General features: G+C 51.7%; 8 protein-coding genes across 13 annotated transcripts; 6 read left to right on the top strand and 2 right to left on the bottom strand.

Annotated features, from left to right (window-relative positions):
• Positions 1–3,043: 3,043 nt before the first annotated feature.
• On the top strand, positions 3,044–8,599 carry SYT2 (synaptotagmin 2). Its single transcript, XM_061442772.1, has 8 exons — positions 3,044–3,271; positions 3,411–3,580; positions 4,876–4,992; positions 5,166–5,333; positions 5,476–5,643; positions 5,997–6,114; positions 7,051–7,184; positions 8,015–8,599. Exons 1-8 carry the CDS (start codon positions 3,106–3,108, stop codon positions 8,219–8,221), a joined length of 1,248 nt encoding a protein of 415 aa, XP_061298756.1. The 5' UTR covers positions 3,044–3,105; the 3' UTR covers positions 8,222–8,599.
• Positions 8,600–13,929: 5,330 nt separating this feature from the next.
• On the bottom strand, positions 13,930–113,831 carry PPP1R12B (protein phosphatase 1 regulatory subunit 12B). 6 transcript variants are annotated; one of them, XM_061442821.1, is made up of 26 exons: positions 113,441–113,831; positions 87,893–88,023; positions 86,328–86,446; positions 83,765–83,924; positions 81,548–81,692; positions 81,005–81,079; positions 78,497–78,576; positions 77,826–77,971; positions 73,655–73,764; positions 70,304–70,501; positions 69,431–69,513; positions 67,638–67,763; positions 62,762–62,947; positions 62,025–62,210; positions 49,349–49,439; positions 48,733–48,903; positions 47,360–47,543; positions 46,717–46,829; positions 45,199–45,243; positions 27,265–27,281; positions 26,481–26,625; positions 25,202–25,306; positions 24,906–24,959; positions 23,100–23,150; positions 18,107–18,287; positions 13,930–15,188 (listed from the first exon to the last, which is right to left on the bottom strand). In XM_061442821.1, the coding sequence occupies exons 1-25, from the start codon at positions 113,726–113,728 to the stop codon at positions 18,153–18,155; spliced, it is 3,144 nt and encodes a 1,047-aa protein (XP_061298805.1). In that variant the 5' UTR covers positions 113,729–113,831; the 3' UTR covers positions 13,930–15,188; positions 18,107–18,152. The 6 variants fall into 6 exon arrangements, with proteins under 6 accessions (XP_061298805.1, XP_061298807.1, XP_061298808.1 ...); XM_061442823.1 differs by lacking the exon at positions 18,107–18,287 and adding an exon at positions 22,724–22,764; XM_061442824.1 differs by lacking the exon at positions 62,762–62,947.
• A 2,080-nt stretch (positions 113,832–115,911) lies between these two features.
• Positions 115,912–128,779, top strand: CSRP1 (cysteine and glycine rich protein 1). Its single transcript, XM_061442811.1, has 6 exons — positions 115,912–116,068; positions 122,407–122,519; positions 126,219–126,387; positions 126,743–126,869; positions 128,003–128,096; positions 128,377–128,779. The coding sequence occupies exons 2-6, from the start codon at positions 122,408–122,410 to the stop codon at positions 128,451–128,453; spliced, it is 579 nt and encodes a 192-aa protein (XP_061298795.1). The 5' UTR covers positions 115,912–116,068; position 122,407; the 3' UTR covers positions 128,454–128,779.
• Positions 128,780–132,881: 4,102 nt separating this feature from the next.
• PHLDA3 (pleckstrin homology like domain family A member 3) lies at positions 132,882–134,312 on the top strand. The gene is made up of 2 exons (XM_061442838.1): positions 132,882–133,244; positions 133,620–134,312. Exons 1-2 carry the CDS (start codon positions 132,893–132,895, stop codon positions 133,739–133,741), a joined length of 474 nt encoding a protein of 157 aa, XP_061298822.1. The 5' UTR covers positions 132,882–132,892; the 3' UTR covers positions 133,742–134,312.
• A 6,596-nt stretch (positions 134,313–140,908) lies between these two features.
• On the top strand, positions 140,909–148,237 carry TNNI1 (troponin I1, slow skeletal type). Its single transcript, XM_061442785.1, has 8 exons — positions 140,909–141,035; positions 143,336–143,370; positions 144,501–144,542; positions 145,160–145,291; positions 145,379–145,468; positions 145,851–146,027; positions 147,006–147,116; positions 147,875–148,237. Exons 4-7 carry the CDS (start codon positions 145,166–145,168, stop codon positions 147,111–147,113), a joined length of 501 nt encoding a protein of 166 aa, XP_061298769.1. The 5' UTR covers positions 140,909–141,035; positions 143,336–143,370; positions 144,501–144,542; positions 145,160–145,165; the 3' UTR covers positions 147,114–147,116; positions 147,875–148,237.
• Positions 148,238–154,886: 6,649 nt separating this feature from the next.
• On the top strand, positions 154,887–164,875 carry LAD1 (ladinin 1). The gene is made up of 9 exons (XM_061442817.1): positions 154,887–154,997; positions 157,907–158,047; positions 159,096–159,594; positions 160,000–160,143; positions 160,855–160,904; positions 161,723–161,795; positions 162,166–162,297; positions 162,569–162,658; positions 163,423–164,875. Exons 1-9 carry the CDS (start codon positions 154,960–154,962, stop codon positions 163,666–163,668), a joined length of 1,413 nt encoding a protein of 470 aa, XP_061298801.1. The 5' UTR covers positions 154,887–154,959; the 3' UTR covers positions 163,669–164,875.
• A 388-nt stretch (positions 164,876–165,263) lies between these two features.
• Positions 165,264–176,622, top strand: TNNT2 (troponin T2, cardiac type). The gene is made up of 17 exons (XM_061442771.1): positions 165,264–165,396; positions 167,515–167,562; positions 168,307–168,317; positions 168,441–168,458; positions 169,217–169,246; positions 169,958–170,014; positions 170,529–170,561; positions 171,021–171,056; positions 171,319–171,340; positions 172,242–172,302; positions 172,400–172,516; positions 172,826–172,903; positions 173,017–173,127; positions 173,470–173,579; positions 173,924–174,014; positions 175,013–175,053; positions 176,337–176,622. The coding sequence occupies exons 2-17, from the start codon at positions 167,525–167,527 to the stop codon at positions 176,383–176,385; spliced, it is 903 nt and encodes a 300-aa protein (XP_061298755.1). The 5' UTR covers positions 165,264–165,396; positions 167,515–167,524; the 3' UTR covers positions 176,386–176,622.
• Positions 176,623–191,968: 15,346 nt separating this feature from the next.
• PKP1 (plakophilin 1) lies at positions 191,969–235,505 on the bottom strand. The gene is made up of 14 exons (XM_061442791.1): positions 235,156–235,505; positions 227,977–228,077; positions 217,935–218,359; positions 211,148–211,292; positions 209,257–209,464; positions 208,255–208,432; positions 206,252–206,366; positions 204,913–205,068; positions 204,635–204,811; positions 202,565–202,718; positions 201,876–202,062; positions 198,193–198,277; positions 196,098–196,198; positions 191,969–195,342 (listed from the first exon to the last, which is right to left on the bottom strand). Exons 1-13 carry the CDS (start codon positions 235,355–235,357, stop codon positions 196,127–196,129), a joined length of 2,205 nt encoding a protein of 734 aa, XP_061298775.1. The 5' UTR covers positions 235,358–235,505; the 3' UTR covers positions 191,969–195,342; positions 196,098–196,126.
• Positions 235,506–240,310: the final 4,805 nt, after the last annotated feature.

The following is a 240,310-nucleotide window of genomic DNA, read 5'->3' on the forward strand; positions in this document are numbered from 1 at the left end:
AGCACCCAGCACCCAGCACCGTGGGCTGGGAGAGCCGGGTCGGGCCCCCCTCTCCCTCCTGCCCGCAGCCCGGGTGCTTATTGCACCTCAGCCTCATTAATCTCTGTCTATTGATGCTTTCTGCCTTCATCTCCCCGCAGGAGAGAGGCTTTGGCTGCCAAAGCTGCCCCTGGGGGTGGTGGTGGTGGTGGGGGAACAGGGGGCTTCCAGCAGCATGACCCCCCCAAATCCCGACCCCGCGCCTGCTTGCTGTGGTGGCCACGGGCACCCCGAATTCCCCTCCTGGGGCTGGTCATGGAGCGTCTCGGCTGATGAGGAGCTCCATCCAGCTCCCATCGCGGGGTGCCGGGGTGCAGGAACCTCTCCCGGGGCCGTGGGGACCCGCCATGCTCTGCCAAAGGGAATCCCCAAATCCCCCTTCTTGTACCGTGTGGGATGCGCTGCTGCGGCTCGGGAAGGGGCCGTGTGGGATGGAGCCTTTTGGGGGGGGAAGGAGGAGGGATGAAGGGCTCAAGAACGGGAATTTCTGCTGTCGGAAGTGCTTTTCCCGGCATGGGAATGGATGGATCCTCGGCTCCAGGCTGGGATTTCCATCCCGCCCAGACCTTGGGGCCCTCCTGGAAAACGAAACCCTTTCAATTGTGTGTAAATGGGAGAGGGCGGCGCATCCCAGGGGATGGGACCCGGCGGCTCCCTCTACACCAGATGTTTGCAGCTGGGGGGGGACGGGGCTACCGGCTGTGGGGCAGCGCATCCTGGGGAAGGGGTGTCCGGGAGTGATGCGTTGTGCAGGAGGGAGCGCTGGGGGGCCTGGCGCGGTGTGCTGGGGAGACTGGGAAGCTGTGGGATGAGAAAATGTCCCGTGGGGTGTGGGGGGGCTGCAGCGGCGGGTGTGGGGCACTGCACTGCAGGGTGCAGGATGAGGTCCACGGGGGATCTATTAGGGGCTTTGGGGAGAAGGAATGCACCGTAGGGGTGATGGATTGAGGGGTTCATGGGGTGCCTGGGGGACGTGCCTGGGGGGGGAGTGTGCCAACGGGTGGCATGCACAGACTGCAGTAACTGCAGTGACTGCAGTGATTGCACTGACTGCATTGTTTGGACTGACTGTAGTGATTGCATTGATTGCATTGACTGCAGAGATTGCACTGACTGCATTGCTTGGACTGACTGTAATGATTGCAGTGACTGCAGAGATTGCACTGACTGCATTGCTTGCACTGACTGTAATGATTGCAGTGACTGCAGAGATTGCACTGACTGCATTGCTTGCACCGACTGCAGTGACTGCATTGATTGCAGTGACTGAACTGACTTCAGTGATTGCACTGGCTTGCAATAACTGCAGTGATTGTGCTGACTGCAGTGAGTGCACTGACTGATTGTACTGACTGCACTGGCTGCAGTGACTGCAGTGTCTGCAGTGTCTGCAGTGACTGCACTGCACTGACTCTACACGGGCTACAATGGCTGTGTATGGCGGGGGACTGGATGTGACCAAGGACACCCAGTGGGGCAGTGGCAGAGTGGGGATGGGGACTGGCAGGCAAGGGATTGTGCCCTAGCGCACACTGCCACACAACCTGCTGCTCCCAGGCTGCCCCTATGGCACTGCCCCACACTTGACCCATGTACCCCATCGGATCCCACACAATGAGGAGGGGGACAAAGCTTGGCCACTTGGTGGGCAGGATCAGCCCCTTTGGCAGGGGTTGCAGGCTACCTGCAGGCTGTACTGTACTCGGGATGGGGGGGGGAGGCAGCAACAGGGCTTCCTGTGCCCATCTCTCTTGTGCCTCAGTTTCCCCCATTTCTCACCTCTTCCAGTACCCAGCAAGCACCGTGAGGAGGGAGAGCCTGTGCACAAGCACTTGTACACACAGAGGGGTGCATGCCCTGTGCACAAGCACTTGCACACATACATGCTTGCACACTGCAGAAGCACTTGTATAAGCACATCCTCATGCATTCTTGCAACGTCCCATGCCCAAGGCCTAGCCCACATGCACAGACATGCTTGAACATGCATTGGCACATGGGCACAGATGTGCATTCACACAGGCACATGTGCAGATGTGAATGCACACCCCGTGCAATAGCCCTTGCACTCTGTTCCTGCACACTGCATCTGTGCATAGACACATGCACACTGCACCAGCACTTGCACGTCTCCCAAGCACTCACACACATGTGCACACGTATGAAGCACGTGCTGTGCTGAGCACAGCTGACCTATCCCTAAGGAATGCAGCTCTGCTGCGGTGTGTGCATCAGGATGTGAGCAGCATCCCAACTGCAGTATCCCAACTGCAGCATCCCAACTGCAGCATCCTAATCACAGCATCCCCCCAACTGCAGCATCCCAACTGCAGCATCCCAATCACAGCATCCCCCCAACTGCAGCATCCCAACTGCAGTATCCCAACTACAACATCCCAACTGCAGCATCCCAACTGCAGCATCCCAACTGCAGTATCCCAACTACAACATCCCAACTACAACATCCCAACTGCAGCATCCCAACTGCAGTATCCCAACTACAACATCCCAACTGCAGCATCTCAATCACAGCATCCCAACTGCAGCATCTAAATCACAGCATCCCAACTGCAGCATCCCAACTACAACATCCCAACTGCAGCATCCCAACTACAACATCCCAACTGCAGCATCCCAATCACAGCATCCCAATCACAGCATCCCAACTGCAGCACCCCAACTACAACATCCCACCTGCAGCATCCCAACTGCAGCATCCCAACTGTAGCATCTCAACCCAGCATCCCAACTGTAGCATCCCAATCACAGCATCCCAACTGCAGCATCCCAATCACAGCATCCCAATCATAGTATCCCAGTCTCAGCCAGTGCCTTGGCATGCTACAGAGCCTGTGGCATGGGAAGCCCCACCACCCAGGAGCACACCCATCACTGTGCTGCGTGCCCAGGGCTGTGGTGCTGGAGGGTGGTGGTCTTGCCTGTATGCCCACCCTGTACCCCACATTTGGGTGCAGAGAGGTTGCTGCTGGGGACACAGCCTGGGCATGGGCTGGACCTGTGTGACCACGGAGGGGACGTTGTGTTCCAGGGAGCCCCTGACCCACCATGACGTTCAAGCAAGCGTCCATGATGGCCCCGGAGGCCACGGCCACCACGATGCCCATGACCACCATGGAGAACTCCACAGAGGCAGCGGGGCCGGGCGAGAGCAAGGAGGACATGTTCACCAAGCTGAGGGACAAGTTCATGAATGAGCTCAACAAGATCCCCTGTGAGTTCCTGCCTCCTTTTCCTGGTGTTCCTTCCCCGTGACCACACCACCGCTCTGGTCCCAGTGCAAGGTGTGGGACAAGGTGGTGGGGCAGGGAGGGAGCTGTGGGGCTGACCACGGCACCGGCTCTTGCCCCCAGTGCCACCCTGGGCCCTCATTGCCATCGCGGTGGTAGCCGGACTCCTCATCCTCACCTGCTGCTTCTGCATCTGCAAGAAGTGCTGCTGCAAGAAGAAGAAGAACAAGAAGGAGAAGGGCAAAGGCATGAAGAACGCCATGAACATGAAGGACATGAAGTCAGGCAACCAGGTGACATCCTCCTGCACTGCTTCACCTTCTTGTTCTAGGACGATCCCCCTGCTTGGCTTACAAACCATGCTGGGGCACTCATAGCTCAGGCAGCGGAGAGGGATGGAGCCACCAGGATCCTGGGATGGGGCAGTGGGCCTGGACCTGAGCCTGCAGCTCTGTTCCCTTATCCAGTGCCCGGTGGCCTGGATGGGACCAGGCTCAAGCTGGCTTGGACCTGCCCATGCTTCACCTGACCCAGCGAATGTCAATCTAACCCCTTGTGTCTCCCCACCTTCCTCTGAGCTGTCACTTCATGGAGCTGTGCCTTTAGCTTGAGGAGGAGGCCAAAACACCCAACAGTTTGGGGTCCCCGAAAAGCCAGTGCTCAAGAGGTGCTGGTGCACGGAGCTGGGGCCATCTCCCATCCTAGGGGCCAGCAGAAAGGGGGCTTTGGAACCAGCAGGCTTAGGGTGATCCTGCCCATTCCAGTGGCCATGACCCAGGGCTCTTTGGAGGGGGTGGGAGGCTTCTGCTCTTCAGATCCATGTGGGCACCACGGGCATGCAGGGGGGGCTGAGTGGGGATGCTTCATGGTCCCTGCTCCAGGGTGGTGGGGGGCCAGGGCTGCCTCCTAGGGTGGATGGGGCCATACAAACCCCGATTCCCTCTCTTGGCCTGGGTCCCTTATCCCGTTGTTGCTGCTCTCTGTAACGTGGCTCTCTCCCCTCTCGGTGCTCTCCCTCCCTGCCGCTGTGGTCCCTCTGCATCCTGGGACACCCTCACGGTAGGTGCTGCCGTGAGCTTCCTTCTCCATCATCTTCCGGGGTGGGATGGGGCACGTGGGGACACATCAGAGAGGTGCTAAGGAGCCCAGGTTCCCATCCCATAGACCATAACTTGGAGAAGGGTGGCTTTGCCTTAGGAGAATTAGGTTATCTATCTCTTCATTGCGAAGCTACTGAAGCCCTTAGCACCAGCCGTGGTGCTGCAACAACCAGGGGTCGAGTGTCCCTGCACCCTTTACAGCACGCTCCTTACTGCAGCCCTTGCTGCAGCCCTTACTGTCCCAGCTCCTTACTGCAGCCATGTCCTGCCAGCACCAAACCTCCCTCCCCTGGAGCTGACCCTGTCCTGGGGAGCCCCAAGGCAGAGCTGGTGCCACCCCAGGGCTGCTCTGTCCATGTCCATGTCCATGTCCCCAGCACGGGGGGCTCCTTTCCCAGGTGGGGTTGGGGTCCTGGGGTGGTGCAGGGATGGGGATGCTGGGCTCTGACCCTGCTGCTGAGCCTGGGCTGCTGCTGCAGGAGCAACAGGACGATGACGATGCTGAGACGGGACTGACGGAAGGGGAAGGGGAGGAGGAGGAGAAGGAGCCGGAGAACCTGGGCAAGCTCCAGTTCTCGCTGGACTACGACTTCCAGGCGAACCAGGTGATGGGGCTCGAGTGGGGCTTGCCCAGGGAGGCCCCGTTGGGCCTGGGTGGCAAAGGAGGGAGCGGGGAGCTGGGTGCTGAGCCCTGGGGAGCCCTGTCCCACGTTGGGCTGGGGATGAGCCCTTGGCATCCGCAGCTGCCTGGATGGGGACATCCCTGTTCCACCTCCAGCTCACCGTGGGCATCCTCCAAGCGGCCGAGCTGCCGGCTCTGGACATGGGAGGCACCTCGGACCCCTACGTGAAGGTGTTCCTGCTCCCTGACAAGAAGAAGAAGTACGAGACCAAAGTGCAGAAGAAGACGCTGAACCCTGCCTTCAATGAGACCTTCACCTTCAAGGTGGGCACCTTCCAACCCGCAGCACGGCTCCTTGTCTCCCACTCTCATCTCTCCCCCTGGCTATGTACAGGCCCCATGTGATGACCCCCACTGTGCTCCTCTGAGCCCATTGCCAGCCCACTCAATGGCCCTCTTTGTGCAGGTCCCCTACCAGGAACTGGGGGGGAAGACGCTGGTGATGGCCATCTATGACTTCGACCGCTTCTCCAAGCACGACATCATTGGCGAGGTGAAGGTGCCCATGAACACGGTGGACCTGGGTCAGCCCATCGAGGAGTGGCGGGACCTGCAGAGCGGCGAGAAGGAGGAGGCAAGAGCCAGCTGAAACCCTTGGCCAGGGTGCCTTGAGATGTGGGGTGGCCATGGGGCGAGCTCTGCTTTCTGCTCCGTCCCGCAGTGCTCAGGATGCGCATCCTGGCCATGAGCGCTGGGCAAGATCTGCCCCTTTATTCCTCTGTGCAAAAGCCTTTCTAGAACAAAAAGGGAGTGTATGAACTTCTTGAGTGCTGGCCTGGCCCAGACCCAAGTGATCAAACCCTTGTGCTGGTGGAAGCCAGCTCAGGTTTGCACTGAAGGTTGGGCAGGATGTGGGGGGACCTGCATGTGGGACCACGTCCCAGCACTGGCACGGCTTTGATACGTGCTCCTTGCTCTGCTTGGCAGCCTGAGAAGCTGGGAGACATCTGCATCTCCCTCCGGTACGTGCCCACGGCAGGGAAGCTCACTGTCTGCATCCTGGAGGCCAAGAACCTGAAGAAGATGGATGTCGGGGGTCTCTCAGGTGGGTTCTCCTCCACCCTGCTCTGGGGCTCTCAGCATCCTTGGCTGGGGAAGGATAATGGGACCATCAGTGGGGCAAGGGCTTGGGGAAGCCACCACCAATGCCTGGGACCTCCTCTATTGGAGACAGCCCCGGGTCTGCCTGTGGGGCAAGGGGAGATGGGATGGGATGGACCCCCCAATCCTTAGGAAGAATTGAATTTGGTTCCCAACTGTGTCCAGGGTCCAGGATGCTGTAGGACCCGGGTGGTGAAAATGGTTCTCTGCTCCTGGTCCTGCTGCTCCATGACTTGGGGCCAGGGGCACAGTAGACAATGCTTTGTTAACCAGGGGAAGAGCAGCACCAGCATGGACGGAAGGGTTCAGCTTTATTGCTGGGGTGCCCTGCTCCAGAAATGGGGATGACAGCATTCACCAGTATCACTGTACTGCCTGCATCCCTCCGACAGGAGGACCCACAGGATGCAGACGAGCTCCATCCATCAGAGCACCTTTATTCTTCAAATACCCTTTACCCTGTGGTGCACCTCATCATAGAACCATAGAGTCATGGAATGGTTTGGGTTGGAAGGGACCTTAAAGCTCCTCCAGCTCCAACCCCTGCCACGGGCAGGGACACCTTCCATAGAGCAGCTTGCTCCAAGCCCCTGTGTCCAACCTGGCCTTGAACACTGCCAGGGATGGGGCAGCCACAGCTTCTCTGGGCACCCTGTGCCAGCGCCTCAGCACCCTCACAGGGAAGAGCTTCTGCCTTAGATCCAACCTGAACTTCCCCTGTTTCAGTCTGAACCCATCACCCCCTGTCCTATCACTGCATTCCCTGATGAAGAGCCCCTCTCCAGCATCCTTGTAGCCCCCTTCAGATTATCCTGGGGCCAGGCTGATGGTGTCCCCTGGGCATCTCAGCCCTGGCTGATGCACCCTCCTGCCCCCCCAGATCCCTACGTGAAGATCCACCTGCTGCAGAATGGCAAGAGGTTGAAGAAGAAGAAGACCACAGTCAAGAAGAAGACCCTGAACCCCTACTTCAATGAGTCCTTCAGCTTCGAGATCCCCTTTGAGCAGATACAGGTTGGTTTGATGACTTCCCTGGGAGGGAGGCCGGGGTGAGGGTGATGGGAAAAGTCCCACAGCTGCCCAAGCCCATGTCCCAGCCCCTGTCCCAGCCTAAACAGCTCCTGCCAAACTCCTGGTCCAGTCACCCATGAAATCACATCCAGTCCCAACCTGGGCCTGGGCTGACGCTGAGGACATCTGCTTCAGGGGCAGGGGTGGGTGGGTGCTGCCCAGGAGATACAGTCCCCATCCAGGTAATGGCTGGAGAGGGGCTTTCCTCTGCTCCTGCAGTTGGGATGCTGTGACTGGGGTGCTGTGACTGGGATGCTGCAATTGGGATGCTGTGATTGGGATGCTGTGATTGGGATGCTGTGATTGGAACACTGTGACTGGGATGCTGCAGTTGGGTTGCTCTGATTGGGATGCTCTGACTGGGATGCTGCATTTGGAACGCTGTGACTGGGATGCTGCAGTTGGGATGCTCTGATTGAGATGCTGCATTTGGGATGCTGCGGTTGGGATGCTGTGATATTGGGACTCTGCTCTTGCAGTTGGGATGCTGTGATTGGGATGCTGCAGTTGGGATGCTGTGATTGTTATGCTGCAGTTGGGATGCTGCAGTTGGGATGGTCTGATTGGGATGCTGTGATTGGGATGCTGCATTTGGGACACTGTTATTGGGATGCTGCAGTTGGGATACTACAATTGGGATGCTCTGATTGGGATGCTGCATTTGGGATGCTGTGACTGGGGTGTTGTAGTTGGGATGCTGTGGTTGGGATGCTGTGATTAGGACCCTGCTCCCTGCACTTTCCTGCCCCTTGAAAGAAGGTTTCCTCCCTCAGAAAGTGCAAGTGGTCATCACGGTGCTGGACTACGACAAGCTGGGGAAGAACGAAGCCATCGGCAAGATCTTCACGGGCTGCAATTCCACGGGCACGGAGCTGCGGCACTGGTCCGACATGCTGGCCAACCCCCGGCGGCCCATTGCCCAGTGGCACTCGCTGAAGCCAGAGGAGGAAGTAGACGCAGCTCTTGGGAAGAACAAATAGGAGGAGCTGCCGGCGGCGCGGCACCGCGGACACTCGGCGCGACCCAGAGCTACCGATACCTCAGTTCGGCAACCTTCGGTTTTGGTTCTTTTTGTTCTCTTTTAAGCTGAAATACCCTTCGATGGCTGCGGAAGGGTTTCCAGACAGTCCCAAGAGCTTCCAGGGGAAGAGGTTAAAGACATGGATGGTTCTTTCCGTTCTTCAGCATCGCTCCATTCTGACCCATCACCTCCCAGGCCCAAAGCCACCGTCACGCCTGGGACCTTCCCCGGTGGCCGTGGCACCAGCCCGCGGCACCGCTGCTGCCGTCCTGCCCCGTCCTTCCACGTGAGAAGCACCGCTCATGCACGGAGCTGGTGATGGAGGTGGTCATGCAGGATGAGCTGTGCTTGCCAGGGGCATGGCTGTGGTGTGGACAGAGGTGATGGAGAAGAGCCTCTGCAGCAGACCCTGGTGCCTCTGGCTCTGCCTCCCTCCATCCCCTTGGTTCCAGTGCCCCGGCCTGCTCCAGGCTTGGCTCTTCTGAGCAGAGGTTTGTAGGGACCACAGGGCCCTGATGTTGAGGGGGTGCTGAGCTCTTGTGGGGCCACACTGAGCCCAAGGAGCCCCTGGGGTCTGCTCGGAGGAGAGCCATGGAGGGATGTGCACACAACAGACACCACCACCTCTGCCACCATGGCCAGGCAAGGGCAGCGCTGGGGGTTTGCATGCGTCCCACCATGGCTGGGTGAAGACTGTAGATGAAGATGCTCCCACAAGGCAGGATGGTGCTGAGGGGTCTCGTGATGCGAGGGGTCACAGCGGTGCCAGGTGCCACCCCAAAGGGCTCAGCCCTGCCTCAGGGCAGCCCGGGGGCTATGGGGAGCTCCAGCTCCACTGCCACATCCCAGCACTGTGGTGCAGGTGGGGAGGACGAGTGTGAGCCCATGGCCAACCAGGGACCAGAACCCGGGAACCCCCTGAGCTGCTGATCCCCACCGAGCTGCTGGCTGCTGAGTCCACCCCATCCCGCTCCCCCTCGGGGGCACAAGCCATATCCGTGTCCACCACAGCGGGCAGGAGCTTCTCCAGGCCACCTCTCCATGGTGGGACGAGGCAGGACCAAGCCCTGGAGCTGGAAAGCCAAGGCTGCTCCCTGCAGCCCGGCTTGCACTGGGGCACTGACAGGAGCCGGTGTCCCCAATTCCTCTGAGCTTCATGATCCCTGCTCCCCTTTGCTTCCCTGAGCTTGGGTTTTGGGGGGGGGGGGTTGGCACAATTGAAAGCAAGGGGGGGGGCTGTCCTGGGCTCCAGCCCTGGGCTGGGACCTTGGTGCTGGCGACAAAGTGCCAAGGTGCCAAACCACCTCACCCTGGTGCCGGCGGATGCTCCGGCAGCTCCCTGCATCCTGCTTCCCAAAGGGCACCTCAGACCCACCGGGAGGTGGGGGGGCTCAGGGTGGACACAGGGACAGGCCCCTTCCCCCGGAGGGACCGGTCCCCAGGGAGGGACGGCTCCGCCGGGGGAGGTTTGGGGCTCGGTGGGACCCCAAAGTCACTTCCACCAGCACCACGGCCGCGCTTGGCCAGGGCCTGGCTGCTGAAGGTGGCACCGGGGCCGTGCAGGAGCAGGGGGGGTCCTGTGGGGTCACCTCCAGCTTCAATGAGCCCCCTTTGCTATCAGATGCGTCAGTGCCAGCGAGCTCCTGCCCCACGCGTGGCAAAGGGAGACGATGCCTCTGGGTGCTCTTAACCCATGGGGAGCTTGGGGAACTGCAGCCCCTTGCGGGGGCACGGGTGGGATTCAGGCTCTCGAGTCAGGATCATTCCAGAATCCATCCGAGCACTGGGAGGGGGAGGGAGGGGGATTTACCTCATGTGGAAATGGGTTAAAAACGAAGGAATCGGGCACTCGGTGAGCGTGGGCAGCCCCATAGCTCCCACGGGCAGCACGTGTGCACACAGGACACTGCATGTCCCTGCGTGCAACCCCTCCATGTGCAACCCCTCCATACGTACAACCCCCAGACCCACAGCATCACGTGGGATCTCACCAGGAGCAGAGTTCCCACTTTCCATTTGGACTCTTATAATCCCTGGGGAGGGGAGACTGTGACTTTACTGCATCATTCGATTTGTTTAATAAACCAAGGGGAAACCAACGGAACCACTAAAGCCATCTGCGCTGCCTCTGACCCCCGTAGCTGCGTGTAGTTGTGACCGTATGGAGCCATCGCTGTATATACCACGACCAGTGCATGAGCTGCAGCCCCGTAGCAGTAGCCGCATGGGCAACGCCGCGCGCTCCGACCGGCCGCGCTCGTGCCGCGAGGCAGAGCTGGCGCCGGACGAACCTCATTGCTCCGCCGCCCTCGAGGAGACAAAACCCAGCGAAGAGCGCCTCAAAGACGACGACAACGCCAAGAAGCAAAGCATGCCACGCAGCGGAGAGCGAGCCGCCAGCGATGCAGCCCCCACCTCCACGTGTGTCTTGGTCCCGTGTCGCGTCACATCCATCCCATGCCCGGGTAGCGGCAACATCGTGGCTTCCGTGTCCTGTGTCGCGTTGGCGCATTTCACCCTCAAGAGCAACTTTAGAAGCCATATGAGACCGCGGCGTGCCGGGACCCCATGGGGACGGGCCCACGGGTGAGCCATGACCCCCAACACCCCGTGTCCACTGTCCCCCCCTGTTACGTGGGGCTCAGCAGCGGAGCCGGATGAGCTGCACCAAGCCACCGCTGCGGTGGCCGTGGATGCTGTGGGCGAGGGGCCGGGGCAGTGCTGGGCACAGAGCCGGGGCGGGCAGGATGCAGCAAAGAGCTGGCGGTGAAAAGGCTTTTTGGGGCAATTGGAGTGATTCTGCTGTGTCCCGATGGTTGGGTTTGGGATGGGGACGGGAGCCGGATGATTCCCATCTCCCGGCTGCGCCGGTCCAGACCCGGCCGTGTCACCAAGATGCTGGTGTTGGTCTCTGAGGCTAAAAGGAAGCGACCCCATGAGGCTTGGCAACAGCTTGGGCTTGCTTTTCCTCTTCTCCCCCCAAAGCTGGGAGGGAGGAGCCAGCCCCTTTGGGGGTCCCCGTGCTGGCCCCGCTCTGCCTCGTCCCGGCCCCACAGCGCTCGGCTCGGGCGCGAAGCTGCTTTGAAAGCCCCTTCCTCTCGTGTGGACTCCGTCGTTCCCGTCTCTCGTCGTTCCATGGTTATTTTGTAATGATCCCTGTCTCCTTATTAAAGAAACGAGCTGAAAGGAGCCGCCGGTCCCTCCTGGTCTTGCTGCTGGGGCCCGGTGGGGGGCAGGTCCCAGGGCTGTGAACCCAGGGGCAATGGAGGGATGGAGGCATGCGGGGAACCCCCCCGCAACACGAGTGTGCTCATGGGATGTCCCCATGGCCCAAACACGGTGCAGACATCAACAGTCCCAGCACACACATTTGGGTCCAGACAAACCTGTCTTGGTCCTGCCCTGCTTTGCAGAGGTGCTGCACACCCCTAAGCCCAAGGGGAAGCGCTCAGGCTGCCCCTTGAAGCACCTCCATAGACTGCAGCGTGCACAAGTTTCCAGCAGCCTCACTTGGGACAAGGGCTCCAAGAGGCGGCACCGGTGCCTGTGTCGTTGCTACAGGTTTGTCCTGACCAAGCACATACAGGGCTTGGGAGCATTTGGGCTTTTCCAGCCCACTGAGGCTGCACAAATCTGGGCTGAGCAACTTGCAGCTCCAGACAGACGGAAGCAAAGTCCAAGCTCCTATGTTATCAACTCTTATTTTATTCATTTATAAATACTGTTGTGTTTACAAGCATCATAGATGTGAATATTACTCCCAAACTCTCAAACACAGAATACTTCGAATACTATATAACAACAACCAGTAAAACAAACCATTCATCTCAGGGTTTGAAAGGCCACTCAAAAGTTGCATAAAAATACATTCTCTCCCCATCTCGTGAGCCAGTCCTGCTTCTCCAAGGAGTTTATTTACAAAGAGCCATCGTCAAAGTCGCAGCCGCAATTGGAGCACCCCAAGCGACTGCTTAGAGAAAAAGCTTCTTCTCCAATGGAGAGCACGTCTGGGAAACGCTCTGGTTCTATAGGGATCCGTTTTAAAAGCTGCTTGCCTTGCACCGGGGTCCGAGTGCAAAGCGTCCCCCTCCTCCTCGTCACCTCCTCAGTGCACTGCTTCTGCCTTAGGAGAGACCCAAAGAATTCATTCACAAGGATTGGGTTTGCAATCGCATCGTCCTCAGGAAATGCTCGCGGCTCCGGCTGAGGCCCTCTGCCCCAGTCAGGAGGCCAGGGGATAATCCAGTGCTAAGCAGACTTCATCTAAAGTGGTTTGGCTTTGCAAGGTGCCACGCAGAGGATTTGAGCCTTCCTTACCCTTTGCACACTGTTCCTTAGTATGAAACACAATGGGCGTCCGGGTGGGAAGGGGCAAACCATCAGTGCAGGATGGGTCTGTGAGGTTGGGTTGAACCCTCCCCCTGAAGCAGACACGAGGCTCCTTCACACTGCCAGGACCTTCAGCGTGAAACCCCATCCTGGTGGGATGCGGGACGTGGGGCACACGGTTGGCACACCGGCAGGGCAGCAGCTCCTGCTCCACGTGGCACAGGAGGGACCAGGCTCCTCTTTGGAGCTGAGGGAGCCCAGGTCTGAAGCGAGGAGTGGGTCACCAAGAGAAGAAACACCAAGAAACGCAGAAGTACTCACACAGAGAGTGCCCCGAGTGGGGACGGCGTGCAGAGAAAGCATTGCCCGGACCTCGAGCCTTAAAGCTGTTAAATATAGCAGGGTTAAAAAGAAAGTCATATAAAAAGGATGCCTGGCTTAGGCAGTGCTCTGCAGAAACCCTGATGCCATCACCAGCTTTGGTCTCCTCCTCCCCAAAGCACAGCAGCAGAGGAAGGGCCTCAGTGTACCAGGAGGAACAGCACCTCGTGCTCAAAGAGCTCCGCTGGCTGAAGAGCGCCCAAAGAGGAAGCTCTGGCCAGAGCTGCCCTGGCAACACCGGCAGCTCCAACAGGAGCAAGAGAGGTGGAAACAGGCAGGATGGGGAGGGGGAAAAGTAGGGAATTAGGGGGGAAAAAACAAACATGAAGAAAAAAACCCAAGGGAGAGGAAAGAACACGCTTCCTGAAGCAGTAACCAGCCAAAGGTTCCAAAGAGCCCATTTAAAGTCCTCTTTATCTGACAGAGATAAATGTTACCCTGCAGAGCAAGCTCAAGAATGATGCACGTGTTCAAGTATCTCATCTATCTCTCTCACAGTGGAAAAGCCCCACTAGCCCAATGGGAGCAGTGAGCCAACAGCAGAGGTGCCTAGGATGTGGGTAAAACTTCATGGTAACCTCCAAGTTCAAAGACAGAGACTGCAACTCCCAGCCAGCCAGAGCAGGGATGCCAAAGGATGAAGGAAATGGAAGGACAAATACAGAAGGATGTAGATGGGAAAGTGGTTTGGGTACAGGGAGAAGGCTCTGAGAGGGAAGGTATCGTTTGAGAGGAGTCTGTGAAGGGGAAGCTCAACAGACCTGACGGCAGGTTACTGCTGCTACCATCAAAATCACACAGCACGTAGAGGAGCCACTGTCGAAATGCCCATAGAGAGAACAACTCCAAATTGTTCTGAGTACGTGTAACATGAAGGAGGGTGGGTTTCTTTGAGGTTTCCTTCAAGGTCAAGGCTTATTGAAAGCTTTTGACAGATTCAAAGACTGCCCAAGCATGCCCAAGGATAGCTCCTTGTCCCTCTGACACCAATGCACCCACAGCTTTCCACGTGGGAGGACAAGTGATCACTGCTCCACCTCCTCTGCCTTGGAAGCATCCACATCAAGCTTCTTCACCAAGAGATAATGGGACTCTGGCGTTCCCTCTCTCTACAAACCAGTGCTGCCTTTCACTGGGTCAGCCTCCCGCTGCAAATCAAAGCCAGGTACCCGAAATCCCAGACTGGACTCTTCTATAGGGCTCTGCCTTCATGAAGACAGCAGCACAATGTCCCAGACAGCTGTGAGGATGGGGAGCCTGGTGGCTGGTGTGGGCACAGCTCCCTGCAAGGTGATTGACGCTCATCTATGCATGTGAAAGCAGCAGAGGATCTCTGGGGACTCAAGCTTGTCCTTCGGAAAGCTCGACAAGTATCTGCAATGCATCCTATCCCGAGGAGCAAGAGTCTGGATGCAATCAGCAGATGCTACCGAGACTGGAGCCCTGGAAGGATAAAGGTGACACCAAAGGCAGGGTGAAGGACGAGGGCTCTGACGCCGAGAGCCAGCGCTGATGTTACTGAACAGGCTCCAAACCTTGTATTAAATAAAAGACTCCGTCTCCTGGGGTGAAAGGAGAAGGAAGTCTCTGTGCAAAGCAGCTGTGGTCAGCCTGTGTCAGAAATCAGCTCTGGTGGCTTTCACAGCATCACTTTTCAACCAGAGGCTCACGTCTCAGGTGGGGTGATGTGTACCCTCAGAGTGCCAGCCCACGGTCACATTTCCCACCTGTAAAGGGCTTGGATGTGCTGGACCAGTTCTTTAGGCATCACTTTTGTAAAGCAGGAGCTGCCTACTCCAGGCTGGAGTCCAACACCAAACACTGGGCTTTGGAAGAAGAAGTTTCAGCAGCTCAAACCCAATCCTCACGTTTCTCTTCTCCCTTGACTAAAATGTCCGAGACACCACAACATGCTTAAATTAAAAACAATCCAATGGCAGAGGGGTGCTGTGATGGGAATCGGGGCAAGAAAGGGATGTACAGCACAGGGCAGGGCATGGCAGGGGTGACTGGTTGATCCCAGGCTGAAATGCTGTACATGACAGGAGGAAAAGCGGGGGTTAGGGCTCGGTGGTGGCGTTGGCAGCTCGTGAGGGCTCCCCTCTTCGTCCTGCCTGTGCTCAGGATTCCTATTTGGAGAGCTTGCTGATGACACGAATGAGGGCTCCGTTCTCGTCCTTCAGCCTTTGGTTGTCTGACTTCAGCTCTGTCAAAATCTGCAGAGAGACAAAGCGGGATTAGAGCACAGCAGAGCTGGAGGGACCCCGGCGCTGAGCCGTGGGGATGTCACATCCCCTCCACCCAGCACCCTGCTGAGCTTGGTCGCTTCTCCATAGGGTCTCCAGGATTCCCACAAGCAAAGGATTTCGACTGGAGCACAGCAGAGAGCCAGGGAGCCCTGGAGCGCGGCGGGACACGCGCCAGCACTGAGGGCAGACCAGTCTGCGAGGATGGGAACCATGTCTGAGTTGTTCCATCCCAAACCTCTTCCCACATGCCGATTACAGCTTAGCACAAACTAGGGAGCTGGCTCTCCTCATCTGGTTTGTCCAACTTGCCAGGACTAGAGGAGAAAAAGAAGGCCTGAAATTCTCACACAGGACTGGACCTTGCAAAATGACTTTAGAATCCTAGAACAGTTTGGGTTGGGACCTTCAAAGCCCATCCCTGCAATGAGCAAGGACATCTTCAATTTGATCAGGCTGCTTAGAACCACGTCCAGCCTGGCCTTGAATATCTCTAGGGATGGGGCATCCGCCACCTCTCTGGGCAACCTGTGCCAGTGCTTTACCACCCGCATTGTAAAGAATGCCTTCCTCACGTCCAGCCTCAATCACCCCAACTTTTAGTCAAAAACCATCACCCCTTCTCCTAATAAACCCCACATTTCCTGGAATAAACCCCAATCTCTTTGGGATTCCCACAGATGTTCAATGCAAATGTGCATGCCACGGCCAGAGGACTGGTAGAACACACTGACACTGGAGATCCCCCCGTTGTGAACGCTGGAGCTCAACCAAGGGTCACAACAGAGACAAAACCAAAGTGCTCTGAGCTGGGAACACAAGAATGGCTTTGATGAACCCTTTGCAGCCCTTCTCATTGCAAACCCCCTCCTGCTTCCCACGCTGCAGGCGGGGGACCATGGGTGGTGGCACTGGAAGGAGACCCCGCGCTGCCTGTCTCGGTGTGCAACTCACACCAATGGGTGCCAACATTGCTGGAACAAGCCAGGGCAGAGCAGGGTCATGAACGGCACCGCTCTGAGCTCAGCGATGGCTCCTCTCACCCAAGGAGGAATTCCCCATTCAAAATCCCCACTAAACCTTCCCCTAAGCTGGAATTTCTGCTCTGACCACAACCTCCTGTCAGCTCCTCACATCCACAGCCCCTCCACGGTCACCACCACTGAGCACAGGCGCCAGCTCTCATCACTCCCACTGGAGCAAATTCCTCCTTTCACAATCCAAAGCCTCCCTCCAGGTTTCTTGTAGCCCCTTTAGGCAGCGGGAGCTGCTCTAAGGGCTCCTGCAGCCAGGCTGAACAAGCCCAGCTCTCTCAGAGATGAGGTTTACAGGTAGCACCACCACCCTGTGTCAGAAAGCCAGCAGACACATGGCTCTTCTCCAGCTCTGGCAGCACCAGTGAACTGCAAACCTAGGAACAGTTTCCAGGCTGGGAATGAAGAGTCCACCCATGCCTGAGGCAGATGGGTTTCACAGGGGGAAGAGATAACATGGCCATTTCCCACAGGGAGAAGAGAGACCCGTGGCTTACAGCTGGTGAGATGCTCCTTCTCCTGGGTCTGGAAAGAGCTTTGCTCAGTTCTTCCCTCTCGGCTCTCAGAGCACGTTGGGAAGGGGAATGACCTGAACTCACCGCTGGTGCGGGGTGAGTCAGTGGCAGGTTTGGGAACACTGTCACAGATTTCAAGCAGGAAGATGGGGAGATGATTTCATCTGACCATCTGCACTATTCAGGCCACGAACACCCCCATGACACAAACCTGGTCTTGAACTGGGACTCCTGGGAAGGGGAAGCCACAATTCCCCTGCTCGGTTTGTTTCTACCATTAATCATCCTTGATATAATTTGTGTGCTAAGAATAGATTTGTCTCTACCTTCGTGCCACTTCCAGCCCGTGAGAACACACTGCTGCTGTCTGAAGGGAGCTGACTATCCCCACTAACCTGCAAAAGGCAGGTACGGCCCTAAGAAAGAACCATTTACAGCTTTATTTTAGCACTGAACCAATGAAGTAGCACGGAAAGATGTAATTTAAGTGGGTGATGTGTGAGGGCAAAGCTTACGGAAGGCTTCTCCTTGGATTTCAAACACTAATTGCTCTGCACTTAATTTAAAACAGGCAAACGAAGAAGGAAGTGTACCTGGTGCAGCTCCCAGGGCTTCACTGCCTCGGAGCCACAATGCAGGAGGCAGTGAGGATGCTGCAGCCTGTGAACTCACTCTGTTTATAACGAGGGAAGGAGCTCGTCCTCTTTGTCAAGTGACAAAGGAAACCTGCTGAGGTCTAAACCAGCAGTAGGTCGAAAAATCACCTGAAAACGGGTGCTTCTCGTGGCATCCCTAGAAATTACTGCATTGCTCATCCTGACTTTGGATGATCTTCCTTGCTGTGAGCCAGCTTCTCGCAAATGAAAAAGAACTGCATCATAAGCAACCACGCAGCATAATTCACCCATTCCAAGGTCAGGCAATGGAAGGGGCTGCTGGCTTGCCCACTGCCACTGACCAGCCACCCCAAAGCCATTTTCCAGCGCTAAGCCCCAGGGCAGCAGCTGATCCATCACTCTCCAGTGGCCATTCCAGCGCCATCCACCCATCCCAACAGCCTTAGGTCAAGGCAGGGAGCACATCCTCCTATTTCTCTCCCAGGTGATGGGCTCCCTATGGCCAAGGCAAGCCCCCAATGCAGTCAGTTAGCGGAACGGTGCGGTCAGCATCATCTGCCAAGCAGAGCGAAAGTCAGACTGAGCAGAGCCTCCAGCGACCCCAGGCCTTTGGCTTTCGGACCCTTTGCCACATGCTGCTTTGGAGCCACAAGCTTCATCAGCCACCCTCGAGAGCAATGAGGCAGAGGGGGAACAGCCCGGCCAAAGGAGTGGAGACCTGCCTGGAAGAGTGGAAGAGGGAGGCGAGATGAGCCGGAGGGAAAGCAGCTACAGCTCCTCTGATTCGGAGGGCTTGGCAGGCAGAGAAAGCCTGGCTACGACCCGGGTCAGAGCCCTGTTTTCAGCCAGCAGTTGCTCATTCATCTGCCTCAGAGTGTGAATCTGTTTGAGCTGGTGGAGATTCTGCAGAGAGTGAGAGGAGTGGACAGAAAAACAGAGAGAGAGAACACACCAGGGAGACAAAAGGGCACAGAAAGGTGAATTTAGTCCACAAGCAGTCAAAGGAAAAAAACCAAAGAGAACAGAAGAAGAATTAGTAGCAGTGGGTGGTGGATGGGCTCAGGTGCCGATGGGAAAAGCCTTACAGCACATCGAGGACATTCTGGGAACCATCTGGGCCACCAAAGCCTTTGAAAGGTCAAATGAAGGGATTTCCCAGCACAAAGCAGGGAACATTCTAGTTTACCCAGTGGGCTCCAGCAGCACACGGCCCCTGGACTTCGGAACGACTGTGGGAACTCTCCTCAATGACTTATCACCTACACAGGTTCTGAAAACACCGCTGCAGCTGAGGATTCCCTGCAAACCCCTCTTCTTTACGTAGCTCTAAAAGCTAAAGCAGTCTTGGGTAGCACAGGGCCGTCAGAGCTTCACGGGAGGTTTTAAAGGCACAGATTGAAGTATCACTGTCCTGACCACATCCCTTGCCCCTGCGGCACCTGAATGAATGATGGCTCTTGGGTATGCTCAGAGGTCTGGTGCGTGTGGGGGGTTTCATCCCTGTCCAGATTCAGCTCTTCTCTGCCATAGGGCTCAATTTAACTCTGATCTCCAGAGGTGAAAAGTCAGAACCTCAAATCACTCATTTTAAGTTGAGGTGTTTGAATGACAGCATCTTACGTGTGAGAACACAGATTTCTCCATTACAGAAGGAACTAGTGGGCAAAGGACAGTGGAGACACCAGCCCCGAAGCTGGGGCTAGCACAGGAACAGCAGCAATGGGGAGACACAGAACATCAAAGCAGGCAAAGGGGGGAAATGGTAAAGCCATGCAGACATCACGACTGCTCCAAGGACATTCTTCCCAGTGATGCTGAAGAAAGAAAGCAAGCGTGTGCTGGGCATTCACACCAAACAGAGGTGCCAGGACACGTGGGGGGCTGCAGAGCTGCTTTCTGAGCAGCGTCCTGTGCCTCCCTCCTCCCCACAGCTCATCGGGTACCGCAGCCATGTGAACCAGGAGCCCTCCTCCGTGGTGTAGGGAGCAGGGGCACTGTGCAGGGAAAGGCAGGAAGGGAACATCTGTGGCAAGAGAAGGTTTAAGTTCAAGTGCAGAAATGCCAGCCCGGAACCAAAGCAGCTCTGCAACCCAGCATGCTCCTCCCATGTCCTCTGACACATGGCTTGCAACGGCAGGGAGGAGACAGAGGGAAGCAGGTTCCTTTCTGCCATTTGATTAGCAGAAAGTGCTCCGAGGGAGGTCACACTGTCTGTCCTTAACCAGAAGCAGCACAGGCAAATCGGTTGGGATGCAAAGAACTTGCATGAACATCCATCCAACCTGCAGGACATGGAGCTGGCTGCAGTTGGCAGAGAACCTGCTGCATCCAAGAATGCTTTGTCCAAGGGCCCATTTGTTTATAAAAGAGAAGCACTTCGTGTAGCCCCCTCCCATCAGGTCCATTCTTAGCTCCCCAAAAGCACTACCTCTGCTCCCCATAGAGGAGCAAAACCAACAGAAACAAGGCAGGTGAGTGCAGGGAAGCAGCAAAGATGGGCTTTGAGCCCCCCAGTGGTATCAACTTGATGGAGCGCCACTTGGCCTAGGCTAACACAATTCTGACAGGTCCTGATACAGAGCTATGGCCAATGAGCTGCAGGAGCTTCAGGGACACCTCGGCAGCGAGACCCCCACTCACCAAATCTCATCCATCCATCCATCCATCCATCCATCCATCCATCCATCCATCCATCCATCCATCCATCCCCGAACCCACCCGAGCCACGGTGGGGCTCGGTGAAGACCTCACACGTCTGTCCTGGGATAAATCACACCCAGGAGCTGCTGGAGGATGGTTCATACCGGAAGAGTCACACCATGGATCACAAACATCCCCTGCTTTATCCCAGGGAACACAACTGAACATGTCTGGCAGAAAACATCAAGCATATGTGAAACGGGTGCCATGCTACGGGGGTGGAAAGGATTGTGGTTGTTTTAGAGACCACCTTTGCTTTTCCACACTGATACAGCATGGAACCTCAGCATGGCATGATAGGATGCAGCTTTGCCTCAGCACGCTGCCAGAGATGATAAAAAGCATCACTTATGTAAAGATGTGTGTGTGCTGCAGGTAGGACAGCCTTCTATTTACTCAAGAAACCCAGCAAAGGCTGGGAAGCTGGGAATGAAGCCAAGGGCGAAGACCAGAATCTGGCCAATACCGCTGTGATTGCTTATCCCTCTGTTTGATACTTGGCTCACCAAAAGCAGGTTTCTCAGTTCAGCTGTACCTGCCTGCAATTAAAGGATTCTGTGCCTGCAACAGTAGGGGAAATAAAAATGCCCAAAGCATGCACAATGTACAGAGCCAGGAGGTGCGGTGCTGCCATGGAATAACGAAGCTCCTGTGACCTTCACGAAAAATTGCTGTGTTAAGTTGGGACCTCAGGCACTTGGCATTCAATTCAGTTCAGTGCAAATGCTCATTTTCTTTCTCCTTCCTTAGCCAAGTTGCTGTACCTCCAGTCACATTCTGCAGTCACTTCAGCAAAGGCTGCACTGCTTTGTCACCTTCGCAAGAGCTGGTCTGCAGGAGCAGCCCTGGCACCAAGGGCTTCTTGAGATTCCTGTGTTTGTCCTGCTCCTCTCCGTTTCTTGATTGCTTCATTAGCAGGGGTTAAACTCATGAAAGGAACAAAGCTCATTACCTCAAGTGTAGACTGAAATACAAAGTGTTTCTGTCACAGAAACCCAGGACCATCCTGCAACCGCTGCTGTGCCTCCTCTGCCCAAGACGTCAGCTGCAACAAGCGGAGAGCCCTGATGCACAGGACTGGATACAGGCACCCCAGCATCAAAGGGTTGCATGAGAGCCATGCTGGACTGGTTCAATTCAAAGACCAGTGGGAAGAATCCCAAACCCCACAGTACTACCTGAGACCTAATAACTTGGCCTGTCTGATTGTCTCCCCTTGCTGATCTCCGCGTTAAAGGACACTGGTGGATTTGCCAAAGCCAATTCCTTCTGCTTTGGCTGGACTGCTATTCAGCTACTGCAAGAAGCAGGGATGGAAGTCCAGCCAGAATGAACAGATTTGTTTTCCTGGCTCAATTTCCACATGAGAGATGAACACAGATGTTCTGTAGAGGTTATCTCACTGTAGGCAAACACAACTGGGCTGACTCTCCTGCTTTGATGAAAGTGGACTCAGAAGTCCCACCCTCAAGGACTGATTGCTCATGCTCCTTTAGCTCCTGTCTCCAGCACATCTCTAGGGGCAATAGAAGAACATGCCAAACTTCTACCAGTGCTCCTGTTTTGCACCACCAGCTTCCATCAGTCTGCAGCTCGGGACTACCCGCACCAGAGATGCTTCAGCTGCATCCAGCAGTTCCCACAGGCACCTTCTTTCCTTAATTGCCTTCTGAACCAAAATAAACGTTTCAGATCTGACAGGCCACTAGAGGACACCAATTTGTCTTTTTACTCCACAGACCAAGCTGGTTTGCAGTGATCTGCATGGCTGCAGAGACAACAGAAACTGCTGCTGTCAGCGTCTTCTCTTGAAGGCCACATTCCTGTAATTATACAAAGGTCTCTCTGGAGTTAAAGGTTGCTCCTGTTCAGTGAGTAAAGAAATTTAGACATTTTCAGTCTTTTCTCCTTCCCCTTCTAACACATAGACACTTGTTTTCTCCTCTGAGAGAGAACACGGGAGCCTTTACAGTGAGATCCACCAAATCACTCTACTACTTATGGCAGCAGAAGATGCAGCACAAGCCAATGGGTCCTTCCAAAGATGGATGCTTGCTAAATACATGAAGCTTCAAATAGAAACATAAAGTTGGAACCTCCTGCATCAGTGCAGAGAGTCGGGACACACAACTCTCAGGTGGGGTCCTTCCTTCTGAAAGCACTTTGGTCCCACCTGGGTCATGCTCAAAGGGAATGAAAGCAGAGAACAAACGGGGCCACTCTGTCGATACCAGCATTAAACCAGAGTGTAAATGATGCAACGCTGCCAAAGCAGCACAAAGTCCTGGGTGTACTTAGGTGGCAATATGCACCCACGCTGCTTCCCACCCTGCAGTGCTCCCCACCAGCCCCGTGCTCGCAGGGCAGCCAAGCCATGGCAGGAGGAACCATCCCCAGGGGCAAGGCCACCAGAGAGAGAACGCGAAGGAGCATCAGTGGCGGATGTCTCGTGACTTCAAGCCATGCTGCACATTTCATCAGGAAGCGAATTCCTCTTGGCTGAAATCAACTCCAGGCTCCCTTACTGACACAGCCTTCCAGTGGCATGCTATATAGGAAGGGAATACAGAAATACAACCACTCTTGTGTTTCGTCCTGGCTAGTGTGCGTGACCTCAGAAGCCAGCTTTGTCTTCTTACCCATCTGGCGAGAACCACAGCGGCTTAACGTGGGCTGCAGACTGTTCAGAGCACAGAGGATCAGCACATGGAAACCCATCGATGCCACAAAAGTTAGTTTTGGAAAGCGTTTAAGGAGAACAGCTCTCACCGTTCTCGGATCAAACAGCACAACAAACATATGGTGCAATCAGAGGAATGGTAATAGGAGAGTTTATTAGTATTTCATGTCTGGCCATTAAAGGAAGTTCTGACTGCACATAGGAACACGCTTGGAGGTGACACGAATCCCTCCCAGGGTACACCTTTAGTATCCCACTCCTGGGTGACAATCCCAGAAGACATTAATTCAAAGCATAAACCCCAGAATGAGCAGAGGGAATGGATTATTTCCTACCTTCATCTCCTCTTCCATTTCTGAGAGTTTCCGCTCCAGGGCTCGCTTCTCCTGTTTGCAAGGATTCATAACAAAGATGGTCACAAGGATGCAGAGGAAAAACTCAGAGTGCATTTGCTTCTAAAGGAGTCTTGTATTTCTGTAGGAGCCTGCACTGAAAAGTATCTCAAAGCAATGCACAGGTTACAACCAGGAGCTGGGTCCGTTTCGGCAGATCCTGAGCTCCCTTCACACCCCTTCAGTGAAATGATTCCCCCCCCGGCCAGTGATTCCAGTTTTCAGGACTTTCTGATGCAACCTGATTTTGAGCTCTGTGGGTGAAGCCATGTATTTAACTGCACCCACTGCAGGAGGCAATGAGAAAACTCACCCAGCCCATTGAGCAAGAAACAGGGAACGGTGCCTGGAAATCCTCCTCCCTGATTAATTTAGGGCTTCAAAGCTCACTGCTCTCAGTGTAGTTTGGAAACGGATGATTACACAGGGTGGCTCTGCCATGTGAGTGCTGGTGGTGCCCTCAGTGAGAGCAGAGCCCTTGAGAGAGGGAGAGCTGGACTCTATCAAGGACATTCTCAACATGAGAGGACTCAAACCACCCCAGGGAGGTGCACTGAGCAGGAGGAAATGGCAAACCTCCAAGTGCCCCCCAAGTGATGTTTAGCTGACAGTGGGGTTGCATGTTTGATAACGCCCCTTAGCCTGCTTGAAGCACACCCAGGAATCAGGCCCACAGGGATCACTGCTCTGAGTATCTCAGGGTTCAGAGTGGCGTGGAGGTGCTCAGCTGAGGTTACACAGCAGGGCCAGGGCCTGAGCATCAATTCAGCTTCAGCAGCCAAAGCCCGGCACCTGCCTCGCACCCTTGTACCAAGGGCTGGTGTGTGCTGCCTGCCCCTGTTCAAAATGGGGATCCTGAACATCACCTCCTCCAGACTGGTATCTGGCAAATCCCAGGAAGTGTTTGCACATAAATGATTAAAGGGCTTTAATCATCCAGCAAAGCTTCTAAAGCTTCAGGAGATGAAACAGTTCAAGAGAAACCTCCACTTCAGGCGACTCTCCAGCATGAAAGTGGATGTCGCTGAGAAACTGGAGCCAAGCTTCAGCTTTAATTAACCACGTGGTGGGAGAACAAGCATTAATGGCCATCAGCTGAAGCACAGGATAAGATACCAAGAGAAAACAAATCACTGTGAGGACAGTTAAGAACTGGAAGAAAGGGCTGCAGCTGCAGAGACTCAACACTTCACTAAATGAAGGGACAAAGCCCTGACTAACCTGCCTGACTCTGCTGGGATCTCTTCCAATCTGACTGGAGCTATGGTGACTCAAGGCAGAGATTTAGCCAGGCTCTACCCGTTCAGCTTAGCTCACTGCAACGAATCTGACTGTTCAGTGGAGAGGAAGGAGCATTCAATGATCCAGATGTCAAGAGTAATCACGAGACAGAAACCCAGCTCGTGTTTTGCCTTCTTCCCCTCACCATCCCCAACCAGTCTTCATTTATAAGGATCAAGAATAACGTAAAGCATACTGGCCCAACAGTCTCTTAGCATGACAGAGTACGATTTGTTGGTCTGCAGCTGCCTGTAACAGAAGAAAGAAATCAGAACTAAGCTGATTTCCAACGAAAGCAGGAAAGTCTCAGACCCTGCGAAGGTCAGAACGCAGTTACCGCTGTGCACTGCTCCACAAGGCAAAACTAGAACTTAGCTTTTAAGTCACACTTTCCTGCAAGAAATGACCATGCTCTGCAGAGCAACACGAGGCAAAGGCTGTGATGCAGAAGAAAGCAGAGACACGTACCCTTTTCTCCATCTCCAGCATGCTGGACCGGTCTGAAGTTTTCTCCTGTTTCTGCTAGGGAAATTAAAAACAGGAAGCTATTAAAGCATCGCAGGATGCTGCACAAAGGCCTAGGCAGAAGCCTAGAGAGGCAGCAGTCTTCAGGGAATCCCTTATACTTATCTCTGTGAAAAATAAGCCTCCTCTGAGGCACCTTCCCTCCCAAGAGCTAAATCCTGTCTCATGCTGGAGCAAGTGTTGGCTTGTTACGGGCTGGAGCTCAGCTCCTCCAGCCCACGAGCCCGTTTTGGCCTTACCTGGGTTGCTTTCTCCAACTTGGATTTGATGTCTGCCAACTCAAGCTGGGCTTCTTGCAGCTTTGACTTCAGCTTTTGATTCTCGGACAGGGCGCTCTCATATAACTGAGATATAGGATAGGAAAGAAGAGATTACAGTTAGCAGAGAGCCAGCAGCGGGGTTTGCTTTGCTCCCCATGCCAGGGGATTCGAAGGACAAACAGAACTGCTCTGGATTCTTCACTTGTGTTTTCACAATCCGTGCGAACTAAGAAAACAGCTGTTTCATCTTGCAGGGTGTTTAAAAGCAGCCGAGAGGCAAAGAAAAGGGATGGTTTTCATTTAGGGAAACAGCCAAGCGTAATAAAGCCCAGTGTTGTCTACGCTGGATGTATGTGCACCTATGGTTCTGTTGTGCTCCCCAGCACAACACAGCCTCACTGCCCTTGTTTGCTCATTGCTTGAAGAGGAGAAAGGAGCAGAGTTTTAGGCCACTCCAAAATGGATTTTTTTCCCCTTCGATTCCTTCAAACCAGCAGAATTTCCACCCCTCTGAGAGGCGTCCTGCCTGCCTCTCCTGACCAGGCATGCTCATGCAGAGGAGGGGGTGCTGCCTGTGGGGGAGGCTTTTCAGCATCAGTCATTTCAGAATTCAGGTCAGAGAAACACAGAATGAATCACAGCATCCCAGGCTGGTTTGGGTTGGAAGGGACCTTAAAGCTCATTCAGTCCCAACCCCTGCCATGGGCAGGGACACCTTACACTAGAGGAGCTTGCTCCAAGCCCCTGTGTCCAACCTGGCCTTGAACACTGCCAGGGATGGGGCAGCCACAGCTTCCCTGGGCAGCCTGGTCATCTTAATCCATTTACTTCTGACATGCTCCCTGCCCTGAGGCTGTGGGTGGCAGGGCACATCCCTTTCAAGGATTGTGTTGAAAGGTTCAGAGATCATAGAAAAAATAACTCTGGGATGTTACAGCAGCAAAATAATTGTGGGGATGTGCACGTGTAAACTACGCTGCTGTGCTCACCGGTATCTTTCCTTGCTCCTTTCAAATCCCTCCCAGCATTTCCCCCGCCTCAATCCCCTGCTCCTCAGACATCTGACTTCCAGGATGTCCTCTCATGCTGTGTCCGTTTTCAACCCCCTGAAGGGCAGATGCATTTGAAGAAGGCCGGTGTGACTTCCAAAAGCAACGGTAACAGACAGGGAAAATAAACTTTATCTTTCCAAAGCCTCCCAGCGCACGTTTCTGCAGCAACAGGCAGCAGTGACAAGAATACAGGCAAAAAACCCTACTCTTTTGTAGTCCCTGTTACTCTCCTCTTCCGCTCTGCTGCTGAGGGCAGCCAACCGGTTCTCCCTCCGGCTATAGGCGCTGGAGCGGCTGGAGGCACGGTCGCTGTAGGACTCGCTGCTGGCAGGGTTCGTAGCTGCTTCCAACCTGAAACGTGAGGAAGAGGTAGCACCGTGGAGCTGCTTTACTGTGGGACAGCCAGCGTGAGCCCCACTGGTTGGGACTTGAGGTCGTGGCAGACCCAGCGGAGCACCCCTCACCCTGCAGCACAGCCACCACTGCTTCAGGAGCTGGGGCAAATCCAGTGGGTATCAGCCCAAACCTCCAAAGGGCAGTGATTTCATAGAGACATGGGATGGGTTGGAAAGGACCTTAAAGCTCCTCCAGTGCAACCCCTGCCCCGGGCAGGGACCCCTTCCACTAGAGCAGCTTGCTCCAAGCCCCTGTGTCCAACCTGGCCTTGAACACTGCCAGGGATGGGGCAGCCACAGCTTCTGTGGGTGCATCCACAATTTCCCATGGACCTCTCATCTTCATGGTGGGAATGGGCTCCATTTCTGATAGGGCACAGAGCGTTTCTTCTCTGCAGAGTAGCTGTTAAACAATTTGGGGAGCAAAGGACAGAAGGAACCTGGCCCAACAGCTAAGCCAAGGTAAAGAGCAAACAGCCAGTACCAGCTTCAGCTTATGCTGCTGATCTGAAGGACAGGGAATCCCTCAAACCATCCCAAAATACGCTGCTCATGAATATTCAATACAAAATACTAAAAAGAAAGAAATTCTTACCTGGAAAGTCTTTCATGCTGAAGGAGAAAAAAAAAAAAAGAAAGAAAAAGGGAATTAGTGAGGAGAATGAAAGGCTCCATTCAACAACCTCCTTTCCTACCTCTGATACCAGCACCTCCCTCATCACAAGCTCACAGCATTAATTCCTGTGCTCAAGCTGAGAATCATGGATCTTGCCTGAATCCTTTCAACTGCTTCACTGAAGCATTTCAAGATTTCTTTTCTTTTGCAACCCTAAAAACCATGGATCATTGTTCCCCAAATTCTAGTGTTCAGAACTGAACCCATCCCTTTGAACCCAACCCAGGCTATTGTTTCCCTCTTTAAGTCAAATTATACCTCCTTGATCACTGCCCTGTGCATGATGGGGGTGAGAGAGGTTAATGGATCACGACACGTGGAGCTTGCTGCCTATTTGTGTGGAGCATCAGGAAGTCACAAACGGTACTTTTTCTCCACATGCAAGTACCTGCCCCAGGAATAAAAGCCTCACCGGGGCAGGGAGACACACAGCAGAAGCTGCACAAGGAAGGAAAAGACCCCTACACCACTCAAAAGGGTGGACATGTGATTGAGTCTTCTTTAAACATCGTAAAAACATGGACCAAAATGATAGATTTGTGTTGGAAGGGACCTTAAAGCTCCTCCAGCTCCAACCCCTGCCACGGGCAGGGACCCCTTCCATAGAGCAGCTTGCTCCAAGCCCCTGTGTCCAACCTGGCCTTGAACACTGCCAGGGATGGGGCAGCCACAGCTTCTCTGGGCACCCTGTGCCAGCGCCTCAGCACCCTCACAGGGAAGAGCTTCTGCCTAAGAGCTCATCTCAGTCTCCCCTCAGGCAGGTTCAAGCCATTCCCCTTGGCCTGTCCCTACATCCCTTGTCCCAAGCCCCTCTCCAGCTTTCCTGCAGCCCCTTCAGGCACTGGAGCTGCTCTCAGGTCTCCCCTTCAGGAGCCTTCTCTTCCCCAGGCTGCCCCAGCCCAGCTCTCTCAGCCTGGCTCCAGAGCAGAGCTGCTCCAGCCCTCGCAGCATCTCCACGGCCTCCTCTGGCCTCGCTCCAACAGCTCCACGTCCCTCTTGTGCTGCTGCCCCAGAGCTGGATCAGGGCTGCAGGGGGGGGGTCTCCCTAGAGCAGACTGATGCTCTCTGCACAAGCCGCTTCCTTCTGAACCCCCAGCTCTCACTGTGCTGATGTTGGTCCATCCAAGGAAGAGGCACAGCTTGGTACCAGCCATGGCTTTACTCGCCCAGAACGCCGGAATGCTGCAGAGTGCCAGGAACAGTGCTGGATTTGATTTCAGAAATGGGCTCGGATCGTGGAGGGCAGAATCCTTCCCTTAAACCCCCAGGAACGCTCCCAGCTGTCAGGAACGCAGTGAAGTGCAATTAAAACCAAATTCCCTGTGGAAGGCTGAGATAAACCACACTCAGTGCCAGAAGGAGTCTCGGCCACAGCTCTTGCCAAGGCAGGAATTGGCCCAATTGCTTCCAAGTGTGTTCCTCTGCGGTGAGACCTGACCCAGCAAAGGCTGAAAAAGTCTCTTTACAAAGAAAAAGAAGAAGAAAATTGCTTCTTTGGGCACATTTTCTCCTCCTTTATCTCCAGGTGGGCAAGCACAGGGAAACCTGCACTAGTTTAAGATAGCTGTCAAGGAATGTATTTTGGTTTGCTGTGTCCCAGTGACACCAACCAACACTTAGGATTAAATAACCACCACTTCTCAACATCCCCGAGCCGCTCCAGCCTGGCTCCTCCCTTCCCTTAATCAAGAGGGGAAAGTTTAGGAACCTGCCTTGTTTTATTCCTGCACTGGCAAATACCCTCCTGTGAGTCCTGTTTGGGTTAGAAATTAAAGGTAAAGCAAAGCCAGCTGCTTTTGGGGGCTGGTTTTGCCTTTTCTATGCAAAAGCCACCATGTTCTGTAGCGCTGCAGCTCCTGCACCTCCCAGATTCCTGTGTTTGGTAGGGCCGATATGCATGGCAGCTGTTCAAAGGACAACTTCCCTGTGTGTAGCACTGCTGCCAGCAGGAGTCTTCCCTTAGGAAAGCTGGAAGGGGAAAGAGCAATGAGGAGGGTCCACCCCAGAGCCGTCCCCATTGGGTACAACTCAGATCAGTGTTCCCCTCAAGCCACATTTGTTTTTCAAGTCAGGTATGGTTGGGGTCAAATCTGGTTTTCCAGTGGGTGCAGAGTAATGAGGAGGTTAAACTCTGCCTTTGACAGTTATTCCAAGGCCATTTCCTCCTGGGAATGCTGCTCTGCCGACCTGAGAGCCATGGTTTGCCACAGCATCCTGAAGGCTCCGGCTGCCGTGATGGATAGCGCTGCCCTCCAACTCGAGCTGCTCTTGTGCAGATGCAGGGGTTTCAAAATAGGAGATGATTAATAATCCAGTGCAGCCAAACCACCTCCACAGAGCCCCCAGCTCCCCAAAGCCTGAGGCAAAAGACGTTTTCACAAGCTATAAATCAATAAACTTTGCTTAATAACCGCTGCTGTTACTGAAGCATAGTATTAAAAGGTCCTCCAAGATGGAACAGTGGCTTTGGCAGCTGCCTGCTGCAGACCCCATGGCTTTCAGTACAGCTAGCACGTGCTTAATCAGAAACAAGCACCTAGGTACGCATCTCCTGCCACCCCACATTCGCAGCTGTCCCCTGGTTGTTGTCACTGCTGTCCCCCAGCTCCCCATACCTCCCATGGGGAGCATTGGCTTTGCAGGAGCCGCAGTTTGTCACTGCTGTCACTTGGGAACAAACCTCCCCTGTAAACATGGAGCTGCATGGGATTTTAAGTTAGTGAAGGCCACAATTCCCAAACCCGGCACTGTTGCTCTGATTTATTTTCATTTTCCTTCTTTTCTAAGGGCACAAATTTCACTGGTAAAAAACCTGATTTTGCAAAGTGCCCGGAGCTCAGACAGAACCCTCCAGACACGAGGAAACAAAAGCCCAGCGGCCAAGTGACACGAGAAGGGAAGACTTCTCCCCCTCAGTTCCTTCAGTATGGAATGCCCCAGGTGTGCAGGCAGCAGCACCTTCCTCTGGCACACAGTTTTCAGGTTTATCATGGGGTATTTAAATACTTGCTTGGCCACCAGCCAGCATTTAAACTGCCTGAAGCCAACCTGCTGTGTGTGAAGCACGTTCCAAAACCCGTCACCCCCTCCTGCAGCCACACAGCACCCCAGGACAGCCACCACGGCCATGGGCAGTGCTTGCAGGAGCAGTGATGAGGGCTGGTCTGGGTGTGCTGCCCTGTCTGTGGCACACTGAGCATCTTGTGCTGTTAGCATTAAGTCAGTTTTCATTGTCTCTCTCCCCACCCCTCATCTGTTTCAGTCCAAACCAGCTCCAGACCAGCTGCCTAGTCAATGATATGAACCTGGAGCTACTCTCACCTGCTTGAGGACCTCTGCTCCAAAGATCTTCTACTGAACTGCAGGAGTAACCTCAGCACTTTTGGGTCATTAATAGAACTTACAAGTCATCATAAGAAAAACCCAACCAACCAAACCCCTCCCCTCCAAAACCACCCCAAGCCCATCAACAACCTGACAGCTCCCCAAGGGCCATGATTTTCCCTGACCACCATGAGCCTCCATCTCCAGTGGTTGAATTCTGCAAGCACTCCAAGATCCGTGGGTCAGGAATAGCACAGGTACAGCTGCTGGTGCCTGGGGAATGGGTGCACCGAGCCCTCTGTCTCTCCCAGACCCTTTTTCTGCAGGTTTGTGCTCATTTTATGAAACACAAGACTATAAGAAGCTCCTGCAATGGAAGTGAACGTAGGCCTCTGGCACTCTGAAGCGCTTTGCTGCCTGCAGTTTCCATCTGCTCTCCCCATTGCTTCCTGTGGCCACTCATTCGCATCCCACAGCACCTCCCTGTCCCAGCTGTGCCAGCGTGCTTGGGGTTGTGGCTGGACCACGAGCTGACCCAAATTAAAGACATCCCCTTTCTCCCCTCTTACAGTCCAGGCTGATTCCCTGGTATGGTGAGACCTCAAGTTGTCCTCTGACCTTCTGCTCTCCCTGCCCTGCCAGGGGCAACGGTTTCAAAAGCTGAGCAATCACCAGTGATTCCCCAGAGACATCCCAGGCCAGGCTGGATGCGGTTCTGGGAACCTGATCTAGTTGAAGACGTCCCTGCTCATTGCAGGGGGTTGGACTAGATGGCCTTTGAAGGCCCTTTACAACCCAAACCATTCTGTGATGCTATGTGATTGCTCTCTGGCTGGTTAACCAGCTTCTCTAAGGGCACCCACGCCAGGCAGCAGAGGGTCAAAGTGGGTGTTTTAAAGAGGCTGCACTGTTACGTTGTGTGCTTCTTTCTGCATCGTCCACAAGCATTCAGAACCTTCAGTAGTTAACAGGCTCCCTGCCCTGGCTTTGGCTGGGATCAGTTTGCTCTGTTCCTGGGAAGGGAGGAGAGCTGGAGAAGAAAGCTTAGCCGCAGGGACACAGCCACTTACCCCCGGGGGCACAGCATGGCTCCTGACCCCTTTTATTTATACATCCAGATGCAGCCAGAGCCAGGAGCATCGTCCGGTTACTGAGTCACAGCAGGGAACAGCTCACGGGGGGTGCCTGGAGAATACGCTTCCAGATATGGACATTCACAGAGGAGAACTCAAATCCAGGGAGCAAACAGCACCCAGAAGGATTTCACACTGACTCCCATCTCAAGAACACGATGCTTGAGAAATGGCCAGTGCTAAACAGATGAGGGTGCTGGAGAGGTTGATTGCCTTAAAGTGCAAGTTTCACATCCCCTATTTTTTGCTGGCTTACGGGAGAGGAGGTGATCATTTCCACAAACCCTGTAGTCAGCAATCCAGAAATCAGAGAATGTCACGAGACAACTTAGTTGACCCTGTTTCATTTTAGGCAGCATCACCTTTATCACAACTAGAACAAGTCCAAGCCATGAAATGGAATCCCAGGAAGATAAAAGTGTCCTGGAGAAATGTTCTTGCACCGCTCCTTTATCCTCCAGTGCATTTGCAGTGGCAGCGTGGCAAACCAAAGGACTCCTACAGGTCTGCCCAACAGGAGAACAAACCTGCCACCAGGAGCATCTGAAACCTGTTGCAAACGCCCTCATGGAGTGAAAACTGACAATCAGGCTTGCTTCTATTCCAGACTCCATGAAGGCTGTGATCTATCAGGCATTTCTAGCAAGCTCCTAGCACACCAGGACATCTCTCACTGATTAAAAGAAGTCTGGTTTGGTCACATTACCTTTAAGATTTCATACTGTTATTCATATATTAATGCTAGACCCACAGCCTGGTTTGGGTTGAAGGGACCTTAAACCTCATCTAGCTCCAACCCCTGCCACGGGAAGGGACCCCTTCCACTGGAGCAGCTTGCTCCAAGCCCCTGTGTCCAACCTGGCCTTGAACACTGCCAGGGATGGGGCAGCCACAGCTTCTCTGGGCACCCTGTGCCAGCGCCTCAGCACCCTCACAGGGAAGAGCTTCTGCCTAAGAGCTCATCTCAGTCTCCCTTCTGTCAGCTTGAAGCCATCCCCCCTTGTAATACACAACCCATGCTGGTTTGCCAAGCACCTGCAGCTCAGGCAGCTCACATTTTTGTCCATTAACTTCTTTATTCCTTTAAGATTTGCTTTGGGCTCCAGATGTATGTGTCCACATGGGAACCCCCACCCAGATCAGCTCCCTCTGCCTGTGGTAATCACAGCCTGGGGCGGCTGTGAGCTCGAGGTGGAGGCCCATGAACAGAAAAGACAATTGGGAATTGCTGCTTTTTTACACCCAAGTATGACCATCAAGTGACTCGGTGCAAACACATGGTGCATGGAAGGTGATGCTCCTGCCTCCCCATTGCACCTCGAGGGGCTCCTTCAGAGGCTCCAACAAAAGGCAGAATGAAATCAAGCAGTGCAGACCGCAGAGCGCGCTCAGAACTGCATTGCTGAGCCCTTACTGACAAAAATTCAGCTGGAAAGCTCAATTAAAAGCACTGAAGGTGGATTAATGAGGGAGCGAGCTAAGAGCAGGGGGAAAAAGCCTTGTAGCGGAGCCATGGATATGGCCCTAAGGAATTACGGCCCTCTTGTGCTGGGGCCCCCCTGCCTGCTCCTTTGTTTTCGCACCCCTGCTCAGCTGGGAACGTTTAGAGCCCACAGGTCTGCTGGTATCAATCTTGACTGCATGGAAGGATAAAAGACTCCAAGATTTCACATTCCTACCTGTCCTATGAAGGCTGGTGGCACCCTGTGGTGAGGGCTCTGTTACTGTGAGCACTGGAGGGGGGGGATACAAAGATGGGATGAATCCTGTTATTCCTCTTGCTCATGGCAGAATTACATTGTCTTGGAGAAAGAGTTAACTCAGATACTTTCTTTTTAGCCTGAAGTAAATCCTTCCCTAATTAGCCTTTTAAGGCATGGGCTGTTTCCATAACCCAGATAACACCAGGACTGTTTCCTATACTGACTTGTGAGTTGAAGCTGCTGCACTCCTGGTCTGGCTTCTCCCACATGGATGCTCACAGCTGGCATCACCATTACCACTGCAAGAACCACCATGGCTATGGGTGGAGAAAACCAGCACATCCTGTGAGCCTGCACTGAAGCAGTCACGGCTTGTGTGAGGTGTTTGCTGCTTGTTTATGGGGGTATAATGAGGAGGGGGGGGGGAAATGAGTCAGTCTGTGCACAGGGAGCACGACTGATCTTGAAAACCTGGGGTTTTGAAAGAAAGAAAAGCATTTTCAGCTTAACTCTATGAGTAAGAGCACATCTGAGAGGTTCCCCACCTGCTATTAGGCTGGTTATCAATAGTGTGGTGGTGAGCACAGCTGTAAGGACTCATGAAGAGAGTCTATCTAAGCACACAGGGGATGGTTTTAGATTATCTAAAGCCTCCCCAGAGACAACCCCGCTGCAGATGGGAAGAAAGCAGAGACTGGGTTACACACTGAACAGCCCAGGAGCAGCCAGCAGAGCCCTGAGGTTAGGGACTGCTTCCATCACCACCACTGCAGTGGTTAGAACCCTTTTCACAGATGCCTTTTCCAGACCAAGCTCTGTCACCTCAAAAGGAGCAGACAATGCCTATCGCCTTTGAGCAAACACCAGTGCTCACATTAACTAAATGCTTACATCTAAAATTAGCCTGCCTGTTTAAAACTAATTCCCCCAGGCCTGGACTCTGGCATGATACCATTTCTTGATGGTGAAGGGACTTCCCCTATAGTGATGCAGACCTGGAGGTTTCGTGGTGGCCTCTCCATGACTCCAGAGCTGTCAGCAAGATGGTTACAGCAGGTTCCCCAAACCTTGGTGATGGGGACACCAGCTCTGCTCTGGGGGGACCAGTGAAGGACCTCGACCCATCTCCTGCGGCAGGTGATTCTCTTCCTTTCTGTCATTGCAATTATTAAACGCTGCCACAGGTCAGCCCAGCCCCAAGGGTGAAAGCTGGATCCCAGCCCTTGGCTCAGCAGCACTATCAGAGCCCAGTTTAACAAGCTGGTCAGGTTTTGCCTTGCTTTCATCAGTGAGGATTTTGTCCAGCAATGGAATCCCAGACTGGTTTGGGCTGGAAGGGACCTTAAAGCTCCTCCAGCTCCAACCCCTGCCACGGGCAGGGACCCCTTCCATAGAGCAGCTTGCTCCAAGCCCCTGTGTCCAACCTGGCCTTGAACACTGCCAGGGATGGGGCAGCCACAGCTTCTCTGGGCACCCTGTGCCAGCGCCTCAGCACCCTCACAGGGAAGAGCTTCTGCCCAAGAGCTCAGCTCAGTCTCCCCTCGGGCAGGTTAAAGCCATTCCCTCCTGCTCTCATTCTTCCCTACAGTCCCTCATGAAGAGCTTACCAGGAGAGAGAGGCCAGGGGGAAACTCCCATCCCAGCACCTCCCAACAGCCAGCCATGCAAATAATCCCAGCGCCAGGGCTCCGGCAGCTTCCTTAAAACCTGTTGCTGCAGAGGCACCTTCCCAAGTTTCATTTCAACCATCCTCTTTCCAAAGCAAACACAGACACAGGTCTCCAGGGGTAAGACAACAAACCACCGCCACCACCACCAGCCTCTGCCCAGAGCACGTGCCGAGCAGGTCCCCGTGTAACACAGAAAGGAAAAAGCTGCTTACTTTGAGTGTCTTTGCGATCGGGGAAGGAGAGGAGGGGGGAGAATCTGACTGAGCCTTCCTGCTGCGAGTATATTCCTTACTCCTGGTGTACAGGGACGACATGGCCTTGCGGGCTGGGTGCCTGAGAAGCAACACAAGTCTTGCTCTCTTGTCGCTCTATAGCACTGGGTCCTTCTTCCAAGGTCAGAACAAGCTAATTAAACTATTCACAGCTCTGGTAATTAAACCCTGCTGTTCAGGGGGTATAATTTTAGGCATTCATGTGCTGGAGGGAGAGCTGAGGCTCCACGAAGTTTCTTGTCCAAGAAGAAGAGGAGAAGGTGTGAAGGACTCACTGCGCGGGGCGCTGCTCCGTGCCAGCCTCACCAGCCGGGACCCATCCCAACTGAGTCGCAGGAGAACATTTCCTCTGCCATAGGACTGAGGGATCTTCCCCTAGAGCCGCAGGAGGAAACGCTCCTGGTTCAGGAGAGAAGCTGGAAAACTGCTGCGTTTACCCAGCCACGATGCTTTTGCCAGGAAGAAAAAGAAGAAGAAGAAGAAAACTAAGCCTGGTTTGAGGCGGGCGCTGCCGCGAGGGCTCTGCCGTCACCGCGCCGAGCCGCACGCCAAGTGAAACACCACGGCATAAATCAGGAACAAGCGCTGGTTGGGAAAGGGGCAGTTCCAGATGAAGTTGTGTTTTGTTCCGTCCTCCTCCTTCTCCTCCTCCTCCCGGGCGCCGTTACCCACGCGCAGGCTTCTCCCATCCCTCCCTGCCGCTGCCTTCTGACATTCCAGATCCTGACTCGCTCCGCCAGGAATGCTGGAGGGCGGCCAGCAGCAGCGATTCACTTTCAGCTTGGGATTGGGGCTGCCACTTGTAGGGGGAAAAAGAAAAGGAAAGGAAAAAGAAGGGGGGGGAAAGAACTGAAAGCTCCCGTGGCCTGGAGGGCAGGGGGGAACCGACTGAACCCCAGCCCCTGCCTTGTGGCTGCGACAAAGGAGACATTTGAAAGGCCATGGAGCAGTTGGGGCCACGCTCAGGCAGCACAACAGGATTGCTGGTGCTCGCTCAGGAGGCTGTTTTGAGCTGCAAGAAGGCGATGTGGACCTTGTGTCACTTACACGCATTGGAAGGGGTGCTTGGGATTGAGGAGAAGAGAGGAATAGGAGGAGAGGAACAAGGATGGGGAAGAGTCCGTTCTTCTCCCAGCAAACTTCCAGCTAGCTCTTGGCTGAGCTGTGCTGTGCAACCTAAAGCCAGAGCTCACTGGGCTCTGATGGTGAGGCTCTGCCCTGCCAAGGCAAGTGACGTCCCTCCTGTCCCACCTAAACAAGCACACAGGATGCTCTTTGACAAACACCCTCCAGCACACAGCAGTTTAACAGCCCTCACACACTAAAGACAGTCTTGCAACTGTCAGGCTGCAAACCTATAAAGGCACCAGCCCAGGTATCTGCACAGGACCTGTTCCAGTACAGCAATACTAACAAACCAGTACCGAAGGATGGGTTCACTGATACCACCCAAACCAGCCACAGACCATGGTACAGGGTGCCTGGAGCAAACCCATCTGCTCCACAGGCTGCTTCATCATCCAACGCTTCCCAGCAAGTGCAAGGGAGTATCTCCCTAAAACCATGGTAAGAGTATTACTCCAATATTGCCCCTTTTTTTTGCACGCTCCTTGGCAACCGTGTAATGTCACTGACACACAGTTGGAGAAGGGTGCTTGGAATGACAGCTACACTGCTTTCTCCTGCCACCCAGCACCGTCACCATCCAGGGCAATGCAGCATCACAGTGTGACCACGGGGCCTGTGGGATTGTCCTTCTCTAAGAAAGTCCCTTTGAGGTCAGGTTTCTGTTGGATGCCTCCTCCTTCACTGACTGCAGGAGGTGGGGAAAAGAGAAGTTTGGAGAGGTCTCATTCTGCCTGGCAATATTTCTGCATTCCCTTTTCAAGGTATGGAAATGAAGTCCAGACACACAAGAAGGTAGTGACAGGCACCCTGCTGCTCAGGGAGCCTGTGGCAGGACCTTGATCTTTCCAACCTCCAGCTGTTGCACTCATCACCCCCATCCTCCACCTCTCCTGCAGGCTGGAGCCTGTACAGTGACAAGGTAATTCAGACATCTAAATGCACATTGATAGAACCTGCACCCACGGGTGAGCCTCAGCTTCAGGGGTGTCAAAGCAGTCCGAGGAAGTGAAACTGGGTTAAGCCATGTGGCCACCAGCAGACTGGAGTGGTCCAATTGCAGTTCGGAGGCTGACAAAGCCCAGCTTAGTCACCAAGGTGGAGTTAAGCAGCTCTAAATTGCAGGGTTGTGCTCCAGTCCCCAATGAACGGTTGCTGCATCGCTCCACGGTCACGTTTCTGCTGAGGAGGGGTGGGGAGAGCTCCAAACCCAACGTTTCAGTCCAGAACTCGCAGTGCGAGCCGCAAAGCAAAGCAAAACCTGAGCTTTTGATTCCCTACTAATTCAAAGTTAATTAGTCACCCAGTGCAGATGCCTCCCAGATTGACAGAACGCATCTGGGCGGACACTAACTCATTTCAAAGAGAAGGGGTGGCATGAGAATTAGTACCCATATTAGCCAGGAGAGAGACAGCAGAACGGGAGCAATCTGGGTTTCATCATTTCAACAAAGGTGCCTCATTTATGGGTTTCCTCCTGCAGTTTTGCACCGTTTGCTTCCAATGTTTCCCCTGTCCAAGCACAAAACCCAGCTCTTCCTTTGCAGCGCTCCTGTCCTCACATCCCCATATTTGTAAGATTCAAGGTCATGGTTTAGATCTGCCTGTTTCTGCCTGTTAAGGATATTCCTCAGTGAGAACCAGCAGCCTGCTCTGTGCTGGAGCTGTGCTGCTGCTGACTTGGCTGAGGAATGTTTCTACAGCTCCCAGAGACAGGAATTAAAACTCACCTTCCACGAGCGTTTGCACAGCCCCTGCACACAAACCCCTGGGACTGCCCAGAGAAAACTCCCCATTTCTGGGCAAAATCACAGAACCCCAGCCTGGTTTGGGTTGGAAGGGACCTTAAAGCTCCTCCAGCTCCAACCCCTGCCACGGGCAGGGACCCCTTCCACTAGAGCAGCTTGCTCCAAGCCCCTGTGTCCAACCTGGCCTTGAGCACTGCCAGGGATGGGGCAGCCACAGCTTCTCTGGGCACCCTGTGCCAGCGCCTCAGCACCCTCCCAGGGAAGAGCTTCTGCCTAAGAGCTCAGCTCAGTCTCCCCTCTGGCAGGTTAAAGCCATTCCCCTTGGCCTGTCCCTACATCCCTTGTCCCAAGCCCCTCTCCAGCTTTCCTGCAGCCCCTTCAGGCACTGGAGCTGCTCTCAGGTCTCCCTTTCAGGAGCCTTCTCTTCTCCAGGCTGCCCCAGCCCAGCTCTCTCAGCCTGGCTCCAGAGCAGAGCTGCTCCAGCCCCCGCAGCATCCCCGTGGCCTCCTCTGGACTCGCTCCAACAGCTCCACGTCCCTTTGGTGTTGGAATACCATGTTTTAATACCGTGTTTGCTCAAAAGAAGCAGCATGAGAAATCCTGAGAGCTGTTTTTCACTGTGCACTCAGAATTCCAGTGTAGAGCAGTGCTCCCAGCAAAAATCAGGTGACTTCACCCAGTAACTACCACTAAGGATAAAGCAGCGTTAGAACAAAGCATTTTCCAGTGGAAGTTGCTCATCATTTGCACTCTGCAGGTGTTTATGGACCAGCTCCCCCTTCCCGACCCAGCTCCCTTACAGGGGATGCAGCAGCACAAACACACCGAGTAAGGAAGGAGGGATGCAGCAGAAACTTGCAGGGCTATTAACAGGCCATGTCAGGGTGAGGGAGCAAGCCAGCACTAAAACAAGAACCAGATGGAAACGCAGCTATTTCAAGCTGAGGGACTTTCCAAAATATGACATAGAGAAATAGAAATCTCGAGGCCCTCGCAACAGTCCTGACCCATTTTGTTCTTTATCTAAATTCATCGGATCATCCATCGCTCCCACCCGCCCCGGCCACACCATGGCTGTAAACCCCATCTGTTGCCTGGTCTGACACAAAGCAATATTCTAGTGCCACTGGCCAAACTAATGCATAACTTCAACACATTGCTATCCAGCTATGCTCCAGACCTATTTCTGGCCTTCCTTCAACGGCAGTGGTGCACAAGGCTGTGGTCACTCCCAATGAGGACATCCAGGAGCAATGAAAATAAGCCTACATATATGGACCCCCATGCCCCAGGCTCCCCCCAGCAGCACCCAGCATTAGCTACGTGCTGGGTACCTGTATAATGAGGAACAAGAAAGTGCTGAAGTGGGAATTAAACCGAAGCCGGTGAGAAATTCCTGCCGGGAAGGAGTTTTGTAGCTTAAGGATTCTACGCCTTGACATCCGAAATAATGAAGTAGCTTCTGCCAAACAGTTATTTCTCATTGGGGAACTCCATGTCCAAGAGCAAAAAAATAACAATGACTTTCCAAAGATGAGGCTTTTTCTGACGAGAAGCATGTGGGAGGATATCAACTGAGAACAAAAAGTGACCTTTTAAAGACAAGGGGGACAAAACTTGTGTCGCTGGAACACACGATTTTTCCTACAGTGCTAGTTTCTAAAGGATATTTCACTGTTAGGGAATTTGACTTCAGTATTCCAAACAAATTTAGATTACCCTTCAATCCCTTGTTAGCCATTTGGCAATACAGCCTCTGCTTTTCACACCTTCTGAGCCTAACTGGGAGAGAAATCATCTGCTACTTAAAACATGGGACTGCACCATTCTGCATGGCACATCCAGGCACCGGGGGCTACTGGTCTCAGGGGGGCTCTGCCACAAAGCAGCACCCACCAGCACCCTGATGAGATGGACTGGAAGGCAAGGACTGAGCAGGATCCATTCCAGTTGCGCCTGCTGAAGCCATCTTCCCTTGCACAATTCCTCCCTTCCCCAAGGCAGACAGCCATGTCCCCAAGGGCTGCCCAGACATCTACTGCTGTACACAGGGATCGTAATCCAGCACATCCAACATATGGAGGGCTTTTTTCTGGTGTCCTCAACATGCTGTTGAGGTGCAAGTGCAGAGGAGGCCACGAGGATGTTCAGGGGCTGGAGCACCTCCTGTATGGAGACAGGCTGAGAAAGCTGGGGCTGTTCAGCCTGGAGAAGAGAAGCTGTGTGGAGACCTCAGAGCAGCTTCCAGTGTCTGAAGAGGGCTACAAGGATGCTGGAGAGGGATTCTTCATCAGGGACTGGACTGATAGGACAAGGGGCTAAAGACAAGCTTAAAGAGCGAAGATTTAGGTTAGATCTAAGGCACAAGTTCTTCCCTGTGAGGGTGCTGAGGCACTGGCACAGGGTGCCCAGAGGAGCTGTGGCTGCCCCATCCCTGGCAGTGTTCAAGGCCAGGTTGGACACAGGGGCTTGGAGCAAGCTGCTCTAGTGGAAGGGGTCCCTGCCTGTGGCAGGGGGTGGAGCTGGAGGAGCTTTAAGGTCCCTTCCAATACAAACCAGGCTGGGATTCTATGATTCTATAGGATATCTTCAATCACATCAGGAGAAACATCCTCCCTGCGGCCTGCTGGAGGACTGACAACAAAGTACGATCACCAGCTCCTGGGGGGGGGGGGGCAGAGAACCTGCTACAAGCAGAGAGTTTTTTCCTTTCCATAATCTTGAGTGTGTCCTGATGAGATAGAGTTTGACAGTTTCAAACAGAAACTGACGTGATGCTCCATTACACGTGTGAGCACAAACACATGCTCTTAAGCTTTAAAAAGTCAAAAAATTATAAACACAATTAGACATAAAACAATAGTGAGGTTTAGTCTGTCTCTGGGCTACGTTCCAGGGAGCAAGGCTGCTCCTCAGCAGCGGGTCTAGAACAGTCACTCTGAACATTACCTGTGCTGCCTCGTGGGCCGTGCTGCATTCAACTGCACTGGAGCTGCAGATGTGCATACACACGGCACTGATCCCGCTGCCACCCTGCCCATCACGCTGCTCCCAGTTCCTTCTGGGAAGAAAGCAAAAGGATCCCGGGACACCTGTGGGACAGCTGCCACGTCGGCAAAGGGACAGGGCCCTGGGGTGAAATGGGATAATTTGAAGTGACTGCAGAGGCCTCCCAGCAATGCCAGCAAGAGCCAAGGGCTCTGGTGGGTATCGGGTGCGCTGCTAAGCCCAGCTCCAGCGCCTCGGCAGAACCCACTCGTTGACAACTTGGAATGATCAGCACACCGAAGTGGGGAGAGTAATTGACTAAACAAGAAGTTAAAGTTACCTTAAATAGTTATGAGTGTGTGACCTTGTAAACCATTCCTGGAGGACTCGCTGGTTTGCTTCGTCTTCCCGGGACTTGCAGATCGGATTTGAGCTGGTTTTGTGTTACCCATCCCCATCATGGGCACTGTTTCACATTACAGCCTCTTAATTCAGCAGCTCGGTGAATTAGAGGAATTAACCTGAACACATTTAGCTGCCACCCTGCAGTCCACTGCTGCCTTCAAGCACAGACAATGCACTGTCCCAGAGCTGTAAATAGGAACTGAGCTCCACGCTGGAGATTGAAATGCTCTGTTAAGAGGGACAGCAGACAGCAAGTCTGCCACCCTCACAAAACACTGAGGTTGAGAGAAACCAACGCAAGCAAATTGGGCTGGAGAAGTCACAAGGCAAATCCTCTGTGCAGATGTGAACATTTTCCATAGGGATATGTATAGAATGAATGCAGATTTCTGTAGTGTCATCCCCCTTCACCTCCCAAGAAACCCAGGGCAGCCCAGATGATAAAACTGCTCTTCCCCATGTTTAAAGCTCCACGGCAGCTCCTGCTCCTGCAGCACTTTTCTGCTATGTTACATTGCTCGTTGTTATACAGGTATTAAAGATCTCCTTTCCCCACAGCATACACAAGGTGTGCCCAGCAGAGCATCCTGTTTATCACCAGGACTAACCAGAGCCCATCTCTCACAGCCTGATGCTGCACCTAATTAAATGCTCCATAATTTAGCTGTAGCCAAGCCAGTGACGCACAGTCCCATCTACGTGACCTTGGCCGTGGGCCAGACAGCTTCCCCCCCCTCCTCACCCCTGTCTGGGCTGGAACTAAAGATCTAAGGGTAAAACCAGGGGAAAACACCTGTCCCCTTAAAGCCCAGGAAAGACCCTGGTCTGCAGCGAGCAGGCACAGGAGGAACAGCACCATTTAGCGCTGTCTGGATTCAAAGGTTTTATTTTCTTATCAGCTAGCAAAGACATTCACCTATTTTGCTCCCGTTTAGCAGTCAACTTGCCCTGTATCACAGCAAAACAGCGCAGGCCCTGAGGACATACCTTACCTTATTAGGCAACGGCAGCCCAGAAAGTGGAGAGCTTGGAGCCTTCTTGAGCTTAAAAAGACAGCCCAGGGGAACATCCTCAGCCCGCGGCCACAGGGAGCGAGGGCAACAACAGAAGTGTGGCCTTGAGGGGGTCCCAAACACACAGGCTGGCTGTGGCAGGCAAGCCACAAAACGCTAAAGCCCTGTCTGATCTTTCTAGCTGTTGGTCAAATCCATCTTGTCAAAAAGGTGAGCACTGCGATCACAATGGGAAGTGACTGGAAGATAAAACACCACTAAAAGCAGAACAGGTGTGAGAAACAGAACATCCCAAAATCACAGAACCATTGGAATTGGATGGGATCTTAAAGCTCATCCAGTTCCAGCCCCCTGAAATGGGCAGGGACATCTTCCACTAGAGCAGGTTGCTCCAAGCCCCATCCAACCTTGCTTTGAACCCTGCCAGGTATGGGGCAGCACAGATTCCAGGGGTGGGGCATTCATTCCCTGGCCCCATGAACTGCCTTCTCACTGGTATTTCAGTCGGTGCCTTGAGAACAAGGAGGTTTATCCTAATGCCAGGCATCCCACCCTGCTCAGTCTGGTTCCAGCTCAACTCTTCCGACTCCTGCAGGTTTTCCTTTCTGAGCAACAGAGACCAGACTGTGGCCAGACATTTTCCCCCACCTCTGGTTTGAGCTCAGGTCCCCCCAGACTGAACAAAGGCTCTTTCCTTCCCATACCCTCCCCACTGGAATCCCGCACAAAACTCTCCTAAAGCTGCTTCCCCAGAGGCTTTTTCCAGCTGAAGTCCTTGTGCCCTTGAACATTTATTCCACAATAAAACTTTGTCTGCTCTTCCAACTTTCCACGGCGCATCCAAGCAGGCTGCATCACAAGGAGAAAGGCGGGGTTGGTAGCAAACACATGAAGGTTGCCTGACACATCCCATTACCAGACTGCTTGCAGTTGCCTAAACCTCAGCCGGAGCCTCTGGGCTGCTTTCCCACGCTGGTGCTCCTAAGTTTCAGCCAAAATAGTACATCTACTTCTGAGAATTACATCAAGATGTCTTTGCTTCTTCTTCCAATGCTGCATTTACCTTTTCCTTTGCTAAACTCCAGCGCCACGGAGTTTGGAGGAGGGAATTCAGGCAGGGCCCTTTCTGGCTCCCATGGAAATCTTACAATCAGCCAAGATACAAATACTGGAGGAAGAAAATAACTGACTGCTCACAGAACCAGGAGAGGCTGTGGGGTTTTGCAACTAAAGCAAACGCTTCAGTACGTTCAAGCTCACAACTGGGATGGTGGCAATTGCCGTTCCAGAATGATCATTATTATTGATGAATTAGTGATTAATTAATCACACTTCCTGCTTGGTACCAGAACCAAAAGCAAGGAGCTGCTCCACAATTCTTGCCAAAGCGCTGGCCAGTCAGCAGGGCAGACATCTCTCTGATCTGGATGTAAAATGGGAAGACTGACCAAGTGACATGGTGCTGGAGGCATGCAGCAAAGACAATGAACTGGAAAGTGGATAAAAGCAAGAGGAGTGGAAGAATGGGAAAAGCAGCACCACCAGAGTGTGAGGAGAAGCTAAACCGGGCTCTAATGTACATGTGGTGTGTAAGGAAACAGAGGACTTGCTACAGAGCATGTGAGCACTGGGAGCTGCTCTAAGGTCTCCCCTTCAGGAGCCTTCTCTTCTCCAGGCTGACCCAGCCCAGCTCTCCCAGTCTGGCTCCGGAGCAGAGCTGCTCCAGCCCTCGCAGCATCTCCGTGGCCTCCTCTGGCCTCGCAGTATTGCAAACAGGAAACCAAAAATGCACTCTGAAGAGCATTACTGACAATTCTCAGCAAAGAACCAGTTAATTTCGACAAAACAAGGCTTCAATCACTCTACAGAAGTGAAAAGTATGTGGAAAGGCTCCCACAAGTTCCACGTTTTCTGGCACAGATTAAATGTCACTCAAGCACAGTGACCCCTGAGCAGCCTTCAATCTGCTTGTTTTCTCCAGGTCTTGCATATCATGCTGTAATACTCTGGACATGTAATCAGCTTTAGCATTGTCAGAGTAAGTCATCTTGTCAGCCTCAAATGTGGTTTTAGACTAAGACAGACAAAACCAAAAGAAATCAAAGCAGTTTGGAAGGACTCAGTAATTATTATAAAAGGGAAAAAAGGGGCCTTGACAGCTCTGAAGCAAGAACAGGGGAACAACGAACCATCTCTGATGTGCTGCTCACCAAGACCGTTTCCTGCAAGAAACCAAACCCAACGAGGAGACAAGATACAAATACACTGTCCAAAACCTCTGCACTGGGGTGACTGGGGTTCAGATGAGGAATCAGTAACCGATTTGCTACTCAGAACTACCTCTTGGTTCACACTCAGCTCCTGACCAGAGCCTGAACCTCTTGTATAAACAAGAGTCAAGCCATAGAAGACTTCTTGCCACCAGCATGCAAGAGTGAAACACCAGTTATTCAGATGTATGTTTTCACTTACCCGAGTTTCCTTCACTTCCTCATTTCCATCAACTTCATCACCATCCTAGGATGAAAAGCAAACCTTGTAATTAGGCAGCCTTGGAAACAACCAGTTTGTATGACAGGAAGATAACGTATTGCTCACGATTTGATGTCAAAGCTTCTGTCAAAAGAAAACCTGTCTAAATACTTCTGGCTGATAATCAGGTCAGGTTTGGCACCTAACGGCCATTTAGAAGACCTTGGTACTAAGGACATGGTTCTCTTGAGTAACTGCGATGTGAATGCTCCTCCAGAGTCAGCAGAGAAGGAGGAACACTCCTTAATGTACTTAGGGAACACACATGACACTTGGGAAGGTTGCGTGTCTGAAGTGTTGACGTAATATTGACTTTCCAAGAATATCCTCCCCTTCAGTTAGGCTCCAGGAGGGAAGCCTGCTCATCCCAGACAGCTTGCACTTACACAGCCGCTCTGTAACCCACTGCCTCTCTGAACAGCTCCAGGCTTTCATGGAGCAGTGGTAAACCACCACGGCATCACATCACCCATAGTGAACTCGGGGTACTTCAGAAGTTGTAGCTGCAGTTTTGTACAGACACAACAGGGAAATGAACTGTAACTCTGAGAAGCAATTTGCTTTCTGCTCTGAAGCTGGGAATGCTACTGCAGTGACCCAGCAGACAACTGGCCAAGATGGAAAACACTTAAAGTAATAAGAAAAAAATAATTATATTTGGCATGCAAGAAAAAAAGATGTAAAAATCATTTGAAAATAATCAAAAGTGGTTTTGCAGCAAGTCTTTCAATAGAAATCCCCAGGCTTCCAGCAGAGCCATTCAACTTGTCTCAACTCCAGCTATCTGCTGTTGCCACAGGGGGTTTTTCATTGTGTTGAGCAGGAAGCCTCTTCCCCTGAGGTGCATGAGGGGGGCTGCGTCCATAGATCTGTTGCAGACTTCTCAGCCATGATTTCATAAAATTCTCTCCTGAAAGAGGTGATTCGTTTTCCTCCCTGAGTCTCTAACCAGGGTTTGGAGGGCTGGATTTCTTCCCTCAGACTGAAGAAATCCTTTTGAAACCAGGACTAAGAGAATGGACCACAACACAGCTCTTCTGGTGCTGGGCAGGGGATCCAGACACAGGTTTTATTCCTCATTGTCTTCCTTCGAGGAGGCCTAAAGCACAGCCAAATCTGGGCTCAGATTCCCACTTCCAGCAGGTTGTGACCTCCAAAGAACCTGGAGTTCTGACATCTCTTCTCCCATGTGGGCTCTTTCACAATTCTGCAAGGGCCACACTGGTTGACAGCCCAAGAACAGGCTTCTAGAACCTACTGCTTGGGTTTTGCATGGGCCAGACAAGGATGCGATGCCTTTGGACATCGTGTTTGACATGCCAGTCAAACAGACCTGGACAGGGGAGGACTAATGGGAAATCAAGTGCCTTGGAAAAAAAGATGAAGCTCGGAACTGGAAGGAAATTTACCCGGAATGTTACAGGATGAGTTTCTCTTCTGTAAGGAACTCAAACTTACATCTTTTGTTGAGAAAATGATGCCGGTGCCTCTTCGCCTCTCTTTTGGCCGCCGCCTCTCCCGGATCGACTGTTTGTTCAGAGATCTGTCGTCCAAATCCTGATCTTCACACTCTGGCCAAGCAAAGAAAGACTGCTTTGGTTTCAGTGATTTACATCTGGGCTTTTGCTAAGGTACTGGGGTTCTTTTCAAGCTGATCGAGGTCATCTCGGCTTGTGTTATATTACAAAGGAGTTACTAAACCAAATGAAATGGAAGCTTGGTGCCCTACTACATCTGTTACCTGTACTCCTTCCTTTATCAGAGGTTACCCTGGCTGTCAGCTCTCCCCTAATCATCCTGACTTGCTCCTACGGGAGCAAGTACTAAGAGAATCATCCCCCCCAGCTCTAAGGTCCAAATGTTCCATGGATTACTATCTCATTTACTTATGGAAAACGGAAAACATCCCTTTATCCCTCTCTGTTACAAGTAATAGGCTGTATCCTATGCTAGGATTTCCATTTAAACAAATAGCATTTGGTTTGTGAGGTGACAGCTCCCCATCCTGCTGCCCTCAGAATAGCAAGTTAACATCCTCTCCCACATGGAAAGTTCTAAACCTCATGAAAATCCCTGAGCATTGCCTCTTCTGGGTACGTACCATTCTTCTCCATCTCTGTGGCTGCACCTCTGAAGTCTGCTGGGTTCGCAGGGTCAAGACCTAGATACTTATTTGTTCGAGTCAGGTATGAACTTGTAAAAAGGAGAGGTGCTGATGTTGAAGGAGACAGAGGTGTCGTAGGTTTGTCTGGTTGTACTGGGCACCGCAATCGCCGATAGACAGTCTGTAAAGAGAGAACCATGACAGCAAGTAAGTAGGATGAACAGGAACGAGCAGATCTGGTAGTTCAGGGAACTTGGTAATCTTTTGGAGTGTCATGTTTTCTTCACTGCTGCTGGGAGTGATGGCCTCCATCCACCAGATCAGGTTCACTCCATCAGATGGGGATGAATGCTAAAAGCATTGCACGGCTCAATGTGGGAGCAGCCTCCCAGAACGGGGAAGTCTGGGATCAACCTCTTTGTCCCTCCAGCCAATGGCAGGACAAATAAGTTATCTAATAGAAATAAAAGGTTTAGAGTGAAAAACCAGAAGTGATGGCAAGGGGAGAAAACTGCTCTGTCTTTCCATTAGACACAGAGCACATGGAAAAATGTGAGCACAGGGCCTCAGCCGAGTCTGCACAGCAAGGATGGATTCAGGCCATGTTTCTATCATTAGCCTTTTCACTCCACTTTTGGTGATCTACATGGTTTTATTTTCTGGCAAGAGACAGAAAAGTAAAATTCCCAGTGGAGAGCAAAGGAGCTCCAACACCTATATACCCACATCCCTCCTGCAGCCTGCTGCGGTGAGCTACCGATCCTCAGTGTTATCATAGAATCATGGAATGGTTTGGGTTGGAAGGGACCTTAAAGCTCCTCCAGCTCCAACCCCTGCCACAGGCATGGACACCTTCCACTAGAGCAGCTTGCTCCAAGCCCCTGTGTCCAACCTGGCCTTGAACACTGCCAGGGATGGGGCAGCCACAGCTTCTCTGGGCACCCTGTGCCAGCGCCTCAGCACCCTCACAGGGAAGAGCTTCTGCCTAAGAGCTCAGCTCAGTCTCCCCTCTGGCAGGTTCAAGCCATTCCCCTTGGCCTGTCCCTACATCCCTTGTCCCAAGCCCCTCTCCAGGTTTCCTGCAGCCCCTTCAGGCACTGGAGCTGCTCTCAGGTCTCCCCTTCAGGAGCCTTCTCTTCTCCAGGCTGCCCCAGCCCAGCTCTCTCAGCCTGGCTCCAGAGCAGAGCTGCTCCAGCCCTCGCAGCATCTCCACGGCCTCCTCTGGACTCGCTCAGCAGTATTCCCGCTTTCCAGCACATCTGCCTCCCTTAAAAGAAACAGACATCCCCAGAAGAACTCCTCCTGATCTCCGTTGTCCTAAATGGCTTCACGAGCTCTGAAACACTGAGAACTGAGGTCAGGAAGATCACCTCCTCATCCGTATTCCTGCTCCACCGCGAGCGGCTCTCCTGCCTCTCGCTGCTGTCCTCAGCAGGCTCGGTGCTCTCGGCTGTCCCGCTCTGCTGCTCCTGCGCTTGCCGCTCTGCCCGGGACCGGCTGAAGGTTCTTTCAGCCTCCTGAAGGTCCGTCAGGGTCACACCCTGCAGAGAAAGCCCAAGAGAGAGGTGGTAAATGTGCACGTTTCCATTCCAGATCATCCAGGTCAGTTTGAAACGCCCAGCAGGCCTCTGCCTGGCCAGGCCAATGCTTTATCTCTCTGCAAACAGAAGGGATTCTGCTGCCTTTAACACATTTTGCAGGGTACTGACATCAGCACTGACTCGAAGCAACCCAAGCACACACGATCAAGCTACACACTAAAAGGTGGATGTACTGCAGAAATGAGAACTCCAAAACCCAACCCGTGTGTGCTTGGGGAGTGTTCTGGAATAATTCCCTGCAGGAACTTTGGCCAGAACCTCTCCAACACCATGCGAGGACAAACCAAGCCCCTTGTCCTAAGTAACAATGTACAAGAAAATCCTGCCTCTCTATTCATGAGCTCTCTTTGTCCTGCACGTGAACATGAGCGTTTCCATTCCCTACCTGTGTGGACCTGCGGGTCTGCCGGGCCTGCCTGGATCGTGCCTTCCTCAAGGATTCCGCTTCCTCATCCCTCACTGGAGTTAGATATGACCTGGAAAAAGGAAAAGGGCAAGAAGAGGTTAAACTGAAAGCAGATGCTCTGTGCTCCTGCCTCTGCCAGCTCCTGAGCTATTGCTCTCTGCTATATGGACAAAAAGAATTTCACCTCCATCTACCACGACTGCTCTTTCTGCTTTGGGACAACTTTCCTGGGAGTCTATGATACGCAAATGACATTCTCCCTAGAGGCTCTAAATAAACTCTTTAGTGCTGGACATGTCCTGTTCAAAAAGGTGCAACTATTCACGATGTGATTTGCTCCATTCCGTGCCACTGCAGCATTAGGGAAAAGAATAAACCAACCCACAGAAACCACCCCTCATTCAGATAAAGATCTCAGGACACAGAAATCCTGCACTGGCACATTCCTCAGACCTTCCTTCCTGTCTTTATATTCATGATCATATTCCTGCAATCTGCTGCCTTCATCAATATGAAATCCATCGTGCTAGAAAAACCTGCTGCATGGCAGGCACCTTGTAGAGACAAAACACCTTGCAAAAAGCCACGAAATGAAAGAAATGACCTTCACACCTCTGGAACAAAGCATGAAAACCCCTTGGTTAAGATGCAGACCTGGTCACCACCAGGTTGCATTAAACCTGCGAGATTCCAACAGAATTATGCACAGGAAAATGCATAAACGGAGCCCTCTGCCCTGGCATTGCCTGTGGAGGAACAGGAGAGGAACTCAGCCCTCCTCTGATCAGCCTGATTTCCATACTGGTGGAGCAGCTTCCCTCTTAGGAAAGACTAATTAGACTGGACTCTTCAGCCTGGTGAATAGGGAATGATTATTAAGCGTTTCACTGTGCAAGGATGAGGGTGCCTGAAATGTTCCTTTGTAGGTCTACCACTGCCACAGGTTAACAGAGTATCAAGGATTTACATATGGTCAAAGAACAATTAGTCAAGCAAGGGATGAACTTCTATTAAGGAATGAAGATCTATTAAGGAATAAGATTACTTTGTCCTTGGACTCTTTTCCTGCTTCTCCGCTACTGACCACTTGCATGGAAGAGTTAGCAGGCTGAACAGGTTTTGCATTTGATCCAGTATGTTAAAACATTTATGGGAAGGATTATCAATGCTGACATCACTTGGATTATGTTAAAACCATCTACCATGACGACTTTTATCCACCTTCTCCATCTAGTGCTCAGCATTGATTTAGCTCTGCACTCCACAGTTAGCAGGGGTTCCTCGGGCTGTCTATCCATGGCAGCTGGCCACCTCACATCTCCTGGTGTTGTGGGACACACGTGAGTCTTCTCACCCCAAACTGGTGTAAGTATTCCACCTGATAAATCACGCCCCAAACTCCCCTGATCTGCAGAGAGCCCAGGAGAGCACGCAGCATCGATGCCCCTCACTGCAGGCTTCTGGAGGAGAGAACCCTGCGTCGAGGAGCCGGCTGTGATGGAGACACAGAACTGCACTTCCACGGTGCCATTTATCACCTTCAGAGAGAGCCTCCAGCACAGATCATGTGAGTGCATTGCAGAGGAACTCATTTCTTCCCATTGATTACCCCGACAGCCACACTAGCTGTGATGGATACACCAGCAAGGGAAGTGCCTGAAATTCAGGGGGCCGATTGCCTCCCAGGAACGGGCTGTTTCCTGAGCAGAAAAGCTGCTGTTTGATGAGTGAAAGCTGTGCAGCTCCTGAGTTTGCAGGCAAGTTTTATGCAGCACACGTGGGCTACCCAGGTAATGGCACATTAAGGAAACAATGAGCTTTTGCTGCAGCTTTTGACACAAGTGGAATAGCTGCTATTTGTACAGCATCCAGAAGTAATAAGCTGCCTGCAGGAAGAAGGCATTGGGAAAATACACTGCAAATGAAGTTCAGAGGAGTAGTAAGAAAACATAAATAGTTTCTGGAACATATAAACCAAGTAAATTTGTAGCTAACTGAGGTGGGCAACAGCTTTGAATCAGTGCATTTACATCACATACAAGGACGGAGGTGTGGAGGAGTTACATACATAGCATGCGAATAAGAGGAGGAGAGATGACCTGCCCTTGCCCGAGGAGGAACTGGGCTCATACAGGTGCTCAGGAACACTCCTGGTATGCCAGAGCAACACAAGGTCATGTTGACAGCACCTGAAGGATCTTCTGACACAGAGAAAATCACAGTGAACTCCCCTGCACCGGAGAACAAATGAGATGTCCATGGTGGTTTCAACCGAGGTGTGGCAAATCCATGGGGAACAGCCCAGCCGGGTCAGGTCTGCTGGAGCACACCACAGCTGAAGGATTCCCCTCGTCTCAGGGTTTAGCCACAGCTTGGCAATGAGGAGTGTATGGGGACAGCAGGACATGAACCATTTGTGCCTCTCCCTCCATCGTCCTCGCCTCTCCCTGGGTTTGTATAAAACTACAAACACAGTCAAACAGCAGCAGCAGTTCTGGGTGTCCAACAGGGACTTAACCTCCAGCCGAGCCCGTTCTGCAGGTCCGAGTCTGGGCTGCAGCCTTTATCGATTGCTGACTTCTGGTTTCCTTCCATTTACCCAATCCTCGGTTCTTGGAGCTCACCCAAAGCCATTTTCCAGGCATGAGATAACTGAATTTTCTGAAACAAGTCTTTGCCCAGGGACACGGCTGGCTTCTCCTCGTAAGCAGCTACAGCCTTTTCCTGGTGGTGAAAGGAGGTGGCTGGCCTGTAAAGCGATTTCAAATGCAAACCCCAGACTCCACACCAGCAATTCAATCACATTTCTGCTCTGCTTGATGGGGTTTTTCTTTGGTGTGTTTGCAATTTTTTCTTCCTTTGTGGAGGAGGGAGGGAAAAGCCAGGTTTTACAGTTGTAGCTGATGCTTCACTTTGCTTACAAGCTGAATGTTAAGAGAGCAGAGCATGCTAAATGGGATGGAAGAAACAGAGAACAAATTCACTGCAAGGAGCTGACAAGTGTGCTGCAGCCACAAAGCACGGCTGGATGACAGGGGGGGAGAGCAATACCCTGCTCTCCAAAGCAGAAAAACTGCAGATCGCAGCAAGCTGCAGGGACAGGCAGCAAATGGGGCACGAACAACCCCCTGTGGGGTTAATGATGTATACAAGAAACCCATCGCTTGCTCCAGTGCAGTGTCTGTGGCATCCTACACATTGAAGCCAGGATCACACGACCCAAGTGGATCTGCAAAGAAATGGTCCTGTGTGTTGTGTTTTCCCACCATAAGCTTCCTCTGAGGAATACCTGACACCAGAGCAGCCGTGGTGCTGAGTTCAAGGCATGTGGAAAGCAAGAACAGATTCTCCCCAGAGTTTTGGTTGCAAATACAAGCAGCAGAATATAAATTGTGAGAGATGTGTTCGTGAGAGCCTGCAGAAGCACTGCTGTAGCTTAGAGCTCCAGAGGCAGAGACCTTGTCCTGCTGCCACACGAGAGCTATAGACTTCTGATTTGTGCATTAGCTGGAAAAAAGCTGGGAAGTGCATGATGAGTCTGGTTGCCATTTTCTTCCTGTTTTCAAGAAAACACCTATTGTCTCTGTTGGCTCTTTGAGCAACTTGCTCTAGTGGAGGGTGTCCCTCTGCGTGGCAGGGGGTTGGAACTGGATGAGCTTTAAGGTCCCTTCAACCCAAACCTGTCTGGGATTCTATGAATCAGGTCAGCGTGACACAAGATGGATCCCAGCTGCTCATCACCATCTCAAGGCAAAAGGAGCTGCAATAAAATACTAATAGAAGGAGAGATTCAAAGCAGGGCAGTGGTAAGCCTGGATATACAAGCTGGTAAACTACAAGAGCATATCTGCGTGCTGGAGATCCTTTGCCAGAGGGAAAAAAAGTACCCCCTCCAGAGTAAAGGGCGAACAATGCAGGAGGAGAAATGACAATCCTCTGTTAACTGGTGCACAGATAACAAGAACAGATGACGAATTTCTCCAAGGAGTACAGAGCTCCTGACAATCCCCACCAGGTCCTTCTCCAACAAACCCACGTTGCCACAGCCAGCGCAGTCAGAACACGAGCTGTGAATGTGATGCTGTTGGTCATGAGCTGGAGCTATGCTTGATGGCTGGGGGGTTGGAACTGGATGATCTTAAGGTCCTTTCCAACCCTAACTATTCTATGATTCTATGCGTCTCTTCTAAGAGGAAAGTCTGCCGTGGGCAGGAGATGCTCCATGGGCCATCTCACCTGAATACTGTGATTCAGGAGTGACTCCGAACCACACTCACCGGACTGGAAACCACAGTGACAGCTTTCTTGGAAGCCAGGACAGACAATACGGGTAAGGGCAGCCAGGCCCAGGTTTGGTTTCCTGCACATGGAAAGCCACAGATATTCAGACTCTAAAATGCTTGAAATGGCTGTTCTTAAAGTACAAAATCACTATCCCAAACATGTCAGGATTTTATATCTTCATCATATATCTCTCTACTGCTCTTACTTACATCCATATACATTTATATGGATGTTATATATGTGTGTGTATATATATATATACACACACACCAAAAAAAGGAGGATAGGAAAAAAAAACCAGCAAATCATCAAGTACTGATACTGTTCCCCTGGAAACAACTGGAAAAGTACAGCATCCCAGCAATGCATTCCTACCAACTGGAAATTTGCCATTGGCTAAGGAACTATCTCTAAGCTGAGGGAGGGAAGAGAAGCGAGCGCGAGTTCTGCAGGCAACAATGCTGACAGCAGCTCCCAAAATACAATTCCTTAAGTTGGATAATAAAGTGTGTGCCAGGCAACAAGTCAATCCTTGACAACCACATGGAGACAGGAAAAGAAACTCTCCTGCTCTCGCATCCCAGCAAGCCACAGGTTTCAGTGTTTCACTCTGTGTAGCCCTGTGCTAACGTGCTCTGTGCATCAGGCCACAGCATTGACAGGACTCATCAGAGACACTGCCATGAAAAGTTGGCTGACTATCATTTGGGAAGACCATTGACAGCAGGAGAGAAGGACAACACATCACACACTACAAGTGTTGGAGCTAGGAATGAGGAGACAGAGCCAGCCGATGCCGAGTTACTTGATAAGCTGAGGACAGAGGGATAACAGGATCTTGCTCTTGTGAGCTGCCGTGTTTCAGTCTGGACTGTGAGTTCTCAACTCTGGGAAGTTTAAAGCTCTGCATTTCAATCATCTGTTTACAGCATGATTAGCAGGTTAACAACAGAAGATTAAATTCTGTATTTGCAACAGCTTTGCTTCACTCAACATGTTCAGGTGCTGATCCAAGAGATTAAGAGACCTGTGATCTTTGTCATTTGTTAATCACAAGAAGTACCCTCTGTCCCTCCTCAGAACTCATGCTTTGATGTGATGTTTACAATGGGTCGAGGTTACACATACAGCAGCTGCTGCTCTAAGAGTACTTCCAGCATCCAGCTCTTGCTGATTTGGTGTGTGATTCCCCATCTGCCCAGGCTCATGTCTTTGCAAGCCCTTCGCAAGGCAGAGCTGCTCCTTTGGTGGGACCGTGGCCCTGCTTGCTCTCAGCCTGGGGGGCTTGGTACTGTCTCTGCCAGAACAATAACGTACAGCACTGGAACCTACCAAGAACGCAGAGTTTGGAGCTGTGGGAGACAGCACATGGACTGGAAGCTTTTAAATGACTGAGGTTATTGAAGATGCTCCGAGGGCTGGAGTTTCAGAGCTAATGAAGCCATTTAGGACAACCAAGATCAGGACCAGTTCTTTTGGGGATCACTGTTTATTTTAAGGGAGGCAGATGTGCTGGCAAGCAGGAATATTGCTGAGTGAGTCCAGAGGAGGCCATGGAGATGCTGCTGGAGAGCTCTGCTCTGGAGCCAGGCTGAGAGAGCTGGGCTGGGGCAGCCTGGAGAAGAGAAGGCTCCTGAAGGGGAGACCTGAGAGCAGCTCCAGTGCCTGAAGGGGCTGCAGGAAACCTGGAGAGGGGCTTGGGACAAGGGCGTGTAGGGACAGAACAAGGGGAATGGCTTTAACCTGCCAGAGGGGAGACTGAGCTGAGCTCTTAGGCAGAAGCTCTTCCCTGTGAGGGTGCTGAGGCGCTGGCACAGGGTGCCCAGAGAAGCTGTGGCTGCCCCATCCCTGGCAGTGCTCAAGGCCAGGTTGGATGGGGCTCTCCTGCCAGCTGATGAACAAAATGAAGGCAAAGATGTGAGTGTTCTGCCCCTATCAGTGTTTTGCTTTCCCATTTTCAACTGAGCCCACACCCTTTGACATTTTCAGCAACTTCAAGCAGACCTCGTAAAGCTTCCCCCAGATCCAGTTCAGTTTGAAACAGAGCAAGAAATCCCTGAAAACCAAAACTAATTCACTTGGCAAAAATCTGAATATCTGGGAAATGGCTTTTTGCAACTAAAGAATAAAATACAATCAAAACTTGGTGGTGACAAAGAAGGTTCAGCTTCTGAGCTAGGGAAGCCTGAGGAGAAACGCTCCCTTGGCAAGTACAGCAGCACAGCAGAGCAGCCTCCGGCCGCCACCTCGTGGAAGCAGCCACCGAAGAGATGCTGAGAGCAGCTTCCCGAAGAGAAGCAGGGATCAGCCCAACTGAGTTACTGAAAACAGCCCCAGTATTAACAGTGTAAAAGGTCTTCCATTCCTGTCGAGCTAAGATTGACATTTCTTAGCATGTGGCAGTGGCTTCGGGTCAACCTCGAGTGCCCACTATTCTCTGCGACAGAAGATGAATGAAGTTTGCTCAAAAACTTTTCCTATAGAAATCCCAGGGTGGCAAATTGCCTTTTGCCCCTGGAACATCCACGGGTCGGTGCTGTGGAGCAAAGAATTTAAGGGAATAGCTGGTTTTATGCTAAATTAGCTCTCAATTGTCCCATCCACAGTATCTCACTAATATTCTGGGTACATTCCTTAGTTTAATGGCTACGTTTGGACACAGAGAAGTATTTGCACATGTTGAAGTTGAGAGATGCCCCAACCTTGAACATCCAGTGCCCAGCTGGAACCGACCCTGGCTGCAGAGCTGCATTACACAAATGTGCTGGTAGACACAAGGATTAAATGGGTGAAACACGTCCAGGGTTATGGTTAGTAAGGAGGGAGGAACTGCACACAGATTTGGCATGTAGGGATGGGAAAGGCAGATTTACCTTCTGCTTGCTCCATGCTGTCAAGCTGCAGTTCTTTTACACTGGTTAGCTCAAGTGGTCCCTGCTGCCTTTCCTTGACCATTCCTGGAGGGTCCTGCATATATCCCTGCTTTGAGACAGGCTCCCCCCACGAAGCAAATGCCAAAACCTCCCCCTTGCCCCTGGATGGATGCAGTCAGCGGGCAGCTGAGCTCGCAGCACCACGTCTGCTCATCTTCCTCACAGGAAACCAGGCTCAGCCCCAGTGACTCCCATCCCACACCTCGACCTTTTCCCAAATGAAACTGCAGCTTGATTTCCGATCGAGCAGGAGCAATCTCGCCTCTTCCCAACATGGACAATCCAAGGGGCAGCAGAATTCCTGCCCTCCCACGTCACCTCCACCCGCAGCCTTTCGAAAGAAGGGCAACTTTATCTAAAGGAGATTAGCTGCAGAAGGGTGGCACAGAAATGCTTTCAACAGCAGGTGCCAGATGATTGTTCAGGCCTTGGCAAGAGGGAGAACTCTTAACTTTCTATTGCCCACTGTGTAGTGTGGATGGGATCCATCCCTTGGCAGGGAACAGGGACCTTGCACAGCATCCCCAGGACCCTTCCCAGGAGAACTCAAACCACTCAGCTCTATGTCAGTCAGTGACAAGGATTATAGAGTCAGATACTACTGACAAAGTCCAAGGTGATGGTGTGACAACGCTCACAGCTTCTTCTAGCAGCTCCTCTCCAGTGACATATAACCACCCCTTGAATGCAAATCCCAGAGTTTAACATTGACAGACATCAGGGTTCCTTACGGCTTGGCCTGATAATAAGGGTTAAGAGACATGCTGGGCACCCACACCCACCCTCGAGGAGTCATGCTCTGAATTTGGACAGGACAAGAATCACGAGGTGAAAGGACCTGCCAAAAATTCATCTAACTACTGGTGGAGGAGGATTCGGTTATTAATATATTATTAATATATGCTGCTATAATTAGCAACTGGATCCTCAGAATGAAGGAATGAGGAATGAAAATCCAGTTCCTCTTGGGAATGAAGCAGAAGAGAGCAGTGTAGTGGATGTTCCGCAGCTAAAAAAGACTTCTAGGGGAAACTTTGGAGGGCAAGAGCTGGGTGGAGCAGAGCATCAGCCTCGAGGCTGCTGAGGACACAAACCCACCTCAGTCCCACTATGGATTTAACCAAGGAACTGGTCAGAATACATTCAAAACCCAGGAAGAGAGGGATGTGTTTCCTGTCTCACACCCTGTCTGCTGCCAAGTGCTACCACCTTGCTGGAATCTTTGTGAGGAACAGGAAGAACACTCACCATTGGGGATAAGGTCGAATTAAAATCCCAGTTCTTTCAAAGCCAGGCCAGATTGACATTCAGGAGTGTCCTTTCAAACTGGTCACACAACTGAGGGCACAGACGTGCCTTCCAGAAGTTCTGGGCAGAGCCTGTTGTGCCCCACATGGCAGCCAGCCACAGGCTTAGCTGCGTGGTGGCCTCTCAATCTCAGTTGAGAACCTAAACCTTCATAGAACATGAAAGGTTTCAGTGAGACCCAGACCTTCCAAGAGCTTCCTTTCAGCACCAGCTACCTCGTGGCACGAGGCACGTTCCAGCTTGGCAGGACCTCCATGCAGCAGGGACACAGCTCCAGGCAGCCTCCAGGAACCTCTAGAGAGGGGCTGCAGTGTAGGAACCCCAGGAGGAGAAGCAACCGCAGCGCCCTGAACTGAAACCACACAAAGTCGTGCGTGAACTTTATGGATGGGCTGTGGGTGGCACTAGAGGCCGCTGTGATCCCGGATTGAAGGTGGATAATCCACTGTGCTGCAACCAGCACGACCCCATCATTCCCCATCACCTGCTTGCACCAAGTGGAAACCAAACCGGTTGTGCACCAGGAAGAACAAGGTCCATGTGACTGGAGCAACTTGGTCTAGCAAGAGGTGTCCCTGCCCATGGCAAGGGGGTTGGAACTAAATGATCTCAAGGTCCTCTCCAACCCAAACCATTCAATGATTCTATGATCTACAGTAGGCACAGCATGCACACTCATAATTCACCCTTAGCAGAGGCAGCGCTGCTTTGAGTTCAGCTGGACACCCTGCATTTGCGGTGTGAGGCACTTTGACACTGGCAGGAGATCATCAGAACAGGCAAAGAGCAGCGTTGATCAGTGCCTGCAGAGCACCCACGAGAAACAAAAGGAAACTGTCTGGCAAATAAACTGATATTGACTTGGAGGGTGGCACGAGGCCAGCTCTGGGCACCGGCACAGCACTGCAGCACTACAGAGGGAGGCAGCTGGGCATGTAAATAACCACAGCAGCAGCTTGCTGAACCTCCAGACATCTGGTGCTAACACCAGGCAGTGATTTGCAGGTAGATGAACTGCATCATGTTGCTCCAAAGTGATCTCTCCTGCGCTGCCCCCTTTTCTGCTTCTTCTCTCCTCCGCTTTCTAAGAGCCTGAGGCCAGAGCCACACCATTTTCCAGCTACTGGAGCGTTTGCTGACCAATTTAGCCGGCAAACAAGCAGCAGGTAAAGCACCATGGATGAAACTGCAGAGTACAGCATCCAGCTCTGGAGGCAATAAATGCCAGAGGGATGTGGAGCTGTTGGAGCGAGGCCAGAGGAGGCCATGGAGATGCTGCGAGGGCTGGAGCAGCTCTGCTCTGGAGCCAGGCTGAGAGAGCTGGGCTAGGGCAGCCTGGAGAAGGGAAGGCTCCTGAAGGGGAGACCTGAGAGCAGCTCCAGCGCCTGAAGGGGCTGCAGGAAAGCTGGAGAGGGGCTCGGGACAAGGGATGTAGGGACAGGCCAAGGGGAATGGCTTTAACCTGCCAGAGGGGAGACTGAGCTGAGCTCTTAGGCAGAAGCTCTTCCCTGTGAGGGTGCTGAGGCGCTGGCACAGGGTGCCCAGAGAAGCTGTGGCTGCCCCATCCCTGGCAGTGTTCAAGGCCAGGTTGGACACAGGGGCTTGGAGCAAGCTGCTCTATGGAAGGTGTCCCTGCCTGTGGCAGGGGTTGGAACTGGATGAGTTTTAAGGTCCCTGCCAACACAAGCCAGGCTGTGGGTCTATGAAACACTAGGACGGGTCAGTGTAAGGGTTAGCGGCCACCAAAGGATACAAAGCAGCACCCCAGAGCACTTCCCAGCCCTAGCAATCCCTTCTGCTTTAACCTTTTGCCTTCATGCAGATAATTTAAAGCCACAAGTTAGCAGACATCCCTGTGATCTAATATTAGATGATAAGCTTGTTTATGTTTTTGTTGCTAAGAGAAAGCTGGAGCTTTGGAAACACTGAAGAAGACCAAACACTGCTGCAGCAGCTGCCGGTAGGAACCGAAATCCATGCAGTGCTTCCTGACAACTGCTTGCCATTTTCCGTTTTGGTTTTATTCCACTGGACTTGGTCTCCTTCCAAAATAAGCCTTTCCCATTCAGATGACCCATCCTGTTCCTCTAGGTCCATGTTTCCTAGTCCAAAAGGTGCAGGCAGCTTCCCAGTCAGTTAAGTACATCCTGCTGTTGGAGCTCACATTCATAAGTAAGGTTCCCTCCACCCACAAGCACAATGCATCATCACTGCTCTTTTTCCTCAGCATCAGCTGAAGGTGGGAGGATTGTTCTGGTGTTTCTCTTTGCATTACCATAATTCCCAGGAGATGGTTCTCTAATAAAAATGCAGGGGACAAACAGATCTTCTATAGTATTTATAGAAACTGATTTGGCAAGGAATGCCAATGCAGTAATATTAATAGATGCTCTTTGGGGCATCTACAAGTACTGTCACAGTCAAGTTCTCTGTCTGCAGACTGTGCCAAAGGTCTAGTGGGCTTTGTGGAGCTAAAGCTTCTGCAGCTTGCTTCTGGGCTTGCCAAAATGGGGACACTGCTGTGAAACAGGAAGCGTGAGCCAGGAGCACAACCCTCACTCTGCTCCTCCTCTGCACAGTCTCACTTTGCACCGGAGTATCTTTTGGCAGCTCACCTCCAGTCAACTGCATGTGACACTAAAGCCAACTGACCTCTAGCAAAACAAGGAGCTTACCCATAATACTAAACATAAATGTTCTCACAAAGGTACCCCAGCAGCTATTTCCAAGTATGTCCCTGCACATAGGATGGACGAAGGCTGCTCACCTGAAGGCTTGTGATAGCAAAGCATTCCCTGTGCTAGCTCTGGAAAACAGGACCCAAGCCCCAGCAGCACTGGAGGTGTGTTTTCCAGACAGCACAGGCCACCTTCCCTCCTGGCCATGCTGCAGCTGAAGCCAAGAAAAGCCAGCAGCAATCCTGGCCTCCCTCTTCGGGAGCTCCACCACCTTCAGCTTTGCAAGCTGATCATTTCCATTATTGCTTCCACATCTTTTGGCTTCGGGCCACTGAAACACGTCAGAGCACTCCCTCCACTCAGGAAGGTAAAAAGTTATTGAGTTTGGAAGGATCTGATTACTGAAAACACCCCATGAACTGGTTGCTGGTCAGAAACAACACAGTTCATCTGGGTTTCATTTATCATCATTTCCTTTCACTGATGCCAGCTGAAGAGAGAGGTTTTGAGGAAGTTTATTCTTGTTTGTAGGAATAAATACAGAACATTTGCTATTCTATACTAAATGCACATTTCCTTCTGTACTTCAATGCAAATCTCCTTTGAGAAGAGCACTGGCTACCCATGGTTTATATTTCCTCAGTCTTAAAATACCATCATACGATAAGAAAGAGATACCACAAGCAGATCTAGAGTAATTAAAAATGCTGCTACTGCTGCAATAGCCTAGGGTGCAGATGGCAGATTTCTGCCTCTGTGCTAAGTCTCCCTTTAAAGTCAATGCAAGCGGAGAGAGTGTGGATCACCCCCTGTATCGCACATCTATTCGCTCCAGGAATGGTTGTTTTCCCCCACTAACTGCAAAGGGAATCCACGGGACTTGTGCAGCAAGGACATCTCCATTGGGGCACACAACTTTGCTGAGCAGAATCAGAGGGACAGATTTTATCCAACCAAGTCTCAGTCCAATGCTCTTTTTTAGATGGGATTCATGTTACAGAACCTGTGGCAAGCGGCTACTGGGCCGTCTGCCCCAGGATGATGAGACACCGGCATAGACTGCCCAGAGAAGCTGTGGCTGCCCCATCCATGGCAGTGTTCAAGGCCAGGTTGGATGGGGTTGGAGCAAGCAGCTCTAGTGGAAGGTGTCCCTGCCCATCACAGGGATGGACTTTAAGGCCCCTTCCAACCTAAACCATTCCATGACTCTATACATAGAGGCATTAGGCATTGAGACTAGTAGCTGACTACTAATACTTCAGGCTGAGACCCTGAAAAGACAAACAGAAAACCACCAAACTCCATTCCACCTACAAGCCAGCGACGAGCCAGTTTAACACCTCACGCAGCAGCCTGGAACTCCGTGTTACAGTCCTTACACCCCCACCATCACCACCACGTGAGAGCTGATCACCAGGAGGACCGACACACACCGGCACTCTGCCCACTGACCTTCGGCGCTCCCTGGCTTCCTCAGCTGAGAAGTCCTTCCCTGCGGGTGAGGCAGCGCCGGCATTCGCAATGCTGTTAGCAGAGCCGAGTACAGCGCGGTTTGTGATTACACCTAGGGGGGTGCTAGCAGAGATGCCCTCTGTATTTTTCTCTGCAGCAGAATCAGTTTGTTGCCTGAAAGGGGCTCTGAAATAGAGAAGACAATAATGGAAAGCAAAGCAAGTGAACTCAAGTGCTGATCCAGAGCAGCCGCCTCAAGGGGAGGGAGCACTGACAGCTCGTCCTCTTCACTCTAGACTCGTGATTTCATGGAGAATAGCACACAGTTAAATGAGGAGAGGAAAAAGCAGGAGGAATTTGCAGCCTTCACATCCATGTTTGTAGCAAAAATGATTAGGAAATGTACCTGGTGAATAAGCAGAAGGAATGAACTCCAAGAGCTTGTACACTGAATGCCCAAAAGCAGCCTGAGCACAACATGGTCCCTATCAGGGTACCAAGAGGCCACAACTGACCACTCCAGTGAGGGAAGAAGCTATGTAAAGTCCCAGATGGCTGTTAACTGCCTGCTGCTGCACACACACACTACTGAAACTGTCCAACACAACCATCCTGGGATTGCTTATCAACGCTTCCCGCATGGAAGCCCACTTCCAATCCACAATCTACTCCATAACCTAGAACTTCCAACCCAAATGCTGATTTTCTGCAGGGTTATCTCAGCTGTGAGCCGTTACCTGGTATACTGGCGGGCTGATGCAGTAGTGTTCACACCGAGAGATGTGGGGCAGGAAGAGACAGGTTGCCACGGGGTGCCCAGTGAGGTAGATGAACCAGTGGTAGTGGGTGAGGTAGCTAGAGATGTATTGCGACTGGCTGAAATGTAGGGACTGTTGAGGTCACTACTTCTACCAAATGAAGCACTGTAAAACATCACAAAATCACGTCCTTCAGAGCACAGTCAGTATTCAACAGAACATCACCCCAGCTGGGCTCTCAGCTGGAAAGGGAGCAAGGATTACATCTCAGCAAACCGTATGGAAGGAGGTTAGAGTACCCCAGAGCAGCAGCACCCTCTGAGCTGAGCCCAGCTGAGTTCTGGGGAGGGAATAACGGTGTGGAGGGGAATCGGTGAAGATCAGGGAAGAGCAAACCCTCCAGCAGTGGAAGCGGCGCACACAGAGCACCCCTGTGCACTGGGGAAAGGTAGAGACAACGAGCAAGGATGAGGTTGCTTAAAGCAGGGAAGGAGAGAGTGACACAAGCAGGTCTGGCTGCATCATCTCCAAAGGATGTGCAGGACTTCCAGTTTTAAGAACTTGTTTTCAGTGGCTTTAAGCCCTGGCAAAGATGACCACATGGGGCATTAACTGTCATTGTTAAGGCACGTTTGGCACAAGCTCAGCGTTTCTGGAAAACAGCTGGAAAACCTGTTCAGAAAGTACTAAGGATGAGCAAGGGGAATCCGTATCTTGGCAGTTTAAAACAAACCCCTTCAAACCATTCTGACTGAAAAGCTGTCAGTGATCGGTGCTCATGCTTCAGAGAAGAGACAGGAGAAAAGGAGCAGGGCTCTCATCTCAGGATGTGCCTTGGGGCTTTTCTGGAGGAAACCCCCCCTCAGTGAGAAGCTACAGCCCCACGCATGGGCTGCTTGTCTGCACAGTGCAAAGGAGCACCCATGCATGGTGCAGGGTCCTGTCATGCCTTTCTCAGCAACTGGTACTGCTGGTCAGCCTGGGCTGTTTGCAGGATCATAGGCTGGAAGGCTGCTTCTCACCTCCCGCATCCTAACGACTCCCATGCCAGTGCACGTGGAGGAAAGCAGTTGCATCAGGAATAAAAGCTGACCTAAAGGAAAAGCAGCCCAGGACAGAGCTGCAGGTTTATGGGGAAGTCAACACCAGAAGCAAGAGTCAGAGACAGCAGCCTAAGGCTGAAATAAAACTTGAGAGGGGCAGGACAACAGCCAAGGCTGGAGGTCGGAAGAAGGATCCAGCCCAGGTCACTTAGGCACCCAATTTACACACCAGTTTTACATGCTAAGGCCCCAGCCAGCCCAGAACAAGCAGCTGGTCCCTAGACAGCCAAAGGAGAAAAAGGGGCATCCTGGAAGGTCTCCATAGGGAGGAACCTCACGTTTGGGCTCTTTAGTTGATGGCTGATTGCCATCTCCAGGCCACAGAGGAACAAGCAAGTTACTGTCACCCAGTAGCAACCTCCACCAGACCCTAAACAACGCTTCCTCTGGAAAGCCGGCCCCTGCCCGAGGGCAGGAAGTGCTCTGGAAGCAAGTGCCTCCCTTCTTGGCTCCCTGCACCAGAGGAAAAGGCCAAGCCCTGGATACGGGCTGGGAGGAAGGCAGGAGCAGGGAGCAAAGCCTGGCTGGGGTGGGCGTGCGGAGCAAGCAGCCGTGAAGAGATAGGTGTACGGAGGAGATGATGGGAATGAAGAGTGTGCCAGGGGAAGGAACAGGAGGAGCTGCAGGGGAAAAGGTGGTGGCAACCCTGGGGGCATCAGGGCTGATGTGGCACCATCTGAGGAGAACCCAAGGTTGGGGTACGAGGGGTGGCTGCAAAGCAAGAAAGGAACTTGGTCAGGAAGGGAGGACACGGGAGGGTTATTAAGTAAGACCTGACAATGACTTTCAGAAGGGAAACAAGAGAACAGAAGCAGCAACAGGTGCCTGGGAGAGGGCAGGTTTGGGGGAGCTGAGAGGGGAAGGAGGAGAAATGAAGGCAAAGAGCATGGTGATGGTGTTGTGCCAGCTCCAACACACACATCCTGGGTTGGAGAAACGCAGTGCTGGGGCATCACAAGCACACTCTTGCTCCAAGGCAGCCAAGACATTGCCATCTCCACAGGAATTCACCTCCCCACCCCGTCACCCTGCATGGGGGACACTGCACAGCTTGAGGGAGACTCCAAGGCAATTTATTCAACTGTTCACAGTTGATCTGAACAGGATTGCAACAAAGAAGTTAGCTGGGGAATCCTGGTACTTATCAGCTGGGTTCATACGGAGCTGTAAAAGAGGGGAGTGTGAATTTGTGCTAAAGAATTCAACAGTATAAATGAAAAACAGGTACTGACACATTGCTTGCTGCTCATTCTCTAACATCAACACCATAACTGAATGGGCAATGAAATGGAAAGCAGCATTTCAAATCGATCAAAAGCAATACTGCTGAAAACAGCTAAGGCAACTGACTTCCAAATCTGAAATCCCCTCAGAGAGCTGCCACACACACTCACTAAAAAGATCTGCACAAAACACAGAACTGGTTGGTTTGTAACACACTGCTGTAGGGCTCTGCAAAGGTCAAAACGGGATTTGCTCAGGGAAGTGGGCCACAGTGGTGGCTTTAGGAACAAGGGTCACAGATAGCCCCTGGCTCCTGAACTGGTGATTGCTGGAAGCAAGGTCAGTGTGGGAGATGGAGGACCTGGCTGGGATGGGCTTAATGTGGGCTTAAAAGCAGTAAGAAAGGAGTATATGCCAACATGTAAAGAGAAACTGTGTGAAAAAATGGTTTCATTCTGGTGCATGTGATCCCTTCCCATGTGGCATCACATAGGCTGATGGCACGGGCAGGATGCTGAATTCATTCCATCTGCTATGCCAGATTTCCTCCAAATCCTTTAATACACAGAACAAGTGAACTGGCTGTTGGAAGGCCAGTATGCACCAAACTGGAGAACAGGCTGTCAAAAGGGTACTGCGGTGGGGGTTAGTGGTACACCCCTGGAGAAAGCAGAATGAATGAGTCTCTACTCTTACACAAAGAGCTTTGACATTGGCTTCAACCTCAGCTGAAGAACATCTGCAGCATTGCTGAAAGTCAGTGTTCCCTTTTAGAATAACATCTTCAGAGGATCTGTTGCTATTATCTTTGGTTGGGAGTCATATAAAACACTTATAGAACATAACCAGGACATGAGGTAAAGGGGAAATGCAGACTACAGAGGTCACCCTCTCAGTAACATCCAGGTATGTCACATTCACTTTAATTCTTCCTCTCTCAGAACAAGCTTTCATATTTTGGAACTGTGTGCAGAGTTCTGTTAATACTTTAAAAGAGCTTATCCTTAACTGGCCACCAGGTTCCCTCCCTCAACTTAGAAGCTGATGCACAAGGATGGAGAAATCAGTTCAATAGGATTATACTTAGTTTCTCTGTGCATTTCCTATAGGAAACCAGATGGGATAGATTTCAAATTGATCATGGTTTTTCTGTTTGTACATAAAATGCAAAACCACTGACCTCTTTAAGAAAGGTGCCCTTTATTCCTACCTGGCAAAGCTATTCTCTACAATTGCTTGTAAACCAACACTCCTGTGAAAGGCCGGAATTCAGCTTTTGCAAGAAGAAATCAGTGTTAGTGAAGTACTATTGCCAGCCAAAGCCTTTGCTAGTCTCTGCACAGTTTAACCAAGGGAATACAGTACAACTGTGTGAATGTAGTACTAAATCTGGCTCTGGCCAGATAACAGGCAATGTTTGCAGAGTTTCAAGGGGCAGCATGTGAGCGGCTGGCCTGTCTCGGACTAGGGAACAGCAAGGCAGTTTCCAGTGTAATCAGCTGCAGCTTGTCAGACTGCCTTTAGAGAGACACACTACGGAGGCTGTCGGCCCATCATCATGTCCCAGCATAGATGTGAAATCACTGGAATGGATCAGCAGATCAGAAGTCTACTGCCTGAAGTAACTGTGTCACCTTTTGTGGGAATGGGTCTGTGTGTGCTCAGCAACCGGACAGACACATCCTCGAGCACGACTTACCTCTACCAGCACAAGTACTGGAACACAGAAACACCTGCCTCTTCCCAAAGATGTCAAGCAACTGTCGCTTCTTCAGGAAAGTTATTTAGTTCAGGGTCTAGGACTTGCTGAAACACACTCTAAAACCTGGAAATATTTCTGTTTTTTCCTTAAGCCCAGATCAAGTGGCTTTGCAGCACGATGTGTTTATACATGTGGTTTTAATGGGTACAGGTACTGCAAGTTAGAGAAGTTCTGCCCAGGATGCTCTCCAGATGCTGCTGGGCTACCAACACTCAGCCTCCATGATTTCAAATACACTGTACAGAAACTGCCTCCTTACTGCCACAAGAAAACAGTTGGAGACATCAGCCTCGCTCCTTACAGCAAGTGCTGTGAGTCATGCACAGAGCCACCGCCACTTTTCTGATAATGATGCCATAAACATGGACTAATATGAATGAAAATTAGAGATAAGCTGCAACTTACCTGTCAATAGCCACCTGAACAGTGCTTTCAGACTGAAATGACTTTATTCTGCTTTTATGATCAATTTTTGTTATCTAACCATAATACTAGCCTGAAACTTTCCATTTGAATTGTGTGAACAAGAGTGTTTAAATTCAGTTCAGCAATTTTCAAAACAACAAAAGTGATGGCCTTCAAAAATACCCTTTAGCATGGCAAATGTCAGCAAAGCTTAATCTTTATTTCCTGCTCTCAGCAGAAGAGGGTCCCCCAGCCAGATACACTGATGCAGTGAGCAGCAAGCAGGAGGCTGAAGCTTGGAGGGCTTGTTGAGAGCAGAGCTGCCTGCCTGGGAACACAGGTAAGCCAGGACTGGACATACCTTTTCAAGTAGGTAGACACGTAGGTAGTAGGTGCACCAGAATGAGGAGCTTCATTTCCCTTTGACTCATCCCTCCATGGCTGCCGGGTGTAGGAGCCGCTCCGCACCAGGTTAACAGCTGATTCCCTGATGCAGGACAGAGCACAGGGGTTGTTCAGAACTCCTGGAGTCTGTTTCTGTCTCCTTTCCAGTTCCATAGCACAAATCCTTCCCTTACACCTCTGTTGTTCATGGGGACACAAGTCCCTGAAACGGCCCTTCTGGCCTCACCAGCTTCAGCTGGATTGCTTAAGAATCACATTTGCATCAAGAGGGACAAGATCCTTTTTAGTCAGAAAACTTGCAATTGAGATTTTGATTGTCCATAAAGTAATTTAATATATTAAATAATGTCATTTTATATTCTCTCTGCCATCTTACATCAAGCAGCATTATAGAAATACACAGATACTGCAACTGCAGGGGAAGCTTTTACCTCCAAGGTGTCCAGGCAGTGACAGTAAAGCAATTCAGCCTGGTAAACCCTTTCCTGTACTTAGCAGCAGAAAACAACAAACAAAATGTTTGGCAACATCTAAAAGTACTAGAGAAGTTACCAATAAATTACCAGTAGTCACCAATAAATTGCCAGCAGTCCTATTTATCACAGTTATCTGAAATCAGGGCTCTTTTTCCTAAGACACACATGGGCAGTATGTCCTTTTTCCTTTTCTAGTCTTGGACAGGACCTTGAGCTTGCAATGCAACACAAATCCATTCAGTCAGCCTGCAATCAGTTTTCATTTTTCAGCTGCTGATGCCCTTTCAGACACCTGTGGGACCTGTGAATTGAAACTCAGCTGCTCTGAAAGGAAAGAGGATTGGGAGAAGTCTGTATTACACAGCAGGGCTGGGCACCATCTGCTCACGCAGGCGATTCCCCTCATTCCTGCTTTACCAAGCAAAGGACACTCATCAGCAGGCAGCTGGATGTGCTGCTCAGTGGAGCCACTGCCAAAACTGCTCAGGCTTATCAGCAGACACAAACTGTCTGCTAAACTCCACATCACAGTGACTGGCTGAGATTAAAAGCAAGAACCCCGCAGGGAGGTTCTAGCAAAAGACCAGCAAAGAGCCTCAAACTGTGCTATCTTCTCTCCACGTGGTCATGGGCTGTGACTTGCTCCCAGTCACAGTGACTGCTCTAGAGGTGCCTTTCCACCATGATTGTGGAAGTGGCTGCAAATGAGGCTAAGCTCAAATTTTACTCCTAATAGAAACTGTGAAGAACCTGTTTGAAGAGATTAGCTCCTCAAATGTACCTTGAGATACTCGGTATTTATCCCATTTATACCGTGGTTCTGTCCATGGCCAATTTCACACACTCACCAAGTGTTCCCAAGCCCTGCAATGGGAACAGCTCCATATGTAAGAGAGTTCTCAAACTCGGGTGAATCAAAATATGACAGATATGTGAACAAAGGGACAGAAGGTGACTGTGGAGCAAGGGACAGAAGTGTAGGTGCCAGCTACCAAATGAGGCACTTGCATATAAAAGCTAAAAACACCTATAAATCTGGTTTCCTGGATGGTGACTGCAGATGTACGAACACAGGGTGGAGAAACCAGCCTCTGGCCCTGCTCACCTCAATGAAAAGCAACGTGCCAGAACCTGTCTAGATCAGAGCTAGCTCTCAACACTGTGACTTCCTGTGCACTTGGGACTGCTGAGAAAACAGATGACGCATGACTACAGAAAAAAGGCATTGTGGAGGAACTGTCAACAGGACAGAAGCTGAGCATTAAGTTCTTACCTGTTTTCTTTTTCTTCTATATCGCTCGTACTGCTTAGTCTTCTGGGGGCTATTGTGGCAAAATAGCTCTTGTTGTCTTTATCCTGGTGAAGCAAGAGAAGTACTTCAGCTGCACATCTGTTACACTTTCAGCATGTTCAGTGTCAACTAAATTCAAGCTCGGTTTCTTTCTTAAGCATTCTGCTGTCCAAGGATAACTGGCTTAAGGTGTTTTCTTGGGCAACACAAACCACAGCACAGTAGTATCAGTTCTGAAAATGATTTCCTGAAGAGCACATTAATGAATAAGAGCAGCTTCCAACCAGAACTGCTTATAAATCATAGAATCATAGAACAGTTTGTGTTGGAAGGGACCTTTAAAGCTCATCTAACCCAACCCTCCTGCAATGAGCAGGGACATCTTTAGATCAGGTTGCTCAGAACTACATCCTGCCCGGTCTTGAATGTCTTCAGGGATGGGGCATCTGCTCATAGGCAGCAAAGTTGCAGCTAGTGAACATGTGTGATGGGATTCACAAATACAGGAGGAATCTGTAAAGATGGCAAAGGGGGAAGATTTCCACTGCAGGTATGTGCTGCTGTCTGGATTAGATATTTTCTGGTAAAGGGTGTGCCACAGCAGCCCTTGTCCACTGGCTGCCCACTCCAAACTGAGCAGGAATTAGGTTAAAGAGGCACTGAACTGCAGCTCTGTACAAACAACTGATAGGATAGGAACAATATTCAAAAGAAAAAGAAAGGATGAACAGCCTCCATTTTGTTCTGGACACGAATCCCAGCAAGAACTCACAACGAAAGGGAAAGGGTCTTAAACCTGTGAGGTAAAGTCTGTCCAACTGGGATGTACTAAAACCTCTTTGTTGAAAGCCAAACCTTTTCTTTGTTGTCCAACAGTGCAGAGATGCGAGGGCTCGAGGAAGAGCGATAGATAGAAGCAGTTTTATCTCTCTGTGCCTCCCGAGTAGCAGCGACTTCGCTCAGCATGTTGTGACTGCCCGTCTTCCGCAGCCCCAGCCGCCACGACGAAGGCGACTCGTCCTTCTGCTCCTCGGCCTTGCTGAGCCAACTGAACTGCAGAGGAGAGGGAGGGACATGTGGAAGAGGTGAGAGCACTGCAAGGCACCACCTAAGTTCTGACAGTGTTTCAACAAGCCCCAGTTTTTGCTGGGCCACACTTGTAAAGCTTGTAAATGACTTCAGTTTTCTGCTTAGCTCTAATCAGAGGACATGGCTCAAGGTGAACTCGCAGGGATGCAAACTGTCCTCACCCCCGAGGAGAGATGATAAAAGAGACCTCGTGTCATTGTGCAGCTCCCTTTGCCTACAGGCCCTCCTCCAGCTTTGCAGAAAGAATATAAGGAACAATGAAGCTTTTCTTAACACTCATTTAGGAAGGGGGAATTATTCAGTAAAGGCAGAAACCAAAAAAAATAATCAACTCTTTTGGGACTAGCTGCAAATAAAACCCTTTCACAAACCAAACTGGAGAGGGTCCAGGAGAAAGCCATTACAATCATCAGGGAGCTGGAGCCTACAACACATAATGGGAGAGACTGAGGAAATCAGACTTGTGTAGCATTGAAAAGAGAAGGCAAGGAAAGGGTTTCACTGCTTTGCTGCCTGGGGGTGGGGGTTCACATGGGATATGGAACCAGTTTGCAGTGAAAGAACAACAGCCAAGTTCTAACGTGGGACATCCCAACTGATGGGAAGGGAGGGATCCCTCCTGGTAGGAGTGATGTTGCACTAGGAGCAAGAGAGTGGGGCCTCCCCACCCTCAGAGACTTTTTAATACTCAGCTGAGCTCAGGTAGTTCAAAACAACAGGACAAAGTCTTGAACCTGGCCCTGCTTCCAGCAAGAGGTTGGTCTACAGGCTTGCAGAGGCCTGCTCCAGCTTAAACCTTTCTATGGTCACGTAACTGCATGTTCTATACATAGTACAGAATGGACCTTCATGCTTGCTGTTACATGAGGCACTTCTGATGAGCATATATTATTCCTCAAATATGCAACTGCTCAAATGTACAACTTGAGTCATAGTTATCAAGTCTTACAAAAAGATGCCATTTGAGAATGGAGCCTGAGCACTGTAAGAGACACTTCTGCAAAGACAGGGGCTCACCACCGAGTTGTATAGGAAGTAAAGCAAGCAAAACATTAGGAATTACCGGAAAAGAACAGAATACAAGACAGAACGATTTTGCCTCTGTATTACTGCAGGGTACATCCCATCTTTGGTATCATATACAGCTTGGCTCCACACCTCAAAAGCAGTAGAGAGGAAGGGGACGAGGTTCAGAGAAAGGCAACAAGAATGAGTACAGCAAGAAAGCTTTTGTATGAGGAGATATTCAGTATATCAGGAGACTCCAGGCTAGGACATGGCCAAGGTACACAAGCCCTGCAATGGCACATAGAAGGGTGAATAAGGATCAGTTACTCCTTGTTTCTTCCCATAAAGGAACTAGGGGCAGCAAACAAAACCAGCGTGGCAGGAACAGGCACAGGAAGCTCTGGGTAATATGTAATTAAGCTGCAGAACCCTTTGCCACTGGACATTATATGATCCCAAACATGGGTACTCAAAAAGTGACTGCATGAATTCATAGAGGAAAAGTCCAAGAGGGGCTACTGAATGCAAAAAACACCCCAGGTTCAGCAAGTCCCTGAAATGTGGGAGAGAAGTCCTGCTAGATTCTGTCTTCTCTCATACCTTTTGATGGTCACTGTCAGGGGCAGGATACTGGGGTAGACAAGGCTTTTGGCAAAAGCTGTATAAGCATTACTCGACATATACCTTATTGTACATGACACAAAACATCTGACACTATCCAGAATGAATGAAGCTACTGGGGAGCTCTGCCCTCAAACTCACTGACTCAAGACTGCAATGGTAAAACTATCACTGCAGTACTTCAGTGATGTTTCTTAGCTGATAGTACTTTAATGCAGGTGCAAAGCCTTAATCTATGCTCCCCTAATTCGAGCACTTCCAGTCTATGAGTTCCACAGCTCTAACACTTTAATGCAGTTCTGACACTTGCCTCAGAGAAAGCTCAAATCTGCAGGAAAAGAAAAGCTGCCTTCTGAGATTGCTGAGCAGCACAGGAACAGCACATGTGAATAACTCCTCAAATGGAGGGCAACGCAAGCACTCCCATTTTCCAAAGTAAAACCCAGCCTGACAGAGAGTTACAGAAGAATCAAACAGGTCAGAGAAGGGAAAGTAGCTGATCTCAAGTGACTGAGGTCAAATTAACAACTGCTTTGCACACAGACCCACTTCTATATCCCAACAGCCTTATTCTGGGTCAAACAGCTCAGATGAAGGAGAACAAAACTCTGCAGCTAGGAACAGGTTAACTGACTTGCTCACACTTCCCAGTGCTCTTCCACCTTTCATACTTCCCGGGCTAAATTAGCCTGAGTTGAACAACACCCAGAGGAGCTCTATTTCATTTGATCTGGACAAGAAGCTAAGACTTAGTAGCATGTCAAAGACAAAAAAATCATGATTAAGCAAGAAACATTTTCCCTCTAACAAGTACCCAGTGCTCCAGCCTTTGGCAAGGTGCCTGCATTGTACAGCTCCTCTCCGTATTCTGGTGCAGAAAGAAACCAGAAGTGGAAGATACCAATCCTCAGCAGAACACTGAGTCTCCTGGTGCCATCTAGCTGAGTGACACAAGAGCTGGAGAACTCAGATAAGATTTCAGTAACTGCTTCACCTTTAAAATGCTCTCATAGCCTAGCTATCTAGTCAGATGCAAACTTTATCCTCTCTGCTTACTGGGCTGTAACATCATGTCACTGAAACAAGGGAGTTTGGCAAGTCAGAGGCACTTTAGATGATGATGCCAAATTCACTGCTGATACATCAGCAGGAACTAGCTTTGGTGAAAGATCTGCTGGCCAAAGATTGGCATCAGGTATCTGAGAACTGACAGTGACACAAAGCACTTCTGGTAAGCTGGGTTTCTCGTTTGAATAGTGCAATCTGCTTTGCAGAGTAAGAGATTCAAGAGGAAGAAACCTTATAGTGGAGACATCCCCCTTTGTGCCAGTCCTATACTGTTAACACAGTTTTAGCAACATTGCATACTATCATGCTTTCCTACATTCAAGTCTTACAACACCTCTGAAAAACAGAGCATCCATTTCCCAGTAGAACCTACTGCTCGCCAGCACTGCTGGAGTCCCCATTGATTCCAAATTCACTTACTCTTCTGGCAGATGCAGTGAAGGAGTTGGGCTCAGGTGGTGGTATTTGCTCAGTGATGCTAGGCCTGGTTTCATGGCTGGAGTGGTTGGCAAAGGGCTCTTCCTTCCTTTCTACAATTTTAAACAAGAAGAGAAACCAAATGTTTCAGTATTGTGTCTTCCAAAGCCCCTCTTTACAAGCGTGGTGTGCATTACACTCAAGTTCAGTGTTGCTGTGACCTCAGTACACCTCTGACCATAGACGATGTCAGTGCCAGGGTGAACCAGAGCTTTCTGCAAGGAGGCTTCTACTTCCAAACAAATAGGATGGATACATTTGCCAGGCAAAGATTTGAATTCATCCCCACAGACAAGCAGAACCTTTGCAGAAAGCACCTGCAGGAGGACAAACGGATTCTTGTTGATTCACATTTTGTCTCCTCTCAGGGATTGTTCTCCCCTTGTAAAACTTGGGAAGAGCAGAACGTGCCATTCCCGGTGCAGCACACGAGTGCACTCACAGCACGCAGGGGATGCGTTTCATCACTCAGTTCTGCTGCAGCTCTTTATGCCGGGGGCAGAATTTCTGGTCTTCTACAGCAAAATCCATTATTCTACATGAAGCCAGGACTGATGCCCAGCACAAAAACCTTTAACAGGGCTCAAAGCAAGCTAAACCAACCCTACCAAAGCTCCCAGCTGGCTCCCTGCTTGGTGGACAAGTGCAATCGTCCAGGATTACATTTAACTTTAATATCTATGCACCATGCTTGACATAAGAACATCCAGCAGACATTACCGGGGCAGAGGAAGTGAAAACTGTGTCTCAGGCAATAAGTTCGGTCATCAGGAGCACACAGGGCTCTAAGGCAGGATATTTACCAAACACAGCCACATGCAACATGCCTGAGAAATGATGTACCCGCAGCAAGAGAACACTGTTTGCCTCTTCCAGCTCTGAGTGCCTCATGCAGTCATGGGTTTGAAAAAATAAAGCCATTTGAAGTGTAAGCACCCAACCAGTACTAGGAAATGAGGTGTGTGCAGTGAGTAAAGATCTGCCATTACACATAAAAGCAGTTTGGTATGGAGCATCTGTGAGAATGGCACCTTGCAGTGCAAAGATCAATCTTCGTGAAACAAGTGTTCTCACTCCTAGAAAACAGCATTCACAGGACATGGGAAACAGAAAAGAGCAAGCCAAAGATAAAAATAACAGGCAGTTAGCAGGACTGACAGATCCAGAATGAGAGAGACAAAGACACATCCCCCCCCAGAAAGGGCTGCATGATAGTGAAGTCTCAGCTGCCTTTCCTTCTCTAGGCATCATCTCAGAACAAAGTCACCTAAACAAGAGTATTTCATTCCTTGAGCCTAAGGCTCAGATGCACTGCACTTTTCAAACAGCCCCTTTAGGACAGGGCAGTAGACTACCCCATTTCTCCTTGCAGGCCTGACTTGGCATACAGCAGTCCATGGAAATACATACAGACAAACCATCCCACGCTTGCCATGTGCTGAGTTCTTTAGACTGAAGCCTGTAAAACCCAGGAGAAGCCTCGACATTGCAGGGAGGGGAGAACAGAAGTGACCTGAGGGTCAGCAGGATCTACAGGCTGGGCTGGGTGGTGGCTCGAGCCTGCTCTGGAAGTTTATAGTACAGAGGTCAGCATTTAAGGTCCAGCCTAATTACAAGGGCACAAGCTGAAGTGGTAATGACAGGCTGGAGAGAACTCTTAACTGTGAGCAAGGTGGCCGAAAGAAGCCAGGTGCAGGAGAAGGACAGGGAAAAGCACCTTGCCCTGGCAGCACTAGTGACTGCATGACCAGAGGGCATTGCTGTCTCCAGGGCAGGATCACACACTGCCTTTTACTGAAGTTCAGCAATAAACATCACGGACTCACAGAACCATAGAATGAATGAGGTTGGAAAAGACCTTTAGGATCAGCAAGTCCAACATTCACCCCAGGACTGCCAAGTCCATCACTAAACCATGTCAAAATTCCAACCAGGGAAACTGGTGTGGATTTAATTCAATGTCCCCAAAACAAATTTTGTGAGACCAAACACTTAGTTCTCTAATTTGGAATAAATATCGTATTTCTTAAGGGTTTTCTTGGGGGGTTTCTTTTAAAAACCAAACCAAAAGCAAACTAAAACCCTAAACCAACACTGAAAGCTTCCCTGACCTGCTTGAATTCACAATAATTACAGATTGGAATGGTTACCAGCACAGACAATGACCATAGAATTTTAGACTGATCTTTCAGTTGTTGACATACAACCCCATGGCAAATTGTTAACTGTCCTCACGATGAATAAAGTGGCATTAATGCACTCAGCCTCACTGGTGTGATGAGCTCATAACATATTTTGTTTTTTTTCCCCCCCTTCATCTGCACTTTGGACACTGTAGAACAACAGTTATCTTCTCTTTGTCCGGCACTGCTCAGAATTACAAAGCCAAGTGAATATTAAATCATAGAAGATGATGAAGAGGAATAAGGGAATAATTTCCATGTTTTCCAAAAGATGCCTCCTGTATCCATTCAAGCATTTACAAGGTCTAGCAGATAATAAAGCATAATTGCTCCTAATGAAACTAGCAATAATGTGACACTTATAATTTCCTATGAAAAGGTATTTGCACCCTTGCTTCTCTTTGGAGTCCTCCTATAACATCTGGGCTGATGCTGCTATCTCATGATTCATGTTTTAAGAGGATTACCAATGTTGTGCTGCACCCAGTGGGACAAGTCCATGTGCATCTTGGTAGAGATGTAAGAAGCTTTACAAAGTTGAGTCCCAGTTCTGACTGGAATTTCTCAAAGGAGCCAACGATCTCTCTAGGAAGAGAGAGCCTCAAAGACTGATGCTTAATTGTTCCTCGAATGCTTTCTGTCTTCAACCTGGTTTAGCTTTACTGGTTTGCAATAGATAAGTAGAACAGTGAATTAACTCAGTAAAAAGACCTGCTTTGGCTTTAGACAAAATTCATGCTTAGTGCTGCAGCTCTTCCCTTGCTGAGGGACCTTACACTGCCCTGAATCAGTTGAATACTGCATAGCTCCACTTCTTCCAGCTCTGGTCAAGTTCCTATCATGTTTACAAGCATTGGCACATAGCTATATAGGGCTGCTATCTCATAAAACCCTGAGTTATGGAGCAAATAAAGGTGATTTTTACTGCACATATGTTTCTGCCACTGACTTCTCCACTACATTTGCTTGATTTAAAAGCCAAAAGGATACTTCACTGTGTTACTGTCATACTCAAATAGCTTCTGTGACTAGGAGCTCAGCAAAGACCAGCCAGGACTCTCAACACTTCTCATACTGGGATAAACATGGTAACTGTAGAATGGGGGTGACAATTTTACTGGCACAAGAAATGGGACAAAACTTTAAACTACACTTCTCTGCAAGAACTCAATGATCTTAAAGGTCTTTTCCAACCTAAAGAGGTCTATGATTCTGTAACTTATTTATTAGCATATTGGGATAGAGGGCAAGTAAGCTTATGTTGAGAGTAGTTTAACCATTAAATACACCAGCTCAAGATCCATCTCTCTTTGTAGAAACATTAAGTACGAGCCAGTCTTGGCTTACTGTAAAAATAAGCCTCTTCACTCACACTTCCTGTGCTGCACATATAGGCTATGGCAACTAATTAAGGAAACCACAGTACTTACAGATAAAGAATGGGAGTGGGATGCCAGCACTATGCTGTAATGTGAAGGCTAACGTGACTCCATGCACTTAATCCTTCTTTTCTACTATGTCTTGCAATTATTATACATCAGCAACAGAAAAAAGCTCCTCATCCCTATAATTACAGGGCAGCTTCAGCCCTTCATTTCATTTCTCTGATCCAAATACAACAGGCTGTTACCTTCCTACACGTTCAACTGCTTTCCTACCAACTTGCAGTAGCTGAAGTATTCATCCTGAACCCAGCCAACAAGAAAGAGCCTTGCGTTGAAGAACAACTTATGGACAAGGTGTTATCCTAACTTCCAGGGAGCTGGAAGTAGAAAGTAAAATCCTACTCTCAGCTACAGATTTCTCCTTATTCTATACATATACATGTATGTATAGAACATACATATTCAGGATGTCTTTAAGAACTAAGCAAACTGATCCCCTAATCCTGCTAGGCTAATTTTTAAATCCAAAGCTGTACAAAGTCTTACCTGATTCCTTTTCAGCATCTGATTCTGAAACTTCATCTTCTTCAGCTTCTTCCTCCTCTTCAGAACTAGAACTGCTAGAGTCCTTGTTTTCTTCCTCCATCTCCATGGACTTCAGCGTGTCCTCCTCATACAGAATCTTCTCCTTGCTGCAAGACAGAGACATTTTAAGGACTACCAGGCAAGAGAGTTACTTCTGAGTTTTACTTCTCAGGAACACGCATGATTTGCCACATACAGAACAAACAAAAGGACAGAATCCATCGACAGGATCATCATCCCAGCACTTCAGCACTGCCCATTTTCCATAGATTCCAACACCAGTCTCACATTTCCTAAATTTGCTAGCCTTTCTCAACCCAAGGACATGTGGCTTCTCTTTTCCTAGTGCAACCCAACCATTGGCTGCGCTCTGGGCAATTTCAAAGGTGCAATTCTCAGCCCAGAGTTCAAACTGATGCTCAGCAAGAGCAGAAGCTGGGGTCCAAGCACCAGCCCCACTCCTTGTTCTACCACTCAGTAGAGATGTTAAGAAACAGTTTAAATGGTATTGCGAGAGCTCAAATTTAAAAGAAACCATGAAATGAACGTGAACACCACTGACTGCTAAGACAGGAACCTGGGCTCCCAGTACTCCCTGTGTAGATTCTTTACAACAAAGAGGAAAGACGTACTTGGGGAAGAGCCTGCTTTGAGGCTTGCCATTCATGTCAGCTTCAATCAGTTTATTCCTTGTCTCCTTCTCACTTCGCAACTGTCAGAAAGTCCAAGGAATGTGGAGAAAGAAGGAAAAGAGACATTTTAACAAACCTCCTGTGCACCTGGTAATGTCATTACCACAGCATAAGGTCATCCCACCCTCATGGATTTGTTTAACAAGCCAGTGTAACAGATGCACATCTACAGGAGTGCTGGATGTCCTGGACTACAGCTCCACACCAGCATGTCCCTAGGTTCAAGATGCAATTTAATAACACCTTCAGTGAAGCTGGCAGCAGGGACCTGAAGCCAAATTCCATTTCCATAGCACTGCCCTGTATCTGCCCATGCAGACACAGCAGAGCACAGGGGGTCTGTCCACGCTGTTTGTATGCCCAGGAAATGAGGCTAAATTCAGCTTAAAATCTGCTCCCTTTGTAGCTATTCTTGATTTGCTCCCAGAGGAAAGCATTCCCTGCACAGGCAGCCAACGGATCTCCCATGAGGATGGGGGCACTTCCATGTCTCCCAAATGCCAGCATTAAGTCATGGCACAAGAATACCTGTGATCATCACAGCCACTGAAATATGCTGCCCAGAGAGCAGCAACATTCGTTTTTGTCACCAGTGATGGACAAAACAGTAACCAAACACTGGGATCAGCACCTTCCAGAGGCACAGACACAGCACAGGTAGAAAAAAAGACAGCAATCAGTGTCTCACTTCTAAGGCTGTCTCTGTGTCATGTCCAGCCTAGTTTTCTTTCTCCTTTGATAGGAACTGACAACAGGCACAAGCAGCAAAAGCTCTGCAAATTCTGAATGTGGGAGAAGCCACATGGAGTGCAGGCAAGGAGACAAGATTTAGGGTAGAACATGGTGCAAAACAGAATAAACTGCTGGAGCACAGTGAAGGGGAGTGCAGGAAAGAGCCTGCTCCATTCACAGGTTATTCAGAGATTGGGTGAAAAAAACCCAGACCCAAATGAATTGCTTCCAGCAAACAAAATCTCACCTTCCCTCCAATTACAGCAGCAAATCTTTTAGCAAGGATGGGATGTTGTTCTGCTACGAGCTTTAGATTAAAACAAACTGATTTGAGAAGCATTTTGGAAGTGAAATAATGTACTTGGAGGAATCACAGAACCCAGCCTGGTTTGGGTTGGAAGGGACCGTAAAGCTCGTCCAGTTCCACTCCCTTCCATGGGCAGGGACACCTTCCACTGGAGCAGGTTGAACTGCCTGCTGCAGCCTTCTCAAATGTACATGAAGTGATAAAAATGGCCCATGCCAAATGCACCAGATAAAATGGTGTGTTATTAAAAAAATCGTATCCACTAAAACCAAAGTGTGATTCAATGTGGATTCTTCTCTTCTATTTACTAAATGGAGAAGGCTTTTTATAGTGCTGCTACATAGAGCAAGGGGGTTGCCAGCCGCTGGGATGCAGGACTGGCAATTCTTGTCTCTGTTTTGCTGCTTGCTTTCTTTTCTACTGAGGAGTGCAGTGATCTGCAGCACCCCGGTGCAGTGAGATCGGAGGAAACCCAAACCACAACACTGATGGTATTTATCAACACCTCATTTAGGGAGAAGCTGATTAATTTGTAAGAAGTTGCAGTGAACGTTCAGGCTGCTATTTAGGGATGGCAGCAGCTGTGTTGTGAGTGGAGCTCCGGCTCTGCCACCCACATTGTCAGTTCCTCAAAATACTTCACTGGGTTTTATCAGCAATGTTCTCATTATGTCTGGTTCGGGATCCAGCCGGTTCAGTGATACTCAGTGATTGATTTTTGTTTCAGTAAGAAGGTTGGTTTGTTTTTCGAGAACACCCAAATGGGATAATTGCACAGGCCAGATGAAACAAGAAAAAGCACAATCCAACCCTGACTTTCTGACTTTTCTTTGATGGAGATATATTTCTGCTTTTCTTTTCTATGTCAGCTCTCTGCTTATAACCCCTTCCCATCTCTCCACTGCATTATGAAATGGCAATTTGAAATGGTTTTGAAACCACCATTTCTTTTAGTCCAGAATTCCCTGGAGTTTGCAGTTTCTTCTCACTCACTCAGAAGCCTCTCTGTTGTAAGCAAGGCAGACATGGCAAGGGATCTCTCAACAGTGACAGCAGACTTCCTTGGATGTAAACACAAAGTTGACTTGGGAAATAACTCAGTAAGAGCAGTTTGATGCTCGAGAGCTTACCAGCTAGCAAAAGGCACTGTAGCATTGTAATTCCGAAGATGAACTAGACATGCCTTACCAGTTTGCATAATTCTGTGTGTCAGCACCCTACCGACCTTGGTGCAGCCATCCAGTTTTCCAGATTTCTGGCTATTGGTGTAATTAAAGATTCCAAATGACTAACATTAAAAAAACAGCTGAGCCTCAGCTTCCTGCGTCTGTTGATGCCACATGTCTTAGAGAATACCCGTGCATGAAAAGGTAATTGGAGAGGTGGAAAATGATCTGCCAGAAACTCACCACAGTCTGTTTCTTCTGCAGCATTTCTAAATGCTCCACCAGTCCCTCATCAGCCACGTCGAACGGCGTCTGGCCCTGAGGCAAGGGGAGAAGACAAGAGGATATCCGATACAGCGTGGTGTTAGTATTCACCAGTGAAGAACAAAAGTGAACATGCTCCACACCCTCCCTCCCAAGCACTGAGTAACGTACTCTGCTTCACTCCAGAGTAGAGAAAGCCACACAACAGTGATGGTAGCTTCATGAGTCAATCCATGACCAGAGCAACCTTAATCATGGAAGGGCTGTTCCCTGATTGATGCTGCTCAAACCTAACAGCCAGGACTAATAGATCTGAGTTTCCAGGTTTCTATAAAAGGACACTCTTGTCTGATAAGGAATGTGAACAACTACTGTATCATTGTGTATTTGAACCTCCTGAAAGGCTGCCAGTCATCAGCAAGCCATTGTCATTGCATTAGATCAGTGGTGGGCAATAAAGTTGACATTAATCTGGCTATCAAACAGATTGCACAAGCTGTGCCAACACCTGTACATACTAACCAGCTTGTTTCTGATGTCCATATCGCACAGGGCCTCAGCCAGGATGGAGCAAGCTTCCTTTACTCCCCAGTGTGCAGCAGCATGGAGCGGCGTCCAGCCATCACTGTCCTGGACATTCAAATTAAACCCAGCTTGGATCAAGAGCCTGAGGAAAGAAGCAATATTGATTTCTGCCCATCCGAGAATGGCTTCTCGACACGGCCGAGTTCACACCATGAGCCACAGGGTACTAGCAAGGTCTACAATCAGCCTGTAGTTTCTTGTTTATTCACCTCAGCAACATCCTACTTGATGGGCTTGCTACTGCAACAGGAAAGAGCAGTAAATGAACAGTGACTTCACTGTAAAACCTGCTGGATGTGTCTAACTGATAAGGTTCCCTTCCAGCACATCCTAAATGGTGAGAACACCTTAATTTCCAACCTGATGTCAGTGACCCAGGCTGAACTCCTGCTTTGATGGACAAGACACCAGACTTGCTCGGCACTAAGCAAACACCCCTGCTGACTGCCATCTCCATAACAAGGAGCCAAGCCCAGTACCTGGCAGGAAAAGGACATTTGGTAACTGGAGCTCAGTCCTGGCTCTACCAGAGAGCCAGGCCACACTGCAGGAATGGTTCCTGAGGAGATGGTGCCTGGTAACACGCAGTGACATTACTGCGACTGACAGATGTGAAATGTGTAGGTTAAAAACCCCACATTTGGGTTAAATAACCTGAAATGCATTTTTGCAGACTAGTCCTCGCACACCCTGACATTACATAGAGTGTTTCATAGCATGTGGAGCTTGAATATTTCAAACCAAAGCAAATAGAAGAGAGTCAACTGCAGTCTGAAGCTTCACAGACACATGCCTGTTATACCAGTGATCAGATGGAAGTACTGAGCAGCTCACAGATCAAAACTATTATCCAAGTTGCTTAAGTACTAAAGAACATCCATAGGGAATTCTGCAAGTCCAGTAAAACTGCTATTGAAAATCTCCATTGTGGGTAATTCCATAACCAGAGGCACCTTCCTGCAGCACAAGGGAAATCCAGCACAGCCCCAGAGTGGCAGCAGTTCCCAGGTTGGAAGCTCCTGCAGCCTTACACCAATGTGTTACTGTGCTAAATAAAACCCAGTCACACTCTAGCAGCAGTGTTTCTCTGTGAAGGAGGATGAATTAGATGCTGACTTTACACTGATTTTCCAGCTGGCAAAAGTGGGGAACAGAGCTGCTGAGAGCCTCAAGGTCACAAATTCCACATCTCAGTTGAGAGTTGGTGAGCTCCTGGCTCTCAGCCCCTTTGGTTTAAGTCACTGAAGCTGTCTATGTGAACCTACAGATAAATATACACCAGAGTGAAACAATGCAGCTTTCTGTGAGATCTGTTTATCATTATAACAATTAATGGCAAGGAGCAGCTGTCCAGAAGTGAGTCACCCTGCAGGCAGTGAATACTCATTGGGGAGTACTGGATATACAACCCTCCACTGAAAGTCCTTGGGACCAACACCTCAAATTCAGCAGACAGTACATTTCTAGTCCACATAAGCTGTGTTACATTACTGTTCTTGGGCATGGTACAGGCACAGACAGCTTATAACTCAATTATGAGCTTTAAAGAAAGAATACAAATAGGAAACAGAGAACAAAATGACTAGAGCTTGGTAAGAAACAGCTCTTACACATCAAGTCATGCCACTTAAAACTATGAAATCAAGGCTCAAGATAGATGAACGCTTCCAGAAAGGATTTTAATGTGGAAAATAGAGTAACCTTGCTGATGTTTATGGGCAGCTCCACCCAGACATAAAGAGTAGAGAAGAAAGCTTTATTGTTGGGAACCTTAACTCGACCTTACCTGTGAAAATATTAATGCTTTATGACCAATAAAAACTACATTGGGCGAGTTTCTGCTCTTAAGCAGCTTGTTTGTGCCAGAGCAGTAGAAGCAGAAGTGTTACATGTGGGAATCCCTTTGTCACTGCTGACGGCTGCAGGAGCAGTAGAATTAAGGAGCAGAGGACAGTGAGCTAGGGGTGGATGCTGCACTCTTCCACCATACAGGTCATGCAAGCTGTTGGGATGTGACTGCCATTCAGCATGCATCGTCACTTTGTAGGCTCAAATCTCTTTATGACACAAATTTCTCTCACCTATAAAGCTAGAGGTGTTCCTCACAAAAACCAGCCCTAATTCACTGCACCAGCCCTGGGCAGGAGCTCCTACCTCATGACTTCAGAGTAGCCCTTCGCCGCAGCGACGTGAAGAGCCGTGGCACCCGTGCGAGGCTGCTTTGGATCCTCAATCCTCCCACTGTTCAGCCACTGTCGGGCATCCTGCAGCATCTGCTGCTCCTCTTCTTTTCTTGCCAGGTCTAGGTCTACACCTAAGGGTGAAGCACAGAGTAAGAGCTTGTGAAGTGAATGCTCTCACAGGCTTGTTAAGCTTACCCTGTTTCATTTGCTGTGCAATGTTACTAAATTATTTGTATCCTTCCACAAAAATATCAGCAAAAGCATCTTCCAGGAGTTGGAGAACTCCTGCAGCAGTGCCAGCACCTCAAAGCTGTCTGACTTAAATACCTGGAAGTTGAGCCACTGGCTGCAAACCAGCCCCCCTAACAGCTCAGCTGTGAGCTCTGGGTAGAAGGGCTGCATTCTGAATACACAGTGTCCTAAACTGAAACAACCGAGTCACAAACAACAGCTTAACACACTGAATTAACTACAGTGAGAGCATAATGAGTATCATCTACAGTGAAGATCTGGAGAGATGATCCTAAGGCATCTCCTGCAAGAGCAGCATGGCCCCAGTTGTATGGTCACTCAAAAGTCAGTGCAATCTGCAGGCTACATTGAGGTCATGTAAGGATGATCTAGCAATCAGAAGCTCCATACAAGGCTGATCAGCTTAGAGCTCACTGTCTCAGGAAGAAAACATGAAGGAGAAGATGAGAAATCTCAACAATCAAGGGTGCTGAAGAGCAACTGCCCCCAGGGATTAGTTCTTTCAGTCGAACAATGATGTGACTCCAAATTAAATTATGGCGCATTGGGTTTAATAGAGAACAAAAGAAAACACCAACTCAGAGCCTGAGCTGGGAAACCCACTGCCACAGGATGCTGCAAAGATTAGAAACACAATTGGCTTCAGGACAACAATTAGACAAATTTGTAGTTATTAAGCATAATGCCATGCCTCCCAGGAAGGACTGCACAGGTTCATGGAAGAGAAAGCCATGGGGGATTCACGAGTACACACAGGCTCATCTGGTTCAGGAATTCCTTGAGGCCAGGAATGCTGGAGCCTGGGAAGGGGAATCATACATTCTTGTCCTGCTGTTGCAGTGTGCAGCAGGCATCTGCTTACAGCTATTGCTGAAGACAGGCTGCAGAGCTGGATGCTTATTTAAAGTTCATACCACATTTACTCCAGTAGTTATGATCCTTTCAAACTGTGTCAATGGGAAGCTTCTTGGTGGAAACAGATGGTTGTTTCAGGGCATCTTAGCAGGATGCCACTAACGTGGTGAAGCGATGAAGAAGCCCAGCAGAATCCCATGAAGTGTCAGAACAAATGTCTGCAGCTGAGGCAGAATTACTGCCTTAACGTCCTGTGTGGTTCCAACCATGTTATTACCAAGATCAGGGTCGAGACCATCTAAGGAACCTGAAGGTGCACAAGTCCATGGGACCTGAAGAGATGCATCCATGGGACGGAGGGAACTAAGAAGTTAAGGTGAAGTTCCCACTGACTGGAAAATGGGAAACATAACCCCCATTTTTAAACAGGGAAACAAGGAAGACACAGGGAATAGGCTGAGGTTACAGCATTGGTGGACAAGGGAAGAGTGACTCATGTCATCTACCTTGGCTTCTTCAAAGCATCTGACGCTGTCCCACAGGACAGCTAAACTGGAGAGGCATGGATTTCATGGATGGACCATTTGGTGGATAAGCAATTGGCTAGATGGTTGCATTCAGAGGGTTGTGATCAATGGCTTGATGTCCAAGTGGAGATCAGTGATGAGTGGTGTTCCTCAGGAATCGGTACTGGAACCAGCAGAAAAGCTGGAGAGGGGCTCTTGGAAAGGGCTTGTAGGGACAGGCCAAGGGGAATGGCTTTAACCTGCCAGAGGGGAGACTGAGCTGAGCTCTTAGGCAGAAGCTCTTCCCTGTGAGGGTGCTGAGGCGCTGGCACAGGGTGCCCAGAGAAGCTGTGGCTGCCCCATCCCTGGCAGTGTTTAAGGCCAGGTTGTATGGGGCTTGGAGCAAGCTGCTCTAGTGGAAGGGGTCCCTGCCCGTGGCAGAGATGATTCTGCAGGGACAGCATGGAGAGCAGCCCCTCATACCTGAAGAGAAAGGGGAAATGGCAGAGCAGGTGAGCTGCACAAGAAGTCTAGGGAAGGATCAGGATAAAGCAAATCACTCCAGGCCCGGCATACTCATTTCCTGGTTGCTACTCTTGCAGGACTGTAAATCTCACCTCTGTATTATCAAGTCTCAGTGAAACAAGACCTTTCACTGACACCAGAGGTCAGAACAAAATATCACTTTAAAAGCAAAGAGATCTAATGAATTAGATTTCAGTACCGTGGTGTCTTGCTTTGAAGAATCCTAAGGACAGAGGCTGCACACCACAAACCTTCTGCATCTGTTCCACTGTTCTGATACCAAAGAAAATCTGTCTGCTGCCTCCTGGGCCAGATTGCAGATCTCTTCACCTACAGACAGTAAGCCAACAGAATCTTCTTATAGGGGGTCTTAGAGGTCTCACACTACTGATTTACCTTGTTTCTTTACTTGTTCCAGAAGCAGGTCCTTCATGGCTGCTTCCTCTGCGATGTCTGACGGGACCTCACCTTCACTGTTCACAGCTGCCACATTGGCTCCATGACTAATTAAGAACCTGTGGGATCGAGACCCATACCAATGTGTTAGACCTTGTGTGCAGGCTTCCAGGGCAACCAGTTCACTAAATCAAGCAGCAGAGCAAGATACTTGGCTTTCAAATTCAAGTTCCACTACCAAATGAGTACCTTACCCTTACCAAATTTCCAAGCTAAAAAAGTTCATTGTTAAATGTAAGGTCCCTGGTCAGTGGCTTACAGTTGTTGTTTCTCTCTAGATATTCAAATATGCTAGTCTTGCACTAATCTGCCTGATATAGTTACCAGTATGCAAATTTGGGTAACTTTGATATGTGTCTGGTGTGACTGGTAAAGAATAACATCATCTTTCACTTGAAGAACTACGATTTGGGAAGAAGAAAAAGCAAACTGATAAAGGATCGTCCAAAGAGCTGACAATTGCTCTTGGAGGAGTACAACACCCAGAAATAAGTGAGCCACAGAAGATGGCTCATTGGTTTTGCTTAGAATATACTGTAGAGGACTATCTTGAGAAATACTATTAGTTTTCCCTTATTCTTCTAACCTATAATGCAGCCTTTACCTGGGAAAAATTATTTCATTTGTAAAACTACCATTTATATTTGCCTGTTCTTTGCTTCCAGTTATTCTAGGACCCCAGGTTGCACTCTCAGAGCAACTTTGCTGGTGCACAACGAGTAGTGTGGTATCAGAATCTTCTTTGGGACAAACCAACTGTGAGTCCTTTGTGATTGTAATGAACACTCAGATCAGATGCAGAATGTTATTTCAAACCCTGGAATCAGAAACTGTGCCAAGAAGAGTCAAATCTTTGTTGGGAGTCACTTATAGCACGTTACTGCTTTGCTTTAAACATCTACTGGACAAAAATCTGTTGTATTTACTGTCTCTTCTTTCATGTCTATTACAGGTTTGTTCTCTCTAGATTATCTCATCTCTCTATGACAAGCCACAGAATTTTACCTGGTTATATCCAAGCTGAGCCCAGTACCTTGCATTGTAAACAGAACAACAAATAAAAGAAGATAATGCTCCAGCTGTAAGTGGGTTAAGTAACAAACAGTTACTTTTATCTACTTCTGCACCTCGTGTCAGGCAGGATGCAAGAAACAGACACATGTGATCTGAATTTGAAGAAAGAACCAATGCTGTTGGAATATTGGTGTGTGGAGCCCAGAACATTGCATTGCTCTCTCCAGTCTCCACACAACTGCAGCACTGCTCACATAAGCCTGCCCATGGTAAGAAAACATAGTTGCTTTCCAAAGCCTCAAAACAAGGGTAAGCACCAGTGCATCCCCTTTGCAACTGCTTTAGTACACCATATATCTCCTTTTTGGGGTTCAGCATTGCTTCCCAAGACACTGTGTAAGCCTTAGAGCATCAGTTGCTGGTGTTCCTGCTCTGAAGAGGAAGACCTGGAAAGTGTTATAAATACCCAGAAGAGCCTGAAACTCACTCACTCTGCTATGTTCAGATAGCCACACGAGGCCACGGCATGAAGAGGGGTCCAGCCCTCGTTGTCTTGCTGGTTGACATCAGCTCCATTTTCTACAAGGAACTTCACCATGTCCAGGTTCTCATCTATACAGGCCTGAGGGAGAAGGGGAAGGGGGACGTCCAGGGAGGGAAGGGTTGAAGAGAAAAGGAAGAGAGTAAAGAAGTGTTGGTGTTAAATCAAGTGTAAAACCTCCGTGTGCAGCTCCCTGGCAGCAGGGGATGTCCTGGGCTGTGTTTCCCACTAACGCACCTTTGAAGGCATCACACTTTTGGTATCCTGAACTGGTGACCTAAAATAAATTCATTTCAGGACTTTCAAAAATTAATTGTAACTCAGAGAGTCCCCAGGAGGACAACCTCGAAATGTGCTCCAGCTTCACTGCTCACCCACTGCTCCGTTTCCTTCCTCTCTGCCACACTGTTAGCTCGCTGGAGTGAGGACGCACTGTAAAATGATATATCTGCATTAGTTTTAGGTATGGCATCAAATTCCTCTAAGCAAGGCAAGCCATGTATTTATTTAGATTCACTGTTCCCTCCGAATGTCAATGAAATGACATCGTAACATTGAACAACGTGAGATACCATTAGTGGTAGGGATGAGCAGGGAAAGCGTGAGCTCAAGGAGCCTCGGTAAAGCAGAACATCTGTATATGGATGCTGTCCTTCCCAGGTGAACCATAGCAGGAGCAGGATTTTAAAGGGGTTAAGAACATCTTTATTCAGCAGGATCTATTCATTTTCCTGAATATAACAAAGCCCAACTTTCCCTGTTAGCTCCACAGACCCTGTGAGCTACTGAGAATGACAACCCTTTATTAGCTGCTGCATTAATTCCAGAGCCTGCATCCACAGAGCCCTGCCAGCTTTGAAGTTGCCAGAAGAAAACCTAGCTAGATTTTCAAGTCTCAGCAGTTCTGTTGGGTGGAATTCCTCCTTCCTCAAATTCCTGGCTACAGCACGTTCAGTGCTGCGTTTACAGTTGAGTGGAGGCTGCTATTTAAAGGGTGAGCTGGCAATTTAATACATACATCCCAATGCATGTGCCTCAGCTGAGAAGCACCAAGCAGGACCAGGAAGCCTTTACTGCATGTCTATCTACAGACAAAAACCTACTTCCTCATTACCAGCTTGGGTGAAATTCCTCCAAAATCTCAGCACTGGATCCTTTTGCACAGCTTGATGTGGGCACATCTATGAGTCTGAGCATGCTTCTAGAGCAAGCAGCCCCAGCAACCCATTCCTATCCGAGCAAGTAATGGAAATGAGGAACTTGTCTCTAAGCAGCACAGGAGACAACCCTGTATTATCCAACATGTTCATCCATGCTGCACTTCAAAGGAAAGGCCTGCCCTACACCAGGACATCGACATCCAACACTTGCTATTTCCACTGCAAGCACAAGCTCCAAGCAGCCTTCAACCCGCACACACCAGCTACTTCTACATTTGCTTAGTTTACAAGCAGCCCTGCAACAGACTTAAGTGTTTAAATCCCTATGAAAGCACCCTCCAGAATACCACCTCCTTGTACAGTGACTTGGCAAACATGAGAACATGGAGGGCACATCCACAGCACTAGGAAAGGAGGCCCCAGGAGCAGACTTAGGCACCCAAGTCCCACCTGAGCTTGTGCTGAAGTGTTAATGTGTTCCCTGGCCCTGTTCTAGACTGGTGTCCCTTCACCTCTGCCAGAAAAGCACAAGTATAACGCTAGAAATAGTTTACTACAGAGACTGATCCTAACATAGAATGGATGAACTTGCCCCTAGGTTGGCTCCATCCGTTCTGCTTGCTCTGTCACCACTCTCCCACCCTATTTCAGACAGCAGAACTATAAAAAAACACAGTCAGAAAAACCCCAACCTCCCCAAAACAAAACTCTTGGGGACTGCAGAGCCTCACACTGGGGTTGGGGGAGTCCCAGGTCCAAGCACAATGGGGTAGGACAGTGTTAGGTCTGAGCAATGTGGATGCAAAGTTGGCTCTACCACCAGCTTCAGATCATTTCAATCATCTGGTCTAAGCCCCTGCTCAAAATCCGATCTTAGATCCACTTGCTCAGGGCCTGCTCCAGATCATTCTTACTGTCTACGAGGATGAAGACTCCATGGGCCCTGTGCCAGTGCTTCACCATCCTCTCGGTGGGCTGATTTTCTTACTGTCTAATCAGGATTTTCCTTGCTGCACTTACACCCCCTGCTACAGTCGTACAGATGCAGCCTCCACGTCTCAGCAGGTGATGAGAGCAGGAAACACAAGCCAGATACCCCTACTATAGAGGGGAATTAGCGTGTGCCTAATATGCATGTGATTAATTTTAAGACACATTCCAGAAGGGATCCATTCCTGAGTATCCCTAACAAATCTATTAGAGGCTCCTGCCCATACCAGCACATTCAAACACAGCAGGAAGGTAACGTATGCAATGCACAGAGGTGGACGTGGAGATGCAGAGGAACATCATAATCCCTCTTCCATTCAAGAGGCAAATCTTTGAGAACTGGAGTCTGAGCCTGCAGAAGTTGGAGCTAACCTGTATTTACTGCCACCCACATTGCTTGGGATGCACTTCAAGCTCCCCCCCAAACACAGCTCAAGTAAGTGACACTTACAATCTTATTGATGAGTTATTTCCTTTTCCCCCACGAACAGTTCACCCACCCCTGGTTTCTGTTGAGCACAACCACTTCTGCCTAACGCTCTAGAGCCTGAAAGAAGCATTTTATCAGCATGGCTCTGCCCAAGCACCAAGGCAGAGGGTTCATGCCTGTGCATACTCACTGCTCTGCTCTATTTGCTTAGGTATTACCTGCAGCTTGAGTGTAAATCTAAATTTAGCCTGAAGAATGCCTCTATATGGTGAGCTTTGGACGGATTTGATAAAGAATTATGTTTACATGGTTTATCATTTCAGCCACTCAAATGCACCACTACATCTGCACCTACGGGGAACTGCCAAGGGAAAGGAGCAGTTCTTGCTCAAACCACTGGATACACTGGACTCTAAATATCTGTTTAGACGAATAGAAGAGCCCCCTCTTTAAATTTATTGGCCTTGTCGCTCTGCTGGTCCTCGTCTCGGGTGGTTCCCACGGAATGCATGCTGGAAACAGAAGGGATAATGGGATCAACCCCACCTGTTCCTACACAGAAACCTGCAGTAACCTGACTCGCCTGGCTCCTGAGGAGATAGAAGTGACCAAGCTCCACGGGTGCTGGCACTCGCTCCTTCCCTAAGGGAACTGTAACGCACTTCAGGCTGCTTGCATGCAAAGCCAAGTGCAAAGGTGTAGTAAGTCCTTCTGGGAGCAGCCACGTACCACCATCACCCCACCCTTGTGCACCTACATACCAAGGCAAGCTGCTGCTCAAGTTGTGTCATCAGGCAGCGTGACACCGCTGGGCAAATATTGATTTCACAATCAGTGAGTGCCACAGGAGAACAGAAATGAGCCCAGAGGCAAGCAGCAGGAACAGACGAAATGACCTGAGGCTGGGTGAACGTGAGCAGGTAGAGCTGTCTGCCTGCCCCAGAGAGTGAAATGCAAGGATTTGCTGCATTTTGGTAATATTTATAGAACCCCAGCCTGGTTTGGGTTGGAAGAGACCTTAAAGCTCATCCAGCTCCAGCCCCTGCCACTGGCAGGGAAACCTTCCACTATAGAGCAGGCTGCTCCAAGCGCCATCCAACGTGGCCTCAGAGAGTGAAGTTCATCTGGCAAAGCAAAATGGGTGATCTGAGGTAACTGGAGGAAGGAGAAGAGGACAGAGGAAGTAAAAGGGATAGACGTGGCCTCCTTTAAGTACTATTAATCCTCCAACCTTAAATTTAGGCGAGTGGATAACTTCAGTAACCTGAGAGGATCTATCCCTATGCAAAGTTCTCCTCTTATATGTGATGCAGCGTTCCTTGGGGACATTGTACGAATAACTGCACTGGACAGCAGTTATTCATACAGTTTGCAGTTATTTGCAACACTGCAAAGCAGATACGAGCCCCTCCAACCTCCAAAGGGAGGAAAGAAAGTCAAAAAGAAGCTGATTGAGAAGTAACATTGCCTTTTCAGTGGGTTATTTAATGTGAGGAAGCACTCCCTTGCCTAAACTGCCCTTGAACTCGCTTCACAAAGAAAAACACACCATGAATAGGCTTCACTTCAATTTTAGGCCCTGCTGTAACCCTCAGCTGCTTGGTTACCTGTGAGAAAAGGCTCAAAGCAAGGTTAACTACTGAGCACTACATTTCGAGTTCCTTCTTTATCTTCCCTCCCTATAAAAACACAATACAACCTTGAAGGCGATGCGACTGGGGGTGACTCCTTCCATCAAATCGGAGCCCTTCAGCAGGCCAACCCCTTGCCATCCTTGTATTTCCCTTGGCCGCTGGTTCGCCCCAGGTGCTTCAGGAATGGCACTAACACCTCACAGTTTTAGCAGGCTTTGCCGCAAGGCGCAGCCAGTGCCCACAGTTACCCACTCGAAGCGCCCAAAGCTGGCTCCGAGGATTTAAATCCCAGGCATCGCTGGGCAAGTCTCCATGCACAGCTCGTGGTGTTCCTCCAGCTCCTGGCAGCCGCCCAGCATTAGCAGTTTTTCCATCGGGAGGAAGTGCTCACTTTCTAAATGTGCAGATGCGGGGTGCTGGCCTCCCCTCGCGCAGGGACACTGGCGGCACATCGCAGGCATTCCGCTGCCAGCAGCCCTTGCCAAGGCTTTCTTCTGTCAACATGAAGCTGACATTACACCAACGAAACGGGGGACACCAGGAAACGCCACGGAGCAGCTCGGCAACCCTCTGCTCGCCTGGCAGAGCTTGTTCAACAGCCAGACAAGAGCTGATCTTTATCTTGAATGAAACCTCATTATTGCAATAGCACTGACAGCGTTTGCTGCTTCCCCGGAGCAAACGGAACTCACAAGTGTCGAGCTGCCGACGAGTATCGGCAATGCAACGGCTCCAGTTGCCTGCCAGGGGTTTGGGTTTGCGTTATCTCCTGGGCATCCCCACAGGACAGCGAGAGGACGATCAGGGAGTAAAATCATAGCAGATCAGGCCAGGCTGGATGGAGCTTGGAGCAAGCTGCTCTAGTGGAAGGTGTCCCTGCCCATGGCAGGGGTTGGAACTGGATGAGTTTAAGGTCCCTTCCGACACAAACCACTCTGTGGGTCTATGAATCATTCTACGATTAAAAGGAGCTGCATCTGATGAGACTGAAGGGTTCAGAGGACCTAGAATTGAGCTCCAACAAGGGGCAAACAGGGTAATACCGCTCACTTTCTGGAGAGTGCGTCACACTGAGAAGCAGCCCAGCCTACGCCTGGTGTTACATTCCCACTACATAACAAATACATCCAGGGTAGCAGCAAGGAGCAGCTAAACCACCTGACAGATTCCTAAGAAACTGCTGAGTGAGGAAAACCTGCACATGGAGAAAGGGGGATGGTCACAAACCCAGCGGGACACAGAAGGACAGCCACGGCGATACCTGCACACCAGCAGCGCTGTCACAGCACCCACACTGAGACACTCGTTTTCTCCACAACCTACCCAGTATTACAGTGATTTAACATTAATTCAGGAACACCAGCAGTGCCACTGTTTGCTGGCAGAACAGTTCTGGGTCAGCATGTAACAAGGGGGAAGTTGGCTGAGAGCACGCTGCAGCCCCATGGAGTGAATATGTAGTTCACAAAGAGCATGTCACATCACCCAGCACCATATCATTACGGAACCAAGCAGCAGCAGTCTGCATACAAGAGCTCGGAATCAAAGTCAGCCAGGAAGCCTTTAAGAACTGCTGTGCTTAGTTTTAGCTGTATTTAATTCCCTGGTGTCCCCACCTTAGTTGGTCAGGATTTGAGAGAGAACCTTGGCGTTTTCTCACGGTGGAGGAAGATGCAAGAAGGGAAAAGCAGAAAAGGCAATACGCTTGGCTTGTGTTGCATGCTCCCACTAGAAGACATCAGTCTTGTGGCAGAACCTCAGTGCCTTCTCTGTGCAGAAGAGTGACAACCTCGTAATGCCACCATGGCAGATTCCTGGGTAGCAATCCTCATGGCTCCCACATGGAAATCAAACCTGGCAGCTCCACTTGTCACACGTGAATACAGTCTGTGAACCAGCCAGCCACAGGCTGACTTCTTTAATTACGTGTTAGAGATGTCAGGCTACTACAGGCCACACTTCAGCTCTTCTTAGTGACTCCAGAGCCTCCCAGGACCATAGTACCTCCTGGCCTGTGCAAAATGCTGCTGCTAAACTGCTCATGAAACCCCCATTGTGAATTCTTTTACCAGATTCTCCTCCAATCCAGAAATCAAGTGTTACAGAATCATAGAATCCCAGCCTGGTTTGGGTTGGAAGGGACTTTAAAGCTCACCTAGCTTCAACCCCTGCCATGGGCACAGACCCCTTCCACTAGAGCAGCTTGCTCCAAGTCCCTGTGTCCAACCTGGCCTTGAACACTGGCAGGGATGGGGCAGACACAGCTTCTCTGGGCACCCTGTGCCAGCGCCTCAGCACCCTAGCACCCTCACAGTGAAGAACTTCGCCTTAGATCTAACCTGAACTTCCCCTGTTGCAGTTTGGACCCATCACCCCTTGTCCTATCGCTCCAGTCCCTGATGAAGAGTCCCTCTCCAGCATCCATGTAGGCTCCCTTGTGTTGATACCATCTCCACAGCTCTTTACTCATCCAGCCCTCCCGACATGGTTTATCTCCCTCTGGTCCACCACTGATCCCAGTTTCTGTAACTCTTATGCCAAAGTACTAACAAACACCTCAGAGTTCCTTCCATACAACCTCACATCCCTGCTATGGCATTCTTGTGCTGATCTTCTGGACCCTGCTCCACATGTCAGCTTGCCCAGAAAGCCACTCCATTCTTCCATATGGTGGACCAGTTTGTGTTTGAGATGCTGAGATCCTCGGGGTAGGGACCATTCGCAGTTGTTTAGAATACCCAACTCTCAACACACAATGGTGCCGGCCAGGTTAAGAGCAGCAACATGCATCACTGAATCACTGCACTTGGAAAGGACCTCAGGAGACTTCTAACCTAATGCCTCCTGCTCAAGGCAGGGTCTACAGTGACTTCCCACCAGCTTTCTCAGCTGTGGCTGTGTGTGTCTATGACAGAGATGTGCAGCTACGATACAAACACAGCCGCTGGTATTTATTTACGTGTGTCGTGTCTGCAGCCATTCCAAGCCAGGACTGACTCACCTCCATCACTTAGATGATTTATTTACCCTAGCATCTAGCTTTCTCCTTCCAAAGGATGTTCTCATGCTGCAAACCTGACCTAGACTCATCTGGCTGGCAGAGGCTGCACCACCCATGAGCTACAAAAGATTCTACATTAGATATAGAGCAAAAAAAGTGAGTTTTTTTCCAAACCAAGCACACCCCTTCCTAATGCTACCAGTGGGACCGTTTAGGACGAGATCAGAGAGATCCACATGACACTCAGGCTGATTAAAAGGTTTTCTTTGGAATAAATGAAGAGGCAGGGAGTTACTGCAGTGAACACGGGCCATAAAATACGCTAACCTAAAGCAGACTGTTTTCTGACTGCATGCAAATGCAGCCTTGAATTCAACCCGAGACTCCCACAACAGCTTAAGCAGGTTTAAGTCCAGGTTGTCAGGGTCCCTCCTGCCCCAGCCATATGTTCCCACACCTTGCCTCGCACCAGATTTATTTCATTCACATTTCCAAAGCGTAAAGAAACAGATGTACCCAGAGAGTGGTGCCTGTCTGAGCTGGGAGGGATGCATCACCCTCGCAGTACCTGTCCTTCCCCGCTGTCTGCAGACCAGCACAAACCTATTTACAACAGGCTGAGATGAATCCCACCCTCGATGACTTACTGCAGTCACAGGAGAAACCCCCAAGAACCGAGATCTACCAGGTTACTCCTGAGATGGTTTTCTTTACCACAACCTTATGTTATATGATTAGTGTAACTAGAGCACTTTGAGGAGTTTTAGACATGGTCAAAGAGTTACTGCAAACCAGAGGATGACATGGATACCAGCAGCAACATTAACTGTTAACATCCTGGGCTGGAAGAATTAGCAGGCCAGTTAAGTCACAACACAGAGGTCACAAAAGGATTAAATGACTTATTTTGCTACTGTTCTCCTGCTGTAAGTCTCAGATACATGGGACAAGGTTAGCTTGGAGATGATGGGAGTCAATCTGAATGCAAAGTAAGAGTAAAAACACGATGCCAACATGCCCTGCAAAGCAGCCCTGGCAGCTGGACAGCATCAGGGTTAAATCTGGGAACACAGAGAGAGGAATTCACAGAAAACAAAGAGAAAAGCACTCCCAAAATAGCCTTGCAACTGTCACCACTAGACTGTCAGCATGGGAAGGTATGACCTTGCCATTGTGTCTCATGATCACAGCTCCACTCTTAAGGGGGCATACTGCCACTACCAAAAACTCCCCTTCCAAGTGATCCCGTATCTCTGGCAGCACAGATGAGACTCACCAGTGGTTTGGGGAACCACAGACAGCTCTTACTGCTGCTCCTGCAAAAATACGGATCTTTGCACCTTCCCTTCTCTCGTCTCAGCCTTGACTTCAAGGTGTCCCTATGGCTACAACACCCTGAGCGTGCCACAAACCCAGGTTTAAAATCTTTATGCTTTAAAAGCCTTGTGCAAACCCAATTCTGAAACAATCGTGTTAGAAGCAGCAGAAAGAGGTAAATTCTGTTTTAAAGAGAGCACAGGAAAGGAGATAAAAAAGGTATTATTCATTTTCTAGTCTGATTAATTGGCTACGGTGCTTCATATCTGAACACTGGTTGAGTCACACTTCTCATGGATGCAGGAACAGAGATATGGATTAGATCAGATATTTCCATTGGAAAAAAAACCCACAACAACTCCAAGTACTCAGCAGTATCCAGCCAGTCATCAAAAGAAACCAACAACAAATCTCTTACAATGATTAGCACAACAAAAAGCCCCGTAGAGCACAAGGGAAGAGAGGAATACATGCAAAGGCATAATTATCTCACGAATGTAGCAGTTTCAAGCTGAAATAGCAGCAGGAAATGTCAGGTGGAGAAGTGTTTTGAATAGGAGCCACATCTTGAAGCTCTCCACGCCTTCAGAGATGCACTGGGGATGTTAACTTATTTACAAGGAGGGAGATGTAAATACCTACGGCACTAGGCTATGGATGGCTCAGTGAAACGGCTGGGTAACTCTCAGGACCTGGTGCAGCAATGGCATCACCCGCGCTCCATCACCATATCTGCTCTCACCAAGGGAGCCCTCAGCTACCCAAGCTGCCACCTCTGTTGCTTTAGGATGAGCAGGAGCTGCTGCTGTAAAGCAAGAAGGTCAGCTGGACGCTCACACAGTGTTACTGAAGCTGGACTGCCCTGCTTTTACTCCTGCTGGGATGGCAGGCACAGGCCTGCAGGACTGCCACCTTCCTGCCCCTCATTTAATGTTTCTTACCAAATGGCATTTTGGCCAACCAAGGAGGATCAGCAAGGACCACAGATACAAGTATTTCTTCTATGCAAAGGACCACAGGGATCAACCTCTTATGCCAGCCCATCCAACCTTGTGTTATCTGTGCTCCCATCTGTGCAGCAACCTACCCTTAAGTCCCCTCTCTTTCACACAGGACCCAGTACAGCGATTTTCCACTTCCATGGTGCTCTTCCTCTGCAGCTGATGGACTGGTTTGCCATTTGCATTCCCAGAACAGAGCACATAGCTCCAAACCAGAGACAGGCCATGTGGGACTGACTTTAAAATCCAATCTAGATTATCATTTTGCTGCCTTCCTTTTCATCATCTCCATCCCCCTAATTCCAACATGATTTTTAATACCCATTATTTCAACAGCAGTTGGAGGCTAATACTTTCTACCATCTGAGAAGAGCTTGAAATGAGTCCAGTACTTGATCAAGTGCCAACACTAAAAATAGTTTTTCTGTCACTAAAAAGCAGGGACTGCCAGTTTTCTAATGGTGTAGAGCAGCATTAGCTTTTCAAGTCTCACCAGTTTAGTCATTCTGGCCACCAAGTATGTCATTTCTCTCCCACTCAGCCAGCGCTCTCTGGCACTGGCTCAAGGCAGTATATATAAAATCCTGCCCTTAAATTACTGAGATTTTCATTCCTGCCTGAAATAACTCTACATTCCATAATTAGAAAGCTCACAAGCATTTCCCTCCTTTGTGGAGAATGGAAATGTTGCTACTGCAGGTTTGCTTAGCAAAGAAACGTTCTGCTAACAACCGCCTTGTTCTTCAGCTCTACAGGTGCTGCATCAGTGGTAACGCTGCACCTATTTAACACAGCTCCTAAAGGCACTTTTACAACGCAAGCAGAATATATGTGTGGCTCCTGCCATCAACTCTGTTACATGAACATATCCTAAATTTACAGGACACAACCTTAGCTCAGCTTCAGGCCAGCTCACATGGGGTCCTGCAGGCCAGGTCTGGCACTCACCCCGCTGTCTGGCACAGCCACTGGAGGTTGCAGAGCAGCCTGGAAAGGCCAATGCCAATTGTCAATAATGGGGAGAATAAACAACTATCACTATCAACCCGCTTGGCAAAGTAACTCCATACCTGTAAGATGGGCTGGGGAGGCATGGTAGGGCCACCCCATGCTCAGCAAACTGCTTCATGTGAGAAGTCCCTCTGCGTCTTCTCCTAACTGCTCAGAGACACAAACCACCTGCAAAAGATTTTAGCTCCAATCTCAAGACTAAAAGTGAGATTTGTGTTACCTATCTACAGCCCTCCAAGGCAGGCAGAGAAATCTCTGCTGCTCACTTTAGGCTTTCTTAAGTATCTTCCATGGTGGGGTTTCACAGCAGTTCTGCTCCTGAAGCCAGGGCTGCCTTCATCCTGCTCCATCTTCAACCTGCCACCAGACCCTCTGCCCCAGCAAGGGGCCCTGACACACTTTTCATACCCCACTGAACACACCCGGGAGCTAAACTTGTTCTAAGTGGGACCAGACAAGCACTTACACTGGTATGGAAAGCATATGACAAGAGAAGCAGGACAGGCAGGACTGAGAGAGGCTTCAGCTGCTGCATTACCACTGACTTGGACACCTTGCTTATCTCAAGACAGATAGCTCATGGAGTACATAGCCCAGGTAAAAACTGTTTTATCAAGAGATGAAGGAACAAAGTCACTCCAGGGTTAGTACTGCTTTCACAGAAATCAGCTCTTCCCTACAGACACCCAGGCTCCTGTAGGGGATGTACCATAAGCTCCTGCAAACCAAGAAGTGCCCATCTAGCACCAAGGGTGAAGGAGATGAAAACAGTGGCGATGAGCAGAACCACCTCACCATGAATGCAAATGAAAGAGGAGACTCCTCCAGTGCATTCATGGACAACAAGCAGAACATCAGGCCCTTGGTTTTTGTGCTCACTACTGCCTCACAGCCACATCAGGGCTTGCTTCAAGAGCTAAATCTCAACTTTGTGGCCAAAAAAAGAGGAAGGGATTAGTGAGGTGATAAAGATTGCTGAGGAAACTATTCAAGAGGGGGAAGAAAAGGATGAGCTTGAAGAAGAACCTTACAATACTGAGCAAGTGGTGATAAAATGGCAGATGAAACCCAATGCAGATAACTGCAGAGTGAATCACAGGCAAAAAATACACCTAACATCACGTCACAAAATGAAAGGGTCTGAGCTTATTACTGCATTCAGGAACAAGCTCTTAGGATTATCCCAAATAGCTGTAGGAAAACATCAGCCCCAAGCTCAGAAATCAAAGCAAATTCTAGAAATGACTTGGAATGGAACAAAACAGACTCAAAAATACCATTAGGCCCCTATGTAATGGGCTAGCATAGTTCTAGTCTCCACAACTAAAAAAAGATGTGGGAGACATGAGTGGGGTATGAATGAGGAAAAGCTTCACTTGAGAAACCCAAACCAAGCCAAACAACTTCCCCCATTTCCCAAAAGCATTTCTGATGGATTTCTGGGGCATCACAAACATGGGTTATAGCAGCTGTAGGGCACCTCAGAAATAAACCATGCTTTGGGGCAAACAAACTGGGGACAGGAGAATTTGGAAAAAGAAGAGAAGTTGTAAAAAGTTTGGGAAAATCAGGACACTCGTTCTGCATCTGCTCCATGCCGTGCTGTAACCTTGGCCCCCAGCACCATTCCAGAGGGATCGGGCCACTCTGGGAAGCACTGGAACCAGCACGGACCATAGGACCTTCAAGCCTATGTAAACATGTGTCTGAAAGCCTCCTCAGCACAGACTAACAAGACCCAGCTCTGTTCCCCCTGTTCAACAAAGGCGTAGGAAGAGGGGTCACATTCTACTGGTGGGAGATGAAACCAAAGCCAAGAAGGTGGAGAGCTCTGGGGAGCAGAGCCCAGACCCAAAGTGTTCCCACCAAATGTTCCTACAACAAAGCAGAACAGGAAAGCTCCTACCCTTAGATGGGAGACACCTGAAGGCAAACCAAGGACAAATGGACACAGCAACAGCATGGATCACTGACTAGATACCTACTTGAGACAGGCAGGTCTCATCTGTGTGAGGACAACTCTGCTCCTGCCAGATCTCTGCCACGGCAGCCACCGCACCATGCTGGCTCCCACGCCACAGGCAGCATCATCTTCCAAGGCAACATTTACTCAATATGTTGTTATAACATTAATGATTTATACCATTATGTCTAGTTTTGCTTTACCATCCCCTCGTCTCCATCCCCACCGGGTAACTAAAGCTGAATGAGTCAGTGGGGTGCTGCTGAAGAAGCAAGTAAATCTCATTCTGGAATACATCAAACTGCTCTTAGCAAGGCCCTGAAGAAAATTATTCTTGGGCTGGAGTCATCTCCACTTAAGTATCACATTGAATTTGAAAGCAACATCCTCCTAAGAACCCAGAGAACAATGAGGCTCACTGCACATTTAGAAGACATCAACTAGTTGGAAAAGTGAAATAAAACCACTTGACCTAAGTAAAAGGAAAAAGAAAGTTTGAGGAGAACAGTCTTCCCGTAGTGAGGAGGCTGTTCTGAAAGCAGCTGCCACCAGAGGAAAACAAAGAGCTTGCTTTTCTTTAGAAGAAAGTGGATTTGGGTCAAACACTGAGAAGTGCTTCCCAAGTGCTGAGCGTGCCAGGCGAGGAGCAGCCTCCAGGGAGGTGCAGGAGAGATCTCCATGAAGGGGTTCAGGAACTGATTAGGAACCGACTGTCTTTTGGAAAGAGCTCTGATAAACCTGGTGGTGCCTCAGTGCAGAGGACTGGAGCAGAAGGTCTTCTACCAACTCTCCCAGCACCTGGAACTCTGGATCTGGAGCCCTCCCCACTGAGCCAGCAAGGCTCTGCCCTGGAACCTGAGGGAGCAAGTGACAAAAGGCCAAACAGACCATAGAGGAAGAGATGTAGCCTCCAGCACCATACAATAGAAGAACTACCAGAGCACTGCTCAAAGAAGCCAAAGGAGCAGGAAAGAGTCTTGAGACCAGAGAAGGGCTAAGTGGTCACAGTAACCAGGCAACAACAGGTAACCCCAGATCTCCACGACTCAGTTCCATCACCATAACACTGGATTTCAATAACCCTGGAATCAGATTACATTCAAATGCCTTGTTTTCCCTAATGCAGCAGTTCTTGTTTTGGACAGGACTCGCATTTTTCAGTGCCTAGCACAATTTGCAGGAAGCATCGTGTCAGCACATGGATTCCCTCCCAGCGACTACAATCAATTCTTTGTTCCTTGTGCACCCTCTGCAACATCGAACAAGTTTCTTAAAGACTAACAGCACCTAAACTCAACGGAAAGGAATGGATTTTGTGGCCTGAGCTGCAGACTGAAGACAAGCCAATAATACTCAAAATAGCTATAAGACAGTATTTGGCCATAAGAACAGGGCTCCTTCTATAGCAGCTGTTAATAAGGGATCAAAAATAACTCCTGCAATATGTTCTGAAGTTATAACCTTGGCTCTGCTGGCAATACAGGTTGGCACGGTCCTGAAGTCCCTCATCGAGAGACAGGCAGATTTACCACTTATCTTCTTCAGCATGAGGGAATGCTTGTTCAGAATAACTCGAGTGATACCAGTTTAAAAGACAAACCATTTAGGGCTGCATGGGTCAAATCCTGTTTGTCAGCCACCTGAGAAGGAAAAGAAAAGCACCATGAAGTGAAGATGAAATCCATCCCTTGCAGGAGCACGTAGATACTAGGCTCAGTCAGACATATTGGTTCAGGCTATTGCAAGCCAGGAATAGAAAAAGGCTCAAAACCTCGTGGATTAGCAAGGTGACAGCCCATCCATAACCCTATTCTTTCTTTGAGTGTAGAGGATGTGATGAAATAGAGTCTTCATGCTTCTGTAGCAAGTTACCCAAAAATTCAATAAAATTGCCTATTAAATATAAAGCATAACTGCCCACCATTTATGCCATAAAGTATTAGCTAGCCTTCTAAAAATCACTTTCATTTTAGAACTACTGCTTTAATATTTGAGAAGGTTTTAGGCCTTATAAATTCCACCCTATTTTTTTTTTCTCTTCTTGACTCTAATCTGTATTAAATAATACCATTTTAATTGTTCTTTATATTGCAGAAACAATCTTCCTGCCACACCAGCATGGAGCCTGGCAACCTGGAGCTTAACTTACAAGCACTTATTCTGTGCTTGTGGCTTTCGAGCGGACAGGAAGAATCGTGGACAGTTTTGATCTTTCCTGGAATGGAAGCTACTCCATGACTTCCATTATGTTGCTGTTATTTCCCATCTCTTTCGACTGACTTCATTTGACTGAGATGGTAGAAAGAGTTCTGCACACGCCAATCTACAGATGGACACATGATCTCATCTGGCTTTATGACTTCTAGTTTAGTTATTCCTTTCTTAACAGTTCTGAATCTCTGATTTAGCTCTTTTACCCACTGCAGTGCTTCCACGCTACCACATTAAATCCCCAGAAAACCCTTCTAGCCTGTATCAGCTGCAATCCACTGTTTTCCCATAAACAGTACTTCCCATTTACTGACCAAATTTTGCCAGCCAGTGTTGTGAAACCCTTCCCTGCCAGCTTTTCTTTTATTACCCTGAATACGCAGCACCATCGACAACTGCTTCCTCCCTCTCTGTTCCCTTTCCCATCTCACACATGGGGCTGCAGAGCAATACGGGCAGGATAAGTCCCCATCCCCTGTAAACTGAGCTTTCATTCAGAGCCTTTGATTTCACTCTTTCAGACAGTAATGAATCAATGATAAGCTGGCTTTTTATTTCCCAACAGCTTTGTTTCTTAGGGCTTCCATAGAGGGGCCTTATCACAAGCGTTTTGAAAATCCAAATGTACCACCTCAACCAGATTTCTTCTCTCCACATGCTTGTCGACTCCTTTGGGTTTATCATTTTGGAGTCCCTTATAGAAATGAGCACCACATGGAGGACTGTCACTTCCCATCGACACGGCTGGTCCTCTGCTAACGGGTTTGTTTTAAGTGATGTGTTACACAACGGGTAATATCTTAGAGACTGCATGTGCCAGTTCCTGCTGAGCAAATACCAACTGGTGCTGAAGACCCAACACTTTGCATTTGCCTGAGCAGTTCTGGAACCTCTTCTGTCAATGCTGCAGCTTGGTAAAGCTCAGAAAGCTGAGTTTTGACTTGAAGAAATCTCTGCAGAGGAGAAGACTGAAGGCAATGCAGACACTAGTGCAGAGAAGCAATACAAACTGTTCAGCACACAATGGCAGAACTGGGGCAGATTTGTCATTTGAAACTCTTTAGTTGAGCTGTATCCAAGTCTCAGACTCTCCCAGTTCTCCCCCCAAAACCCCCACGATACTGTGTGCTCCCTGAATACAGCATGTACCTATTAGAGTGATTCATGATAGGGAGGAGAAAGCACAGAGGTCACCCCTTGTAAAAGATGATATGTCACAAGGAACAATGTATCATTCTTTCAATATTGAAATAATTAAGATTTGAATTCCACTAAATCATCACTTTTCAATTCTCTTGACTGAAATTCCCCCAGTTCCACAGATAGGATCCGCAGAAGTTTGTGTAAGTTCTATTTGGCTGCAGCACATGCACTCAGACGGCACTGAGCAACACTTGGTATTTGAAGTCAGCAGTGATTAAGTTGGTAGCTGGACTGGAATTAAAAAGGGCTCCACCAAAGAGGACTCCCAAGCCAAAAATGACAGTTCAGGTGCTTTGTAGCATTTCCTACAGTGCCAGCCAGCCCGCACAGGGAGCAGCAAGAAGCTTTCCTCAGCCACTGGAAGACAATTGCTAAGCCTATTAATAAAATTCAGGCAGCCAAGAAAGGTAAGAGAATACCCTTAGCCCTAAGAGCCACTGATGCCTGTACTGCAAGATGGGGAAGAAGCACTTACCAAGTGGCAGTAAGAAACAGAAATCCACAATCGCCATCTCCCCTGAGGATGTCACCTGGCAGTACTCCTCACTGCCTGTCTGCTCCTGAAGAAAAGAGGTCACAACATGCCTTAAAACTGAACCACTGCTGGCAGATGAGCAGCTCTGAACTGTTGGATAAGTCATCGTGCAAGTTTGCACCAAAAGGCAGGGAAGGATCTCAGGAATGAGATGACAGCAACAGCTCCAGACTGGACTCTGCAAAAGTTAAGAGACAAGCCAACTAGAAAGAACTTCTCCTGTTCCCCTCCCAGCAGGGACCTCTCCTTACAACTTGAGTTTTTTAGAAGAGAAAAGAATAAATCAGGGAGATAAGGACATGAGGAGAACTCCCCTGAAATGTTTTGGTCACTGTGCACAGGAGTGTCTGACGGTCAGCGCAAAGAGCTACAGGTAAAACTGAGGCTCCATGCAGAAGTGCTGCAGCTGAGCGGGGACATGGGCACGTCCTTCTAAGGTACAAGGCTAGCTCTCAGGAAAAGCAGGCTGCTCTACATTGTGTGGCACCAGAGCCCCAGCCCAGGGAATAAAGGGGAAGGAATCATAGAACGGTCTGGGCTAGAAAGAACCTTCAGATCATCCAGTTCCACGCCCCGCCATGAGCAGGGATGCCTCACACCAGACCATGTCGCCCAAGGCTCTGTCCAACCTGGCCTTGAACACTGCCAGGGATGGGGCATTTTCCACTTCTTTGGGCAACCCATGCCAGCACCTCAGCACTCTCACAGGGAAGGGTTTCTTCCATATATCCAGCCTGAACTTCCCCTGCTTAAGTTTAAATCCATCACCCCTTGCCCTCTTGATACAGTCCCTGACGAAGAGTCCATGGATTGCTTCTGGGACCAGGTGGGCTGCCAGACATGGAGCTGGCTGATGTCACTGCAAAAAGTCACTGCCATCTTTCAAAGGTCATGGTGATACGGGGAGGTTCCTGCAAACACCACCATCATGTAAGAAGGATCCAGGAAACTATGAGCCTGCCAATCCCACCTCAGTCCCTGGAAAGGCTATGCAGTAAATCTTCCTGAAAGCTATTTTCAGCCACATGCAGGAGGTGGTGGTGACTGGGAACAGCCGGCATGGATTTACCAGTGGCAAACCCTGCCTAACTTGATTACCCACCACAAGGACAAGTTGACTGGGTGGGGTGATAGGCGAGTAAGCATGGTACACCTTTGACACCATCTCTGATAGCATTCCTAACAGGCAGAGTGGGATCTCTGCCCACCTTGTAGCCTCCTTCAGACACTGGAAGCTGCTCTGAGGTCTCCACGCAGCTTCTCTTCTCCAGGCTGAACAGCCCCAAGTTCCTCAGCCTGTCTCCATATGGGAGGTGCTCCAACCCCTGAGCATCCTCGTGGCTTCATCTGGACTTGCTCCAACAGCTCCATATCCTTCTTATGCTGAGGACACCAAAACTGCACACAGTGCTAAAAGTGGGGTCTCACAAGATCAATCCATAATTAGTAGTTGATTTGGATAAAGCTGACAATTCATATGAATTCAAATCCTGGAAGCGAAAGATATCTATATGCCTCATATCCTTGACCCCAGAATGAGAACATTGCAGCAGGACTTCAGGATGCATCAACTCGGACACAAAACCAGTATGGATAATGCAGCACAGCTCCATGTGAAGGCCCTGCAGTTTACACCCCTTTGGGTTATGGGATTGTATTTACAAGTCCAAACTAAACAGACATAAGCCAGGTTAGACCACAGCCCACACACAAAGTCCTACCCGTTCACTAAATCCCTGTTGGAATCACCTCTCGTTAAACCAGGAGCTGGGTTTAGACAAGGTCTGGTACTATGAGTTGCTGCTATCACAGGATTTCAGAGGTAAAAAAGCAGAAAGCTTTGTGATAAAATCCTCTGAGCTGTCCAAGACAGTGAGGAATGACAAATTATAAATAGGAGGTGGCTTCAGACAGATTCCAGAAATGGATGGTGAGCAATCACTGTGGCAAATCAATGCCCTGGCTCAGAGTATCAGAGAGGGGCCCGGCTTAGTTTTACCCTGAAAAGGCAGTGACACATACAAAGCTAATGGCAGGTGGTCATTCTGCATTCTGTGCATCTCACAAAGATTTATTGAGCAAGGCTGAACGCTGGAAAAGCAACGTTGAAAGTGCCTGTGTCCCTCTGCAAGGTCAGAGTACTGTAGTATGGAAACATTTCTGGGGAGGCTCTCACCAGCTAGGACCGGGCTGTTTGCTTCAGCTACTGGGAACAAGCTACACTGGAAAACACCATTAAAAATACTCACACCTTTTACTCTTAGTGAATTTTCAGCTGTTTTCAAATAAGGATATTTAAGCTGAGAGCTTAAAGCTGGCAGGAGACTGATCTTCCAAAACTTGAACATGGAAATATGTAACAAGAGTGCACACGGATGTGTTTTCTAAAAGACGAGTCATTTGGAAGACTCTGCAAGGTAATCGGTAGCAATGAGTACAGTCATGAGAAACTGTGTAGGTGTCTGAATGAAGAATTTTGGTGTTCATGACTATCAAGAGCTTGATGAGAGGAGGGAGGCCTGACTGGGGATTCGGCTGTTGGCAGCGCAGGAAATCACGCTGGGAATCCAGAAAAGCCAATTTCCTCTGGAAAAAAAAACCAACCATGTTTAAGGATTCAGTTTTAAGGACGGTTCTGTTCCACCACAGTAAGAGATGCACCTCTGCAGCAGGGGGAGGAAATAACATTTGGCACTTCAAGCTGTGCAGGCTGGACCTCCATCACACAGTCGTGCTGCAGAAGCTCCGACAGACCACATCACCCTCCATTTGACAGCAGCTTGAACCATGTCTCTGCATAGGCCTGGGTGGACTGTAATCCCCGTGAGTTTGTTCTTAAATCCATTCATGCTGAAGCGAGCCCTGTAAAAACAGGCACCCAAATCCCCAGCAGGTAATTCCTTCGGGATTCTTACAAACTGAGTTCTGTGCTGGGGCACCCTGAGCACCTCCTCCCGTGAGTGGCACCTTCCAGCCCCGCACAGATCAGTTTGCTGCAGCCCAAGAAAGGAGATGGCAGGGACAGCTGCTGCACCTCCTTCAGCAGGGCAGCCGAAAATAAACTGCAGGTCAGACCCCAGGATTTGTATTGGGCACCTTCACCATGCTGGGGCTGTACCACGATCACCAGGTCAAAGAGCTCACTCCTTTGGAAAGCTTGCAACTGGAGCAGGGAGCCTCCATCCCCCTGGAAGGAGCTGGGTTCCTCTTGCTTTCAACTTCTTATCCCAGCCCTGTGCACAAGCACAGCTCTTTGAAAAGCAGAGCAGCCATTGCAGAGTATTTAATGCTCCCCCTGCCCTCATTTGTATTCAAAAGTTAGAAAGAAAGAAATACTGATTTATACCACTCCTCATGTGTTTCCCTCTCCCAACCTTCTTAAAAAAGACTGCTCTAACATGCAGTCTGACATGCCTGTGTGACTGATGGTATATAATAATCCCCAATTGAGAGCTGGCATATCAACTCAGAAGTCTTGTATTTTAATAGTAGCCAGTTATTATCTCAATATATTACAACACACAGCACTTAAGATGCCTCACAAGCCCCACAGTATCTAATCTGAATTCTAAGTCTCTAAACCTGTTTGTAACAGACAGCTCCCAGCCCCTAACGCTCACTGTTAAAATAAGCAAGAGGCATTCCAAACTGTGACAATAACAACAGGCTGAAGGTAATTCTGTCTAGGTTACAGCTGAGGGAGTTCTGCACATGAACAGTGCCTTAATGTCCCAGCAGGTTTCAGCCCCAGCAGCAGGAGCTGCAGGACACCGCTGGAAGCAGCCACCCTTAAGCATTGCTTTCATTGCTCATGCCTCAGTTTCTGTCGAGCTGGCTTCCAATCTTATCAACCCATGTGAATTCAGACAAGTGTGCAGCACGGAAGGCTTGTCTCCACCTCTAATGCAGGCTCAAGAGTTTTATTTGCAGAAGTCAGAAAGCTTTCAGCATTTGGAGAATCTAAAAAGCATTCCTTAAAATACCTTCGCTTCCCGAAGGAGACTTCTAGCCAGAGCTCTGGCCCGCCCAGCACCACTGCTGTGGGGATGAGAACCTTTCCACAGGCAGCACTATGGGACCAGGGGCAGCACTTCTACCTGCTGCCATAAAGGAAGTTGTAGCTGAAGATCCTACCAGTTCACTTGCTCACTGTTTATGGGGAGCAACAGCGCTTGACTCATGTAATCACCACATAGGATAAACAGAGGCTGAGGAAGGAAACAATGAAGATGCACACTTCCCATCACAAACAGCCATCCACTTACTAAAGCAGCGGAGGTTTCCTCCCAGCACCCAGTAGCTGAGTGAATGCTGTGGTTGGCTTCAGCTCCCAGAAGCCCAACTAACCAGTTGGGAAACTGCTCCTCACCAGAACAAAGGCTCGCTTCCTCTAACTGCTGCAGGAGCAGCGCTTCTCCCAGGCTCTAACCCAGTTCAAGGTTAGTTTGTTTAGTCTGGAGTTAATTCTGCCCACTTAGGAGATTGTTTTGAAGCTGAGATGCAAGGGACAGACAATTAAACTAACCCACAGGGACAGAGCATCAAGCCAAGAAAGAGACTGAGTAAGCCAAAAGCAAGAAAAGCAAAGCATTAGGTTGGTAAAAGAGCCCTTAACTAGCTGTGTCTAATACACTCCTGGTGTACTGTAGGTAGCTTCTAAGCTCTCTCGCTTCATTCAGAGTATACACTACTGTATTCCCATTGATAAGTGAAAGCTAAAAAAGCCCCATTTCACTTACCCTAGTGACAAGCCCTATTTTTGACAGTGTCATATGTCTCATTTGCTCACTTGATGAGCAGCGTTAAATACAGTACAAACAGCTTGCAACTTCTATTTTCACTGGCAGAAGCATACCTTCGGAAAGACACTTTGCAGAGCGCAGTGGAAAGGTACGACTCCCCCCGGATAACCTTCTCTTCCCAGGATTCAGGTATTTTTAGGCAACGCAGCCACCCAATGTTAAAAACACATCTTGATGTATGACACTGTCATCACCGATGAGAAGAGCAAAAGCGAAACTGCCTTGAAGTACAGCTGTGATGCCCCAATCGTGTCTGTAGTGCCTGAATGCTTCACTGGACTGTTTCCATGCCACTTTATGTACGTTGTGTTGTATCCTCACAAGGCACAAGCTAGCTTTTACCTTTCGGTGATTAAGAAACTTCTAGAAGCTGCTGCTATAGGAGCACTGTGTGGGCAATGACTGTCAGGTCCACCTCAGTTACCCTGTAAAACAAACCCAGGCTGTTTCAGCCACCACTGCAGTTCCAGCCCTTTGCTCCATGCTCTGTTCCAGCTGGAAGAAACACCAATCTACATAGGAGCTCTCTTCCCTCCCCTCTGTCTCTCAGATTTTGGGCCCATGTTGGCACCTCAATGGTTCTCCCAACAGACTCTAGGCTGCTGCAATTAGGGAGAGCATGGATGCTGCTTCATAAAGCTCCGAATTGCAACTAGACAAGCCTGTGGTGTTACAGCTCTGGCTCAGGAGGATGAATAGCTTACACTGGGACTGCCAAAGAGGCTGCAGCCTCCGCTATTTAACCCAGCATCACTGCACAAAGTACTGATTTTCATGAAGCAGCATCTGAATTACCACAGTGCCCAGCACCTGAAAATCAACCAAAAGCAAGTACCAAGCTACTTCAAGGGTCTTCTAAGTGTCAGAAACCCAGGAGTTATTTCATGAGCAACTCATGTCTCCATGGAACAAGCAAAAAGGGAAACAGCAGGTAAATCAAAGGGCAAGCAGAGGATAAACAATCTTTTCTGCTGTCATCACTGATGAATCAGCCCTTAAAGATGCCTTAAAGAAGCATTGCCTGTTCCATTGGGAGACGCCATCCCAACTGGAAGCACCAGAACTTTTTCCCTTAAGACTCAATTTTCATTAACGTTTACTCTCCGGTTCCATCTGTTGCTCAGGAGGAAGTGCAAACATTTCATGCCCCCTTGCCACCACCTCCAAACACCAAAGACATCCAACTATCACCTCCAGTTTGTTTCACCTACTGGTAGTGGTTTTCTTGATTTATAAATGTTCACTCACACTTAGGTAATGTCTCCCTTTCCTTAAGCACTTCCAGAAGTTGTGGACGCTCCATCCCTGGAAGCGTTTAAGGCCAGGTTCATGTTTGGGGTTGAAGCTAGATGATCTTTAAGGTCCCTTCCAACCCTTACCCATTCTATGATTCAATGCCTCTGCATTACACACAAAGCCATTGCCAAAAATACACTCTAGTCAATGCATTAAGTTAATCACCGAGAAGATGGGATTGATGTTCACCCAGAAGCATTTTGCAGGCACTGAGGTAAAGTATAACTGAAGCCACAAGGCAGGGAGCAGACACTGGCCTGTGGTGTGGGTTTATGCTGCACCTGATGCTCCCAACAAGGAGCACGACGCGAGCTGGAGGCTTGGAAGCACCGCTTGTAATTTAAAAGGTTATTTTCAAAATACAGCCTTACAGTGAAATACAGCCAAGGCAGCTCCTCACCCAGCGAGTACACAACGGCTCTTAGTCACAGTGGACCACGCTCTAGAGAAAGTGCAGGTTTACTGGTGCTGAACATCACAGCACATTTGGGGGCACTGGGCAAACCAAGCCAACTAACCCAAGCCGTAAGATTAGCCTTAGACTTTGCAGAAGCTGATGGTGACTCTGGTAAATTCAGTCAACTGACTGTGTTCCCACTTTCATGGCCTAAAAAGGCACTTGTTTGTACCCAGTGAGCCTCACTTAAATATTAAAGTTCTTTAACCAGAGATTTATACCCAATCTTCCCTTCCACAAAATCACCTCTTCAACATGTGGGGTTTCCTTCCTCACTGCACAGCCACTTGGTTTTACAAGTACTAAACCAGAGCAGGTGGTCACCACCATCTGCCCCCTGTATCTCACCAGTTTTGGGTCTAACACTAAGAGAAGTTATAAAAACATCCTCACGTCTGCTCCACTCATGTCATTTGTCAAGCAGCACCTTGGGGACCCTCAGCCTAACCACCCTTCAGCTGATGCTTGAGCACAGGCAATATCATTCCCCTAGACATATAAAACCAGACCTATTTTGGACCTGAACAGTGAAAAGGAACTCGCAGCAACCTCTCCAACATGACAATGAGCATTTTCATCTGATACAGATTTCTAGACGCAGGACACACACGTACAACAAAACCTTTAACAAACGGGTGTCTGTTCTATTTGGGTGCACAAGAACATCTCTTTGGTGTTGTCAGAGATGTGCAGATGAGAAACTGTTACTACAGCAACAGGGCACTGAAATCAAGTTTTTATTAAAGGCAAGGCCAAGCCAGCCTCTCTTCCTGTGAGGTTGCTGAAGAAAGAGTTGCTTGTACAGCTCCCATCTGGTGGGCCACTCACTCATCTAAAAGCTCTTCCAAGTATCAAGCCCTCAGCATTACAGTGTGCAGGGTTACCCCATTCTGAGCTCCTAAGACACCATTCTTTAGGTACACAGAATTACAGTTGCAGCTTGCTTGTCAATATGTGGCTTGGCAAGAGGCTTGACCTTGCAGAGATCATGGTCTGGTGGGTCTAATGCACTTCAGGATACTCAGGTGGCCAAGCCTCACGTTATATACATCAAGAAGATAACATGGGTTCACAGTGGGATCACAATCAGTCCTGGCTGGGAAGCCCTCATGAAGTCATCCCACTTCCACCACACTTCTACCCACCTTAGATTCAGATTTCTTGCTTGTTGAAATGCTTTCAGTAACCAGATCATAGTAGGGCCTATATGATTATTTATTGATCTGCTAATACATGTATTCGTGCTGTACCGGGGATTACTATCACAGTGTAACCTATTTGCTATACCAAAAAAGAACAAGCTGGTGCATTACAACGTTCACTGCTTTGGCAACTGAAGCTGTACCCAACCTGTCAGTCTGTAAGTTCCTGTGCTCTTTGCTTCATAACTTATTTTTGGAACTCCAGAACAAAATGAACAAATATCACTGCCCCTTGTTCAGTGACAGCCACCAGCAAGTGAGCTTCTACATGTCCCAATGCTTCAGTTCAGTAATACCAGCCCAGCAAAGAAGAAAGCCCAATCAACTCAATTATCATCCTATGATTTGTGCTTTTATTCTTTACAGACACATTATTCCCAGATGTTATTCCTGGACTGCGCTGCTTTTCCCGGCCCCGTCGCTACGCTCCATGCTTAATCTACCAGATCTTGAGCTAAGAAAACGTTCTTCCTGAGCCTGGCCTGGATTCAAATCAGATTCATTTCACTGACCAGATGCAACAATCTGGGACACTGATTTCACAAGCCCTGCTGAATCCTGAGCCAGTCTTCAACAGCAACAGGTTCCCCAGCATTAAAGGACAGTGATTCCACAGGCTCCCTCACATTCCTGCTCATTTACACACTGACAGCGACGGGTGAAACACAGCACACGCTGCCAGACAGGGGAGGCTTTACCGCTCCGGAGCCAACTTCTGCACCCACTTTTGTATCATCTTCAGCACATTTGGATGAGTATTAATAGAGCCCATGTCACCTGTCTGAGACGCGGGCACCCTCTGCTCTCTGCAGCGGTTGCCAAAGAGCAGTCTGGGGAGTTTCAAGGCAACTCTAATACAACACAACACAGAAGCGCAGGAGACGCTTCTCGCCTCGCAAAAACTAACCCCCCCCGGCGGGAATTTTTCCCTATTTCAGCAGATCCCAAGCACAAAGAGGAAGTTTTCCCAAAATGAATGAATCGGTTCTGCCAGCCCACTGCTTTCTTTTACTAACTGAGCCACTCGGCACCCCTGTGAGGACCGGAACACCCTGCCGTGAGCACGGCACCGGCACACTGACGGGGCTCAAAGCCGTATCGGTTATAAACAACCCGCTGCCTCCGACAGCACCGGGGCACCCCCGAAACGCGTCCTCCCGAGCCCCGGTGCCCCAGCGAGGAGCGCGGGGAAGCGTCGCGGAGGGATGAGGCCGAGTTTCCCCCCCCCACAACAACCCCCAGCCCGGGCCCGACTCCCCCCGCCCCGGCGCCGGGCCGCCGGTACCTGGTGCAGGGCTGTCAGCCCGTCCACGTTGGTGGTGTTGATGCGGGCGCCGCGGCCCAGCAGCCGCTTCACCTCCTCGGTGTCCCCGCTGGAGCAGGCGGCCAGGAAGACGGCGCCTTCCTCGAAACGGACGCGGGACCCCCCATCGCCGCGGTGTCGGCCCCGGCCGCCCCCCGGCGCCACGGGCTCCTGCTCGGTCAGGGAGCCCTTCCAGCGCCGCAGCTGCTCGGCCCGCCGCAGCCGCGCCGACTCGGCCCGCTTCCCGCCCAGGTGCTCCGGCTCTGACATCGCCGCCGCCGCACTGAGGCGCAGGGACCGCACCGCGCCTCTCCTCAGCCGGGAGCGGGGAGCAGCGCCCCCGCCGCCATCTTCGATACGCCCCCACCGCCGCCGCCGCCGCGCCCGCGCCGCCCGAGCCCCAAGGCATGCCGGGACATGTAGTTCCCGCGGGCGCCGCCGCACCTGCCCGCGCAGGAAGGACTACAACTCCCGGCAGCCCCCGCGAGCAGCTGCACCTGCCCGGCAACGGACTACAACTCCCAGCAGCCCCCGCGCGCCGCCGCCATCGCAGCTCCCGGCTCTCTCCCGCCGAGCGGGCGCGGTGCGAGGAGGCACCGGGCAGGGCCGGGGGGGGGGGAACGACAGCGATGGCCGGGGCGGCACCAGCCCCAGGGGAGCGGGGCGAGGGGCACAGCCACAGCGGGTTCCCTGCTCTACCGGCCCGAACCGGGAACGTTTCCAATGGGGTTTGGCTCCACTGCGCCTTCTCGTGGCTCTGCGGTGCTGAGCATCCCTCTCCTGGCCGGCGGTGACGGTGCCCAGCGGAGGGGCTGCCCCCTCAGGTTGTGCTGTGGTACCCAGCAGGGGATTTGCTTCAGGTTATTCACCAGAGGAACCGCTGAAGGAGCGCACGGATCAGGGGTCACTGACACGTCCCCCAGACCCGTGGCATTTCACAGACCCAGAGACTGGTTTGGGTTGAAGGGACCTTAGAGCTTACCCAGCTCCAGCCCCTGCCATGGGCAGGGACCCCTTCCATAGAGCAGCTTGCTCCAAGCCCCTGTGTCCAACCTGGCCTTGAACACTGCCAGGGATGGGGCAGCCACAGCTTCTCTGGGCACCCTGTGCCAGCGCCTCAGCACCCTCACAGGGAAGAGCTTCTGCCTAAGAGCTCAGCTCAGTCTCCCCTCGGGCAGGTTAAAGCCATTCCCCTTGGCCTGTCCCTACAGGCCCTTGTCCCAAGCCCCTCTCCAGGTTTCCTGCAGCCCCTTCAGGCACTGGAGCTGCTCTCAGGTCTCCCCTTCAGGAGCCTTCTCTTCTCCAGGCTGACCCAGCCCAGCTCTCTCAGCCTGGCTCCAGAGCAGAGCTACTCCAGCCCTCGCAGCATCTCCACGGCCTCCTCTGGTCTCCCTCCAACAGCTCCACGTCCCTCTGGTGTTGGGGGCCAGCACCACTTGTAATTTGAAAGGCTGCATTCAAAATACAGCTTCACAACTGCAAGCAGCAAAGACAGCTCCTCATGCAGCAAGTGACAGTGGATGGCACTCACAGCAGCCTCTCTTCATGGCCCTGCAGCTGCATTTCCTCTAGGCTGTTCCCAGGATGTTTGGGCATGGAGGGGACCTGCATGTGTGGTGGGAGCACGGCAAGGGCTGTGGGACATCTGACAGGCTTCTCTTCATTGAGGTCAGGCATCGGAACAGGCTGCCCAGGGCAGTGCTGGAGTCACCATCCCTGCAAGTGTTCACACACTGTGGAGACAAGGACCTCAGTGATGTGGTTTAACGGGGACTTGGCAGTGCTGGGGTACTCCTGGGTTGGGTGATCTTAAAGGTCTTTCCCAACCTAGCTGATTAGATGATTCTATGGCTCTGCGATGGCACATACACTTGGCAACCAGCCTGTGGGCTTTAGGGAGCTGCCACTGCTGCTCCGAAGGGCTGACTCCATATAACAGATGGGAACCTAGCTGAGAGCTGATTCCCTCTCATGACTGAGAGACATTACAAAGTATGTTGTTTGCCACAGTGTATTGTATTCCCAGCTGGAAGTGTGGGCCTGGATGATGATCCAGCCGCAACTGAAGTATTTCTTCTTAATCTCTATTCTCCGTGTGCAGTAATGATTTAGTGCATTGCTGCCTTCCTTCACTACTTTACTTTATACCTATATCTCTGATTGGTCTTATTGTACTTATTAATTATACAGAGATATTCACATTAGTGTGCCTGCTTTAGTGTGCTTGTTTAATAAACTCTGCATATTACACAGCCAGTGTGTGGCCACTTTGTGGTGTTCCCCGTCCGCCAGCAGAGCTCCCGGCTGTGGGAGTGGGATGTGGGCAGATTCCCAGTGGTGTGGGGCTGGGGCCGTGCTTCCCCAGGTCCCCAGGGCCGGTGATGGGGACCCCGGGGCCGGGGGCTCCCCGTGATGGTCCCGGCCGCTTGGTTCCTCCTTCCGTGGGGCCCTCGGGGCGGCGGCCACGGTGACATCAGGCCTGGCTGGCGCCGAGCGCAAACCGCCGCCGCCCCGCGACCCGCCTTCTCCCGTCGCCAACAAAAGCCCCGGGAGGCCGCCGGCCCCAGCGCCGCTCCCGACACCGACCGGCCCTGCCCGGCCCAGCTGCAGGTAGGTGCGGGCCGGGGGCAGCCGCGGGGCCCCTCCGGTGCTCGGTCCCGTTGCAGAGCCAACGGTTCCCGGGCGGGCGGCTCCATCCCCGGAGCTGCCGCATCCCTCGGGATCACCCACCCGGTGGGATGCGGGGCGGGGGGCGCGGACCCCGCCGTGTGCGCGCACATGGGGCACATGCGGAAGCCAAAGCTCTTGCATCAGCCCCGGTGAACTTTGCTAAGGCGGCAGAGAGCGGGCACCCGCTGGTGCTTCCCGACCTTCTGCTCGCGTTACTCAGCGCTTGGCAATGGGACAGCTCGGGGCTGTGGTCCTCGCTCCGCGCTTGCATCCCGTTCCCCTGTCGGTTCGCTTACACCGCGGGGATCGGGCCTCTCCGCTGCCGTGCGCTGATGTTCCGGTGCGGAGGAGCTGGCGGGGTACACGGGAGAGCCGCTTGCGGGAGCCGCTTCCCAAACCTCCGAGCTGGCAGCGGGGCCAGCGCGTAGGAGCGGGTGTTGATGTGCACTTGGCAAACAGAGACAGGGATGGAGCGGGTGAGAAGGTGAAGCGCTAAAAGTGGTGTTTGGTGTGAGATGGGCTTTGGATGCTGCATCTCCTGGTGGGTCGCGATGAGGCTGGGATGGGGGAGGCAGTGTCTATGGGCACTCCCTGTCCTGGGGAGGACCATGGTGCCCTCACTGCTCCCGTTGCTCGGTGTCTACCCAGCCTCAGGCTTGCTGCCGGCCTCTCCTGTCCCCTGGATCGGGGTCTCTCCGGCTGGGATGTCAGTGCCTGGACCTCTGGCGTGACTGGTTTCTCTTCTGGGCCCCCTGCTCCTGGGAGGCAGCACAAAATGACAAGGATTGACCAATTAGGAAATAAGGGCTTTGCAAAAGCTCAAGTGAGCTTGGTCAGGTTATGGATTGGGATTCTGGCAGGAAGCTTTTCTTGGCATCCCTGACAATTCTTTTGGCTTTTTTTTTTTTCCCTGGGTAAAATTAGTTTTTTCTTTGAGGAGCGCAGTTGGGATCAAGTTGCCTTTGCAACCAAGGCTTGGAAGCAGTGTGGGCAGCAGCCACAGAGTGCTGGTCCACAGGCAATAGCCCGGCTCTGGGCAGCACTGGCCATACCAGCCCTTTCCCTGGCCAAGCAAACCTGGAAGCTGCCTCAGTGGTGGCAGCAGAGGCAGTGCCAGGCTGTGCTGCATGAGGACCTGTAGAGCAGATGAGCTGTGTGTGAGGGGACCATGGACCCTCCTGACTTCCTGCCTCCTCTATGGCAAAGCCCTCAGAGATGCCTGGCCTGATACAGCCCCATCCCCTGGGTCAGTTCTGTGATTTCTCCCTGGTGATGCCCAGGGCTTTGCTGTGTCCTGGTGCTCACCAGCCTCAGGACCCCGTCCTCCTCTTGCTCACCAGCTCACCACCACCACCGACCTTTGCTTACACTGCTGGCAGCGGAGGCACTGCTCCACCCAGCTGATGTGGGGGGGGACAGGGGTGAGGCTCCCACCTCCTTCTTGCAGTGTTATTTCAACCTGTGCCCAGGTGATGTGAAAGCTGCTTTGTGACAGGCGCCGTTTGTCTGGGGCAGAGTGCTCCATGGCCTGATGGCACTTATTGGTGCTGAGTCCCTGGTGCTCTGTCCTGGTGATTTCCCACATGGTGTTCCCTGTGATCCCCATGAGCTGGTCCCTTCCTGCTCTGCCCACACGTCCCATCTGTCTTGGTGCCTCCTGCTTCAGATTTCTGCTCGTTTCATGCCTATGCCAGCTGTTCTCTGCACTGGGAGGCACTGTGCAGACCCCAGGGCCTGGGGCTCCTGGTGTGGTTTCTTCCCCTCTGACTTGTCCCTTTGCCAGGGTATGTAATAATCCTGCATGGACTGCTGTGAACATTCTAGGGGGTGAAGCACTGATGGTGTTTTCTGCCATCCACTTGTATTAACACTGATTGAAGCAAAGAAAGAACCTTTTACAGGGGCCAGCATGAGTCTTCTGTTCCTCAGTGATCTCCTTCAAGCACAAAGTGATTGCTCTGCTATTTATTACTGTAGGATACAAGTAAAACATCTCAGCACATAGGTGGGAGAACCTGCACTGCTGTTTGACACTGCTGGACACTTGATTTGGCTGGACAGGGTGCTTGGACATACAGTCTAGGTCATGCTTTGCCTAGGAAGGTTGTTGCAGATGATCCTTCAGCCTGGTATTCTATGATGCTCTGGTTCTCTGGGTGCTCCCATAGCAGCACACAGTGACGGGTGCTGCTTCAGCTCCAGCAGTTCAATCCCAGCCACTCTCTGGCAGGGGGCTGCCAGCTTTGCACACTGATCTAAGGAGAGGCTTACCATGTGTGTTCCTGCTTGGCTTCATCTGCTCACTGCTTCCCCTTACAGCCCAGGTTTAGAGGACATCCCAAACCACCAGGTCATACTGGTTCCATACTGGTCTATGCTAGTGGTTTAGCGTAGCCTTGAAACATGGGTGAGTCTGTAGCTTACATTTGACCCAGTGAAATGCAAAGGGTCAGACATCAGATACTAAAACTCATCTCCAGAAGTGTCAGACCTGGGTGGTTCTGCGTGGGCCTCACTTGTGTCTGCACTGCCCAGTGACACAGCTCTTGGTTAAAGAGCTTGGGGTTTGAGGCCCCTTGACCTACCCAGAGCAGACAATGGGCCAGCTGCAGGGCTGAGCCATGCCTGGCGCAGAGGATCATACAATCCCAGTGTAGGAAGGGACCTTAAAGCTCATCCAGCTCCAACCTCTGCCATGGGCAGGGACACCTTCCACTAGAGCACCTTGCTCCAAGCCCCTGTGTCCATCCTGGCCTTGAACACTGCCAGGGATGGTGCTGTCCATAGGGTTGTGTTCTCTGTGAGGCTGTGGTACATGGGATGTGGAGCTGCAGGAGGGGGGAAAATAATCCTGTGTTTTGGGCTTGCCTCTTGCCTTATGCTCAGCGAGGTCTCTGGCTGCAGGACTGTTGCCTCCTGTTCCTCATTGTGAGTGGGTCCAGAGTGATATGGAGACGTGTGACTGCGGTCATTGTGTGTTGCAATGGGGCAGAAAATGGTGTGAGCTCCATGGTGCAAAATACACTCAATTCCAGCAAAAAACCATGCTGGAAGGGTTGCAGACTCTGTGACATATCTTCCACTAGTCATTACCCATGGAATTGGGATGGTCATGACCAGTTGATCTCAGAAGCTGGCTTCTGAGATGGCCGGTGTGGGTCCTCCATGAACAGGGTGCTCTGCTTTTTTCTTTCCTGCTGATACTGACCTGTAGCAGAAACTGCTTTTTGGTGTCTCCTGCGGCTCTCAGCATGTGCCTGTGTACATTGTGGTCTAAGAGGGAATTCCCAGCAGTTAAATCTTATCTCAGGCTTCCTCCATGCCCAGCTTTGTGCTATCACAAGCCTGGCTATCCCCAGGACAAACTCATTTTCATGGTCTCTCTGCACACCCTGGTGTGTGCCAGGAGGTCTTGCTGAGATGTGGCTTCGCCCACTGAAATCACTGTGACATGGCTTAAACTGCAACCTTCCATGGTGGATGGAGGAAAAGAAGCAGCAAAAGGGCTTGATCTCCTCTTGAGGCGAACATCAGATGAGCTTCTCCCAGCAGCATCTTTTCTCCTCCCATAGACTTGCAGGAGCTCAGGGAACGTGTCCCCACTGCTGATGTCTCACTTTGGGCAGATGAACCGCGTTGTTTGGGGCAAACAGAGCCTCTTCCTTCACTGCTGCTGTAAAGGGAAAGAAAAGGTGCCCTGGAGGCAAAGGGGAGCAGCAGGCTCCAGACTACAGGAAGCAGCTTGTCCCTGAGCACGATGCTGATCACCCGGCTGTGGGGCAGGGAGTGGTGGGGATGGGCAGGAGCAGAGGGGCAGGGGGCTGCCTGTGTCCTGCTATTGCTGACCAGGGGTCTGGCACACTGGGCACAGGGACAGAGGGGGCCAGTGGGCCCCTGATGCTGCTGCGTGTTTCTGCCCTCCAAGGAAACTCCTGCACCAGGTCGGGTCCTCCTCCGGGCGCAGGAGGAAGAAAGAGGCTCTGGAGAGGAGCACTTTGTGTCCTTTTAAGGCAATCCAAAGGCTGGGACTGGGATGACCAGGCTGGAAGGGAGGGATCTGGCACCGCAGCGCCTTCAGAAGGGAGACTTCCCATGCGCTGGGATCGCACCCCGGCACGGCTGCTGCCCCTGGAGCCCGCAGAGCCCCTGCGCTGCAGGCGGTGCCCCTGCTGCCTGGCGCTGTTAAACCAGGCTGAGCTCAACTTCCCCTTTCCGTTTCCTGGCAAAACCCACGCAGGGAAGAGCTCGACCTTCCCATGTACTGGAAGGTACCGAGATCTCGCTGTGCGCTGTGAGCAGAGGGGTCTCAGCGCTTCCTCCTCCCTCTTCACCCTATTTGATGTTTATACAGCCCCTGGTCCTGTTGTGTTCAACATCCCTCTCCTGCCAGGCAGGTCTGGGGGACCTTGTCCTGCTGCTTTAGCTATCTGGGAGTTGGGGAGCACACGGGGAGGGTGATTTCTGCTGCCTGTCCCCACGTGGGAGAAGGATGGAGAATTCCAGAAGTGTTGATGGGGAAAGACCTCTGGAGACCACAAGCTGCAGCTTGTGTTCATCACCTTTCTTATGTCATTGGGCACCATCACAAAGTGTTTTGGCAGAGTGCTTTGGTTGCTGTTAGATCCTTCTTAGCCTCCTCCACCAACCACCTTGCTCGGAATCAACTCGTAGGACTTTGGTGCTTGAACGTCTTCAGGTTTATGTTGGCCTGGTCTTCAGAAGGAGCAAGGCTCCTGTGGGTTGGAGCTCTGCTACTTCTGTTCACTGCTCACAGTGTTTCAGGGTTATCTGCAAATTCACAGACCAAGGGGCCTCTTGACCATGTCTCATCAGATGCATTTCAGGAAAGAGGAGAGAGAAATAGAAGCATTTCTATCCTGCCAGAGGGCTGCATGGTGGCTTGGGCTGGTGCTTTGCCCTGGGCGTGAGCCTGTGGACTTCCTTGTACCTGCAGTCTTGGAGGAGACGTAGAAGCTTGTACAGGGAGATGGCCAGGCAAGGCAGAAGCTGATGATGCTATAGGGGACAAGAGCCTGGTGGTATCAGGGGCAGCTCCTGCCCTTTGGGTAGCACTCACTATACCCCTGCCTTGCGGTGGCAGAAATGGAAGGGATGTTTGGGGAGGAGAAGCTGGAGCTGTTTCCAGCCACGGTGACAACTTGTACCCTGTCCTGCACCAAGGGTCACTCACCCTGGCACCGCTGCACTGCTGGGTCCAGGGGCCATAGCAGGGCTGTGAGCTCATGCGGTCGGTGCCGTGGGTACCTCTGTAAGCACAGTTTCCCATCATTGTCCTGCTTCCTTCCTTTTCCTGGCACAGAAAAGAGCTGTGAGGTCCCATGGCTTTGGGGACAGCCGGGTTTCTGCTGCTCCTGGCTGGCAGGAGCAGTGGTCCTCAGGAGGCAGCTCATGCTGCTGGGTGCTGGGGTCATTCTGTGGGTGTGCAGGCAGCAAACACGGGTGGTGCCTGCAAGTGCAGATGTGGAACAGCTGCTGGAGCACTGCTGGGAGTGCCCGCTACAGCCCCCTCACTCTGCCCCATCCCTGCCTCCTGCCCCGTCCCTGCCTCCTGCCCCGTCCCTGCCTCCTGCCCCATCCCTGCCTCCTGCCCCATCCCTGCCTCCTGCCCCATCCCTGCCTCCTACCCCATCCCTGCCTCCTGCCCCGTCGCTGCCTCCTGCCCCATCCCTGCCTCCTGCCCCGTCCCTGCCTCCTGCCCCGTCCCTGCCTCCTGCCCCATCCCTGCCTCCTACCCCATCCCTGCCTCCTGCCCCGTCGCTGCCTCCTGCCCCATCCCTGCCTCCTGCCCCATCGCTGCCTCCTGCCCCGTCCCTGCCTCCTGCCCCGTCCCTGCCTCCTGCCCCATCCCTGCCTCCTGCCCCATCCCTGCCTCCTACCCCATCCCTGCCTCCTGCCCCGTCGCTGCCTCCTGCCCCATCCCTGCCTCCTGCCCCGTCCCTGCCTCCTACCCCGTCCCTGCCTCCTGCCCCGTCCCTGCCTCCTGCCCCATCCCTGCCTCCTGCCCCATCGCTGCCTCCTGCCCCGTCCCTGCCTCCTGCCCCATCCCTGCCTCCTGCCCCGTCCCTGCCTCCTGCCCCATCCCTGCCTCCTGCCCCGTCCCTGCCTCCTGCCCCATCCCTGCCTCCTGCCCCGTCCCTGCCTCCTGCCCCATCCCTGCCTCCTGCCCCATCCCTGCCTCCTGCCCCATCCCTGCCTCCTGCCCCATCCCTGCCTGACCTCCCGCCCTGACGCCGTTCCTGCCCATGCTGTCTCTGCAGGATGCCGAACTGGGGAGGAGGGAAGAAGTGTGGTGTCTGCCAGAAGGCCGTGTACTTCGCCGAGGAAGTGCAATGCGAAGGCAACAGCTTCCACAAGTCCTGTTTCTTGTGCAGTGAGTACCAGCCCTTCCCTCTCCCTCCCACCCCGCATCCAGGCAGCACCCATCAGCTTTGTGTGTATGGGCTGGGTGGATGCTCAGGAGCCTTTCCCTGAGCAAGGATCGGAGCAAGAGACAGAGACTCTGTGAAAAGCGGTGGCAGGAGGTGGCACATCCCATGCAGTGCTCTGGGGTGAGGCTACCTTGAATCTTCCAAGTGCCTTTGCTGCACTAAAAAGGTGGTTGGGCCTTGGAGACTGGCATGGGATCTGCCCTTGGGCCTGTGGAGATGATGGGAGGAAGATGAAGTCGTGTCCTGGCCCTTCTGCTGATGGAAGCAGGAGATTGTGGGTTACCTCAGTGCAGAGACCCTTTCCTCTGCTTGCTCTGCAGGATCCTTCATGTACTCTTGGGCTCATGCTGCAGGTCCCCAGACCCTTCCCTTCCCTTTGGGGATACAAGGGCAGCAATGCAGGGACAGCCGAGCAGTGGTACAGTGCTGAGAGCAGTTCCTTAAACCTGGGTGTCCACATCCAGGGTGCTGCAGGACCTTTAAATACAAAGATGACCCATATCCTCAGCCTGTGTTTTACCAGCACTGTGTCTCCTGCCCTTGCAGGCTATCAGGATCATGTGCTAGCAGCATCATGCACATTGCTTGTGTGTGCTGATGGCCCATCATCATGATGGTGATGCTGATCTGCATCTGGAAGTGAGAGAAGTGCATCCTCAGAGCAGGGTTTAACATCTTCTGAGGTTTAACATTTCCTTGCCTGGTCCCTGTTCCCTGCTCCCATAACACCATCCCATTGCAGCAGGGAGCGCAGGCAGGATCTTTGCCATGTGGGCAGTGAGCAGAGCTCGGGCCTATAAACAGGCACTCGGCCAGAACTAATCTCAGTAGACCTATGCCAGCAGGGAAATACCAGTGTCCCCATGGGGCTGCGCTCCTGCATCCACCTGGCACGGACACCAGAGGCTTGGCCAGGCTCCCGGGATGCGGCGTGCACAGATGGATGCAGATGTGAGGGGAGCTGCTGCTCCATCCCTGCTCCCTGCACAGCGTGGCCGGTAGCTCTCTGTGTGGGAGCTTCCAGGCTGGAAGCGTTGCTTTGGCTCGAGAGGACGAGGAAGGGATGCTGCAGAGAGGCTTTCCCTGGGCTGGGCCTGTGCTGCAGCCGCTCTCTGCAGCTGGAAGTCCTGGTTCTTCTACAGACCCAGATAAGGAGGCTGGCGAGCGTTGCCCTTGTTTTCCCCTACCACTGGCTTTTACCATCCGAGCCCATGTCAGTGGAGAATCAGTATGGGGACTGAGATCCCATTGCACTGCATCTGTCCTTCCCTGTGGCCCTCTGCACACATCTGGATTGCCAGGGGCAGCTTCTGCCGGGCCATATTGGCACCCAGAGCCATACAAGTGGACAAAAGGCATGGCTTCAAGAAGGAAATACATGGCCAAAATGGAGAAGAAGGTCATCCCATGGAAGCAAGTCACCAGGGAGTGGTCCAATGGGTCTCCTGTCCCTGTGCTTTGAGATGTTCATAATCCCCATCCGTGTATCCCAGAGGTCCTGCCCATCCTGCCTGCGTGCTCCCCACTTCAGGCTGTGGCTCTTCCCAGTTCCATGCCACAGGCTGCTGGTGACACCGAGCTCCAAACTCAGGTTCCCAGCTTGTTCCCCACTGCTGTGCTTGGGCCCCATCAGGGAGCTTGAAGCCCTTATCTTTAGGGGAGAAAAACAAACACTTTGACCTGCCCTGCCCCAAAAGCAATCAGAAAGGAGCCAAACATACCACAGTGCATTAGCACCGGAGATGGGCTGAGGGAGTGCCCTGGTGATTGACTCGGTGGCATCGCTCCAGCTGAGTCAACAGGACACGGCAGGAATGTTCTGTAATGAGACCGTTTGGCCTCTGGAAGTGGCAGCAGCTCTTGCCTAATTGTTTTGTGGAGCTCTTAGAAAAACAAAGGGTCCTTAACGGGGTGAGTGCTTTGTGCTGGAATTCCTGCCATGCAGGAGCTGGGGGGCTGATTTCTAGGAAGCAGGGAAAGGATTTTCCTGCTGCCTCTCAAACGTCTGCTCTGTGCTAAGTGCAGATGAGGGACTGGGGAAGCTCGGGTTAGAGCTCTAAACCCACCCAGGGGAGAGAGAAAGGTGCCATTGGGATCATTAGGAAAAGCTCTTTAAATGTGCCCAAATTCCCCTCCTGGAGGGTCTGTCTGAATGCTCCCCATGAACTCCAGGGTGATGCAGAGAGCCCCAGCACCAGCCCGGTACCTACAGGAGCAGTTAACCAGAGCTGGTCAATCTCAGCAAGGATGCTGCTCCTGCCCTGGTGGGTTTGGAGGTGGAATGGGAGCTCATAGCCAGGAGAGGACCCTGTCAGATCCCCCTTAGATGGCCGGAGACGTTTCCTTTCCCACCTCCTACTCCAAGCAGCAGCATTCAGGGCTCTCCAAGGTCCATATTTAGTAACGGGGCTGCCTCAGCCCCGCGCTCGGAGCTGTGGTTTGTGCTCTGTTTGCATTCCTGTGATATTGGTAAAGGCCAAGGAACGTTGCTGCAGGCAGAGAGGCCAAGGGGCTGCCGAGAGCCTCGACATTTAAGGCCTGTGAGCGGGATGGGAGGGCTGGGTGGCTGCTGGAACAGGCACCGTGCGGGGCTGCTGCCAGCAATGCGGACTCTGCCCCAGGCGCCTGGATCCTGCCCCAGGCAGGCAGCGGGGATCCCTGCGAGCCGGTTTGGGTGCTGCTGGCTGGGTGGTGTGTGCCAGGAAGGGATGTAAGCCAAGGTGGGGGCTGAGATCGGAGCTCGGACAGGAGGCAGAGAAACCTAAAAGTCAGGAGAGTCAGGAGCCGTCCATCCTGCACGGCTCTGGATGGGCTCAGCAGCACCCCCAGCCTGGCTGCTGTCTCCTCCTGTCCTGTCTTACATCCCATGCTGATCGCCAAGGTTTGAACACCCAGCTCAGTTAGAGTTCCTCACCTGAGACCACCCCCTGCACACACCCAAATCCCAGACTGCTTTGGCTTGGAGGGGACCTTAAAGCTCCTCCAGCTCCAACCCCTGCCACAGACAGGGACCCCTTCCATAGAGCAGCTTGCTCCAAGCCCCTGTGTCCAACCTGGCCTTGAACACTGCCAGGGATGGGGACACGGTAGCATGGACTTTTGCTGTGGTCTTGGGGTCTGGAAAACAGCCTCATGTGCCACAACCCTTGCAGCCCATCAGCTGCGGTGATGCTGCAGGTCTGCTTTGGTCTGCTTAAACACAGGGAATAATGCATTTGCCTCCATTCCTTTCCCCCAGTGACTATTGCTGTTTGCAGTGGATGGGCAGTGTGCAGGGCTGTGTCTGCCAGGGGCAGGGACACCCATCCCTGTGCTCCTGAGTCCTGCAGGCGTTTGTAGGGGAATTTCAACCTCCACCTCCCCTGGTTTAAGTGCAGGATACCAGCACGGGGAGGGTTAACAGAGCTTTGTCTTAGTGCCGACCTTGTAGCTTTGGTGGTTGCTTCCTTTTAAAGCCAGACAATGTGCTTGTTGTGATCCTTATCTCCAGCTGTTTTGCATGCACTCCCTTTACCGGGGATCTGATCTAGGGTTTCCTTACTCCTTGAAAGCTGATCTCCCGTTCCTTGTGAGGACTTGTTTCCTGCAGGTAAGCAGTGAGCTCTGGCTGAGCAGGCTAACGACCCTCCCCTCTTTTCCAGTGGTCTGTAAGAAGAACTTGGACAGCACCACTGTTGCTGTGCATGGAGAGGAGATCTACTGCAAGTCCTGCTATGGCAAGAAGTACGGTCCCAAGGGCTATGGATACGGGCAGGGAGCAGGGACCCTGAGCACTGACAAGGGCGAGTCTCTGGGCATCAGATATGAAGAGTGAGTTTAAGTCTTGTTTTCGAACCCGGGGCTGTGGTGTGCCCCTTCTCCCCCACATCTCTGCTTGTGATGCTCGGGCTGTGCAGCCCCTGCTCAGCTTCAGCAGTGTCTCCAGTGGAGCACACCGTGAGCTGCTCTGCCCCTCTACTCCTCGGGGAATCCCGCTGAACCCTGTCTGCAGGGTGGGATGGGGCTTGATGGGACACGTCCTCATTGCCTGAGCACGTTCCCATCCCTTCCTAACACACAGCCATGTGCCTAAAGCCCTTCCAAACTGGGTGGGGATTTGTGATCCCATGGCTCTTCCCTCCTCCATCATGTGCAGCCCTGACCACGAACTCCCTCCCACCCACAGGGGCCAGCCCCACCGACCCACCAACCCCAACGCATCCAGAATGGCCCAGAAAGTCGGAGGTGCTGATGGGTGCCCTCGCTGTGGCCAAGCCGTGTATGCAGCCGAGAAGGTGATTGGAGCTGGAAAGGTAAGAAGGGGTTGGGATGGATGGGCCACTGCGAGTGGTGTGCACCAGGGCGACCTTCAGAGAAGGTCTTGGATGGACCCATGGGCTGCTGCAGGCTCAGCTTAGGGTCTGGTGGCCTGGAACCAAAGCCTGGCACCAAAAGGAGATCTTGGCGCCTCTGGAAACCAGGTTCTCCAGCTGCATCTCTCAAGGCTTGTGGATTCAGAGCCCTGCTCAGCAGAGCTGACAGTGGACGTCCCTGCTGCTGGATGTGGCCACTGACCACATGTGCTGACCCTGCTGTGCTCTGCCCTCCTGGTCCTGTCCCCAGAGCAAGGGAAGGAGGCACCAAGCCAACAAGGAAGGGCCTCCCACAGCAGCATCGTGCCCGGGCTGGCAGCGCAGGGGTTTGTGATGAGCACACTGAGGGTCAGCCCAGGGACAGGAGCTGAATTTACCCTCAAAACCATGATCTGGGCTTCCTGGTAGGCTTCTGGCCCCCGTGTTTACAAGGAACCAAAGCTGGCAAAGCAATTACCCTGGAGCGAAGCCGGGCGAGGATTCCAGAGCGCCTATTTCATGTGCTAATGTTTGCTGCATGACTCCAGCCCCCGAATTTCACATTTTCTTCCAAAAAAGGTTTCATGTTTTCCAAAGGGTTTGTTTAAATTCCTCCTGGAGCAGCTCTGGCTGCATCCCCAGGGGCCTGGCAGAGCCAGGCAGGGGGAAGATATTTGGGGGTATTTTTAAACATTGCCTGATTCCTGCATTCTCAGTGCCTGCCTTGGAGCTGCACTGCGGGGACAGGTCCCCAGCCCTGCTGCAGATGATGGGTCTCAGCTGGGTAACCTGCAGGGCTGCTCCTGCTGCTCCAGGAGGACAAATCCCCAATGGGGGGTGACTGATCCTTACAAATGATTCCTGGAGGAGGGTGAAATCTCCCAGCAGTGGCCACACCTGATGTTTCCTCTCTGTATCTTCCCCCCCCTGGGGCTGGGAGGATCATTCTTCCCACACAAACCCTTTCACCCTGTTCTCAACCCTCTTTGCCAATGGCTTCGGGTCAGAACCAGGGAAGTGATGGTGTTGGGAAGCCAGAGCCTCGCTTCCTGTCCCCCAGGGGTGTCTGACCGGGCTCTGCTCCTGTCCCACAGTCCTGGCACAAGTCCTGCTTCCGCTGTGCCAAGTGTGGCAAAAGCCTGGAGTCCACCACCCTGGCAGATAAAGATGGGGAGATCTACTGCAAAGGTGAGTGCCACCTTCCCTGTGAGTGCCACCTTCCTGGGGCAGTGCCACCTTCCCCGCTGCCTTGTCCCAGGCTGCAAAGGGTGGAGGCAGGGCCTGCCCGTGCATGGAGCAGGATGGGGCTGAGGTTTGGTTGGGTTTCCTGCTGTGCCTGAGGCCTCTCTGTTTGCCCAACAAGCCCAGCAAACCCTGTCCTGTTTAGGCAGTGCCTGCTTTGAGATGAGGGGACCTGCTCGTGTCCAGCGGCCGGTCTTACCCGTCTCTCCCTTCCCATCCTCTGCAGGTTGCTACGCCAAGAACTTTGGTCCCAAGGGCTTTGGCTTCGGGCAGGGTGCCGGGGCGCTGGTCCACTCACAGTGAGGCACCAGGAGCCGGTACCCAGGGCTCCTCTGTACCAGCCTGCGCTGCTCGACCCGCACCGCACCGCAGCGAGCATCCTCACCACCACCAGTAACCACCCGCTGCTTCACAGCACGAGCCCCGTCCTCCCGCCCTGACCCGGCGCATCCTGACACCGTGGGGTTCCCAGCATCATTCCCAGCAGGTCCTGCTGGTGCGGGTGCCAGCGGGGGGGGGGGGGGGGTCAGCTCACACCACCCGCAGCCAGGCCCGCAACGTCCCGCTCCGTGCTGCCCATCCCGCCGGGATGCGCGCTCAGCCGTGCCAGCAATAAACATCCAAACTGAGCCGTGCCTGGAGTTCATTCCCCATCGGGGCTCCGGAGGTGCACAGGGGGGGGGGACCAGAGCTGGGTCAGGAGGTGGAGGGAGGATGGGAAGCGTTGGGAGCCGTGGTTTGCAATGGAAGGCAGGGACTGCTCGGTGCAACCTGAGCCAGCCCAGCTGAGCTCTATAGGGCAGCCAGGCCGGGCTCTCCCTGCTCCCTTGGTGGATATCCATGGGAAGAAGAGTGGTTGGTGCTGGGAGGCCAAGGACAGACACTGCTGGGTGTGTTGGTAGCGCAACATGGACACCCCTCTCAGTGCTGGTGCTGCTCCAAACAGTGCTGAATAACTCAGCTCTTCCCTTTCTGTGATTCTCTGGTTTCACTGGTGGGATGCACCCACAGGATCGGCCCTTCTGCAGCGTGGAGTTAGGAACTCCACAGGGAATTTCACTTTGGTTGTTTTTCTTTCCAAGCTATAAGCATTGTGGTTGAGGAAATGAGGTGGGCAGTGATTGGAGAAGCGCAACAGAGGCAAAAATCTTTCTGTGAGGCAGGACTGGGGCTTATTTACTGGCTTAAGCACTTTGTCAGTTCCTCACAGCCTGGGTTTTACACGAAGCTGTTAGGAGGAGTCACTCTTTAAACATCTCAAAACCCCTCCCAGATCCCTGGTTTCACAGCCAGAGACCCAAATTCTACTTGGTCCCATTGCTCTGAGGTGTGTGGTTGGGGTGGTCAGGCGATAGCAGATGGCACTTGCCATGCAGAGCAGCTAGGTTGGATGGGGCTTGGAGCAAGCTGCTCTAGTGGAAGGTGTCCCTGCCCGTGGCAGGGGTTGGAGCTGGAGGAGCTTTAAGTTCCCTTCCAACACAAACCAGTCTGATTCTATGATTCTTTAGTCTCTTCTTCCCATAGCTGTAGAGGCTGTGTTGGAGAGAGGGGATGTACTGACATGCACCAAGTGTGATGGACCCCACAGAGGCTGTTTGCTCCTTAGGGCCAGGGGAAAGTGCTGCATTTGGGTTTCACAGGGTCACAGACAGAAGCAGGTCGGGCAGAAGGGCCTTGCAGAGGTCTCATATCCAGCCTCCTGCTTAAGCCAGAGGAGGTGGTGGACAAGGCCCAGGGGCTGGGAGTGGGATCAAGGATGCTTTCGGGGCATCCCCTGCCCAAACTGCAGCAGGATGCTCTGACCATCTGCTACCCTCTGCTGGTTACAGCTCCCTGTGCATGGGCACAGCCTGGTGCTGGACGCCAGCACCCAAGTGTTGCCCAGCTCCCTTTTGAGGTAGCAGAGCCACATGGCACCCAGCAGCATCCATCCCTTGCTGCTGCCGGCATGGAGGGGCTGTGGGACCCAGACTGGCCTCTGAAGAGATGAACCAGAGGACTGGCTCGTGGCCGAGCACCCTGTGGCCTGGAGGCTGGTGGTGATGGAACCCATAGAATAGAATCAGAGAATCCCAGACTGGTTTGGATTGGAAGGGACCTTAAAGCTCCTCCAGCTCCAACCCCTGCCACGGGCAGGGACCCCTTCCACTAGAGCAGCTTGCTCCAAGCCCCTGTGTCCAACCTGGCCTTGAACACTGCCAGGGATGGGGCAGCCACAGCTTCTCTGGGCACCCTGTGCCAGCGCCTCAGCACCCTCACAGGGAAGAGCTTCTGCTTCGGATCCAACCTGAACTTCCCGTTTCAGTCTGAACCCATCACCCCTTGTCCTATCACTGCAGTCCCTGATGAAGAGTCCCTCCCCAGCATCCTTGTAGCCCCCTTCAGACACTGGAAGCTGTTCTGAGGTCTCCATGCAGCTTCTCCTCTCCAGGCTGAACAGCCCCAATGTTCTCATCCTGTCTCCATACAGGAGCTGCTCCAGCCCCTGAGCATCCTGGTGGCCTCCTCTGGACTTGCTCCAACAGCTCCATGTCCTTACACTGAGGATGCCAAAACTGCATCCAGTGCTGCAAGGAGGGGTCTCATGAGAGCAGAGCTGAGGGGCAGGATCACCGGAGGAGGCTAGAGAAGCAGTGAGCAGCAGATCTGGAACTGGATTTGGGTTTCGGGGGGATTTGGCAGCCCTTGGCTTTCCCGGAGGGGAAGGAGATTGGTCTGGTTGGGCAACCAAAGCGCCCAGGGACATCCCAGCTCGCTGGAGCAGACCTGGGAGCACCAATCCCGAAACTTCTCACCTCAGCATCCCTGAAGCCGAGCTTTACCTGGGCGTGGGAAAACAGCCTCGGATGCTCCTTTGGAGCGTGGGGGGAGGCCACACTTCTGCTCTGCTCCTCCCGGTCCTGCTGGGGTGCTCCTGGTGGCACCCGGGACTGCGCTTGCAGGGATGCAGAGGGCTGCGGGGGAGCCGGGGCCTCCTGACGTCAGGAAACGGGGTGTCCTGGGACACCGGGATCTCCGCCAGCGCGGTGAGGTTGGCCCCGGGGAGCACGAACCAGTTCTGGCTGCGGCAGGCGCTGCCCTGCCCTCTTAATGAGGGATAATGAGGAGCAGCTCAAGGCGCTGCAGACGTTTCCCCCGGCCACGCCGGCTGCAGGGACCGAAGCGATGGAGGGGCTGGAGCAGGAGGGGCTGCACCCCCCGGGGGTGATGCGGGAGCCAGGGGCTGGGCTGGGCGCTGCCAGCCCCATGCAGTGATTTGTTCCCCTTGGCTGGGCCAACGGGCTCCCAGCACCACAGCAGGCAGTGACCATCACCCGCTTTGGCAGCCTCGGGTGTCCCCACCGTGACTCTCGGTGCCAGGCGCTGGCACAGGAACAGAGGAGCTGCGGTGGCCGGAACGGGAACGAGACGGGGCGGAAAGGAGCCGGTGTTTTGCTGCAGGGGAGGGCGGACACCGGCGGGACCGCGCTGGGCGCTGCATCCCCCTGCACCGCTCACACGAGCGATGCTGGGCCCTGCTGGGGGCTTCAGATCCCTGCCCCGGGGAATGGGGGGGAGTGGGAGATGTGCTGCTGAGGGCTGGGGCAGCACCCTTGGGTGCAGGGCTAGGTGGGTGCCGAGGGCTGTGCCCAATGCAGGGCAGCCCTGCACAGACACCAGATGTCACCTGCTTGAATGTGAGCCCCCGCCCAGGGGTTCCCACAGCCCCTGGCTGTCTGGTGCTGCATACACAGACCCACAGCCCCCACTTCAACCAGCACCGTACCCTATAGCCCCTTCCTGGCTGGTACTGCACCAAGAGCCCCCCAGCCCCAACAGGACTGCACCCTATTGCCTTGTGCCAGCTGGCACTGCACCCCAACAGCCTGCACTGCACCCAGCAGCCTGCACTGCACCCCAACAGCCTGCACTGCACCCAACAGCCTGCACTGCACCCAGCAGCCTGCACTGCACCCCAACAGCCTGCACTGCACCCAACAGCCTGCACTGCACCCAGCAGCCTGCACTGCACCCCAACAGCCTGCACTGCACCCCAACAGCCTGCACTGCACCCAACAGCCTGCACTGCACCCAGCAGCCTGCACTGCACCCAATAGCCTGCACTGCACCCCAACAGCCTGCACTGCACCCAGCAGCCTGCACTGCACCCCAACAGCCTGCACTGCACCCCAACACCCTGCACTGCACCCAACAGCCTGCACTGCACCCAACAGCCTGCACTGCACCCCTAACAGCCTGCACTGCACCCAACAGCCTGCACTGCACCCAGCAGCCTGCACTGCACCCCATTCCCGGGCTTCCCTGCCGTGCCCCAGCCCTGCCCCAGCCCCGCTGCGGTGCAGCCCCATCCCCACCCGCTGCCGGTTCACACGAGGCCCTCGGGGCAACCCCAAAAGCTCCTCCCGGTGCCGCGGGGCCGCCTGGGCCTGGCCGGGCTTCGCCCGGGCGTTGTGGGTGCCTGCGCCGCAGGAGGGGCCAGGCGAGGCGGCAGGAATGCGAGTGGGAAGCGGCCGGGCAAGTAGCGACAGCTCCCGGGGCGCGCGGTGCCGGGATCCCACACACGCTGCGCAGCGCTGGGAGCAGAGCCCCGGCAACAGGGCTGGGGCCAGCAATGGGGGTCCCCGCTGCGCACCCCCTCTGAGCGCCGCTGGCGAGTGCCCCGTGGGGTCCTGGGACCCTTGGCTCTGAGGCGGAGTGGGTGATGCCGCGGTGCTGAGGGACGCGGGGGCTGAGGAGCCGCTATGACCCCCGAGAAGGTGCTGAGGGAGGGGGTGCTGGAGAAGCGCAGCGGGGGGCTGCTGCAGCTCTGGAAGAAGAAGCGCTGCTTGCTGACGGAGAAGGGGCTGCAGCTCTTCGAGCCCAAGGGCTCGCGGCGCAAGGAGCTGAGCTTCGCCCGCATGAAGGCGGTGGAGTGCGTGGAGTGGAAGGAGCGGCACATCTACTTCACCGTGGTGATGGACGACAGCCACGAGATCGACTTCCGCTGCGCGCAGGAGGACCCCGGCTGGAACGCCGCGATCACCATGGGGCTCGTCCGCTTCAAGAACCAGCAGGCGATCCAGGTCGTCCGCGCCCGGCACAGCTGCCGAGCAGGTACAGGACCCCTGCACCGCGGGGTCGGGGGGCAGGACCCACCCGAGGTCCCATCTCTGAGTGGTTCAGTGATTCCCCATGGGGATCACAGAGAGGGTGCCATGGATGGGGATAGGCCTGCTGGGTGGTGGTCCTGTGTCCCCCCTCTCTGCCCTTTGCATCCCCCATTGGGTTTCACCTCCATGCATAGCTGGAGAGGGACTTTCTAACACCCTCCCTCTGTCTGGGGTGGTCCCAAGGGATATAGGGCCCTTTGCCATCTTGCACGTGGGATGACGGTGAGGACCGTGGCTGGTTCCTCTCCCCAGCTTCCCTCGGGGCTGGATCCATGTCCCAGCACCGTCCAGTTGGGTGACAAGCTCCATCTCTCTGCAGTGGTGCAGTTTGACGCAGCCCCGGTGGGACAGCCCGTGGACATGCAGCATCCCAAGAGCAGGATGGAGATGGCCCTTGGCTCAGCGGGCAGCAGGGACAATGAGATCCATACGGGCGAGTGAGGCCACCGCTGTCTGTTTCAGGGGATGGGGATGGTGGCCCTGTGGACATCAGTGTGGGTGCTGAATCCCCTTGTCCTGGGGCAGGACAGCAGCATCGCGGGAGCTGGGCTGGTGCAGCTGCAGGCATCCAGCCACATCCCCTTGGCACAATGGGCAAAGGACACAGTTGGTGCCACCATCATTGGCTCCGGACATGGCAGGAGGTGACATCCCTGCCTGGGGGCCCTCCAGCCCTCAGCTGACATGGCCAGGACCTTGGTGAACTGATGGGGACCCCCGGGCCTCTCCTGCAGGACAGGGGAGGGATGAGGTTGAGCCCGAAGGCAGCAGGGTGACGATGAGCTCTGCCCAAATGCCAGTGGCACTGGGACAGATGGATGTGGCCAGGGACACAGATCCCCCGTAGCCCCCATGTTGAGAAGGGGCTGCAGAGCTGCTGTTGCAGCAGGGACCCCTCTGGGCACTGTACCCGATGGCACGGTGACATGGCCGTGCTGCTGGACACTGTCCTGCCCTGAGCTGTCCTCAGGCTGGTGGGGGACACTGGGGAAGGCAATGGAGACCCTGGTTCCCTGTACCAAAAATGTCCCCAAACAGGACCTTCTGCTGCTTACCTGGTGTTGCTTTGATCTGTGGGACCCTGCAGGGCATGGGAGAGCACAAATCCTGCACAGAGCCTCGCTGGTCGTTGGCATCCCCCTAAAGCTTCCAGCATCCCATAGCCGGGCTCCAAAGCCCCCCCCGCCATCCCTCTCCGAGCCTCTCCGGTCCCCCATCCCACTGCGGCTGTGTCCCAGGGGATTCTCACGGCTGGTTTGCGGGCAGGCGACCCGGGAGCAGCCCGCCTGGCTCTGCAGGGATGGGGATGGCTCTGCCCCGACAGGCGCCGCAGACACGAGCGCCTGGAGCCACCGGCGCTGCGCAAGCCGGAGCCTGAGCCCCAGCGCCGCGGCCGGAGGCGCTGCGGATCCTCCTGCCGGGATGCGTGGGAATGGCAAGAGCGGAGCATCCCGGCCCCGGCCCGAGCGCCAGCCACCCCCGCCAGACCCAGCAGGACCCATGGGGGGAACCTCAGGGTGGCTGTGGGGAGGGACGGTGGCGTGGCCAGAGCTCCGTGTGCAGGGCCAGGATCACACCGGCTCTTCCTGAGCACGTGGGAATGAGCATTTTGATGGTTTTCCACCCAAGGAACACGATCCCTGAGCCTCAGAGCTCCATTTGCTGAGGCACCGCCCTGCTTGTGACCGGCTGCAAATGAATCCGGATCTAAACCCTGCACATCCCTGTGCTGCGGCCCGAAACACGGTGGGCTCCAGGGATGGTGGGACCTGGGGCCCTGCCCATAGGAAACACCCTGGGCATGGAGCCCTGCACGGAGCAGCCCCCAGGCCTGGTCCCCACACACATTTCAGGAGGGAGTGGGTTTCTCGGTGGATGGGGGGATGCTCACACAGCATTCCCAAGGCAAGGATCTCCATCCTGGGGGTAAATCCCCAGAGCCAGAGCCAGGGGATTCAGTGATGCTCAAAGCCCTGCAAACACCCAGGGGTGGGGAACACGCAGCACAAGGGGGGTTCTGAACTCTTCTGCATTTCGAGCCCCTTTTGGATGCTCCGATTCCTTGTTTTCGACCTTTCTACGCTCCCTCTCACTGTGAATAGAGGGTTTGTGTTTTCCAAGTGCCAGCGAGGAACTGGGGAAGAAAACAGTCGAGATGGGTGTGTGTAATGGAGGAGGGAGGACAGAAAGAGCAAGGCAAATCCCATTTCAGATTGGGCATAGGGAAAACCAAGATTTTCCATCCCCGTTTTAAGCTCCTCATCTCTCTGCAGACCAACAGAGCCCCTGCCTGTACCACGTGTTACTGCAGGATTGGGAATGTCCTGTGTGCAGAGCCCCGGATCTGGTGGATGGATGGGTGGCTTCACAGCCTGACCCTGGGAGCAGGGCCAGGGGTGGGTGCTGAACAAGTGGGAGGCAGTTTGGGGTCGCCTCTCAGGGCTCAGTAGTTGATGCTGAGGAAAAGGCCACCCCGGAGCAGGGGCAGGGCTTGGTGCATCCCCCAGCACCCAGCACCAGGATGGGGCCCAGTGCTGATGGGTGGAATTGGGCAAATGGGGTGATTTTACCTAAGGGAAAACCTCCTGCAGGCAGGAAAGTAATGTGGGGAAATCAAGCATGGGGGAAGAAGGGCACTGGGAGCATTGCAGGAGGCCCAGCATGGTGAAGGTGTTTTTAATTGATTGCATAGATACAAAGGAGCTCACAGGTCCCTTATGGAGAATCATAGAATAGTTAAGGTTGGAAAGGACCTTAAGATCACCTTAAGAGGAGAAGGGAGAGGATGCATGGGCGGCTTTTCAATGCCCCTGGAGATGGGGAAGCTGAGGCACGGCAGGGGGGTGTTCGGCAGCACCCCCCCAGCGCGCTGGCTCCAGGGTACCCCTGTGCTGGGTGCTGAGCAGAGCGAGGCTCCCCAGCGCTGCCCAAGTGCAAAGGCAGGAGCCTGAAAATCCGGCTCTGCTGCTCCCAGCTCCATCCATCACCTCCCACCACTGCCGGTGCTGGGGCTGCCCTGTGCCACCCACCCCAGAGCACCCATGGGTGCTGGGGTTGGCACCCTTTGTGCCGCACCATGGGGATGAATGTGGGTGCAGGGGTGCTTGCTCCAAGCCCCTGTGTCCAACCTGGCCTTGAACACTGCCAGGGATGGGGCAGCCACAGCTTCTCTGGGCACCCTGTGCCAGCGCCTCAGCACCCTCACAGGGAAGAGCTTCTGCCTTAGATCCAACCTGAACTTCCCCTGTTTCAGTCTGAACCCATCACCCCTTGTCTTATCTCTACAGTCCCTGATGAAGAGTCCCTCCCCAGCATCCTTGTAGCCCCCTTCAGACACTGAAGCTGCTCTGAGGTCTCCATGCAGCTTCCTTCTCCAGGCTGAGCAGCCCCAATGCCCTGGTGATGGCTCAGCCCAGCCCTGCCGCAAAAAGGATGCTGAGGTGCACCGAATGTCTCAGAGAGAGATGGGAGAGCCTGGAAATACCCTGAAAATGCCTTAACCCCCCTGAAAAAGTGTCTAAAAAGGCCTGAAATTTGGGGTTATTTGGAATATTCTCTTTTTCTCCATGAAATGTGTTGCCTTAGCCTGGAAACCAGGCTGGGTTTTAGGATGTTTAAACTGACATCACTGTTAACTGTGTCAGCCCATTGACACAGATTGAATATCCTCCCCTCGTTTTGTCAGAGTCGACAAGATCAGTGTTGAGGTTTCACGTGTCACTTGGCAAAACCATGGAGAGCTGGAATCCTTCAGTGGGTGCTCAGCTCCATTGGAATAATGTCTTTCCACTATCCCAAAGTAGATAATTCCTCCTGATATAGTAAAGACTTTACTTCCTGCCAGTAGCATGGGGCAGGGAGCACTTTATGCTTGGGTTCATAAAGAACCCCATTGCTTTGAGAGACCCCTCCTCAGCTTTGGCCCCTTCTGCAAACATTTTGAGTCTCCCCAAGGCATTTAAGGAAAACCAGCTTTTTCCTCAATATTCCCAGAAGTGGAAGGTTTGTCTCCCATTGCCCTGCTTTGCACTTTGGGGTTGATGAGAGGAGGACCAGGGCAAGGACAGCATGGGTGGGATGGCTCCAGGGCCTCGAGGAGGGAAAGGAATCCCTCCAGCCTTGCTGCAGGCCTGCTTCTGCAGGGAAATAGGCTTCATATGGAGCAACCAACCTGATCCCGTTGTCAGATACCTTCCGAGTTTGGGGTCCCAACACCAGGGACCGTTGCAGCCCCAGTGCAGTTCGACCTGAAGCTGGAGGGCAGCCCCGGCAGTCCCTGCTGTGCTTGTGGGGCCGATGCCCAGCAGTGAGGAAGCACCAGCATCTTCCAGGGACTCAGCACATCCAGAGGGAGAGGGGAACTGCTCAAGTCCATCCAAACACGTGCAAGGCTGTCCACTTGTAAAAGGCTGACCACAGGGGACCTGTAGGACCACTGGGACCTATGGGGCAAGTGGGTTGTCCTTGGGGACTTGGCCCTGGGTGGGTCTGTGTTCCCCATACATTTCTCTGTTGGTATCACCCCTTCCATGGCATCCCATGGGGAAGCACTTGAGTTTGCTTTGAATGTGGCCTCAGCACTGCTCTCCCCCATGGTTTCCAGCCTGCCCCCTTCCTACTGATCAGGAGCCCCGGGGGGTGCCCATAGCCTCGGGTGGTACCTAATAAAACAGCCCTCATCTTGAGGCAGCTGATTGTGGTTTCTGAGCTGGGGATGGAGACCCAAGACGTCCTCATCATCCCATCAGCTGGAGAGGAGCGATGGGGAGATCCTGGGCTCCTGCTGCTGGCCCCTCATGGCAGCACCCGTGCTCTGAAACCGATGCTGAAGCCCTGAATCCAGGGGTCCTGCTGCCTGATCCCTCTCCTGCCCTTTCCTCCTCCTCGCTCCAGGTCCCAGCAGAGGAAGAAACCTGAGACTGGAGCAAATGGCATCTGAAGCAGCCCGGGCCCTGCTCAGGTCCCCGGGGCACGGCTGTGGGGAATGCAGCGCCTTTGTCAGCGGCTAAATTTGGCTCCTCTGTGCTCCGAAAACAATCCCAAGGCAGCTGGGAGGAAAGATGCTGGAGGCACGGCCCCGATGGGGGTTGTTGCCTTATAAAGGTCTAACGGGGCTGGTATAAAGCCTCCTCCTTGGGGCTGGGAGCAGATCCACTGCGCTGGGAGCCGGGGAAGGGGAACGTGTCCTTGGAGGGGGCCCTGAGGAGAGTGGGCACAGAGGGGGGGGTCTCCTGGGCTCGCTGGGATGTGACTGGTGCGGGTCTAACACGATGGGACTGTGTCCATCACCCCCCTCGCTCCAGGCTGGGGGCTGCATCCTGCCCCAGGGGCACAGCTCCCACCGTAGTGCCCAGGCACAGGGAAGGCAGTGCCTGGTCCCCACCATGGCAGCGACCCCGCACATGCAGCTGCGTGTCCGTGACCGTAATAGCCCCCGGATTAAAATGCCAGGCATTGTCCCTGCTGGGATGGGAATTGTTTGCTCCTAAACTTGCCCCTAAAAATATCCCTGGGAACAGGTGTGGGCTGCGAAGGGACACGGGGCGTGGGGCTTTGTGGGGTGCAGGGGGGCGAGACAGCAGCGTTGGTGCTGCTTTTTGGGAATTCCATGGGGAAAACATCACAGCTTGTGAGGGGCTGGGAGATGCTTGAGCATCCCAAAGCATGGTGCTGTGCTGGGTGAGCCTGGATGCTCCTGACCCCCCCCAAAGTAGGGTCTGCCCCATCCTTGGTCCCAATCGGATGCACCCTATTGCCCTGCTCCAGAGGGTCCAGGGATGCCCCTTGGCCAGTGCTCCCATGGGGACACCACTGTGTTTGCAGCACCGCAGAGCACGCGTGCACCACAGTGCATGGGGTCAGCACCACACCCCCCCCCCCTTTCGTTTTCTGGAAGGAAAAAGGAAAAGAAATAAAAGCAGCATAAAACCAAGGGGATTTTCTCCCAGGAAAGCTCAGTGCGGGGTTCAGGGCTCACGGATTTGCCTCCCGGCACAAGGCAGGGCTCTTCCAGCCTCTCTGGTGCTGGTTTGCATGGGAGAGGAGCAAGGAGGTGTGCCATGAAGAGCACGTCTGTATGGTGCACCGTGGTCATGTCTGTGTGCTCACACACAACACGCGTGCTCACACAACACGTGTGCTCACACACAACACACGCACTCACACACAACACATGTGTTCACACAGTACACACATGCTCACACACTACACTTGTGCTCACACACAATGCGTGCTCACACACAACACGAGCACACACACACAACCTGCATGCTCACACACTACACGCGTGCTCACTCACAACACACGTGCTCACACACAACGCGCGCGCTCACACAGTACATGCATGCTCACACACAACATGTGCGCTCACACAGTACATGCATCCTCACACACAATGCGTGCTCACACACAACCTGCATGCTCACACACAACCTGCATGCTCACACACTACATGCACGCTCGCTCACACACTACACACGTGCTCACACACAACACGTGCGCTCACACACTACATGCGTGCTTGCTCACACACTACGCGTGCGCTCACACGCAACACGCATGCTCACACACAACCTGCATGCTCACACACTACACGCGCGCTCACACACAGCACATGTGCTCGCACACAACATGTGCGCTCACACAGTACATGCATGCTCACACACAACACGCGCGCTCACACAGTACATGCATGCTCACACACAACACGCGCGCTCACACAGTACATGCATGCTCACACAGTACATGCATGCTCACACAACACGAATGCTCACACACTACATGCGCGCTCACACACAACACATGTGCTCGCACACAACACGTGCGCTCACACAGTACATGCATGCTCAAACAACACGAATGCTCACACACAACACGCGCGCTCACACAGTACATGCATGCTCACACAATACGAATGCTCACACACAACATGTACGCTCACACAGTACATGTATGCTCACACAGTACATGCATGCTCACACAGTACATGCATGTTCACACAGTACATGCATGCTCACACAACACGAATGCTCACACACATGTGCTCACACAGTACATGCATGCTCACACAGTACATGCATGCTCACACACAACACGCGCGCTCACACAGTACATGTATGCTCACACAGTACATGTATGCTCACACAGTACATGCATGCTCACACAACACGAATGCTCACACACAACATGCGCGCTCACACAGTACATGTATGCTCACACAGTACATGTATGCTCACACAGTACATGCATGCTCACACAACACGAATGCTCACACACAACATGCGCGCTCACACAGTACATGTATGCTCACACAGTACATGCATGCTCACACAGTACATGCATGCTCACACAACACGAATGCTCACACACAACACGCGTGCTCACACACAACATGCGTGCTCACACAGTACATGCATGCTCACACAGTACTTGCATGCTCACACAGTACATGCATGCTCACACACAACACGTGCGCAAGGCTGGGGTGATTCACAAGCGCAGGATGCCCATCTCACGCGGGGGTCACGCGTGTGCCAGGCGTGTTCCTGCGGGTGCAGGTGCGTGCAGCCCCGTTCGAGGCGCGCCGGCGCCGGCAGCACAGGCAGGGGGGCTCGGTGCTATTTTTACCGGCCACTCGCAGCCCGGCTGCCCTTCAACACTGCCCCTTCCACCGCCCGCCCCGGCAGTGCGCGGCGCTCCCCGGGCCAGGCATCACCTCCCTCCGCACAGCGCCCAGGTGAGGCTGCGCCGGTGGGGACGCGGGTGCTGGTCCATGGGGATGCCTCTGAGGATGCTCAGGCGGCTTCTGTGCTGTTGGAGACAGGGTGGGAGGGGTGCGACGGGAAAGCCCCAGTGCGGGAGCTGCTCTGGGATCATTTGCCCACTTATCCCAGCTTTAGTCTCCGTAGGAGCGGGGGATCAAGGCAGTGTGCTCGTGGGATGTCTCCGGCGTGCGGTGTGCGGGTGGTGGTGGTTGGATTTATGGTGCTGTTTCTTGTAAAGTTTTCCACAATCTAACGATTGAATGAGATTTTTAAGCTTTTCATGGCTGGGGGTGGACAAATAGTGCGGAACAAACTCATCCAGGTCCTCTTGTCCCTATCAGTCTCTTGTGGATGCTCGAGATCCAGCTGGAGCCCAGAAATCCCTGCACAAGGCTGCTGGGGATGTCTCACCCTCCTGGCTGTCCCCGGGGAAGCCAATTTAGAGCTATTTGGCCCTAAAAATCAATTGACCTTGGTAGAGGTCGCTGGAGTGAGGGGTGGTGTGGGTCCCACCTCCCAGGGATGCCGGGCTGTGCTCCAACAGGGAATGCTGGAGACGCTGGGAGGCTTTGCCCAGTCCCAGAGAGCCCAAAGGCTTCTCTGCCTCCCCAGGGGCAAACTGGAGGGAGCAGCTGAGACCTGACCCACTCAGCACACCAGTGTCGGGGGAGAGGAGCCGCCTTCCCTGCGTGTGCTCCTGTTGTCCCCCCAGACCCCTCCGGACAGGCTCTGGCTGCATCCGACTGATGCGGCTTTGGGGAGAAAAAAAGCTTTGGGGATATTTTCCATGTAAATCCAGGGCGCGCTCTGGGGGAGATGATTCCTGCTGGGATCTTATGGCATTTCCCACACAAACTCCATTCCTTCAGGCTGTGGCAATGGGGGGGCATGGGGACAGGACAGCAACAACTGGATGCAGCCAGGATGTGCACTGGAATTTGCTTGGCAAAGGTTCCATGTGTTTGGGAGCAGCTGTTGGAGACCAGACCTGTTCCTTTTTCTTTCCCCCAGCAGGAATCTTTGGGATTCCAAACTGAGGGGGATACAAAGAGATTAAAGCAAAAAATCCAAGGAAAAGGACTAAATCCACCCCTGGAAAATGCTGTTTCTGTCTGAAATGTGGGATCAGTTTGTTTCTCCTGGTTGGAAAGAGGAAAAGATTGAATTGGTGGGCTTTTCCCCCACGCTTTTCTATTACTTAGACTTACACAGTGCCTCGGCTTCTTGGCATGGGAGGGAAGTGCTGGAGGCAGAGCTGGGAAGCAGTGTGGTTGGGAATGCTGGGTGCAGTGCTGGGAAGCGGTGCAGTGCTGGGAAGCAGTGCAGTTGGGAATGCTGGAGGCAGAGGTGGGAAGCAGTGCAGTTGGGAGTGCTGGATGCAGTGCTGGGAAGCAGTGCAGTTGGGAATGCTGTGTGCAGAGCTGGGAAGCAGCGCAGTTGGGAATGCTGGATGCAGAGCTGAGAAGCAGTGCAGTTGGGAATGCTGGGTGCAGTTGGGAATGCTGTGTGCAGAGCTGAGAAGCAGTGCAGTTGGGAATGCTGTGTGCAGAGCTGGGAAGCAGTGCAGTTGGGAATGCTGGGTGCAGTTGGGAATGCTGTGTGCAGAGCTGGGAAGCAGTGCAGTTGGGAATGCTGGGTGCAGTTGGGAATGCTGTGTGCAGTGCTGGGAAGCAGTGCAGTTGGAAGCAGCTGCCAGGGCATAGGATTACCCAGGACATTTAAGCCGTGAGCCCGTGCGTGTTTTGCCAGCTCCGCGGCTGCCGAAGGGATCAGCTCAGGCGCTTCCCTGTGACGCTTTGCCCTCTGCTCTGCCACTCCCGAGATGGATTTTGGCTCCAGCACCCCTGTGGTTGCCAAGGGGGAGCTGTGGGATGGGACGCCCCAAGCTCACATGGTGCAGGGACCCCCCCATTTCTCCTGCTCTTTCCATCCACGCTCGCCTCCATCCCCTCGCCCTGAGCCAGGGTGGGTGACGGAGTCCATGCGGGAGCAGCTCCGTGCTTGAGAAAACCCCTAAGGAGCAGAGACCGAGTCCTGCAGGGCCGGCTGGAGGCAGGCTGGAGCTTGCCCGCGATGAGCTTGGCCCAGAGCAAGGGGGCTGTCTTGGTGCTTCCCAGCGGGACGGAGTCGCTTCCCTCCGCTGACAGCACGGGGCAGCACCGGCCCTCAGGAGATCTCGCTGCCGCCGTGCTCTGCGTTTGGGTGGGTTCAGGATTTGCTCCTTTGTTTCAGCTTCTTTCCCGTTTTTGGTACGTTTTGCTTTTCCCTGCAGGTGAACAGCTCGACTCCGCAATGCCAGAGCCGTGAGTAGCATCGCTTCCCCTTGGATTCCATCAAATCCTGGTCTGGCCACAGGCTGCGTGTGCTGGAGAAGCATGTCCGTGCTTGGAAGGGTTCAGCCGTGAGCCCAGTCTGTGCCCGACCTCTGTGCCATTCCCATTGCAAAAACTAGCTTTAAATCAAATTCAGTAGTGATTTCAATGTCCAATTCCAAGCTTTTATAGATCCCAACATAGGGATCCGGGGTGGGCACCACCCTCTTTGCTGTGAGGCTCTTTATGTGAGGCTCTTTGTGTGAGGCTCTTTGTAGAGGCTCTTTGTGTGAGGCTCTTCTGCACATCATGCAGGTAAAACCTATTCCACGGGGTGAACAGAAGGGAGAAACCTCCCTGCAGAGCTTCCACTGAGCAATGACATGGAGATGCCCCAGCCCTGCAGGATCCAAGTATCTGAAGGGGGCTATAGGGATGCTGGGGATGGACTCTTCATTAGGGACTGTAGTGACAGGACAAGGGGTAACGGGTTAAAACTTGAACAGGGGAAGTTTAGGTTGGATCTAAGGAGGAAGTTCTTTACTGTGAGGGTGGTGAGGCACTGGAATGGGTTGCCCAGGGAGGTTGTGAATGCTCCATCCCTGGCAGTGTTCAAGGCCAGGCAGGACAGAGCCTTGGGTGCCATGGTTTAGTGTGAGGTGTCCCTGCCCATGGCAGGGGGGTTGGAACTGGATGAGCTTAAGGTTGTTTCCAACCCTAACCCTATGATCCTATGATTCTATCCTGCGTGCCAGCCCCAGCTCCATGGGGACCTCATACATGGGGGTGTTGTGGCCTGAACTGCTGAGGCTGGCACGATGGGCACAGTGGCCACATTTGAATGGCATTTTGGCTTCCTGAGCAGTGGCCCTGAGCAGGGGCTTGGAACTGGATGAGCTTTAAAGTCCCTTCCAACACAAACCAGGCTGGGATTCTGTGATTCTCTGTGCCCTCTTTTTGACTCTGTGCTCTTCTCTTGCTCCTTATTGCTCCCTCCTGAACGCACGCCTGCCTGCAGGGAGGTAAGTGCTTCTCCTTTCGGGAGCGATCCCGATGCTGCTCTGCGTTTGCTGTGAGCTTGTTTTCAAAGTTTGTTGTTCCTCTTTCCCCTCCCCTTTCCCCTAGAGAAAATCCAAGATCACAGCCTCACGCAAGCTCTTGTTGAAGGTGAGTCCTGAGGCTTGGAAAGTCCCTGGGGTTTGACTTGCTGGGGAAAAGGAGCTGGGGTTGGGTGCGTGGTCGGGGGGACAGCCATGAGGAGCAGCAGAAGAATGGCCCTTGGGGAGCAGCTCCCAGTCCCACCTCTTGTCTTGCCCCAAAATCCTCACTCATGTGGGCTTTGTGGTCCATGCACTAAACAAACCTCCCCTTTGCTGAGGTGGGGAGAGACTCTGACGCCTTCAGCTCTAAAGCCACAGACCTCGTGTTTGTGCACCAGCAGCTCTGCAGCATCAGCTTGGGAGCTCCCCCGGTTGTGGCTTGGGAGAACCATTTAGTGCCCCAGCAGAGCAAACCCATGCAGAGAAAGTGCTGACAACAGCATCCGTCGGGACCACCACCCCGTGCTGCCTCCGGCCATGCACCTTCAGGGCCACCACACGAAAGGTGCAGGGGTTGTTTGATGTGTGCTGCAGCAGCACAGGGATCTGGGGAGGACAGCCCCAGCAGGGATGGGGTTTGGAGGCAGACAGGCCTGTCCCAGCCTATAGACGATACGTGAGGATGCTCAGGGGGAACAGAGGAGCCCGTCTGTTCACACTTGTGCCATTTACTTGTGCTTGTAGAGCCTGATGCTGGCAAAGGCGAAGGAGGAGTGGGATCAGGAGATTGTGGACAAGCAGGCAGAGAAGGAGAGGTACCTGTCTGAGCGGATCACACCGCTGCGCACCAGTGGGCTTTCCTTGAGCCAGCTCCAGGTATTTCTCAGGTCTGAGGGTGGACTGAGGTCCTTGGGGGCATGGAGGGGCATCACTCACTGCTCTCCTCTTGCGCTTGCCCCCCAGGACCTGTGCAGGGAGCTGCATGAGAAGGTTGAAATCGTGGATGAAGAGAGATACGACATCGAAGCGAAATGCAACCATAACACTCGGGAGGTAGGAGGCAGGATGGGCAGTTTGCTCCTACGTTAACTCCCATCCAGATGGCAGCTTGGAGTGTGTCACGGACCGGGCTGAGCTGGGATGTGGGATGTGCACCAGGGTTATCTGAGGGTGCAAGACATCGCTGTGCCCAAGGTTCATCCCGGCCTCAGGGAATTCCCACTGTCCACTGGGTCCACAGGCAACCTCCTCCTCTCCTGGTCACCCTTCGTGGGTCTGAGAGCTTCTTGTCATGGGATGTCTGCCCTCCGAGCAGGCTGGGAGCAGGCAGTGGCAGCAGCTCTGTGCTCAGGTGCTGAGGGGAGTCCTCACGGCTGCAGGAGGGCTCCTTCACGCGCGGTGACCCCCGGCTCCTGCTCCTTTCTCCCACGTGCAGATTAAAGACCTGAAAATCAAAGTGCTCGACCTCCGAGGGAAGTTCAAGCGGCCCCCGCTGCGCCGCGTCCGTGTCTCTGCCGATGCCATGCTGAGGGCTCTGCTGGGCTCCAAGCACAAGGTGTCCATGGACCTGAGAGCCAACCTGAAGTCCGTCAAGAAGGAGGACACGGAGAAGGTGGGCGACTCTTCGAGAGGCCAGAGATGGAGGCACCTCCTAGGGATGCTCTCGCCCTTCTCCGAGGTCCTTCGCGGGTTGTTGCTCATCCTTTGTGACCTCAGAAATAGCACAAGGCAGTCCTTGTGAAGATGGGCCCATTGCAGGACCACATGGGAGCAGTTTGACTGCGCCAGGTACCTGGTGGATGATATCAAGTGAGATTTAGGGCTGTGTCCATGCTGCTCTTCCCTCCCAGAGCATGTGGGGTCTTTCAGCTGGGGCCCCCTTGGCATGTCTTTTGAGCTGCACTTGCAGAGAGTTTGGTCTTTGGTCTCGTAGGGAACCAGGAGAGCTCCTGTTCAGTGCAATCATGCCCGGAAAACACTCGGGAAATTCCCAAACCCAGATTAGATAAGGCAGAGCCAGCCCAGCAAGTGCATTTGGCTTGAGATGTATGGCCCACATCACACCAGCTTTGCAGAGATGTGAGAGAGGGAGGTCTCTAGCAGAGACAGAGAACGATGCCCAAACCTGCCTGGGGTGTGCAGGCACCCAATGGCAAGAGCTGTGCCCCTTTCCTAGGGCCTCCCTGCAAAGGTCTGGTCCCAGCTGAGTGCATCAGATGAAATCTCCATTTTCAACTGATTTTCCTGACTTTTCCTGTTCTTGTACAGCACAACTCAGCCCTTTGCATAGGCAACGGCGTTCACAGCCCTCAGCGCCAGGCGGTGAATAGATCTGAGCTCAGTTTAGATGTCGTGAGATGATTTTGGGGCACGGTTTGTAATCTATGGATGCCTGTGGGTTGGCAGAGCAGACACTTGGGCATGTTCCCAGAGAACACGTGGCAGAGCTGGGACCGATGGAGAGGGTGTTCGCAGCAGGGCAGCGACCTTCCCTATGCCGCCTGGGGCCGAGGGCGCTGTGCGGTGGGGTGGGACAGTGTGGGGCTGCTGGACACCCCATCCATGGCCACTGCCACCCCTGTCCCTGCAGGAGCGTCCCGTGGAAGTGGGCGACTGGCGCAAGAACGTGGAGGCCATGTCGGGGATGGAGGGACGGAAGAAGATGTTCGATGCTGCCAAGTCCCCCACGGGCCAGTGAGAGGTAGGGCACTGGTTCTCCTTCCCCTGAGATGCCCTGTGCTCCCTGCAGCACCCCGGGTCTGTGACTGTGACCAAACACACACAGAAAACACCACCACTCGGCAAAGTCATCACAGGCCCCATTCCCACCCCACACTTGGGATGGGTGACTGCCCTAGGACCATAGAATCAGGGAATGGTTTGTGTTGGAAGGAACCTTAAAGCTCCTCCAGCTCCAACCCCTGCCACGGGCAGGGACCCCTTCCATAGAGCAGCTTGCTCCAAGCCCCTGTGTCCAACCTGGCCTTGAACACTGCCAGGGATGGGGCAGCCACAGCTTCTCTGGGCACCCTGTGCCAGCGCCTCAGCACCCTCACAGGGAAGAGCTTCTGCCTAAGAGCTCATCTCAGTCTCCCCTCGGGCAGGTTCAAGCCATTCCCCTTGGCCTGTCCCTACATCCCTTGTCCCAAGCCCCTCTCCAGGTTTCCTGCAGCCCCTTCAGGCACTGGAGCTGCTCTCAGGTCTCCCCTTCAGGAGCCTTCTCTTCTCCAGGCTGAACAACCCAAACTCCCTCAGCCTGGCTCTGTAGTCCTCCAGCCCTCAGAGCACTGCCAGCAGCTCTCCTCCTCTCCCAGCTTGTCCTCCCCAGCTCTCCAGCATCTGCTGCCCATACCACGCTGCTCCTCCACAGCCTGGCCATTGCTGGCACCAACTCCAGCTGCTTTCAGCAGCCTGAGAACCCCTTTGTTCCCACTGCTCTGCTCTGTTTCTTTCCCACAGGAGCATCAGGAAGAAGAGCCCTCCCCACCCCTGCTGCTGCCACCCTTTCCCCTGCTGCCCCTCTGCTCTTTACACCCTTACACTGAGCTGCATCGCATGAACAACCGTGTGGAAAGGAGATCTGAGCTTTCTCCTCTCAGCTCTGCCATCAGCCCTGCTCCCTCACTGCCTCGGCACAGCGGTTCCCCGCTATCACCCCCATGGGCCACGCTGTCTCCAAGGGGGCACTGGCCATCCCTCCCCTTCCACCACTGCAGGGAGGACCTGGAGGTGGCTGCTGGTCCTCCCAAACCCCATCCTCTGGTGGTGCAGCCTGATGTACCCCCATGGCTGCATGTGTATTAAAGGATGGTTTCCCAGGCAGAGCATCGCGTGGACTTGTCGCTGTGGAAGCGTTGACAGGGGCAGGAGCTGGTCCACAGCCTGGTGGGGAAGATAGCCTGGTCCTTTCCTGCCCGCTGGAACATCCCTGTGCCAGGTCTTGGGAATACTTCCTGCATGGTCATTAGCACTGGGCTGCCACAATATCCCAGCAGCTCCTTTACAGAGAGTTTAAGACTCGGTAGGAAAACTCTTCCCCAAATTAGGGTCAGATTAGAGGGGAGTCAGCTGGAAAACACGCATTATGTCCTTTAGCAAGCACGGATGCTCAGACTTTGTCTTTCCACCTGACCCTCTATCCCCAACAGCATCCTATTAAGTGGGGCCATGACCACTCCCCATGGAGCAGTTGCACAGCACAGGTCCTTTTCCACCCATTTTCTCCTTTCCAAGCTCAGCTGGAGGGAGCAGCCACATCCCAGCACAGTGCAGGGACTCGCTGACCACTTGTCCTCACCCTGTGCGCCTCGGGACGGGCTCCCTGCAGGCACAGCAAGTCTCTGTCTTGGCCAACCCAAGTGACTGGTCTAGGAGGTGATCGGAGATGATGCGAGGTGGGGTCCCAGGGTGCTGCCATGGCCCCGCAGCACCCAGGGTTCTGCTGCCATCTCAGCCCCTCGAGCAGGAGCCGTGCTGAGGCAGCGTCCTGGGATCTCACCGTGCACGCTATTCCCCAGAGGGAACTCACACACTCAGCAGCAATCCTGGCAGAGGAAGAAAGATGTATAGGGAGAGGCAATAACTGTTACCTGACCGACTGGTATAGCTGGAAAATGTAAGAGGTTTCATGGAAACAAAGCCTTCTGCAGAGCTGGAACAGAAGCAGACGATGGCAAAGCCAAGTCCGGGTCAAGAGGAGCTGCTCTGAGCTTAGGGCAATTATTCTAATTTTGTAATTAAAGAAAAGGGTGACATTTGTGGGGTGGGGAGGGATGGGTGTGAGATGAAAGGCAATATGGGTGCTGTGGGACCACGCTCTGGTCGGTGCCCGTGCCCAGCTCATCATCGGGTCCTGTGCACTAAGACACCCGAAACTGCTACAGAGCAGGACCTCAGGGCTCGCCAGCACCTAAGAGCCAGCCGGGGTGTGCTCAGCAGGGTCCACATGCACCCATCAGGTTATAGATGACTTTGCATGGCTGCCTTAAGTTTTACACTGAGGAGGACGAGGGGAGAACCCAACCCCACAACTCTTCACTCTGCAGGCTCTCCTGCTTTGTCAAAGTACGATGGTGGCCGGTCACCATGTCCTGGAAAACCACATTGATGGGCATGGGAAAGCTAAGCTTTATGGATTGCAGTTTTATTACGAACATGGAAAACCCCATCTCTTTACAGGCATTGGATCTCAAGGGGAAATGCAGTTGTCTGCTCTGAGCATGTGGCTCTCCGGGTTGGAACGGGGCAACGGGAGCCAAGTCTTCCCCTCCACCTCTGCTCTGCAGCTGCTTCTGTGGCTCTGGGGCAATCGTGAGCCCAGGTCCCCCCTTGGTAAGAGGGGCAGGTTGAGCCTTTCATCCTAGGACGGGCCTGCCTTCCCCTGCAGCTTCCCTCCTAGGTGACCATAATCTTGATTTCTGCTCTCTGAATTAGAAGGCAACCTTACAGCAATCCATTTTATTGACAATTCATCCCAAATGGGGGACTCACAGAGCTCTTCTTAGGGAGAGGGGCTGATGCTGGAGTTAATGAAATGGTACTTATTGGCAGAAAACCTGCATGAGTCACTGCTAGAACTGAGCAGAGCCCTGTCCTTACCCTGCTCCAGGTTGTTTCATTGCAGCCAAGTGCCCCCAAAGCAAAACTAAACAAAGCAAAGCAAAAAGCACAGCACTGGAAGCTTGAAATTGCAGACATTGCAAATCCAATCGGACATTAGAGACCCTCGGCATCGGTCAGTGCAGTGATTTGCTACTGGAAAGGTTCTGCTGGTAAAACTGCAATGAGGGAGATGCAAAGGGCTTGGTCTGATGTGACCTTTCAAAACTATCCCTCCCAGCTGGTTGTCAAATGGTCCTGTCCTTGCCCGGGATGCTCTGCAAACTCCTTGCTCACTGGTCCTGCCCAAAGACATCTGAACTGTGCCCAGATATTCCTCTGAGCACATCCGCAGCTCAGCTGGTGGCTGGACCTGCAAAGGGAGGAAGGGGAGGAGGATTAAAGGTGATGGGCAACCCTGGGTGGGAAGGGCTGAGGTTTACCCCATGGGCTCTGCAGAGCAGTGCAGGACACGGCCCTGCACGGGGTTAATGCCAGGCTGCAGGCCCTGGTGGCAGAGGTTAAACATTACCTCCCATTGCCCCCCATGGCCTCTGCAGTGCTGCTGGTGCAGGATCAAACCCCTGCTGTGGCTGAGCAGGAGGGGACAGCACCGCAGCAGCAGGGTTATAGCATAACCACCCATCACCCTGTGAGTCATCGCTGCACGCCCTGGGTGTCCCCTGCAGTATAACATGGGAAGAAAGGGGTTTCTTCACCCCTATTTTCACCTCCTGCAGCCTTCTGGGTCCTGCAGGAGGAACGGGGCAGGGATGCAGCAAGGTGCTTGGTACATCCTCCTTGTCCATCTTCCCTTGCTGTGGCCTGAGCCCTCTCCCTCCCTGCTCAAATCGGAGGGGATTTCTCATTAATGGCAACTAATTCCATGCACTGTGAGGGATGCAGTCCGCTGCTGACAGTGCCACACGCAGTCTGTCCATGACCTGGAAAGTTTCCATAGACACCACTTTTAGGGCATGTCCATTATTAGGCCTGCTCATTATTAGACCGGGGGCACCATGGGAAATGGCATCTAATAAGGAGAGCAATCTGCAGAGGAGAATGGCAACCTGAAGGACATTATAGCATCTGTGGGGCACGATGGTGGCATTTCTGAGCCAAGATTTGTCTGAAATACTTCTTTTCATCTTAAAAAGGCTGAATTATAAATGAAGAAAAGCCCTCTGGTAGCTGGGTGCAAGGCAGGTTGAAGGAGGGCTGTTCCTGTCCTACAGAAAAGCCTGTGGTTGGGTTTTGTTCAGTTTCTGAGCAAACACACACCACCTTCAGCCACTTTCACAGCCGACGGACCTCTGTGCTATCAGTTTCTAGTGCATCACACACGTCTTCCCCAAAGCTGAAGGAATTGCAGCTGGGGAAGGAGAGCCCTGGACCATCCCGGCACCTGCAAAGCACCAGTGTGGGGATGAAGGGAGGCCTCCATGTGCAGCATTAAAGCATTCACTGATGGGACCTGTGTGAGCTGTTGCATCACTGCAGCGATGGGATGGCAGCTGAGGAAGGGTGAAAAAGCCTTTTCCAGGCCATGGAGCCCCATGGCACAGCCCATTGGGGAAGCCGGGGCAGATGATGCTGCTGACTCTGCTCCACCACCAGCAGTGTGAGCCTGTGGAGCCGAGGGGGGAATGGAGCAGTGGCTGATGCTGAGGGACCAGCATGGGTCCAAGGGTGGAGATGGAGGGTTCACCACTGGGCCCTGGGGCGAGGTTGAGGAATGCCCTAATGAGAGCACAGCTGTGGAAACTGGAAGCTCTCCACTGCCCTATAGCTAAAGAAACAGGCTCTACATCAGGATGAGAGACAGGACACTGATCCCAAGGGAAAAAAAACAGCAAACCCTTGCTGATACTGGTCTAGCTCCTTAGTGAGCATTAATGTGTGTCTTCTGCTGATCTGCATCAATGCAGATCAGCAGCCTTAACCTGCCCGAGGGGAGACTGAGCTGAGCTCTTAGGCAGAAGCTCTTCCCTGTGAGGGTGCTGAGGCGCTGGCACAGGGTGCCCAGAGAAGCTGTGGCTGCCCCATCCCTGGCAGTGTTCAAGGCCAGGTTGGACCCAGGGGCTTGGAGCAAGCTGCTCTATGGAAGGGGTCCCTGCCCGTGGCAGGGGTTGGAGCTGGAGGAGCTTTACGGTCCCTTCCAACACAAACAAGGCTGGGGTTCTATGAAGTTCTGGCCTCCCTGAGCTCCTCAGGCAGATGTAGTTATTCTGGCAGAGCCATCCCGTGAAGCAGCTGGAAAACCATCCCTGGGCAAAGCAGGGACCCAGAGAGCAGTGAGGTTTTACACCAGAGCCTTGCCTACACGCAGTAGAGTCCTGTTGCACAACTCCCTTTGCCAAGAGCACGTAACTTTCCTCTCCTGGTCGTAGATCTGGGACAGCAGATATGAGAGCCTGTTGTGTACAGCACATCTGGATACATGCCAGACTCGCTCCCCTGGACATCCCTTTTGTGCATGGATTCATGCCTCTGCCTTACTGCACCTTCACCTTTGTGGACCTGCAGTTTGGTCTGGCTTTGGTGATGAGCTCATGGTGGCCATAGTAGCTTTTGTAAAGGGAAGTCCTGTCTCACTCAGTGTCTGGGGTTCACTGGATGAGCTTGTAGATAAGGGCGACCTTGTAGATAAGGGTTTTCACGGATTTCCAGAGGGAAAGACCTTTAGGTCATCCATTGTTAAGAGGGAAAGTCCAAGCAGAGGTAAATAAATTAGCAGACAGGAAATGACAATGAGATAAACTGCTGATAATTCTTGTGTATTTGGCACAGCAGAGATGAAGACTGATGATGCAGATGTTCAGAAAGATCTTGCAGGACTTGGGGTTTGGGGATAAAATGGCAAGGGGTATTTGGAGGAGTATATAGGGAAAAATCCAGTGTAGCTTCATATGATGATGGATATATGTATACATACATATATATATAGTATATATAGGCTCTGGGTTGGCTGTTGCCTGGTTGGGAATATGGTGAACATGAAAAAAACATGAGGAACATCAGGGAAAACATGACCTGAATGCTCCATGGCAGAGAAAGTCTCAACCATGAGAGAACAGTCTTTTGTGCTGCCAAAGTGATCAGCAGGACCCCATCCAAATTAAAGAAGGGGAGGGAAGAGGGAGGATGCTGAAGGATGTTTTTTATACTAACAGTTTTCCTGGGTTTGAGGGAAACTGGGCAAATCCATGGAGGAGAAACCCACTGAGGAAACCACATTGAGCTCAAAAGTCTCTGAGCTGAAAATAAAGACCAAGGGACTGTAAGGGGTGAGTATCCTCCTCTGCCTAATCCCCAGCCTCTAAATGCCTGCCTGGAATGCCTTCACTTTAAGAATAAGAGGAATTACAGACTGTAAGGATTGATACCCCTTTGCCGTGTGGATCCAAGCTGGGGGTGTTCTCCCACTAGGTTCTCTCTAATCCTTTTTAAAATCCCATTAGGTCCCGTGCTTCAGTGATGTCCTTTGGCAACGAGTTTTGCAAGTGAAGTGCTCCCCTGCGCATTAATCAGAAAGGTTTATGGCTCTATGGTGACTTGCTCGTGCTGAACTGCTCTGTACGGCTTGTCTGCAATTAGCAGGACGCTCACGAAGTTATTGAAGTACTTTCCTTTCCTTATGCCATAACTCGCTGAGGTGAAAGACAACGGGTTACAGCAAGAAGAAAGAGCAACAAAGACCAAGCCCTGCTCAGGGCACACGTTCGCTTGACAGGGCTATCTCTTAGAAATGGGATTTTAATCAGGAACCTTTGATTATAATAGTTCCTTTGATTACTCATGGCCCCGGCACACCCCTGTGGGTTGGAGGCAAGTGTGGCAAGCCCAGCCTTACAATCAGCGCTTTCGGGTGGCGGATGGATGGATCTCATCGGGATCAGAGACTGAATTAGTTCTCAAGGGGTCCTGGATGACTTCTTCTGCAGGCATCCACTGTGGTCGCCAAGCTGACACCAACAATGGGAGCACCAGGTCCCTGGGCTGGGCCCAAGTGAAAACCAGTCTTGGACCTGGCTCTGCTGTGTCTGGGTGCCTTTGTCACCCTGATAAAACAAAGACGGTCCCCCCATTGCCTTCACATCGGCCCTTTGAAAGACAGCGTTGCCCTGTGCGAGCATGGGGGGGACAGAGACTTGGGACCAGCCCAGGGGGGTGATGGATTGGGCCCAGGCATGGGGTGAGCCTGAGCGCACAGCTCGCCTCTAGCACAGGGCTTCAGCACTCAAAGACTGGATCCCTCCCCATGCTTCAGACACTTCCTCTGGCACTTCATGGGTGCTCTTGACTGCAGCATAAAGCCCATGGACACGACAGGGAAGCTGAGACAGCTCAATCCAAGATGTCCAGAGAAGGCTGAAAGGGGCAGGACACCCTCCCGTGCTCTTTGGAAAGGGCTGGACTGCACCCAGGTGGAGGTGTTTTAATGACTGTTTTGGATCCCTGGGAGCCAGCCTCCTCCCACTCAGCCCAAGGTAATTCACCTCCTCCCCCGGTGCTGGAGGAGCTGTTGACTGGTGCGGAGCGGCTGGTAAAACAGGTTCTCCGCAGGGAGTTGCCTCCGAAACCCTGGGAGACCTGGATGGATCGAGCCCGGAGCTCGGGTCCGCGCTGGAGCACAGCCGGCAGCGGGGAGTGAGCCGCGCTTGGGGTCACTGCTGGGCAGGGCGGCTTTCTCCCGGCGCCGCTAATAGACAAATTACAGCCTTGCCCCTGTCAAGGTAGATAAGGAGCCATGTGATGCAGCGTGGTGGCAAACGGGCTGCACGCAGGGTAAAGGTGCACAGGGAAATAACCTTGCAGCGAGCTCCTTCCCTCCCCGGGGAGCAGAGGCTCGGAGCAGCGAGCATCCCCCGCTGCGGTCCGGCAGCCCCTTGGCCTCGATGCCTGCACGAGTTTGTGGGGCTCTCTGAGACTCACGGGAAGCAGGAATGTCTCTGGGCAGAAGGAACTGGTCCGATCTCTCCAGGTAGGTGCTGGGGTTTAATGCTTAACGCTTGGAGAGAGGGAAGGCGTCAGGGTGGGCTGCTGGCACAAGGAGCCTTGGCCAAGGGGTCTTGGGGAGGACAGGAAGAGCTGGCAGAAGGGTTTTGATTACAGAGGTGGTGCCAGTCCCATCCAGAGCTTGGCACTGCTGGAATTCCTTGTGGGCGAGCAAGATCAGAAGCATTCTTGTTTTCGGGGGAAGCTGAGCTCCGCATAGGAAAATGGCTCTGGAAAGGCATCCCTGCCCCGCGTTGCGTGTGGTTTTGGTCTGGTTTGACTTTCTCTGGGGCACAGACTGGTTGGGCTGTGCCTCCAGACTTGCCCCACAGCCAGCTATGGGGTTTTTGCTCACCCCATACTCACACAGCCCCTGGGTGCGTGTCCTGGCTCTGCCTGCCCGGCGCTGAGCAAACCCTGATTCATCTGCAGGCGCTGGATGAGCCCCGCAGCCCCGCGTCGCTGCCACTCGCTCGGTCCAATGGATCTTGGCTCCGATGGGAGCTGGGCCAGGAGAGGCTCTGGGGCATCATGGTGTGAATCAGGGGCTCCCATGAAGCCTGGGTGATGTGGGGATCGCTCCCCACCTCCTGCAGACCCCAGGGCAAGAACCTGCACGGGCAGGGAGGTGGTGACTCAAAAGAGCAGAAATCCCAGTTTAAGTGGATGTGATTCCAAGACTTAAATGCAAACCCCAGTACTTGGCATAAAGGTACCCACAACAGCCAGCCTGGAAAAGGGAACTGAGACCCCATTGCTGAGAGGCTGCCAGCTCACACCCGGCCTCCATCAGGGATGGGATGGATCCAGAGGACATCCCAGCCCCATCCAGATGCACCTCCTCTGAGGCACAGATCTGCCTGAACACAGGCCCAGCGGGGTCCTGCACCCAGGTTGTTTCACAACCCAGGCAGGCAGTTTCTCCTCTCTCATTAGATGAGAGAGCAATCACTGAAACAGCATGAATGTCAGCTCTCTGAGCAATAATGATTAACAGGGCAGGAGAGGACAAAGCAGGGGGAGACTCACCAATCCGTTTTCATTCATCTCTATGAGTTTGAAAAAGCAAAGAGGGTGAAGAATAAATCCCTCTTTGAAAAGAGGACAGGGAGGTTGGCAAAGCAAATCCATAGCCTAATGGGCGGATTGTGTAATGGCAACGAGAAACTGCATGTTGGTAATGCCAGGTTACGTGCAGCTCACGAGGAGCCAAGCAAACTCAAGGCAGGAAAATCTCATTTTCATTCTGAAGGAGGCTGTACGTGCGAAAGCAAAGGGGTAGCTGGCTGTCAAGTGGATGTAAAGCGGGGTTAGCACTCCATGCTGTCACTGCTTGAGGGACAAGAGCCCTTTAGCCATGGTCCCTGTGTGTGTAAGTCCCCATGCACGTGTTAACCTTGCCTGGTGGGAACGTGTGAAGTGTCTGAGGCCAGGTTGGATGGGGCTTGGAGCAAGCTGATCTAATGAAAGGTGTCCCTGCCTGTGGCAGGGGTTGGAACTGGATGAGCTTTAAGATCCCTTCCAACCCAACCCGTTCCATGGTTCTATGATTGCTGCACCAGGAGATCACGCTGTGCCATGCAGATAAATCTGTGCTGCCTTCCCAGGGCAGCTGAGCCGAGCACAAATATTTACAGGGTCAGGCCCATGGAGGTGAGTAGAGCTGTAAGGACACGGTGTCCCCTGATGGGGTGAGAGCAAGCTGAGGATGCTCAGTGCAGGTCCCGGCCTCCTCCATCCCTCTGATGCCAAGCACGGCATCAGGGACCACTAAGAACCCCTCCAGCAGTGGATCCGATGGCTGTTGGGGTGAGAAGGCTGCTTGGGGGTGCAAGGGGTGCTGGGGATGGAGGCAGCACAGGGAAACGCAGCACATTCTCCCTGGCATTGCCCTGTCCCCAGATCAGTGCCGTGCTCCCAGCCAGGACCGGTCCCTTCTTGGCTCTTGGTTCTGCTCTGCTGCCCCGCCGCTCCCCTGCCTCCCCTGACCAGGAAGCACAAGAAGCTGCAAACACTCATGGGGGGGAGAATGTGGTTTAATTTATGACCCAGCTTCCATTACACAGTAACTCGGGAGCCACGCCGCTTGTCGCCGTGGCCCGAACAACGTGAGCGACGCCGCAGGCCCGGACCTGCTCTGACTTTCATGTTCTTAAAAGTCAAGTTCAGAGTAAACCCTGTGTCTGCGTGAAGCTGCAGGGCCAGCTCCAGAGCGGGGATGCTGCGAGGGGATGGAGCCTGTGCTCTGCCCCAGCAGGCTGGTCACGGTGCGGGGAGCGCCGCTGGGACCCCTGCGTGCTTTGGCAGCTGCCTGTGGATTGTAGGTGATGGAGACCACTATGGAAAGCTCAAAGCAGCCAACAAAGGCATTTTCCAGCACAGTTCCAGGCAGAGTTGCCTTTGGCCTCTGATGCTTTTGCATCTGAGGCTTTTTGCTCAATAAAAATGAAAATGCCATCACCACAAATCACGCCGGGGCTAAAATCTTTTGCCACCAGTGGTTTCCCTTCCAGGTAATGTGGTTGAGATCTATGCGGTGGCTCTAGGGTCCTGGTCTTGCTGAGTTACATGTTAAATATCCTTGCCTGGGAAGGTTTGCTTAATGTAGGGATTCCTTTTAAATGAGTGATCCCTCTAACAGAAGAAATTAGGAGGTGTCTAGTGCTTGTGTTGGGAAATGCCTGCGTCAGCTGGCTGAAGTGAGAGCGCTTTATGACACCGGGCTTGTGTTGGTATCCCTCTCCTCCAGCCCCGTGAGCAGCTGGGGAAGGCAACCTCCATCAGCCCCTTAGCCCTTCCCAAGGGTGTTTCAGTCCCCTTTCATCTGGCAACGGGGCTGCAGGCTGCCCATGCGGGACAGAGCATCACCATATCCTTATGCTTCATCCCAAACAGCCTGGCCAGGCAGAGGACCCTGGAGGATGAAGAAGAGCAGCAAAGGGAGCGCCGGCGAAGGCACCGGAACCTGTTGTCCTCCACATCGACAGAAGAAGAACCTCCCAGCCCTGTAAAAGGCACCAGCCCGGCTTCCAGCAGGTGTGTGGGGTGCTGCTGGCATCAGTCTTCATCATGATGCTGATGGCTTGCAGCTTGCTGCCTTGTTTTAATCGGTCCTGAGCCGAAGCTGCTGCAATTGGTGGGACTGTGTTGGGTAAGAGTGGGCTGGGCTGGGGGAGGAGTTCAATGGGTTTTTAGGCAGAAGGATGAGCTTCACAGGAGGGGTACAAGGAGAGGGATATATCTCTGGTGGGCTTAATAATGAGCTTCAACATATCCCGTGGTACAGGGAGCAGGTGTTCCAGGATAAGGGTTGATGCTGAGCTTGAGTGGGTACTGGCCATAATCTTGTGGGATTGTGAGCAGGGAAGAGCAGGCAGGCACCCATCTCTGCAGGGCAGGTGAGCTCAGCATGCAGAGCCTATCCTCCTCCTCTGGTCCTTGCAGTGATGCTCTATGGCCTTTGCTGGAATGGGGAGACAACCCAAGGGTGCTCCGGTGGTGTTCCCAAAGTCCCTTGCTGCAGGGAGCTGGGTTTTGGAGGTGCTCTGAGGTCAGACTGCCCTTTCACAACCAGAGCCCTCTCTAAATTGATCCTGGAGATGTCCAGTGTTTAGACGGGGTTCGTGCACAGTGGGATCTGTGCTCTAGAGCTGTTACTCTCTGTGGTTCAGGTGGGGTGGAGTTAGGGTGCTTGGGTTGGATAGGGGCTGGACAGGACTACTATGAACAAGATAGATTAAAGTTCTCCTTCCCTAGTGCTAGCACAGGCTGCCCATGTGATTGCAATTCAGGAGGAAGGCAAATATCCTTGTGGATGCTGATGTCCTGGGGTGAGGCTGTAGAAGTGCTTAAACTCTGCTACAAAAAGGAAAGGAAGACTTTTAACCCAAACTTGTCCTCAGAGAGCCTATAGCAGGGGTGGCAGTGATGAGTGTGGCTGCAAGTCCTGCTCTGCAGGGATGACTCCAGGATGTTGGTGGGGGCTTTATACACACACACCCCAAAGCCTTTCACCTGCAGCACAAACCCAGCCCTCTGGTCCTGGGGCGCTGAGGTTTGCTCCCCGTTTTGTCTCCATCTCCAGACCTCAACCCCTGGTGAAGGCCGTGTCTACAGAGGATGGGGAAGAGCACAAGCTCTCGGTAGTGCTGAAGACGCAAGAAGGGAGACGGACAAGGTCCCCGATGGCAGTCTCTGGGAAACTGAGGCAGGAGAAGGAGCAGCAGGATCCAGGGGTGGGAGCGAGCCCTGCGGAGACAGGAACACAGCTGCACACAGGGCAGGAGAGCATCCAGGCTGGACAGCGGGATCGGGATGTGGCCAAGGGCAGAGGGGACCCACCAGGAGACCGACACCGGCTGCTGGCCTTGGAGAGGAAGGTGGTGGTGAGGGCCCGGCTTCAGGACAAGGAGGAACAAGGTGTGGGGACTCCTCGGGGGGAGCAGAGAAAGGAGGTGCAGGAGCCACGGGCCCTGACGGAGCTGGGGGGCTGCCGGCTCCGCGAGGTCAAGATCCTGACCAGGCAAGGGAGCCGCAGCATGGAGAAGACGTCCTCGGTGGCAACCTCATCCCTGGAGCAGCAGGTGAGCAGGGATGGAGAAGGCACCAACCCCTGGGGTGTGAGGCCCTGGGAGGACAGCAGAGAGAGGGAGAGCCCCAAAGCACCAGGAGGGAAATGGAACCGTGGGCTTCTGGGGAAGGTTCTTCTGAAAGCTGCAAACTATGAGGTGGTGGACAGGGTCCCAGCACCCCCTTTCCCTCCCTTGCATGTGCTGTTCTGATCCCCTTCTCCAGCAAGCCCCTGCTGATTGCCATCACGGTTTCATTGAAGAGGTCTTTAGGGCTTTGCCTGTCCAAATGAGACAGCCAAGGTCTGGAGGACCTCAACCTCAGATCCTGCCTCCAAAGCAGTTCCCACCTTGGCTGCTCTGCTCCCTGCACCTCAGCCTTCTCTGCAGGGATGCATCAGGTGCCTGCTTTTTCCTCAGCAGCCATGCAGGAATCCCCCAAAGGAGGCAATCCAGCTGTCTGCCACCCCAGAGGAACCTGCAGAGAAGTCGGATGCTTTCCCAACTCAGGTCACCTACAGCAGCTCCATCAGACGAACCAGCCCAAGAACCGTCTCCTTTCGGGTAAGAGCTTAAGCAAATGGGGGGAAGATCCCTGTTTGGGCAGTGGAGGAAGGGGGAAGGAAGGGTTGCTTCGGTCTCCAGGTTATGTTGGCAGAGCCTATTCCTAAAAGTGTATTCAAAATCCACCCTTGATCTGGGCATTGCAGTTCTGCTTCAGTTTGCCTCCATTTTCATTCCCTGTGTCTGACCGAAGGCCTGTGCTGATGACCGAGCCCATATTCATATGTGTTGTGCTGGCATGGGAACTCGTGGGAAGTGATGGGAAAACAGGGAGCTCATTGTCCTCAGATTTCCCAAAGAGCCCCAGGAATGACCATTCCCCCTCTGGCATTATTGGTCTTCTCTGAGAGGATAAAAACGAAATCCATCCTCTTTCTTGTCCCTTGTTACATCCCTGGGAGTATCTTACATCCTAGCGTGCCCCGAAAGACTTCTGGGATAAAGAGGTTGGGAAAACCAAGAGCTGTTGAGATCCTCCCTGCTGTGAATCAGTGCTGACTTGCTGGCTTAGGCGGGTTTCATGATGCTTTATTGGGGATGGTAGCACTATGAAGTGTATTTAGGCTGGAGGGCTTTGAGATGTGACATCAGCTCCGGTGTGGGTGAAAATGGAGCCTTCTTGTAAATGGGGGAGATGAGTCTGTGGCAGTTCTCTTCTTATCTTTGATAACCAAAGATGGCTCCAGTATCTCCTCTCCTTGTGCCTTCCAGGTGATCTCAAGAAAACAGAAAGAAGAAAGCCAAAGCCCTCTCACAAGGAGGTCAGCACCTCTCTTTATGTTACTTGGGTCTTGCTGAGCAGGAATTGTCCCCCTTGGTGTTCCAAGGGAGGAGGAGGTGATGGGACCTGGTACCAGGTAGTGAGTACCCTGGTACATGTCTGCTGGATGCTGGTCTCCAGGGAGCCTGGCTGATGTCCAAAGTACAGCTTGTATGTGTACAAGACCCCCCCAGCTACCCCTTGCTGCTTCTTGGTTCAGGTGGCTTCTCATCAGCGCTTGTGTCTGCACAGCAGTGCTTAAGTGTGGACTGGTGCAGCACCACAACAGGGTCCCATCCTTGGAGATGTCAAAACCAACAGTACAGGTCTATGAGCACCCTGATCTGGCTTTGGTGGCCACATCTCCATGGCAAGCTTTGGCCAGGTGGCTTAAAAACCCTGGAGGAACAAAGGACCAGGTGTGAATGCAGGGAGTCAATGGGATGCCATCCCACCTCTGAATGCAGGGTAGGGGAGTGGGGTTTTACAGCACTTGGGCTTGTAACTGTGCACACTGCAGGCAAACTCATCCTGGTACTGGTGAAGATGAAGTTCAGATCTGGCAGTGGTGAAGACAGGGTAAACTGGAGGAGCTCAGAGCTGTTTTTCAGTGTACAGAGTGGTCCCAGTAAGACGGTGAGACTTGGAGATCTTGGTCATCAGCAGGGAATGAGCTGCCATTCACTTGGCAGATGGATGCAGGAGTGCCTGAGTCAGACAGGGTCTTCTCCTGCCAAGTGGAGTCCCCAGGGACCATGGGCTGAGTTCCAGGTGATCCTGAGGGGGCTGCATCCAACTGTTTTCCCTCTTCTTCACCAGCGCAAGTATGAGGATCCCAGGGAGCAGCACCACCATTGGGGAGAAGCTGGAAAAGTACAACTCGGCCGTGCAGGTGCTGAAATCCCTCGGCATGGGAGGGATGTGTGGGGAGAGGAAGAGGCATGGCCTGGAGCTGAATGGGGAAGGGAGAGAGGGACTGGGCTGCATCAAACACACGCTAATGGGGTTAAAGAAGATGGTCCCAGGCAGAAAAAGGGATGAGCCTCAGGATTTTAGGAGCTGGGAGCGGATCTCCACTAGAGAGGGTCATGGGGATGCTGCAGGGCCCTGCTGTGGGGAGCACTGGGGCAAGCCCGTGAGCTTGGATGGGCATGGAGGGAGCAGACCCCGATGGGCTCGGGATGCGACCCAGAAGCAGGATTTTGCTCTTTACCACGCGTGGTGCAGCCGTGCCCGCCGCTGAGCCCGCTCTCTCCTCGCAGCGCTCGGAGGCGGTGAAATCATCCCTGCCCGTTCAGAAGAGCCTCCTGCTGCCCTCGGACGGGGTGGCGAGCAAGCGCAACTTCTTCGAGGCGAGCGCTCCGGGCAAGGCTGAGCCTCTCGCTGCCAGGAAGGTAACGCAGGAGCCCCCGGCATCGCCCTGTGCTTCTCGGGAGCATCTTCCCGTCTGCGGGGCGGCTTGAGAGGGGCAGGGCTGCGCTCGGACCCCGGCTGCCACCCAGAGGGTGCTGTGGGGCTGTGCGGGTCTGTGCCGATGGCGCTGGTGTTTGAGGAGCTGGGAGGGAGCCAAGGTGGGGGCTGATCGCTGCCCGCCGCAGGTTCGCTGTCTCCCTGTGCCATGAGGGAGCTGGCGCTGTAATCCTGGGGTCCTTCTCTGTGCCACAGGACAACCTGAAGATCCCAGGGTCAGTGACGTCCCGCATTAATCTGTGGATCAGCCGAGCTCAGGAGCCTGCCAAGGAGGAGAAGAGCAAGGTACCGGCGTGTGCCGACACCTTGGGCAAGAGCCCAGAGCCCAGGCAGCCCGGCAGGACATGTCCCTGCATCTGGGGTGTTGGAGCTTATGGGCTGATGAACTGAGGCTCTGTGGGGTTTAGAGATCTGTGTGTGCACTCAGAGGTCCTGCTGCATGCGGGGTCTGCAGTGATCTGCATCCCTGCACGTATCCCAAAGTCGGGTGTCTTGGAGCTGTGGGGGCAAAGTCCCCCTCTAAAGGGGACTCGGGGGTCATCACTCTGCCACTGCGGGTGCTCTAGGGGATGGACAGGAAACCCTTTGGCCTCAGGGGTTGTTTCCTGTGCTTGGAAAGGAGACGCTCAGCGAGTCCTTGTGGGGGTACCACCGTCTGCAGCAATAACACAGCAGAGTCTCCCGCAGCTCCCTGGGTACGGGCCCAGGAGGGGCAGCTCCAGCCCAGCCCTGCAGCCGGGGCAGACAAGCCCGGGCACCCGCAGCACTGAGCTGCAGAGATTAGTGCTGCCCAGACGTGTCTGCGCTGGCTCGTGTCTGCCAGGGGAGGGTTTGCTCCCGGGTCACTCCTGGATCAAAGCCTGAAGCTCCTTCATCAGCTTTTCCTATCGGTGCTGGAGCTGTGCTTGGTTTGGAGGGGCTGCCCGGGGCAGGGTCTCAAAGGCGTCTGGTTTTACCTGAGGCGTGTGTGTTTCAAGGGCTGGTTCAGATCAGGCCGAGGCAAGGCGTGATGCACAGGGAAAACCTTCCTGTGCCACCTCTGTTTGCAGGACATCAGGAAAATAAACAGCCTGCCCACCTGGGTAAAGCAGCCTGGAGACGCCTCTGCAGACACCAAGGTAGACAGAAAGAGGGTGCATCCTCTGAGCCGTGGGCAGAGCCGGCACCAAGGGCACATCGCCCATAGGGCAGATGTGAGAAACCCAGGCTATGGGGGATGGAGGGATTGTGTGGGGCATCCAGGACCTCATGGCTTGGGGGAGTTGGCAGGAGGGGACGACTGGAGGCAGCTCTAATGGTGAGGAGGAGTCTGGTCTGGGAGAAGAAGGGAAAAGTGGCATGCGGTGGGATTTAGGGGGTGCCTGCCTGCCCCATTCCCTGTTTGGCACAAGTATGGTCCTGGTTGCAGTTAGCTGCTTTTGGGGGTTTGCAGCCCCAGGCCTGCCCTCACTGTTTCTCACTTTCTTTTTCCAGTTGCAATAATCTCATTTGTGATAATAGCAAAGGATCTGGGGAAAAACCGTTTTGCTCCAAGGATCAAAGCCCAGCCCTGCCCAGCAGCCCACTGCCGTGAGTGTTCCCCGTGCCACATGTAGGGCACCCCACATCGCCGGGGTCCTCTGCTTGAGGAAGGAAGAAGGCTGGAAGCTTATCCCTGCTCACCCAGACCTCACTTGCTGCCTGTCCCAGAGTGCCTAGGCCTGGAAGCTCCTTGCAGATGCTGGAGGCAGATTCTTGCCTTGTTTTCCCTCAGCGTTTTGGTGTTTTGCTCCTAACCTCTGCCTGTGCCCCATAACTGTGCTTGCAAAGAGGATCAACCTCTGCATCGCCCTGGCAGCTGGATGATGTCGGTGGGGCAAGAAGCTGCCTGGGCAAGGGAGTTTCAGCTGCACATCCATGGACTATGCCCATCCCTGCTGCCTGGCTCGTGTGGGGTGATGTGGGGCAGGCAGGTGTCAACCCTTCCCCAGGCTGTCGCTGCTGGAGCGACCCAAGCTTGCAACGTCACACGTGTATTGAGTGATGCTTTGTGGAAGAAGGGTGGACCCGATGCCACTGGTGCAGTGACCCCTTTCACTTAAATACATGGGAAGGAAGGGGGCATGGACCGTGGTCCTATTTTGGGGGTTGCATGGAGCTGAATGCCCTGTGCTGGGCCCCTTCCCCAAACCCTATTTCCCTCTTGCCTTTCTTCCTGAGCCCATTGCCTGTGGCTGTTGTGACCCGTGTCCTGCACCCCTTGGGCTTCTGAGCCCACCCAGCAGGGATGCAGGGTAATCAGTATGGCTTTAGGGTGCTGGCCCATAAAATGATGCTGAAATCCTTTTGCTGGGGCCATTCAGTAGGCAAGGGCTGTGTGTTGAGCAACCATTGCAGTATCCAAATGCGGTGTGGGCCTTTATTGCTGCCCCTAGACCTCATCCTGCTTGTTGGGCTTTGGAAAGGACTTGGTTCTCTCTGCGCCTTTTTTGTTTTCCTAATAAAAGTTGCCCTTTCTAAGATGCTCCTGGCCACCTGCTTCGGGGATGGGATGGGAACAGCTTTGCTTCTCTTCTGATAAGGGGAAAGAAGGCGAAGACCTGAGATACACATGGTAAAACCAGCCTGAGCCTCAGCCTCTTCTCTTACAGCCTCTTGGGCTCAGTGCAGGGCTGGGGGCTGCGATGGAGGGTCTGGTCCTGCACTCGCTGCCTTATCAGAACGTGACAGCTGCCTGGCTTGTGTCAGCCCCTCGGGCACTCGCGTATCTCGGTCCGGAGGGTTTAAAATAGCAAATCTCTGAGGCCACACAATAGCTTGGGCTTATATGGGCTCCTGGGGGGGAAGGGGGAGCGGCGGAGGGGGCTGGGGCTGAAATAGCAGCTCACAAGTGTTGCATTCCTCCCTGGGCGCCGGGCGCATTCCTGCCGGCGCTGCCCGCCCCGGGGTGGGCGCTGGAGCCCCCTTAAAGCCTCCTGCCCCCAAAGAGCATTTCCCAGACGCCCGCCAGCTCCCTGGGATCTCACTGGCGCCCCACGGCAGAGGTAAGGCTGCGGGGGGGCTGCCTGCGTGGGGCATCGGATGCTCAGTGGAAGGGCAGGAGTGATTTGGCTCAGGGGGAATGGTCCTCCCCAGCCAGGAGGTATTTTTGCCATGAAGGCATTCGCATGGATCAAGCATCCGGACCTTCTCCAGGGGGCTGTGTTTGCAACTTGCCCAATGCCCTTTAAACCACCCCAGGTGGCTCGAGAAGGATTTTGGCTGCTCTGGTTCCAGCGGATCCCACACATCCCTGTTAACTGTGTCTCTGGAGGGGACAGGAGGGATGCGATGCCCATGTGAGAGCTGGGCCAGCCTGGCCGTGGCTCACTGGCAGCCCATAGGGTGTGTTAGAGCTGGGATGCTCCTGTGTATGGTCTGACCCTACCAAGCAGGAAGGGAGCAGAGATGTGAGCCACACTGGAGTAAATGCTGGGAAAACAAGATTGCACAGCTTCAATGGAAAGGTTTACCTGTTTCTGTGCAGAGGATGGATACGTATTTCCTAGAAACATCTTTTTTGTGTACCCTTTAAGGTTTTGTTGCTGTTCCTCAGCAAATTCTCTGTGGGATCGAGCGATGTATGAGGGAGGAGGTGAATGGAGATGTAGAAATGAGCTTTTGCAAATGGATGTTTGCACTGTCATGGCTGGGATGGAGTCTCTGCTCTTGGGTCGTGAGAAGTCCTGGCAGCTCAGAGGCCACATGAATTATTTGGCCAAGCTCAGGATAGCAGGACCATGCTGAGCCTGGGGGACAAGCAGGGCCAGGAACTGATGTTTGAGGGGGAGAGGAGTTGAAGGGATGGTGCTGAAAGTGGTTCTTGGGGCCAAGCCCTAGAGCCATCAGCAGGAACAAGGATGGCAGAAGCAGGCGATGGAGCTGGGGCAGCCGGGGCTGAGTTCTGACTTCATTTGTCTCCAAAAAGCACCTTCTGAGTCATTGCTCAGAAGTGAGATTTGACCACCCCTGGGTATGCGGAGGCACCCCTCCTGCAGCGCAGCTTTCCCGTGCTTGTGGATTCCAGCCCTGGATTCAGCATCTCGACCAGGCGACCCCGCAGCCTGTCCTACCCATCCCGGGTTATAAATGCTCGACAGATGCAGCAGGACCAGTTGTTCCCAGCAGGAGAAGGGAAGCGGCGCTGCTCTGGGAACAGGTGCTTTGGCACATGCGAGTTATTTCTAGAGCTGCATCGTGGCTGGGCCGAGGTCTGGCACAAGCTTGAGCAATGGACAGGCTGTGCAGGGGCCTGGGTTGGTGCCCAGCGCTTCTCTGGGATGCCCAGCGCTTCTCTGGGATGCCCAGCGCTGCTCTGGGATGCCCAGCTCTGCTCTGGGATGCCCAGCTCTGCTCTGGGATGTGCAGGGCTGCTCTGGGATGCCCAGTGCTGCTCTGGGATGTGCAGGGCTGGGGCTGATAATGGCATTGGTCTGTGTAGACCTCGTGGTGGAGCACTGAGTAGAAGCTAGATGAGGTGGGACAATGAGTGGCATCCTCCTGATCACGAGTGGGGAATGAGCACCTACCCCTATTGCTGAAGCAGGCTGTGAATTACCCCTCTTAGCTGAGCTCAGTCTCAGGACCAGGAGAGAAACACCCCGGCTGAGCCCAGATCATCCCTTTGCGGGGCACACTCTGCTCTTGGAGGGCTGGGCTGGGAAGTGTCATCGAGCTCTTGTGCTGTGGCCTGTGCAGGGCTGTACATCTGAGATAACGGGATGTCCCTGCAAAGTTTCTGTGTCCCAACCGAGCTAAGAATAGTCAGGAAGCCAGACGAGCTGAGCGTTGTAATTGGGCTCTTCTCCTGTGCCCTGAGCAAACGCAGCACCCTGAGGCAGCTGGACATGGCTCCTGACAGCAGTTATCAGTGTTGCATGAGGCTGTGTCTGATCTCCTGCCTGCTATTTGGGGCGAGCAGCGATCCTGGGAGAGGAGGGGAGGGGGAACCTTATCTCTGTTGAGATAATGCTGTCAGAGCTGGGGACAGCTCAGGGCTCCCAGTGCTTTGGCGAGGCGCAGCATCTCTGTGCCTGTGTCCCGGGTGCTGGAGGACAGGCTGTGCTGGTCCTTATCTCCGCTCCTAACCCTCTCCTTTTCCAATCTGCCTTGAATTCTGCCAGATAACCAGGCATGTCAGACTCTGAGGAGGTCATCGAAGAACATGACCAGTAAGTGATGTGGCTTTAAGCAGCTTCTCTTTCTCCTTATTCCCACTTCCCCACAGGGTCATGGTATTGTTTAGAGGTGCCATTTGCCTCCAGCATCCAGCATAAACTCTCCTCACCCCATGCCCACCTGCACCACTGCTGAGACCCCCAGCAGTGGGGAGTCTTGTGTTGGGAGCTGTACCAGCACACGAGGGGCAGCCCTGACATTGGAAATGCTGCAACCTGAATCAGTGAGAGAGAGCTGGGAAAAGCTGATGGGGTTTTTGCTGCCACATCCAGAGCATTGCTCCCCAGGGCCTAAATTTGAAGGCAACTTTTGCTGGTGAGGGCTGCTGGGTCGTGAAGTGCACCCTGGAGAGAAGGGGCTCAGTATCTGCAGTACATGGTTATAGGGATCAGTCCAAACACAGCTCCCATTCCTCATCCACCAGCAGAAAAAGTAGATCTGAATCCTTCTTACGTTTTAATGCCATGACAGACCTGCATGTCCTGGCAACCAGTCCGAGCCCTGTCTGTCCAAGGACAGACCATGCATCTCCCCCAGGGTCAGGAAAGGACTTTGAGGCAAAGCTGGGATGTAGGATACCCATTTCTAGGATGAGAGGCCACGGTCACTTGATCTTCTCAGGCTGCAAAATGGTGCTGTGCCCTGACCACTGCTGAAGTGTCAGTTGAGCCCTTTGAATGGACTGATGGACACACGTGCCCCGTTGTAACCCCACAAATCCATACTGTGCTTTGCAGGGAGCAGGAAGGTAAGAGGATGTGGACCATCTGCAGCTGCCCTGAGGCTGAAGCAAAGAAATGATCCAAGCAACTCCAATAACCTGCATCTCTTTCCCTTCCCTCTTTCCTGTGTGCACTCGTGCTCTCTGAAGAGGAGTACGTGGAAGAAGGTAGGTGTCTCATCGGTGGTTCTGAGAACCAAGAGACAAGTGCTGTTGGGTCAGTGTTTTGCTCGGGTGGGTTCTGGTGGTAAGTTCCTTGATTGGAAGCTATTTAGGGTTGGAAGGGACGTCTGGAGCTCATCCAGTCCAAGGCAGGGCCACTGAGAGCGGGTTACACAGGAACGTGCCCAGGTGGGTTTGGAATATCTCCAGAGAGGGAGACTCCACAACCCCCTAGTGATGGGTAACTCATGGCAAAGGAGACCATGCTCTGGATTTCTCCACCTAAACATCAGTAGGATCAAAACCAGCCTGAGTTTTAATCGGGATGTTTTGTCTGAGTGATCCCTTAACTCAAAGCAGGGGTGGGAATGTCGGGCTCAGGGCAGGCAGAGGTGTGAGCCCAATAACTCAACGGGAGCTGGAGCCTCAGCTGAATGTATGCTAATGATGCTCAAGCACAAAGCTCCAAGTGCCTCAGCCTGACGAAGCAGCAAAGCCCATGGTGCATGCAGATACGCTGGGGCACATCTGGGCTGCGTTTGGGAGCTGGGTTTTGCTGAGCCTCTTGCTGCTTCAGGGCACTGCCAGGAAGCCCGGGCTGCTGCACAGCAAAGCATCCCTGGCATTAAAAGCAAAGGGACATGCAAAGGGGAAAGCCCTGCAGTGCTGGAGTGCTCATCTCACGCACACCATAGATACACTCCGCAGCTTCGCGGCGTCCAACTAACCTCTGCACTTATTCCTTTCCCTCCTTCCTGGCTCAGAAGAGGAAGAATGGATAGAGGAAGAAGACGGTAGCTATTGCACCTTTCTTTATTTCATCTCTGCACTGCTGCTATGAATATGTCGGTGTGTCTTTTGCCTCTCCCTGGTTGGGAAATGGTTTTCTTTCATTCTTCCACTTCTATCTTTCAGTTCTTGCACTCCCCCCTCCCTGCCCTGCTGTGCTCTGTGTGTCTGCTCCTGCGTCTGTGGCTCCTCTCTTACACCAACCAATGTACTCCTGGTTTGCTGCTTTCTCTTCCTTTCCTTCTCTCTTGCTGGGCGAACACAAGTCTTCCCAGGACCTTGGGCTCCAGCCTTGCTCTGCCTCCAATGGAGGACTCTTGTGGGGATACTGCTCCCTCCAGTGGAAAAATGCTCGCGCAGTGTCATAAATACGGTTGCGAAGGTGCCGAAGGCACGTTCTGTGATGCCAGCCGCCCTTGTTCCTCGCTGGGGCTAGAGGGGAGCAATAGAAATCATCTTCCTCCCAGGCTGGGCTGTAAGAGCATGATGAGCATAGGAGAGAATGAGGGACAAACCGGGAGGGGCCATGGATCCGCTGATGTGCACAAGCACGGAGCCTTGGGGAAGGGCTCGAGCGAAGCTCTTTGCTTCTTTCTCCTGTGGCTGCATCTCTGCTGGGTCTCTCTCATCTGGCTCCACGCTGCGGGTGTCCTGGGGGTCTGTAGGGAGCCAGGGGAGCCGTGGCCCTCGGGCTCACGCTGCCTGCTATTCCACAGGGCAGGAAGAACAGGTAGAGGAAGCGGAGGAGGAGACTGAAGAAACCAAGGCAGAAGGTGAGTGGCGGCTTCGCCAGCGAGCTCCCACGGCCTGGCTTTGGGGTACCAAGCAAGTCTGGGGTGTCCCAGCATGGTCAGTAGCACAAAGGGCAGCTCCCCCTCTGTACCTGCGGTTCCCAGTGAGATGTCAAACCTGAGCTGGCCCTTCCTGATGTACTGACTGCAACGGCTCTGCAAGCAGAAAGATAAGGGTGTTTTCTGCTGGTTGGTGTCCAGCTCTCCAAAACAGTGCCAAAAATTAGCTGAGCCTCTTCCACCAGGAGATCCCATAGGGAGCCCAGAGCTGGGGTCATGCTCTGGTGTGTTTCACCACTGAAAGACACTCGACTTCATGAGACCTCTTTGAAGCAGATGGAGTGGCCTGATGTGTGCCCCGTGTTATTGTGGCTGGTGGGACAGGCTCAGATCCCAGATGTGCTCCCTGAGCTGGGGTGCTGGGACCCCTCTGTTGGGGTGTTGGGGCTGTCCTCACCCATGGGTGCTCATATTCTCCCCATTGCTTTCGAAACAGAACAAGAAGATGAAACGAAAGCACCAGGAGAAGGTAAAGCAGAGGCAGAGGAGAGACAGTTTCAGCTATTTTGGTCCTGATCCCAGTCCCCCAAGACTCTGGGCCCTTGTAACAGGGTTTTGGTGTTGAATTCATTTGCTGCTGGAGATAGAGAATCAGTGGTAAATGGTGGAGGGATGCCCTGGCCCCATCCTGTGCCAGGGCTGTGGAAGCAGGGTGCTTGCAGGAGGGATGGCTTTGTGCTGCCTAGGTAAGGAATTCACCCAAAATCCGGAAGGAGAAGGTAGCATTACTTGCACCTCTGGGTTCCTCTTGGAGAGGAATATCTCCCAGTCTGTCCGTGCGTTAGGGATGCTCATGAGGGAATGGGTTTCTCCCCCTTCATTCTGGAAGGATGGAGCTGGGTTTAGCAGAGGGGAACAGCCTGATGGAACCACCCCACTGTGTCCCTGGTGCTGGCCTCTGGCAGCCAAAGCATCACGTTTTCCACAGGTGGAGAGGGGGACCGAGAGCAGGAGCCTGGGGAAGGTGAAGTATCCATCCTTGTTGCTCTCTGGGGCGGGAGGCTCTGTCCCTTCACCTGTATAAGGAGGTTCCAAACAACCTTTCTGCTTAGCCAGGAGCTCCAGCGTGTGCCTCTGGGTCTGGCACAGAGCTCATTGCGTGCCTCTTTGCTGGAGGAGGATCCATGGGAGAGAAGGGTGGTTCGGCTCAGTGTGGTGGGGTGTGGGTCAAGGTTGCCTCTGTGACACTGACATTGTCTTTCTCTCCTGTTCCTGGGGACCTGAAGGTGAATCGAAGCCAAAACCCAAGTAAGTGTCAATGTCAAGAGGAGCTGTGCCAGGGCAGAGGCTCTGTGTGATGGGCTTAGCACCATGATCCATAGAGGGCATGGGACATTGAGGCCTGAAAGCAGGAAAGCAGGATGGGACTGGGACATGGAGAGAAAAAGGAGAGAAACAGGCGGACAGACACAGAATAGGAAGGGGATCCTGAGGATGAGCTCTTTTGGAGGTTTTGAAGCATTTTGAGTGTTCCTTGGGGAAGCTCAGCTGCCCTTTGGCCCTGCAGCTGGAAGAACCCTGTGTGCACCCCATCCTGGGGTATGGTCCACGGCAGAGCCAGGGTTGTGCTTCTGCAGTGTGTGCCTGGCCATGGATGGCTTGAGGCAGGAGCTGCGAACCATTGCCAGGAGCCTGCAGCTCCCCCTGGACCCTGCAATGCTGCACTATGGGAGGCAGCTCTGTCCTCAGCCACAGCCCCTTCATCTTTATGTGCCCCTATTGAGCATCCCTTGCCCCTCTCAAGCCCACAGAGGATGAGAGCGTGGTTTCCAGCTCCCTGTGCCAGATCACACCGGAGCCCACAGTTCCTCTGTGCTCTGCTGGGTGATGAGCACTGGGGTGTCTGCCAGCCCCAGGGTGCCTGGCAAAGGGTCATGGCCAAGTTGCCTGCAGCTTGCAGAGTTATTCCAGCCACGCGGGTGCCTTGGAGTGCTTCCCGGGAATGCCACAGGTCTCCCTCTGAAGCTGTCCAGCTGGCGATGGCCAGCAAGGAGGATTGCACCTCCCTGTCCTCAAAGTGTGCTCTGCATCCCTGGGGACTGTGAGGTTCAGAGAGGAGGGCTGGGTAGATCAGCGCCTGGCTGAAAGGCACCATCCTGTCCCAGGCGCTGGCTGCAGACTCACCCTTCCCCTCCTCACCTTCCTGCAGGGTCTTTATGCCAAACCTGGTGCCTCCCAAAATCCCAGATGGCGAGAGACTGGATTTTGATGTAAGTAGCGCATAGGATGTCCCCCCTGCGAGGTACCCAGCAGCTCCTGGAGGGCTTCACTGGTGGGAGCCACCACTGCTGCTTCTGTCTGCTGCAGGACATCCACCGCAAGCGCATGGAGAAGGACCTGAACGAACTGCAGGCTCTCATTGAAGCCCACTTTGAGAGCAGGAAGAAGGAGGAAGAGGAGCTCATGTCCCTCAAGGACAGGATTGTATGTATGCAGCCTTCCCCCAGCCGTGATCCTTTCCCCCGTGGCCCTGGCAGAAAGACCTGACACATCCCATGTCCCTGCTAGACAAAGCCTGAGATCTGAGCCTGATTTTGTCCCCCAGTGCCTGCAGAGCTCTTGGCCTGGCTGCTGTGATGCTGCGGTGCCTTTCCCCATGGTCACCGCTCCGCATGCTCTCTTGGGAGACGTGAGAGCAGCAGCTCTTCCCTTGGGGCTCTCAGAGGGGTCAGCGATGTGTCCCTGTGGACAGCGAGGATGCAGTGTCCGAGCCAATGTCCTCTCCTTCCGCAGGAAAAGCGGCGAGCGGAGAGGGCTGAGCAGCAGCGGATCCGCAGCGAGAGGGAGAAGGAGCGACAAGCCCGCATGGCCGTGAGTGTGCCCCCCAGGGATGGGGCTCGGGATGCTCCAGCCTGGCCACGGAGCACACGGGAGCGTGAGCTGCCCATGAGGTCTCTGTCCTGACCCACTTCTGACGCTGGCAGGAAGAGCGAGCTCGCAAGGAGGAAGAGGAGGCACGGAAGAAGGCTGAGGAGGAAGCGCGGAAGAAGAAGGCTTTCTCCAACATGCTGCATTTTGGAGGCTACATGCAGAAGGTGGGATCCTACCTTGGGTGGTTGCAATGCAGGTGCTGGTGCTCCTGGGAAGGGCTCAGCCATGGGCTGGCCTCACAGCGCTGCTCTTGGCTCACAGCAGCAGTGAGAGGGGCAAAGTGAGCTGAGAGCTCTGCTTTGAAGATGCTGGTCAGGGTCCAGCCTCACCTCGTGGACAGGAACAGGGGTGGGGGGTGTCTTGGCCAAGATTTCCTTAAGGACCTCAAGGACCTCATGTGCTTCCGGCGTCCCCAAAGCTGAGGGTGTTGGGGCAGAGCTGGGGATGGGGATAGAGCAAAGGCTGGGCAGATTTCCTTACCTCCAATGGGCTGATGGTTTCCTCAGTCAGAGAAAAAGGGGGGGAAGAAGCAAACGGAGAGGGAAAAGAAGAAGAAGATCCTCAGCGAACGGCGGAAGCCTCTGAACATCGATCACCTCAATGAGGACAAGCTGAGGTGAGCACCGGCTGTCCAGGACAGGAGCTCTGCTCTGCGGCAGGATCCTGCGCTGGGGCTGCAGCCCCGACGAGAGGGTGATGGGCTGTGACACCGCAGCGGGGACAGGGGCTGTGTGGCCCTGCCAGGCTGCCGCTGACAGCCGTATCCATCAGAGGGAGCCGTGCTCACACGCATGGGACATGCATGTCCCCGTCTGTCCCAACCTCCCCCACGGCTCTGGTCCATGCGTGGGACTGGCGTTGCCGCATGGGTAACACATCCCCACCTGCGCGGCGGTGGCATCACTGCCCTGTCCCCTGCAGTGAGCCACGTCCCTGTCCTGCACTGACCCCTTCCCACAGGGACAAGGCCAAGGAGCTGTGGCAAAGCATCCGTGACCTGGAGGCGGAGAAGTTTGACCTGCAGGAGAAGTTCAAGCGGCAGAAATACGAGGTGAGCTCAGGCAGCCCCATGTGCCCGGCTGCTGCTCCTGCTCCCCGTCAGGCCATGGGGAGGGGGGCCTGTCTGACTGACCCTGCTGTCACAGGGAAGCTGCCTGCCTCAGGAAAGGACTGTGCCCCCCGCGTGCATGGGGTGACAGACACCCAACAGGCTCTGCACTGAGAGCAAAGCCACAACCTCCTCCTTTATGGAGATTTTGTCCTTGATGGACCTGTTGAGGACAAAAACCTCAATGGAGCTGTTGGAGCAAGTGCAGAGGAGGCCACGAGGATGCTCAGGGGCTGGAGCACCTCCTGTATGGAGACAGGATGAGAACATTGGGGCTGTTCAGGCTGGAGAAGAGAAGCTGCGTGGAGACCTCAGAGCAGCTTCCAGTGTCTGAAGGGGGCTACAAGGATGCCAGAGTGGGGCTCTTCATCAGGGACTGTAGTGATAGGACAAGGGGGGATGGGTTCAAACTGAAACAGGGCAAGTTCAGCTTGGATGTAAGGCAGAAGCTCTTCCCTGTGAGGGTGCTGAGGCGCTGGCACAGGGTGCCCAGAGAAGCTGTGGCTGCCCCATCCCTGGCAGTGTTCAAGGCCAGGTTGGACACAGGGGCTTGGAGCAAGCTGCTCCAGTGGAAGGGGTCCCTGCCTGTGGCAGGGCTTGGAACTGGAGGAGCTTTAAGGTCTCCTCCAGCACAAACCAGGCTGGGTTTCTGTGAGCCAGGGTCAAACCAACCCTGGCAAAGCTGAGCACACAGCTATGAAATGCTGGAGGACGTGGCAGGCAGTGCAAGGGGCTACGTGGTGGCCCTGTGACCCCCCAGCTCCTGGGGGCACGTCCTTTGCACCCCAATGGGCTTCCTGCTGTGCTGCACATCACAGCCCTGCACCCATGCAAGGGGAGGGAGAGCAGTGATGAATCTGCATCCTCACCCTCTCCCCCATCCCTGGCTGGGTGCAGGGCATCCTGCCCGGCCTCAGCACCCGCCTGCGTTTCTCTTGCAGATCAACGTCCTCCGAAACCGTGTCAGTGACCACCAGAAAGTGTAAGTCCCGGGCAGGCTGAGCATCCCTCCTCCTGCCTTTCCAGCCCCCCGCTCCCCTGGCTCCACTTCCCTCCCCGTGTACCTCCTGCCCCTCTGGTACTCTCACAGAGCCACCTCCTGTCCTCTCCACTCCTGCCTTTGGTCCCACTGGTACCCAGTGCTCATGGACCTGCAGGCCTGGCCCAGCATCGATGCTGCTCTGCTGCTATTGACAGACCCAAACCATTGCCTCCCACCTCCACCAAGCTTCCCCCTGCCCCAGACACCCTGGATAGGGACGGACCCTGGGGAGACCCCACCTCTACATATGAAGCCTTGTGTCCTGGGGGGTCCTACCAGCCTCCAGCAGCCCCCATCCCTGCAGTGGCTCTGCCCAGCATCTCAGGGAGGGTGCTGGAGATTCCAGCTTGTGTAGGAAGGGAAATCCCCATGGGCTGTGGGAGCTGTGCAGGAGAGCCTGTCCCCGTGCCCATGTTCCCTGCACAGGACAAGGGGACCCTTTGTATTAGGGCAGAGGTGGGTGTTTAACTCCCACCCTTGGGAGCACCCTGCTCTGTCGCCTCACATGAGAGGTGCTCAGCCTGCCCCGTGTGCCAGGCAGCAGCATCTCCCACGTGCTTACACCAAATCTCTCTTCTCTTCTGCCCCATCACGGCCTGTTACTGCAGCAAAGGGTGAGTACAGCTGCTTCCCCAGTGCTGTGTGTCTCCCTGTGCATGTGTGCTGCATGGACACTGGGGCTAGCGGTAGGGCTGAGGGAGGAGGCAATGCCAAGGATTGGCAGGCAAAGCTGCTCTGGTGAGCCTCAGGATGACATGCCAGTAATGCCCTTCACTGTCCACCTGAGCTTCCTCCTCCTCTTCCTCCTCCTCTCAGCTGATCTGTGCCCCCAGCAGTGTCTGTTCCCCTGATCCTGGTTAAGGAGGTTGATGTGGTGTGTCCTGAGGAGCATCACCACAGCTTCTGGTTCTTGAGAGACGGATCCTGCAGCCCCTTTTGTCCCTCTGCCACCAGAGATCCAACTTGTGGATTCCTTTCTGAAGGATCCTGGGGAGGGAGAAATATGGGAAGGGAATTGGGGGTCCTTAGAGACACCTGGCAAACTGCATGAGCTTCTTCCATAGAACCCCAAACCACATGGATGCACTGACTCAGGTTCCAAGGTTTTACCTGGGGCCACTGAAGACCTTCTTCCCCCCAGTGAGCATCAACTGGAGATGACTCGTCCCTCCTTTCACGGTCACTAATGCCATTTTACATGTGCTTTTCCGCTTCCCTCCCAGGTCAAAGGCTGCCCGTGGGAAGACCATGGTAGGCGGCCGGTGGAAATAGATGCTCGGGAGGCAAAGGCGGCTCGGCCACGGGGAGGTGTGCGGCCCTTGGGTCCACCATCTGCCTTCCCCCCCCTCTTGGAGCCAGCACCGCACACCCTCTGCCTGCACAGGGCTTGGTGGGCCTGGCTGCAGGCACAGTGCTGCCTGCACGGGCAGATGCTTCACAAGGCTCCGTTTCCCACCTCCACACCCCCCGCTGATGTTGTGTCTGTAAATAAAGAGAACGGGGACAGGGTCAGGGTCTTGTCTCCATCCTGGAGCCCTAAGCCCAGAGGAAGCAGGCGCAGGGCAGAGCTCGGCTGAGCACACTCAGCTCCCTGGGGTGCAGGAGGATGCAGCAGCCCTTCAGGACCTCCTGAATACCATCCCCTTGCCTCACAGCATCTCACACCTGCGGTGCTTGGGAGGTTTTGGAACAGACCTTGCTGGTCTGACTGCTCTTCCTGCCGCAATCCTCGTTATGGCCCCTTTAGCTCCTGCTTTTGCTGTACCAGACCGCCCCCCCTTGCTCGGCTCTGAGTCAGGGCTGGCCCTGTGGGACTGCTTCCAAGCCTATTGGTGCATGGATTAAACAAAGCCAGCTTCCAGGTCATTATAACTCATATTTCCACCTTGTCCTAAAGGACCCAGACCAGCTGTGTTTGCCTCCTCTGCGTGGTTCTGACAGCATGCAACGAAGGTTTGAGAAAAAATCAGTGTGGGGAGGCCATTCATCTGTCCTTTCAGGTGTGCAGATCTCTTTCATCTAGCTGTAGGCACCTCTGTAGCATGCTTCCACATGCAATGCCCATGGTGGCACATCAGCTGCATAATCCTGAGTTCCTGCTGCATGGATCTGGGCTTCATGACCATTTCCTGGGGCAAGCTGTCCCACGCAGTTGTTAAACCTCATCTGTGAAGTGTTTCCAGAGCAGAGGGGAAGGAATAGGTGCAGAGGATGGTTGATCTTTAAAGGCTTCTTGTCCCTTGGCAAGACGTTTTGTCTCTCCTCTTGCTGGGGCTGCCTGTCCTCTCCATCCCAGGCCCGGTGAGGTGTGAGCATCCTTCAGGTTTCTCCCTTGTGCTGCGGGTTGGATGATGACTTGTTTTGCCTGCTTCAACACATGCCATCAGGTTTTGGGGAACAAGCCTCTGGGAAGCCTCAGCTTTGGTAAGGCAGCAAGAGGAGGGCAAACAGGCCTCAAAAACGAGGTGGGGAGGGGTGAACTTGATGCCTTAATGGGATGAGGGAGGACCACAAGCATCAGCAGGGGCTGGAGCACCTCCTGTACAGAGACAGGCTGCGAACATTTGGGCTGGAGAAGAGAAGGCTGCGTGGAGACCCTCAGTGTCTGAAGGGGGCTACAAGGATGCTGGAGAAGGGCTCTTCATCAGGGACCGTAGCGACAGGACAAGGAGTGATGGGGCCGAACTGGAACAGGGGGAGTTCAGCTTGGATCTAAGGTCCGGGGGGAGCGGAGCGCTCAGGGCACAAAGCAGCGTCCGGCTGGGACCCCCCCCCTCACCATATCCCAGGCTCCCATCCTCAACACCTCCCCGGCATTGCCGGTGCCCGGTGCTGCTCCGCGGCCCCGCAGCCGCTCTGCCTGTCCCTGCGGGGCCGGCAGCGCCCAAGGGTGGGGGTACGGAGACACTCCCTGCTTCCCACAGCGATGCCTGTCCCGGCAGCGCGCTGGAGCCCCGCCAGCCCGGCTCCCGCTGCGCCGGGGCCGAAACCTGCCCCGGTGGCACAGCCGTGCCAGCGGAGCTGAGTCAGCGCCCAGCCCGCGGGGCTCCGCTCGGGCACGGCCCAGGAGCCCTTCGCTATAGGACCATAGAGCGGTTCGGGGCGGAAGGGACCTTAAAGCTCACCTAATCCATAACAACCCCCGCAATGAGCAGGGACATCTTCAACCAGAGCAGGTCGCTCGGAAGCACAACCAGCCTGGCCTGGGATGTCTCCAGGGATGGGGCATCCGTCACTCCCTGCACAACCCGTGCCCCTCTCACTGTAAAGGATTTGACCCTCACACCCAGCCTGAATCTCCCCTCTTTCAGTTTAAAACCACACCCCCTCATCCTGTTGCAACAGACCCTGCTAGGAACTCTCTCCCCATCTTTCTCATAGACCCCTTTTAAGTACCGAAAAGGCACTCAAGTGGATGAGTTCAGACTTACAGGGGCTGGCCATGCTGAGCTGCGGAGTGAAGGACCCCTGGCAGCAGCTCTTGGAGGGTCGTGCAGGGTGCCAACAACCTCACAGTGCCAGATTGTTGTGGAGATCTGATCTGCAGTGCACTGGTGTCCTGCAGCACTGCAGCATGGTCTCAATGTCCCCATGGGCAGCAGAACCTCTGGATGCCAGGTCAAAGCACCACCACCTTCTGGAGTGCAGTATGAAGGGTAGAGAGCTCTGTCCCTCCCTAGCAGGGCATCTTCCCTCCAGGAGCTATAAGATGTAGCATCCCCTAACATGTTGCAGAGAAACAGCACTTTTTGCTGCTGCATGCCAACACCCTCCATCCTGTGGGCCTTTGAGGAGCAACCCAGAACATGAAAACAGTGTCCACTCAAGGGCAGTTCTGGTGTCTCAGCCGAAACACTGCACAGGGATCAGGTTGAGTCCCACATTGTGCAGTGCAGGATGCCAGGGTCCTTTTGGCTTTTCTACTTGACACTCCTCTATTAGTCTATTAGACTCTATTAGTCTATTAGTCTCCTCTATTAGAGACTAAATGGTCTTTAAGCCCCCTTCCAACCCAATGATTCTACGAAAAGACTGCAGAAAATGAAGCAGTTCAACCTCTGATGGTTTGCACGTTGGGCCTAACGACAGGCTGTGTTTTGAAAGAGAGAAACAGGCTGTAAATGTTCAATTTGGAAACACCTTCCAGACCTGGAGCTCCCATGTTCCGAGTCCCAAGCCATCATCTTGCTGTGTGATGGGCCTCCTCAGCACCTCCCTGCAGGGCAGGTCCGTTTGTTCCTGCAAGCATCTGACGTTAGCAAGGCTTTTTAATGATTATTTTTAAATGCCTTATAAAACTTTAGGTTTCATTTAATATCTTAACCCTGTAAATCACTGCCTACAGCAGCTAATTCGTAGGTATCAATTAATTGCCTTTAATTGGTTAAAGTCATCCATGGTTTGTGCTGATTCCACAGATGTGTTAAATCATCAATGAAGTCTTTAATGCACCACAAGCACAGTTTAGCATCTACGCAATGACCCATGTCCTTGAGACAAGTGCCGCTGACAAAGGCAGCAATGCTCTGGGATGGAAAGGAAGAGGCTTTAGCTGTTGTCTGGAAGCAGCATTTTATTGGCACTTAGTGGAAGGAAAATAAGCTTCCAGGTGATGTCTGAATCACTGCTTTTGCGTGTGCTCTCATGCCCAGGTTTCTGCTGAAGTCCCTGGTGTAAACTATGCTCTTTGGTGAAGGGCAGCAACCACCAGCAGGAGCACAGAGATGCTGAGACAGTGATCAGCCCTTTGCCCAGCATTGGATCCATAAGGTACATGACTGGTAAGGGCGATGCTGAGCGCCAGAGCTGCATGATATCACCTCTGGGGAAACCCCTAGAAGGTGAGTCCCAGAGCCCCACGTTTGCTGTTTTGAGGCCAGGTATCTTCAGAAAGAGATGGAGAGGTGAAGTGTGAGCTTTGGAGGCTTTGCCTTCAGACCTGGCATGACCCACGCCTGGGAAGATCCTCATTACACAGCAATTCTCTTTGTTTGTCTTCGTGCATGAAATAAATATGCAAGCAGCTGCTCTGCTGCAGATGATTCAAGTGCACTTCCAGACCCAGGAGTGCCTGATCCATGCCCTGAGATGCCACCACCACTTCCTAACCCCAAGATGCCACCACAACCACCTAATCACTGCAAGCAGCCCGCATGGTGCGGCTGCCTGGGTTCATGCTGATGAAGCCTGATGCTGCTGAGCAGCTCAGCACCCTGCATGGTGCAAATGGGTTTTTACCCAGCTTGCCTCCGAGGCTGAGTCTTAAACAAAGGACACAGAGGAGGAGGGAAGAGCAGCAGAGGAAGGCAACACATCCCTTATCTGACAGCTCCGAGGTTACAGCACTTGCTGGCGAGGTGGAAGATTCAAGTTCCTATCTCTCCTTAGTCTGATAGGAGATGATGGCTTTGAGCTCTGATTTTTAACCCCAGCTGAGCTGCAGCCTTCAGTGCTGTCTTTATGTGACGCTGATTTATAAGGCCAGCGCTACAACTGATGCCTTAGATTGTGGCATGGTGCAATATTGGGATCACCCCACTGACAGCGCCCTCCTGCTTTCGGAAGTGCTGTGAGCAGCTCGTCCCTTTTATCTGCACCCGTAAACAAACCCAGTCAGAGAGCAATAAATCTGGCTTTGATATCCTGACAAAGATGGAACACTTTGATCCCGGGGAGCTTTGATCTTCCACTGTGAACCAGATGCTGCTGATTAGCTGTAAAAATAGAGCAATTATTCTAACTTCTCAGGTGGTGCGGTGCTACACTAGGAGCTGTCGGTGTGTCAGCTGTGTGCCACGCCACACCTTACACTGGGATTGACACAACATGAAATTCGAGTCAGTTCTGTAAGTCCCAAATTCTGCTGATTGGTTTTTTTTTGCACCAACATATTCTGGAAAGGGAGCATTTGGCTTTGGGAGGTTTTTCCACCTCAAAGTTTTTGTTCAGGCCACTCTTTCAAACACTTCAATGTAACTGCAAGCAGAATCATCCTGGGCAAAGACTAAGAAGCATTTCTGGGTGCTGGAAGAGGTGCCCAAGGGCCCTTCCAGGAGGACTGGTCTCCTTTCTTAGGCTGAGCATCCTGGGGATATCCCCATCACCGTCCTTGGTGGAGCAGCCACAGCATGGAGGAGATGTCAGCACTGCAGAGCTCCAGATCTCTCAGCAGGATCCCTGGAAACCTTATAAGCTTCAGCCAGGGCTCAACTTGCTGCTCCTGCAGCCGCATGAGGTAAACCAGGCACTGTGGGTCCGGATTCATCCCAGCTCACAGCGATGCTCAGTGGATGCGCTCATCTCCTGGCTTAAATTCCAGCTCTCTCCTGGCAGGGGGCAGAGATCAATATTCCAAAGGGTGATTCAATGTTGGGTGACCTGGCAGGGCAAAGCCAGGAGGACAGGGTCCTGGTGGAAGGAGCTCACTGCAGCAGGATGGGAACTGGCTCCTGATTATTTGCTCAATGGGCAATTAGTCCTGTAAGTTCCTAAGCCCTGTGATTAACTCCAGCCATCCAAACGTTATCATTGCAAAGGAAGAGCAGCTAAAGGATTCTGGAAGTTACTGGCATTTCTCAGTGGCTGCAGGGAAATCCCAGTTGTAGCTTGCAGGCCCTTGGGCTAAGGGCAGGACAAACCTAGCACACACAAAACCATAGGAGGAGCTGTATTTTGGGGAAAGAAAGAAAGAAAAACGATGCAAAAGTCCCCAGAACTTCTGCCCACAAACCAGGTGAGGGACCAAAGGGCAGCAATCACTGTCTGCTCCATGGCCCAGCTGTGGGTGGCTCCATGGGGCATAGCATAAATACCAGCCCTGGGTGTTTCATGAAGGCAAAACTCATCCATGGATCTTTTCCCAGACCTCAGTGTCCCGAGACAGATATTTTGGAAACCTGGCCCTGAGCTCTATGGGGAAGCATTCATCCCATAAGTGTTGCCTCACAGATGCGAGAGCTTCAGCTCCAGAAAGGTTTCCCTGAGGCACCTCAATCCTTTAGTGGAAGCTGCAGATTTGAACTGGGCTTTCTAACACCTTGGGCAAAGCAGAGGGGCAGCGAGTGCTTCATTGCAAGGTCCTCAGCACACCGGGTGGGATGGATGCCTGCGTTACAGTGGGGACGTTGTACATTGACATCCCAGCATCCCTGGGACTGAGGTGTTGTGAGATGGGGCTGGCATCCCTGAAGCGTGACCTGGGATTTGGTGAGGCTCTCAGCCTTTAGCAAGCCCCACAGCTGCATCTCCTCCCCAGCAGTCCCCCACAACCTGTGGGCTGAAATCTGCAGAGGATGCAGGGAAACTGGGTTTGATTTGGCCTGTCCTGTAAAGGTTGTGCCTCAGAGGCAGAGCAGGGATGTTTCCTGGTGGAAATCGAAGCAGCTACGCAGGAGTTTCCAAGGCAAAATTCTTGGCTCGAAATGCCTAAATTCTTCCAGAGGGCTGGGTCTCTGAGTTCATTTACCCATAGAAAAACCCATGACGTTCTCATCTCTCTTTTGCTCAGGTAAATGTGACCCATGCTCCCCAAAAGCCACGGAGCTGCAAGAGAAGTCACATTCTTGTGGAAGCAAATAATTTGCCCAAAGCAAGGAATAGGTGAGCTGGGACTTCAACACAGCTCTGTAAGCTGGAGACACAGCTCCAAGGCCAGGTCCACAGCACCCAGGGTTACGTTAAGGAAAGCCAATTCTGCACTAAAAGACCCTGGTTCTTCCCAGTTTAATGGTCTTGGAAAAAGGCTGCTTGCAAGTAAGGTCCTCCGAAGAGAATGAGGATGAGCTTTGCCAAGGGACTGTTAACTCAGCACATTCAAGCACCCATGCAGATTAAAAGGAAGAAGCCACACTGTTGGTTTTGGGGCATTCCTGTCAAGCTGTTGCTCTTTTGAAGTCACTGGGGCTTCTCCTGGGCTGGGTCCCTCGGCAAGGCTCACAGCCCTGGAATGTGGCTGGGGATCGGTGTGACCCGTCGGGGCAGTGAACAGACCTTCCTCCCAAAGGAGTTTTCACTCAAACCTGCGCAGAGCTGTTGCAAGCGGGTTGATTCACGGGGTTTCTCAGCTCTTAGTCATGAGCTTCTGCTCTGGACAGTTAATTAGTTTGTTCTTGAGGAGAGCTTTGAAGATGCAAAGCAGGCCGGGAAAGTGAAGTGTTATTAGCTCATTATCTGCAATCTTTGTCTTTTTGTGACAGAGCAATGAAGTCCAGGCTCAGCCCGAGATGCTTAACAGCACTAAAAGCTGAAGTGTCCACACACCCAGTTCTGTCCTTATTCAATGCAGCTCTTTGCCAGAGCTCAGTGCCTCTTTAGACTAAAGCTCCTTAGCACCAGCCAGGCAGAGTGGGATGGGTTAGCATCCCTCTACTGACAATAGCCAGTGACTGAGATTTAGCCCTACCCTGGCAGGATATATGATCATTTGGAATTTGGACTATTCATTTCAGTCTTCTTCCTACTAGTTTCCACTTGGATGCAAGAAGGAGGAATGAGGCCAATGGGGTTTTTAATATGTGATCTGAGTCTATTAGGAGTTAAGTTCAGCATATGAGAACCTGAAATCTTTATGGAGGAGTAAAACTTAAACAGCCCAGAAGGTTCTGAATGAGGTGGATTAGCATCTGTCTTCACAAAGCAGCTTATATGTGTCTGGTTACATTCAAAGAGAAGTCAATATTAGAAGCATTATTATTGTGTCTGCAAAGGCCATCCTGGGCAGACTGCTGCCATGCCCTGTGGAGAACAATACATAGAACAGCTCTGTCTACATAGCTGGTCACTAGTTGTGTGTCTGGCAATTTGGGGATCTGGCCAGAGGCATTTCCTAAGCTGGTGCGTGCAGTGATGTGGCCTGCTGCAAAGAATGGAGCCCTGTGGCTCCATTGCAATGGCCTCACATGTAAAACTGAGCCTCTTATTGAATTCAAGACCATGAGCATAAATACCCACCTGTTTTATAGGAGAAGATTCCATGTGGGTTGCCCTGATCACGCTGCAGACCTCCAGCCTGTCTCCAGCTTGACCTGAATGTGCTCCAACAGTACCACAGGCTCTTAAGTCCGTGGGAAAAGGCCAGGCTGAGCAATGAGCCTCATCCCTCAGGCACGTGCATGTGCCTGCACACAAACACACACACGTGAGAGAAGATCTCCCATGACACAAATGTAAATGAAATACCCAACTGCTTTCACCTGGCGCTCACTTCCTACCTTCGGGTTTCACCTGGTACCATCTCCCCATGCTGAGCCACCAAGCACTCGCCTCTGTGCAAGTCAGTGAGGTGTTTCCTTGTGTTGCTGGCCACGAGGGATGGATTCATGATATCCCTGTTTGGGGAATGAGATGTCTCATTTGCGTTGCCTTTGGAGGCTACTGGCACCATTTCCAACCCTCGCTTGGGGGGTCAGAGCACTACCAGAAAAGGCAAGGGTGGCCAATCAGATGAAGCATTCTTTTGCCACGCAAGCCTTTCTTTGCATTACTTTGTGTCCAACCATATACAGTGAAAGCAGGCACAAATCACAAAGGAAATTCACTGAGAAGGATGAACAAAACGAACCAAGCTATGAACATGAGTCAGAGAGCCCAGCTATTTACAGTGAAGTCCTCTTAATCCTAACCATTAAAGGTGCCTTGCCCTCCATCACATGGGTGGTGCTGAGGATGTCAAGCTTTTCTCTTCAGGCTTTTGCTTACAAATCAAGGAAAAAGATGTCCAGGTTGGCTCCATGACCCCAGGAGGTGGGTTTGTTAGAGAAGTGGTGATGGCCATCACTTATCTCTAACAATGGGTTGCAGCAGGGGTTTGCAGCAGCACTGCAAAGCTTCTGCCTGTTTTCACCCTCTGTTGGTCTGAAACCAAGTTGATGATCACCTCAGAAAGACACAAGAAATGTGCTGTTTGCCATCTCATCCCGGGGGGGTAGAGCATTTTGGGAAGTGTAGGTGGCAGGCTGGGTAGCATAGGTGGCATTTAGGGTATGCTCATGTGGCTGATTTAGGATTAGTAAAGCTTTATTCGACTGGTTACACCAGAGAAGTGGGTTGTGAATAGAGACAGGGTACACAGGGGTAGGATGAGTTAGGGTAGGAGGGAGGCTTTGGGGTTTGACATGCTAGGAGGAAGATTGTCCCTTTGCAATACAGCATTAGAGTGGGTGTTTCTATGTATTTGCGCTCACGAAAGATAAGAGGTGAGGTTCAGGCCACCTACCAGTGTCTGAGCATCACTTATCTCAATCTGGACTTCCTGAATCAGCAGTGGAAATAGCAAACCATTAATTTGCCCCTCGTTCCATCCCTGTCTGATGATGGGGTGAACCACACTATTTCTCTCCACTAGCTTTGAAGGGAACCCAGAGCAACTACCTTAGACTTTAGTGTCCAGTTTTAATCTGCCATGTGGATGATGGGTTGATCCTATGAGGTTTCTGCTAACAGGGAGTAAGCAATGAAGGCCAGGGTGGTAAGGGAAACTTTATAGATGTGGTTGTTGAGCTCAGCTTGTGGAGAGCTGGTGTTTGGCAGCTTAAAAATAAGATAAAAGCAAGGAAGCTGCCCTGCAAGCCCTGCAAAACTGTGCAGATGAGGTAGGTGTTGGCAAATGGTAGCTGCTCATAGCTAGAGGGGAGGCGATGGTAGAGCCTTTCCTTCCTCAATGCCAGCAGCCTGGCATAGGGTACCCCTTGTTGCACCACCACTATCACTGCTGGCAAACTTGTGCTGAGCAAATTATGCTTGGAGACCCTCAAGATGACTTTAAAAGCTATGTGAGCATCCGGATGCTCTGCGTTCGCTCACCCTTTGTGAAAATCCTCAGGTCCCACTAAAACATTCCAGGTTTGCACCTTGGAGCCAGAGGATGATGTAAAATCACCACTGGCTTTGGGCAGCCCTTTCCTGGCGAGTGAAATTTAAGGCCCTAAATGGGTAGTTTGGTTTTAGTGGGTGCCAAGCTCTGTCTGCAGCCAACAGCCTGGTTCCTTGGCAGGATACTGAAAGCAAGAATCTGGGTTCAGACACGAAAGCTCAGATTTTGGGCTGTCTCCCAGGGACACGAGCTTTCCTGCTGGAGGCAGATTCCTGATCAGTGATGTGCATCCTGAGCCCAGCCAGCAGGTACCCAGGGGTATCTCAGAGCACCTAAGGTGATGTAGGAGTTCTGTGCCAGGATTTCTGGGAAGGAAGAGGCACAGCAAGCTCCCCAGGATCTGTGCCTGCAGGGTGCTGTGAAGCCAGCTCAGCACTGAAGCAGGAACCACGTGTTAATGGCCTGAGACCCTCTCAAACAACAGCAGAACAGATGCCCAAGGTGCAAAATATGCACCTGTGAATGCGATAAACTCACTCCTAGATGGGCCTAAGGTGTTGAAGGAGAAGGTGAGGAGATACACATCCCACCCTGGCTGGAGCCCTAGAGAGAGACTGTCATGATGCCAACCCTCGTGTCTCTGCTTGTACCAAGCTCCTCTGCTCTCTGTGGTCCCAAAGGAGGGTGACAGGGTGGTGGCAACACTCCGGGCAGGGGATCCTCATGGCCCTGGTCATGCTGGGCAGGAGGAGCAGTCCAGTGGCACATCCATAAGTAAGGATAGAAAGATGCAGTGAAAAGTGGGTATTGCCCCTGCAGCATCTTGCTAAATGAAACCTGAAGACACCAAGTGTTTTGGCCTGGCTCCTCCTTAGGGTTTGGCCTCAGGTTGTGCCACGCGGGTGCTCAGTCTGGGTTTGCACTGGAGGCCATGGAGATGCTGCCCTTGAACCACTCCCAGGAAGGCTGCATTCCCTTTGGATAGCTTATGGAAGGCACCTCAGCTCTGCTGCTGCCGGAACACACTCGCATCGCTGTTCTTAGCCATAGGGCTGCATGGCATCGCATGTGTCCCCCACCATCACTCCTGTCCCTCCAACTCACAATGGAGATGAAAAGGTTCCATCTCTCTGCCAAACACCAGATGTGTGGACCAGCTCCCCAGCCTTGGTTTCTGGGGATTGCAGAGCGTGTTCACGCTGGGATGTGCTCCATGGCAGGAGGGCTGTGACAGGGACAGAGCTTAGAGGAGGCATGGAGAAGATATTCCCACGGCTTTTCCAGCACTGGGCTCTGTTTGACCCTTCCCAGGGCAAAGCTGAGCAGTTAGCTACCTGCCCATGAGTAATGGAGACTGCTCATCCCATTCCCTTTCTTGCCTGCTGGAGACCTGCCAGTCACTGTCAGCCTTTCCCTGCTATGCTTGGGAAAATCTCCTCCATCCATTCTCCTTCTCCCACTGGCTGCCGCGCTCCAGCACACAGCCTCACCCCTGTTTTTACTGGGATGAAGCTCCAGTGCCCAGGCGTGGGGATGGGTTTTCGAGGCCCCCCATGGGTACAAAGCTCCCTCTTGTGCTCTGCCTTTTCTTGGGTGCCTCTCGGGGCTCTGCTGCCTCCTTGCTCAGAGCAAGGTGCGGCTCTGACTCACCTGAGCCGGGATGTGCCGTGGCTCCGCTGACTTTCCCACGGTGGCTGAGCCCTGCAGTGATGCTGCTGCATCACCCAGGAGGCTCCAGGGGCATGGCAATGGGTGCGGGCTCTGCTCCATGTACCAGGCACTCATGGCTTTGACCAGCATCAACACTTGCCTGAGCCATCTCCCCCTTCTCCCCTTTCTCCTGGCTCTTTAACGCCTTCATCCTATAGGAAATCATTTCCGTGTCACTTCTGCATTACCCTTGAATAAATCAAACCAATAAACTGGGGTAGGCACAGCCAGTTTCTCGTTGCACAGACAAAAATGACAGGAGCCATTTAGGAGATGTGCTGCTGCCTGGGAAATCCAGAGTCTCACTGCGACCCTGCCAGTGGTGCTGCTCTGATGCTAAGCCAGCACCTTCGCCCTCCATGGCTGCCTCTCATCCCCTGATGGGATACAACAATCAGTTTTCATCGTGTGTAAACCATGCTGCAGGAAGCTCAGGGTGGAACACAAAGACGCTCAGATCATCTCCAGTCTCTCCCTTTACCTTTTTTTGAGCATTTCTTTCAGCCTTGCTGACAATGTGACTGATTTTCCTGTTCTGCCGGGAGAGATCCTTGTTGGGTGAAGCAGGAGTTACCTGTACTGTGAGATAAAGAAGCTTCCTGGGGAAAGAATAGAAAACACAAGGAAGAAAGCAGTAAGATGCACAAAGCGAATCTCTTGCTATACTTCATTGTACAGCACCCAGTCTGGGTCATCTCTCAGATTGAAACTTGGCCTCGGGACCCAAAAGCAGTTACAGTTATTGCCCGAGCTCAGATCTGTTAGGTAAGATCCCGCAGTGCAATTATGAGGCTTTTTGTGGCGAGAAGTGCCAGGGAAAGGAGGGAGGAACTCTGGTTCTCTGGGAAAGTATTTGGGTTTTGCAGTGCCAGGAACCAACAGCTTTATCACTTCTGGAAAGGTCTCCCTGCTGCTTTTCCCACTGCACTGCCTTGGGAAGCCGGGCACGCCAGGCAGGGAGGGGGCATTCACTGCTGAGAAGCTGGGGGGATTGCAGCTGCTTTGCTCCTCATCTGCGGAAACGCAGAAGGTCAAGAGAGAAACCAAGCTCAGGAGGGTCTCCTGCAGGCTCTGTGGGTGGGTACGACAGTGCTGAGCAGTGCTCACAGCTGGTCATGTCAGCACAGAATGAGTGCACAGGAGGGTGGTGGTAGGAAGGTAATTACCCTCTTGTCAAAGCCTTTCCTGCATGAGGTTAACAAGTTGCAGAGGGCTGTAATGGGAGGCAGAGCTGGAGAAGCATCGCTCGGGCTCAGACAGATGAAGGATGCTCAGTGTGAGCATAGAATCACAGAATGGTTTGGGTTGGAAAGGACCTTAAGATCATCCAGTTCCAGCCCCCCTGTCATAGGCAGGGACACCTCACACTAAACCATGGCACCCAAGGCTCTGTCCAACCTGGCCTTGAACACTGCCAGGGATGGAGCATTCACAACCTCCCTGGGCAACCCATTCCAGTGCCTCAGCACCCTCACAGTAAAGAACTTCCTCCTTAGATCCAATCTAAACTTCCCCTGTTTAAGTTTGAACCCGTTACCCCTTGTCCTGTCACTGCAGTCCCTAATGAAGAGTCCATCCCCAGCATCCCTATAGGCCCCTTCAGTACTCGAAGGCATCCAGTATGATGAGGTCAGCATCTCACATCCTGACAAACTGCACAGAGTTTCCTTAACCCAGGAAGTGTTGCTCTGGATGTCACCACTTCACCCACCCTGATGGAGAAGAGTATGCAGTGAAGGCTCAATGTTTTCCTGCATCCAAGCAGTGCAAAGGAGAGACCTCCTGTTGTTAGACAAAGTGGACATGGCCCTGTGTTGGGGATGCCTCACAGGAATCCATCAAAAGGCTTCTCCAAGAGAAAGGCAAGCTTAGGAAGCAGCAAGGAAGGGGCCGAGTACAACCTTGGATAGGTAACAGTGTCTGTGCTTGGCAAGATTAAATCAGCAGGGACACATAACTGTGGGAAAGATACAAATGAGGGTTCTAGGCAGAGGAGCACAAAGTCATGCACGTTACAGGGAAGGTGAGTAGGGAATGAGTCACTGCCTGTGCTTGCTCCTGACCCAGGCCCCCGGCTCCTGTGGTGGAGATGCCCTGGGGTGTGGGTGCACGAGCGCTGTGGGGGCTTTGGGCTGTGGGTGCTATGCATATGCTCAACCTCTTCTGCATACGCCTTGCTTTCATGGGGCAGGGCTTTCTGGTATGGGCTGCCACGTGTCCTTCGGCAGCGTGCCGTGGGGCCAGGATGCCACAGCATCTGCTTGGGGTGATCTCACCCAGGATGTGGGAAACCGAGATAGAGGAGCTTTGTTGGGGGTGTCCCAGCAGGAGGTGTTGGTACCGTGGGGTCGTTGGTGCTGTTGCGGTGTGTGGGTTGGGCTTGGTGCTCCCTAGGGATGCCCTGCACGGTGCAGTGTGGTGGCTGTGCTGTGGAATTGGGAACTGCTCTTGGCTGGGAAGTGGTGATCCTCTGGGGTATGGCTTGGGAACGTTGGGTATTCCTGGGATGTGTGGGAAGGTATCCCATGGACCTAAAATGGGCCTTTTTCTTGCTAACTGCCCTGTGGTCTTTGTGTGTGTCTACTGACTGTCCTGTCCAAAAATGGGCTTTTCTTATGCGTTCATACAGAGGATACAGATCCCAAAAGAAAAAGACATCCTCGTTTCTTGGTATTCATTTTACATGCTGCAAATGGATAGAGACCCAAGCACATAGTCCTATATCAGTTCCATTGCTGAGCAATTCTTGATTTCCAAATTGGAGACATGTACCGAGAGCTATGCTGACATATCCTGCCCTTCTTCAGTGTCCAGAGAGCCCACTCAAGAATATGGAGGTAGGACTCACCTGTATTAGTTTTAGGCAGTCTGCATTATGCTGAACTTGCTCTTCTAGCCTGTAATTTATAGGACCTTTCTCAGATGTGATTTGTGCCTGAAGAAGCTGTGGGATGGACATCTCTACTATGCATGCGATATCGATATTTAACCCTCCCAAGGGGTTCTGGATACACTGCTCCTTAATGGACTTTTGTAAGACAAATGCTTAGCTGTTACATTGAAAACCACTTGCAGGTATGCCTGCTGCACTGTGGCTTAGAAGCAGCTTAGGTAAGGAATGCTCCCAGTTGCCAACGCAGTTTTGGTTTTGAAGTGCTGCTGCAAACCTGGCTCCAACGTCGGGGTTTGGGTGCTTTGCCTTTGTGCTGAACCCTTTAGTGCTTGCCCACCTTTCAAGGACCTCAGAAGAGCTCCTGGAAACGAGCTCTGAGCAGCATGGCGTAGGGTGATGCCTGTCCCTTTTTCCATGCATGGATGCACAGGCTGTGCCAAGCCTGTCTGATATGAAGAGGATTCACAACCTAAGATACTTGTCAGTGGTAAGAATTAGTCCTCAGCCTTGCCTTGAGTAAACCTAAACACTGAAATCACCTTCCCCTTTGCCACGTTTCTGCTTTGAAGAGCTTTCTTATGAAGGAGATCAAGAGGATGCTGCTTCCTTGTTTCTTTTGTAAAAGCCGGCACTTACATGCTGCAGTGCTCCCCAGTATGGGAAGCACAAAGCCTTCAGTGCATCCTGCACATCCTGCCATCCCCATGTAGGCTGGGCTTACGTTACTGCGGGATGTGATGCAGAGACCAAATTCTTAGATGCTGCTGATGGCAATTTCATGGAGCAGGCTGGGCAGGCCCCAGAGCAGATGCAGCATTAATGTGGTCCTGATTAGCATGAAAAGTCTGGCCTCAAACCTTACATTTATAGAGCTGCCCCATAACATCAACATCTGGATCAGCAAAAGCCTAAATATCCAGTGCTCATCTTCCAAAAGGGGGACTCACAGGATAGTGCTTGTTATGGGAAAAAGAAAGGGAGAATTACACTTTACAGGCAATGTGGACTGTGCTTATCATACTGAAACACAATCCCAGCATCCCCAACCAATAAGGAATCCTGGAGGAAGGGCAGAAGGGAGCTGGCCTGGTTAAGCAGCAGCAGAAGGAGGTTATCAGAAGGTGTCTTTCAAAAAGCTGAAGACAAAAACAGGAAAGACATCATAACCTTTGCCAGGCTCAGCATAAACCATCCTGAATGTGCCAAAAAGGAACAGCTAGCTGAAATCAGAAGAATAAGCCATAAACAGTAAAAGCATCTTCACATATATGGAGGAAATGGGATTTAAAGCTTCATTACTCAGACTGGCATAAGACAGAGCAGCCCAGTCTGATCACTGCTGGAGGCTAACAGGCTTTTACAAACCTTCATACAGATGCTTTATTCCTCCCTAACACTGGCAAGACAAACAAAATAAAACCAGTCAAACTGGGAAGCTTGAAGAAATTCCAGCAATTTTTATTGATTTCAGCTTTTCCAATGAAGCAAATACATACAGTACAGCCAAAACAAAACTCTGATACATTATTCTCACATACCTGTATCTTACAGAATACACTGTATAGCTATGGACTGGTAGGCTAAGTTGGTCTCAAACTAGTGTGTGGTCAGAGAGGAATAAAACTGCCTACTGCCTTCTACTCGTCCATGAGGCTTCTGAAATGCTGGGGTGGGTTGGATTGTACATACACAAAACAAAACAAAGCATTCATGAGAAAATTAGACCAAAAAGCTCTGCTAAGCCCAGGACAAACAAGTGTGGTATTTATTTACATGGTTGTGTGTCCTGCGCACAAATCAGGCCCCAACCGCTTTGGTTTCTGCTGCCGGCAGAGCTAAAGGTGCTGCTAGCTATGGCCCTTCCCTCCTCAGTCATTCTCCAGCACTGTGACCCAGGGCATGTGCTACATGCTGAGGACCTGCCCTTGTCCCTGTCATTGGGGGGTACACCCTACTTTGGTTCTTAAAGAAGCAAGAAACAGGAAACCAGCTCATCAAAGAGGGTATCGCAGATTAAAACATGCCTTTAAGAACACCTCCCTAGAATGAAAGAGTAAAAACTGGACTGGAGGTGAGAACAGCATCTGGCTGTGCAGGAGGGAACCTCACTGAGCTCCCAAAAGTGCTGGTTATGAGCAACACCACTTACTCCAATAAGTCTGATTTTCCTTTCTCTTCTCATAATTTGGCATCAGTGTCACTTCACTGACTTGAGTGGAGTTTGTAGTCCAGCGACTGAGAGGAAAACAGAGTTGAGCATCAGGAATTTCCTGGGAAGTAATAGCTGCAAAATAGCCCTGGGCTGGCAGAGCGGTTCCAGTTCACACAGCCCACTGCTCTCACGAGTTAGCTATATTCTGAGGTATGAAAGCAGTAACATACAGCATCATAAAACCCAAATGAGATTGGAAAGAACCTCTCTGGTGTGCCCAGCTCCAAGCAGGGATAACGTCAAAGCCAGATGAGATTGCTTAGGGTTGTGCCCAGTCATGTTTTGAACATCTCTGAGGATGGAGACAGACCTTTATTTTTATCATTTTATTAGCTTTGGAAAAACAACTTTGCTGTGTTCATAAAATGATGCATCTGTCTCTTGGAGTCTAATACTAATGAAATCTCTAGTCCTTGTAAATTTAATTGTGAGATGATGATCATCCAGCTACGGCCCTTTGCGCCTTATAAAGTGATTCAACAAACTGCATTACTGATGAAAGCAGTGGCAGCGCTTTAAAATAAAGCCTAAATAACAGCCAATTAGAATGAATTTCCTCAATATTCCATCATTACGTTTTGCAGTTAGGTTTCCCCAATTAATTTTACGGAGAAAAACATTAGCTCCCAGGACTCCTGCTGAACGTGTAATTACAGGAACACATCTGAATGCAAAATGGCATGCAACATGCTTTTTCACCAAAACTGTAGTAATCCTGCCTGTGGATACTGCCATTGTTTTGGATATCCACAGTGTTGGGTCCTGCCAAAACCATTTTGAACTGAGAATATGCATCCAACTAGGGAAGAGCTGGCAGATATGGCAAGGGCATGCCCACGGGCTGGGGCTCCTTTGCTGCTCTTTAAATGCTCCTGAAACTGTCCTACCGGATTCTCCTGGTTCTAGCTCCCACTTCAAAGGTGCTTTTTTTCCTCTCATTTGGCTGGGAGCGCGGTGCAGAAAGCTCTTGACTGAATGTGGGTGAAGGCAAGCAAAGAGTTGCTTCTCATTGAAGCGCACAAGATTAAGCCACTCTTTGTAGTCCAAGAGAAGAAAAAACCAGCTGGGAAATGATCTCCCTCTGTGGACACGTGCTCCCTATGGTCTAAAGGGGGGACGAACAAGTGCTACCACGTTTCTTAGCTCTAGAGCTGTGTCAGATCAAATCTGAACTTCATGGACGGTTCTTTAGCGGGCACGAATCACCCCATTTCTGTGAAGGAATGGGACATGCTGTTTCCCACCAATTTAGGAGTCTGACACTTGCAAGAAATGGGACTGTTTTTCCCTTTCCAGGCTCACAATTCATCCTTCCCAAGCACCTCCTGCACCCTGATATTTGCAAAACAGGGTCCTGTACCCCTGCACTGTTTGAAGAAGCAATAACTGTGGGTGGGGGAGAGCCAGCAAATGTATCTTCAGCTGGTCCTTTCCCTGTGGATCTGAGCTCCATCCCCTCCGGGGACAGGTAGAGGATATTTTTCTTCTGGACAGGGGAAGATCAGCTTCTTTCATCACACAGTTCCTGCCGTAAGAAGTGGGTTGGCCTAAGATAAGCTCAGCAATTGCCTATCACAGCTTTAGCATCACAGCGTGATTCATGTAATTAAGCATCCCAAGAATTAAAATATTTCCGAATTTGAATTCACACAAGTGCTTACATTCCTTTGCATATCAATACCCCCTCATTTCTCTCATTCTTGTGGGGCAGTCAATGCTCCCAGGGGAAAACCACTTTGCCTGTCTCCAGTTCAACTTCTCCAATGCCACGTTTGTCCAGGTACAATCATGAGACTGAGTTGTTCCGGTGCTCAGAATGGTTTGGGAGCCAGTAGTGTTCATGCTTTGGAGATGTGTTGTAATTGTCCCCTCACATGTAGCTTCAGAGAAGGGTTACTGAGACCCGGGAAAGACTTTGCAGACGTCAGTTCACTTCTTGAGACAAAGAGTTCACGTAACAGGAAAGAAAATGCTAATAACTATAAGAGCTCATTGGAGAAAAAAAATCATAAGTGGAAAAGAAGCCCGTGTTCATAAATGTTAGGAATAACCAGCCTTTGTAAAGAAGAGTATCGTGTGTATCTGTTGATAACGGCCATATGCAATGGGGGAACTTGACCTAAAATCGGCGATTTTTATACTTGTGGGTAAAAATAAGTTGTGACAAGTCTGTAGTGTGGCAGTATTTGGTGCATGGGTTGGGTGGCATTGGACAAAACTCTCCAAGGGGGTTAAACTGCACAACTCACACTGACTTTCAGTGGAAGACAGGGGACTAAGCCTGTAGGAAGATCCTACTCGCCACGTGTGCGCATGTATGTTGCCTGCATGCACACATACACAGCAACATGCACATAGTTACACAGACACACTCTTTGCAAAAACAAAACCATAATTATTGACATCAAGAAAGTATAACCTCAATAAAAGTCCCTTCTCCCCCCTAAAAAGAAGAAAATGCTTAAAAATATTAGTATCATCCACATGAAATCCATATGTTTAGTTTGCTTTACAGTTGAGTTAAACTCAGTAACACTCTACACCTTTAACATCCTAAGTAATTGTGGAAGGGTTGTCTTCCTGGACATGAACCAATTCCAAATTCTGAAATGGAATAAAAAAAAACAAAGGAAAAACAAAACTCCAGATAATTAAAGCATTCAAGAGATCTTTTCATTACATTCAAACCCGACTTTCAATCTCATTTCTTAGCCTGTACCCAGTTTCTGTATTGCCCATAGCTTTTCACCCTAGACTTCCATGCTTCTATGAGTCTCAGTGGAAACATCCCAACAGAGCAAGAAGTGAAATCCATATACCTGGGCAGAGGAAAGGAATGGTCTTTTGCACCATTTTCTCACATATTTTGTTTGGTTTGCAAAGAGCAAACCCATTCTTTCTGGGTAATCTCAGTCCTCCTCATAGAGACATCTGATATTTGAGAAATGATTAAAGCTTTTCCCTTCAGTGGGAATTATGGATAAAGATGCTTTACAGATCAAATCCTCAGTTCACAATGAATGAAAAACCATAATGGTGCCGTGTAAATTCTGCCCCCGATTTCTCTAACCTGGTTTCTCTATTGGGATTTTTGGGATGACAGCATGCAGCTGCAGATTTTGACCTGAGGTTTACAGGTGGATTATTGTGTGCCCAAAAAATCCCTAAGGGATGGTTAATGTCATCGCATGTGAGGGAATTAATTGCATGTTACTGACACTGGAGAACATTCCTCAAAATTCAGGAATGAAAGAGACCTGTGAAAAGCCCCACCTGAGAGGATCTGGCAAAATACAATTAATCAGTTAGTGCCTTACCCCAAACCACCCCTTCCTCATGCACGAGGGCCCTGTTCTCACCTGCAGCCTAAAGGTGCGTGGAGGGGCTCCTAAAACCTGGATGAGAGGGTCCTGAAGGTTGTTCCAGCTAAAGATCCCATCATGTTCTTATCAAATCCTTGCTGAAAAAGCAGATAAATAGGAACTATATATATATGTATGAAGTAGGTGAAGTGCAGCGAGTACATATCAGTTTCAAAACTGGTAGCTGTCAATCGCTGTGTGAGCCTTCTGCCCCACTTCAACAGCTGTCCTTCACTTAAAGAGTGTGTTTCGTTCTCAGACAGCTTCAGGACAGCCTCTGCCCTCCCTCTGTGTGCCCTTAACACATCACCCTTATTGATGGACTTTCTTAATTCTAACTTTTCCCCAAAGAGGCTTCTTCAAAGTCTCTGAGAGGTTCAGGTTGGATGAGGCTTGGAACAACCTGAACTAGAAGAAGATGTCCCTGCCTGTGGCAGAAGATTGGAACTGGATGAGCTCTAAGATCCCTCCCAGTCCAAACTATTGTATGATTCTATGACTTCATCTTCCTCGTGCTGCTTTCTGCCCTTCAACAGTCAGACTTCTCCAGCTTTACTGGAGGAAACCTTTATTTAATCATTCACTGAACATTATTTCATCTTATTCCTCATCCTGGAAAAATGGCAAAGATTTATGCATGATTTATCCTTGCATACTCCCATCCTTCTCATCTGATGTATACCTATGCAATGAACATCTGTGTGAGCACAAGAGTGACTCAGTCACATTAAATTGAGTTGGCACAGGCTCCTGAGCACAGCCCTGCGCAAAGCTACCCAAGCTCCTATGAAGAAAGTCCCTAACCGTTAATATGAGAATCATACTTAGGTGCTCTCTACCTTCCTGCCCCCAGGGTGCTCCCCTTTGTGGATGCTGCTCCTTCTCTTTAATTTGGCCCTTTACTCTCTGCAGGTGCTGCTGCTGTGGAGTTGGAAAAACCCAACTTGTTCAAAGACAGCCACGGTGAGCTGGGAGCTGGCTCATGGCCCCGTCTGGCTCTGCGCTTCCGCAGTTTCTGTTGCAGGGAGCAAAACAAACCCTAAATACTCCTCTTCTTGGTTGAAAAGATTACCCTGAGTGTAGGGGTGATGTAACCACAGGGTAGGGTTATGAACACAGAAGAAAACGGGGGGAAAAGGAGGAGGAACCTTGCCAGGGATCTGTTTGGACATGCTGATCCTACACAACGGGCTGCAGCGAAGGGAGTCTCCCAGGCTAGAGCAAAACGTCCAGGTCTGTTCTCAGCACAAAGCAATGCTGTGCACACACAACAGCATTGGGGCCAGGAGCAAGGTGTCCTCAACATATAAGGGACATGGAACTGTTGGAACAAGCCCAGAGGAGGCCACGAGGATGAGCAGGGGCTGGAGCACCTCCTGTATGGAGCCAGGCTGAGAAAGTTGGGGCTGTTCAGCCTGGAGAAGAGAAGCTGTGTGGAGACCTCAGAGCAGCTTCCAGTATCTGGAGGGGACCTACAAGGATGCTGGGGAGGGACTCTTCATTAGGGACTGTAGTGATAGGACAAGAGGTAACAGGTTCAAACTGAAACAGGGGAAGTTTAGACTGGATCTAAGGAAGAAGTTTTTTCCTGTGAGGGTGGTGAGGCACTGGAATGGGTTGCCCAGGGAAGGTGTGAATGTTCCATCCCTGGCAGTGTTCAAGGCTAGGTTGGACAGAGCCTTGGGTGAGATGGTTTAGTGTGAGGTGTCCCTGCCCATGGCAGGGGGTTGGAACTAAATGATCTTAAGGTCCTTTCCAACCCAAACTATTTCATGATTCTATGACTCTAAGGTGGCTCTTTCATGGAAGAGCCCACCTAAACTAGCATTATCCTCAGGGTACAAGCCACCCAACACAACACACCACTGTCCACTTGGTCCCTAATGTCAGTCCCAGCAGCGGCGGTTGTGATTTGCTGCCTCTTGTTCAGATCTGAGGTGGGTTCCCATGTGCCGAGAGCACCGTGGTCCTCCCAGCGCCCTGGGCTCCTCCAGCCACTGCCCAGGCTCGCTGCTGAATCATGGCCTTTGACTGCAGCGAGTCAAGACCTGGGTTGTTCTTGTCGGCCGAGAAGCAGAAGCATTCTCCTTACCTGCTTGAGCACGCTCTGGAGCTCCCTGTTTGACCAAAGATCTGTCAGGAGGAGGCGAGCAGCTTCGGCCGCTTTTGGACAGGAGCTGGGAAGATGAAAGCAACCCTGGTGAATTCTGGCAGGCCACAGAGCAGCAACCCACATGCGTTACTGACAGCCTTCAAATAAGGCCATCTCCGGCTGGGAGGCTGGCTAGACTTGATGGAGGCTGTCAGTAAAACCTTCCTTCCTCTCACAGCAACATTACCCGGCAACAATCTCTGGGACCAGAACAGGAGAAATGAATAAGGGGAGGATTTGAGTGGAAAATTGAACATTAAACTGAGCTGAAGGAGTGTTTCAGGGGTGTGAAAGTTGGGAGAGTGAAAGAGAAGGGAAATGGTGCCAACCCTTCCCTGGAGTCTGTAGGGTCAGTTTGGGTGAACCCTTTGGGACAGCAGCAGAGGAATGGGCTCCATTGCTGCCTGGTGAGAATGAAGGAGATGGGAACATTTGTAACAACAACTCCTGCAACCGTAAGTCCTTACTCAGCACAAGTTAATAGATAATTGCTCGCGTAACAGCTCCGAAACCGTGAGTCATAGCAGCACCTTTTATGATTTTAGAACATTTCATACAACAACCCAGATATGAACCTCCTCGCTGGTTCCAATCACTGCTCCTCATCTCCTGGACCTCGTCCTGTCTGTGGGAGACTCCTGATTTGGGCTCAGTGCACCAGTCCCAGCCTGCGTCAGCCAGGAGAGCTACGAGGCCAAAATCAGGACCCTCCCTGTATGTTGCAGCTTCACAAAACATTGTGTCCTCAAAATAATCCTCATCAGACTATAAGAAATGGGACTGATGGTGCTCATCATGAAATTGGACATGCCAAGAAATTCCTTGAAGAAGGATTTTTTCAGGATGTCCTAGGTTTACAAAATTGATTATTAAGGTGCAATCCTTGGAAGAAATGGGAAATAGGAAGTCTGTGGATGAGAAGAACTCTGTTCTCAAGAACTTGAGTTCTTGAAATGTGAATTTTGGTAAAATACTATGGTAGAATTAAGCTGCAACATTAAATTGCACAATAGAAAAGATGTGAAAAGTGAATGAACAAAGAGAAACTAAAACAAGTAAGTGATAAAGGGGCTGTGAGATGAACTTCAAATCTGATGCTCTAAAGCACAGGAAGAGCTTTTGGAGAAGAGCTTTTAGTGGAGCCAGTAGAATTATTGAGAAAAAGATGTGATTTTATTAGTGGAATAATGTTGCTTGAAAATGAGCTGAAGAAGAATATTTTTCAGCTTAGTTGGAGAAAAAGGATGAAAAAGCCATCAGACGTCCCACTAAAATCAGTAACAGCAGCTTGATTTTCAGAATCACCAACCAAAAAAAAAAGCAGCTAATATGCAATATTTTGGCTTAATTTTTGGATTTAAAGTAGCAAAGAGCAAGCAAACCCCATCTTCACTATGGAGGCAATGTCATCAACGTGGATATGTGCAGGAGGGAGACAATTATTTAATTGGGATCTCCAGGAAGGAGAAGAAACCACAGCTATCAGATAAAACTACTGAACCCTTTGTGACTTTCACTCAGAATACAGCTACAAGAAGCATCAGGAAAAAGAAACTTCAGCTTGGAGGAGGGATGGTTGGCATTTGAGAAGAACACAAGAAGGGGAAAGCTCCGTAACTTGCTTGTTAGGTAACATGGAAGCTCTTTCTATATTATGAATACAAAACTGTCTGAGCATCTTAAACTGATGATTTACAGCTTCAAATGCAACAAGAGGAAACGTGCATTATGCAGATAAGCCACCACCAGTGCTGGAAGGTGAGGGAAGTGTGTTCATGGGTAAATTGAGGCAGAGTATTAGAAAAAACTCTGTAAAATACTAACAAGGTGTAACATGGTGGTGTTCTCCATGGTGATTTGGTCACCACTGAGACCTCCTTGGTTCTCTGTTTCTGCTGGCAGTGGTGCTGCGAAGGAGGAGGTTGATAGTGTTGACTTGCCACATTCATTGTTGGTATGAGGAACATGGGGTCTGCATCCAACTTAGGCAAGAGCCCCCAGTAAAAGTGTTGGATCTAGTTATTATCACCAGGGACTGGGTGAGGCTGTTTCTGGTGCAGGATTGCACAAACCCCACCATAAAGTTTCTTCATTATCTTCACAGGTTACACAGGAAAGTGGGAGAAGTGAAGTAACTTGTGAACTACCAAGTGTCCAATTCACTGGTGGGGAGATCTCTTTCACATCTGATCTGTGGGAACAGTCTGAAATCATATGGCTTGAATAAGTAAGATTAGTCCTGGGTGTAAATTGTTGTCATTTCTCCATAAGAATTTAACAGCAGCAAAGACTTTGGGGACAGAAACGAGCAATGGGGCAACAGGAACAATTTGAGCTTGGGACATTGCGAGAACTGGGGAGTTTCTCAGAAGGAATCTGTGATACAGACAGGAGGAACACACTGAGAACATCTCCAGAGTTTAGTAACTCCTCGTAGTTTAGTGAGTCACTGCAAACAAAGCTCATCACACAAAGCAGTCAAGACAATTAAGGTAAGCACAACCCCAGTTGTGCAACGCTTTGCTGAAGTAGTAAATTAGCTGACGACTGGTCTGAGGGATCCAAAGTGGGGCTTTAAGCAGAAGTAAATATCATTGAAAACAATGAAGACATCGGAGAGGGCTGGGTTTCATGTTACTTGGGCTTGTTGGAGAGTGGAAACATATAAAAGCAGCAAACTGACCGATGTTCACTGGCTGAGGTCCAAACTAAACATAGAGGCCACTTTTAATGGCTGAGAATCTCACCCTGCCACGAAACAAGTGGTAGATTGCAAGTGGTTGATGGAGAAGGCATGCAAACATCTTTTCACAACAGAAAACCATAGGTTATATGTAGAAGGTATTTTAAAACAAAGGCAGATGGTAGGAGAGATGAAAGTCTAGGAAGCAGAACACATGGTCAAAGCTCATGTAAGTTTAACACTAGTTTGGCCAGAAATGAGCACAGAGCTTGGCAAGGGTTGACAAGCTTTTGCACAGGGCTGTAGGAGTGTGAACAACAAGCAGGATGGATTTACTACCATCAAAACTCAAACCAGTTGTTGCAAAATACATGTGTGTGGCCCACTGGAGGTACTTATGTATCATCACAGGTGCATCTTTGCCACTTGAGATGGACTTTGCAACAGAAAAAGTGCTAAGGTGAACAAATGTGAACACTGAAGCTAAGCACAACCCCACAGTGCTTCAGTCTCAGCCCTGACCTTCATAGTAGGGTTTGCAGGAAGATCTGAGTGGGAAGCCAGGATGCCAGGGACTCAGGCCATGTACTGACATCCTCTGTTCCGAGGGCTGGAAGTTTGAAAAGGCCTTAAGATGTTGGTGCTTCAGTTCTCTGTAGAATTTCTTAAAACAAGCAGCAAATCTCTTGAGGTCCCTTTACAAATCTCACCCTGGATGGCTCATGCCTGTTTCCAAGAAACTAGCATTGAGGATTTCTGTGTACCAACATGCTTGAGTTTTCTTTGGCTCTTAATCTATGACCACAGAGTAAGAATAATACTTTGCTAAGGCTCTGAAGGGTGTTGGAAACGCTCTGGGGTTAATCTGGCTGTGCACAGAGCGTATGGACTCAAAAATGTCTTCTCATGACCCTCTCCATGCCTTCTGCCCCAAACTCACCCATTTCGGCACAGGCTTACTACATTATTTAGCATGTTGCTTGTCAAGTAAGACTTCCCCAGGTGTGGGTTGGACATGATGAGGTTCCTCAGAGTGTAACATGCTGATGTCATGATCTCTCCATAGCTGTTGGTATTTCCAGACTGGAATGACAGGAGACGTGATACATCTGGGAGCACCTGGTGAGCTAAAGAGGTGGAATGTTCCAATCAACGTTTAAACAAAGCCTAGCACAAGTGAACGATGGTATTTGCATTAGCACTATTCAATGCAAGAGCGAAGTGCTATCTCTGGGAGGAGGCACTAATAATGTAATGGCATAATGGTCATCACTTGATTTTCAGACACAAAAAGAGTGCTGCAGGTCTCTGAAAGGGCAATGACACTGGTCATGGGTAGTCAAGACCAACTCAGTTCCCCAAACACTATCATGCTCATGATCCTGTAGATTTGCTATTGTCTATAAGGTATTCCACATGCTTGTAAAGACTGAGCTAGCACATATTTTGTTAATTAAGCCTGCAGGTATCTCCTGTAATTGTCCTTTTGGCCAGAAGAAATAAAGCTGCTTTGCTCAATTTCACAGCTGGGTTAGATCCTGTTATGGCATTTACAAAGCGAGATGGGCAGGTATTAAGAGTTGGAAACCAGACATCGTTCTGGAATCCACTGTGGTGGAAATGACTTACCCATGGTTTTGTGGAGAACAGGATGCCGGGACATGTTGCTCAGCAAAGAAGCCCCAGACCGGACAACTTCAGAGCTGTTGGACTGGAGGAGCCGTGCGATGCGAGGCAAACCTTTCTCCTTCAAACCAATCAACTGGCTCATTGCATTGGACATCTAGGAGACAGAACAGAGATATCTCATGACTTCTGTGCCAGGAGGACACAACTGGAATGATGTACAGGGCCAGATAAATACGACTACATTGTAAAATAAGGATCTGTATACCTTTTGCTACCATAATTCCCTTTACTTTGTCATTTACCCCTCATCTCAACAGACATTTGCAAAGTCAGCCTCTCATCTGCGATACAACTGGTGCTTCTGTCCTCTTTCTGGGGCCTGAGTGGGTACAGTTGCTCATCCAACTGGTAACTCCCAAAAGCTGGGTAAGTTTTACCTTCATGGCCATGTTGCCCTTGCCCTTCACAATGCCCTTGCATCTCCCTGCCATGCCCAAGTAATCGGCTGCAGTGGAATAGGCACAGCTAATGAATACCTTTAAAAAAAGTCTGAAGACCAAAAATACTCATCTTGGGTCCTGATCTCATGTATGCTTATGTAAATCTAGAAGATCTCAGGATGTAGCCAGTGCAGATGAGTGTTCATGGATATTGAAGTCACATACCCTTAATAAACTGCCCTTTTGATAGACTTTAAATGGAACTCAACTACTGCCCCACCAGAGAGGCTGCTGGAGATTGTTGCACAACCAGCAACACATCAACAGTGACATGGGAATAGAGGGAATGGGCTGGAAGGCAATCCCCTTCCAGTGGGCTGAGACCCATGCTCCAGGAGGCACATGCTTCAGTTTTCCTTTCCTTCAAATGACAGCAAATCCAGCAACCCAACCCTACTCCAGCTCCGAGCTGGAATAAGCCCCTTGAAAGAAGAAGCCAATTCAGCACAACCAGGCAAATTCCAGGCACTCTGTTCCAGGATGAAATAAGTTGCTTCAACACTGCCAGAGCTGGTTTTTCTGTGTTTGTTTCCTTCCCCCCTGTCCAAAAGCCATTCTTGTGTAATGATGTTGATTGCCACGGAGCACATAGCTCCGGTCCCATTCCTCCGTTCAGCTCTACCCATACAGTGACAGCCTCTGTCCACCCTGTTCTAAGCAGCACTGCTTAGTTAAACTGCAAACACAAAAAGTTCCCAACGTATTTCACATTGGAAGACTTGGAACAAAAGCTCCCAAAGGGCTGAGAGCTGGCAAGTTAATGCTGTCCTAGCATTAGGAAGGCTCCATTCATGAGTCACTCCGTGTTTCTGGGTGGAACGCTTCGCGCATGTGACACGCCTCCCCTACGTATGAAGCTATTATCTCTTTATCACCCCAACCATCTTATTTAAATTGGAATTGATGAAGTTTGACACAAACAGACAAGTTGAGGTTTGTCCACGTGAACTCAGCTTGCAAGGACGTGCCCACGGTAACGACATTGGCCACAGCAGAGCTGCTGTCGTGATGTGTGCCTTGCCGTGCCCTAGCTCCTGCAATACCCACGGTGTCACGCAGTCCGTGTCACCTCCACGCTGCCATACCTACAGGTTAGGACACCTGTCAGAGCTATTTTACAAGCAGCTATGATGTGAGGACGAGCCACAATCCAGAGCACAACCCACCCTGTTATTAGAGCCACCTCCCACTTAGAAAACACACACAGGCTGTGGCACACACACATCCTCTCTCACTCCTTTAATGACACCTGTCCACATGTGCACATCTGGGCACATACTCACTCATGTCCTGCGGGGGGTGGCCATACCAGTAGATGCTGGTAGTTATGACCAACAGACTAGGGAAACCTGGAAACCCAGTGTATGGCTCTGGGATAGAGCCTTAGGATGCTGATGATAGCCCCTCATGAGACCCTGCGTTTGGCATTAATAAATAGTTTGCTGGAGCATCCACTGTGCAAAGACTTGCAGTAGTGCCCTGAGGTTTAAGGAGGACATTTTCCTTTCTGATTACTGTAAAGTGCTGACACATTTGGCTGAGTGCATGTGGAGGAGAAAGGAGCCCTTACCAGCCCTCGGCTTGCAGTGAGGTTCTGCAGAGCTCCAGCACAAGCTTCCAGGGTGGCATCCTTCTTGCTCTGATCCATCAGGGACAGGTAGGTGCGGATGGCATCAGAGTGGTAGAGCCAGCTGGGTCCTTTGGGTTTAAAATCCTCCTCAGGAAGGGGGACACCGTACTCATCATTCTACAGAGACGAGAAAGTGGGAGCTCAGATCTTGCTCTTTGCTCGCAGCCCCTGCCCAAGGTTGAATATCACATTTCCAAGCCTCCTGTGGCACATCTTACCTCCATTTTACCGCTCCTGCTGTTGAAACAGCCTGTGAGAGTTTTGTCCATGTAAACGCTCCGGGCCATGTGGTTGAGCTGGGTGTATTTGTTTGGAACTTCAGCATCCAGGCGGTAGGAGAGGTTGTGCAGGATGCAGATGCAATTCTCCACAGACTGAAATCCCCCCCAGAATAAAAATCAAAGCATCACATTAGGCAGAAAAACATGGAGCAGCACCTGCTATAGCTACAGAGAGAACATACACTGTGCCATAACCAGCTTTTTTATAGCAGTTATGCTATGTAAGCTCCTGACCCTGCTTAAGGTAGCAATGATGGGAAGGAAGGGGATAGACATGAATGAAGGCTACATAGCCCAAATGCTATACTGTGAGCTGACTGACTCTGAACCTTGTTAGGTCCCACTGTAATGGACAAGCTGATAAACAGGAAAAGAGAGCAGAGGGTGGTTGTATCAAAGTGCCCATCATGAAATGCCAAATCTCGAAAGTCTTCCTCTTGCCAAGTCAACTTTTAATGACTTTATCCAAGCAACAGCTTCAGATCTGGGGACACTTTCTATTAAGAAGGGGCTTTTAAGCCTCTGTTACCTATAAGTCAGAGTTCCCAGTGTAAAGAGTAAGGGAGAATTTCCACTAGACACCTGTAACCAGCATCAAAAACTGCTTACATTTCCAGAGAGCTGTGTTCAGTATGTGCTGCTGAAATCGATCTTCTTGCAAAAGCCATCCCCAAAAGATGATTTGCTTAATCCTGAGCTCATCTGAAGTAATTTTGGTACTTACTGGGCACTGAGGACTTTAGGGTATCTGTTTAGTATCACAGATGTCCAGCTCCTAAAAATATGGCTATAAATGCTATTTTATCCAACATAAGGCCATTTACACATAGCAACCAGTCACAGTTAGGGGACTGGCAGAGAAATGCCAGCTCTTGGCTTCTTGCTGAATGCAGTGCCAATCTGGGACTTACTGAGTGCTGGTGGATGAAGTGATGTAGCGGTGGGAAGAGAGATAGATGGTGGATAACATGCTGGAAGGATTCCAGGGTGGGAGTGAAAGGATGGAAAACATATTGGGGGGTCAGGAGCCAAAATACTTTGATGTTTCTCTGTTTGTTAAAGGGAAACTGTAAACCCACCTCTATTTCAAGCCTAGAGCACGGAAGACCGCAATCCTACAACAGTCTGCACTGGGATTTGGAAGGACAAGAGCAGCCACAAAGGGTGCAGTCCCCTCTTGTGTTTGTTTGAAAGAGATCTTGAGGTATTCCTGAAGTTGCAGCGATTAACTACGGGGCTGAATGCTAGCAAAGAGCTTGGGGTGAGCATCTGGTACCTTGTCATCGGGTCGGTTGGAAGCCACGCAGTTCTGGGCATAAGTCATGACTGAATCGATCAAGCCAGGGTAATTCCTCATGGTCTGGCGCCCCATGTCTGCAGAACTCAGGTTTCTGAAGGAAGCCATCGCAGAGCATGCCAGGAACGAAGGAGGAGAGAGGATTAGTTGGGTTCGCTTACCATTCCCTATGGGCTCTGTTCTGGCTGTGGGTATCATTGAATTTAAGGATGTTTCTGTAGATTCAGCAAGGCTGGTGTACTGCTGTCAGTGTGGAGACCCTCTGCAGGACTGCAGCGGTGCACAGCCCTCTTGGTGCTCTTTAGGATTGATTTCATCTAGGAAAGTGTCCCTTTAAGATGCTCTGCGCAGAAAACATCCTCCTAGTGAGAGTAACTATCAGCAGTATTTTGCCTTAGAGGCTATGCATGTGACATTACACAGACTCATCACCTCCTTGGAGGTGTTTCCAAAGAGAAGACTGAATAAGGACCAGCTGAGATGATTGTGGAAATCAGAAAGGTGAATCTGGTTGCAAGTATGGAGCTACGAAGGGTCAACGGCAATATTGGTGTGGGAAACAGGGGGCAGAGAGGCTGAAGAGCGGCAATCACTCTGACCAAAGGGACTGACCAGTTTGTAATGGTGTAGTGTATTCCTGAGCACTGGTTGCTGCCAGGACAGGGGAGATTTTCCAGTAACAGGAAATGGTTTTTGTTGCTTTGTTGGTGTTTTTTTTTCTCTTCCCTGTTTTATTGCTTTGTAGCTTGCAAATGAAAAACAAAGAGAGGTTGGCAGTCCTTGTGAGATATTCACTCCAGGCATTCCAGAACTGGATTTGGTGTTCACTGTGATTTGCAGCCTCCTCATTAACATGAATTCATCTGCAATCCAGAAATGCTTGAGCAGCAATGGCTGGAGCCCAGGGCAAACACAAGGCTGTTCTCATCTCTGTGTTATGATGTGGCAGGGCAGTGAGTCAGAGCAATCCTGGCTCACCCCTCAGAGCAGGGGCTCTGGACACAACCACTCTGCTTTCCTTGCTCCCCAGTCCTGCTCCCCCCAGCCTCTTTTGCTCCCTGCATGACCTGCATCTGGCAGACTTCGCTTGGGGTGTTGGATTTTACTGCCACAGTCAGGAGACAGAGCCCACCCTGAGCCAAACTCCATGGAGAGCTCATTTTACAAGCCACCACCCTACCCTTTCCCTCATTTTAATGGGGTATTTTATGGCATTGGTGGGTTGAGATGGTCTTAAAAGTGGAGCACCTCACATGAGCATACACCACACACCCCAACATTCCCTGCACGGGGAAGGTGCCTTCTGAGACGGGGAAGGGAGCAGCACTCTCTATCTTTCAGACACGGTTCCCAGCCACAGAAGACGATAGTATCACGTCTCAAAAGGCCCCCACTGCATTCACCCACTTCGTTTCATAAGCAGATACAGCTCCTACTAGCTGCATGTCTGGTAAGGGTGTGGTTGGTGCTGCACTCCCTCGGGGAGAGCTTCAGTTGATGAAAGTACCTAATTATACAGGGCATTTTTTTTCCTTTCCCACTTGTTCCCAACGAGACGAGGATCTCGCATCCAAGTGGAGGAGGGTGGTGGGAGAAACAGCAAGTCAGGGCGAAGAGCCTCTGCGAAAGGGATCTGGCTTTCCCGTGAACAAAATAAACTACTCAGGGCTCAGTCTGCACCTCCTCTGGCCAGCCTGATGATACGAGCCAGAAAAAGGCCAGGGCAATGGGGTTGCTCTGGGCTTAACCAGTTATTAAAGGCAGTAGGGGAATGTTTTCTGTCTAATAATGCTAGGAAATACGAGGAAAAACGTTTTACATTTGTCTGCACCTTCTCTTAGTCAGGAAAGCTTTCTCAAAGGAGAGATTTGTATTAATGCAATTGGAGCGAGCATGTCTTTAGCTTATTGTAAGGTGATTTAGACAGCTTCAGCGTTTCTCAACATACACAAGCTGCAGTAAATCTCTGCGTGATGACTCACCTCAAACACCCTGTAGCATTGAAGAATACTTCTGGGTCAATAATTTCTCTTGTCCTATTGCAGGTGCCATCAGACCAGCCAGAGAAAGGGATGATAACACAGTCTGTCAAGACGGGGAGGGCCTCCTGTATCAACTCTTCTTTTAACTCATCAGTGGAGGAGAGGTTCCAGAGCAGTCCTAGGAAGGAGGCAGAAGACAAGCTCAAGCAGAGGGTCACCATGCATTAGAAACTTCCTTTAGGCCAGAGTGAATTCCAGCTACAAAGTCCTTCTTCTTTGCGTCCCTCTTTGAACTAAGGGTGCAGAGGCTGCCCTAAATCCTAGGCTCTGTCCATCCTTATTGGAGACAGGCAGGACAGGCACCAGCAGCAGTGTTTGGGGTGGAGGTGGGTATCTAAGCATCCTCCCTCCTCCCATAATCGCTGTTTATGGCCATTGGGTTGCAGGGGGGAAGGCATCACCCCAGTGATCTCATGAAGGCTTACACACAAGACCTCAGTCACAGTTGAGGGTGACCTGCACCAACAAACCCATGTCATGGAGCCATTGAGTCATGGAATCAACCAGATTGGAAAAGACCTTCAAGATCATCATTCCCCAGCACTGCCATGTCAATCCTTCAAGAAAAATGAGATTCCAGTGAGATAACCTGCCCAACCATGTTGGGATTGCCAACACTGCTGGCCTTCCCTGGCAGCATCACAGAGGCCAGGGGTGCAGAAAGGCATGGGAATGGCAGGATGATCATAGCTGTGGGGGGAAACCTGGGCCAGGTGTTTCCGGTGGACATGAATGGTGTGAGGAACCCTGACGGGACATTGAAAGGCCAAGACCATCACTGCCTTCTGTTTTAGACTGCCATTCGGTGTGACAGGAACATAAACCATCCACTTTGTGCTATGGCAGTGCCATGGCTACTGGGCCTTTGCGTGCTGGAGCGCCACGGACCACAGGCAGGGAGAAGCATGGTCCTTGCTGAGGGCTGAGCAGTCTGCTGTGTACCTGTCAGCTGCTTCTGAATCTCAGTGTTCCCTGTCCTCCGCAGGAGGCTCACGCACTCCCTTATCCCATTCTGCCGCCGGGTTTCTATCTTGTTGGTTGGATTCTTGAAGACCAAGTTCCGGAGGGCTCCGGCTGCTGCCCGCTGTACGTTCTGGTTTGTGCTGCGGAGCAGCTCCACAAGCTTGGCAATTCCCCCCAGCCGATAGACCTGCACCAGGAGAGACATGCTGCCATCAGTACAGGGTGCGGAGCATCACCGGGACAGGGAACTGTCATGGCAATGCAAGCAGTCAACATGGCACAGAAGGAGGGAAGCTGGAAAAGCAGACCTGGCAGGAAAGGATGGCTAGAACTCACAGATGACGTATCTGGTTCGGGCCATAGGTCATGAACACAAAGGTGCTGGCCTTGAGGTTGGAGCTGAAACTCTAGAAGTAGATGTCTATGAGTAATGGCCATGGACTGAACCCTTTGCTGATGAAAGGTGCTGGCTCCCACAAACTTTCTCCTACCTCTGTCAGTTTGCATCAGGTGGAACTGTTGCTCTGGCTATCTGTAGAGGCCATTTATAGCAATATAATAACATGATGTGGTAATTTATCTGCATCCTGAAATCACAGGCTGAGCTTAGAGAGACGGCCATGGTACAGCGTAAACACCCTCCAGGTCAGCCAGAAGCAGTGCTGGGCCATGCCACAGCACTCAGCAGGGGCAGCACTGGAAAGGGGTGTGAACCCCAACCTGCAGGACACCCCACAGATGCCAGGGAGGTTCTGAAGGCAAATTCTCACTGGAATGATGAGCATTCCCACTCTGGGAACACGATCCCACATGGAGCCCCTCCTGGCACGAACCAACCCATGGGCTGGAGACCTTGCTGACAACAGGACATGAAAGAGCACCCTTTAGACAGGGCAGCAAACAAGCTTGCTCCGGGGTGACTCACACGCCTGCTCTGACACATCCTTCTGGGAAGCAATGGGACAGGCCAGTGCTCGGAGAGTGTTTTCAACAGCAACAAAGGGTGCGGCTGCCCCACCATTCCCTGCTGTGATGTGGGCTGGGGTACCCGCACCCGTTGGGGACAAACGGGTACATTCCCATCCTCTGCCAGCATGTCCCGCTCCACTGCTGTGCCAGGAAATGGAAAACCACCTCAATAGGGATGGAATCTTGATGAACCCGTGTCTGTATGACTGCAAACACGCTAGGGCGGGATAAACTTGTGTGACAGTCGTGCCACAGCAGATCCATCCTTGAGGTTGCCTCCTTTGCTGCGTGTTGGCGCAAATGTAGTAATGGGAGAGTAAGAGCATAAGAAAAATAAGCTTCACTATAAGAAGTGCTTCTGTTTGATCAAATATCCTTGTCCAAGATCTCTAATCTGGCCATTGGCTTACATGGCAAAAATGGCTGAAAATAGCTGAAATGGCTGAAAATGACTGAAATATCACTGAACAATGCACAATGAGCATCACAGTGGGGTTTAGAGCAATCCTGTGTGTCTGACGCTGCATCTGTGAGATTCATGTGAAACTGGGTGCAAGTGCAGCCAGAAGAGGACACTGCATCTGGATGGCTGCCTCCATATCACCAAAACCCATCAATGTGTGTCACAGCAGCTCACGGGGACAATGTGGACACAGCCTCCTCTGCTGCCTCGTAACTATTCCCCTGTGTTAAAATCCTCACTGACTCCTACTAAGAGAAAGTGGCCACTAATAACTGAAAATCTACTTAATTAATTCCTGAGCGTTACTAATGAGGTGTAAGTCTCCCTCATTAAAACCAAGGGGACCTATGGATCCTTGGTACTGAGGAAACCAGTTTCATCCATCTCGTGTGCCACCACATCCAGTGTGACAGCAGAGCTCTGAAGGAGTGTGCTCACCTCTTGCTTGGCAGACTCCTCCTGGAAGCAGGTGTGCTGGAGGTAGTAAGCACCCATAGCCTGGTATTTGTCATCAGAGGAGCACAGGAGTTGTATGGCTTTCTGGATGGTCATTGTACCGCCGTCTATCTCATCACCACATATTCTGTGTTAAAGAGAAGTACAGCATTGGTTGAGTGCTCAGCCAAAGGGCTACGTCATTACTGGGAATTATGAGGAAGGAATCAGTTACAAAATGTAAAATATTATCATATCCACATGGTGCACCCTGAGTGCATTTCTCTATCTCAAAAGAAAGAGATGATAAGAGTGGAAAATACCAAGTGGAGGACACTAAGGACAATAAATTATAGATCCAGTCTGTCCAGAAACAAAGGAGACAGAAAATAAGAACTCAGTTGAAGTGCTAGATGTCTGTTCATTCTGCAGTGGAAGGTTTCACGAACAGAGAACCAGTATACACTCTTCATCAAATAAAAGAATTTGTGGACAAGAGTGAAGCCAACCATCAGGTTGTTAGGACAATCTGAAGTAGACAGATGCTGAAAGAAAAGGCGACAGGCATGTCTGGGGTGATGGGATGGACAAATACTGAGTGCAGGAAATACTAATAATAGCACTGAGACTTCCTGCTCCCAGGGTATCTTTATATTGGTAGTCTCCAGCCATTCATAGAAGTTAGTCACAATCATCACCCCCTGTTATAGGTAAAGAATGTGCCTACAGACTCCAGGGGAAGGGTATTCATACCTCCGGGATGGAGCAGGACTTGGATAAAACACAAACACCAGTGGCAGGATACAAACGGGAAGTGCTTTGTTAGCAGTGCATGAAATCAAGTGTGGGGGCTTTGCTAGGACAACTAGGTCATTGTTGTGCCTGTCTGATGTTATTCCTTTTCAGAATCCAGCTGTGATTGATGGGGAATTTACCTGGAGATCAGGAAGATCAGTTCCTTTTTGAACTGTGTCAATGTGTATACAAGCTTTTGCTCCATGTCATACTAGTGAGTGACTATGTAGAGTGGCTGAACATCATCAGACAGTCCAATAGACTAACAAAACAGAGTGGTTTTTGTTAAGTTCTTTAAATGAACTTACTATATTTGCAGTATTAAATATTACTGTGAGGGAATGGCTTCTTCTAGGCACAGAATGTGCAGACACGTTCTGATTGTGCCAAAGAAATGTTGAGAATAAAGGTATAGAGAGGACACCCATGTGTGGTCACCAGCACCAGCAGCTTACAATAAGGTATTTTGTCCTTAAGCACCCAAAGGTTCATCTCCTTTCACAGCTCCTATTCACAGCACAGAGTAATACCCACAATCCGATAGGAAATCCATAACAAACACATCAAAAGCCAACAACTGCTGTGACACTGCAAGAGAACCTTTTGTCTCCCCTACCCTCACTGGTAGAAAGTTGCATTCAGTTTGAATTACTTATTTAAGCACCTGTGTAGTTAATGGAGAGACATAGGTATGTCCAAAGAACAGCCTGCCCTGTGTCTTAGGCATTTTTCCTAAGACAGGAAGACCTGCCCACTGAAGATACCTCTGCCACTGCTGCTATATGGGAATGACAGACCACAGTCTGGGACTGGACCTTAATCATTGTCTAATGTTAGCTGAACCTCGTTCCACTTCTGTTTCTATATGAACAATAAAACATCAGTTCATCATATGATTTTCCAAGTTTGTAACTTTATCAAAACTCCAGGAAACTTCCATTGTACTTGCAGCATGGGAGCACAAAACTGGAAAGACAAAGCTTAAACTAGAAACTAGAGAATCTCAGAAATCTTTGGTTTGGATCCAGGATGCTGTGATTTTTCGCCTAGTCTTTTTCACGCTCCTGAGACACACAATAGTGCAATGGAACCAGCATACGGAGCACCAGAGGGACCTCTTTTCTTTATAATTTATCCAGTTGAGAAAAACCCCTCTATGAGGTGCACTTTTTATGGGAAAGGACATCCGTTATTGGTCCAGCTACTCAAGGAAGGCAATTTCCTACACATCCACTACATAAGAGGGCAAAATCCTCCTTCAGCATGGAAAAAGGACACATCCGGGTCCAATTCTGCGTGGGAAAAGATGGGGAAGGTTCCATTTCCCCTGCTGGCTCACCAACAGAAGTTCACAGAGGGTGGGAGGTTGTGCTCAGTCATGCTGCCTCAGTTTCTCCTACTGAGAACATAATCACCATGGCAAAGCCCGTGCTAATGGGAGATCGTTCATCAACCGGTCACGGATATTCCCAACCAGATCTACACTATGAGCACAACAGCCTGCTCCAAGACAAATTCTTGGACTGTGGCCATCTCCAACCTGGGCCCATGTGCCTGGTAGGAAGAGCTCCAAACGTTGTTCTTCTTCCACAAGAAAGAAGCAATCAGAACCGGGAGACACCTCAATTAGAAATGATTCAACAGGAGACAAATTAGATGATTAGATTCAGGCGTGGAAGGGAAACAAACACTTCAGAGGATCAGTATCACAGAAAGGCAAATTCCCTGATTTGATACTAAAGCCTTTTGTTCACTTTTTATTAGCAGATTGGTTTGTGCTAACCAGATCTAAGCCTCCATCCTGGTTGTTGGGGCTACAATTCCCAGGAGAGGAGAAAGCCAGAAAATGCTAACAAATTCCATCGTTCATTAACAAAATCAGAATGAAGACACTCAGAGTGTCCAGCGCATCCAAGACTTCCATAGTCAGGCCACACTGGAGCAAACCCAGTAGCCATGCTCCATGCCAAGCAGCCACATCCACCTCTGGGACATGGTACCAAGGTTATGATGCCACTGCAATCTCAACTGGAGCTTCCCCTCAGGCTTTGCTTAGTGCAGAGATAGCAGGGAAATTGGGCACACACACTGAACCAGGGAGGAGGGGATCCTCTCTATGTGCAATGATATAAACCCTGCCAGGGCAGCATCACTCACAGCTCCACAGCAATTGCTCAATGCACAGAGAACACCAAAGGGAAATGCATCCACATCTTAAAATAAGGCCAAAGGTGCATGTGGTATTATGGGAGACAACACACAGTGTAGGTGTCCATTAGTGGCTCCTGATCAGTATCACCAACTGGGGAATGTCTGCAAGCATCCCAGCTCACCTCTTCATCTTCACAAATAAGAATACTCTGAATCCTTCACAAGAGATGAGATTAGTGTGGCCTCTCTGCAACGTCTCCAGCTCAGACATCTGGCTTTCCCCTGGAGTTAACCAAGGGGCACTGACATTGCCACTGCAGAAAGCTGCACTGTGGCAAAAAGTGAGTGCTGCTCATTGAGACCTGCCTTTGGGCAGGAGCCACCAGAATAGCCCATGAACTTCTGAGCCCAGAACAGATGCATTGAGCTTGGAAATGTTGCTCCAGATATGACATAATGCTTACAAAGGTTTAATCCCCTGAGCAGTTAGTGAGAAGTATGTCTGGAAGGGACATCAGAAATTCCCTCTTCTGCTCACTGGGGCAGGATCATAATGATGGGGTGGTGGAAGAGAATATACTTCAGGAGGAGGTTTCTCAAAGCAAGTCAGTACTGTTTAACCTCCTGATCTGAGCAAACAGTGCAAAACAGACTTCATCACCAGAACCAATACTATGGGATGAGTAAAACCCTACATCGTGGTTTAGTTTATCGTAGAATCATTGAATGCTTTCTCTCTAAAAAGATTCAGGTGAACTACTCATCAGCTAGCTGGAGGAAAGGTGCTTTCGGCAGCTAGAGTGGCTTCTGTAAGAGGAAGAACTCTTCTGAGAGACAGTTATCAAAATGACAGCTCTTCCATGCCTGACACAGCCAAAGCCAGTGCAATAAATGGAAGCAATCACATAAGCAAGAGTAGTTCCAGAAATCAAATAGCTTTGTGACCAATCTACAAATAACTGAACTATCTGCTCAGTGCAGAGAGTTTGGCAGTGCTTGCATGCTCAGTATTTTGATGCCTACACCCCACTCTCATGACCTGGGAATGTGCGTCCAATGGCCCCTTTTTCACATCATCCAAAGGGGTCAGATCTGTAGCACAGGACACTTGAGGTGCATCAGTCTTGAACCAGCACTGACACTGTCCATAGTCACTGCATTACAGAGGAGTTCTGCATCACAGACAGCCCCAGTGGATCGCATGTCCCACTGCAATCACTCTCACAGCAACGGAAATCACCCCACTGGATCCCTGTGGAAACTATCTATCCTTTCCTTGTGCTCACAGTTTGCTAACCTGCAGACAAGATACCCACCTACACAGGAGATTTGCAGCGTGAAAACTGAACACAAAATTATCCTTGTTACAAAGGCAAAACCTCTACACAAAGAACTGCTAGAATAGGAAGAACAGAGCCCCAAACAGGGAACTACCAGCAGCTATTACCCAGGTAAGCCCTCTTCCTGCATGCAGAGGTTAATAATGGGATGCCTACAAGCAACCCTCTCCCTGCCCACAGATCAACCTACCCAAATGAAAATCAAGCTCTCCAAGTGCAGAATCCTCCAACCAGAAACAGTCCTACACAGCAAAAAGAGCCCAGACACGGTCCTAACCCATCCCTGGAGGCCCCTTCCCCATAAAAAGCACTCTACAGACCAAGGCTAACAGCGACCTGCCAGACACCCTATTACAAGGGCTAATGGCCTTCCAAATAAGTACTGTTTTCAAACAGGATAGCTCCTTAGTATGTTTGCAAAACTCGTGCCAACCTCGTCCCCTTCGAGTCAAGAGCAAGAGGCGCTTGTACAAGCCCCCTCCAATGAATGCAGCTCTGGGGGAGCAGGGGGTGTGCACCAGCCAAATCAGATTTACTCAGGGGACACAGCCCCAGCTGAGCCTACCAGCGACGTGAAGCCCGACATTTCCACATCAGAACCAGTTCTGCCAGATGAGCCATGCCCCGAGCCAGAAGTGTATAAATGGAGCCACTCCCTAACCGAAGGGCAGCCGGCACTGGAGAGCGTTCCTCTCACAACAGCAGTTCTTCTCTTCAGAAAATGCCATTATTCTTCAAGTGACCTTTCCAAAGCGATGGCCAAGTCTATAACCAAGAGCACTGTGCAGTGCAAGCTTGCTTTGGACAGAGCCTAACTTCTGAAGAGCGGCATTTTCCCTGGGCAGAAGGGAAGTTTAATCATTTTGCCATCCCTCCCACCACTCTTTTAGTCAGAAATTCCCTCGAACAAGTTACTTCCAGTTTCTGTAACGTCTGTTTCCTGCTCCAGAAGGATTACAAAGCTTCTGAAAGGAGCAAACCAACGCCACCGGTGCTCTGAGTGGGCCTGGGTTAATTTTGCATGTGTTAAACATGGAGTAACCGGGCACATGGGAAGCTAAGGTTTCATGGCAACAATGCTAATGGGTGAGTCACATTTCTTAGCATACACGCTCTGGACATCTACTCAATACAGAAAGAGGGAGGCTGAGCAGAGAATGAGCAGAGAAATCTGGAAATCAACATTTCCGTGTGATAAAGGGTATGACTTGGCTCACAGCGATGACTCTGAGGCAGGATTTTCTCTGTAGCTACATCATGCCTTGGGCCAATGGCTCAACAGTCTCAAGCTTTTGGTGTGAGTTAGGACAAAGCCTATGGGCCCAGTTAATTGGCCTCACTGTTGTACTGCAGTGTGTAAGCTCTCTTTTGTACTAGGGACTACCAGGAATGAGCTCAGGAGCTTCTAGGGTTTGTGTGACAAGCTGCCATGTCTGGCTGGGCGTTGTGATAACCTCTGCATTGGTGCAGAGCAGGCCCGGTGTGACAATGATGCAGCAACAGCAGTGCATTTCAAGCCACACAAACCAGAGTCCTCCAAGACTGCAGCTGTGCAGACCAAAGCTCTTCACAGATGGAGGCAGAATACAGTTGGTGTTCCAGTGCCGGCCAGAGGCAGCGTTGCTATTAGCATCAGGGCAGCTTTGAATCAACACCACTGCAATGCCATCAAAACCCCACCAGGTCTCTTTGTCATGAGAGTTCTGCTGCACAGATACATCAGCTTGGGGCTGTCTGAGCTCACTCGTGTGTTTTACATGCCCTGCTGTTGTAGGCAGCTTTTACAAGAAGGGACCTGATGCTGGGACATGAAGGACCATCCTCCACCCTTGCACAGTTCCTAACCCCAGTGGGACCGGATGCTTTGGACAGGAAGGAACTGAACAGCTTCCATTTCCTTCTCTTTCCTGGATAGATAAATTATTCCAATTGGGGGTTTTATTTCAATTTCTGACCCAATTATTTTCTGGAAGCCAAATCAGACCTTTTGATAGAAGCAAGGGCTGGGTGGAAAGAGAGGAGTAAATACAACTACTCAGCATGTTCTCAGCTCTGCTCTGAGTCAGACCCTCAGGAACCAACTCCTTCAAAGCAAGCTGATATTTTTAGGTTGGTTTTCTGCCAAATCAAAGCAGTGTGACAGCAGGAGAGGCACCTCAATTGCACACAAAGCTTCCTCCTCTTCACCTCCCCACCCTCAGCTTGCAAAGGAGCTGTCAGCTAATGCCATCACAGAGACTGGGGGATCATCTTGCCCAGCATCACACAGATATACTGAGCCATATTGGTTTCCCTCCATAGCCCATGAAAAGGAATGAGCCCTTTAAGACTGTGACTCATCTGACCCACTTTAGACTCTACTGCAGGATGTGATTAAGCACGGTGTGCACTGGTGAGCAGATCTCCAGTGCCTATACAGTAGCTCAGATGACTAGCTCGGGTGGGCAGAGCTCCACAGCAGATGCCTACATGCACTCAGATTCATCCCGTCGCAGCAGACTTACTTGGAGCCGGACTGAGCCTGTCCATAAACCATGTCCTGCTTGCAGCTCATCATGGGTTGGGCATAGACCACGTCGGGTTTGTTGCTTGAGGGGCAGGAGAGGGCTCGTGCTGGCATTTTTTTACTTGTCCTGGTAGTTCCTTGCTGGGTGCTGCAGCTGCTGTAGATGCTCTGGCGGTTCAAGGTTGCCTTGTGCTCTGCCCGGCCCCCGACCTGGCTCTTCCTCAGCGTGCCCCGGGGTGGTTCGCAGTAGAGGTCGGGCTCGCTACGGCTGCTCTTGATGTTGGGCACAAAGCAGTAGTCGCTGCCGGCCCTGGCGGGGCTGCAGACAGCCTTGCTGTAGTGCTTGCCCCCCCAGCCCTCCATCTGGCTGTACGAGCTGTAGCGCCTGTTCTCCACGTCCCTCTTCAGCGTCCCGTTGTACAGCTGGACAGTGGGAAAAGAGAGGACAGAGAAATTAGGCAAGGACGGAGCTGCAGGTTGACGCGGACAAGCCCGCTCCTGTGTGAGCATCACCAGATTCCCCCGCCTCAGGTCTGTTTGTGGCCCAAAATTGACAAGAGGTAAATTTACAAGCGAACGCTTGCAGAGGTGCCGAACTCTCTCTTGAAATGTGGGGATACTGAGTGATCAGGAAATGGCATCCAGCAGCTTTAAAACAGAATTGAAAGCTCAGGCATGACCCCGGCAATAAACAAAATGCCTTATTTTATAGAATCATAGGATCATGGTCTGGTTTGTGGTGGAAGGGACCTCAAAACTCATCAAGCTCCAACCCCTGCCACGGGCAGGGACCCCTTCCACTAAAGCAGCTTGCTCCAAGCCCCTGTGTCCAACCTGGCCTTGAACACTGCCAGGGATGGGGCAGCCACAGCTTCTTTGGGCACCCTGTGCCAGCGCCTCAGCACCCTCACAGGGAAGAGCTTCTGCCTAAGAGCTCATCTCAGTCTCCCCTCTGGCAGGTTAAAGCCATTTCCAACACACGGGGTCTAACCCAATCTGTACTTAGAGGGGCCCACATCACATCTCTTGCTATCACAGTGAGTGATGCCTCATTCTGAGCTTCCAGCGCTGCCTGCATTTGTTTTTAATTTCTTTATGCTATTTTGCTCCCCTTCCATCTCTAAGTTCCTTAGGAAGGGAATAAACGGAGTGAAAAATCACTAAAGGGTTGTTGAATCTCATTCTGCCAAGAAACAAGTGGAGACAATGAATATCTGCTTATGACTTACAAGGTGTCTGGTATCAGTTCATGTAATGGGATGTTCAGAGAACAATGGGGAATATTGAGATGACTAAGCCAGTCAGTAACAAATCCCAACTACAATTAATCCAATGAGAAAACAGCTATTGCTGCCTGCTGTCAGTTCAAGGTATCTTCACCACTTCACCAGAAGCCATCCAGATTTGCCCCACGTACACCAGGATTGAATCCCACATTCTTTTGCAATATTAAACCTTCTGTCACCTGGAAGCCTGTAGGGTGGTATTTGAGTGAAAACCAAGTCATTAAGGTGTGTACTCCAGTAAGGGAAACAATAGAGCTGTTTTAGTGCTGTTTGCCCCATGATATTGAGCTCTTTCTCCCTCAGCAGATCTCTGAGACGTACAGCAAACAGGCATGTAAAAGCCACCCAAAGGATCCCTTGGGATGGGATTAAAATAGTCAACACCAGCACCTTATTATTTCCATGGAAACAATAGTCTGTGCCTGGTGCAATGGTTATGTCACTGGAAAATATCCATCCTTCCTAACCTAGAAACAACACATGACAAAGCCATTGGTGTCCTCTGCATGCTCGCCCTGAGACCCGCTGCTCTGCTCCGGCTTCATCCCAGCGCTGAGCACACTCAGCATCATTCCTGTCTAAAGCACTCTGCAGCATTGTTATTATGTTAATTAATTAAGCCCAATATTTCCATTAACACACTGATCTTCAGGAATGCAGTGAATCCTCCCTGCTGCATCCCAGAGAGCTGCACAGGTAACGGCTGAAGACCTTTCAAAGGGGTCACCTAGCAGGCATGCCATCTGGGGAAGAAGAAACCCTTTAGTCCAGCTACACTGGTACCCAGGTTGCTCTGTCATTTGAGCACCAGTCTGAAGCAGTTTTCATACTTTCATTCTGCAGGTTTGCATCTAAACAGGTGAATTGCTGGAAGGGGAGAAAAGAGGAGCAAATTCCCTTTGCATTTACTCCAGAGGACACAGAAAAAACCTGTTGGTTCTGCAGCACAGCCGGTAACAGGTTTGGTGCATCCTGTAGAGCTCCCAGGGACTTGGAGGAAGCATTTGCATGCGATGAGAAGAGCAAGGATGAGGCAGATGGGTACACGTGATGGGTCTCGGGGGGTTCCCTGGCACCCAGGAAAGCCCACTGGGATTCCCAGGGTGGCCACACATGGAGGTTCTCTTCCATCCTGGTTTTGAGTGCAGCACGCATGCAGAGACCTCTCACGAAGTCTTGATCTACCCCACTGCAGAAGAGCATGTCCTAAGGGTGACACCATTCTCACTTTGAGCTTATATTTCTGGGTTCAGAATCCCTTGGGACAGTGAGGGATGGGACAAGCAGGAGGGTGCAGGAGGGACTTTGCTGCCCTGTGGATGGGGAACCCACTCTCAGGGCTCACTGCGGGCTGGAGGACGGAGCAGCAGCTTGTTAGACGTGAGCCCTGTCGTTTTCCTTTATGAGTCAGTATAAACTGGGATTATTCTGTAGGGCTGTCAGAAGCTTGGCAGAGCTGTGGAGCCCCTGGGCATTTGCTGAAACCAATTCAGCTCACCATGGAAGAGCCAACTTGTTATTTATCTAAAGCTATTGTTTGCTCTCCTGTGTACTCACACGGGCTCTCCGCCAGCGGAGCGGGTGAGGGAAGGTGTGAGGCTGTCTGTGTTTACAGATAGAGAATTATCAATTCTCTATTTCCTGCTGTGTTTTATGGTGGTGTGCAGCATTGTCCTCTTCCTTGCCAGCCCCGAGAGGATGGGTGAAGCAAAGCGACCGCCTGTTTGGAAAGACACCTTTCTGCAACACAGGGAGCCCTGAGCAGCAAGTCAGTGCAGGTCCTGGCAGGGCGGGGAAGCCTTTTGCAAACTCATGGGAAAATAGTTCCCGTGTGATGTGAAGCTCATTACCAAAGTCAGTGCATGACTTTTATTGCTGATTCTACCAGATGCTTGGCTGAGCCCATTTTAATCTCTTTCAAGTGGCACGGACCTAATTGGTATCTTAGAATTCCTCTTTGCAGCAGGAGGCTGATCCAAAGCCTCCAAATCAATGAGGAGCCTCCTGCCAGCTCCAGTGGATTTCAGACCTGCTTGCCAAATAGCCTCTATGAACCCTTGCATGGATGTAGCTGACCTGGTTGCTTCTTGATCTCGGCAGAGCGCTGTGTCTGTGCCTTAAGAGCTGCTTTCTCAGACTAAAACCTGTGTCCCCATTTCAGACGTTCACCAGTCTAAGTCAGAGACCTCCACGTCTAAGTCTGGAGCAACCATGGCCAAGAGAATGGAGTTCTCCTTGTTGTTATCTGTCTGCTGGATGCAGCGATCAGTGAGATAGGACGCACAGCAAGGGAGAAGCAAGGCACTCTGCTGTCTGGAGAAGCGGTGACTGTCTGAAGGTGAAGGTGATGCTATTACATAGTCTGTGGTTTAAAGAGCCACCTGACAACAATCTCATAACTTTTGCTGATGCCATTATGTGTGGAGGGAGCTCTCCCTATGCAGAGCAGCATTAGTGAAAGGAAATAATCAATCTCTTGCCTTCAAACCTCATAAACCGCCCAGATTTCCTAACACCCTGGATTGCATCTGCCCTCTGCTCGGGGGTGTTTGCATGGGGCAGGTGGGCCAGGTCCACACCTCCTCCCTTTAGGAATGCACAGCGATGCTGGAAAGGACAAGGAAGTCCCTCAAAGCAGGGTGGAGACAGAAAGCAGCAATTCCCTCTGCACTGCAAGATCTAGAAACCATTATAGAGGAGCACAGGCTGTTACCAAGACTTCTCCCTGTGGGACTCAAGAAGTCAGGGCAGCTTGGTAGGTCTCTTCTTTCAGCCAGAGACCATCACACACTGGCAGTGCCCTGCACTGGTAGGATGCAGGAGGATGCTCACGTGCAGCCAGGCAACGCCAACATCCTGAATTTTACCCTGAACTTCTCCTCCCTGCTGTGAAATGAGTCTGTATGATTGAGGCCAAGCCTTGGGAGCCATTCATTCATATTAAAACAAGGAGAGCAGGCACCAGGAGGAAAGCCAGCAAAGATGAGCACTGATAGCACAAAGGCGCTCTTATCAGACCCAAGGAGTAAGGGCTTTCCTCCACTGGCAGCAACAAAACCCTGCCTTTAACTTGACAAGAATCTGTGGATGCCCAGTTCTCAGCCTGCCATATGGGACCACTTTAGGAACATTAATTGGAATATCCAAGAGTCACACAAGACAGATAAACATAAATAAATCTCTTTAACCTCTTATTTCAACTGGTGCTAGAGAGAAAGTCAAACCGGCATTATCCCAACCATGACAGCAAGCCCATTCCTGGCTTTTGTTTAAGAGGAAAAGTCCCTCTCTTCATCCTGCTTTCCAGAGAAGCAGAAGCACAGAGGCAAGGCTTCTCTGGAAGCCCTGACAATCATGCTCCAATCTCAGTGCTGCCTTTCCACGTCGGAGGCTCTCCCAGATAACTGGGTGTTTCTGACTTGTGCATCTAAGGACGCGATCAGTTCATTACCTGGCTCTCATTTTTTCCCTTGCAATTTGTTTGTTTCTAGAGCAGCAGACAGAGAGAAGTAAAGGACTCCGTATAAACACGTCAGGAGCAGGTTTCTCCCAGGCTGGAGGGCAAAGCGCAGGCAATGCAACATGACAGCGTCCCACCCTGAGTGATGGGTGGGGAGAACTCTCGATGCTGCTTGCGAAACGCCGTAGCTGCTGCCTGCTGCACACTCCATTGCAGGGAGAAAAATTGCAAAACCAGCACATATATTGTTTATCTATTTCTGAGCTGCTCTTTCCCACCTCTCCCGGGTGCTGCTTTGCCCTATGCTTTTTCAGCAGGTTCCTGGTGCAGCTGAGATTTAAGGCTGGATGGTTCAGCTTGTTCTGGCCAGGGAAGGTGATGTCCAACTTGTACTCCAAAGCATAAACCCCCTTGCAAAACCTCACAGGGAGGTGAGGGTCTGACCGAGCAACGATGTGCAACAACTATAAATCAGTTTTCTTTGATGAGGTTGCCCAAACCATTCTATTTTGGGGATTCTTTTAAACTCCAATGTGTCATCACAGCAAATGACAAATTTTGTCCTGGAATCCTTTTGGAACAAGCTCCCACTGATGATGACAGATCTTTGTCCACAGAGGCAAAGTCAGCCAGGGATGGCAGGGAGCGTCCCCTTCTTGTGGAGAACACCTCTCATGCAGATAATGCATTTGGGAGAGAAAGCTCTGTGACTTTCTCCCACAGAAGACCTTTGTTTAAGGATCTACATAAGGTCCCTAGTACAGAGGGATCACCATAACAGCCTGAAACAGAAGCCAAGCTGTGTGGCCAGTGCAGAGGAGCCCAAGACCCCAGCAGTGATGCCAGAGGAGCAGTGGTGAGCACTGGTAGCCTCATAGCCACTGGTCCCTGGCCTTCATGTGCCAGGGTTAGGGTTCTAACTGCTTTAATAAGACCAGCATCAGACATGCTTGGAGACATCAGACACCTTGAGTACTGTGTCCAGCTCTGGAGTCGTCAGGACAGGAAAGACACAGAACTGTTGGATAAGGTGCAGAGAAGGGCCACAGAAACGATGAGAGGGCTGGAGCACCTCTCCTGTGAGGAAAGGCTGAGAGCATTGGGGTTGTTCAGCCTGGAGAAGAGAAGACTCCAGGGTGAACTTACTGTGGCCTTTCAGTTCCTGAAAGGGCCTATAAGAAAGATGGGGAGGGACATTTTAGCAAGGTCTGTTGTGACAGGATGAGGGGTGATGGGTTTAAACTAAAAGAGGGAGATTCAGGCTGGATGCAAGGAAAAAAACCTGTACAATGAGAGTGGCAAAACACTGGCCCAGGTTGCCCAAAGAGGTGGTGGATGCCCCATCACTGGAGGCATTCAAGGCCAGGCTGGATGTGGTTCTGGTCTAGATCAAGAAGATGTCCCTGCTCATTGCAGAGGGGTTGTACTAAATGAGCTTTGAAGGTCCAGTATTGCTGCAGGTGGGAATTAAGCCTCAGAGGGTCTTTGGTGGTGGCATGCATCCTGGCTCCACGTACTGCCTTCCCTTGGTTCCAGCCGTTCCAGTAGTTTCCAGCAGGTGGGATTTGGCTGTGCTTGCAGTTGGGGTGAACAGCACACTTGCTGCAACCCAAGGACATCAGACTGTGACCATGGCTCTGAGCCCAGTGCTGAAACCCCATTTCTGGGGTGGCATTGAGATGTCAGAGTCAAGGATGCAGTTCAGGCTGAGATTTCTGCCATGACTGCAATGCTTTAGGTGTCCGGTTTAGCTTACTTACACTTCCCTCAGGTTTGTCAGTGTAAACTGTGGTCACACTACCTCCTGAGGGACCTCAGGCACTGCTCAGGCCTTACATCAGAGCATAGCAAAACCACCTCCTCTGGGTGGATGGCTTTGGCAACTGGTGGCCACTCATAACTCACATCATCAGTAGGGTCACAAATGTCTCTAAGGGTCTTCTGGGTTCAACAGCACCTGGATTGAAAGATCACCCAACACAGAGAGCGTTGCAGTCACTCATGTCCCCATTACTGATTCCCACTGTGGTCGCTGTGCAGATGGGACTGGACACTTCAGGCCTGAAGACTGAGCCATCCCCTAACAAATGAACCAAGGAAACACTGCAACCAAGTGCAAACCTGCTGCCCTCAGAGAGCCTTTTCCTGGAGTGGTCCCACTACTTTCAGTGCTACCTACATTATAACAACTCATTGAAGTGCTTAGTCACAGTGATGGTGAAACGAGGCACCCTGCAAGAGGAATAAACACAAAATAGTCTTTGTAAATCAGAGATCTCAGTCAGAAGTGTTGACTGAGCCTCCAGAGCTACCATTTCTTTTGCTCTAATATTTGACTGTCAGTATCGTAAGGTTGGGAAGAAAACTCCAAAGCAAAAAGCTTGAGGTTTCCAAGAAAACACAAAGCAAAACAAAAGGAGGAAGTCGGGAATACTGGTTTTTAAGAGCTGTGGGTGAGACAGGAGACCTCCTGTCGCTCAGGGTCACCATCTAAGGCGATGTCTTAGATTAAGGCAGTCTAAGAGCAGTGTCTAAGTTGCAATGCTATGCAGCAGCAACATGGACATGGATTGCCTGTCACACCATAACTCCAGAAGTATTAAAAGTAATTTTCTTGAATGCCATCCTAGGTCAGTTCCTTGAAATACATGAACTTGCTTGTGCATCTCAAACTCCTCGGAAGCACTCACAGCACCAGCTCCAGCTGGAAAGAAGAGCAGCAATGTTCTCTTCGAACGTTGATTTGCTTTATCTTTGTTTTAGTGTCTTACAACCTGCACAGGCTTCAAACAGGTTGACAGAAGTTAAAGTTAACCCAAGGTGGAGGCTGGTCATGGATGTGTGTAAACGTGTAATACTCTTCTGGAAGAGGCAAAATGGAGGAGGTTCCTCAGTGTGGTTGGGGAGTATGATGTCTGTTAAGCTTGTTAAGCAGATTTAGGCTTGAGGTTATATGTTCCAATGTGCCAATGGCACTTGGGACTCATCGGCCCTAACTGCAGTCATCTACCTGTTAGGTGACTGCTCTGATCCAGCTACCAGTGGAAGGAGATAGCCATCCAGAGGGGTTGATTCATCCTGACCTGACAGATCCCCAAGATAGAGGAGATGAATCACCTCCTCGTACCTCTCTCTTTGTTGGCTGTGGGAGGAGTCTAGACTACTTGTTAAGACCAAATGGCTGATTTTCAGATAGACACAGTTAGGTAAGACTTTTCTTACTGTGAATCCTTCACAAGTCCCAGTCCCTTTTTCTAAAGTAACTGAGGTCCTGAAGACCTTGACCAAAAATTTCCAGGAGGAAAGGCTTGTGAGACACTTAGGTTTGGAGAAAGAGCTTCCCTCAATGGCAAACGCTGAAGAACCCTTCAGATAAAAGCCATGAGCTACGTAAGTCCATGGTGAACCAGAAGTGGCTGAACTGCTGTGTCCATCGTGTCTAACAGATGCCCTGATCTTCATAATCACCTTGCAAGCTGTTCACCAGAACACCAACATTGCTGGACTGAAAACCCAACAGCCAATGGCATTTCTAACCAAGTCGCATTTGCCCCTCTGTTATAATGATTGGGAACAAGATCAGGAGTGAACAAAATGAAGCAATAATCCTCACACCAGCAACACTAGCTGCAGTACCACCTTTCCAGCATGAGCATGAGCTGGAGGGGCAACTGCAGAGCTAGGGCTTAGCTTCATCTCTGACAAAAAAAAACCCAGCACCTAGAACAGTTTTGCTTAGACAAAGCATAATAAACTCCATTCAGGAATTAGAATATAGAAAAGCAATGTATCATTGAACCAAAACATCACAATCATAGAATGGTTTGGAATGGAAAGGACCTTAAGTTCATCCAGTTCCAACCCCCCGTGCCATGGGCAGGGACAATCATTCAACTTACGAAGCTCAGAGACTCCACCTCTAGCTCAGGAGGTCCCTCAGCTGCTACTTTCTGGTGGCCACTAAATCACTCTAGGATGCCTCACTGCCCTCTTGCTATGTTTAGACCCTTCTGAAGGGGCCTATTCCTGCCTTAGTGATGGAGACACGGCACCGGGCTGGCTGGACCTCTGCTCTGACCCATCAGAGGCACCCTTTTGGTCTTATGTTAGGCAGAAACACCACTGTCTGGGATTTAACCAGCTCAGCAAAGGACACTGAAACAAGACAACAGGCAGTCTGTAAATAAAAGTTTCCAATGCCAGTGCTCCCAGTCCTTCCTACTGAACGTGCAGCAGGCAGCAAATCCAGTGATGCAGTATCACCGCATTGAAGCAAGCATGCTACACCAAGGCAACATAAATCTTTCTGAAGCTGAAGAATGCTGTGAAGAGGCAGAAGATCTGGCAGCTACCAGGAGCAGCTTCAACCCTCTGTCTGCATGCTCAATGCCAACGTAAGCACTCTTCCTGGTTCAACCCTTTGATGGTTGACAGGAAGTTGCTTTACAGTCCCAGAGTTGTTGAAGAAAGCCCTTTATTTTGCCCTCATTCAAATCCCAGATCTGTGCATTGCTTCTTTCTACTTTATAGCTAATGAAAACCAAGGAAGAGCAGAATAGGTGGAGGAGCAACACCAGCACAAGTTGTCCCAGTAGACTTTGGAGTGGTTTGGAATCATTCCCACTGTACCTAGAGTCTGTCACCAAGGATAAGACCAGGATATCTGTGGGTTGTATAAACTCAGATTGCACAAAGACAAGTGCAATCTCCCCTGTGCTTTTTCTGGCAATCCGTAATATTTTCTTCGGATTCACTATAGGAGAAATGGACCACCTCTTTTCCAAGCTCAGAGAATATCTGCAAAGGGTCTGCACTTGCATTGCAATTGGGAATAGCAACACAGTTATAATGCAACTCCCCTGATCATCACTACTCAACCACATTCATGGCAGTCACATAGGAATCTGGGTACATGGAAACAGAAAGAGAAACTCTTGCAGGTGAGCAATGGATGTGCTCCAAACTTGAACTGAGTTGTAAGAGTCTGAACCTGTAACTGACCCTAGAGAAAGCTTCAAACCTCTTGTGCCATGTGGATAATAATCCACAAAACCAAACTAGCTCTTGTCCACACTAAAATCCTCGACCACATACAATATATAGAGAGAGTACTCAATCATCCTCTTCCATTGCATTGAATTACTGTCTAAGATAGCCATAGCCATGCATAATCTCTCTCTGGCAAGCTTTTGAAGTGCTATGACCTTGCTATATGACTGCTCTGGCTAGAGGGTGCTTTCTGCATAGGTTACCTCAAGAGGATGCCACAGTTCCCAGATAAAAGAGTATCTTACCGGATATCCCCAGTTGCTGTTTCCTGTTTGGGTTTTGGTATAATAGCTGCCCCGGGATGTCCCATAGCCATAACCATCAGCTAAACCATCGTACATGGAACCTGGAAGTGAAAAAAGCATGGTCAGCAGGAGAAAGCATTCCCAGCAGGCACTCCTTCAGAGCACAGTGCTCTTTTCGCCGGTGAGTTTAGTTCCTGAAGACAGCAGAGCTAGAAACCTTAACAGGAACACAGGAAACGGGAAGTTGAGCCGTTGCCATTGCAGACCACTCATAGGGGATGTTCATTTCAAATGAGCTCTTGGAAATTCCAGCCCTCAGACCACAAGGAACAGCCTAAGGTCTTCAGCACAAAAGACTGAGTACCGTAAGATCTACAGTGGACAAAGTCAGAGACTGGCCCAATGTCTTAGGTCTTTGCTATATGAGAGGAACTAGATGATAGTTTGTGCTACACATCCAGGAAGGTCTGAACCTGGAACATTCTTCCCTTATTCTGCCTTGGAGGTAAATAAAATCTGTCTCTTCTCTGAAGGCAAAACCCATCCCAGACCCTTTCACCAGCCTGGGTTTCCTGGTCTGAATATTAACAACCACATCAGCACGAACAACCTGAGCAAGGCTCAATAAATAGTAAATAACTAACACGATGGGTAAATGATGATCAAGTCTATTTAACACCTGGGGATCTGAAACAGTCAAACACTAAAAAAACCCTAATTTCACTGCCTTAGATTTCAATCTCCAGTCTCTACAAGATCACTCTGTGTACTTGTACTTTCTTCTTCTGAAAATGTATTAAGGTCCATCGCTGTCTTTGAGTTGCTGGTGTGAGACCAGATCTCAGACACATTCTGTAAAGAGGCAAGTATCTTGGACTGGGAACCATTTGCACTGTTTCTCAGTGCTTTATTCAGTGTTTAGATTTACCTGTCCCAGCCCTACTAAAAGCTCTTCCAGCTGCCTCTCACCAGTAGCCTTTGGCAGTGCACTCTTTGGATCCCTCCTAAAAGTATTTTACTCAGCACTACACTCATCACTAGAAGAAAAAGTGAAATGAGTTATATCTCTTTCCATGCTAGAATTCCCTTCACCCCTTTCAGATGGTCCAAAAGAGTATAAGGTCATTTAAGTTTCATGCTCAACAATTGTGGCATCCCAAGTCCCGTTATGAGGAAGTGCAAACCCTACATTCCAATTAACTTCCAGGGGAAGCTCTGAATGTCTAACGAAGTACAAAATCAGGATGTACCTGTCTTAAGTTATGCACCTAAACTGGTGGGTAATGTCAGAAATATCCTAATCTCTCTGATTGTTCGATAAGACTCATCTCTTAGATAAACTGGATAAGCTCAACCACAAAGGCCCTGAAGCCACTCAAGGTCTTCTACAGCCACTGATCCTTGGAATAAATCTAGTTTATTGCCTAGCCTGGGGCATCCGGAACCTGTTATGGTGATTTGGTTTGTGGCTAAAAATTCTTGCATTTTCTCAGGAAGATGATTCCTGCAGATGCGGTACAAATAATGAGATTTGCTTTCTATTGTCAACAAGAAAAGAACAAGGCTGCATGGACGGCAGCGTCTGAAGAACACCACTGCATGCAGAATAAGCAGCAGCGGAGTAGTCTCACAGACATACACTTATGCAGAAAACCACAGGATCTTGTTGCCCTTAGTCTAGAGACTTGGTGGGCATTGTTCCCTATTAATATCTCTCTAGCCCTGAGAGATCTATTAAGATATATCTGCATATTAAAATCTATTAAGGCATGGATTTTCATATATCTTAATGATACAGATTTTCATATATCTTAATATATCTTTAGTTGCACAGAGCTTGCTGATAAGGCAAGGAAATGGCCATTGACATGCAACTGGAGACACAATTCAGCTGTGCCCTTCGCCTTGTGCTTCCCTCCCCGCCCTGAGATTTCCTGGGAACTCCAGATCAGGACATTACTGTTGGGCTTCAACAGAAGCAAGGCAGGGCTTGAATGGTAAGTTTGGGCCAAGTGATTCACCAGGAGACAGAATTAGCCAATAACCATAGTTTTGAGCACAAAGATAAGACAATCTCATGACAACAGTTTCCTAGGAATTCCTTCTTACAGTCAACCTCTTGTTCTGTGCAGACACCATGGAACTGCAGGTGTGAGTGCTTGGGAGCATTTTCCTGGCCACAAATAGGAAGCAAGGGTTTCTAGGCACAAATCACAAGTTAATCTGAGCAGCCCTTCCTGGGGACCATGCCTTTCCTTTCAGGATCCATTCTTGACATGCACTGCACTCAAGCTTTTGGGGTTGAGCAAGGAGACACCAAAAATAAGGCAGTTTAGGCACATTTCTAATTTTCGTGTATGAATCCACTGCTACATGGCCAGCTTCAAGAGAGCAGGCAGTTCATGCAAGTTTATATTCTTCAGTTGTTGAAGAGTTGCCTTCACCTCCAAGAACTTGTATATGAATGCTTATAAGTACATAATTATACATAACCTCAAACGTTCAAGGCATTTGGAAGCTGCCTTGCTGGTTGGAGAAGGTGCTTCTCCTGCTACCGTGCAACTGTGGTTTATTGCTTGGAGAGCTCAGTCTGAAGGCCAGGAGGAACCTGAGGATTTTCTGATGGAGTTAGCTAAGAAAACATCATCTTTGTTTAGTCCCGCAACGTTAGACACTTCTCTGCCTGGTTCATCTCAAGAGCCACCTTGGGGGTGTACCACCAGCCCTTGAGGCAAGGAAGAATATTCTTCTTTTCAACCACCTCAAGGGTAAAAACCATACAACTGCTCACAGGTCCTGAGAATATGGATAAAAACAGACTGTCTGTCTCCTGAGCAAAGCATTTTGACAAGGGGTGGAAATGCTATTTGGGGAAGATGCCTCTGTGGTGGTTTTTTGTAGCTATATCCCTACGTTCCATTTGTTGTCATCCAAGAAGCCGTTCAGGTTTCTGAAGTGCCCTTGGACAAACCCAGAGATGATCAAACCCACTGTATTAGTAGTAGATAACAGCCAGGACGGAGGCAGAAAAGACATGGATGAGAATCACTGAGATGAAACAGCCTCCCAGTGACCATGGCTGTGGGCAGAAAATACTGCTGAGGGCTGCTCAGGTGCTGCCTGGGCTTTGAAGGGACCCCTCTCTCCCACCCCCCAAACTCTCATTCACCCAAGGCATCTCCTTCCAAACCTGATCAGTTTAAATCCTCATTGAACTTCAGTGGGACAGTTCCTGAGGGTAAAAACTACACCAGGCCGGGACTGCAAGATCTGGCACTTGGTCACTGTGAGCCTTGCCTTCCTCCTTCTCCTCTCTACAGCTGTTATAGATCATTGAAGAGCAAACTGCGGCTTCCATCCAACCCAATATGCCTGTCCTTGATGAGTTATTTACTTTCTTCAAAGGCAGCTTTACACCCCTTGAAGCTAAGAGACTGATGGCAAGGAGAATTAAATGCCATTTTTCAAGCATGACAGTGAAAGACTTCAGAGACACATGGAGCTAACAGGGAGCATTGTGGAAATGGATACACGTTAATAAATATTAATCTATGGCAGGGAAAAGCAAGACAAGAACCAGTCACTGGTAGTGCAGGCTAAACAAGTTAAATAATAAACTATGCACGGCTTTAAAACTGTAAGGATGATTAAACATAGAAAAAGCATAGTAAGAGAAAAGGGCCTGTGGGAGGCACAAAGCAAAGCCTGGATGCCTCATAGGACAGAAGTGTCAGTGGAATTCCAGAAGCTGTAATTCTTTCAGGAATGACCAACTCCATTTCTGTCTTCTGGCCTATTGAGCTAAAGGGTTTTGGTATTGTTTCTGTACCGATAATCTAAGGGTTGTGGAACCCTGGATGACTTTCACTGAACCCTCTCATGCCAGGGAAACATTACAGAACTCTTCAAAACACTTACTAACCCCCACATATCCTCTTCATATCAGAGTAATGACCCCGTCTTAGAGCTAGGTGGGATCCCATTAGAGCTAAGTGGGATGCCATTAGAGCTCCCCTCTCAGCCATGTCAGCATGACAAAGGTCTAAATCACAGCTCAGCTATGAGACAGCTGGATAGGATGGTCCCTGTGGGTTTCCTCAGGTCTTTGCTCCCTGATATACCCTGCCAGCCAGTGACGAGTTACTGGCAAAACTTCTCTTCAGCCAGAGGACTTTGCAGACCGGTGCTGTTGGCTGCGAGGAGCTTTTTCAGCTTAGCCTGGCCTTGTCTCCTGCCACTGAAATTCCTTTTCCCTGGAAATTTGCATGACTCACAAATCCAGAGGGAGCCATCTGGTTAGCTATTCCCATGGGGAGAAGGGCAGATACATCCTAAGGCAGAGCCCGAAGACCCAAAGCCCAAGGGTGGCAGACTCCACAGACCCAAAACTCTGCACCCGTCCTTGAGAACACCCATAGCTGCTTTGCTGAGAGAAGGCCCCACCGTGGGTGCAGGATTATGCTGCTTGTAACTGGTTTCTGCTCACTGCCCCACGCCAGTGCACACCAGTTTGTGCCCACATAGATCACATTCCCTGCTCTGCCTTGTGCCACGTATTGAGTGACACCAGATCTTCAGAGGGTGGTGGTCTGGTGGGCTCCAAATAACCAAGGAATTTTACATATCCATCAAGTAACAGGACGTTGAGGGAACGTCTGTTGACCCTCTAAAGAAACCCCATTGATGGGATACAGCAGTGCCCATCCCTGCTACATGCAGAAGGGGTCCATGTCCACGCTCTCACCCTACATAGAGAAGCACACACTGAAGGTAGGGGAAGCTCTGTGCTGTGCTTCAGTTCCTGCCCAAACCACAGATCAAAATGCACAACAGACGGCTGGACCTGGACCAACACCTAACCAGACACATGCAGGAAACTGTCTGGGTGCAGAGGGAACAAAGGACCTGAACATTCTTCAAGGGGCTTTGTGAATTCCCCAGCTTGTGCTGCCTATGAGGAGCACCTCTGAGAAACCACGGGGGGATGCAGGTAACTGATGCTGGGGGAGCATTTGAACAAGCAGACATCTATAGCTGGCTACAGCCCCATGGAGCCTGTTTGTAGGAGACATTAATGCTTCTCATTAGGTCTAACCTTTGCACCAACAGCAATACCTGAATGTTTAACTTGACGCACTCAGGCTTAGACACAGAAGAAAACCCGGAGAATAAATGGGAGCTTCTTTGGCATTCTATCCAGGAATGCACTGAGCACGGCCACCGGGACCTTCACACTGACCAACCTCCCCACAGTGGGAATAGGGCAGCCTCAGCCCTGTGTTTGGAAGCAGTTCCTGGGAGCTGGATGTGACTCAGCTTCCCTGGGACACAGAAACCAGAGCTGCACATTGCCACGCAATTCCCATTCCCAGGCATTTCCAGCAGTGTCTGGAGGAGGGGTTTAGCTTCAGCCTCGAGCTGAGATGAGCAGCATGAGAATTTGCCTCTTTTTGTTTTCCTCTTTCCCAGAGGTTTCACCTGGGCTTCTCCAAGTGGAACAATCCCCCTTTGCCTCGCTTCCTCCCTGCTATGGGCAGCAGTGGGAGACATCTCTCTGCCTGCTTCCCCTAGAAATACCCCTCTGCTGGAAAGGCAGTGCCAGTCCCCATCCGGAGCCTCTCATCTCATCCTGGGTTGTAGCTTATTTTGTCAGGTCTGGCACCATAGCACCTCAAGCACTAAACCCTCCTGAGGTAGGAGGGGATTTGCATCTTCCACTTTGGTGGCAGGACAAAGCTCTCCTTGCCCTGTCCCCCCACATACCCCTGGGAGTCTATGTCCACAAGCACACAAATAAAGAGAAAGCAGGGATTTGTTCCTGGCAGTGTCACTGCATCCCTGTCATCCACCGTGGAGCTGCTCTATTTCCTCCATCGCAGCAATTGCAATGCACACAGCCAGGATGGCTCCAAGGGCAGCACCACCTCAACCGCAGCCTTCTGCTGCCCTGCTTCTCTTGGTAAACCAGCCCAAAATGTGTGTTTGCACCATTACACTTCACCAGCACTGGATTCAGCCTCATGGTCCCGCTTGGAATAGCTGCCGGGCAAGCCATAATCCCCAAAAGAGGTGGCAGAGATTGGCCCAGCTCACCCAGCACCCCAGCAAACAGCCCTCTGCATGCTGCCCACCGCAGACGTGGCTGAACGGTTCAATCCCAGCCCCAGCCCCCTTCTCTCCCCCAAAGCCTTGGGAATTCCTCTTCCCGGTGAACTCATCCAGCGCAGTGAGCTCACTGCAGCCGCTGGGAAAAGCACTTCCAAGAACCGGGAGGTTTTGCACTGTGCCTGCTGCAGCCCTCTGGGTTCGCAGCTCCCGGATGGGCAAAGCTGGGGTTTTCCTCCGGACACAGGGACAGCAAGGAAAACAATCAGCCAAGCCTCGACCCCAAGAGGAAGGTATCCCTGTAGGAAACCCAGCTCCAGGACCCCGAAGATCACTTGTCTTCTATAGCACAGACTCAGTGCATAGAGGTGGACCGGCTGCCTGCACCCCTACACCCTTTTTAACCCATCTGCTAAATGGAAGCACTCCAACTGAACCAACACAAGCCATTGTGGTTAGAAAAGGACATCTCTCGTCCTAACTCATCTCCTCCCAAGTGCTCACACCGGGGTGTCCTGGAGGCTCCCACACTTCTCACCTACAAATGGGAGACGCGCTGGGAGCTTCGAGGCGAATCCCAAGCTCAGGTCTGTGTCCTGTGTGCAGGCAGAGCTGCCCAATGCTCAGGATACAGCCGAGCCCCTGCCTGTGGCCAGCTCCCGGCCCCATGGCACAGTGGATGGCTTTGGCCACCCATGGGAGGGGACGGGACTGGTGGAGGATTCCAACCATGGGGGCACTTGCAGAGGAAGGATCTGCAAAGGTGCAGCAAATCCTCCTTTAGGGCCAGGGAGCAAATGGTGAATAGCACCACACTGAACTGTCCAAGTGCCTCGAGGATGTGGAGCAGCGCAGCGCTCCCAGGAGATGGGCTCCACGGGGAGGGAGGCGATGCATCCAGCTCTAACCCTTCCATCCAGTGCAAAAGACCTCAGCATCCCCCACCTGGGATAACCTGTGAGAGACACGAACCAGTCTGTCCCCCACAAACAAAACCCCATAGAATCACCCCATAACATCTGCTCCATCCTAAGAGGGGAGCCCTTTGCTGTCCGGAGCACGGTGGGGTTTTACCTCGATTGGAGTGTCCCACGCTCGACGACACGGATGACTTTTGCTTCTGCCGCTTCACCGTCATCATCACTTGCTCTTGGACCCGCTGTTTTCCCGTGCCCTTAGTTTTGAGCTTGTGGTCCGAGGGCAGAGCCAGCGTGGAGCTGGCCTGGTCTTGGAAACATTCATACGCCAACGCTGTTTTCAGTGGAGAGTGGAGCATGGCTGCGAGCAGACCACGGGGCTGGGGACGGGGGGCTGCACTTCACCGGACCGCACACAACGCAAGGCGACAGCAAAGGCTGGGGTTAATCTCCTGAACCCCTCCTTGCCATACGTCCCCCAGCCAAGGGTGTCTGAGGGCTCCTGCTCCCGGCTCGGCTCCGCGGCGTGTGAGCAGGCACACCCTCTGCCAGACTGGATATACAGCCCTGCCTGCACACACCCACCGCTCCCCGCTGCAGGGCACACACAGCTCCCGCTGCCCTCGCCCCACATCTGCCTCCCCCAGCATGTGCCGGCACACACTGGGGGCAAGGGGAGCCTGTGGGTACCAATGGGGACCGGGCAAGGCTGGGAGGAATGAGGGTTAGCGATGGACATCGCCATTCCCTTCACAGGGAAGGTGCTCGTGGGTGAGGCTCTGTGGGTCTGGGTAGGGAATAGTGCTCTTTGGTGGATGGAGAGCTGTAGGATCTCCCACGTAGCCTGCTCAGCTTGTATTTTACTATTTCCCTTTGTCTAAAATGGATCAAAATGGTGTCCCAGTGCCAAGAGCCTGGGGACACCCCTTCTACTAGGAGGCAGCGTTGAACACACCACAGGTCAGAGGAGCATTGCTGCCCTCAGTGCCCATTCCAGCCTCCATCCTGCTGAGATGCTCCTCCCTTGGTCAGGATGTCCAGCTCCCCACTTGCTTGCTCTGCCTGCCCAGGACTGCAGGGTCACCTGCACAGCACCTAAAGTAGGGGTCACGGAGGGTCCTGCTGCGTTCATGGGGGTGAGACCTCTTCCCCAAAGGGGTTACAATTCCTTCACGGATATCCATTGGATGAATGAGGGCAGGCACCAGGGAAAGAGCTGGGGCAACCTTTGCAAGTAACTTGGGTAGCACGGAGGAAAGCAGGACTTTTAGCCAGCAGAAGAGGAGACAGAGTGGCTGCACAAGAAACGACATGCCAGGTTCTGAATCCGAGCAGAGGGTTTTCCCTCTGCCAAGCCACGCTGCAGCAACTCGTCTGCAGAGAACCGAACACCTCGGTGCTGGTGTGACCAGTTTCAGGTCGCAGCAAGCGCTGACAAAGCTCCTGCCAAGCCGCAAGAGGCTGATACAGAAGAGGCACAAACCCCAACCGTAGGGAGGCTGAGGGGAGGGTGCACAGGGCAGAGGCTTCCTGAGTCTTCCCAGGACAGCCCAGAGAAGGGCCAGGAGGAGCAGGCTCCTTCCTGCTGCCCCATGGAGGGTGAGCCCCATGGACAGGACCGTGGGGTTTCTTTCTGGTGGGAAACATCAGTGCCCAGGCTCTGCCCACAGGCCTGGTGCTCTCAGCACCCACACGCTGGGTCCTTCCTTGAAAGGAGAGGGAAAGCACTTTGTTTTGGCCCATTTATCAGGTTTTCTGTTTCTCTGGTGGCATGTGAGCAGTGTTTTGTATTCATAAGAGCAGCATCAGAAAGCACAGGGCGTCTTCCTTGGATAGATGAGCATTGTGCACCTTCTTCTGATGCTTCAGGATGCTCTTCCAGTGAAACCCAACTGCAGAAACCCATTGAGACACAGGACTAGAGCAACTAGAGGGTAATTACCTTTAGTCCCCTCTCCCTGCATTTCCTGACACCTCACCCAAGGGATGCAGAGCCTTCCCTCTCCTCCATCATCCAACCAGCCTGGACATTTAGAGCATGCCCAAGCAAGACCAGCCAGGATGAGGGCTGAGTGCTGCCCATGAGCAGATGGACGATGCCCAAGTGGGATGGAGAAGGATGAAGAGTGGGGATGGGTCTGGGTGCTTCCAGCCCGGGTAGGGAACAGCAAAGCAATACCTGGGTGTTGTTTTGCTCTGTCCTACTTGTTTCTCCTGAAAGCTTGTTATCGATGCCAAGCGATGTTTTCGCAAATCAATGACAGGCTGTCAGCGTCAGATGGCTTCTGCACAACAAAGTGCCCAGCTCTTGCAAACCTGTAATGTCATTTCCCCTACGGCAAGGAACAGCCCTCACCCTGTCCCTGCACGGGAGAGCCAAGTGTTTATCACAGCCCGTCATTTGGCTCCGGCATCTGCCCTGTTTCATAACTCACCCAAAATGCTGAGCTGGGCTGCGGAGATGGGGATGGAGCTCACAAAGGCTTTCAAGAAACAACAGTTTCTTTGGGCAAGTTTGTATGGTCCAGCACAAGGGAGAGAAACCTGGAGAGGGGCTTTGGACAAGGACCTGTAGGGACAGGCCAAGGGGAATGGCTTTAACCTGCCAGAGGGGAGACTGAGATGAGCTCTTAGGCAGAAGCTCTTCCCTGTGAGGGTGCTGAGGCGCTGGCACAGGGTGCCCAGAGGAGCTGTGGCTGCCCCATCCCTGGCAGTGTTCAAGGCCAGGTTGGACACAGGGGCTTGGAGCAAGCTGCTCTAGTGGCAGGAGCTGGAGCTGGATAAGCTTTAGGGTTCTTTCCAACCCAAACCTCCCTGGTTTCTGCAAAACCCTCCAAACCCATGTCCAAAAGAGCAAAAGGTGTTTAAACGAAGCAGTTCATTGCACCTCTGTGCAAACTGCTGCTTCTGCTCTGTACCGCGGGCTGGGGATGCTTACTTAGCAGGGCACGGTGAGTGTCATCCCCAGCGCAGCAGCAGAGCTTGCATCTACCAGTGCCTGAAGCAAATTCCCTGTCTGCCTCTCTGTCTGGAGCTCGCAGGCAGCAGCGAGGTGGGGGGAAGGCAGAGAGGGCACCAACCCCAAATTCAGGGTGCGATGGGCAACAGATCGGAGGGTGAAATAAAGAAGACATTACAATAAATCAGGGCTGCAGTGATCCGAGGGTGTCGGGGCCGTCGCCGCGGTGCGGGGTGCATGTGCATCGCATGGTGATGCCGTGACTCACGGCCCCGCGCCCCACACGGGACACACCTTGTGCATCTGCCCTCTTCAAAGCATTTTTGTGCGAGTTCCTGGGATGCCTGCCAGCTCGCTGATCGCAATCAAAGGGCTCGCTGGCCCAGCGCTGCTCCCAGGGCCGCGCAGGGTTCGCTGTTCCAACTTGCCAGGCACTCCTGGGCTGGAAGTGGCTACGGGCTGCTGTGAAATCTGCCACGGGAGAGCAGTTGGCTCCCAAACCTGGAGGCAGGGAGTGCTGCTGTGGGGTTCCCTTAGCACCCAGGGTTGCTTCGTCCTCAGGGCGGGTGGTGATGAGGAGGGATAGAGGTAAAGGGGCTGGGAATTCCCTGTATTTGCCTCTGAGCCTTGCCCCAGCAGAGCTGAGGCTTCCCAGAGCCTGGCACAGTTTCTCCATGAGGAAACCTCGCTCTTCAGATTCACAAAGCCTTTGTTTTGCTCTGCTCTCAGGAAAGGGTCTCTTTGTTCTGTGGGACCAGAAAGCGGCACCAGAAAGGGGCAGATGGAGAGCTCAGACCCAACAGGGCAAGCAGGAGCCAGCTGAAAGCAAGCATGGAGCTGCCAGGCTGCGGGAAGCCATGCAGAAGCCTGCTGAGACACGCGGGCAGGTTGCTCTTGAGCAAAGCCTTCCCTCCGCTCCTCGCACACGTGTGGCACTCAGGTGGTGCTGCAGGAGGATGAGGAGGTGGGACAGACCACGGGCTAGCCCTTGGCAAAGCAGGCAGGCTTCACCAAGGTCTCCTATTGTGGATGGGAGCTTAGGTGAGGACACTAAGGAAGGATCGCTCACACCGAGCAGCTGCGAGGCTGCATGCAGCCAGATGAAAGCATTGCGTAATGGAGATAGAGTACCTGGGAACTAAGTCACTGCATCAGTAAGGTGTGTCCTAACAGAAACATGGAATAATTGAGATAGGAAGAGGCTGACCTTCTGCTCAAACACAGCCAGCTTTGCTGGACGGGGTCAGGAGCCAGCTGCTCCAGACCTTGTCTGGTTGAGGTTGAATGGTGATCCCGCAGCCTCTCTGGCCTCTCTCCCAGTGTTTCCACTATGAGGGAAGTCATTTTTTTTTTCCAGGTATCTAAAAGGAATTTCCCATGTCCCAGCTTGTTCTTGTTGCCTCTTTTTCTCCCCCCCCCCCCATGCACCTCTGAAGGTCTGGCTCCATCTTCTCTGCATCCTCCAGTTAATTCGCTGTGTAGAGTGTAAGATCCCTCTAAATTTTCCATCATTCAATCTGAACCAACCCACCTCTCCCAGACTTTCTTTGTGTACCCTGAGCTCCACCCGTGACCATCCTGGGGGACTGGAGACCAGGACAAGCCCAAGCCCTTGCCAACTGGACCTCCTTGGCCTCATATTCCTGGTTCCCTGCTTTTCCTGCCTCTGTGGGAGATGGCCCATGTAACACACAGCAGGCAACACAGAGCAGGGCAGGACATCTATGGGCTGGAGACCACCCTTGAAAGTCTGTGAGGGAACCTGCAGGTACCCAAGAGCAGGTCCAGACTCAGTTGCTATCCAGGCTGAGGGTACAGGTTGTCTCTTCTGCCCTTCCCTGCACTTGGACATCCTCAGCCAAACAGCACATTCCAGGTCCCACCTTTGATGAGCAGCAGCATCGCAGCTCTGAACTGCTCACAGTTGTCAGCGGCTAAAAAAGGGACGTGCTGTGGTCAGCAGGTACCCTGGAAACAAGCACCAGGGGTGACCATGCAGTGACAGGGAAGGGCAGGCACCAGGGAGGTGCCCTGGGTGGGGAGGATGGTGATGGAGAAGGAAGGATCTCTGCTTTCCCTCCAGGAGAAGGCCATGAAAGAGGCCAATCCACCCAGTTTAGTCTCTTTGTGTCCCCATCTCACTTGAGGAGCCTCCACAAGATTGGTCAAGGAGCTGCTGACCTCTTCCCATCTCTACCCAGTACCCTCTGCCATGGCAATGTCCAGTTCAGGGCAAGCTCAGCCTGTGGCTGTCTCTTCACCCATCTCTATGAAGGGAGAGATGCTTCACACCAAGACTCACCATGTGGGAACCTGTGGCAAAGCCTCTCCTTGCTACGGTCCTTGCCCAGCA

The sequence above is a fragment of the Pezoporus flaviventris genome, unplaced genomic scaffold (assembly GCF_033815535.1).
Source record: "Pezoporus flaviventris isolate CSIRO_AGI_PZ_B2104156 unplaced genomic scaffold, CSIRO_AGI_Pfla_v1 ptg000253l, whole genome shotgun sequence".
NCBI lineage: Eukaryota > Metazoa > Chordata > Aves > Psittaciformes > Psittacidae > Pezoporus > Pezoporus flaviventris.

What these genes read in the sequence shown, in the direction of transcription:
- LAD1 (XM_061442817.1), top strand. Translation starts at nt 154,960, where the DNA reads ATGTCTCTGGGCAGAAGGAACTGGTCCGATCTCTCCAG. An exon ending in AACTGGTCCGATCTCTCCAG is followed by an intron (nt 154,998 to 157,906) that starts GTAGGTGCTGGG and finishes CATCCCAAACAG; the next exon opens with CCTGGCCAGGCAGAGGACCC. An exon ending in AGCCTCTCGCTGCCAGGAAG is followed by an intron (nt 162,298 to 162,568) that starts GTAACGCAGGAG and finishes TCTGTGCCACAG; the next exon opens with GACAACCTGAAGATCCCAGG.
- SYT2 (XM_061442772.1), top strand. Translation starts at nt 3,106, where the DNA reads ATGACGTTCAAGCAAGCGTCCATGATGGCCCCGGAGGCCACGGCCACC. An exon ending in AGAGCGGCGAGAAGGAGGAG is followed by an intron (nt 5,644 to 5,996) that starts GCAAGAGCCAGC and finishes TCTGCTTGGCAG; the next exon opens with CCTGAGAAGCTGGGAGACAT. An exon ending in GGATGTCGGGGGTCTCTCAG is followed by an intron (nt 6,115 to 7,050) that starts GTGGGTTCTCCT and finishes CTGCCCCCCCAG; the next exon opens with ATCCCTACGTGAAGATCCAC.
- CSRP1 (XM_061442811.1), top strand. Translation starts at nt 122,408, where the DNA reads ATGCCGAACTGGGGAGGAGGGAAGAAGTGTGGTGTCTGCCAGAAGGCC. An exon ending in CAAGTCCTGTTTCTTGTGCA is followed by an intron (nt 122,520 to 126,218) that starts GTGAGTACCAGC and finishes CCTCTTTTCCAG; the next exon opens with TGGTCTGTAAGAAGAACTTG. An exon ending in CTGGGCATCAGATATGAAGA is followed by an intron (nt 126,388 to 126,742) that starts GTGAGTTTAAGT and finishes TCCCACCCACAG; the next exon opens with GGGCCAGCCCCACCGACCCA.
- PHLDA3 (XM_061442838.1), top strand. Translation starts at nt 132,893, where the DNA reads ATGACCCCCGAGAAGGTGCTGAGGGAGGGGGTGCTGGAGAAGCGCAGC. An exon ending in CCGGCACAGCTGCCGAGCAG is followed by an intron (nt 133,245 to 133,619) that starts GTACAGGACCCC and finishes ATCTCTCTGCAG; the next exon opens with TGGTGCAGTTTGACGCAGCC.
- PKP1 (XM_061442791.1), bottom strand. Translation starts at nt 235,357, where the DNA reads ATGCTCCACTCTCCACTGAAAACAGCGTTGGCGTATGAATGTTTCCAA. An exon ending in CAGGCTCAGTCCGGCTCCAA is followed by an intron (nt 211,293 to 217,934) that starts GTAAGTCTGCTG and finishes TCTTTAACACAG; the next exon opens with AATATGTGGTGATGAGATAG. An exon ending in AATGCTACAGGGTGTTTGAG is followed by an intron (nt 206,367 to 208,254) that starts GTGAGTCATCAC and finishes GGCTTCCTTCAG; the next exon opens with AAACCTGAGTTCTGCAGACA.
- TNNI1 (XM_061442785.1), top strand. Translation starts at nt 145,166, where the DNA reads ATGCTGGCAAAGGCGAAGGAGGAGTGGGATCAGGAGATTGTGGACAAG. An exon ending in TTTCCTTGAGCCAGCTCCAG is followed by an intron (nt 145,292 to 145,378) that starts GTATTTCTCAGG and finishes CTTGCCCCCCAG; the next exon opens with GACCTGTGCAGGGAGCTGCA. An exon ending in AGAAGGAGGACACGGAGAAG is followed by an intron (nt 146,028 to 147,005) that starts GTGGGCGACTCT and finishes CTGTCCCTGCAG; the next exon opens with GAGCGTCCCGTGGAAGTGGG.
- PPP1R12B (XM_061442821.1), bottom strand. Translation starts at nt 113,728, where the DNA reads ATGTCAGAGCCGGAGCACCTGGGCGGGAAGCGGGCCGAGTCGGCGCGG. An exon ending in TCACTGCATCTGCCAGAAGA is followed by an intron (nt 70,502 to 73,654) that starts GTAAGTGAATTT and finishes TCTCCTCTGCAG; the next exon opens with TTCAGTTGGCTCAGCAAGGC. An exon ending in GAAGCCAGGGAGCGCCGAAG is followed by an intron (nt 49,440 to 62,024) that starts GTCAGTGGGCAG and finishes TCCTTTTTCCAG; the next exon opens with GTCATATCTAACTCCAGTGA.
- TNNT2 (XM_061442771.1), top strand. Translation starts at nt 167,525, where the DNA reads ATGTCAGACTCTGAGGAGGTCATCGAAGAACATGACCA. An exon ending in AGAGCAGGAGCCTGGGGAAG is followed by an intron (nt 171,057 to 171,318) that starts GTGAAGTATCCA and finishes GGGGACCTGAAG; the next exon opens with GTGAATCGAAGCCAAAACCC. An exon ending in TCAAGCGGCAGAAATACGAG is followed by an intron (nt 174,015 to 175,012) that starts GTGAGCTCAGGC and finishes TTTCTCTTGCAG; the next exon opens with ATCAACGTCCTCCGAAACCG.